This window comes from Mugil cephalus, chromosome 9 (genome assembly GCF_022458985.1).
Source record: "Mugil cephalus isolate CIBA_MC_2020 chromosome 9, CIBA_Mcephalus_1.1, whole genome shotgun sequence".
Lineage (NCBI taxonomy): Eukaryota > Metazoa > Chordata > Actinopteri > Mugiliformes > Mugilidae > Mugil > Mugil cephalus.
The window spans coordinates 4,631,721-4,920,078 of record NC_061778.1 but is presented as its reverse complement, the minus strand read 5'-3'; the positions used below and the strand labels follow the sequence as shown (position 1 = coordinate 4,920,078).

Genomic DNA, 288,358 nt, shown 5'->3' with positions numbered 1-288,358 from the left:
TTATTAATTGCACATTCATCCGAATGCAGCTGCTGTTTTTTAATTTGCCGCGACTGTCCAGGGACCGGTGTGACTCGGAGTTGAAATGGATGAAATGCAGCTGCATGCGAATGAGCAGCAGGGCCCTGTTATCCCTTATGCAGAGCGCGGCTCGGGCCAGAGCGATGATGAGTCCATCCCTTGCGAATAAATTGGGGTTGACTTTGCGAAGGGCCTTGAAGGAAGGGAAGAGGAACGGAATGAGAATGTGCCGTTGCCATGCTGCAGGATAATATTCACGGGAGATGAGAGGCGTCGGTAATGTTGGCGATGGAGGCTGCGACGCTTCGTGAAAACCTCTGTACGGGTGAAGGGTGGACGACCCCGGACGCTGGCATCGCCGCGGAAGGAGAGAAAGATTTCATTCACACAGCAGCATCACGAATATAGGGCGCTCCTATTTTCATCTGTGACCCGAGAGATGAAATAATAACGCAGCGGGATCTTGCTTTATGTTGTCGTTTCTGGCGGCAAAGCAGAATCCTGACACTGAAAAGGAAACTAACATGTAGCAAAGTGTTGTTACATGAAAATCACTAAAGGCTAAGCTATCTTTTTTATTTTTTATTATTATTATTCTTATTTGTCTTGAAAAGGGCAAAGCCTAATTTGAATATTCATAAACAGCTCCCTCTGTAGACCTCTGTGTTTGAACGCACTGCTAAAGTGCTTTTTTTTTTTTTTTAAATGGATGCAGCAGTAAAAATGCAATAAAAGTGTATGACTTTCTGAAGGAGCTCGTTAAATTTTGAGGGAATAACAAATCATTTTAGAGCCACGGCGCTCCTGTACGTCGCGGTTGAGTTTGAGCAATTAAATTATTTAGACCTCCCGTAGCGAAAAATGTTGCTAATTAGCATCAGACTACTTTGCCGTGATGAGATGAGCCGGTATCACACAGGTGCAATCGTCACTGTGTTTTTTGTTGAATAATGAAGGAGCTGACACTCGTTTCAAGGGGCTTTTAAGGATCCGTGCGGGATCATCTCGCCGGTTCTTTGAAAACGCCACGTCTGCAAATATCACCGCAGGATCCTCGACTGACCCGGCGGCAATGGCAAGGAGCAGAAAACACATCACAGAAAAGACAGAAAACAAAAAAAAAAGGTTTGGTTTATTATATCCTAGGGGGAGATCTTAATTACCTAACCATTAAAAAAAAAAAGAGAGATGAGAGTAACAACTAGTAACAGGAAGGGAAGGCGACGTGGTCCAGCTGCTCACTGTCACTCAAGGTGTCCGAAGCCAAAGGTCCTCTGTACCGCAGGTCGATTGCTTTCTCGGTCTGCAGACAACTTGACGTGTCACCTGATGGCAGCCGTCTCTGCAGCACCATGGGTGGAATGGAAACACCGCAACACCAGGTTATTTATAACATACAGGCCGGTATATGAGCTAGGCAAGAGCTCTCACGCTGGCAGTGTTGACGTTAGCAGGACCAAGGACACCACTGTCTCTGTGATATCAGTGTGTTATATTGTACCAGGCATAACATTATGACCACCTTCCTAATATTTTGTAGGTCTCCACTGCACCTCCAAAACAGTGGTCAGAGAATAGACACGGGCCTTCTGAGGGTGTCCTGTGGTGTCTAGTAACATAATCAGTGCGTTTACATGCACAGCTTAATCGAGCTTGGTCCTTGTCCAAGTTTTTCCTTGTTTAACGGAGAAAATCGAATAACTGACGGGAACATGTCCTCCTCCTCCACACTAGGTGGCGATATGTGTCTTCTCAGCCAGTTAATATCGTATTAATATGGCCTCCTTTCTGGTTGACCTATTATGTCATATAATAAACAAGAGTCGTTCTTGCGGCAGACCAGATGGATGGTAGTTCAACTTCTTTAAACTTGTACGTAATGTGTATGCTACTAATGGTGGAGATAACATGCACACTATCCCTCAGGTGGTTCTTCTACCGGCTCTTTTTACCTTCTACGACCGGCTTACTTGGATGTTTTTGTTCCGGGGCCATACACCAACGCAACAGTTGTTGTCCAGTTAAAAGTCCAATTAAGCATAATCGACTTCCAGTCGCATTATCTGGGTGTCTTTATCAGATAAGGAGAACATATTTACACGCACCTAAGTTGTCCAGTTAAAGTCGGATTAAGGCAATAATTCATTTTTTTCATGTGCATGTAAATATACTTAATGTTGTCAGGTTGCATCCTGTTGGGGATGGCTGCTGCCTTCAAGGAGTAGCATTGCTATGAGGTGGGGGTGTCTGGTCTGGTCTAAGTGGGGGCTAAATGTCTTAGTAACATCCAAACAAATGCCAGATACAAATGTTTCCCTGCAGAACATTGAATTGTTGCAAGACGGTTGATTTTATTTACTTCCCCTGTGAGTAGTCTTAATGTTGTGGCTGATCGACGTGCAATCAGAACCATATTTACTGCCACGTTTGCCCTCAAATACAAGGAATTTGCCTTGGAGACCGGAATAAAAATAATTTCCACTGCAGCCTTCAGAATTCTTTCTAAAGATTTTTAGAGAAGACTAACATGGGACTAAAACTATTATCGCTGGACCTCTGTGTTATCGGAATGTGGTCGGTAATTTGGGGTGAAACCTTTAGAGACGTGGCAGAATTGCACAGGAATGAGATCACAGACGTCCTCCGCAATTGTTACAAATTACCAGAGGCCCCCGGGTCAACTCTGGTCCGATGCTAATCGCGCTATCGGCAAACGGTGGTGAAATCCTTCCACGCCGCACAATCTCCCGGCGCACTCGCGCTGAAACCTTCTTCCCATTCATGTCCATTTAAAGCAGATTGAGACACTTTGTCTCCTGCTCGCAAACTGACTCACCTCATTCAGCCTGATGTCACAGTTCAGTCCGGGTGGGCAGTGACCCAGTTAACAGCGAGGCTGTCCATTTCTTTTTTTTTTCCCTCTGGTATTTTTTCTCTGCCAGTTTGAGAGAATTTGTGTAAAAGACTTCTCATTGATGTGTTTGTGTTATTCTTCTGTAGCCAAATAGCACAAGTAAGAGACAAGCTGTTAAACTGCAGAGAGTGTGAAGACTGTTTCAGAGGTGGATGATAACAAACTGTGTGATAAAATATTGTTAAATGTGCAGCTTTGTGGAGGTCTGGTGGGGATGCTAGCTCCTCTGAGCTCTGTTTAGAGACCGGACCATCCCTCACAACTGGTGTCAATTAGCGGTGGTAGCGCAGGTCTTCCTTGTTACCTCCGTCTAATGCGTTATCTCCTCTGAGCTAAACTGTTTCAGGCGGAATTATTTATTTTTATTTATATATATATATATATCATATAATTTCATTTTGCCATTCAAAGACAAACATGAACTGAAAGAAATTGGACGACAGGTCGAGCGCTCCGTTAATGAACTTGGATTTAAGAAGCTGTTTGATGGGCTGCGACGGGGATAAGGGTGGGGGAGTGGGGGGGTGGCATTTGGCCGCACATATCGGGCTGCGCCATATTTTCGCCTGTTACGAATAATCCCGTCACGGTGCGTCTCGGGGTGTGGGAGTGTGACAGCGAAGCGGGGAGGAAAAGGAGGTTGGAAGGGGGGGAATGGGGGGGTCTGATTGGAGCACGCCGTTTGCTACCCAGACAGGAGGATGAGTGGCCGGCTGCACGGTGAGAAGAAGAAGCAGCTCCCTACAGGGGAGTGATGGCAGCGTGCACACGGACAGCATGATGAATGAGTTAGGAAAGCTGCAGGAGGCCATAAATCAATAGCTCCTCCTCTCTCCTCTCTTTTAAGGTGGATCCTCCCAAACGCGTCGTCTTGTCCTGTCTCATTTTAAAGATGACAGAGGAACACCCCAGACTCGCGCTAACGGTGATATCCCCGAACCAAAACCTCTGGGCAGCTATTCTGCATCCCGCTCCCTAAATAGCGCAGCGTTTTTCAGCAAACCGGACAAATTAAGTCATGGTCTAGGAGAGTCTTACAGGACTGAGTGCTCTACCGCTAAATGCATTGGCCGGACTCTATGAATGATTTATCAAATGGTTTGCGGATCATTATAGAGCTGTTGTGTCTCCTGAGCCAAGACTTGAGAGCATCAATGCAATCCTCGCTCAGTGGTCCTCCTCACAACAGCATATTGCTGAATGAATACACCGTCCTTTCCAGACTGCCATTATCCACACAGCCCAACAGACATATTTATGTGGAGGGACTGACTCCGTTTGAAAATGTCTGTCTTTGATGTATAAGAAACCAGACAACCCTCTATTTGAAAGGAGAAATAGTGTCACACTCTTGATGGTTTCCTTCACATTTTTAAATCTTGAATTTGCAATGAACGTGGACGAAAGGATTCAACAGTTGTTGCCGAATGACTAACAAGCCTATTTTCTCAGTCAGTTTTTATTATTCATTTCTCTTCATTTGTCTTATTCATTTTGTCATTCAATCACCGGACTGCTGCAGGAAGAAGGAACCCCACTGTAAACCATTTATCCAGCTCAGTCTAGGAGGGGCGGCCTGCTGCCTTCCTGAGATTAATTTCTAGGCAGGCTGAAAAACGAAGAAGAATGAGTGCGTGCCAAAAAACTGCAGTTCCTCAATTGCACACTAGAGGCTACCTCCAAAAGTGAATCAATCCCCTCTGGCCTCCATGTTCAAATTCAAATTTACAGCAGAAATACAGCTTAGTACCTTGGTCTAGATTGTTAATTTGCTTGTTTATGACAACTGTACAAGGGGTGGATTTTTTTTTATACATAATTTACCTTATTGCATAATTAAGGGTGTAGCCACTGCGTCAGCGTTTCTCTCTTTTCAAATTCGCAGTAGTCACCGCACTGAGCTTCAAAATCACAGGAAAAATGGCGTAGGGACAGAAAGGATGACGTCATGGATTAGCCATCGTTACAAATACAGTCACTGTGAGTCAATGCACACACTGTCGCCTCCCATATTTTGGTTCTCTTTCTTTGTTTGTGAAGGTAATGATGACTTAACCACATCTATTCTAAGCCATGATCTTGAACAATGTGTTCAACTCATCTTTAGACTAATAAGTGAACAATCAGCCCACGCAAAACTGTTAAAACTTTGATTGTCACATACAGTGTTTTGGTAACAAGAAAAATAACATATGCCTCACATTGTGCTGAAAATAATTCTCTAAATTCAACATCAGAACTGCTTAAAGTCGGCAGCTATAGAATAGAAGTACTGAACACCTTATGAGGTTAAAAAAACAGAAAAAAACAACAAAGTTTGAATAACTTTAAAGTTAATTAATATTCATCAGAAGATAAACAAACATTTTCTATACACTGAAAACAGAAGTATTGCTCACCATGTACATCAATGACCTGCCGCTAAGTTGTCCAGGTGTCAGCCACCGGATGTACGCTGATGATCCTGTCATCTATGCAGCTGCTAAAACAGCATCTGACCACTTGACGCAAGCACTTAAAAAAGTAACTAATTGGCTTGTCCAATCTGTTTGTCTCAGATCTCTTGACTCTGTAAATTCTGTTTGAAATACTTATACTAGACAAGGACTTCAGATTTGATGAACAAATAAAACACTCATGGTCTCGAGGAGTGAGTGTACAAGTGTATTCTCTAAAATATACGTTTCCCTCATCCATTCTTGCCCAAACAATCCATTTAAATATGCTAACCGGTGTCTACAGGCTATGGTGTTTGAGATGTTTTGCCTCCAGCTAAGCCCCGCCCCTCAAAAAAGAAAAGCCACCAATGGACATGCCGCCAAGCAAAGCATCTGGTCTGTCCACTGGGACAGTCTCAATGTACTTGTGATGTCTATATCAAATAAAATAAACATAATATAACATAACATGACTACATCCATCATATTAGCGGCAGAGAGGGGGTTAAGCTAGCTGTGCAGGGAGCTAACTGATTGATTGACGGCTCATAGTTGGGGTGCTGTGCCGTTTGACTGTGTGGAAATAGAGGACCGGTTTAGTGTCATCGGCATCATGGTGGCACGGAAGTAGTCAAACCATTCAACCGAAATGGATCCCTGCATGTGCTTACTGTGCATGACCCACACACCCATTACGTTTCCAGTCGTTGTGGAAATCGATGCAACTGATTTAGCAGCACTGCGACGCATCACGCGGTGAGTGCTCACAAATTAAACCGCACGAGAAAAAAAAAAAAAAAATCTTTTCATTTGGGTGACACGGTCCTTTAGGAGGTATTTTGAGGTAGACGGCCATGCGCGTCCACTGAACAGACATTTGCTTTGGTGCTTCCTCCGTTATTGACTTGTGTGTATCAGGGCTTCCCATGAGTATCGAGCAAACAGAGTGGCCTGCAGAGAGCTGTCTCTCATCATCCCCTGGTTCTTTACTCTCCTTGACAGCATCTGCGGGCAAATATTTGGCTTGAGATAAGTTTCACATTACCAGCAGATCTAAATTTGCTGACGGACATTTGGGAGTCAAAAGTGATCGGAGGCACCCGAGCGCCGGTGACCTGGCGATCATCCGATACAGATCACCGTTCGTTTTTTTTCGTCTTTGTGCGCGCTCGTCTGTATTAGGCAGAGGCATTTTTAAATGGAGACATTACGCGGTTGATTTATTCACATTTGGATTTTAAGAACGATCATTAAAACCACGTTAGCGTTCAAATTACACATAATACGTAAATAATTGCTCGAGCAGAACTGTTTTTCAACCGCACCTGCGCGACTACGGTCCGGCCCTCGGCGGATACATTCGTTTCGCCGACGCTCAAAAGGGACGAGAATAAAAAGTCGGAGCGGCGGAGAAGGCACTGAAGCGAGGAGAAAAACACACCCAAGGTTCAAAATGTTAATGAAGCCCAAGGTTGTTCGGGGAAGAGAAGTTTAAGTTCTGATGAGGCTTAATAACTTATTAACGTGGATCTGACATGAAAAATAACTTCACAAAGAAAAACCTCCTCTGAGGAATAAGCAGGGCGTGAAACAAAAAGTGTTGTCGGTAAATTGGCGATAACAAATTATAAGCACAAAGACCTGGAGATGCATTTATGTTTGGGAAACAAGGCTTTCCTATTATCCAAGAGAATGAAAGACAGTGACAATTTGTGGCTCACTTTTTAATCTAAGACATCAATTTAGAGATTAAACTCCGGCCGTTGGGGTTGACGCCTCTGATTCTAAACAGGCCGTTGGGGTGAACTGTGCAGGGCGTGTGCAGGAGGCGCTCTCGTGCTTCACAGCAATCAATCCACGAATGAGTGAGCTACTTCCATCTGCCGACCTGGATCAAAGAAAAGCGACTGCGGTGACGGTGGAGGGGGGGGGGGGGGGGGGGGGGGGGGGGGGTCCAGCTTCACGCAGACACGATTGTGTAGTGAAGAATGCAGGATGCAAGGATGTGCGAACAACAGGGAGCACCGTTCTTAAAATGTCCTCCTCCGTGTGCACGCACCGGTGTGTGTCTCTGAGAATCTGTTTATTTTTGCGCAGGCGACATTCTGCTACCTTCCCCTCCCCACCCTGTTTTTTTTGGTTGAGCTGGTTCGGTGGGAGTTGAGCAAAAGTTGGATATTTGGTTTGGCCCAAGCAGCTCGGTAAATCTAATACACCTGGGGGCTTGCAGATTATTTTCCGGCATAATAACCTGCGGCTCCGAGGGTAAGTCTCCACCTTCGCTGCAGACATAGCTCGTCCTTCCCCTCTTCCTGCGAGGAAAGCAATAGCTCAGAGAACAGCACAATGCACCTCGCTAATGCCGCCTCCTAATTGTCAATCAATTTTATGCACAGCAGAACCAAACACTGCTCTAATTGCGTTTGTGTAAGATCTGTTTGGTATTACACTGGCAAACAGTGCTGAACCACCCACTTCCACTTCACTGAACAAGAAAATAGGGCCTCTGTTATGTTGGCAGGGGAGGATAAATCTGCCACTCCTTGGGAACCATCACACCTCTATTGGACTGCAAATGTTACCATAAGTGCAAATATCAAAGGAGCATTTTATGACTAATGACTACTTTGAAGGAGCCGTTAGCCGAAAGAACAACTGTCACCGTGTCCGACGTATGCTCACGGACACAAAGGCATTTTGCCACAGTGGAGGAAGGCGAGTCTAAAATTGAGTTGTCAAAGAAAGAATAATATTTCAAGCCTCCCGCAAAGCATCTATATGGCATATCTTACGACCTCAGTAAAGCATGACTCAAACAGGAGGTCAGCAACATATAAAACTCAGACTCCAGACACAAAAGTAATTACAGATTTTATAGTTAAATTATATATATATATATATATATATATAAAATAAGAAACAACCGCGGGGGACAAATGAACACCGGAATGAGAAAGTGTTTCAGCCAGTAATGCACTTTTACTATAAGAGTGAGACTTTCCAACCGCGGCTAAAAAAAAAAAAATAAGGAGCGGAAAGAAACCAAGCGAAAGAGATCTGCTCCTGGATTCAGCGTTAAGTGGCTCCTGACTCCTGTCAACCTCATCCCCAAACACCACAGACACAAAAACACGTCCCCCCAGTCAAACATAAATAAATCATCCTCACAGCGGGCGTGACATTTGTATAGCAACAATGTGTTGGTGAAATAAATTGTCACTCAGCAGTTTGCAAAGTTAAAAAATGATTACCAGCTGGACTGCTGCAGCAGGAATAAACGTCAATTTAAATGACGACCACACCTCGTGTAATTCTGGTACACGTGCTGACGCATAAAGGTGATTTTTTTACACCTCACTCCCACCTCTCTATCACTTTTTTTTTCCTTTGCCTTTTCTCTTCCTTCTTTCACAAACAGAAAGCTCCCGGAGTCTCGCTTTGTCACCATCTATATATCATCTTCCATCTCCGCGCTTGACCCCTCTCATCCCTCCATCAATTCTCCCCTGGGGCCTGTCAGTTAATAAGCTTTCCCCAATTAAGCCGTGATCTTGTTCTCATTATCTGCGAAGACCTTCCGCTTATCTTGTTTTCTTTTAAGTGAAAACGTGCATAACTGCTGCTAATCAGCAGGACAGTTCGCTTCCTTTCATAGCTTTTCCCCTGGCTGCACTGTAAATGTGTATTTTCATATAAAAGCTCTTATCCAATCACATTTCAGCCATGATTTGTTGCTAGGGTCAAATAAATCTGCCTGGAGGCCTTCGGAATCAGTTCTGCAGGTTCATAGACATCGGAGCAATGTGCCCATAGGGCACTATAGTGTCTACAACACAATTAATTCCACCATTAATAATTATTAGGTCTATTAGATGCTGTATTCTAGTTGATCAATTACAGTCTAAGGTCGTTTTCTTTCCCGTGTAACAGGCCGTTGCTAGGGATGCTGCTTGTTTCACCGTTGCGATCCTCTATCTGCCCTGTCAGATTTTATTTCAACAACTTGCTCACTGTATATTTTCCCTTATTTACATCATACCTGTGAATAAATCTATGATATTAATTATTAAAAATATTTTGTCAAAAAAATGATATAGGCCATTATTTTAAGAAGGTGACGATTAGCATTTAAGTAGTAAATCCAACATTTTTAAAAATGCAAGCACCCTGTATGTTTAACAAATCAAACTGAAATCGTTTCAAAATTCTGCAAAAACTCCTACTTCAAAATTGCGGGATACCTCATGTCCTCGTTGGTTTACATGCACCACTGCCTCTGCTGGCACTATACCAAGATGTCGGCGCTTTAGGCACGTCGCCCCACAGTCAATGCAGCATCTACATATATATATATATATATGTCTATGTCTAGGCCCTGCAGCATAAAATAAGTGTTCAGACTGTTGCTTTCACTAATCAGGTGCACAGTGACGTCAGCGTATTCACAGCCTCTGATTAGATATTCAGAGAGTGAGCTACGGTAGCCAGAACTAGCAAACTGCATCTGTTGTGAGCTGGACGAGCAAAAATATGTGTTGATTTAATATTAGTTTTATCACAGCACAATGGCTGAAGGACAAGGAGGAATTGATTTGGTTGAGAATTTACTGTCAAAGCCATTTTCAGGACGGACTTTTGAAGAAAAGCTGGACACCGTTAAGAAAGGTCAGGCGACTCAGAAGCTGCAGAAAAGGGTTTGTCAGCCACTTTCAGCCCACTAACTAGGAGCAGTACCCCTGGCTCACATGCTCAGAGGAAAACAATTGTTTCCTAATGGTGAGTGAAATGAATTATATTTACATCTTGTACGTATCTTTATGCCGTTTTATAGGGTCGACGTGGACGCTCCTGCCGGATTTGACGTAAATAGATCAGGAACGGCATTTATCTAATGTGTGCTGTGGGAACAGTGACTTTCAGGGAGGGCGTGGGAGGTTGGGATGCGGTTGGTTGTATAAAGCTGGGGAGCATTGAAGGTGTAAAATGCATGGCGTGCCACTGCGTTTAAGAAACAAAAAACATACAAGAATACACAGCATATAAATGTTTGAAACTTTCCATGCTGCTGGTGGAGGATGTCAATGACCGTAAGAGTAAAGCGCAAAAGAAAACAGGAAATATGGGGATTGTATATTTACATTTACAATAAATATCAACAGGAGCCAGTTGTAGAAAAATAGGCCCGTGAAGTGAAAAGAAAGCGCTTTCATATTATAAACAATAATGTGAAATTATCTACAATGCAGTATTAGCAGCTTTCCTTCTAAAGAGAGTGCTTCTAATAGTTAATTAGTAAGCTCGGTTTGCGGATGCTAAGTATCAGATGGTGTATGTCAATAAAAAGATTTTTGATCGTACAGGCTTTTTGTTTTTGTTTTTTTCTCCCTGAGTAAACGTTTTAAGATGGATTCACTGTTTTCTGGAGATATGTTTCATGTCAGAATGGCTGCTCTGCACGAACGCAGCAGTGGGAGATTTGGAAAAACAAAGACGAGAGCTGCTGTGAACAAATGGGGGAGTCGGGCTTCTGCAAATATAATAACAACAACAACAAAAAAAAAAAAATCTTCTCATTCAGTCAGAAAACATCTCGAGGAATTTATGCTGGAAAAAAAAAACAAGTATTAAAGCCGTGTTGTTGGATCTGAGCTGATAGCATTTAAGTTTTCTATTTACTTGGAAGTCACTGATGTGCTGCGATGAAATTAGGCGAACTGTTAAACCAGTGCAGTTGTGATTGCTAATGTGTGCAGTTTTATGGATTTATGAATACGTTCAATGGAGCCGCATGAAAGTGGCTCTGTGGTTCAAAGTGTATTTAAACTATTCAGACTCTCTCGCGTTTGAGCTCTCTTTGTAGAACATAATTAATAAGGCCGGACTCCCTCGGTCACAGTTTCGCCATTAAGGAAACAAATGCATGTGTGGCAATAAACCAATAATGGCCAACATGAACGGCCTTAGATTCAATAACCCGAGCTCTCGCATCCATCATATGTAGGCGATTGTTTGTCTGCCTGTTTCACTCTGATAATAGGCAGACCTGGAGTTAACAGCTGCCTTTACCATTTTAAATAAGCTGGAAAACACATAGCTCATAAGCTCTTTCAGTTGGGGAACCGATTATGCTCCAGCCACAGGTTGTGTATAAATATGGACAACATGTCCCCACTTCCTTGCATTGGCTATTGGCTTTTTTCCCGGGAAAACATTTTGCAAGTTTTGAGCCAGAGTCTGTGCTAAGTTCTGCCAAAGTTGCATTTTCATTTAATTAGTACTGTGCTCTATCTCCACCAGTTACAAAGAAACTTATACACTTATTCATTTATTTTTTCCATCTCTCATGGTCCAAGGCACCACTTCATGGAGTGGTTGGCATGGCAACTGGTAGTCATTATGATATGACATCCTGATTCTATAGCGTCAAATAACCAAAATGAAACTTATCAGAAAAATGGACATGCACCCTTAACCTGTTTTATGTTAACTACCTAAAATGAATTTGATATGTAGGGTTTTAGTTTGGCCCAAATCCCATCCACTAACATGGAGGGGGTGGAGCTTATGACTTACACTGCAGCCAGTCACCAGGGGGAGCTCTACTAGCTTAGGCTTCTGAGACGTATATTAGAGAGTCTGGCCAACTCAAATCATGGGCGCCATGTTTGCTAGCTCATATTAAAGGTTCTACAGTGTAACCCTATAGGGTGGATGTGCTATGTTGAAATAAATGTCTTATTTTCACCATTAACGGGCCTATAAATGTTATTGCCAACATCTGTCAGAATGTAAAAGGCCCTCACTTAAATATCCCAGCGTCTACTTACTTTAAATATCTTAAATGAGCCTGTAAAATGCTTTGTAGCCCAATCACCTCATCAGTCATGGAGCTGTGTTTACCTTCTCCTCAGTTTCCATGTTCATCCATCGTCGTTAAAAGTTTGAAATTACTCAAAAAAATACTCAAAAATAGTGAAAATTAAACTTCTCTCCCTGTTATTTAGTATTATCATTATAACATTAGCACACTAGCCATAATAACTTAGTAGTAACCAATGTTAAGTTACGTTTCAATTCAATTTGTCTATCTACATGGACATAAATAACATGAACACATGGGTTTCACAGTATATATGACACTAGCTGCTATTTTTCTAAGCCTTTAGTCTAGATAACTAGCTAGCATAAGGTTAGCATAAGGCTAGGTTAACTTCAAACTTCATTAATTTGTTAAGTGGTGTTGGGTGTTTTTGAGATCAAGATTCACATTAATGATGATATGACTTTATTTTTCCTGTATTAAATCTTAACAAACGTCAAAGACAGACATTGACATTTACCTCATATAATAGGGAGAAATCAGTTAACATCCAGTTCCTCCCTTTTTTCCTTTTTTTTAATCTTCTGCTCCCATAACTTTAACAGTTTTTGTTCACTGGGGAAACGGTGGAGTTTCCTCCATGTTTTCCTGATCCTGTGCTGGAGCCGTAGGCTGAGCACTGTGGCACATTTTAACTTTTAATCCAACTTTATTCTCTGCTATTGCCACTTCTCTATGGGTGAATATTGGTTAGATGTATCTAACATGGCTAACATGGTCCATTCCCTAGTTGACCAGACTCTCTCTGATATATACGGCTCTGATTGGCTTCACTTTTGAGGAGTAATTCCGTCGTCCATCTTTTTAGAGTCTATGGCTCCTGCAGAAATCTGCTGAGCCAATCACATGGTTTGGGTGGGTTGGTTTTTACGCAGAGGTGGACTAAAGACAAACAGCAGCGTAGTCGTACATGCCGTGGAGTCAAAGTTACTGATTGAGGTATCGTTTTTCTCTGACCTATAATGAACTTTTACAGCTTTTACAGACGAATATGCGAATAAGTTACAACCAGTTGCCAAAAGATCTTTTCTCCACTTACAGCTGATGCAACCACAAGCTCACAACTTCCATTAGAATGCAGCGTCAGGCCTTATAAAAAAAAAAAAATGTCCACTTTCAAGGTCAACCTCAAGAGGTGGCTGTTCACATTCGAAAAGCCACGAGAGCAGGAAAAGCACAGGTGTGACTGAGACCTCATTAAAGGCTCCCTTCCCTTCACGTGTCCCAGTGACCCAAAAGGCATCGCAGCATATTCCTGACACCGGCACATCCAAGCGAACACAGCCATTAACAATATCAGGCGCACCTGTGTTTGGCCGGTCCAAATATCCTGCGTGAGTAAAGCCCACGGGGTCACGTCTGCGGCGGAAGCTTTAACTAATGTTACCCATCAAACGCATTATGAAAGATGGCGCGGACTCACTCGGCTCCGACCTTGGTCACGGTCACTACAACAGTTTCACGTTCGCAGTTTGACAAGCGCAGGCGCCGCGTGAGGGTGTCATTAGTTTTGCAGGTACCTAGTCATTACCCACGGCCCCAAATTAATTTTGACCCGATTACGGCTCCAGATGAAAAGTTGAGGGATCACCAGTGTTATTAGAAATAATTCTGAAGGGGAGCAAATGTCAGTTCATCTGCGGCTTTTCATTTCGTTCCGAGGCCGGTGCCAGAGAACCACGCATATCTGCACCGAGAGCCAATTAATTCTCCGGCTATTGTGGCATTTTAGTGGGAGTCAAGAGATCTTCAAAGTCAGTGTAACTCATTAACGTCAGACTCCATCTGATGGCTGTGGAGATATGTCAGTCTGGACCAAAAGAGGAGGACGGATGGACACTGGTGTCCACGTTGCTAACAATGTCTAATGCTCAACTCACAGATACTACACGATGCGATGCCTTGAGCACGCAGGCAGTAGTCCCTTGGGGGTTGATGTAATGGCAACGCAAACAATCGTCAGCTCCCTCGCACCTTTTTTTTTTTTTTTTCCTCCATCACCATCTCGAGCCGAGGACTGGAGGCGGCTGACGAGTTGAAAGACTGGCCCAGCAGTGGAGAGCAGGTGGCCCGTGTGGGTGTTTTGACAACTGCACAAGCATTGTCTTCTCTTTTCTTAGCTCGAGAAGGAGCCCGCAGTCCTCGATAAAACGGAATGAACAGCCGATGGACCTGGCAGCACATGAGTGAACGGGCTCGCGGCCCGAAGGAGTCGCACCTGACATCGGGGCTCCGATCAGCTGCGGCGCCGCTCACCGCAACCCTGCGAGTCTTTGCTGAAAGTCGCCCACTCTGGTCCCCGGTGTCTCTCCCTCCTCATCCTCATAAGATCCAACCTGGTTCCAGCGATTTGTTCTCGGTTTACACATTTTCCGTCAAAACTTTCTTGATTTTCAGCATCTTCCTCCCTTTCTTCCTGCTTTTGCAGGTGCACCGCCGCACGTCACGGCACATTACTGCCCCCCGCAGGAAAAGCGGGGTATTTCAAAAACATCGTCTGATCAGAATTTACAAAATAAAAGTTCAAATATTTTAAAAATTGAACGATGAGCCGCAAATGTTTGACGCAGCCTCATTGATTGTGCGCCAAAGAAACACAAGATAAAAAAAAATAAAAAATGATCCGCTTGCAGAAAGACGTTAATGCGATCGATTCACGCGATAGAATTCCCACAGCATTCGCGTCTCCATTGCATATTTTTTTTTTGTCGAATTATTTTCCACTCGGACCGCGCGCGCCCTTCTGAGAGGGATCGGCGTCGGACGTCAGCGTCGGGATTGAAAAGAAAAACAGAGAAAGTCAAGTCGCTGTTCCGAGGTTAAGGAAAAACTGATTTAAATCCCCTCGAAAATGTTTTTTTCATAAAGCCTATGTTTCTGTGAAGAGGCCTATGAATAAATGTATACCAAAACAACTGCTGCCTATGGCTCGCCCTGTAATGGGAAAGCACATTATCTAGAAAACTTTTAGACCGTGTTGGCTCTTTTTTTTTCTCCCCCTTGGACGTCAGATTGAAACACCCTTCCCTTCCAAATCTTCCAGCTCCATCCGTTAGTCTGCGGCCGACTGCTCACCTCTGACTTCACAATCAAAGCTGGGGATATTACCGGGGTGAAACAAACGCTTGGGTCACGTTAGCAAATCCGTCACTCATGCCAACATTTGAGCTTTACAAATGTAGCTTGAAATTGCCACGTTTTTTTTTTTGTTTTTTTTGTGTGTGTGTGTGTGTGTGTTTGAAAATCAGCAGCCATGAGAGTAGACGCAGACGTATTATCCAGTGACAGGGTCTGTGACATTTCAACAAAGAGCACAGAGTTACGACCAGAAACAGATTTCATGACCGGTGAAATCTCTCCGTTTTGACGTCATGTTCGATGAGTCAGCACTGGGAGCTGTGGCTGTGACATGAAAGTTGAAGTAAGTTTTTTTTTTTCTTTTGGGAACTATTTAAACAGCACATCTGTAGCAACGTAACCACCGCATTCATGTTACAATTTAAGTGGGACCGGTTAGAGGGGAATAGAAAACCTTTACTTCCAAAAGTCCCAAAATAACAAGGGAATAAAAGTTACAAGAGAAAAAGGCAAGAACAATACTGACGTGGAGCACAATGCACAGTAGGAAAAGACTGGAAGGGACACTGAAATGGGAAACAATGAGGAACCGGCAAAGGAGGAAGGAAAGACGGAGACTGAACACAAAGGGAGTAATGAGGCACAGGTGAGACACTTCAGGGGCGGGTCAAACTATCAGATACAGTAGACACACAGGGGAAATGAGGACACCTGAAATGATACAAACTTATTCATTCACTCATTTTCTGTAACCGCTTGTCCTCTGGAGGTTGCAGGGGGAGGGTGAGGGACAGGGGGCTGGAGCCTCTCCCAAATGTTATTGAATGCGAAGCGGAGGAACACTCTGTACTGGTCTCCAGTCTGTCGCAGGGCGAACACAGAGTAAAATAAAAGCCACATTTATGAAATTTCGATGACTTTGCACTTGTTTTGCGAACGAGCTGCGAGTCTCGGAAAGCCTCGTCTCACAACATCCCACAATTCTCTCACATTCTCGCGCCGCGAGACTTCACTTACGAAGAAATGGAGAGCGTAAAAGCGTTTCAGCTTCAGATATTTGAGAGTTTTTTTCGAAATGTTTCCATTAGCAGTTTTTAATTGCGATATTTGAGTTTTGTGCATTTCTAGAGGTGATGACAGCCCGTTCGCACTCAATGTAGAACTGCCAATTAGCCTAACGAAGATGTCTTTGGAGGGTGGGAGGAAGCCGGCGTATCCTCACGTAGACAACAGGTAGAACACGCAAACTCCTTCCTGCAAAATAACACAGAAAACGGCTTAAACCCAGAAACAGTCAAACCAGGTTCCACAGAGCTGGATGTTCTCAAAGGAACAAAGAGTACATGGACCCAGGAGCTGCCCCTCCCTCTTTTTTTTTTTTTTAACTTCTGCTGAGTCCGTGGAGTGAAATACATAATGTACAGACGTGGCATTCGTTTTAGCCCGGATCAATAATCGCCCTTTAACAGCGGGGCGTTTGCTCATTGAGATGTTACGGTGGAGATATCACAGCTCCCCAGAGCGTGACGTTAATGCTTGACATGAGACAAAGACACATGATTCATCTCGAGAACACGCACACTCACTCTGCAGCTGATCTCCTCCTCCTTGTAGTCAGCGTAAACCTGTTTAATTTCACTGTACACGGGCAGCAGCGCGCTCTCAGATGTGCCGTAATCGCATTGATATTCTGAAACCTCCTCACGCTCCGCTCACTCGAGTGAACAAAACAGCGCTTAGATTTATTGACTGCGAATGCACATGCGATCGCACATGCTTGCCTGGAAGACGGAGGCGCGTAATTGGCTCGGTGTAAACAGCGAAGGTCTCGACGCGCGTCCTTTAGTTCTTTAGACCCCGCAGGACTTTCAAGAGCACTGGAAGAGCATATGCTGCCCACAGCATGTATAATGACCCCCATCAAAGCCATCAATAACTGTAATGTTCACCCAGACATTTATGTTACAGTTGCTGAGATGAGGAATGAGGCATTTAAGTCAGAGGGCAACCTTTGTGCAATGCCGGTTTAAAAAAAAAAGAAGAAAAAAAAAAAGGTCTCGATCAGCGTTTGTGGTTTTGTCAACGGGGACTGAATGATGGGCAGGTGTTGATCGGTGGTAAATTAGAAGAGAACTCAACAAGCATCATTATACCGAACCCTAATTCTAATCTGTCAAGTCTGTCGATGCTTTTTAACTCAAATGCTCAAAACTAACCTGATAGGAATTGGAAAAAAAGTAAATTAAAAATAAATAATTTTAAAACTAAATTTAAAACCCTTGACTTTCTGCTCTCCAGCTCCCTCTCAGTAAAACAAATCAAATTTTAATTGGCCATCTTTGATCATCCACTCTACGTATGCACATAAATGGAGTTTCAAATCGAGCACATCTGAATTTTTTAAGATATGGATTTCTTGCTCCCTTTAAAATAATCTTTTTTGTTTTGTTTTTTTAGGGAAACAAGCGATGACAGATTCAAGATTCCTCACACTGAAAATAATTGCTATCTAATTATTAATAGTCACCGATTGTTAATTAACTTTATCAGTGTAACGCCGTGCGTGTCTCTCTCTTTTGTGGCTTTGATTTAATTAATGTGAATAACCGAGTGTGCAGCCAGCTGCACATTAATATTGATAAACTTAACAGAATCTAAATGTACTTTTTCATCGATAAGTTTCAGAAACTCTGAAGAAAATGGTTTCGAGCTGCTGGTAGGTTTAGCACCAAACTCTTTCTTTTTTCTTTCTTTTTCCCCAGCTGTGACTGCAGAAAGTGTTCAAACTCCTTTGTTCATGCACTCTGGATTGTGTTGTAAATTTAATTTTAAAAAGGCTAAAATTTGCATCTCTCTCTGCCTCTCAGCAGCCTGCACTCAGTAACCTATAATGACAAAATGAAAACATGTTCCTCAATTCATGTCCACATTATTTCACTTAATGATTTTTTAATACATTTGCGAAACATTATTTAAGACATATTTTCCCAGTGTCATTACAGGCAAAAAAAAAAAAAAAAAAAAAAAAAACCCATTCCGTTAATTTCAAATTAAATTAACAAGACTAAGTGTGCAAAAAATGAATGAATAATTTCAGGAGAAGGTTTTTTTTTTTTTTTTATGAATCGCTAAAAGCGTGCTAAAAAGAAACCTTTAGATTCTCCGCGCGTCCTTTGGAGCAGCGAGCGTGTCGGTTTGTGTGATGCGAACGCACGAAATCGTGACCGTCTTTTCAAATACACAGTTTCCAGAGAAGTCATTTCATTTGGGAATGAGCCTGTTCAAATAACATTCAGGTAAAGAAGCGTATCAAACAACACTGGTACAACACTGAATAGGGAGTTGAGTAATATTTCAGCATTCATCAGCGGGTATTGGGGTCGGGGTTGCGCACGAGCGTCGGGTCAGCTTTTTCTGCTCCGTTTGCTGGTTTAAATTCAGCTCGTGTTCTCGGGGACTGATTTTGCAGCAGGTGAAAATATTAAAAGGAGCTGCTCGACCGAGGAAGCAGCAGAGGCGTGTTGTTTCACATCTGCATGAGCTGGAAAAAGTCGGCGTTGGAACATCCTAATAAAGCGACATATCCGGCGTGTCCATGGGCTGAATCCGGGATGTCGGAGCCGGTTTCGGAGAGGGGGGGGGGCTTTCGTTTAGATTTAAAAAAGAAAAATAAAATGTCCTCCCACGAAAGCGATTGAGGTGAGGTTAGCTCATTCCTGTAAATAGAGCTCGCAGGAATCAAGGCTGTCACCGTCTCATCCGCCGCAGAGAAGCGAGCAGGTGTGTGCCTGTCAGATTTCTGACCACATTGCTTCAGTGGTGGGAGCTGGGAACCTGATAGTCGGCCGGAGCTGGAAGCGTGTGTTCTCCATACGTATTCGTGGGTTCCTCTTACATATTTTATGGGTTTTCTCCAAGCTGGGAGTACAACATATTAGCTGAGAGTGGCGCTTTTTTTTTTTTTTTTGGTGACGACATTGTCAGTCAAATACCACAAGCAGCATGTCAGTGGATAATGTGATTAGTGCTTAGGAGGCCCTGCATGGACAGATAAGCTCGTCACAAGTCTACCACAACAGCTTTTCTTATGATGCCACTTTAAAAAAAAAAAAAAAAAAGTATAAAAATGTCTAATCAACCAACGATTTTGCGACCTCCTTGCAGTACATCCGCGGACCCCTTAGGGATTGCGGACCCCCTATTGAAGACCTATGAATGAAACTATTTAAATAGACGTCTAAGAAGAACATTGTAACAATGCGAATTGAACCCGTGCTGGAGAATTTCTGGTATTCCGCTCAAAGCTGAGATGTGTAATATGTCTTCCAGTGAGTCTCACATCCCTTCAGTGTTGATGCCGAGATGCAAAATAAAAAAAAAAAATAAAAAAAAGTGCATTACTTGCCAGGAGATGCTCTCTATCATTGTAAAAGTCACATTTTCTGTGGCTGTGACAGTTTGATTTCTTCTGTGAAAAAAGAAAAGAAAAAAATCCCCGCGCTGACACTACCTGGCCAGTGGATGACATTTACGCTGCGTAACAACAAAATACCCGGCTGGCTGCTGCTGCTGCTGCTGCTCGGTCATTTTCGCTGAGCTTTGATTGCGGAGGGAGTCGATTTTCAAAGTTCACGCGGGGACGGCGAGAAGCGTGACTCGCTCTTTACCTCGGACCGCGAGGAAGAGGAGCCCAGCGTTGCGCTGAGTCCGCACGGCTCCGAGCGCGGCGCTTACGACGAAAGCCGGGGACGGAGGGCGAGTCGGGGAGGGTGACCCCGCAGTGTGAGTGTCCCTTTAATTGAGGTTCACGTGCCCGGAGCTCCGGTTCCAGTAGCTGCGTGGTCGATGGCGAGGGAAGCTGCGAGTTTCCCTGTGTGCAACCGTTCTTACCTAAGCAGCGTGCAGAGCCCGTGGCAAAGAGCTGACTGTGACCTGCAGTGACAACCCGACGCAGCCGAGACTCACAAACCTGGAACCTAAATGTCCTTCAGAGGCTGAGGAGGAGCTGTTGCTTCCTCTTTTCGTGCCACTGTTCTCGAGCTGGAACCACTTTCATACTTGACGCTGACTCCATTTGTACTCGGGACACCAGAAGAAGAAAATGAGTCCTCGCCCTCCTCCCTCGTGTTTGAGGTCGGAAGCTTTTTGGTGGCACCGACGCTCTCAGATAGCGAGCCAAATGTGAAGAACGGCAAACAGAGCCGAGGATAATCTGCAGCCACCGGGGACGTCAGCGCTGGTGGATGCTGCCGGGTAATAAAAACTTGTCAGCGTGATTAGTGGCTCTGGCTGGCGTCCTCCGTGTTTTTAAGGAGAGAGCTGATGAGTATGTAGATTACTTGGAACCGCTCTCTGCTTTTTTTTTTTTTTCTCCCCACCATCTAGCTTCAGTTTAATAATGATAATAATAATAAAAAAAAAAAAAAAAACACAGTAATAAAAGGTTGCTAATCATTAAGAACAATAACACCAAGTGGCAGCCATCTGCTGAGCTTTCTTCTTATCTTCTCATTTTCAGTTTCCATTAAAGTTGCATTTGAAAGTTTTTTTTTTGTATTTGTTTTGTTTTTTTTTTTCCATTCCATTTTCTCTGTCCGAGAGCTCCACTCTTAAATAAATCTCTTTCTTGGATGGCAGCCTCTTAATAAAGCTCATTCTGCTTACTAATACCTACTAATGCTGCCATTGCATGTCACAGATCTTGCGCAAATTTGGGGATTTGAATTATTTTCACAGGCTTGAGTCGGGATCTCGAGTAAACAAACCAAAAGCTGAGAAAAAGCAACAGCTCATGCGCTTCTTTTTTTTTTTCCTTATTCAGACGGACGGCGCAGGGGAGGCTTCGAGGTTCGGGCAGAAATGATGCTGGTCATTTTATTGTATTTTATTTTTTATTTATTATCTTTATTGCGCGCTGAATGTTTGGGGGCGTGAACTCCAACTACGCCTTCTCTGATGAACTCTGGACCGAGCATTTTATTAAGCTTAATGCGAGTTTACAGCATGTTCATGATATGGTGATGTTTTTTTTTTTTCTAAAAGCACTTTCTTATCTTTCATATGGTATTTAACTCCAGGCTGTTTGTTGTTCACTTATAACCTACTATATAGGGTAGATGTGAAAATGTCTGGCACCTTAAACCCAAGATGTTTCATGTTAAACGGCTCTGGATCAACTTCTTAATGTCCGGCGTAACCCAAACGATCTTTTCCCGAGAAGACAGTTTAACCTCATTCGCCCTCGGTGACACGCGGTTATTATAATGAGACCGAAGCTTTGGGGAGTGGGAGGACGTCTGTACCTGTCTTGTGCGTATTTGCATACTCGTGTACATCCTTTAGCCCTCCGTGTACGTGTCTGCATCCAGTTTAGCCTCGGGTCAGTCTGGGCTGCGCGCCAGCAGCATCTGCGCGGGTCTTGCGAGGCCGCTGCGCCGAGAAGAAGCTGAAGATACCTGATCAGCGTGATGGATGCCTGTGAGCCTCGCCGACACGCACACCTGCCGCCTGTGCCCCACTTATTGAATCCATGAATCAATTTAATGAGCGGAGGACGGGGTCAGGGCTTCAATAAACACCCCACCAAGCTTTCAGATTTAATGTCTGCTCAGTGAATGATACTGTACGATCAACAAACAGCCACCGCACGACGCCGCCACTGTAAACTGGAATCGGGCGTCGAAGCCGGCGGACGCCGTCGGCCGCATCCGCCGGCGCGTTAACGTCTCCAACAGGAACGAATCCGAGCTATAATTAAGCCATGTGCCTGTCTGCGCCTCGGTGTGTGTGTGTGTGTGTGTGTGTGGCAGGGTGAAGGAGTGAGACTTGAGAAAGAGAATCAGACATCTTCCATTGGTAATCAATACTGCAGCAGTGACCTGAGCGTTTGCTCCGTGATTCATTCCGTTTAGAGCTACAGGGCTGGCGGTCTGAGGGACAACTCCATGATTTCCCTCTGGGTAGAACCAGGGAAAATCTGCTCTGCTTACATGCTGATTTAAGCATGTGAATAGCGGCTGATTCTTAAAGCCGCCGCCTCGACTCCCGCCGCAAAAACGCTTGCATGGAAATCGGCAGCGCCGCTTTTACGGCACAAAGAGTCGCCCTCGAACGCACAGAACCGGCGGGCGCCTTTTCGAAAGCACTTACGTTTGCATGAAATAACATTCTTCATCTTTCTGCAAAAATTTCAGGGTGAAACGATCACTGTCAACCTCCTGATCCCCACATGCTGTGATTATAAACTTTCTTTCCCCTCCGCTGGTTCGACCACGAGCATCCTTCCAGTCACGAGGTCATCCCGAAAGCGTCGGGGATGCTGCGGAGAGGACGAATGGCTGCTATTTAGATGTCTGTGGCAGCAGTATCCCAGTAGTGAATACATTTTTCTTCATCCACCGGGGACGCGGGGGCTAATGGAGCATGAGAGTGGCATTTCCCCCCCGAGTTGTGTAGCTGAGTCACGCCCCCGTTTGGAGAGGAGCTGCAGGCGGCGGTTGTATGAGGCTGAGACCAACAGGGCATGCTGTGAGAGTCTGGGCCAATTCAGGGGTAAACATCGATGGCAGTAATTGGAGAACAGCACAGCGGGGAATTTCATACATTTCAGATCCGTGTGGCTCAGTCAACAATATCCTGACTGTGGACTTTTTTCAGGTGAAAAGAAATGACCGCCCGTGCGCCAAAGGTCCTTTTCATTTTCGTAGATATTTTCCTGAAACACCCCGCGATACATAAGTCGAGATTTCATTGATTGAAGAATGGGCGCAGGAAAAAAAGACATTGTTTCGGCTGCTAACACACTGGGCCGCTGTTTTCGTCTCCTGCTCGTAATTCGCCGGAGCTAAAGAGCGCAGCTTTAGGAACTGTATTTGCAATTAGATCAAATCAATTTCCCTTGTCTTTTCATGACAGGTATTTAAAGAATTCCTTTTCAGTCCATCCCTTTGTCCCTCTTTCTCCTCCTTCCATTACATCTTTGTTCTTCCTGGGCTTGTAAAGGCAGTTGTTTAGAAATGAGATGTAGAGATATAAATTATAGAACAGTAACCCCGACTACTCCCTTTGTGAGGATTAGGATGTTCATTTTTGTCAAGGTTAAACAGAGATGTACTTTCTTTATGGTAATTTCCTTTCTTTTGTCTTATTATTTAATGTGGTATTGTGTTCTGCAGTGGAGCTGGGCGAAACACAAAAACCTTACAGTATGATACATATGCATAACAGCGACTTAGCGAGCACAGCAGGGACCGGTGCAGAAATCCTGCATGCTCAACACACATAACGTTTGTGCTTTCAGAATGATAACGTCCGGATATATGTCTCTCTCTCAAACACACACACACACACACGCATCTACGGTGCATTACTAAACTTGTTGAGAAAGTAGAAGGTTAGCGGTGGGAGTCGTATCCGCCGGGGTCTCTTATCTGTGTCTGCTGCTTATCACTCAGCGCCACAACAGCAGAAACACACGGAAACTATTTTGGTTGCACCTGAGAAGAAATTATCTTTATCAGCGTCTGTTGCATGACATTCAGTTGTGTATGTCTGTGGATGTCTTTCTCTGTGTGTGTCTGTGTGTGTGTCTTTTATTTTTACCTCTGCAGATGCCTGATAAAATTATGCACCGCAAACAAACAGCAGAAACCAAGAGATAATAAGCGGAGGTGATTTGTGTGCAGATACTCTTGACATGTTGCACCGACATCGACAGGACATCTTTGACTTATTCGCCATCGTGCTCGGTGTATTTATGCACTGAACGTAGGTTATTCTCACAAAAACTGCTACCGCAATTAAACTTGGATTGCTATTTGGAGTTTTGTTTTGGTTTGTTTTGGCAGTGTTTATGAGAAGCTAATTGGATGAGATTGAGAGAAGAGATACTACAGCAACAAGCCAGGTAAAAGAAAATCCACAAGGAGAATACACGGTGAATTCAAAGGGTAGATGTGCAGCTTGTTAACAGGAAGACAGGAAACTGCTTGGGGCTCCAGGCCAACAGGGGGCACCCAAGTGTTTACTACTGCAGTGGCAGTTTGCTGCAAGTCTTCAATCGCCCCATTCAGACCACACATTAACATCTGACCTGGGCAAACCGGACCTTATGTCTCCAGCCAACGCATTTGATGTCAGATCCAATCTCAGTTTCACCACCATATCGATGACCCAACCACACTTCTTCCAGACTCATTTGCGATTTTCATTTAAATAATACTTCATTCGGCTCTACCTCCACCTTCAAGGAAATATTGGATTATACACTGTACTTTATCACATCCCGTTTCTATAGCGTCAAATAACTAACTTAAATTAAACGTGGAGCTTATGACCTATACTGTGGCCTCCACCCACCAGGGGGAGCTCTATTTATTTATCTCCACCCCGGCTTTGGTTGGACCTGCAGAAAAAATTCAAACCCTGGAAGTTTCTACATGCACCCTAATTTCTGGTAATAACGAGATATAAAAACCCTGAAGAAATAATAGTATAACTCAGTGTGGCTCCTTATACATCAACACAATGACATCAATTACATGCTGTCATCTTGTTTAGATTTATTATTTAGTTAGTCAACAGCTATGCAGACCGAATACCTTAAAAGACTCTCTCATTACTGATATAACATAACAGTCTTCTAGGGTGATCATTTACAAAATCATCACGTGTGATTTTTCTGAATGAACGAGACAAAACTCTGTTGAGTAGGAGGTCTTCAATGTGACTCAGGTCTCATTTTGTGTCCACACTACCATACAACTGAGATCATCTCCAAATGTGGTCAAAGGTCTCTCAAATAAGTCCTTAAAGAATCCCAGGGTATGTTCACAAATGTATTTTGTGCTGTTCACTTGTGATTGGATTCCCCAGGATGCATTTGACCACATTTTGAGGGAGTCTACGTGGTCTAGGACGCTTATGAATGCAAGGTCTGAATGGGGCCAATGACTTTTGGGGACCCGACCCAACTCAAAACACTTAATCCTGTTACATGTTGTGTGCACGAGCCTTTTAAAGTTGTAATTTGCGCGTTTTTCAAAATGAAAAGACAGTTATTTCTCTAGCCCTTAGATGCACGACCTACCAATACCCACATGAGTGGGGTCAAAAATGACCCCAATTAGAATGAATGTGTTTAATTTCACAAGAATCACAAGAATGAATTCATATTTTACGCAATTATAATAATCAGTTTTATATGGCAATTTTCTAAATACCCAAACACTAATGAGGTAGTTTACCACCCCCATCAGCCACAGCTGCCCTTCATCCACTTACACAGTCACACCCTGGTGGTGCTGGTAAACTACCTCAGTAGTCTACATGATAACACAACACTGTCACACAAAATTAATGGATGTGGAAAACAAGTTCATATTTTATGGCAGCACATATATTTGGAGGATTGGTGCGTTGTATGTTGTATGTAAAAACAGCCTTCATGGTGGTGAGTCTGCTGGCATTGGATGTGTAGCTCAAACAGTAAATGTATACCTGACAGTCTCAGTTGATAAAAATCAAAAGTTCCTGGGGTTAACCTTTGAAATTCCATAGAAAATGCTTGGGGTAATTTTTAACCCGATAAGTATGAAAAAATGTGGTACTGATAGAAAAAATGAAACTACTTAAAAAAAATAACACTTAGATAAAGATCCAAATGGCCTCATGTCAACAGCAACTTAACTGAGGAATATGTGGAAGATTAAATAGATATTTAGGTATATAGGTTATTTAGATACGATTTTAAAATTAGAAAGAAAAACATTTACCCCATTTATGCATCTAAGAGCTAGGAGTGTAAAAACAATAGAAAGAAAGAGGAATATGAGAAAATAAAGTAGTAACTATAGTTAATGGTAAGTAAAGAAGATAATGATGATGATTATCAATAAGTGTTCTGCTGCCAGTCAACGTGTTAATTAAGCTATTAGGCTGAAAGAATGTGAATAAGCTACTAGTTAAATACTAACACTGAATAAACAGCCGGATTAGATACTGTCATCAAAACACAAAGATGTACCTGTGGTTTTATAGGACAGTAGAGGTGGAAAAACACAGTTTCCCAGTATGTCTGCAATAGAAATATTTGCCCAGGGCAAGAATTGTCTGTGTTCAAAAGGAGAAACGAGGGATAAATTGAAGCTCTGGTTCACAGCACAGAACCACAATGAAGCCGACAGGAAACACCAGGGAAACGGGTGAGTGAACATCCGGTGGAGACATGAAGGCGGCAGGCGGCGGCGCATCGAGGGGAAACAGGTAGGAGAACACGACCAGAGGCAGACTTACTCGACAATGGACATAATACTATATATATATCCACAAAGGTGTTGATGGGGATAATGAGGTCTGCTGAGGGTGGAACACACAGAATAAAGCGATCACACAATCACAAGAGGGGGACAGAGAGAAAGACAGGAAGTAAAGCAAAACACGAAGAAACAGCACTAAAAAAAAAGAAAAAAGAATCCAAAGAAAAGTGACTCTAGACCATAACAAAATCAGAGCTACTGACAGCAGCTACACTACAGGAATTTATATTTTAAAAACTGACTGGGTGTTTGAGTTCAAAACTCAGCTACTGGCCATTGTCACCAAGGAATTAAATGACAGTTTGAGGGAATCTCATAGGGACGAACCTTCTTGAACGTTGCTCATTGTTTTGGCGTTCACCACATTTACAGAGTCTCTGTGTTCTCATCCACTGCCTGTGAGGTACAAATTTAGAAAGTACTAAACAGCATTAAATTATAAGTCATTCTTGTGTTTCAGAGCTGGTTGGGAACGCAAATTGAACTAACGATTAAAGAAACGATAAAATTAGATATGTGGCCAAAAATTGATAAATGATCCTTGAATGAATGTTTTTTATTCTATTTTATAAATAAGCCTGACAGAAATATTTGCAAGAGAGCATATATATACCAATCAGCCACAACATTATGACCACTGACCAGAGTCACACCCACCCCATAGCAATGACACTCCTTGATGGCAGCAGTCAAAAAGACACAAAAAAACAGCACAAAGTGTTGACCTGGCCTCCAAATTCACTAGATCCCAAACTGATCAAGTATCTGTGGGATGATCCACAGATCCAGAGCCCCCTCCCCTTAACCCATAGGACCCGAAGAACTCCACATTATCCTGTTACCAGACACCACAGGACTCCCTCAGAAGGCCCATGTCCATTCTCTAATGAGTCACAACTGTTTTAGAGGCACAAGGGAGACCTACACATTATTAGGAAGGTGGTCATAATGTTATGCCTGATCAGTGTAGCTACTTATCAGAATCAGAATTACTTTACTAATCCCAATACTGCATATTGGTAGCAACGCAATTGATTTACTTCACACACACTTAGGATCTCCGTTTAAAAGCGTTACAAGTATCGGTCTGGCTAGGAGTCAGTTGACTGAGTTAAAACCGTGTTGCAGTTCATTCCCGTGGTGAGGCGCTAACTGTCACTCCGACTTAGTTCATCCGACCCACTGCAAGACGTAGGCGTTTCCGCGTGAAAAGCAGCTGCGTGCCCTCAGACAGCCGCACACCCCGAAACGACTCTATATATGGCGCTTTTAACACCTCTGTGTAAAACCAATGTCCGTGCGAAAGGGCGACTTTGGATGCATTGCAAAAATAAAAGCTCCTCCAGCAGATCACGGGCCAATGCTGATAAACGGCTTCAGCGAACTTTATTATTTAACTTGCCTACAACAAGCTGTTTTACTCCTTCCATGAATTTTATATGATCTATCGTTTATTACGGCCGTATATTGGGCGTGAAATGCCTCCGTGCTGAAAACTTACCCCTACACCGTGTCCTCCCCGTCTTGGCAGTTATTAGCTCCTGACATTAGTAGAGTGAAATGTCTCATTTACAACTTTTTGAGATTTTGTCATCCTTCAGCGTATTCTGCATTAATGACGCAAAGTGACACAAAGCACCCTGCCCCGAGGGGAACCTACCCAGACTTCATTACAAGCTACTTTTAATTAGTCTTTGTAATTAAAGGCAGAATATTGGGGCGCGGAGAGGCTGGAAGGTAAATTGATATGGCCATAAACATTTGCATGTTCATCGGTCAGGGTTAGCAAACCGTCTCGGTGTCGCTCAGTCAGGTCCAACCAGAGGCTGACGCAGTTCAACCGGAGAGGGATTTAAAAGAAGAAGGTGTAGGACGCCCTCTTAATTAAGCATGAAGAAAGGAGAGGGAGGCTGTTTAATGAGAAAGTGAAAACTAGGTGTGAAATCGGGTACGGACATCTTCCCTCCTATTTTTTGGCTGACCATATGCTGCAATATGTCGTCCAGAAGGGCCTCGTGCTATAATGCTCAACCAAAGGCGTGTACTATTAAATGTATCCTCCAGGTGTGAAGTAATGTGCGGCATCAGGTTAAAAGGACTTTAGAGCCTTAAGATGATGGAGATGGTTTAGAGTTTTAATGAGCTGAATTTTTACTTCTTTTTTGTTAAAGGATACATTTATAAAGATACATTTATCTAATTCATAATCCATCCACCTACACCGGCAAGTCCCTGAAGGCTTACAAGAGCACCGAATCCTACTGGTAATACACCTCAGGTTGGGTCACCGAGGCAAAACTTTATCACCTGGAGGACCAAAAACTGTTTTTGATCATGGGAAAGGTAAGTTATGTATTTATTTTCTACTTCACGAGCTTTCTGGGCGATTAGAACTACCACGAACGTTACATTTGCTAGCTTGTTTTTGGCTAACTAACTAGTAATTCAATCTAAATTAAACACTGCGAAGTTATCTTAATTATCTGAAACAATACTGAAGCGTTGATTTATCGCGGCTATTTTCATTCTGGGACTAATATTGCGATCGTTAGCATGCTAACGCTTGGCTACGTACGTAAACATAACTCACCTGAGATGAAGTGCTCAGCACAGAGTCTGGAGTGTTCTGTGGGAGTCCAGTGATCCCTTTTAATGGCAGCGACCCACTTCTGTCTTCTTTCATTGGTTTTGGGGATATTGTAAAACGTAAGTCCTGTATTTTTAGCCTTAGCTCTATCGCAGCCGACCGCACAGCATATTGACAGCGTACTTCCGGTATCTAACGGTCCTAAAGATGGCGCCGTAGAGACGGTGTGACGCCACCGTGAACCCCATGGTGGAGGGCATGCACGTGACGTCACAGGAAGCGGACGTCTCCGTGGTTACGGCCACTTAGTGACAAAAAGTGACAGTTGAACCAATGACTACACGGAGATTGGAACAGAGAAGTAAATGGAAATCGCTGCTTTCCAGGCACACCGCTGGTGTTGTGGTTCTCATTAAGTGTCAGGTAACTTTTAAATAAGTATTTTAAAAAGTTTTTATTTATTTTTTTTTCTCATACCTTAAATTACTTCTTAAGATATGTTCTGGACGGCTATATGTTTGTGGATGTTGTTGTTTTGGCGTAATTACGGCCGACATTAACCATTTCAGTTCCAACAATATATAACAACAAAACAATAAACGGAATATCTGCGATCACTTCTCGTCATCCTTTTAACGCTACCGTATTGTATAGCTAACGTTACGTCTCAGTAAAGCACTTAGCGTTAGCATCTTTTATTTAGCTACATTTGTCATAACTACAATTACCTAAAACTTAACTTAAACTAACTGAAACTGAGGTTAATCCAGTTTTACAAATCCATACTAGTTCGTTTGGATCATTGTCGGGTTCAATTGTCCTTAATTTGATTGTATAATCCACATTTTTCCCGGTCTCGCTCACCGTGTTTTTGCCACTCAGGGGGGCGTGGCCTCAGTGACGTCAATGCATACCCTCTATACTTTCCCGAACTGGCTCTAGGAAAAATCCCACAGCATTTCACATTAAATCCAGAAGACTTAAAGTGGCTTAAACGACTACTTTTTATTACAATGTACCAATTGACGACATGCAAACAGAGTGATAATGTTAAAGAGATTTCTAGTAGTGATGCAGAGACATATTACCCACTCTAAAAACTCTCATTTCATGCTCTGAATAACAAAAGAATAAAAATCTTTTTGTCCCTTAAACGGATTTGTGTGTTTTCAGTGAGCTGAAACATACATCAGACAGAAATTAATGCTTCCTCTGCCTAAAAAGTTCAGTATGATCTTCATGCACTCTCCGGGTTCATCTCCGACTTGGTGCATTTTCATTTTCATTGCACATTTCTATAGCAGTCTGCAGCTTATTTATGGGCCTCTGCTGGGTTGGGCTCTGCAATAAACACAGAACCAACCACAGTTTCTTGCATCTCTGAAAATTCAGCGGTCGCAAATTTCTCTCTATGCCGCCTCCCAATGGTTTGGCCTTATTAATACGCTTTGCCAGGTGTAATAAACCAGTCCCAAAATGGGGGCAATCTTTAAGAGGAATGGCAATAAGAGATTTGCAGGAAGCTCTGCAGACCATATGAGACCGTTTTTTGTGTGTGTGTGTGTGTGTGTGTTGGTGGAAGGAGGCAAACATTCAATATAAAACTTGAAACCGGTGACGCTTTCATTAGTCCTGCTGTGTGCCGACGGCTTCGGAAAAGCCTCGAATATTAATCAAGTTTGAATATTTTTTTTCTTTTTCTTCTCCTCTCTGACATCTAAAACTGTCCAGTCACATTTCAGAAGATTAAATTAGAGTTAAATGACATGGAGCTCGCATGAATCATTAACCTCGCCGCCGCGGCATTGTTGAAATCCTACAGAAAAGCAACGAGCTGTAATTATCCTCCTTACTGAGGTGCCAGGTTGCGTAAGGGCTCAAGCTGAGCGTTCGAGACTTTGTGTTCTGTTAAACATCTTGTCGCTTTGCAGTCTTTTGGTAAATCTTAAAAGAAATTTAATATTTCATGTGGAAGTTTCGCGGAACACTTCCGCTCAATTAAACTCAGATTTTTCATTTAATTTCATTTGAACTCGATAAAGTATAGAATAAATCAAATACGTTTACATTTGACGTAGTGTTGACGGGCCTGTTTTCACTCCTGGGCTAAGCTAAGCTAGCAGAAGAGTGGTAGCTTCACGCTCTGGTGGTTTTAAATCTGCCGTCCACCTCCTCTAAAGTTCATATCAGTTATTTGCTTGTCTGTTTGCAGTCACCTTAATGGAGTCTCTGCTGGTTGCATAGCAACCGAACCAAGAAATAGCTCGGTCCATAAGCCCCCATAAAATTGCTGCATTGTTTTTCCCACTTCAGTTTCTTTTTTTTTCTTTTTTTTTGCAAATGCAAACAAATGAGATGAGATAATGTTCTAATAATTGAGCTGTGGAGGTGCTGCTAGGTGAATTCTGTTATCTCTGGACAGAGCCGGCGCTGCTGTTTTCCTGTTTCCTCTCCTGATGCTGAACTAAGGTAACTCAGCTTTTGGCTACAGGCGTTCATTTAACAGGCACACATGAGAGGCGTGCCAATTTGAACTCTGCGATGGAAAGAGTAATCGTATCTCCCACACTGTCAAACTGTTTCATTAACACTTAAAACGCAGTGCCAGAACGACACAGGCGGAAGCACTCGCTGCGCTGCATGGGTGTCACCATACTGTAACTGTAAAGGCTGACAACGTCTGAGGCACCGCGTCTGAAGGCAAACTGTTAAAGCAGAGAGTCAAAAAGTCAATCTCCAAGTCAGGCGTTGAACCGTCCTCGCTACAGTTCGAAAAGCAACAGTAAACTTTCAACTTTTAACCAAAACAGTAGTTTATTTTAAAGGATATTAGCAATTGTAAAAGCAATTATACAGACTACACCTGCTTTGAAGCACTTTCTAAACTCTGCTAATCTAACCCTCCAGTCTCAGCTGGGTCACCGTTGTGTAGCAACAGGCAACACACTGAAATAGAAGTTTATTCTCTCTTCACTGCGCTTTCTGTCTGTTGCTTGATGTAATGTATGCTGATTGCAGGGCCTATAGAGAGCCAAGCAGCTGCCTCTGATAAGCTGTTCATTCTAATCTGTGCCAGGTGGGGGAAAAAAAAAACAAAAAAAACAACTGCAACTAAAACTTGCATGAAGACTTCCAGATGCTGATTGTGTTTCCAGCACATTTTGCATGGGGTACAAAGGGGCATGATGGCTCAGCCCGCCTTAATGTAAATGAGTGTAATTAGTTAAAACTAGTTAGACTAGATCAGTGCCCTGTTATGTGAATGACAGCACAGAATGACAAACGAGTTTTTACATATGACAAGAAAACAAACTAGTATACGCTCACTTGCCAAAACATTAGGTACACTAGTGTATACATTCATTTTCTGGAACCCCTTGTCCTCTGGAGGGTCGCGGGGACAGAGGGACAGATTCACACTCAAACTCACAACTACTGCCAATTTAGAATCACTGCTTAACCTCGTGAGCATGTCTTTGGACGGTGGGACATGCAAACTCCGCACAGATAGACCCCGGTTGGCCAAAGTATTCGAACCCAGAACCTTTTTAGAAAATAAATGCATTCTAATATTACAATCCTGCACTAAATCCTCCGTCATGGCCGTTATAACGTTCAGGTTTTTCTCGAAACAGCGTCAGAAAGGTGGTAATTCAACTGGAGGATCACCTTGGATGATGCAGTGCTGTTAAACCAGACTGAATTAAACACCAACGACTGTCTGTTATGTGTTCTGACCCACTGTAGTTACATACAATGAAATTCAATAGTACTACAATCCACAGCCTGCAAAATGAAAACGTCGTTCTGTTATTTTAAACTAAAGCTGAATGGCATAACCTTCAGCTAAGATGTACTAATGGACTTTCATGTTAGAACGCCTTTGTTTTCACAGAGAATTGGCAAGTGGAGAGCAGCAGCAGCAGTTTTATAATGTGCGCGCACTGAATGCTGATAAAAAGAGCCGTCCTTTAAGGTCTACTCTGAGGTGTTGGGAATACATCTGCCTTCATATTAAACCCAAACATTTCTTGCAGCTAATTCCCTCTCTATTGTACAACACCTTCGCACATGGTCCTAAACCGGCATCTCCTTGCCATTCAAACAGGGACCTGATCACCACCACGCACTTGAGGAGACATTTTAAATTAAACCGTTTGTATACAGCATGAAGAAAAATACCCTTTTTTTTCTTTTTCTCTACACTGAGTGAAACAGAAACAGCTGCTGGAGTTTCTGGAAGCATGTGTCTGACATCTAGTGGAAGACATGGAGCAAGACAATTTTATACCATAACACTGTATTGTTTACATTCTGATTAAGGAAAAGAATCACTTAAAATTATCATTTCAAGCATTTATCTAAAAAAATTTTGACGATCAAAGACACTGTAACATCTGTAAAATACTTTAATAACTCAATAACTCAAAATTATTCTTAACTTTATTATCAGACTGGAAGAAAACCTAAACCAACACGACAGATAATTAAATATAACGATGTTGGCTTTGGAGTGCATGTGGAGACGATGACCTGCACACGTTAAGATGTTGACGTCTCGCAGCACGCGCTAGTTAAACTGTTGACAACTTGGATGACCTGCCGTTATCACCACCCTCTCACAGCGAAGCAGAGGTGGAGGCTGTAACTCGACCTTGGCTCTTAATGGCTGCGCGACAATGGTGACCCGTCCCACCGGCCCCGACTGCCCCTCTGTAGTGTCTATTTATAACGTCCAGACGCGGTGCAGAGGTTATTCAGGCGTGCCAGCGAAGGCGAGGCAACGGAGGAACAAAGGGTGAGAATATTCACAGTTGCTATTGTCGCTGCTGGCTATTGTTCTTTTCGCTTTTTAGTTTTTTAAATAAAAGTTGCCCTTCGTGTCTTTTGCTAATGTAAATATTGGATACATTTAGGATATAGCATATATCTCTATTTTCCTGGTTTGTGTAATGACAGTATCTTTCTTGCAAGTAGGGAAGGATGGATGGATGTATTACAAGAAACTTTTAAATCTTTACCTTACTCTTTAACAGCGTTTCTGGCTCACATTCTCCTCACATGTTCACATCCTTGTGTTCACAATGGTGAGTAGATTTGTTTTCACAGTCTAAAATATGATTCCCTCTTCAAAATTGTGCTACAACTTTTGATAATTACTTGACACTGATGACAGCTGATAAAGTTTTTCCTCATATTACAAGTGCAACTTGAGTCTTTCTACATCCTTTATTAGTATTATTGTTATTATTTATTATCCTCCTCCATGCATCTTAGTAGCAGGTGAAGTCACTTCAGAAATAAAAAACTATTTTTTCAGCTTTTAATAATTAACGTTGCCTGCTGTCACAAGCTACTGCGTTGTCTCTTTGTTTAGGTGAGGAGCAGAAGTTTGCCAGCGAGCCACCACAAGCACTGCGACAAGTGCTACAAAGCCCACTGTCAGGTCCCGGTGCAGATCTCCGTGTCGTGCTCGGTCATCAAGTGTCGTAAGCACTGCGGCGCCACCCTCCACATGTGCAAGGAAGAGGACCACCAGCTCCTGTGCCCAAACGAGACGGTGCCCTGCCTCAACGCCGAATACGGCTGCCCCCTCGTGATGCTGCGCCGCCGGCTGGCCAAACACCTGGAGGTCTGTCCCGCCAGCGTGGTCTGCTGCTCTCAGGAGTGGAACCGCTGGCCCGTGTCCGAAACTGATCCGGCCTTTTACAGAAATGTCTCTGGAAGCCCTCTTGCAAACACCGAGGAAAACCTCGACGTTGCTTTGGCGCTCAGGGATCAAGAGCTGCTGTTCCAGTCCATCAAGATGAAGACCGTGTTCCCAGAGTGGATGGAGGAGAAGGAACCCGCACCTGAGAATGTTTCTGCTGGTGTCGACGGCCCTGCAGAGGGAGCATCCTGCTCTTTAGATTCTGGTGAGTTCACAGAAAATGGCTGTGCAGGGATGGACGAAAAAGAACCGACTCAAGAGGAAGGGGAGGATTTGGCAAAGAGCAAGGATGCGACAGGTATTCAGAATTTTAGCTCGTGGGAGAAAATATTCAATAAGGAGAAGGGGGGATGCAAGGAAACTGCCAAGAACCTGAATAAGGAGGATAAAGGAAAAGAAGAGCAAAAAGCATCAAACAATCCTGGAAGGGCAAGAGAATCACGAGCGAGTGCTTCTACGTCCATGAGCTTGGGGGGTGCCACCGGCCTCGCACCGTGGCAAGACGGGGTCCTTGAGAGATTAAGTAAAGAAGTCCACATTTCAGAATATAACATGTATCTGGTGCACCACGGGGCGATGCTGATCAACTTTGGTCAGCTCGCCGCCTGCACGCCAAGAGAAAAGGATTTCGTTTATGGGAGCTTGGAGCCAATCGAGGTTAAATCCGTCCGCACGTTTAATATTCCCACCAGCTACCGAGCGAGACGCCATCACCTGAAGGACCCCGTGCGCAAGAACAATACGGCGCACAAGAGCGCTGACACCACAGATTTGGGCGTGTCCGTCGGGGAGCTCCCGAACAGCGATGAGGTCAGCACGACACTTCTGTGCTCCCTGGAAAAGGAGCTGAAGGGACACTCGATCTCGGAGAGCTCGTCAACCGACGGCCTTTACGTGGACATTGGAACGCAAACGTACAACTTTTCCTCTGCTCCGTTCAAATCGGACGCGTCGCTAGCCGACGTCGTGGCCGGCAAACCCCGCGGTCTTCACATGCACGTCGAAGCCGAATCTGTCACCAGAAGGCACAACAAAACGAGCTCGGCCTTCACGTACATGTGTGGCCACTTCTTTCGCCGCGACGAATACTGCTCTCATTTCAAGAACGCGCACTCTGACATCCAGGCCCCTCTAAACGGCTGGTTCCAGCAGCGCTGCCCTTTAGCCTACCTCGGCTGCACTTTCACTCAGACGAGGTTCCGGCCCGCAGGTTGTCAGGCGACGATCAGGTTCTGCAGAGACGTCAACGCCTTTGCGCTCCGGCCGCACGTCCCTTCGTGCCTCTGCGAAGGCGGGAAAGCCTCGGGCTCTCAGAGAAACGGTGCGCGCAGGCTGGATCCCCTGAGCCTGCTCCCCCTGGAGATCCTCCAGCATATCGCTGGTTACCTCGACAGCTTCACGTTGTCTCAGCTCTCCCAGGTGTCCCGTCTGATGAGGGAGCTGTGTGCCACGTTGTTAGAGGACAGAGGGATGGTCTCCCTCAAGTGGGAGAAAAAGACGTATTCTAACGGAAGGGCTTCCTGGAAATGTCGAAAGAAAGCAAGTATATTTTAAAAAACTTTTCATGATTTATGCTTTTGTCCTTTTATTCTCATGAAATTAAATTAGCTATAATGGGCACCTTGTGTCCAGGTCACTGGACTGCACAGGGACACTCTATTTCTCTCTTCTATTCAGTGATTTTGCTTGTTGCCATTTCACCTGATGACCCTGTTTTTTTCCTGAAACTCACGCACTGCAAACAGAACGGAAACACGAGGCCAACCTTCTATATCGGTTCTCCTTTAGTACCTGGCACTGATTTGTTCGGTTGACTGTCTCTGGAAAAATTTCAGTTATTCATGCAGCGTGACAGCTGCTGCAATGTAAACACCCTCAGACTCTCTCTAGTCCTCTCTAACAATGTTACAAAGTAAATCAGAGCCGTGTTGGCAACAGTTAACAAGATCCCACTGCACGGCTTCTCTCCGTGTCCTTAGACAACCCTGCTGCCTGCAGGGTCAGGCGGCTCAAAGAATTGAAATGTAATTTTCCCTCTTAATGTCGGTGTCCATGCAGCGGTCCAGTAATTAGATGGCTGAGAAAGCAACAACACAACAAAACCGATCAGAACTATAAACCGGTCCGGATCCTGACTTGAATTGAGATGACTGTATTTACAGGCAAACCGCGTGGGGAGAAGGGGTCGCACGCAGCAGCTGGGATCAATCCAAGGATGTTTTACATTAAACCGCTAAGCCACAGCAGACCTTGTGACTTAGACATCTCAGCCGTGAGGGCGCCTTGTGGTCCAGGGCTCTAAGCCACACAAAACGCCCCACCTAAATCCAGTGTGAACTCACGAGTGCATAAGGTTGAGATTTTAAGCGATTCAGACTCATGACCACGGAGCTCTGGGCATATTTATTCCTCATTTTGCCGCAGCAGCATCTCTTCCTGAGGTGCCTCCAAAGTTGCGCAGGGTTCCTTGAGGTGCTGTAGGCGAGCGCGCATCATCAATCGTCGTCAATTTTGGTTCCAGATGCACAGAATATTCAATTATGGGAGGATACACCAGTGAATTTGGCATAAAAAATAAAAAGCAGTCTAAATCTTTTAGTGGATTTGCGCAAACTACGAAAACGGAATGTAAATTTGGTTGGAAATCAGTGTTCTTTTGCGATTTAGCTGCCACCGGGAAGAGCAAAGGTCAAGTCAGAGCCTCAACAAACAAACCATTACATACTGTGAAAACACCTCTCTGCTTGACCTAATAAAAGAATAACGCGGTATAAATGCACGCGTGTGTATTTTTACATCGACTATCTCTGTCCTGCGGTGGTCATAAGACAAAGAGCATGCCGATGAGATCAGGGATGTGGAATGGCCTGCGGTAAACATAGTACCACCATAACAAGCCAGATATGTGATCATTCATGTAAACACGGGATGCTGATGAGGCTGCGTGGGCAGCAGCTGGACATTTGTTCCATTGTTTTTTTTTTTTTTTTATAAATTTTGGACAGAAATAACATCTTGACCTGACAAGTAATAGAAGAACTAAAAGCACATTTTGTGACCACACACTGCAGTGCCAGTTGATATGACAGCAGCAGCCTCCTACATCTTCCTCAGCTCTGCCTCCGTGTTTTTACAGGTTTGGAAATTCAGCTCCCTGTTTTCCTCCGTGGACAGATGGAGCTTCAGCGATTCTCCCTCCATGTCGAATCACTTGAAATCCTGCTCCTTCTACCAGAGAGCGGAGCGAACGGAGCCGGTGGCTTTGGCCTGCCTGGGAGAGGTCAGCGGCAAGCGCGGGGAGCTGAGGAACAACAGATGACGACGCTGGCGCGCTGGAGCACAGCGGGTGGAGAGCGGCGCGAGCGGTGCCATGTTTAGAAACGGAGAGACACAACATGTGTGCAGCAGCAGCAGCAGCCACACAACTGAGGAGTGGATAAAACCCCTGCATGTAGAGCTGCTGTATAAAAAAGCAGAAGGGGATTCAGAGCTGCAGTGTGTTAAAGCTCTGTAGGCAGATGCTGTGTTTCTGGCATGAACCACTGTTTTTGACATGATTTATCAATCCTGCGTTTCCTTATGACATCGGGTCCTTTTTCCTCATATTAAGGCGAAATCACTTCCAGCTGGATTTATTTATGCACCGCTTGAGAGAAACATTTAACTTGATATTATGACATATGTCCTCATAATCTCTAGTGTGTTTGGCCTACTGAGCTGTGTTGTTTCTTCCATATTATTTTATTTGAATGAACAGGACTGACTTCTGCTGGATAACATGACAAGACTGACATCTACTGGCTAAAAGCTGAAGTGCCTTATTAAAGAACTAGTTTGATATTTGAACAGTAGCACATGCTTTCTGATGTAATCTCTGCGTATCCTGTTTAATAAATGTGACTTGCAGGTGGAATTTTGTTGCACAGGACATGGAAATATAAAAAGGCAACTTTATTGACCTCAGGCTTCATAACAGAATCAGGTGCACAAACTGTCGACACCATCTACTGCATCTCGGACACCTCTGGGTTGCGTAGCTTGTTGATCACCTCCGACAACATTTTGTTGCAGAGGGCGGCGTACGGATTAAGAGCCACGGCCTGCTGTCGGGCAAATTCACTTCCAAGCGCAGCTGCCTTCTCAAAATCCGCCTTTGCTTTATCATTCTGGCATTTTAATCTGAGTAAAAGGCCTCTCTGCACCAGCGCCTGGCTGGCAGTTCGTCCGGCGCCGCCGCTCAGAGCAATCGCTCGGTCCAGGTCCTCCAGGGCTCCTGAGAGGAGGAGCACAAGCGCACAATTTAGAATTTGTCACTTCATTATGTTTCCCAAACAACTCAGTTTGGACTGAAACTCAGCCGAATGCATTATTGATTCCGAGCCTCTGAATTTGCTTTGAATTACTTTCATTAAAAAAACAATAAACTGAAAATAATGGAACAATATTCATGCAGAAAGAAATGGAATTTCGAATGCAACAGTAATCTTGTTGGTAACATACAGAATAAACACGTGGGTGTTTTGTTGGCATTTATTAGAATATCTTGTAGGTTGACAGCTGCAGGAATCAGGCGACTTTAAAAAAGCTCCACCTCTCAAAAGGAAGCCCCAATTTTGCTGTGACTGGCGCGGTTGGCAAAGTGAATGTAAAAAAAAAACACCACAGCGACATTCACACGCTCCAAAAAGACGTTGCGTGATCCAAGAAATACGATTTGGAACGGCTCAAACACAAGCATTCGCTGTAATGTATGATAATGTACGTTAAAATTTCAAGGGAAGCTTCACTGTGTCTATGAAAAATCGCTTATTTTATTGCTTTGGGAAAAATCCATTTTCTCATGCTCATTTCTTTAGAAGCAAGGACTTACACACAAAAAAAATAAATAAATTCTGGTGAGGATTCAGGTGATTCATTGTCCTCAAACTCGATGCCCTTGTGACAGCGAGCCGGTGAAAGAACCAAACGCAAGGCTAACTCGGCGCTCGTTCAGTAACACTGCGGATAAAGCGCATCAGATAGACAAAGCCCTGATACCTGTCATGCTGCAATCAGACTCTGCAGTGTAATATTTTGGAGCTCTGGGGCGTCTCTGGAAAGGGTTATTACTGAATTTGTTGCATGTACCTGCTGCGTCCCCCTGCAGCCGCAGGGCCTGTGCCCGGTTGTTATAGGCTGAGGCTCGCTGAGGCAGGATCTGGATTGCCTGGCTGAACAGTTGAAGTGCGGCTTGCAAATCCCCAGCCTCTGCCGCTGAGACACCCCGCATCTCCAACTCTTTCACTTGCTTCAGCAACTCTGTGTCAAAGCCGCTGTCTGGTAGGAGGAGATAAACAGGTTGAAAAAGCACTCAAACTCAATTGACAGGTACCGTGGCAAGGAAAACACAGAAATGTCACCAAGAACTCAGTTTGGATTACAATGTCATGTTTTTTTTTCTCAGCTCAGGAATGGAATGCGATCAAATGAATTCAATGTGCTGTGACGTGATACGTGCAGACACATCAAGTCAGAAGCTCGCGCTCACCGTCGTCAATTAATTCCTCCTCTTGGTTAAGGCCAGGAACGTCTCCAAATGGGGTGGTGGGGTTGAATATAGCCTGGAGAACAGCTCTGTCATGTGCCGAGGCCATCGTAGCAGTGTGTGTGTGAAGGAAGCAGCAAAATATGGCAAAATCAGGCTGTTACAGCGGGGTGGAGAATTCTTCCTCCCCTAACTTCTGCCATTTCCACTGGCCAATCAAAGAAGGGGGTGGAAGCAGATGTGGACTTTGAGTTTTTCCTGCAGAGCACATCTGTATTTGGTTAACTCAAAAATGCAGGCCAGTAAATACTACATGCTGCACAGCTTTTGTAATAGTGAAAGCCTTCTTGAAGACAGTCTGATGACCATTTCTGTGAATGTAATGTGAATGTAATGTAAATACAAGGAAATGTTGAGTTTTATCAGAAACTCTGCTTGTCTACACTTGCATGAAAACAAAATAAGCTATTAGAGAAGCTAAAATAGCAGCGCAACACAAACGTTTATAAAGAAGGAAAACTGCTGCTAACGCCTTCATGGGCACTCTTTAATGTTTATTCAAGCAACAACTTTGCTTAATATAAAGGGGTTAGAACAGATTAGAATAAATTATAATATTTAATAAAATATAAAATAAATAAAAATAACATAAAATACTAGATTCTGATTGGCTGCAGTGTGTCCAATTAGTAAGTAGTTCCGGTCAAGCCGCCAGTTCACCATTATAAATTAATACACTGCCCTAGTCAGTGTCCAAAGCGGTAACCACAGCAACAGACAAACTAAAGTGGCGCAGGTATGGCCTCGAAATGTCTGCTGTGAATTAAATGATATTAGATTTACGTGCATCGGCTGCGCATAGTTCAATTTGCTTTAAAGGTTGCTTGCATAATCTCAACTTTGTTGGCTAGCGGACTAACGGACTAGAAAACTGTGCCGTTACCAAAGTCGTATTTGAGTCGCCGCCATCTTTGTGCCCGAAACTGCCGCAGCGCCTCACAGCGTTAACAGAGGAGACGGAGGAAGAAGTGGTGAATTAACTTAACTAAAAAAATAAACAGCCCACAGACCTATACAGAAAGGTTGCCGTATTTTATTATTATTATTATTATTATTATTATTATTATTATTATTATTAGAATACAGAAGAAAATATTTAACTGTCTAAAACTGCATCTATGAACAAAACGTTATGCTGAGGGAAGTGGTGTGGTAGTCCGTTTTAAAGTTATGCGCTTGGTGGAAACTCCGCCATCTTGGAAGCTCGACTCGGCGGGAGTGAGGATTAGCGCAGTCATGGCCTATAATCAACTTAAGATTTGTCGAATTTGCAAAATATGCATGAAAATATCAAATAACAGTTTCATTATTTTCTAGCCATGTGCTCTGGCCTCCACATCATTTCTTATCAATTTGCTTTTAAGCTAATATTTCCTCTAAAACCACAGCGTGGTACTACGTAGTTTGCATTTAATACTTGTGCTATTGTCATCACACTTTGCTTATATCATCCTTGTACTTAAATAGCATTTCTAACATTTCACTTGTTGTGTTCACTGTGAATGTATGTGAATCTATTCTTCGATATATTTCCTTCCAGTTATCAGTTCATATCACATCCTAAATAATGAGGAATAAAAATAGGGTTAACACATGGAGTTTGGAGGAAAGGTATTCTGTCTTACCAATGAGATGTTGCATGGTCGACTAAAATATAGCATAATTGAATTTTACAGGTGACAACCAAAGAGACAGAGCATGCTCTCCAAAAATGCTATCTGCAGTGACTGCTGGGCCTCCAGGTCGACGGTGGCTTGATGTGGAAAAAGCTCCTTTAAAGGTAAAACATGGTTGGTCTTTGTTGCATGTGTTACGATGCTATGACGTTAGAAACTTTGTTAAATCATAACAGGCAGCGCTTCTTGCTGCAGTCACACATTTTAAATCAAGTTAGATGGCTGTTTTCCTCTAGTTATAATTCAGCAGCTAATTCTGTTTAACAAAAATACATATTTTATTTATAGATATGTGTCTAAACCCTAGAACTCTATGGAGAAGATCTAGTTCTGCTTTGAGGGAAATTACATATTTAACTGTAAATCATAAGTGTGTATGTAGTAGTAGCTTAGAAACAGTGTTTGGGAGATAAATATATGATAAAAATATGATAAATTATTACTATCTACAGTGAGCATTATTCTGATTTGCTCTTCTTTCGTCTCTCTTCTCCCTTTGACAAACAATTGAACAATTGTTTTTCTTCAGGCCGCAGAAATTATTAAAATGAAACTGTCTGAGGAAACAAATCCCTCTTTGGTAACACTACTCACATCTCACACTGCGTGAGGGATCACAAATAGACTGATTGAAGGTGTCAGAAGCCAGAACAGCTGGGTACCGCTGTGAACTGTCACACAGTAATAGTACACAGAACAAATCTTTAGTGTAAGCAACAGTATTATGACAGTGTACACAGTGTTAAACATAATATGTCCACATGACTCACGCTCAATTATTAGTATTTTCTATTTCTACCGTCTCATTTTTTTTTTTTTTTCACTTTGTCAGATTTTTGTGATAATGTATTGCAGTATTTTTTCTGCGACATCAAGCCAGTGGTTGGATGTTGGTCACCGTCTGTGGCCCTAGTTTTTCTGGTGTATCACCGCTGCCTCTATCCAGACTCCCGTCGACAGCTTTCCAGCCAAAACAGCATGTTGAATCGTAGCGAGTTAGGGGAGAGAGAGATCCCTGTGATCGCCTGTTGAGCTTAATGAACACCTGCACGAGAAGAGAAACGGAAGAGACAAATACACAAATAAGTTAACAACAGCGTGATCATCCAGAGTTAATAATCTGTAGACCGGCAGATCTGCAGTATTCAAGAGAGTCCAGCTCTGTACGACCGTTTGTAGTTTTTCCTAGCCTCCCAGCTAATCAGAGCTTCTCCAGTTTCCCAGAAGAGTTTTTTTTTTTTTACTTTTATTTTGGCCCAGATACAGTCAGCCTTTGTTGCTGGTAGCTTTTTGATGTTGGTTTGATGTGTCCATACCTTGATGCTTTACAGAGTAACTCGATTCTATACCGACGCACGTCATGGTAAAACAGTACTACAGAAAAGTCCAAGGACGGGACGTGGGAACAAATGTGATTAATGTGTGTTGTTGATGTGATTTACCAAGTGTGCGTCTGCCAAATCAAACGATTAGTCTTCAGTTTTGTCCAAAAGTTAAATACAATAAATATATTTTATTTATTGTCTTAAGTCCTGGTAACAATAATTATTATTTATCTGTTTGCTGTGGCTGACAGATAATATCAATCTCCCATGTTTTTAGATAGACAGGTTCATTGTACACTTATTGTTTATAGGTGAAGGCTAATCAGTCCCAGACATTTTCCAGTCATTGAAAAGCTATAAAAATAAACAAATAAATAATTTTCATATCGAACTTGACATTTGCTGATTAGAAATGCGTGTGCCTTTTTACAATATACTGGCTATCATTTCGCTGGTATCATGCATCATCTCCTCTGTCCACACTGATTTCCAGGTATTTCTGTTAGATGGAAGAAGATCGACCGTATTGCACATCCTACTAGGACATTATATGTATATGTATGTGACAGATTACAGAGAAAAGGAGAATGTCAGCGCCTATAATAGATAGTGAAGTTACAGAAGTGAAATGAAGAGACCTTAACAGAAACGGGTAGCTAAAAATAATTTCAAAAGAAGGTGCTGTTGCATGTAACAAATGGCAGATAACAGGGGCAGGGAACAAGATATATTGCCACAAGGGGAAACCAATAGCAGCCAAAGTAAGAGATATAAATACAGGGGAGAGAGATCAAAACTATACGATCAAACATGGAAACGCTGGGGCTTGTCATCGTTCTCATTGGCTCGGAAAGTAAACTGCGAGTATCTCCAGCAAATGTGTGTAAGTGAGTCACAGAGATGAAACTGGTTCCAGCTCAAAGACTTTTTCAGTTGTTTCCAATTACTGGCAGCAGTGATCTGGAACAAGAGCGAACTAGCTGAGGTTCAGACTGTTGGTGCTTTTAAAAGGCCGAGGCAGATCTGATGTAGAAGTGTAGCGGCTGTATCGTCTAGCGCGCGGCCTCTATTGTTATGAATTGCGATCTTTGGTTCATTTGTAGCTTGGAAATTCAAATTCTTTAGGTTTATATTTTAGGTCTCTGACCCCAAACCCACAGAAGCAACTCTGTCTAATAAAAATATTGAGCTTCACTTTGCCTTCAGACAGCCGGGACAAAAGCGACCACACGGCTACACATAATGGAGGAAGCTTGAAACTTTTCCAAGCACATATACCCCTGAGCAGCTTCCATTCGAATTAAATTAATCTTGTAACGTTCTTCTTTTTAGTATGAACCAGTGGTTTTAATCAATAGACGGGATCTGCATTTTTTTTAATCCTAGAAGTTATTCCACGTTTGGAAACTGTCCACCCTTTCAACTGAGCCATGGTCCTCTGCCACATTGAGTTTCACCAGACCTACAAACAAAGTGCTACCTACTGCAGGGAGGAAGCATGCCAGCGACATCTGTGAGTGGGTGTGTTCATGTGAACAGTCTCATACCACGGCCACTCACTAACAGAGATGAAGGCAGATTAAAAGCAGTAAATCTGGGACGGTTAGAAAATCATAATGTCCGTTCATCAATTTACTGGATTGTTTGCTGAGCTCCTGCCAGCAGTGACCAGAGGATTTTACTGGATGTTACTGCAAAAAAAAAAAATGGCTTCTGTTTGACCTTTTAGTTGTTGTATTACATAAATGACATGGAATGTGTTTACTAGGAAACTTTAGAGGAGTTTGCATGTGGGTATTTTGGTGTTTTTAGAGAGAGCAATCTGTTTCCCCGTTTACAGTTTTCACCTGACGGAAGTTGCTGCTCCACCGTCATGTGACTTAAGTGTTTTCACATGATAATTATCATCCGAAGTGATGCAACAAACTCACACGATAGCACAAACTAACTAGCCAAAAGAGGAAGCAACAGATCATCAACTTTCATGTTCTACGAGTTGTTTTTTAAATGGAGTCTGGTGGCTTTGAAGAGAGCATTGATACATGTGATGCTTTCAGTTCCCTGTCGGGCAGGGATGTCTAATGGCGAGGTAAAGCAGAGATAATAATCTGAATGTAGCTCACCATAAAACTGATACTGATTTATTCGTGCTGTGCCATGTTTAAGGGGCTAATATACATTTTACAGCCGGACCTTCAAAGCTTGGCTTTAGTGAAAGCACTCCGGACTAACTGGTGGCGTGCCAGCCACCATTTACTGTAAGTAATACATCGACAGTGGCTAAGTACCTCATGCAACCCCACTATGTATGCAGCAGCAAATGTGAATGTGACATTTTGGATTTTCTGCTTGCAAGAAAATTGCAGGCCTTAATGACACCTCCAGCCACAATTTACTGTAAGACTAATGAGCACGTTTTTAAGTATCTGATTTAAACGTCTGTTGGTGTACTTAAGCAATTCCATATTCTACAGATATTCTGAGAGTTAATTCAGAAGAAAATCTGATTTAGCCAAATAGCTGGAAGGTTTTTAAAAGGCAATTAAAAACCCTAGACAGAGCAGTTATTTTGTGAGGCGATAAAAATCCAAGAGAAGTGTCGACCGCCTTGATTGCAGGGCAAAGCGAAGTTTTCTTTTTTACCACTTGAGAGAGCTCTTGCTGCTTTTATTTCTGCCGGGCCTCATGCTCCCCATCCGCCGAGTCAGTGTAGATAGTTTGATCCTGCAGGACTCCCATTTTCCACTGGGTAATACAAGTTAAAGAGTGAGGGCCAGGCTATCATGTTCACGGTCACTCTGTAAGCGCTAGATTTTCTGCAGAAGCGTGGTGTGTCCCCTATGGCCTCCCCTGTAGTGCTAAAGCAGAGAGGCAATTGTGTGAGGATTATCAGTCTCCTATTACTGCACATGTCACTGCATCAGCACCACTGAACCTGATTATGTCAATAGGGAAGCACACTGACAGTGTTTACAGACTCCGAAACCAGGAGGATGAGAGGATGGAGCAGCTTCTGCCGTAGGCCAGGAGGGAAATTAGCAGATAATCAAAAAATACTGACCCTCAGTAGCAGTACTGCAGTAAAACCCAATGCAAACGCACAGCACTGGACACATTCTCTGTATTTCCTCTCAGCAATTACAATGGGAATAATTAGATTAAATGTGACTGCAGCAGCCGAGGATAAATAATGGAGCAGCTGCTACTGGAATGCTAACAGTGGATGACAACAACATTACTACTCATTATCTGTTTAGTAGACAGAACAGTCATTTCTTAACAGAACCTCCTGATGGACTAAAACCAACAACAAGTTTTTTTTTCTCAGCCATCCCCTTGGTGCAAATGAGCAATGGAACCTAAACAAATCAGGTGTTAAAAGAATATCTCTTGCTGTTTGACCTGCATGTGTTCACCCTTTCTTCTCCTCTCTCCTCGTGCTCTTGTTGCTTTATGACGTGCGGCGAAGAAACGGATTCGGATATCATAATAACTCTGAGAGGCCTTAGCTCTGCTCCACTACTGTCTGTAAATCTGACATCAAAGCCCGTGCTCCTAATCCCCCTGCCCTATGGAGGTAAACAGGGGCCCTGGTGTGTCGATACCTGGCCCGTTATGATGACGACGGACTGCGGCGTGCTGTGCAGGGGCACTCTGAGCTGGATTAAAACAAAGTAATCCTCTCTCCGGAGAGATGGAGGTTAAGCAAATAAACAATGCACTCTCTTTATGGGAAATCTTCGGCAACATCCTCTGTGCTGCGGCACAATAGCTCGTACTACTTCCTGCCAGAAAAAGGTTTTATGTAGAGAAAGCCTCGGCTATATGTTAGTCTGTAAATCACATAAAAGAGACTCAATGGCATAAGGAAATATGATCTTCTGTAATATCTGTAATATGTCCACTTCCAAGCGTTCAACACGTATCTTCACTATGTTCTGGTTTATGACATTTTAGGCTTTATAAGTAAGTTACATAGAAGAAATGTGGCTTTGTTTGGCTTATAGTTCAGCTGGGATGATTGTGGCAGAGCTGTCAGGCGCCACTGATGTTTCCCACTCTATTGCGTGCGGTGAGAACCATATTCATAAATCACGCTGCGATTTATTACCAGACGTCAGTTCGGTTTCTCAATTCCAACTAATTGGTTAACATCATATGGCTGTAGTTTTATTTCAGTGTATGGGAAAGTATTTACATTCATTTGCAACATGACACATCCTCGGTGTGACTTCCACCGTCATGTGAAGGGATCATTAACACTGGGAACCGAGGGCCCCGTGTCACTTCACCTTTTTTTTTTCTTTAAAGAACGGTATAATGTACAACAGACACAGCGTTTGAGAGGGCAATGTCAACTTTATTGGCTCACTGATGCATTCATTGTATTCTCATCGAAGAGAAGTGTTGTTAAAGGCTGTTTTTTTTTATCCCCCACCAATCAGACTTGGTTTAAAATGTTGAATTTAACATTTTGTCTCAAACATGTCTTATACAAGACACATGTCATTACAGACACGGTTACACACGCTGTGTCACACTGACTCTGAACAAACAATACCAGAGTGTCTGCTCTGCACGCTCAAACTGGATCGCATTATGAGAGAAAGTAGAACGTGATGTATGACAACCATAAAGCACGATGATTTGTTTTTCAAGAGCAGAACAAAGTTAGAATTGGCTTGGACATGCACACTCATTCGCGCTTCCAACCAACCAACCACTTAAACCAGACTGCAACAACTGAGGCGCAAAGACAAAAAAACAGAAGACAAAAAAAAAAATGAAACCAAATAGCAATTTTAGGATTTGAAATATCTGGACATGTAACTTTAAGGTTTTCTCAGAGTAATGTGGTGGAGCGTAACCAGAACTGTCATAACGAACCAGGGATGATTTATGGTTTTTACTTTGGCAAAAAACAGTGGGATTTAAGTGGAGTGGGTTTCTTTGTTAGCGGTGTTGTGCACCTCTCATCTGCTGATAGGAAACAACACACTGCAACTATAGAACAAGAGCGAAACTAGTGAGCCAGTTTCACAGATTTCCCCAGGCTAATGTACATTTCAGGCCCCGCGGGGATGTTCGGCAGATGTTGAGTGCGATTTGACTGTGTGTGGAGAGTGACAGTATGTGTGTGTGTGTTTAGGTGTGTGTCTTTGGTGGGTGGGGGGGTGTCTTATCACACCGAGACTGTGCTGCTGCTTATAATCAACAGTGTTAAATGCAGTTTCAAAGTGCAATCTGTCTATAATCAGAATGTAATTCAAAATACATGAGTGGAAGCTGCTGTCACTTCCAAATTAGTCTAATTGAGTGACAAACACAGTAAACAGCACTGCAAGCACACACAGTGTTTTCTGCAGATGTTTAAACCCAGACTCTGATAATATATAAAGAAACCTTTTGTAGCTCCATGCCTGTATTTGTCTTACATAAATTCAATTTTAATTACATGTCGGCATATGTGGTTATAAATTGGTTATAAAATGTTATTTTTCTGTGTTAGCTGCAGGTTTGTTTTAGCCAGGGTGCAGGGTGCATCCTCGGTGGGGCAAAGACACTTAATTCCCATTCATATGAAAACAATTTAGTTAAGAGGAGTCACATTAAAATGTTTCTTTGTGTTTTTGTTTTGCATTCCTTCCATAATGTGCAGATCATAATAAAAATCTTGCTTCATCTCCAGACAGACACGGCTAAACTAACAGCTGTTTGTTTGGAAAGCGCTTGGCTGAGTCACGGAGCCAGCCCATGATCTGACCACCAGGCTCGCTGCCAGCAGTCTTGCGTAAAGCCCTATAATAGGGAACATGTGTGACTACTTACCTTTTGGTGCAATGATGCAGCAACTGCAAACATGGCAGTTCTCTTGTAGTTCCTGTTGCATTAAAATGGAGGTTCAAAATTATATAGGTCCTTATTGAAACCTTTAAAACTCCTCCACCAGGGACCAGAGATATGCCATTATTTGTTCCAGAAGTTGCTTCCCTCCTCCAATCACTGACAAAACAATACCCTGGGCAATTGGGTTTACTTTCTTCTGAGGAAACAGAATTGTTTTGAGCTCTGTTGCTGCACTTAACCTGTATGTGCTGTTAACACCCATCCTCGGCTGATGCATCTGTGTGTGATACCTGCACGCAGGGAATTAAACAGTTTATCATAGTTGGAGGCAGTGTCTCAAAGAGGAATCTCATTACAATTTGTCAGTGGAGCAACAGAAGTGATAGATGAACAAATAATGCACACGTTCACTTTCCGTCTCTACTTTTGAGGACAGAGATGCTTTATCTTAATTTATTCCGTCGTGCCGTAATATCCTCAATATGTTTTTATGGTGGATTATGTGTTGTGTTAAATTTATGTTTTTGTATTAGGCACTGGAGATAAAATACAAGCAGCATCCCATTTTAGAGGCAAATCAAATTTTGCTATTGAATTTCTGAATTCCTGGATAATGCAGGTATTATCCTTTTTCCCGCCACACTGACAGTGCACACATACAATGCTCTTCAATCAGTGTTATTCCTCTGCTCATCTGACAGCTCCGTCTGGGTTTATAAGCATGAGTAAGAGTCTCCCACTGTGTTTTGGATAGTGTTGAGGGTATCTTTAGTAGAAAGAGTTTGCCGGTGCAGAACTCGAGGCACATTGAAATAAACAGTGTCAGTTTAAACAGCCATAGTGCAGTTGAATATTCCATCAGTCTGTGAGTGTTTGAGCTTGCATTCAGTTACAGTGGAGACATTCATAAATGTGTCTCTTCTGCGTGACAAATCAGCTGCAGAGAATAATCCAAAAGACACGGAAATTAAACGAGTTTTACACCAATATTTATCCACAATATCGTACCTCTTTCATCGGGGAAAGAGCAGAAATATAAAAGCCTGTCCCACTTGCATTTTTCCTTGGTAAGCATTCATCTACCTACCATCACAGTTCTCATGCATTTTTTAGTCAACTGTTCTCATGCCAGGATGCACTTGAGAAGCCTTAGTTGGTCTATGTGAGGAGCCATCTGCATGTCTTTAAAGTCCTCTATTAGAAACTTAAATAGGCACACGGATGTCCCTGGAGATCGTTTACCTGCACTGCATAGAAAATAAGATTTTTATGGTGGAGTACACATTGCTGTGCAGCCACAAAGTAGAATGGATAGCCTTGGTCCAAAGCTTATTTAACACTTGATGTCATGCGGCTACATCATTTGTGCAAGCGGGATAACTCATTTGGAAAATGAAAAGTCCCTCGGACTGATGTGCAAGATCTAATCGGCCGCAATATTGTATGGTTTACAGATTACCTCTTGTCAGCCAGTTCACCGGGTGCATAAATGGTTGGTTAATGTGTCAAGCTGGATTGCATGGAGGACTAAGTATGGCTGTATAAGAGTTTGGAATTTGTTTTGCGTGAAGAAACTTCTCATTACAAGGAGATATTGTCCACTCTCCAGCTTATCTATTGGAATGTCAAAACGCTTAGAAAGAAATACAAAATGCAGGAAAAAGCAGTGACCGTAAAAACAGAGGATATTCATTGCCGTTCGCCACCCAGGCCACTTGGTACCACACAAAGCCATTTACGTTGATGCAGTTGTGCAAGCTGACCAAGGGATGGAGCCCAAAGACAGAGCTTCTCATGCCCACTGTTGATTCAGTCTGAAAGTTCTTGCATATAGGCTGAATAAAACATGATGCTTCTCTTACGCCTTCAGCAATGCAACAACATCAAGTGTCCGTTTCATCACTGTCTGGCCGACGTTGCATTTTATTTTTTTCCCTCTCAGCTTTAGAGTATTTCAAGGACTTATCACTCAGAGCAAGATTGTAGTTTTTATTGTGGTAATCGAGGGCTCCAAGATGGTTTCTGTTAACAGGAGTCAACAAGATATTAATGGGAACAACAAGGAAAAGCGTTTATGACAGATTCACTGGTTTCTTTCTTTGATGAGTCATAACATTTATATCTGGGGGCAGCACTGTTTTCATCTGGCTCAAGTCTTTTTGGAGCTGTCCGCCCACTCACAGCTCCCATGTAAATATAGTTGTTTATTATGAGCTGTAGTTGCAGCTAAAGGTTGGAGGCACTAACCTCAGTCTAGCGCTAATTAATCAACAGAGCAGCGAAGCGTCACCTACCATTAACCTTACAGGAGAGAGAGAATCCTGAATTGCGCAGGGCACACCAAAAAGTTGAAGAACGCTGATCTCATAAACTCAGTCTGTGCCGGTGTTTATACTTTACAATGACTGGGATGTCATTGGAACAGGGAAGTCAGCTTTCAGCGGGTCAGTTTCCTCTCTTTCTTTAACTTGAGACTGTCTTCTTCCTAAAACATGCTTTTCTGTAACATTCATTGTAGCATTCTCGAAATAATCTGCGCAGAGAGATATTTTTACTTTAAAATTCACACCGCATTGAAGACGTAATTGCCATGAGGGGGCTTTATCATCGCTGATCTACAGTACGGCTGAACAATTTATCGATTTCAAACAGAAAAGTGCAAGATTTAATGAGCAGCTCACAAAAAGTATGTATAGAAGAAAAGAATATGTACTGCTCTAAATACATCACATCTCCATGGGTAAAAAAAAATATGCTGGATACTACTGGAAAAAAAATTATTAACCTACAGAGGGTTGAATTCAAAGACATCCTGAAAATCAAACAAAAAAAAAATTATGCAGCAGACTAGTCTATTTTGCTGAAATTTATTGCAGCAACTCTGAATGTTTCTCAGTAGTTGGTACAGCACCCATATACTTGTATGCATGCCTGGCGTGCAACAGAAAGAAATACAGAAAACTGTGAAATTTCCCAGTTTTGGATGAATAAAGCATCTATCTGTCAAGCATCTGTCTCTCCCAAGGTTAGACTTATGGTTTGCTCTTGTATCTCCCCCCTGATCTGAACCAGGGCATCGCTGTTCTCCTAGTCAGTCTTGCGGCTTCATATGGACCGACACATAATGTCCCAGAGGTGCTCTATTAGATTTAGGTTAAACTAGCATGGGGCCAGTCAATGGTATCAATTCCTTCATCCTCCAGGAACTGCCTGCGTACCTTACTACATGAGGCATTCTCCTTCACCAGGAGGAACCAAGGACCAACTGCATCATCATCTGCCTGCCAATGGGTCCAAGGATTTCATCCCGATGCCTAACGGCAGCCAGGCTGCCATTGTCTAGCCAGTAGAGGTCTGTGTCTCCCTCCATGGATGTGCCTCCCCAGACCATCACTGACCCACTAGAAAACCAGTCATGCTGAAACAGGATGTTAGAGGCAGTGTAAAGCTCTCCACGGTTTCCCCAGACCCTTTCACGGTTGGCACTTGTGCTTAGAGTGAAAAGTACAGGTCTGGTCTGGTCTTCTATGACAAATGCCAGTTGTGTAGGGTAGAGAGCACAGAGCCCAGTAGAAGAATCAGTTGCCGGCTGGAGGTCGTTTTGTGGGGCTGTGGTAGTGCTCGTCCTCTTCCTCCTTGCACGAAGGAGCAGATACCTGTCGTCCTGATGGGTTGAAGACCTTCAACATCCCTGTCCAGCTCTCCTAGAAGAACTGCCGGTCTCCTGGAATCTCTTCCATGCTCCGGGAGACACAGCAAATGACACGTATTGATGTGTCAACCTGTAGGTACTGGATTGACTATGCAACCTCTATAGGGTCCAGGTGTGGCCTCATGCTACCAGTAGTGACACTAACCCCAGTCAAATGCAAAACTAGTGAAAAACTGTCAGAAAAGAGAGAAGAGAAAAAAAATGTCATTGGTCCCCACCTGTACAGCCATGCCTTTTTGTGGGGTTATCTCATTTCTTTCCCTCTAGTGCACCTGTGAATTTAATTAACACCAAAGCAGCTGAGAACTATTAACAACCCCTCTCTGCTACTTTACATGTCAGATCAGTATCCCTGAAGTATAACTGACCTGATGCTGTACTCCCATTGAAAAGTGTTCCTTTCATTTTTTGAAGCGTGCCTGAACAGGATTAATTTATGGGTTTTATTATTTATTTATTATTATTTTATTTCAAAACATGCTCACCTTAAAATATAAATCTAAATAATATCTTGGATCGTATTGAATGTATTAATTCTCTGTCATGTCTTCGAAATTCATTGCACACTGAATAACGAACTGAAGCGTGACTTTAAGTGTTGCTCTCTCTAGTAGGGTAGAAAGCAGAAGATGGAACCTGAAACTATGACATATTAAACGACCGATGGACATCTAAAGAGTGCCAAGCGTCAAGCAAGCTGTTGCTGGTGTGGACTGCCCTCAACAGAGGAGTGTGGGGTGGCTGTATCAACACAACATTGATTTCCTTAAACCATGATTACAATCTTCCCTCAACCTTAACCAAATAGTTTTGGTTGCCCAACCTCATTTGGCCCTGGTCTTGACCATAGGCTTTTCTCACCATGTAATTTGGAGTGTCTATAGGTGCCACGTCAACAAAGTGCTCAATGAGACATTTTGAAAGAGCCTGACAAACATTTCTGTCATTTAGACATGAAGAACTGTTATAATCGAGTGTACAGGTTCAAACCTTTATGCTATCCTTTGAGCCGGGGCGAAGCCGGATCCTCATTGCCTTTCCTGTGAGCACCTGGGTAGTACTTCAAGAGAGACAATTTCTTATTCGCATTCCAATCTCCTTCTGAATTCAAACCGCAGTTCTTCCAGTCACAAGTCCGCTTTTCAAAGGTCGGGGAATATCTGAGAGAAATAACCATCTGTTTCACAGTTGTCTTGTGTACTCAGTTTGAGGATGTGGAAAGAGGGAAGATGCCACTTGCCGTGTGCAGAGGAGAAAAAGGTACACTGTCAAATGAAGAAAACCGCTTTCCACCTTTGACATTGCTTATATTTAATAGTAAAGTTGCTGGTTATTTGAATTTGCTTCAAAGAAGCACAGTTTCACAGTTTCACACAGTGGCATGTTGTACATCATATGAGGTCAAAATATGTAAGCAGATAGTTATTTCTGTTGTACATACTGTTGAACGTAATAATGTTAAAGTGAAGGAAAGATACCAAGCCAATGCTTTTTCTTCATTAACATCTTGTCATTTAGTTATTTTTAACTCTAATGAGAGTCAATGCCGGTGCAGCAGACCTGATTCAAATTATGTTTCTCCCATTGAAAAATCCATCATCTAACTCTCTCAGACTTCTCTGGTTGGATAAAAGTGCTCAGTTCTAATGCAAATACCACCACTTTCATAGTGCAGCTGGAGATTACGTTGAGATCTGGTATAGAGGAAATCAGACGGGTTAAATATACGGCCTTAGGATACAGAATTCCTGCAAAAATATTACACCAAGATGCAAAATTAATTCATAAAACTGAAAGTAAGTGACAGTTCCTGATAGATGACAACACTTGACAATCCCTGATATTTTCAAGCAGCTACCAGAAACAGCAGCAGCAGCAGCAGTATACATACATACATACATACATACAAAAGCTACCAGACTCAGGGTAAAATCTGCTCCCATATGCACAATAAATTAAAACTGAGAATGTATATGTATATGTGATGGCTGCTCATTGGCACTGAAATTATTCCTCCTCCGGTCTAATTTAGTCGGATCTATTTCTGTGAAAGCGTGAAGAAAGTTCACCCTGCATGCCACCGCTGATGCTCTACTGCCAGGGTTTATGTGACTGACAGTCGAGCAGAGTGTGCAGTTTGTCATGTAGCGTGACCAGGGCCCAGTGCCACTCCATTAACTTAGGAAATATGTCACTGGGGCTTAACATAATGTTACTTTATGCTTGTGTTATCCAGTGGGCTACTTTATCAATTCCACTGGCGGAGGGAAGTAGCTGCTGGCAGCTTGATTTGGAGCCGAATTAGCAGCCACATTAATAATGATTAGCATCTTACTGTCAGCCCGGGGCGTGTCGCAGCCATCCAGTTATTGACTGATTTGCATTAATCCAGATTTGACCTTATGTGTGTTTGTAACTGTTCAAGAGTGGGCGTTTCCTGAGTTCTAAATTAGATGGCCCAGATCCAACTCGGTTCTCCACAAAACCAACAACGTACACGCTATTCGCTGACGTGACGCTATAGGCGTGATCTTTTTTTTAAGTTACTAGAAACCTCAACCAGTGCGCCACAGGCGAGCTTTCCACTCGTGCTTCGTCCCAGCGTGTTGGCGCCTTCATTCCTGAGACAAGACAATCTCAGATGGTCTCCTGCTCTGCTGAGTGGCAGGTTTCATCTGCGTGGGATGCCACCTAATGCGACAGGAGGTGACACCCCGGAACTAATTTATTCCGCTCTTAAAAAAACAAAATATTCATTCCCTGTCCGCCTGTTGCACGCGCAGCAGTACATACCGCGTACTTAGCAAATTATAGAGGATGACCAGTGTGATGAATTAAGTTCTGTAGGTGTTGTATACGCCTTGGTGATGTGGCAAAGTGATATCTAGAATAAACTATGAGTCAGGCAGCTCATTCTCTCTGAGCAGCACCTGATGGCAAAACAGGTAAGCACGTGAATAAATGGATGTCACTTTAATAAATGTATCAGGCTATGAAATCAATTATAATTGATCCCCCATTTATGAAACCTGGCAGGAACATTTATTAAACCTCTGAGGGGTTGGAGTTTGATTAAATGGGCTGAGTGGCTGGGCCCGGTTGTTTTCATGTCAAGACAACACTTAGTTGTAAAGCGCTTTAATAGTTTGTCGGGTAACATTTATTCACAGGCTGTATCTTGTCAGTTTCTGGACAGGTGTTGTCTCGGCGCGCGACGTAAAGCGGCGTCGGCATTCCTCACAGTCTGAGATATCATCCTGAGGAGTCTCACATAATTATGAAAGAAAATATAATGCAGACACGAGAATTAATTATTAAATATAAGTATGCGTCACGTAAGCACACGTGGCACATTTTGGGTGACTAGTAGCTGCTGTCACGCTGACACTGTAGCCTAAAGATATTTTTTTGTGTGTGTGTTTTTTTTTTTTTTTGCAGCCATTATGCCGCGCCTTGTTCCCGCCACACTGATGGCATTTTGGAAAGGCGAGTCAACAGCGTTTACTCAGCCAATCAGAAGTAACATATTAACACAGCAAACAAGCCAAGATGGGAGTGCAGCAGGCAGTCATGGGCGAGTAGATTACTTTGTTGGAAGCATTATTTATTTGAGATGCTGTTAAACTCCAGACTGGATCAAATGCATTTTCTGTACTTAAATTTAAAAACATTACAGTCGGGATAAGCAATGACTGAGCTTTTAGTGGCATTAGGTTTACATTAGTGCATTAGATTGCATTCGGGTTGCTCTCCCTTCCTTCCTCTCTCTCTCTCTGTCACGCACACGCACTACCTACAATTCAATTTCAGTAATCAGATTTATTTTCACCATAGACAATGCCGCTTCCGCCAGAAGCCAGTGTTGGAAGCCTTCATCAACGTCTCGAAACAATCACGAGTCACGCGTCTAATTTACATTTGGCCTCGTGCCACCGAGCTAATTAAAGATTTAAATTTGTTTGGATGCTGAACGCAAATCAATAGTTCTTCTCTTCAGACACTTTAGTGGAGTCATCAGTTGGAAAGTTTAGCACGCAAGTTTGTTTAAGAGGCCTGAAACCTACAGCGGCTTCAGCTCGCTCAATTTGAAAATTGCCTCCTGCGATCGTCCCCGTTAAACGCTGGGTCCACTGGGTGAAACAGTGATAACTGTCGTTTATCTCCACTCTCGTACTCTCTAATTGTCAGATGCAGCTCTCGCAAATTACTCATGAATTTATGTGCCAGTAACCCTTTTTTTTACTAATTCCCTCATAGTTAATTCATTCACTTGTGTCTTTTTTCTTGTGCGGCCCCTGTTTTAAGTTTATGACATTTCAATCGTTGCAGATAATGTGCATGTTATGAGGGCTGTAAATGTTCACTGGAATCATGTAATAAGTCTCAGCTTGTAACGTATCAGGGCGGTTAGGATTTTAATAGGGCTGTGATGGCGCTCCAGCAGAATGTACATGTACATGGCAGCGTTTACATAAATACTTCAGGACTATTAGAGTGCGATTAATGTGATTTTCGGTTGGTGGTCGGTGTCTGGGAGTCGTCATTGTGTGTGTGTTTCAGACAAGAACTTGACTCTTGAGAGCAGATGCTAATGGCTAGCATGGTAGTGCTGCTTTCCAGTGCATTTACAAAGTTAGCAGCAGTTTGTTTCGTTTATTGTAGATTATGGATGAGTATTGGCAAGGACTTCACGATATGATACGTATCGTGATACTTAAGTCACGATACATTATTGCAATATTATGATATTGCAAAGTTCTACATAGTTCGCTGAGAAATTTTAAATACAGCTTTAAACACACATTGTTTATATGTACATCAGATGACGGTGATAACTCAGTGGACAAATTGAGTCAAGAAAACAATATTAACCCGAGTGTTCCATTTGCAATTTATTGCACTTGTTCATCGGTATTGAATTGGAAGAAATTGCATATTGTAGATGTTAGCAAGTGCAAGGAGCATTTCCACTTACAGAAAGCACAAATTACTGGAGGTTAGATGCAAATGAATGAAGGGCATTTTTGTAATAAAAAGAAATTGTTTCTTAATTTATATATTTCATGTTGAAAAAATAAAAGTTTCAAAGGTTAATGGCAAAACCTGTGGTTATTATTTAGTGGTGAATCAGAATTTAACCAGTAGATTAATGACAAAATAATTGTAGTAACCTTAATTCTAAACTTTAATGATTTAAATTCACATTTTTTTAAGAGCTAATTGGAAGTGTATGTAGAGGATTTTAGACTTTGAGTCTATGATGCATTGGTTCTGAAAGCCCTTCATGCTCTGCTGTGGATGTTTGTTACCCGGCCACTTCATGTCAGGTATGAGTCCAGCAGGTTTGTATGAAACCTAATGGATTTCCCGTTGTGGCCCCTCTCACCTGGGAACTGTTTCACTTCAACCCTGCTCTCAGACATAGTTTTAGTTTCATCTGTTTGCTCTTTTATACTCCCAAAGCAGGCCGGCCTTTTTATTTGATCTCTGCACTACATTTCACACAATGACAGAATGAGTGGGATCAGTGCCACCTCAGCAGCAGCAGTTACTGCATTGATTTGGATCGCGTTGTAGTTGTGCCTCGTACGATATTGAGTCTTTGCACAGAGAGAACATAGAGTGCCGTGCTATATTTGTACTTTAACTTTCCCTAGCAGAAGAATTGTAGCTTGTAATGTCTCAATAGAGCCAGGAATAGGAACGACGGAGAAAATGTCCAACAAAACGTCAGACAAAAAGAAGTCATTCAACCAAAGTGAACGTGCTACCTTTTTAGATGTGAAGACACCCAACTGTTTGGTTTTCACTACGAATAATCATTTCAGGCTCTGACTTCTGCCGGTCTAGTGCTTTGGATTTCATCCACATGGAACATTTCTAAACATAACTTCAAGGCTAATCTGCAGTAATTCATTCACTGATGCTTGAAAGCTTGCAGACAATTTGTCACTTTCTAACAGTGTAATTGTCACAGTCCTTTTATATTATTATCATTATTATTATTTTAGAAAAAGACAGAATGACAACTGCGAGAAAAAAGTCAAACACTGCGCTAATTATGGCCACGATCTCATCATTACCATTTTACGGGTGCTTTGCTGCGACGCTGCAGTCTAATGTGACTCCGCAAGTTTTCTGTGTTTTATTGTATCAAATAAATACTCCTTTATTCCCAGAAAGTGCCCTTGGCATTCTTGCAGTCACTTTTAAAAATGTTTGCCGTTTTCGTCTCTAATGAGCAACTGTGCTATAAAAGCCTGATGGCGTCGCAGGTTTGAGTCACACCGCAGCTCTCGCGTCGCCTGCTTCGGGAGACAGTTCTTCATGATTGCAATTAATCTCCGGGCTGTTTAAGGCAAAGTGTTTAACAGGAGGATTCACAAATCAAGTTGAGTTCCCCTCCACTGGTTGCGGAAGCTCTTAAACGAACTTTTTTTGTTCATTTAAAAACCTGTTTACGCGTAGAAAAGATGTCACTTTGGAAATGTAGAAATATGTTGAAGTATTATAGATTGTGTGTAAAATACTTCAAGTGTAACAGTTGGAATCTAAACAGCAGTAGAAGAAAGCATAAACTAGTAAAAAAAAAAAAAAGTATTAATGCTAGCCAGAGCACCGGTACTGGTGATAAATGAAGCTGTGTATTATATCATATCACCTTCAGGCTGCAGTTCATCCTCCCATCTATTGATCTTTCATGGTTCCCATTGTCACAAATGTCCATGTAGAATCATATTGGTTAAAGAAACCTGCATGCATTCGACAAAGTCACACAGAACATATTCATACCCAACGATACACTGTCAATTTATCTATCTAAGTGTTTTCCGCCGGCTGCACCCTGCCTTTAAATTATGCACTCGTATTTACGTTTTGGTTGAGACAATCAAGCTAGAACAGGCTTTCTCCTCATAGGAACAAGCACGGCAATCACCGACTTTCCCTTGTCTGTGTCCTTCTCGGTGACATTGGCCTCTTTGTTTTGTTTCATCAGCCCCGGCTACAACTGCTCTCAGAAAGTAGTTTAAAGCAGAATAAAGTCATGCTCTCTGCGCTCCACATAAGACTCCTGCACTCGTTAACAGCGACAGTGACGCTGGCGTCTCGTCTGATCACGGCCGTGTGCTGCATTCACGTGGTATCATTGAGAACTGTAATTACAGGCGGCTCCATGACAAATACCACTCACATCTGCCTGCAAGTGTGAGAGATGATGGGGAGAGGTGACATCTTCCTCCTCGGGCAGAGAAAGTATAGAAACTTAAACCAATTAGTAGCAAAATGGTGGCAACACACCACAGCTGACACTTACAAGGGGATCGGAACAAATCACTCTTTGTTTGGATCTGACTTAATTTGTTAAGAAACTGCTCCAAGTATCTAGCACAGTCAGTTCACTTTGTCTTCAAATTTAGCTTGTGAGTTCGTGGTTATGACATGGGATGTTGTGTACCCTAAATGTTTGGTGTTCAAGTTCTTAAATTCTGAGAACAGCATTTACAGGCAACTGTTGACTTTAGGAAGCCGTCTAGGCAACAGTTTCACAAGATAACATCATAAAAACGTACGCAGGCCACTATCCTCATTCTTCTTTAATACATAAACTTACCATCTACCTCCTCAAAGGAAATGTCAAACAGATGCCCAACATGTATATACAGATGGGCTTTTCTCATGAACATGCTAAACACAATAAAAACAAACATTAGTCTTGGAGGAAACCATCACGGCACAATAAGTCTTATGGTGTGCTTTTGAAGAAAACCAAGGTTTGTCCTAGGGCTGGGCGGTATACCGGTTAATACCGAATATATATATTTTCCTGTTATGATATGGATTTTTAATATACTGCCATACTGGTTTATTTGATTACACAGCTAAATTTCCCCAATTTTAGCTTTTTATGAAAGAGGAAAAAAAATATTGCGCGCAGACTACAGTTATTACAGTAGCCAGTCATGCTGCTATCGACAGAAACAGCATTATAAATATGTTTAAATATGAATAAATATGTCAAAGTAAATGAAACTGTAATTGTCTCTGTTTCTTCATTTCACCTTGACAAAATTGAAACGGTAAATGTCTCCAGACTTCCACATGAACAGGCAGTGTTAACATAGCCATGCACACCTGTTTTCCTACTAGTGTGGGATTATTCTACAATATTCACTCATCATCACGGTAAAATAATCCATCTTTAGTCAATCTACTGCATTAATTCCTTTCTCAACCAGTAGAAAATGTTGTGAACACGTGATTATGCATGAAAAAAAAAACAAAAATACCATGATATACATTTGTGGTCATCCCGCCCAGCTCTAGTTTGTCAGACGACGGATTATTATGAATCTTTTTCATTAGTTTTCCATCAATTCAGTAAGAACTTAATCAACTGGTCATTTCAGTGCAATGTTAAGTAGGTTTTATCTAATTGGTCCTAAATCAATTTTCCCAGGGTTAAGGTTCTGTACTGCGCAGCCAACGTGAGCTGATTGATCTGCAAATACTCTGAAAATAACCCCTAGGACCCCTTCACTTGTAGGACGACTGTTGGTTCATGGCTCATCATTTTCCACGCTCACTAATATGGCAAAGTGCAAATGAGTTTCTTAAGAATACAAATGAAAACCAGAAATCTGTTGAGCCCCCCCCTTTAGTGACGTGGCGGACAGGCTCGACGAATCCGTCATTAGCTCGACTCGCCTTTTTTCTTCCTCATTAATATAATTAGAGCATTCATCCCCGCTTTCACAACATTTGCATCTCCTGAAAGGACGCCCTCATCCGAAATGCGACACTGTGGAATCCTGCAGGAAGATAAGATTATCTAACACTTGTGCCGGTCCGGGGAGTCGACGGCCTTCAGATGGAAGAGTTTAGAGTCTCAGATGTAACGCTCAAGGTCACGAGCTGCGTTTGCAACAATAACACCCAGTTCAAATATTCCCACATCTTCCTGTTTTTCATCCTTGACCAGTGTCAAGGAGGAAACTTTCACGCGTTGGAATGACGTGCTAAACACCGATAACAGAGGCTACAAAACACAGCTTCTTTTTTAATCAATTGGATCGTGTGAGGCTCTTCACGATAGCACTCGTACTAAATGTTGCATTTTATTAGCGCTCACATGTGACATTCTCATCTGAACCCTCTCGCAGGGTTATATAACTCAAACATCCCTGCAGCCAGTGAGACAGAAAATGTCGTCTTCAGTTCACTGAGGCATACCAGCCCCTGACAACCATTACTGTGGCCCCGTGCTTCCTCTACATTGTGAGCATGAATATATTTCAATGACTCCCACACGCTCAATCTTTCATGACAGGGATGTGTGTGAAATCTTAAGCCAGCCTCCCTACCTATGGTGCAGTGGAAGGTGTACAGCTAGCAGCGGTATCAGGATAGTGAGCTGACTGGCAGAGGGAAGAGGCATTCCATTTTTACACGCTGTCACAGCTTTCTTCGCTTACATCCGGAGAGATTGCTGCAAAAGGAATAACCCACTTTTATTTTTTTATGGGAAACTTGTTAAAAAAAAGGGAGCAACCCGGCTATCAAGGGTCGACGGTTCGCTTTAGCCCACATTAATGAGTAAAGACGATCCTTTTACCGACAACTGGATTTCTGTAACGACGAGGGCGGAAATTTAGCGTAAAGTAAAAGCACTAATCATCCTCACTGTGCAGAATCAATTGTACTGCTGTCTACTGCCACGTGGATTGTGCCAGCACTAAATATGCAAGAAAGAGCGGAGGCTAATGATGCTTGCCAATGGGGGCTTGAGTTGATATTATAACAGATTGCACTCCAGTCAGGGTCTAGCCAGTGGGAGAAAAGAGCCGCTTCTTTATTCATGTAGAAAATTGCGAGCACAAAGAGGAGAGGTAAACGTCATGGATGGGAGAGGGTTGTTTACACTCTAAGGGAAATTTTACACTTCAAAGGATTGACTCTGTCTCAGTTTTGACAGTGAAAGATAAATGCTATTTGAAATACGTTTTCTTTCCCCCCCCTTTATAGTTTTCAATCCAAGCAGCCCTTATTGGTTCTGTAGTATCTCAGTCGTATATATACACATATACACATATAAATATATAATTTTCTTTTTTCCAGAAAGCTCATCGGAGTGCTCGGCTAAATAAATTTGCAAAACTGAACAATAGCGTGTCCTCATCTGTGATGCTTAACTTTCTCTTTCATTTGTCACGTCTTGTAAGCCCTGCATGCCGCGTGGCACATCAAACACACACAACGCGGATGCGTGACTCTTATTAAAAGAAGAATGACAAATGCGGAGGAAAGATTAAGGTTTTTTGATGCACCGTCGCTGACATGAGTAACGGCGCAGAGGCTGACGAGAACAAAGGGGAGGCTCTAGATTTATTATCAGACGGATACATACGTATCGTAAAAAGCTACACGCTTGAATACGCGCTGCCCTCCCTGCCACGCTTCCTCTGATGCAAGAGACTGTCACCTGTAACTCTGGCCAGAAACGTCTCCCCCTCAGCCCGTTTATTCCAGACGCAGGGCTGGAAATGAATCAAGATATTACACAAATCACAAAAAATTTAGGAAACTCCTGCCGTCACCTGTCACATTGGGATGAATTCCCCTCAAACACACGATGTTTTCCAGCCTCAGAGCTTGAGACACTAAACTCCCGGATAGGATGTACTCCTCAAACTATTACGACCCAGGCCTGGAGGTGCTTTGTATGCGAACCACTCGCGCTCAGAGTGCAGCAGCAAGCTGTTACCTGGATGATACGTGAAATAAGTTGTCATTTCCCATCTTTTGATGTGCAGTGTTTTATCGTCTTTTTTTTTTCTTCTTCTTCGAGAGCCCTTTTTTTTTTCTTCCATATCTCACGCTGAAAAATTTCCGTCTAAGCTAATAAGATGAAACGTGGTTTGAGGCATAGCTAGCATAAACATCCTCTTTGCTAAGATTAAAGCTGCGGGTCTGGTGATGAAAGTGCACGCTTACATGTTTTGCTAATTTTCATCCATTTCCTTCCATGCGCTGTCAGCTCCCATTGTCAGGATTGTGTTGATGTGGCAACTCTGAACGGCTGATCAAGGGCGTGTGCTGGAAAATGCACTGGATGTGCAGAAATTCTCAAATACTTTAATCTAAAAGTTAAATAATGGCTATATTGCACGAGTTGGTGTACTGCTAATTGAGTGTTATGGCAGGGGGCTTTCGGTGTGTGGGTCTGACTGCTGCTTTCATGTCTCAGAGGTGCTAATCTAGTGTTAGTTCCTATTTCTCTGATTAAAAAGCTTTGTCAGAAAGCAATTGCAAAAGCACTTTCCTTCCCCACAGGGATCCATCAACGTCTCACCTCTTCCTGAATTTGCCCGCGAACGGTGCACATGTCCAGCTCTTCGTCCTCTGTGTGTGTTTTTTTTTTACTCCTTCTTTTCTAAAAATCGCCTTGTGCCCGTCCCATGTTTCATAAGCAAACAGAGGAGGAGCGTCACGAGCATGTTACAGTTCAGTGTTTCCTGAATGTCTGCAACATTTCTTTTTTTTCCCCTTTCTCTCTTTCTTTTTAAATAATAATAAAACATCCGCCATTCTTGTTTTGTCCTTGAGCAATAACAGTGTGAAGAAATAAAACGTCCAAGTACACCTGAGAGAAGTGAAAAGGAGAAAAGAAATTGGCTCGTGCTCAGTGAGCCATAGTCGGGGGAAAGAAACAGAAGCTCATTGTTACCTCTTTGTGGGAGTAATATGTGTTTATATAAATGTCTTGTCTTCTGGGGTCGGTCCTCGACCTGGTGCACAACCCTTGGATCGAGCCTCAGTTCCCATAGTTAATTAGAGAAGCAGGATTTGGGCCTGACAGCAGTGGAATAATGAGTCATCCATCATTTCTTTGAAGCATTCGTGGATGTTATACTGACACAGACACACTTTACACATTTCAGTGGTCATATAAATTAGATTAAATTGTAATTACGTTATTAATACATGGACAGTATTTCTTAAATCAGGCTGAAATCTTTCTGATTAGAGTTCCCAAATGATGTGTTCACACTGATATGTGTATGGGTGTGTATGGATTGTGTTAACACAACGTTTTAGGGGACCCCCCCACCTACTATATGGGTTCTATATTCAGTTCAGCCCAGTGCTGTTTATAAATATATATAAATATATAATATTTATAATTTCAAACATGTGCCACAGTAAGGTGGCGGTAACAAAATTAAAAGAAAATATATCCAAAAAGTGTCTAATCAATCAAAGATTTTGTGAACTCCCTGCAGTACCAGACCCCATGTTGAATACCTACGTGTTGACGCATCAGTCACAATAGATTTTTTTTTTTGACTTTTGAGTGACTTTTGACGTTTCAGAACTGAAAATATCATAAAAGAAGGTACAAATTTAATAAAGTGAACACTGAATGAAGAAGAGACATTTTTAACATTTGCCACCCACATGGCTTCGTTTACACGTCGCGTTGCTTTGCCACCTCCGTGTTTCCGTCCCTCCTGGAAACTCATCTGATGTTCACCCCATGTTCGGCAAACGTGCGCTGAAAGAACGAGTTTAGTGTCAAACACAAAAGTTGTCAGCGATAGCGGAGAAACCCGGCGAAGGCATCCCACAGGCACATGTGGCAATTATGTGCAGCGGCTTTGTAGAAAAATGAGAGCTAGACTGGAGCTGCCCACTCTATGGGAATCAAAGTGGAAGGAAGAGGATGAGAAGAAACAACATAAGGCACATGCAGTAAGTCTTTCAGGGTCACTACAAAGACTGTTTTGCTGTAGCTGAAAGGACTTGCCGTACATGAAAGATGGGAAGCACTTGGAAAGTTCAGCTATGCCAAGGCCAAACAAACCACTCTATTAGTTATGATTAGCAGTATCAGAAAACGCTTCCAACCCTCGATCTGCATTGAATGTAAACAATGCCTGAATGATGTGACTTTATTCACATTCTTTATTGTTTAACAATAAACATCATGCGCAAATATGAATTGTGTACAACTCAATCAGTCACTCAGACTGTTGCTGTACAGCTACATCTCTCATGATTGCACAGGTTCAGTGTGTACCTGTGTAATCCTAATTTGGCGCAAGGCTGTTAACATCCAGCAGCGGTTCATGTGAGTGTGTATTTAGTCTGTTATGTGAACTGGCTGATGTTCACGCGGGTGATTCGTTAAGACAGAAAAGCGTGGAGCCAAAAGCGAAAGGTACATCTTCGAAACTGAAATTCCGGGTATGAAAGTTAAACCTCTTTGAAAGATAATAGGCAGGTGCAACATTCCAACGTCTCTGCTGCCAAAACCTGGTTCGAGCTTAGAGAACTCTCTTTACCAAATCACACTACATTCAATCAAGGTTTTTTAACTGCAGCTGTCCTGATTAAATGTTATTAAAATGAAAATTCGGATGTTTTTTTTTTCTTTTCTTGGATAGGTATGAACAGTGTTATTCTGTTATTATACATACATGCTATTATACATGTGCACAGTTACAAAATGGCACCATGATGAAAACTGCAGTAAATGTATTAAGTAGCATTAGAAGAACTATATGTTTTAGTATGAAGTAACATCTCATTAAATTAGATGTATTGAGAAGTGCATGCAGGTAGTATTAATCTGTCTTTTTTTTATTAGCATGTCAAGATGACATCCGATTTTGCTTCTCCGTCTGCACAAATTAAGAGTTTCATTTGTGTCACTTGCAACGCAACATACAACAGCAACATCAAATACAGAGCAAGAAGTTCAAAGCTAATCTATGCAGCTACTAGGGCGTCAACAGTACAAAAGATAAGTTAAGACAATGTAAAGCTGTGTCTCTGGTGTAGTTACATAGTTAACGGTGCCTACATTGCTGCAAAGGTAAACAATGCAGATCTCTAGCAAAAAAAAACCAAAAACATCATGAACAAAGCCTTAGTGATACACGTGAGCATGTTAGCTTCCGGCCAAATATGAGCACTACAGAAAAGAAACCTGCTCTGAGTTCCCATGATGCCCGAAAGGTGCAAACTGAAGGACCAGATGTTCAACTAAAGTTACTTGACTTGTAGGATTCTTTCACGTCAACGTACATTAAACAGGATGGAGGTGTTCATTTCAATATCCCAGGGTATTTATAACCACGAGAGCAAGAGCTGCTCAGAGCTTGACACGCGCTACACGATGCTTGGATAGCTCGATCTTTTTCAGTGCTTGAATACCTAGCTGCAGTTGATCCGGGATCATTTCAAAGGCAACTGTACAGAAAAGTCTTTCTCTTCGGGCTTCCTTCATCCTATGGACTCACTGAAGGCCGTTCAACCTGGAGAGCAGATGTTTCGTTTCCAAAAACATGATGAAACGAGAGTAACGCTCAAATAAAGTTTTTTTTTTTTGTAATGCTTTTATTGCCCATTGAAATCAGCAAAGTTGTTTCTAAGTTTTACAGAGGGGCCGTTATGTTGTTTCAGGGAACGTTTGCGGAAATTTTGTTGTTAAATGTTTCAAGCGCAACCTGTGTGATGGGCAGCTGCTTTTTATTCTAACAAGCTCCAGGCAAATAAAGACACTTCCTGCCAAACCGCTGCTGCTGTCAGCTCTGGGTGGTATTGTTAAAAAATGTTAAATGTTTGGACGTCAGAACACATTTAATAGTTATTCACATAATCGCCGAATTGAATGTGCAGTTGCGCTCGAACGTTAGCATTTAGCTGAGTTTAGCGAAACCCATCAAAATGCATCGTGTGTCTAATTCAGAGGATGAATAATTTGCGTCTGTCTTCTCATTCTGTTGCCTTTGTTGTTGAAGTTTCACACTTCAGCACAAATGATGTAGCATCTCAGATGTGTGGATGCGTTTGAAGTTCAACTATTTGATGTACATTTCAGGTAGAAATTAATTATTAAACTAAAACTGTGTAGAGAAAACTTTGCATATTCAGAGCATTGTTAATGGATCAGCAGCTACTCTGGCTACAAGACACTTAGACACATTTTATTATCATTATTATTATTATTATTTTTTTAATCTTTTGTCTCTTGTGCAGCCCAGCAGGCTGAAGCGCCCTCATACATTTTTGCAGGGATGAATGTTGTTTTCCATTACCCCCATTGTGTATTGCTTATCCACGGGAAGCCACTCATGGTCTGAATAGCACTGACCCATGATGCCAGAACCTGCCATCACGAAATATCTTTTTAAATCTTTTCCTGGGATCAAAAGAAATTTCAATGTCACACCGCCACGTCTGGAAGCAGAGACAGAGCGTAAGTACGAATATCGCCTGAAAGAACAGTCATTATGAAACTTTCAAATGCTATATATTGTAAGGTCTGATATCAGGGAGACACGCTGATTTCCTTTTACAGACTCTATAGGCACACAGGTACATTTTTACCACACAAGGATTGCTGCTATCATCATAATAGCTCTCACCGCTATTATTGTTATTACTCCGCTCGTCCTCCGTGTGAGCATTCAAGGGTATTTTATCGTCTTACTGCCTTTGATCATGCGGTTTCAGTCTCACCGTATATTTCTATAAGTTTCACGTCCGCTCGAGGCGCAGAATGCATCTATAGTTGTTAAAACAAGTGTTACATAAAAATAACGTTCGCACCGGTAGGCCCTGCAGGTTGTTGGAAAGATTCAGCGCTGAGTTGTAAACCACGGTGAAATTTTTAATCTTTATTTTTTTTTTGCCAGAAACGGGTGAAAAGCTTCTTAAGGACTCACTGGAGTTGAAATCTCAAAGTAAGAAAAGGGAATAATTTAACAAGCGCAGTTGTAGCTCATGAAAACATAAAACAAAGTCTCCGTATCCGCCGTGCCACCTTGCATGCAAACGTTATTGATCCAACACCTTAAACACGGGGCGGTTTAAACCAGCCGACGATGTTTTCTCCGGGAGTTTCTTTTGCATAATTGTGCCCGCCTTCGTTTAATTTGAATACTTAATCAAATCCATGATTTTTTTTCCTCTCTCATTATGTCTGTATCTCTGCTCGTGTATTGTTTTCTACCTGAGCGTAGCGCGTCTTGATTTCACTTTGGGTTTGGACCCGAGCACACAGTAAATTGAATATGCAGCGTAATCGCCTCTGGTACATTAATTGGAGTTAAATCAAATCTACAGTACATTAATGTAACATGATTTATGCCACGCTGTGTTCTGGACTGCAAGAAACCCCATATTGAATGTCTCATATTAGAAATATGAAAGTCAGCTTATTTACGACACCATTTTGACCAAATGCAAAGCTGCTGTAGGAGACTTATTTATTTATTCTTTTGGTGCAACTTTGTCGGTCCAGATCTTTCAGTTTCTACTTGTTAAGTTGTTTGTCCTGCACTTGAGACGCACCAGAGGTCATATTATATGGGGAGGCTGCAGCCGGGCTGATTAAAAACACCGGCACCTCGGTGGCAGGATGTATCGTGTTTGCCTCGTTGCGCGGCAGGCTGCAAATCCAATATCCATTTCAATTATTCAGAAACCAATTACACAATTTAATTCATTACCTTGATGTTTTTATGACTCATCAGTTCGTAACCTAAAATGGTATCTTTGACGCTACTAGTGTGCCACCCTGAAAGTCAGAGAGAGGTCTAGACATAATAGGTCTTGGTCCTGGGTTATAATAAGAGTTGATGTTGTTGGAGTACATTTTGTCGCCAATGTACATATCGAAGTTTGAGGTAATGTACATAAAGATTGAGGCAGCACCATGTAGCAAATAAATCTGCCGTCAACCGTAGATATATTTTATATTTACATCATCCACAGAGACCTAAATCACAGCTAGAGCGACAATGGAGCCCAGAGTTCCCTCTCTCTTAATTCAGGCCGGTGAGATTGTGTCATGAATTTTTTGATGTGCGGCATAAACTTTTCTCCGCAGACAGGAAAGAAACAAATCAAAACCCGAAAAGTAAAAAAATCCAGAGCTGTTGCCTGGAGCGATTACTCCAGACTTTGTAACGTCAGCTCTTCTGCCTCTCGAGTCCCTTTGGTCGCTTTTTGGTATAAAACGATCAGACGCCTTCCAGGTTGATAAACATGAGCGGGCTGTGTGCAGTTTACTAACAAGATTTCTGAGTGTTCAAGTGCACTTCATTCAGTAAATACATTTCTTGTCACCAGCTTGAGCCTGAAAAGTTGTCGAGAGAAAACCAGGATGAAAAGGGCTGCGCTTAAAATAAGGTATTAGGCACATTTGAAATTATGAAGTTATGAAATGTGTATGCCTCACTTTGAATGGAGAATGCACTCGGCAAGGACCACTTGGCCCGAAGGTACAGGTGACAGAACCTCTATTAGACATTCATTTCTGTTTTTATTCAGGTTTCCAGTTTGCATAGAAGAGAAAAGGCAAAGTAAGGACAAGTAGTCTGCGCTGTTATTAGATAATTACATGTTAAACCAATATAAGAAGACGTGAACCCTCTCAGCACCTTCGTATAAACGGTTTAACCCACTGGATATTCAGAGGCGTTAAAAGGGATAATCGTCGCTATCAGCTCGTCAGCAACACATTTAATTTGCAGCTGAGCACTAAATGCAAACAACGTCACGTTTTCACCCATGACTGAGTCTCTCGACGCAGCGAAGGGCCTTTCGCTAGCTTAAATGCACAGCGAACCTCCCCAGCGAGTAATTGCAAAACTTCACCTGGTTAACTCGACGCGGAATGTATTTTCTGTTGGCTCGGCCTCATCACGCTCGTCCCGCTCATTGTCGGGGAGCCGGATGAGACGGCGCCAGATTAGTGTGTCCTCTGATGAACGCGTCGCAGATAGCTCCTCCTCGCAGGTGACGCTTTACGCTGAATTACGAAATGCGGCGAGGCAGCTTGTGACGGGGCAACAGTGTGACTAGCGGTGTGCACCCAAGTGAGACAAAATACAGGTAGATAGTAAATCACCGGCTACGGCTCCCGGGCTCAGAGCAGCCGTGGCAGTCACACCGTCGAGGCGGCGTATTGGCAGCGAGCTGAGGATGCATTTGAAGTGATGAATAGTAGGAACCCAAACACGCGGCATATCTGGGCACATCCCCGTCGCTTAGCATACATCCGCGGTTTGCTTTAACGGGATAAAACAGATTCATCTTCTCAGAGCAGAAGAAAAAGCCCCTCTGTTTTCCCCCACGTCTCTGCTCAGATGAGGACGCCGTCTGCACCTTTTCACATTTGAAAGTCTTGTGAGCTGTAAATGCTGCATAGGAATGCAAGCCTTTAGTTGTGACACTTGGAAATGATCCTGGAGTGATGCTTTTTGCACGTTTTTGGAGTCTGGAATCCCTCCCGTTCCTTGAGACGATCCCATTTTGTAATTGACTACTTCAACATAAAACAAACCGAGATGTAAAACAAGAATCTGGCTAATCTTAATTTACCAAAGCTTTCTGCACACTTGACGCGCTGGGATGGAAAAATGATAGTTTGTGACTGGGTAATGCTAAAAAAAAAAACAACATAAAAACAGACAAAGAACAGATATTATTCAGTCATTGCTGTGATTGCTGGTATGGAGACAATGAAAGGACAGATCTTACATATACTGTATGTGGTGAGTTAAGCCAGACAGCTGAATCAACTTCTTTCTTGTATTTTTCCATCAAAACATTCCAAGCCCTTCGCTGCCCGATGGACATTGCAGAGCATATGCAGCACAGTAGGGAGGCTGATCAGAGTCGGGCCGTGGGTGAGGATCTGTGACCCTGGCGTGTCAGACCCATGGTCAGACCCCTGTTGGCAGCTTTTCAGCTAAACAAACTTGTCGAGTTGCTGGCAAAGCGTGTCACTGACAGAGCTCGCTGCAAGATATATATATATATATATATATATAAATATAAACACACACACACACAATGCTGTATATAAATATACAGTTGTATTAGCAGTGACTAGTGTTGTAGAGTCTTGTGGCCTGAGGGACAGCGTGTCCGCGGGGCAGGACAGAGGCGGCGGCCTGTCTCTGTTGTCGTGCGGAGGGCGGTGGACATTGTTCATGACCGGCGTTTGTTCAAGGTCCTTGCCTCTGCCGCCGATGTCAGGGACTCCAGCTCTGCTCCCTACCTCAGAGTCCGCCTTCCCTGGTCTCTGAGGAGCCCTTCTCCTCACCGCTGCCCAAAAGAGGGCACTGGCACGTCCAGCAGATATTAAACGACCTCGGCCTCCCGAGGAAACAGAGACGGTCCTGACCTGGTCTATGTTAGACGACCGGTCTTTCTTCCTAGCTGGCCAGGCTAACAGCAGCGCTGAGCCCTGTGAGTGTGGATTGTTATTCCCTCTCGTGTATGTGCAGAAAATATGTGCTAGCTGACAGTTGGCTGTGGCCTCTACTTTTGGCCAGTGACCAGTTGACATGAGGTGACGTCACGACCTGCATCTGTTGCTGGTAGCTTTGTAATGTCGACTCAGCGTGCTAAAGCCAATGGAAAGAACAGTGCAGCAGGACTAAAACCTCACCAAAGAGCTTTGATACAAAACCTAAAGGGGGAAAAGAAATAGCTTCAGTTTGTCTACTCGGAGCAGTGTTAGTTTCATTAACAAAGACTATTAAACACAATATTCAGCATGGAACACTTGTTCTGTGACGAGCTGAAATTAATATTTGATGATATCTGAAGCAGATATTATTTGTCCTGTGATAATGAGTTAATTTCCTCCGTTTTCTCCAGATCTCGACTTATTTATCTCGTTATTTCTGGAATAAGTGCTGCGTTTTATATCGAGATCTCAAGATAACGAGATAATTAACTCATTATCTCGAAGATCCCGACATTTGAGAGAGTTCCATCATACATAACCTGCCACGCTGATTGATGGATGCCTTTAATATTAATAATGAAGTAATAGCATAGTAATAGGCCTACTGTAAGGTGAGCCGTTTGTTTTGTGGTTTAATGTTTGCTAGATAACGAGTGTATAATATTCTCTATATATTTGAGATAAATAACAGATGAAATTAACTTGTTTTCACGGAGAAATAGTTGTTATTATTGTTATTTATCCATTTTGTACATATATACCCTTAAATAAAATGGTCTAAAGTAAGAAAAAAACTGTCTGATTACTATTACGTCTGAAGACAACATATAAAATAGCAACATATAAATAACAATAAGCATTTTGGTCTGAATGCGAAGACTAAATCAAAAATGTCTACAAAAAGAAATACTGTAGCGAGAGTTTGGAAAAGGGCCCACATTCAAAATCAATACGTGCCAGTCAGAGTTTACGCTCTTTATTCTGGCTGTGTACTTCTTTGGAGAAATAAGAGGGGAAAAAAGTACATTTTGCAGACCTTGTCACAAGGGATTAAAGAGCACCGGGACATGATGCACAAATATGACAACCTGTGATAACAGTGACGGAATGAAATTGGAAATGTTGTACCCAGTTTAAATAATTCCTTTTATATCGCACCAATACCCACCCTGCTGTCACAGTGACGTTTTCAGTTCTATTAGAAAAGAATCCTAATTTCTTTATGTGTGGTATTGTTGTTGGCTGCCTGGTTGCAGCTCTCTGTATTATCACTTCGATTCAGTGGACCAGCAATGTCATTAATGTCTGAGAAACGATAATCTGTTTTCTGAATGTCATTTCATTGTATTTGTCTGGTACAGTGTGCTTCAGTGCTAGTCCGAGCTTAACTTCAGCGCCAGGAAAGGAGACAACAGAGATGGAAGGAGCGATAGAAAGATGCAGTGGACGGACGAGGTCTCATAAAATATGATTAAAATTGCTTCGGCAAAGTTCGTTTGAAAACATCTGTCCTGAATTGGGCTCACTTTTAATAGGATGATGAATTATGTACTGGGTTGTTGTTATAACAGCCATATGGCTGTCTCTCAGGAATTAATTAATTTCATTTATATTTGTGGAAAGGTGGGCTCACTCAAATTCACATAAATTGACATCAAAATGGAGCGTACGCACAGCCTTTATATCACCCTGCTGTTCTCCTTTCACCACGGTTCACCGTACTTCCTCTGCCTGTGAAAACATATTTACATAAATTTTAAGGTTACACTCACACAATCAGTATTCCATCCTTCCTCATGGTTTGATACATGCTTTACTCCGCTGCGCGGTATTCCTCTGGGTAAAGCCGGCTACATGCCCCCTTATCATTTCCACTCAAATGCGGTTTATGATTGATGCAAGTTTGAAAATCTTTAAAAATCTGGATTACACTGCAGCGCTGTAACTCCCGGCAATCAGCGAATACAAATAACAAATGCCGTTTCAGTCTGTATTGTCCTCTGCGGTTTGAAAAAAAAAAACAAAAAAGTTAACCAGTCCCCGCATGGGGGTTTGTGTGAAGGATGTACATTATCTTACGACTCTGCAGTCTGCTCTCTTGGCTGCCTCATCAAACACTGCCATTATCCGAGATCAGCATGTGTTACATGGGCAGATAAGGACTGGTAAATTATACAGGGGTTATATACTGCAAGTGGCAGACAGTAAATTCCCCCCAGCAGCTACATTAAATCAGATCCTCTCAACAGAAAGGTGCCTCCTTTGGTTTGAACTCTTAAGTCTTTGCAGCATGGTGCCTCATCTCCCTTTTAAAACACCTCTCACTCGTCCTCTGTGGAGGTTTGTGATGTCCTGCAGCACATATTACTAAACAGTGGAGTGCTTGGATAGACTCCTTTGGAGATTCAAATTATAATTATGCAAATGAACAGGATTTTATTTTAAGATTGAATGCTGATTGCGAACTTTCCCCCCCTTTTTTCTGGTTAAAACGCCATCCCGCCCGGCTGGAAGGTCAGCTGCTTTCTTTCATGAAACGTCCAGCCGTGAAGTATTGCCAACAAAGTATAATCACTACTCCGCATTAATATGCTGATCAAATCCCGGGTTCCAGGCAAAGACGTGGCTTTTCATCCCCACGATTCCCATCACATATTCAACATCAAATATGCGCGAGCGTCATCGATGCAGAGGTTTTTGGGCGCTCTACCTGCTGCAGGGTTTACTTCCTGACATCGCATAACGGATCGCGCGTCGTGACTCGTGGCTACGCCTGGCTGCAGACATCATCTGCAATCTGTTTGGGTTGAGACATTCTAAATGCATTCAGCAAAGGGAAATTACCTTTTCCTGAAAAATGCATAACACACATGTCCACATTCATTTGCACCAGGAAAAAAAAAAGAAAAAAAAGGAAATCATGAACTGGTAGTTCTCTGCCGTGGAGCGTGGCACCACTTGACCTTATGTTTCCATGGTTTATGAGATGCGATGGTAACCGGGTCTAGACTCCGCTGCGCATTTTTCTAAAGCACTTTCGGAAAAGTAAGTAACAATGCTTTACATAATGCAGAGGAAGGAAAACTGTATCCAAAATTGAAGTCTAGTAGTGACGCTGATGCAGTCAGACCAAGCTCATCATACCTCGCAGCATCAATGTCGTACCCATAATCACAGTAAAGAACGTCCTCTCCGCTCTCTGCCCTTGTAGGAATTGTGTGGATAAAGGTTTCCCTTCCATGTCAAAGTGGTTTTACATATGATCCCCACTCCTACATGAACAGTGGTTAGTGTCCATCTGCTTGTTTATTCGAAAAAAACAAAACAATGCTAGCAAAAAAATATGAAAACCAAATCTTATTAATGGTCGGACATGAATAAAACAATCTGATACGAAGCCCCGGCCTGGCAGAGAAGTAGCGCAATTTAAATATTGAGCCGAAGCGTGAGGTTTTAGTCAAATAACGCTGAACGTCGTTACAAGCTCCAGTAAACCCTGCAGTGTTTCCGAGATTTGTACTTCACAAACTCACAGCGCACACAAATCTCTGAGAGGCGATAACTGTCATCCTGAAGGTCAAGATTTTCAATAGCTTGTCTTCAGAATTTGAGATAGCCAAGGTATGAAGAGATGGAGATAGAATAAGAAAAAAATGATTACAGTGGAATCTGGCATTTTCTGGATGAATGCACTTTGGCACTCGGAGACTGATTGTGAGTGACACTCTATGACCAGTCCCAGCCTGTCTGAGCATCTGCGCTGTCAGAGACAGAGAGGGGAGAAAGGGGTTCTGGTTGTGTTATCATGCGGCTGTTATTCTCCAGCTGAATAACTTACAGCTCGGAGATTATATGCGACAACGGTGCGAGAGAGTAAAGTAAGGTTGGCATTTCTTCCTTTTCTGGCCGGCTCCGTCAGGTGACCTAATGCACTCGCGGCAGCCATTGTGGGGGCCTGCAGCTCCCAACTTCAGCTGATTTTCTTTCCGCGTGAAGCGACGACTTTGCGCTGTCGACTGAATTTATTCAAACGCAGGAAATAGTGATCCATCAGCAGCTTTGATTGGTTCTGTTGAATGATATCAGACATTGTTGTCTCTGAAGTGAGAGCGTGAAAAAGTGGCCGGGAAAAGAACGAAACTATTTCATATTCTATATTTGGGTGTTTTAAAAACACGTGATCCATCAGTTTGACTGAGACACATTTCATGGCTGATATTTGCCTGTGTGTGACGTGAGGTCATGTTAGTTTTGGTATTTATATAGCAAAGCTGTATAACTATATATTAAAAAGAATGAGAGAGGGGATCAAACCAGATATAACATTATTTTAGTTGTAGTCCCTGAATGTCACCAATGTAACTACTGTACTTTAACTACAACATTAAAACCACTGACAGGAGAAGTAAATAACATCTTAACCATCTTGTGATAATTCCATGTTCTGCCGGGAAACTTTGGGACCCAGCATTCATTCATGTGGATGTTACTTAGACATGTAGCCCCCACCTAGACCAGACCAGACACCCCCACCCCATAGCAATGACACTCCTTAATGACAGCAGCACAAAACACACACAAAAACCCCTTAGAAACAACTAAAAAAATGAACAACAGCACAAGGTGTTTTGACTTGGCCTCCAAATTCACTAGAAACCGATCAAATATCTACAATAAATACCCACAGAGGCCCCTCCCCTCAACACTTAGGACCCAAAGGCCCCCACTAACATCATCTCGTTTCCAGACACCACAGGACGCCCTCCAAAGGTCCACGTCCATTCTCTGAAGAGTCACAACTGTTTTAGAGACCTACACAATATTAGGAAGGTGGTCATAATGTTATGCCTGATTGATGTGAGCGCTTCTGATTGACTAGTGATGTTAAGGGTTGACACAACACTTAATGTACATATGTGAAGTTTGGGTGATATCACAGAAGAACACTGAGATAGTCATGCAGATGTTATGATGACGTACGGTTTTGTATTTTCTGGACTAACGCTGCTTCACAGAATCTGAACTCTTGTAGCATAAGCAGAAAAAAAGGAGACTCTGCTAAGCAGTTTTTCAGGAAGTAGTTTAATAAAGGACAAAGGTGCAGCGATGCTAAGACACCGTTATGTATTGTTTGTGGATTAATGAGCTTCCTGACCTCTGGATGTGCACGCCTGAGATGTTGAACCTCTTTGTGTCTAACAGTGTGTCGTGTTGACATAGACGTGCATCAGGATTATCGTCTACCTATTAACATGGGCCGCTGTCATATCTTACATCGTCTAGATTAGGGTTAGGGTGTTTTATTCCACGGTGCCCTCCTCAGAGCCTCGTGTTAATTACCAACAGCATCCACTTAAGAATCTGTCAGATAGTTTGAAAGCATCTTTGATCCTGATCAGTGAAGTCCTCAAAGTCCAATCTAACACGCCTAAAATATTATTTCTTCTTGTTTTTATTAGGTTTTTAATCAAATAAATCCTAAACGTATTTGAATTCAGTTTCAATTTATTAATTTTGTTCATATTACATGTCACAAATGTAATTCCTTTATCATGTTGTTCAACATTTTGTATTAGAACATGTATGTTTTTGTTCCCAGACAAACACAGTCATCACAGTTAATACAAAATAAAAAAACAGAAGCCACAAAGTTTGTCATAGTTGATTTCCACTCATAGTTTAGCAAGATGCTAATGGCACCAAGAGGAAACATAATCATTATTATTATTATTATTAATGTATATACACGTTTTCCACCATGACAGCTGTGTTTTTGAAAGTGTATAGTGACCAACTCATGGTTAACTGCTGATATAAAAAACAATATACATTTTATTCTATAATTCTTAATATTAGTATTTTAACTTTAGCTTGTAAATCTTTGTAAATAATAGACTCTTTTCACTATTTTGTATATACTTGTGTTGTTTTGCACTGAAAAGGAGAAGCTCTCCGATCTCGTACACTGTATAATGACAATAAAGCGTATTCTATTCTATTCTATTCTATTCTATTCTATTCTATCAGTGATAAACCAGCTCACATACTAAGCTGTACAGCTCCACACATCACGTACACCACAACTTTTCCCCCAACTCTGTACCTAACAACCTACAAAAGTAGCTTTCCGAAAAGCTAAAAAAATAAATAAATAAATAAAAAATACTGTGCTGCAAATGTAAATGGTTTTTGAAACCCAGAAGAAACATTCACCAACTACAGCTCCCCTGGGTCTTATAGGCGTACCGATACACTGTTGTTTGCTCCCTCTCAGCACTGGCTGTCTTTCAGCGGCTGCAAAATTCTACATGACAGTATTCTCTTCCAGGTATCTGATCTGGCTGTTTGGACAGTTTTTCAGTGGACCTCCATGATGTTGTCAGTTGTAGCTGCCTGGAGATTTATGATGCAATCTGCCCGCCTCTATAAAAACGAGTGTGAACACAGAAGGTGAATCTTTTGCAACCCTTTGTGCCAATAAAAAAATAATAATAATAAAAATAAAAAAAAATGGTGAAATGTTTTAATACAATATTTCTCCTCATCAGAGAAACGTTTATAGCCTCTGCTGCTTCATTGTGTTCGGGAGGAGGCTGGGCTATTTGAAACCATGATCTTATTGGAGAGCACATGAGCTGCAATTATAGCCTGCTGCCTGAAACAAAGATTTTCCGTGGCTGAGAGAAGCAGTTACGCTGCTTTTGTTCTCTCTGCAAAGCTCCTGTTGGCTTGACCTAAGTCAGGATGACATGTTCACCTCCCCTCCTCAGTACCTATTTCTGGATGACTGTAACTTACTCTGACATTGCTAGGGGCAGCACTTCCTCTGTATTACTCACAATAGAAAAAAAGAAAAAAAAAATCTCACTAATGTATTTTGGCTGTTATTTATCTCGGGCACAAAAAAGGAAAGAAAAGAAAAATTCTGAGGAAGGGGATAAATGTTTGTTTCAGACAAACTGCAACACCCGTGCACCTGTAGCGCGCGCAAACACATCTCGGTTACGTCTCGGTTTCTTTAATCTGGAGGCAGGTCGGGGGATTTAAGCCACTGGGCTGCATTAAAGGACACAACCCCACTGCTAACAGAATCACTGTCATAATAGAAATAAGAAAATGATCTGTCACGGAAGAATAAATGTTGTTTCATAAGCACAAATATAAAGAAAAAAATAAGAGACTCTCTCCCCAGCTGCCGATGCATTAAGAGGTTTGCACACACACACACACACACACACACACACACACACACACACACACACACACACACACACACAGGCATTTGCTCTGTGCAGGATCCATTCAAGGACATCGACCCAACATGGATCATGGTGCAATTATTCTTAAACAGTGGCTACGCTTAACACTATCCCGCTAACGATCAGAATAATAAACCTCGTCAATCAGTACAGACCGGCCCGATCCAAAGACATTTTCAATCAGATTGAGAGGGGAGGGAGGGGGGAGGGTGGAAACCTTTGACAATCAGTTCAGCTGGAAAGTATTAGCTCCTACTAACCATGTAAACACTTGATCCTATCTGCCCTGCGGGGTTGGAAGAAATCCATTCTTTTTTTTGGCCCACGTGGGATAAACTTCAAGTTATGCGAGTTTCCAGCAAAGACGGAAACACAAGGGCAGCAAAACAAGGGATTTTTAATTACAAATTGAACCAAAATCGATGTGTGTAGCAGCATTGCTAAACATTAGTCCATCTTCTACTGAATAAATTTAATGCCGTCAATACAGAAAGAGGGGAAAGAAGAAAAATCTTCAAGTATAATTCTATAGCTAGACATAGTTCTATTCTGATGAATGTTTTCGGGGCTTGTAAACACATCTTTTATGTAAATATCCAATCAGAATGACTTAAATCTGACTGAGAGAACATTTTCTTGTAAACATATTAGTGTGAATATTATGGGTCTTGCCTTGGCCCCTTTCAGCCTAACGCTGCATTTTAGTTTCGTAATACGTACCAGAGGAAGTGCCGCTTAAGCATGAATAAATTGCCAAATATTATTATACATTCCTACAGACATTTCTCAGAGTTGGTCTCTTTCTTTCAAACAGTGTGAAATTAATCCATAAATCAATAAACATCATCTCCCCCAAACGACCCAGAAGAGTCGGTACGCCTGATCAGGTTGTACGTACTTCAATCATTGCGCGGTTTGGCGAATAATCCTAAAAAAAAATATAAAGTAGTGTGTCTGAGCTATTCAAGGCTTGGAAAAGGCCTGGAGGAAAATGTGGTTGGGCAAAGAGAGGCTGGGAGGGAAAGAAAAAAAAAAAAAAAAAAGGGAAGCAGAGTTAACTCAAAACTCATTTTAATCAACCTTTTTCTCGCCACACATAATAGGCTACATTTTGCTATCTAGTCCATCAGGATAATCACCTTTGGTTTCTCGTGGTGCAATCAGTTTGACTCTGTATCAAAGCTTAAATCGCAGAACACAGCACAAAGAAGCCTTTCATAGGTCTGGAGGTCTGACAGAGGAGGAGGGTCCTGGAGAGACGGCCATTTGAATGAAATACGCTTGAAGATTAAAAAAGGGCTTTTGCCATTTAAAGGGAAACAGAGTGGAATTTAAATAATCAAAGGGGCTTATGAATGGCGGCGTGTTTGCGTTGGGTTGGAGCTGAGTCCTCTAGTCATTTATTATTTTTTTAATTCCTCCAGCGGCGGAGGGAAATTAGGGAGATGGAGATAACGTGCATCAAAGGCAGTCACTTACACTTAGCATCCGGGATGGTTTTTATTTTCCCAAAAGCTCCTCATCCCATCATTGTGAGCAAAACTGGAAAATACTGCCAATCAAGGCAGTTCAAACATAAACTCCGAGTCAATAGTGAATCTGCTTTTAACTGTGTGCACAGCAAACCCAATTTCAAGGCTGTGAAGCTCCCGGCGCGTTGTCTAATATTGACTTAAATGTGGAGATGTGCGGATAACAAGCAAATTGGCAAATCAAGTGTCAGTGTTCCTGAGATCCAGGCTGGAATTAAACAAACCTCGTCTTATTGTTTTTATTAATTTCTGTTGCCGCGTTGGCTGCGTCTCAGAGCTCAGACCTGTAGCGGCTGGCGAGATGCAGTTGGATCCTGAGAGCTCTGTTCTATTTATAATGCATGGACCACTTGCCTGTCCTCATGAATAAACCGTTCAGGGATGAATGTTTCCCACTGGGATTACAGTATGCAAGTGAATGGGAGGTGTTTTTAGGTGGGAAACTGCTTTGGACTTGGATCGGATCGGCCGTTGATGACAACATTTGTTTTATTTAAAATTTAAGGCAGTCTGTTCGCAATTAGCGTTTTCCATCTGGCAACCGTGACCAATGCTCTGTGCAATCTGTGTCCATTCTCCGAATGCCTGCTGAACAAAAGCTTTGCACTTTACCAACTGGGTCTAGTATATTATTAGACTCCAAATCTCTGAAGCCTGAAATTGTAAAGTATATAAACGTCTTTATTTATAGACAACAGACGTTTAGATCGGGCTTTTCATTTATTACTTGAATTGATCTCATTTGAACCTCCCCTGCTGGCTTCCCTTTTACTCTGTCATCATGTGTACTCTTGTCATGCAGCCAAGTTCGCTGTATGGTTGTTCTCATTTACAACAAATGTTCCTAATACTATGAAACAAACCTGGGCTGCAACTTATAATCGAATGATTTCTGTTTTTCAATTAATCTATCGATTATTTTCTCGGTAGTCGATTAATCTTTTGGTTAACTTAGTGTTACGACCCAGCTCTGTTAGGGGTGAGGGAAGCAACATTAAAACCAGATGGAACTGGCTTTTTGTTCAAATTTAAGGTACAACATAAAGCACAGCACTAAGGCTGGACAAATGGTGTTAAATAGACCAAGAAATTAGAAAAGCAAAACTAAACATAAGAGCACTTCACAGTTCTTTGAGGGGCGGGGCTTAACTGGAGGCCAAAGATCTCAAACACTATAGCTTATAAACTGTGGTTAGCATATTTCAACAGACTGTTTTGGCAAGAATGGACAAATAGAAGAATCCTATAAATAATGATTAACTTAACGTTTTATCCTAACCCATAACGTTATCCAGGTTGAACAAAATGATGTATTAGATATTAATCTTACCTGATGTCAAATGTGTACTGACAATATTGAGTTATTGGTGACTGACTCACTCCAATCGTTTCTTTTAATCGCGAACAACCAAAGTTGTCTACAACTTGCAGTGTCAGGTGTGCGCTAAAACTTCAAGTTAGTGTTTTTGCTTTTTCAGTTTTGGCCCCCCAAAATATAACAAGACAACATTTTCCCGCTTGACGGTGACAGTGTTTGCCTCAAGCTTCCCTGTGTTTTGCCTCCAGCTAATGCTGTGATGTCACTGTGACGTAGGCCATGAAGGGGTCTATAGACTGAGTCCTTACTAAAAACAAAAGCTGACGAAATATTTTGGAGGTAATTTGAACTAATGATAAACACCGATCAACACACAGTGTTGGGTACACTAATGTCGGGCAAACTGTTGCCCTATCATTAAACGTTTAACACACTTTTAACTTCTAGTTACATATTTTAACATGAAATCTATGAATGTAGAAACTATTCCTAACTTAACAACCTACCCAGTGATACTACTTATTACAAAATAAATGGAGATTTTTCCAGCGTAAACTAAATGTGTTTAAAGTGTTTACTTTAAACAGCCATTTCTTAGCAAAGGGAGTTTGAGAATCATTTTACTTCATTGACTTCCATGCTGGATTATTCATCTGAAGAAGGTTAAATGTTTAGTTTTATAAGTCTTTATGTGTGGAAACAAACTGCTCAGACTGCAAATGAACTGGAAAGCACCACTGACGTTACATCTCCTCCGGAGACATTTAGTTGAGTGAGGACAGGACACATCAGTGATCCTCAGGCACTGACCACCAACCAACCATCAGACAAAACTTACTGAAATATGTCAAATACTTAGTGTCTCTTTGTTATGAGGTTTGAAAGGCGGGAGTTCTGTGTTTGAGGTGCTTTTTGTTGCATAGCAGTCTCTGTTTACAGAATTCTCATTCTCTTCCAGTTCAGGCTCTTTAAAACACTTTCCAGCGTGCATGACAGCAAGACACGCCTAAGTGGGGATGAACATGAAATATGGCGACGCCTCCACGTATCCTGTGCAAACAAACATGATTACTATTCCAGGTTGATGACTGTAGCTGCGCTGTGAGCGGCGGTGTTGACATTAAAAAAAACAAAAAAGCAACCAAAGGTGGTCAGTTTGTAGTGGTTGGTGCTCGACTCTCTCTGCAACAGGGGGTTTGAAACCGTCAGGCGGCGACATGTTCTCTGTCTGCGTAGGTTTTCTGTTTGTTTGACTTGCATGTTACGTTAATTGCTGACGCTAAATGGGCCGTAGGTGTGTGAATTACTGTTTGTCTTCTTGTGATAGCCCTGTGATAGACTGGCAACCTGCCTCTCACCCAGTCATATATGGGACACTCTCCAGCCGCCCCCCCCTTTGACCCTCTAGGATAAGCAGTAAAAGATCATTAATAGATAGATAGATAATGGACAAATGAATGACAGGGTTGGCCACCTCTGTAATTGGAGGCATCAGCTCCTTGTCCCCCGGGTTCCCGTAAAGAGGATGTAAAGGAGAGGAGAGAGCAGAGAGGGTCGTGGTGGTGGGGTTCGAGAACTGAGCCAAACAGGTGAGGAGAGGTTAGATGCACCTATATAGACATGCGTGGGTAATTGGAAAAAAAACAAACATGCAGCACATGGTGTTGACCTGGCCTCCAAATTCACTAGATCCCAAACGGATCAAGTATCTGTGGGATGATCCACAGGGGCTCCTCCACCCTCAACCTATAGGACCTGCCCACTAACAACCACCTGTTTCCAGACACCACACAGGATCCCATGTCCATTCTCTGATGACTCAGCTGTTTTCACAAGGAAGACCTACACAATATCAGGAAGTTGGTCTTAACGACGCAACACTTCACTTATATTCATGAAATTTGGGACGTATTTAAGAAGAACACTGAGATAGTCACGCAGTTGTCACAATCATATTATCAGTTTCGTTTCTTCTGGGCTGACGCTGCTTCACTAGATCTGAACTCTTGTTAACAAGACTCTACTAAGCAATTTTTCAGGAAGTACAGTTCAATAAAGGACAAACGCGAGCGGCAGCGACGCTAAGACGGCGTTACGTATTGTTTGCGATGATTAACGAGTTTCCTGACCTCTGGTTGGCATCGCAGCAGAAGCGTAATGAGTCAAACGTACGAGCAGCGTGATTCAGGTGCATCCTGTGACTCAAGCGATGAACTGAATATCCTGGCTTCGCATTGTTAGTCCGTGATACGTGTGCCGTGGCGACGCCCCGTGAATTGCTCATTGCTCAGATGACGGGGGCCGCTGTTCCGCTTAATCTGGCACAACTGAGAAAACGCTCCGCGGTAAATCAATGGGAAAGCATGTACTAAAAAGTCCGACGTTATTGATGGATGCCACCTCGCTGTTCGGGCCAACAAAACGCCAATCAGATTTCACAGGCACGTCACCTCCTCTTCATATTTAATAGCGCAACAGCCGCCTCAATTTACTTTTTAATTCCCGTCTGCAACGAAGAACAAAACCGGCGGCTGCATTTGTAAACAACTGTCTCTGTTTTTTCCATCTCAGTGCTTTGATGCGACCCTAAGGTGATGCCAATGGGATTGACAACACGCTCCTGCAGGGCTCCTGGATTTGGAATAAATCACAGAGACAGGCCCTACCCTCTCGGTGCAGTGCTCCTGGACACTAATATATCTCCCATATAGCTCGCTGCCCTAGTCACTCCGCTCAGATGAGAAAAACGACAAGGTGCCTTGGGGGAAATGAATTGCATGCACGCAATTTACTAATACATGGGAGAAATAACACCTCATAAATGTCGGTAGGTAAGGCGGAGGACGGCGTGGATTTGACAGCGATTAATTTATTCCAAACAACACACCGCTCATTACACAAAATGAAAGTGCGAGGCATCCTAAGCTTTATCAAACTGTATCCCAACAGTAACAAGTGAGAGACGCAACAATAAGAGAGAAGATGCATGATTAAAGAAGAAAAGACCAAGTGTCATCAACTGTACGTGCAGATAATGAGGTCAATGATAGCTGGAAAAACATCTCCCCAGAGGAGGATAATCAGCAGCCACAATTTAAATCTTGAAATAGGTGCAATCCGTCGACGTCACATCCAAACGGCAGCACACGCGCATGACAACTGAAGTGACAACACGTTTTTAGCCGAGGTGCTATCACGACGAAAATGAGCCCCGGCTTGTTTTTGTGCGTTGTGTTTGATTAGGTTTTACCAGAAACCGTCTCAGCAGGAGGAGGCATATTTCATTACACCCAGATTAATGCAAGAAAACCTGGCTGGCAGATTATCCTATGGCTGCATCACATCTTATTTCACGGGTAAATAAAAGGATCAAGAACACATTAGAGACTACTCACGTGTCTTATCAAGTTACAGCCGAAAAACATTATTTGCACACATGACATAGTAAAATGTTTCATTTTCGAGCGCATGTTAAGTATTTATGCCGCACATCACATGACCTCTCGAAATATCTCTGTCTTTTTCATATTTTATGCCTCTTGCCTAATTTAAAGGAAAGAATTAGAGCATAAAATTACTCCGCTCTCTGCGGGGGGAGGAGCGGCGGACACACACACACAAACACACACACACTTGACATTAAGCACTATCCCTTTCCTCACCCCGAGCTGATGCCGACAAAAGAGGTGCTTAGTTTGTTGTAAGATCTAAAAAAAAAAAAAAAAAATGCTCAACTTTTAGTGTGGCAGTTGATTTTCATGAATTAATCTTTTTGGCATCAATAGATTTAAACACAGAGATTAAAACTTAAACATGCAGGGGGGGAGGGGAGGGGAGGGGAGGGCAGGAGGTTTGGGGATGTAGCAGCAGAATTACAGCAGCATAACCTGATTAATTCAGATGCAGTATGTTGCCAGAGATGCAGTGAAACAAACTATAAAGCTAAACTCCTTTTTTGGGTGATTTCAAATTTTTAATTAAAAAAAAAAAAAAAAAACTCAAATAACATCTTTCAGGTTACTTTGTAATACATTTTTAATAGGATGTCATTATTAGCGGGGATTATCTCAAGTTCACCTACAAGTGACAGGAATCAAATTACATGGTTATTTTAGTCCCGTGAATTATATAGAGCTGGTAATTGAGAGAGCATGCGTGAAGCTAGATCAACTGCACGTGGGAATTATTTTTCATTATGTCCACGTGTAATTAAATATAATCAGCCATCAGAAAACTTTGCAGAACTATTTTTTTTTTTTTTTTTTATTAGAAATACTACGGCAGGTTATTAATCAGGAAATGGTCTAATGTTATAAGTGAGAACAAAGAGTTGGATGTAATACGTTATCTATGTCACAGGTGTCAAACGTATGTCAGTCATGGCCTGTCAGGCGGTCTAATCTGGTCCAAAGTCCAAAACTTACATAGAAGACGGCAATTTTTCAATAAAAGTTTTCTTAATTTGTCTAATGTTTTAGTCAGAGATGTGAATAGAACACAACACTGTGTCCTTGAACTAAACATTAGATAGCAACATGTCTAAATTCCACTTATCGTTCTTAAGAAAAGTCTTTTTTTTAATTTTTTTTATTGGATAGTAGTGGACTCTCACTAGTTTTAGCTAATTTTCTTCATCTTTGCACTAAAACAAATGGAAAGAAATCTGGAGTTGTCATTATTTATAGGTTATTATTCCGTTATCTTACTGGTCCGGCCCACTTAAGATCTAATTGAGTTGTATGTGTGAGTTTGTGTATCTACATGAAGCCTAAAGTTTCGTCCATGTATAAAGTATTTCTCATTGCCCGTAGTCCTGGGCTCTGGTTGCCTACGTAACCCTTTTGCATGAACATGTAACGCAAATGCGTTGTGTGAATGTAGTAGCTCTTGTTTCTGTTAAAAAGAAGATGGAACCACTGACACCACCGCTCCATCTGGGTTTCCCCAGTTCTCCGACTCCAACGCTGCCTCCATCACAGTGAATTTGGAAGTATAGTGTTTCCTTGCTGTGAACATTGGGGAGCTGTGGTCGCATTATATGTCAATCAACCATATCAGTAGCTCCCATCGGTGGTAGCCTCAAATTTCACTTCTACTTTGTTTTTGAAGTTTTTTTTTTTTTTTTTTTTTTTTTCCACCCATCATTGCTACGACTTGCTGAGCTTCACCGACACGGTCTCTACAGTAGCTGCGTGTTTGCACGAAAACCCCTTCTGTAAACAAGGCACACTGCGCTCCATTATTTGATTCCCAGCAAATCTAAATGGCCATCACAGCCGAACAGAGACGCGCAGATACACTGACACAGAAGGATTTACCGAGCCACACATTAGCACACTGATCCGCTCGGTACAATGACAGCCTTGTATTCCCAATGACAAATGATACATTCGCCGCCTGATATGCTCCAGCAACGTAATCTTAATCTCTGTCTTCTGGGCGTCTTTCTTGTCAACACGCGACAGCGGCTGGAACACAGAGAGCATGCACAAGGAGGAACCGAGCCCTTTTATTATGGATGTAGGAATAAAACACAACCGCATTCCAGCCTCAATTATTTCTTATACAACGCAACGCTTCTGTGTTTTTACCAGTGAAGCTCCAGAGTAAAAACTAAATAAATAAATAAAAAAATACACTGAATGGTGTGTATCATTTCCTCTCTCTTGCTAAATATTTAATGTAAAAGCAATCGGCCCCCGCGACACATAAATACACGCTCACTGGCGTCACAGTCATTGTATACGTTGCCCCATTTATATGTTAAAAAGCAGAGCAAAGGCAATGACCTCTACAAGAGGAGTCACTTCTCAGCCTCCAGAGATTCTACGGACCAATCTCACAGCAGCATAACAGGATGTAAAACATGCATGAGTAGCTCGTAGCATCACGGGGACTGTTAGCCAAGCCAGCCTTGACATCTCTTATATAATGCTAATAGGGAATGCTACGTTGCGCTCTAACCAGTCTTTTGCTGTCTCATGGAGATTCCGCCGCAGTTCTTTCAACAAAAATAATAACTCCGTCCCCTCCCCTGTTATTCTGCCTCGCCTGTAATTCTTTTACTATTATTCCTTTTTCTGTCTTTTGCATAAACATAATGAACGACCTGTGCGCCTCGGATGGACTTAAATGCACCGCCTCGCTCACACCAGATGAACGTAGTGCTCATTGCTCAGTCAGTCATTTCAAATGTAGGAAATCCATTACACATGCATCGTTGGTTTTAAGCTGCATTTGCATTGTGCGGAGCCTTAGGTGTTGACTGCGCCGGAAAAAAAAAAAGTACAGTGTTTTCACCAGCAAACAAAACTCAAGACTGAAGCAAACTTGAAGCACTTTGTTCCACAGCTTTCTTTCAGGCTTTCATTATGATGTCTTTCATGAATTAATAAAAGCGGGAGCAAATTAAAAATGACATTTCGGTCTGTGGAGGATTTGATTTTCTCAGGCCAATGTGCTGCAGATCATTTGGTTTGGCTCCGGAACATCACTGGCACCCTGATTGTAATTTACTGAAACTTGAAAAGACGGCAAAATTTGGACAGTTTCCCAGATCGGGTCTTCCACACAGCACTTCTTCTAAGCATTGCAGTTAACATTTGGGTGCATGCACTGCTCTGGACCGGCTCTGTGATTACAGTGTCAGAGTGTGGGATGTCATGCATTCATTTAGAAGTCCAATGTGGCGCCGCCTGCAGCTGCACCTCTCAAAGTGTCTGGCTCGAATCCTACAAAATCAGACTGGCAGCCAGAACCGTGTTGTTCTACATGCTATGAATTCCTCCCAACTAGACTGCTTTAATTGGAGAGGAACTTTTTTCTTTTAAACAAAAGGACATTGCTATGTTTAAGGAGAGATGAGTTCTACCATAAAGAGGTGAGACACACAATTACAGTTTTGTAATTAGGACCCGAGCTGGTGGCTGGTCTCAGTGTGGTGCCGGAGCCGCTGTTATCGGACGTTACAGACTTTCTAGCTGTGTCCATGTTTGGAACATTAATCACGCCTCAACACCTGGAAATTAATTTAAGAATCTTTGATTTAAGGGCTGCAGCAAATGATTATTTATCGAGTCGATTCATTTCTTGAGTAGTTGATGAATCCTTTGTTGAACTTACCACTATTAAACTTTTTATTTAAACATTTTTCATAATAACATACTTAACCTGAAATCTATGAATGAAGAAACCGTTTCAAACTTTCGCCTAATGACACTATTTATCACAAAACTCGCAGCGTAATTAGGAAAAATGTTCTTTACTGTGTTCTACTAGCCTGGATTAGCCAGACACCACCTGAGATTTCACTGTGGGGTGCTTTTTAAAACAATGTACAGAAAATTTAGGGGATAGTCTTACAACCACTCAGAGCCATTTTACTGGACATTCAACTTGAAGAATGAATTTTTGATTTAAAAAACTTAAAATTCATACATCGCCTCGTGCATTTGGGTTCAGGCCTCGTTCAGTCGTGATAAAAAACTCCCCCATTGATTTGAATGGCAGATCTTTACTGGGGTTTAATCAGTTTCCAACAGTGGCAAATGTTCTGCCATTAATTATCATGCATTAGATATCCATACACCGATCAGGCATAACATTATGACCACTTTCCTAATATTGTGTAGGTCTCATCCTTGTGCTTCCAAAACAGCTGTAACTCATCAGAGAATGGAGAGAATGGACATGGGCCTTCTGACGGTGTCCTGTGTAGTCTGGAAACAGTATGTTGTTAGTGGGGGTCTTTGGGTCCTATGGGTTGAGGGGAGGGGCCTCTGTGGATCATCCCACAGATACTTGATCCGTTTGGGATCTAGTGAATTTAGAGGCCAGGTCAAGGCTGCAACATGCTGGGGATGGCTGCTGTCATCAAGGAGTGTCACTGCTATGGGATCCTGGTCTGATCTAGGTGGGTGCTACATGTCTAAGCAGCCTGGGACCACTCCTATACACCATATTCACAAACGACGAGGTACTGTAAAAATATATGCTGATGATTCCACATTGTATTATGCTGCAAGAAATGTCAGTGAACTGGACAATGTTTTATCAGCTGGGTTAAGTATGTTATTTTATTGGATAAAACGGAATAAGATGGTACTGAACATCTCGAAAACCAAATCAATAATCTGTCAGAAACCGTCATCTACACCAAAAATGAACTTGAAATTGTCGGGGGAACCCATGCAAGAGGTAAATAAAGTAAAAGTACTGGGCACAGAACACATTGACACCATAGTGAAGAAGACGGGTAGTGAGGAAATGTCTTTGTTATGTCCGTAGGGACATTGTGGGACACGTGGCTAAATCTAATTTTATGTCACTTGGATTATTGTGCACATGTATAGTCCTCTGCATCCAAAGGTCAAGTGAAGAAATTGTATGGCCCAGGCCCAGAACAGAGCTGCCAGGTTAGTGTTACACTATGCTCCACCAACCCCATGGTTACTGGTTTTCAACAAACTTTTCAGGAACACTGTATTTTCTTCTCAACCTGTTTACTTATACAAACAAATTGCCAAATGCCGTCAGGTTCATTCTCATTTTACCAGGTCAGTCGATGATGGCCAGATTATGTTACCGCGTCCAAAATCAAATCTTCAAAGAGGACAGTTGTCTATCGTGGAATAACTGCCCATTGAACCACCTAAGAATGCACTACTGTCATATGTGAGCAAAAGCTTTTCACGTTTACTCGTAGCAATGAAGTACTTAACCACTACGAATGTGATAACTTTTTCTGAAAATGTTTTGGTGTTTAGAATGATAATAATGTTTTAGTGCTTTTAGATTATCGTTGTTAAGTGAACTGTAATTAGTTTGGACCCCAGAGAGACAAGCTCGTCACTTTGGTGGCAGCTAATGGGGATCCTTTTAAACAATGAATCTACAACTCGGAATCCCAAACTTGTTTAAATATCTCCTCTGATCAGCTGCTGGATTGAACATAAAACCAGTTTAAATCAGAGCTGCAATGTTGTTGATTGAACCTCTGTTGTTCCCTTCACTCTTTCAACTTTTTTAAGTATAGCATTTTTAAGTCTACATATACATAAGGTCTATTTGCATATATATATATACAGTATATATATGTACTGTTGGCATTGATGATTGGACTCCAGCGACCATGACATTGGCCGCTGCTGAAGTGTCCTTGAGCAAGACAGTGCAGCAGCCCCAGGCTTGCCACTGGTTTGAACAACACTGACCTCCGTGAAAAGACAGTTTCCACGTTCAGTAATCCGTGGCCTCTCATGCATGAAGAGAATTCAGACTGTGACAGCTTTCCTCTTTGATTACATGAATAAAATGCAAAATATACGGAGACGCCTGTAACTGAGCTCAGTTCGCGGGAAAAGAATCCTCCTCGGATAAGAGAAGGTTTCAGTGAAAATGTGGAAATTGCTCTCGACTGTTGCAATGATTAGTCTAAGTGCTAATCAATGTCAGCTATAATTACAAAATGTTGCAATGTCTGTTCGTGGCTTGATAAACTGTTTTACCGTCTCTCACCACACCCATCACATTTTATTTTGTCTGTTGCTTGGGAGGACGTAAAAAAAAAAAAAAAAAAAAAAAAACTGGGCTGTTCCCCACCGGAGGGAGAGGACGTCTCCAGGGAGAGTTTGAGACAGACATGATTATCATCCATCTGTTCAATTAACTGTCAGCTTTCTCAGAAACAAATTAGAAGGCTGCAAAAATAAAGTACATTGATGAAGTCAGGAGACAAATTGAAAGTGGGGCCTTGTCCATTTTGATGACGTGAAATATGGAAATGGACACATGGAATGAGAAAAAAAAAAAAAAGAGGTGCAGGATTTAGCTAATTTCCGACAAGAGCTCCACAAAAATATGCATAATATCGATATCTAGCCTCTTTGACAAGTGATAAGGATAATGAGCTTTTCTTCCTCCTCTGCTGGATTCAAGGAAATCACATTCTCTATGTTACAGATGTAAGTCTCATTATCTGACCTGAGAGTTTCTTCACTTCAATTCCCACAGTCTTTGCTCACTAAGCGCATCAGGCTGATTAAAAGAACTTTTCTAGGAGGCTAAGCCTGTTTTATGCGCGGGGTCCCTGTGTTATCGCACCACGAGCACAGCCCCGGGCTCAGCCGGCCAAACAGATAGTGCAGCGGCGTCCATCGGAAAGCTGGCTTCAGCTCAGACAGCGGCTCGTCGCCGTCTTCGATTCCTCAGGTTGCCCCTCCTGTGCGGGCATCAAAGCATCGATGCAGTCAGCTGTGCAGCACTTCTGCAGGGCTACACCAAACAGAATCCTGCAGAGGCATTTTTTTAAAATTTTTTTTTTTTAAAGGTCATTAACAGATATTCCCGTAACAGTTTTGATATTTTAATTGTGTAAATGATATGCAATTTGCTTAATTTGTCACATTAATGTCGTCATAAATGATCATTTTAGAGATTAATTCCGTGTTTTTTTTTTGGTTTATAATATAATTATATGGACATTTCAGTAAATGTATATATATATATAAAACAACTTGGCTTCATTTATTTAATGAACAGTTTTATGCTGCTGCACGGTCTGGTTTATTGACACTTTGGATATAGCCTCAAAAAACAGTTTCATTTGCTATTGCATTAAAGACACGGAAACTAAAACCACAAAAGTAGCTACAACTTAAAGGGGAAACACTAAAGTGAGGTTGTTAAAATATTCGCACACACACACAGAGAATGTCTGTTTGGAAAAAGGTTGTGCAGCAGATTTAGTTTTTTCATATGTGAGTCTTCCTGTTTCCAATAACAGCGAAATGATGTTTGAGATCGCATTTGATCGAGTCACCGTGATGGCCTCCTCCGACTTCCACGGGGGCATATATACGGGGTATATATATTGTCAGGTCGACTTATCATCAAAACGAGCCTCAGACCATCAGCAACTGGCAGCCTCGTGGGCCTGGCTATTTCATGGTTTCCATGACAACAATATGTTTAGTTAAGGGCGCTTGATTTGTGGTGATTCGCAGGCAGCCTGTTTTGGTTACATAACTGCCATTGCCTAATGTACAGGCTGCGGAGAGCGCACATTAACATTAGACTCGCTGTTTTGGTCATTGTCAGGAGCAGAGATATTTCTTCTTCTCTAAGGTTTTTTTTTTTTATAGTTCACCAGATCAGACTGATACCAGCACACACAGCGGTGTGTTTTCCAAGGATGATAAAACGTTTTCAAATTTCCTCCGAACATTAGGACAATATGTTCATCTTCCATCAAGGGGACAGATTCATTTATTATTTATTCAAAAGCCACTGTTCAGTGCACATTCCTTTTTCAGTGTTTGAAAACACGGAGAGTTACTCAGTCATTGTGCCGGTGGCAGGACGCCTGTATTGATCACACAAGACCAAAAACATTGGTCGTTCTTTAATCAGACTTTACAGCTTTTAATCACTAACTGCATCAACACAACCATTTTCACTTGGATGCTGCTTAATAGAAGCAGCAGCTCTGAAACGAGTTGGACTTTGGCTGTAGCTGTCTGAGCCGAGGAGGAACAGGAGGAGGAGGAGAGGGAAGAAAATAATCATGCTCACATGTTTTAAAGAACATATCTCAAAAAGAGGCAGGACAGAGGATCACTGTGGATCACTGAAGCTTAAACTTCAGGGAAACACATGTATGAACCTAAGTTGCAAACCTCCTACGTCCTTACAAATGAACACCACAGTTATAGAAGTCATTTCAAATGCTGAATGCTGAGTCTGACTGGAGGTAGCCACCTGAAAATGACAGCATAAGGCTGTATGTTGCACTCAAACTGCTGTTCGGGAAAATGGACTTTCAGTCTGTTTTGTTTAACTGTCAGTTTGGAGCATTTTCTATTTGGTCAACGATATGATTATACAGTATTTTGTTAAAAGCTGTACTAAAGAATAGTGAAAAAGCAGAAAGGTCATGATGGTATATAGAGCACAGACCGTATATAAATATGGACAACGTGTCACCACTTCCAGTCATTCGCCAAACTGACGGTTTTTTTCTTGGGGATAGATGGAGCCACGATATTGATGACCTGACCACACTTCCTCCAGACTCACTTGAGTTTTCATTTAATTAATACTACGCTTTGCTCTAAATCCACCACTTACAAGGAAATCTTGGATTAATCTTGGATTATACTGTGTGTATATATATATATATATATATATATATATATATATATATATATATATATATATATATAAAATAAAATTTTTATTCATTTTTGCAATTCTCATGGTCCTGCTTTACAGAGCAGTCGGCATGGCAACAGGTATATATGGCACGGCAGCTGAAATAACTAAAATGAAACTCATCCACAAGAAAATTGACACTTGAACATGAATCAGCATTGTAATCACTACCTAAAATGACAGAAATCATCCTTGAAATAAAGTTAGATTGGCCCAAGTCCCATCCACTAACATGGAGGTGGAGTTTATACTGCAGTCAGCCACCAGGGGGAGCTCTACTTGCTTTGGCTTCGCTTTGAGGAGCGGTTCTGCCTCCATCTTTACACTGTCTATGGTATAGCTTATCACGTGGGCTCATCATCCTTGCCGCAGGCCTAATGTATTATATATTTTTACCATGTTTCTTTAATGAAAGGAACACAGAATGGCAGGGAAGGCTGCTTTGCTCACGACATGTTTCTCAGATCACAGCCATCATATCTTTGTATTTTGGAGACTGTTGCAGCTGCCCTACTGTGGAAGTTTACCAGTTAAGAACTGTCTACGGCCTTCAAGAGATTTATAGTTCCTGAACTGTTCACAGGGACATGCACTTAATAAACACAAGACAAGTCGGCGATGTGAGAGGCTGGAGGCAGCAATGAGGGTACGGCGTTCCAACTTTCTGTAGTCACATTGTATTGATCAGCGGTGTTGATAAATTACTAGTGCCCGGCATCGTTTGAGTCGAATCCCTGTCATTGTCACGACTCCGGCGAAGTAGCAAAGGAAGGGAGGACCCGAATGCACGACACTAATGGGAGACAGGAGCTGGCAACATAATGACTTTAATGAAAACTTAGGGCGCTGCAGGGACGGCAGGGTAATCCAAACACACAAATCCACGGCGCTAACTCTGACTTTGCTTTCGCTTTATAAATTATGAGAGTAACGTATTTTGCTGCAACCTTAAATGAAGCAAGGCCTTCGAAATGAGGCCTTTTATGACATCACAGACAATAAATCCATGAGACAGACTAAGACCAGTTGTTGTGTTAAGGGTGGAATATTTCTATGTGCAGCAGCTTTATTCTGCAATTGTGAATCAGCCTCCACCAAGTTGTATCAGTCAGAGAAAACCTCCTCTCTAATGGTCCTGCTTCCATCGTGTGGAGCCATGCGTCCATCATAGAAATTGGGTTTATAGAAGAAAAAAAAAAAAAAAAAATATATATATATATATATATATATAAAAAATAAACTGTAGAGCATGTATTGAAAGCCCTGGACTGATAACGGAGTTGTGTCAACGGGCCCTCAGCTCCCACCGTGTCCCAAAAGTGGCCCTTGAACTAAACTATTTGACTATCACAGATACAGCATGTTATAAGTCAAAATCCATTCCTTATTCAGTAGATTTTGGCTACATCAGCAAAATCCATGTGCAGAGGGAAGAGGGCTGTAATCAATTTCAACATCCTGAAGTCTTATCAGCTCAAGCAGATCCTGTTTTTTTTATATATATATATATTTCAGCTATCTTCATTTTCTCAAATGTTGCTACCTCGGCTGAAAATAAAACACACTTTTTTTTTTTTCCAACAACAACAACAACTTTATAAGACAGCTTGTTACCAGGAGGTGAAAGCTGATAACCCCCTGGCATGCTCAGAGGGTATTATTCAAACTCATGCAGGCAAAGAAGCAGCGCAGATAGGCCGCCGAACTGTTGGGGTTTCAAACGGGAAGATGAGACCGACATGACAGGGCCGTGTTTTTTTGTGATTGAGGGTGTGGATTTATTAATCTGCGGCTGTTGACTGGGGGTTTTATTTTCCGTCAGACGACTCATATTCCAGCCGCACGCTTGATCTCCTTGAATCAGATTCCACCTTATCAGAGGAAACAGACTGCAGAGCTATCTTAAGATACTGCGGCAGGCTGAGCTCTCCATCCACGTGCCGCTCAATAGGCACATTAACCACGTCATTACAGCGGCTCCAGTGACACCGCTCGCTACTTCGAGGTAACCCCCCGTAGTCGGCGGGTTGCTAAATATGTAATTGAAAGCCAGATGTTTCTCTCACGCGAGCGTTAAAGAGGATTGATCTCGAGACGATTCCAGGCTCCTGCTGTGATAATACGAAAATAAACAAGATGCACTTCAGTACTCGAGTAGCTTTCTATATCCGCTCTGTCAGAGGGATGTTTTGCGAAACAACAACAAAAAAAAAAAAAGGGAAAACAATTGATAAGCATTCTAAACTCCGCCGCTTATTTTTATGATATTCCAGCCACAATAAAATATATGATGTCGCCTGCAGCCAGAATTTATTCAGACGGAGTAATTTCGTCCTGTGTGCACCTCCCGAATGATCCCTGTGATGAGCTCTGTGTTGCTGCCCACCCATTTACTGATAGCCTTTACTGGTCACTCACCAGCTCTCTCATTTTCTCAGCGCGGGCCTTTGAAGCGCAAGACTGAAATTAAAGATCTCCAGATAGAATACTTCCCTCGCAGCACTTTCCGTCTTCTTTCTCCATATTGCTCAGCAGTTTAGGTCCGCAGACTCTGCCGCGCGCAGTTATAAGAGTAATCTAGGAATCTGTGACGATCGCCCGTCCAATGGTCTAATCTCATAAGGATTTAACACAGTTTGAGCCATGGTTATTTGAATTTTGCACAAGTTGTTTGTGGCGGCCACAGCAGTTGTCCACCATCTACAGATAAAAACAATTCAGTCTTTTCTTTGTATATACACTAGTATGTACAGTAACCTAGTAAAAGGTTGGACCCCCTTTTGATTTCAGGACTGCCCTAATTCTTCATGACATACTTTCAACAAGGTGTTGGAAACATTCCTCAGAGATTTTGGTTCATATTGACATGATAGCATCACTCAGTTGCTGCAGATTTGTCGGCTGCACATCTATGATGCGAATCACCTGTCCCGCCACATCCCAAAGGAGCTCTATCAGATTGAGATCTGGTGACTGTGGAGGCCGTTGGAGTACAGTGAACTCATTGTCATGTTCCAGAAACCAGTTTGAGATGATATGAGCTTTGTGACATGGTGCATTATCCTGCTGGAAGTAGCCGTCAGAAGATGGTCCACTGTGGTCATACAGGGATGGACATGGTCAGCAACAATACTCAGGTAGGCTGTGGCATTTAAACCATGCTCAGTTTGTACTAAGGGGCCCAAAGTGTACCAAGAAAATATCCCCCACACCATCACACCACCACCACCAGCCTGAACCATCAATACAAGGCAGGATGGATCCATGCTTTCATGTTGTTTATACCAAATTCTGACCCTGCCATCTGAATGTAGCAGCTGAAATCAAGTCCAATCTCCTATTGTCCAGTGTTGGTGAGCCTGTGTGAACTGTAGTCTCAGTTTCCTGTTCTTAGCTGACAGGAGTGGCCCCTGGTGTGGTCTTCTGCTGCTGTAGCCCGTCTTCTTCACGGTTGGACGCGTTGTGCGTTCAGAGATGGTGTTCTGCATTCCTTGGTTGGAACCAGTGGTTATTTGAGTTACTGTTGCCTTTCTATCATCTCCAACCAGTCGGATATTTTCTCTTTTTCGGACCATTCTCTGTAAACCCTAGAGATGGTTGTGTGGGAAAATTTCAGTTGACTCGCGGTTTCTGAACTTCTCAGACCAGACCGTCTGGCACCAAACATACACACCACGTTCAAAGTCACTTAAATCCCCTTTCTTCCCCATTCTGATGCTCAGTTTGAACTTCAGCAAGTTGTTTTGATCACCTCTACATGCCAAAATGCATTGAATTGTAGCCTTGTGATTGACTGATTTGCTATTTGTGTTAACAAGCAACTGAACAGGTGTACCTAATAAAGTGGCAAGTGAGTGTAGCTTCTGTTTTTATTTACTTAGGTTTAGTTTAAGTACGTTAGTTGTTTTATGTTAATTGTTAGTGGAAGCCTTAGTTTCATGATTGCTTAGTTGACCTCATTTTGAGTTTTGGGCCCTATTTTTCTACATTTGTTAGGTCTTTATATTAGACTTAATTATGTTTTGTTATTTTCTCATATTTTTGAAACTTTAAATATTTTGTTTTGGCAATTTTATACATTTTCCCTCTTCTTTTCTCTTTAGTCCCTAACAATGTTCCAATGTCTATGTGTGTGGGTTTGTTTTAAAAGAATACGGAGATTTCTGGCCGCGACTAATTACTATGTAAATTATTTTGTGCATTGCAGGTAAATGTTTTTTTCTCTGTAAAAGTTTTCTCTAGTAGAGAGAAAGAAAAAAAAAAGTATTTTCTATTTTTTCCTTTTTTTTTTCCATGACATGAATCTTCTCGAATTGAACTACAGATAATAATTCTCCTCAAATGACAGAATAAAATATATCTCCTGCCTGCAGTGCATTTCCTGAAAGCATAACATAAGAGCTATTGATTGAATTTGGATGCACATCTGATGGCTTTTATAATTGTTAATATTGATGGCAGTGCAGAATATTACGCTGAAATTTGCAAGAACACAAGCAGTGAAATTACTTTCTGTCTGCTGCCACGCTGTTAAAAGCATTAAAGTGTATTTATAGAGTGCAGATATTGTCTGTCTTCCTTATTATGTGAATGAATCAGTGGACGGTCTCCTCTAGAAAGTCACATCATGCCTCGTATTCTACACTGATTGATTAGAAGTACACCAACCTTCTCCCTACCTTGATTATCGTTTGCTGTAAATTGAGACAAATTGAGGCGGATTTTTACTTTGTTTTGCTGTAATGCAGGTACAGGTACAGGAGATTCAATATTACCTCAAAAAAAGTTATATAACTTTTATTATTAAAGGAATCGTGTTATTTCAACATTAGGAAATGTGGACTCATGGAATGAGTTAAACCAAAGTGAATGAAATTGATTTTACGAAAAATATATAAAAATGGACAAACAAATGTAATGTGGTTTAAAAGCCCACGTATACTAACATACACCGATCAGCCATAACATTAAAACCACTGACGGGAGAAGTCTTCACCATCTTGCGACAATTCAATGTTCTGTTTTGCTGAGAAACTCATGTGGATGTTACCGAGTCATGTCCCCCCCACCCAGACCGGACAAGACCAGACCAGACCAGACACTCCCCTCCCCCACCCCTGACACAGGCACACACACAAAAACAGTTAAGGCACAACTTCACCCCTCAGAGGGCCCATGTCCATTCTCTGTTGAGTCGCAGGGGAGACATACACAATATTAGGAAGGTGGTCATAATGTTATGCCTGATCATTCTATACTGTGTATTAGTCTTAACCCTCCACATATAATTTATGTATTTTTGTCATGGGGTGTACTTAATTTTTCTATAGACACTGGCACCACTATTTACTACTTCTTTGGCCATAGATGTAAATGTATAACTGCAATAAGAATTAATTAATTAATTAAAAGAGTCTATAATTAAAAAAATATATATATATATATCTCCTAGAATAATGCGACTGCATTTATACCAAAAGGCCAGTACTTAAAGCAGCACTAAAGCAGGTGGGTGGAATAAAACGCATAAAACCAGCTTTCTGAAAGTAATCAAGGCCAACTCTGTTCCGTTTGGATCCACACATCCACTCGCCTGCAAACCCAAATTATTTGAAATATATTAACGATACATTACAGCTTTTAGAAATATAAATTAAGCATGAAACACCAAACAACAATAACAACATAAAAACTGTGAGCTAGGACTCTGCAACTGTGGCAACAGCAGGTTTTGTTGATGATTTTAATAAAAACTCAACAAACAGAACTCAAGGCGCTGCAGTGGTGGCAGGATAATCTAAATACACAAATAGAGGGCACTAACAGGGTTACACTTACTAACTTGACTGATGACAAAGGGAAAGGCAGGGCTATATATATATACACCTGGGCAGAGGAGTTAACGAGACACAGGTGAAACTAATGAGGGCAGAGCACATAAGGAGAAACCAATCCAACAATCAAAGAGGGGAAACAAAGAAAGTAGAGCAAGAGAAGAAGCACCAAGGAAGAAGGTTACGGAAATAAACACAAGAAACGCCAAGGAAAACCAAACAGGGTCACAGAAAATGTGTCTGAAATGTCTGGATGAGAATGCATGATGCTAAGTTGTCATCAAGCCATAGCCGACTTGTTTCTGCCAATTCAAAGGCGAGGTTTCGGAGCTCACAGGTTAGAGTTTACAGAAACAAAAGATTTCTACAAAAGAAGATATTTTTTGACAGCGAAACGGTTTGAAGCACTGACTTAAGCCCAGTCGTCCCAATTCTTTTCGGCAGCGTTGTGTGCTTTGCCGTGGCATTTCGTGTCAGATCAAATGTCCCTTCAAGACAAATTTAGCGGCTCGGCTCACCTGCAGTGTGAAATGTGTCCTGCGTCGTCCCGCTGAATTACCAGATGACGTCGATGTACGTGCCTGTGTCACGTTCTCATTTTTTGCCACTGTGCAGCTTGTCAGGCTGTCGTTGTAGAAGCTCCAGGGCTGTGAGAGCCGCTCACTCAGATCTCAAAACAGAGCAAAAGATTTGTTCCACACCCATTAGATCAGCGTTCCTGTTGATCTCCCTGAGACCAATCTCTGAAGGGCAGAGATTTTTTTTTCTCCATTTTCTTCAAACAAATCAAACATGTAGCTACATGATCTTAAATGGAAGTGCATATGTGAATTAGCCGTACATCATCCTCAGGAAATTCCACTGATCGTGGAATCCTGGCATGAACTGCACATGCACGACTGTGTTTATATACAGCTTATATAGTGCCCTTATTAGCCACCATGGAAGCTTCTGTAATCCCTTTCCAGATTAGCCACAACTTCGCTGCATTAGCGCTCTGACTTTTTTCAGTCTGCGCTGAGTTTGTACACTTTGCAAAAGGGACAAAATTGCAAATGCACGAAGCAACAACAGTAACATTGAACCTGCTGACGTCCATGCTGTCCACTTAAATGTGTAATGATGACGTCAACGCAATGACATATGAAAGAGAGGAAAAACACAGCACGCAGGTCTCACAGCGGGAGGTCAGACCCGGGCCTGCTGGCAGCCTGAAAGCCCATTAGCGCCCACCAAGGCGGGTCGATCCCGGTCAGAAAGTCCCGCAGCAATGCGTTATTTTAAGCGTGAAAGCGGTTTTAGTATAAAAAAAATGGACAGACCCACCATGATGTAATCCATAAGATATCAATGGGGCTGCCGGCCTGTTCTAAAATGGGCAAGTGGAGCATTCATGAGTTTCATACTAGGTAGTTCGGAAAAATTTACCTCTCAAGTAAAGGCAGGAGGGCACAGTGTGACCATTCTATAATAGAAACAAGTGCTCTGAAACCACCCACCTGTCATGACATAATTTAAATATATTATTTACAGGCTGTTGTCATGTTTATTTTTGCAACATTTGACATTTTAACATCGAACTCGTGGGGGATTGTCTGACTTTCGGAGCCTGCCTCAAGTGGCCATTTGAGGAAAAACTGCAGCTTTTGGCACTTCACTTCAGAGCCCGGGTGGTCGCCGCTTCGTTTCAAGTATCGGAGCAAGTAGAAGGCAACAGGCTGCACACCTCCATCTCCTCCAGTAAGCAACTCCTTTCACAGGTTCACGCTGTGTGCAGCATAAAAGCAGTTTGCCCCCGTTATTAACACACATCGGCTGTTATCACCAGCAGCTGCAGGGGTTGCCAAATCAACCACGACTGAAATCTGAGAGATTGCCACTTTGGGTTTAATCAAACTCTGCAATCTCAGTCATATGAAATAAACTCGGGGCATCTGCTAAACGATCCCTACTTTATTTCAGTGACTGGCTTCAAACTTTATTTTTGCTGGTATTTTGAACTGCCAGCTCGTGTTAAGTGGTTTTTGACTCTTGTGCTCGTCTTTTGTGTCAGTCCTTCCTGATGCATTTATGGTAATAAGCTACTGGTAAATAAATCATGAAATATAAATAGAAGTTAATAGACACCAACAGAAAGCATGTGTCTCTCTGCAAACACTTTTAATGATGTATTCCTTTGAAATAAAGAAATGAGATCAGCCGCCTCGGGCAGTAGTCAGGAATAGCCTGAGCGGGATGCAGTCAGCATTTCAAAATGTCCAATCTAGGTTTTTGTACATTTGCTTTGCATTAATTTACATAGTCCAAGGAAACCAGGGTTTCCAATAAATCCATTTCTTTTCTTCTGTCGTCGCCATTTATGCTGGTTTATCCAGTGTGTTTGCAGGTCCGTGTGTGATTATCTGCAGTCGAAGGCTTAGGAATGGCAGCCTGTCATAAATTTAACGGTAAACAAACTGTTTTACTGCAATAACTGATATTTGTTATTTATAAGCTGCACATTGGGGGATGCAGTGTCCTGGAAACATTCACCCGACAAGGAGCTGGGTTTAATGATCCCAGCGTAGGTGACACAGCGGATGATAGACAATATAATTACATAAACAAGTAATTTGGTTAAGTTAGTGCAGAGTCATCAAGCATCCAACCTGCAGGACTGGGACTGTGATAGTAACATGGCGGCAGAGCAGCTGCTTTCACCTTCAGGTGTCCTCGTCCTCCGAGTCCGACAGAAACGGATTCTTTTCTTCCCCCCATTATTACTTTGCAAAATTGCTGATGTAGTCTCCATAGTGACAACAGGACGACAGTTTTTTTTTTTTCTTTTCTCCCCACATAACTTTTTACCCTTGCATCGACTCCTTCCTCTGTTCACGCTGAGTCCAGAGGTGTGGTTTGTGGGCGTTTGCTGATTTTAAATTGTCCTTATATATTCCTGCGGCGTCCTGAAGCCAAGGCATCGCAGCGTCTTTATTTTCTACAAGGAGTCTTAAAGCACGACAGGGCTTGTTTACCAGCACATTAAATCCTTGTTGTATGGGACCAAGAAGGTTGTGCATTATTATTATTATTTTTTTTTTTATCAGACAGAACAGACTTGGAGCATTTTCTGCAGATTTGTCAAGCGCGTGTGCTAAAGCGAGGCTTTGAACGCCGACACAAAAGATGGATTCAATTTGTTCTCTGCTCAGCAATCAATTCAGGAAAGTGGATATTCTTCAAAATTCAAAAAAGCTATTGGTTACAAAAGATTGCCATACCGAACCGGGTGATATCGGAATGAATACTCGACCATTAGCAAATGAGGCGGTTTCTATTTACCATTTGAGTTGATTGGATTGAAAGCGTATCGTCCCTGTGCCGCCTTTGTGGACATCAATGACACTAACCAGCCTTCCGCCGCTTCCACGGGGCTAAACCTGTCCTATTTTTAGCTCTGATGAGAGAAATAAATGTGTCTTATTGCCATCAGGAAGGTGCAGTGATTAGAAAAGCGTGAGTGATTTAGGCATGGCTGATGGCACCCTCAGAATGGTCATTTATTTTTCATGCGAGGGGGGGAGGTCTGGTTCTCTTCTCTGCGAGCGCATCGGAAACATCCGCATTTTAACAAGGGGGCCAGTCAGAGTTTAGACAGCCAATCAAGGATGCAGGAAGTTGAAGTGGCTTGAAAATGAGACCGCTGATAGATAGTTAAAACCATGTAACTTTGCAAGTGCTGCCATGCATGTGATCCGTCTCATTATACTCGGAGCTGAGATCTTATCCTGCTGCCACTGCAAAAAAAAAAGCCCCTTCGTGCTGAGACGTAGCTGTTGGATCCACATTTGCGGAGATAATGCAGCCGCAACACTTCTGCACCGTTTCAACTCGAGCTGAGAGGGAGTAAAATGGGTGAGAGGATTAATGCAGCGTTAGATGTCAGAGGAGATGTTAGGGGGGAGATTTATTCTAGAGATGGACTTGATTCAAGTGGTTAAATTCAGATTTTAGCTTCAATAATCTTCAGGGTGTTGATGCTGTAATTCCAGTTTAACTTCGCACTTGCCTTATTGCAGAATATATTTGGAAATTTGCCAATTTTTCTCATGTTTTGTAGCAGGTGAGCATCAGGGTGTCACTTTGTTAGAGATTGATTTCCTCTTTAAGGCAGAATCATTTTCATAAACGTTCCCCGAAGCCAGGAATTATCCAAATTCTTCCCCTCGCGTTCAGGTAAACACACAAACACCAACACACCGGATACACTCGCATGCACACGAACGACATCTCTCCTCACCTCGAAACTGAAACACACTGGGATTTATAAATAAAAGGCCGAATACCTGCTCGGTGCACACAATTTAAAATGCTGTAGGCTGTTTGTATTTCTTTGGTTAGCCATCATTTCTTTGTGTTTCAGCTCGGTTTATGAAAAACAACATAACGCATGGGACTACGTAGCATTTGGTTTGACAAAGAAAAATCACCATGTGTATTTTTTCCCCCCACAGTAACCAGGTCTTTTGTTCTGATTAAGAGATATTTTCTTCACTTTGTTTCTGTTCTCCTGAAAAATGACCTCTCCCAATGTGTTTTTCTTCTTATTAAGTATATGTTTTGTTCCTTGCACTGTTGTCCTAAACCATTTTAGTGCACATCTCAGATATAACTCGGATCCGTTTACTAATGAATTATTGCACCTGTAAAAAAGCTGCTGTTCGATTAGCATTGATTAGCTTATGTTAGATATCGGATCTTGTTCGATGCCACTGTTTTCCTTTCTGATCCCATCAGGCTGGTATCACTGTATAAAATAAAGTGTATTTCAAATCATAGTTTCATAAAGAATACAGAGTAATTTTATTTATTTTAAAGTCGGATGTATAGTGTCCTCATTTACCATATAGCAATCACACAAACTATGTGAAAATGCTGTTTCACACAAAAAGAAATAAGTAAAATAATAAGATCATTAAAATAAATCACTGTTTAACTTATTAAAACTCCTATAAAATGAAAACTTAATTCTGACCCTGCCTCCTCTTCTGTCCTCCTCATCATAAATGCCTCGTATTCTGTGTTGCGGTTTAACCTGAGGTGTTTCACAAGGTTTGTTGCGTTGCCGCAACTCAGTAGTTAAGTCACTTTCCACTGTGTTACCACTGACTGTTCATTCTATGGCCAAATCCATCGTGACGTCACCCATTGGATTCTGAGCCTCCAAAATGAAGCCTGAAGTGGGCGGAGCCTGGTGTCGTCATGTTAGATGAGTTTTACTCCGCCCACACTCGGGTCGTGTTGGGGCGGAGCTAAAGCAGCCTGGACACTAAGACCCACCCACCCAACTCTCTGCTACCTGTTAGCTCAGGCTACCACCTTGTCAATCAAAGCGCAAACGCCCTTAATTATGCAGAATTTTAAACCTTAATAAAAAAATAAACGAATGAGTAAGAAAAAAAATCCACCCCCGTACAGTTGTCATGAATAGTGAAAAAACTATTGAGACCAAAATCTTTTTTTGAACCAGGCTGTAAACATGTTTAATATTGCTGTAAATTTGATCTTTTTAACATGGAGGTCTATGGGAATGTGCTCCATTGTGGAGCCTCAAGTGGCCACTCGATGAACTGCAATTTTTTGCTTCATCGCTCAGACCTGGAGGTTGACACTTTGTTACTACATTACTTCTAATGACTGAAGCATCAAAAATATCGATATTTTGATTTGAGAATTTATTTTAGAGCATGAAGACCTGGTAGTGGAAATAATGATATTTCAGTATCGATCCACACATCACTGGTTTTCAGAATTAGTGTCCATAGTGTACTCAGTAAGTGTGCACAGCGTTCGTGGAGACACTACATTATTGATAAAATGACACTAAAATGTCCTGAACTTCAGCTGGGGACCATGCACCGATCAGCCACAACATTAAAACCGTGGGGATTTCGTGGGGATGTCGGCACCAGTGTTTTATAAAGGTGTCGAGCATTCTTCTTCTCTCTTGATTGTAAACAGTCTGTCTTCAATCAGGCAAGTGAAGCAGCAAACGAACAGACCTATGAAAGGTTACGCTTACTTCCAAATCATTTCACTTCATTACAGAATTATTTATCCCGCGTGAGCCAGTTTGAAGAATACCACTGATAATGGAGGCAGCGTTGCACACTGCACATAATATATATCCGAACAGCAGGATCCGGATTTGCATATTTGCCTCGTTGAAGTGCAGAGTGTGGGCAGAGGTCAGGGGTTGAATGCACACATGTATATTTAAAACACATAAATTGTCCAGTGTGAGAAACCTCAGAAACCGTCTAACTTAAAGCTTAATCTTTGGCCACGGTGGTATTTTCCCTTTAATTTGTCCAACACTGACCCACCACAGGCGAGAAGAGGTTGTTGTCCGATCATTTACGGCCTTTTCTCAGGACACACTGAGAGTTAAACTCTCCAAGACTTTAGTTTTAGTTTTTATTTATTTTTTGCAGCCATTTCCTCTTTTTGATTCGTATCTGCAGAAAAAAAAGAAGACCCTACGGTGTCAGTAATAACAAGCTTTAACCACCTTTGATGAGATAAAGCCTTTGGGAGATTAGCCGCCGCATACAGTGAAGGGCCGTCTTTGCTCCTCTGTTTGAGTTGCCGTGTGTGTTTTTGTGGAGCGTGAACGTGTCCCCACAGACCAGTCTGAGTTGCGTTCACCGCCTCAAGTTCACACGCAGTTGCAGATGCTCCTTCATCATTTCATATCATAGCTCCTGTGGTCATAAAGATGTGGTGGTTTCTTTGGTCCGGTCCCGGCTGCTGCTGCTGCTGCTGATGTTTCCATCTACATTCACCATCGCTACGTCTCTGTGTGTCGACTGCTGCCTCCTACGGCCATCTCTGTAGAGAAATGTGATGACATTACCAGCCTAACCATCCACTGCATCAAGATATTATTTTAAAATGGTCACTAATTTATTTTATTACAATATAATGGCTGGTTATTAAACGCTGAGGGGGGATGAGTTAGCAGCGGTGTGGCAGGTGCGTTTGATGTTTCCAGATGTTAATGCGTGAAGGCAGCCCGAGGATCCTGATGTGTTAACATACAAAATAATGGACATTAAATCTAATCTAACGCTTTAGTTTCCCCTCGGAATAAATACGCCCGGCGACTTCTATGAGATTTCTCTGTCAGATGTTTGTTTTTCAGGCCGGGCAAACTAACAGTTTTTGGATCAGATGAGTCGCCCGCTCTCCAGGGAGGCCGACTTGGGTCGCGCCCAATGCAGATTTCACGCTCTTGTGGACTGCAGAAAAACCTGGATTCCCTTTCGCTCATCAGAGCCCTGGCAATGTCCCGCCATAATTTTATGCGCAAGTTTGTGACAGCAAACATTAGGTCACCGGCACGATCCGATGTCGCGACGCGTAAATCACAGTTTGCATCACCAGCCGAGGTGGTGACAGAGTCGGGGAGCGAAGCAGATTAGACCCACGCCCCGTGTCACGAGTCACTGACGTGTGATTTAAGTGAGTGGAGTAAAAGGTTCTCCCATTAAGCTGCGAGTAATTTCTGAAAAGGATCACGAAGACGAGCTCTTGCATCCACAAAAAGAATGTGCACGGATGCACATGCTGAACAGCCACAACATTATGACCACGGACGGGAGAAGTGAGCGACGTCGACCGTCTTGTGACAATCCAACGTTCTGCTGGGAAGGTTTTGGACCTGGTATTTATTTGGGTGGATGTTTCTTAGACATGTACCACCCAGCTAGACCAGACCAGACACGTCCCCACCTCATAGCAATCACCTGACACAGACACACACACACACACACACACACATACACAATGCTTTAGAAATGACTCAGAAAAACATGATGAACAGCACAAGGTGTTGACCTGTTTTACTAGATCTCAAACTGATCAAATATCTGTGGGATGATCCACAGGGGCCCCTCCCCTCAACTCATAGGACCTAAAGGCCCCCCACTAACAACATTGTGTTACCAGACACCACAGGACACCCTCAGAAGGTCCATGTCTGTTCTCCGATGAGTCACAACAGCTTTGGAGGCAACACAATACTAGGAAGGTGGTCATAATGTTATGCCTGATCGGTGCAGCTACTTAATGCACATTCATAGCAAAACATTTAATTTACAAGTTACGTTTCAAGTATTGGTGGTCATAATATTATGCCTGATCGGTGTATATGTAAAGGTAGGCATTCTCCTAGTTCAGTTCTACATTTACTGTCGAAGGCAAATGTCAAATCCAATAAGGAATGTGATATAATGAGGCGTCCCTGCTTCTTTAAATACTGTATTAACACTGTCATCAGCAAAGCATCAATTACCTTCTCTCTGCAGTGAAATGCATCATCACAGATTTGACATTGATATATTAACCAGAGGAACCCTCATCTGTTACCTTTATTGGGCCCATCCGAGACTTCAGCCACAGCTCCTCTTCCTTATAGCGTCTCCAAATATAAATTAATATGCAGCACAGTTCCTAAATCTTCACAGTGGCTCGGGGGCCTCGTCTCGGGTTCTGGCACGAGCACCAGCATAAGACAAGTGTATCAAATTTCACCAGCCCGCCTGTAAATCAATCACCTCGGCCGCTCGATGAAGGGGGCATCGGAGCTAATGCACCGAAGGCAAAGGGGCAAACCCGGAGTTTTTCGCCCATTATCTGTCGGGGGGGAAGTTTTGGTCAGGAGTGGAAGTCTTTTGTCGGGATGCCGAGGCTTTTGACGGGAAACTGGCCGCCGCGGCCTGCCCTTTTAGAACGGTAGCTAATGAAATGTCTTGCTCAAGGGCACGGTTCAGGCGGCTGTCCTTGCAGGGGAGGATTTCACATCCCCTTCCTCATATCCAAATTTTCCAGGTTTATCAGATTTAGAGATTTCGCTTCTCTCAACACCTCCAGGCTGCTGCTCTGACCTTTCAAGGTTTGAGAAGTGAAGCGATTATCCTCCATCTTGCGGTCAAATGTAGTGTAAAATTTACATAGTTAATTCTGACTGTATATTTTATTCATAACTGAGTAAAATACTCCCCTTATCTCGCGTGACACCCATGAATTTCCACTTTGGGTTTGTGTCTCCTTAATGGGCGGTAATACATTCCTGCTGCAAAGTACACAGTACGTTCAGTTGATACGATTCCCATTTTGTGAAAACCATTACTTTGGGATAAGCGTGCAGAATTCCAAGCAGCAGCCCTTTCATTTTCCTTCGCCGCTATGTGTTTGACAAAAACAAAATGTCGAGTCTCCGGTTTATCTGCGTGCTCCCAGCACGAATCCTCCAGCCCGGTCTTAACTCACGCACGTGTGTTATTAACTTCACCTAGAGAGGACGGTGTTTGTTGCACGTGGTTTTCCATTGTGTGCGCTTTGATTTATGTTGCCACCGCGCTGACCCTAATAACCGCGTGGCTTTGTGCTCTCTTGCGGTGCCAGGTAATTTTTTTTCCTCTCGCCGCGCAGACGATAATTCCGCGGTGCCGAAGACCGATTTCTGACCACATGCAAACCTTGCTCCCCTCCAAACAACACAATCCACTTTCAACCTGGCCCCGTTGCAATTATCAGGAGAACCACTGTCCACAAGAGGGAAGTGTTATCACATTCATCCTGCCATTCATTTACAGCCGCTGCCGCTTTACAGGCCTGATCTTGTTTGGCTTCTTCTGGAGAAACAGATGAGTGAGTACGATCTAGTTAGTCACCTCTCGCCGTCAGGTCATGAGGTGGAAGCGATGTCCTCTTCCCAAGAAAAATTGTCCTCTTGTGTCACTTGTTCTGTTTCTAATTTCCAGGGCATTACCTCACTGGGAGTGTATGCACGGATAACTGTTTGGATCATAATTTAGTTTCCACTGCCCCCGACTTGTGGCCTACATGAGGTTTGCGGTTGCTGCAGGCGTCACCGAGAAGATCCCCGGTGGTTCCTCGCTTATTAAAAATAATCTTCTTATGCTATGATGTTAATAAAATGATAATTGATTTTTGTTTACGGGCTTCACTGTCTGATGTGATTTGCTGCACTTTTGGGTCCAGAGTTCATCAACAGATTTTAATTAATCATCGTGTCATTTCCTTTAATACATTTTATTCTGGTTATTTCATTTTTGCGGACCACCTTTGGACCAGACAATGACAAACTAGGGTTCAGTTAACTTTCTTACTAAGGAAGGATGGAAAAAAAAAAAACCTGAAGTCACCAAAATGTTAGTTTTGGTCCTCATTTCTCTTTTCCACTCAGGCGTGCTAAGTGGAGTTTCGATGTTTATGTTTCGCTGTGAGTAGCGTGAGAGGTGAATCATTTTACTTCAGCATTTCTGTACAGACTGTCCAGACTGTCTAAGTCTTGACGGATCTGTCTGCATGATCCTCAAACTGTTTTTACGCACACCGTTTACGCATTCAGCACAATTTCTAAGACCATTAACGCGCAGGAAAACTTGCCATCCTCTTCCTAAAGGAGCTTCCAGGCTGCTGCTGCTGCTGCTGTAGTTTTTTTTTTCCTTTTTTCTTTTTTCCCAACCAACGCTTTTGCTTTTTGCAGGACAATCCAGGCTCCTCCCTCGCACAACGTCACCCGATCTCGATCTCTCCCAAAGCGTCAGCGATAGTCAGCAGCACACTGTGGTGGCAGATCAACGGGGCGGTGCGCGTAGCGGGATAGAGCTGCGTTTCATCCAAAAAGAACGAGGGCGAAAGGGGGGCGCATCCCACCATTTCTAGAGTTACGGCAACTTCACCGGCCTTGGCGTGCAGATCTGCTCCTGCTGACTGTAGCTGCGGGTGAAGAAGAAGAAGGGGAACCTGGAACTTGCGGAACTAAAACCGGGACAGTGCCCGCAGACCGTCCGTTAGGTGCGGTGTCAGCTTTGTTTCCTCGGAGGAACTCTGCTGGAAACTTCCCAGCACAGCATCGATCGAGGACCTCCCGCCCACTTTACCTCTGATCCACAGCGCTGGAAGGAGGGAGAGAGAGAGAGTTCAGCAGCCGCTGCGGTGGATGGGGCAACAAAGGCTCGATGGTTAAACTGGAAGAGCTCCTTTGATGCGAACTCAGCGCTCCCTGCCTGCCACTCGCTCGGTATCATTTCCTAAAACACTTCATCACCTAAACGGCGAACCTGCAGCCGCTTTGGATCTCATTTCGGGAAGGGAACCCAGCCAGGTTCTTGTTGTAGTGCAAACTCTCCGCCAGCCAGCCGGGGGATCGCCGCAGACGTGAAATTGATGCTCTGGTGCGGAGGAGCGCGCCACCGATCCTCTAGTTTTGCGAAAAGTCTCCTGCTGCTCAGTGAGGGAGGTAGACTAGTTGGGGCCGCGAGTGGGATTTGCAGAAGTTGCATGCCTGGTCTTTGTCGTCTCGAGTGAGCCCCCGTCCATCTACACTCTCAGGTTATCACACAAGATCCGGATAGTTGAGGAGCCATGGCGAAGTGTGCGGGGATATGGGCTCTCCTGATGGCGCTGCACATCCAAGGTAAGCCCCGGGCATGGACTTCAGCATCTGCCTCATTTTTCTCATGCTCTGTATAGATATATAGCCTGTGCGCGTGTCTGAATGTGTGTGTGTGTGTGTGTGTGCGCGCTGCATGATGATCCGTAATGGCTTGATGAATTCACGGATCGATGCGACTGCATGGGTTTGTGTTTGTGCAACAAGGTGGGCAAACGGCTGAGAGAAAATTGGAAAGTGCGCCGTGTCTTCGGTTCGTTCCAGCCCTGCTGCTGAGACGGCTGCAGAATACTCATTCTGCAGCCAGATGAGCTGAACTTACCCGGGCTGCAGGCAGGTGGCGATGTGTGCGAGCCGTGCGGTTTGGGGGCCAGCAGCAGCAGCAGCAGCAGCAGCAGCCTTGGAGTTTTTCAATATTTTCCTGTAATGGCAACTCTGAGACACAGAGAGCCCTGGAATGATAATTGAAACGTGTTCTCCTCAGCTCCTGCCTCTTAGTTGAATATTAAAATAGTAAATAATTAGGCTCATTAGAGGACCTCCTCCATTTCGAACTCTTATTACGTTTCTTATTAAGCCATGAAGTCTTTTTTTTTTCTTTCAATCTTTCCACAGAACGGTGGCTCAGGGCGTGATGATATCTGCCATTCAGCAGACAGTGTATTTATGTGACTGATGAACGGTTTAAATGGGTTTGCCATTGATTAGTCTGACATTAAAGTGGGCCTAATTATTTAAACACATGCCTAATAAGCGTATTGACTGATTGGAAGGAGCATCATTATTCTGGTTTTATTGACAAGCGACTAATTGGAGGACAAAACAAGCCGAGCACAGACACGTTACGCCGTGCCTCTGTGTGTCCATTTTTTAAGGCTTAGCTGGATGTTTGTTTACATGTGGCAAATTCTGTCTGGTGCCCTCGTTTTAAGAAGAAGGTCGAGTGTGGACAACGTGCGTCAGATCAGGTTTTGATTGGTCCTCAGTTTCTCTGACAGGCTGCAACATGTTTACTCCACCTAATGTTTTTCTCTCTCCCCTGACCTCTTTTGAGTCTACTGAGTCTTCACCAGAGGGATGTCTTTGCCGTATATATTTTTTTTCTACCCCCCCCTCGCCCCCTCTCTCCTTTCGAGCGTTGAGAACAACCCGAGATGTTGACCTTGTTGGCGGCGAGGCTCCTCGTGGCGTCATGTGTTTGAGACTGATTGAATACTTTGATCAAAAGCCCCGTCTGATTTATATTGAGATGATCCCTTTGCTTGTGGAGAAGATCAGGATTAACTGGTTCCCTTGGGATTCACGGTGGAAAGCTTTTGAAGCTGTTCAATCAAGGGAGTGGAAAACGTCTCAAAAAAAAAAATTGCACTCCAAGCATCCTGGAAACGTCTTATTTGAGTAAAGCTGGTGAAGGAGGTGCTTTCTCAGCGTAATTAGACCTTGTATGAATAGGCTCTGCTGTTACTTATTTTTTATTGCTGTAATTTATTTAAAACCAAAGCGAGTACATAATTTATGTGTCCAGACATCTTCATGAAGGGTAGGCCTTTGAATTTTCTTTTTATTCCAGCAGTTGTTTGGGCCCGTTTCTTTTGACATGCAAAAACAAGAATTTGGTCTTTCACCCTGAGGTTAAAGGGCTCCACCATAAATGCCCCCCCGCCTTTGATGGCCTAATTGATATACAGCATGTTCCAGACTCTGTCCTCATTACCGACGCGCAAACAAGTAGGAAAGGGCCTAACAAATGCAAGGCGCAGCGTACCCTGTTGCAGTTATCCATGAGGGAAAACCATTTGTGCCTGTCGGGGTAATAACCCGGCGTGGAGAACGCAACGGTGCCAAATTCATAAACGGAGAAATATTCCGAGCCGCTCGCCAAATAGATCATCAAATAAAAAGAACACTGAGAATAATGGATCCGCGAGTAATAACAGCAGCTCTGTTCCTGTGTTCTTATATTAGCGCTCCTGTATTCCAGCCTGGTATTTAATTGAGTGTGAACCGAGGCAGCAACCAGGTGGTTGTTTATGGCTCGGCTCCATCCTGGGGTCCCGGCGCTGGTACGAGCCAGTATAGATGTGAGATTTCCCTGCTTTAAACCCTCCTCATAGCTGGGATTTAAGATTCGGGAAATGAACTTCCGAATGGCGGACGAGCATCAGCGTTGACTGTGCTGTGGTTCGGGTTTGGAGATGGCGCGTTGCCATGAATTATAATCTTCGCGATAGCTTGGCAGCGTGGAAGCTGAAATCCCTCTGCTGCAGACCCCTGTTGTCGAGCACCGTCGGGCGTTTCGGTCTTGAGTGTTTAGCAGCGAGCTTCTCTGGTAATATTATTTCGCGTGTCGCTGACCTTTAACTGGGTTTATTTGTTGCTTTGATTCTCTCGTCTGAGAGATGTGAATCACGAGCGTTGTTTCTTGTTTTGTCTTATTACAGCTCCATCAGTCGAGTGCTACTCGTGCAGCTAACTACCTGATTTCCATACGCAAGCCCGACACTCAACAGTTCATTCTGACTTGTGACAAAGGCTCACATGCTGCTCTGCTGCAGTGCGATTTTTTTAAAAAATTTTTTATTTATTTTTTTTGGACTCATTTGAAGCACATTGAAGTCTGCTCCTGTGTTTGAAATGTCACGCACTTCTCCCGCCGTGGATGGATTGATTGACTGGTTGAGGTGTTGGACGGCCGGAGGACGGTTGCGGACACGTTCGTTACGCGGGGTTGAAATGAATGTTGGAGGGCGCAGCGCCGAAGCCAGGCGGCAAAGCGTTTCCTCTGACATGACATGGAAAGAAAACTGCTGGCTTTTTGGAACATAGTAATTAGCATTTTGACTTTGTTAATTTTTTTTCCCTCTCCTTTGAAGACAGCTGTAATTGCCGCTCTGTGGTATTTTGCGTTTCGTTTGGGTGACAGTTGTGATATAATGGAATGGAGAGTGTCACTATGGGATTGTTGGGCCTTGATGGTTTGAGTGTGAATGCAAATTGCCTTGATCCACGTTCCTTTGGGGAGTCTCCCTTTGGTCCCCGCTGAGGTGATGGATGGGCGCGAGCGCGGCGAGTCCTGGGAGACTAGCTTGAGGGGAGCTGACAGGAGATTAAGCTTCCCCCCTTTTTTTTTTTTTTTTTTTTGCCGTAGGAACTAATGGAGGCACTTGGCCACTCAAACTCCATCTCGCTCAGCATTTAGCTCATTGTGGTTCTGCTGTCAGCTCTTTAGCAAATCCTTCTCGGGGCGCAGCGTGAAACGTCTCCGCGAGGCGCAGATCCTCTTCTGCGTCGGCTGCGATTGTGGAAACGGATTGGCCCTCCGCTCATTTCTCCTCTCCAACAAGTGCTTTGTTTAAGTTTGTTCAGCGCACATTGGTTGATCCGAGAGGCGGCCTCTGAGGCCTCTGCATATGACGGCATATTGCAAAATAGATGAATAAAACATGACGATGAGCGCTGAACCTAAGTAATGGAAAGGTTACGACAAAATGGAGCGTTCCCCGCGCACGGGAGAACGCGCAGTTAAGACGGAAAGGATGTTAAATTAAGTTCCCCAATGATTGTTTGGATCCTGTGGTTTAGAAGCAGGATTTTAGGGAATGAAGGAATGTTTTGAGGCCTCCGGTGAGGAGATTACAGCTCGTGTGCGTGTCTCGGCGATGATGAAATAGTTCGGATCTGATCCTCCGTCCCTGAATGAAGCTATTTTAGGATACAGGGAAGTTTAGTCAAGTAATGTTTGTCCTCGACACCAGCCGGCTGAGGTTACCGGAGAGCTTGTTTTGTGAGAACATGCTGTTCAGTATCATATGCTGTGTTTTCTTCTGCTTCTTCTATTGGCGTCTCTCAGGTGTCCTCCCCTGCTCCTTTCGCTGTCTTCACGCCAGACAGCCACCACATCGGATCGGGACGGAGAGAACACATTTATCAGCGAGCTGCAGCCGCAATTTTCACGCCTTATGTCGTTGATATTCTCCTCTGTTTCAACTCAAATCGTGGCATCAGCAAAGCAAGGGAAGGGGAAATCAATACTAGGGATCAAATCTAGCCCAGAGCTCCTCTGATTTGGCATTAATCTGTCGAGTCTTTTTCTTTCTCTTTAGCCGATCCTTGTCGAGGGATTAAATGGTTAAAGTCCCGGCCCCGCTCTCGGGAAGGAGAGCGAGATTAACTAGCTACATTTGTTCCATATTTTCCTTTGCCGCTTTTCTCAAATAGCTGTTCCGGCATCTTACGGCGGGGCTGCGGTGCGCCGCCCGAGTTGCGGATGCAAGTCTTCTCAAGGCGAGGAGCTGAATAATCTGGCGCGTTTGATGGTTCCCGACAGCCCGCCCTGTTTTAACGTGACACCATCTTGCCCCAGCAGCTTCTGCGTGCTATTTCTTTTCCCGTCTTTCTTCTTCTTCTTCTTCTTTTCCAAGCTGCAGTGTGAAGGGAACGCAGCCCTTTAATGCATCATTTGAATGTTTTCTATTTTTTTTTTTTTTTTCCCCATGCAGCTCCCTCGCATCTTCTGCTTCACTGGTTTAAAATAAGAAGCCGTATGGGAATACTGTTCTCTCCTCATTGTATCTGGGTTTACAACTGGGGCATTTAGTCACGGGCTGATCGGGGATTGAGAGAGTGGATAATTCCCAGTCTTTCCCTCTAAGGCTGTGTGCCTTTAAAATAAAGCAGATCTGATCAGTGCGCCCCCTCCCCACCACCACCTCCCACCCCTCCCTCCGTGACTGCCTGAACAAGTCAATTTAGAACAGGCAGCTGGGCTGATGTGCCTCCATTAAAGTGCAGAGAAGTACCGGAAACTGGTCGGCGAGCGACCTGCTGAGTCTGAGGGAAACATGCTTCCTGTTATTTCACACCAGGCAAACGCCGACCCGGTAGCAAAAAGGCAGGAAAAACCACAAAACACTGTCACAGACTCCATGCTACATGATCTGCCATCCTGCAACCTTCACATCAGTTTTTTTTTTTATTTATTTATTTTTTTATAAAACTTGATGGACTAGTTGCTGCTGTTTTGTGTTTGACTCAGTTGAATTTTGTGCTGACGCGTGCTGTCTGTTTACAAGAGCTGGACCCCTGCTCTTCCTTTTACTGTCTCGGGTCAAACCAATAAAGCAGATGGCTGACACGTTGGACGCAGGCTGTAAACTAAGCGTTAGATACAAGTTCCTCTCTTGCAACAAACGCACGGCTCTGTTTGACAATTTCACTGCTAAGCAGGTACATTACAGCGCTTCTCACGGAAGTGTTTCAAAGATAGCCATGGATCCTGCCTTCTCATCATACAGCATGCGTATTTGATGCGCTAGCTGCAGAAAGAAATGATTCCCCAATCTGCCATGAGCAAATTCTACTGTTTTCTATAAACCTTAACATATAAGATGTTGTATTTTTTATTTATTTATTTTGTTTTTTTTGCACAATCTGCCTCCAACGTCTTGACTGAAAACATGAGCATATCTGTCAATCCCATTACAAAGTCTTCCAGCTCCCCCTAACTACACATGCCTTCCACCGATAAACACCCCCGGGGGTCAAGCTCAAATGGAATATTGGCTCGCGGAGCACGTTCGTAAAATGAAAAATATCGAAACATTTCTTAAAAAAAAAAAAAAAAAAAAAAAAAAATCAGTCTCTCGCTGCGGTAAATGTTAAGGACTTAAAGGAAACTTCCGTCGCTGTGACACGCGCATCACACACGCTGATCTCCTGCCAGAACTTTGTATTCTTCCCCCTTTTTCTTTTCTTTTTTCCTTTCTACAAACTTGGGTGCACCCCACCACCACCACCACCACCACCACCACCACCACCACCACCACCACCGCCGCCGCCACCGCCCTCCCTGTTCTATCTGTCTTCTCCCCTTTCCTCCATCTCCCGTTTCCCCGCGCTGCCTTTGAGGACGGTGCGTGCTGAGAGCCGGGGCTTGGTTAGCACTTGATACAAAAGGGGGTTTGTCTCGTGAAATGTTTCCCTTTTTAATGAGTGATGGTGTTCGCTCATTTAATATTCCGCACTGATATCTCTCCGGGAGCTGACTGTGCTTCAAAGCAACAGCGTGGTTGTAAATGGGAGAGGGTGAAGGATGGAGGGGAGGGTGTGGTGTTGTTGGGGGGGCGACAGTGGTGGTATAAAGGAGAAGGGAGGCAGGGGAAGGGGAAGGGGAAGAGTGTGTGTGTGTGTGGGGGGGCTGCTGCTTAGAAAACACAAACACAGGTTTATTTATTCTCCCTGACATATAGCTAAGCTCCCAGTGTGCTGCAGCTTGGTGCAAAGCTCCTTAGTGCCCTGGTCCTGTGCAGACAGTCTATCAAAATATGACTGATAACAGGTCAGCTCTCATTCCTCCCGGTCCCTTTCATTTCTGTTTTTCTCCACGATTTTAGATAACGACTCACTTCAGAAAAGGATTTCAATTGCGCTCCTTTTATTTCTGCACCTGCGTCACAGCTGACACATGTTCTCCCATCGCTCGTCATTATCACCGAGATTGAGGTCAACGCAAGAACACAAGTGGTAGACTTTATCCATAACCCCCCCCCTCCACACACACACACACACACACACCACCTCCCACTTTTTCTCTTTTTCCATCACTTTCCCTTCGCTGTGAAACAGATGCAGATAAACACAGAGATGGCCTGGAGTTTACCATTGATCCTTCCATTTTGTTAGCACGGCCTGTGCCAAAGCAGCTAATGTAGTCGGCTATCGATTCCCCAGTTTTAAGCCCGGCTGGTGAAGTCCCTCCCATGTTGCATTTGTTTTTTTTAGAAAGTCAGGTGTGCCAAACGCCCTCCGCCTCCTCCCTGCGTGTCCTCCGCCTTTTGCAGCTGTATACATTATGTGACTTTCGGTAGATTCGGTTTTTAAATGTGTGTGAGGAAGAAGCGGGGTGGATGAGTAATCCAAACACTAGCCCCACCTCTGAGCCAGGAACGAGCTTCTATTTATCCCTTCATCTGCGGCTGCAGCAGACCCGAGTCTGCAGCGGTGCACCTATTTAAACTCTTGACTCGTATGCATGAAAGCAAAGCTGTAGGCTGTGTTGAGCTTCAACTATATTTACTCCTCTACATGCAGCACGCTCCGTCACAAGCGCGAGAAGGAAAGGCGTAAAACAAGACGAACATGCGTGAACTTTTGTTCTTTTCCGATATTTGTTTTGGGAGCAGCTTGACCGAAGGGACTTGTAGTCATAAATACAAGATGTGCACATACCTTCCGCATTTGAGGTTTACACCACAGAAAACAAACACACACAAGGTTGGTGTAGCATCCCCGCAGCATTATTTTTAGGAACTGGCTGACTGGAAAGCAGGTCTGACTGCCCTTCATCATCCTCCCAGCCTTTCCGGTCCACGGCTCAGTTTTTGTGTTAATAATTTCAGCCGTCGCTGTGCATCGACATATGACATGAGTCGACATTTTCAGCAGGGACACGTGGACTGCACTCGCAGATGAAAGGAAATCGTAGACGTCTCAGAAACAAGCTCAAATAAATAAATGTAAAACATCCGGCTATTTAATGCGCTGCAGTTTGTTTTCATCCGTCAACATTACAGATGGCGTTATTAGGTTGTTTGGAGCTATTTTTTTCATTTGCATAAGTTGAAAAGAAAAAGCGTGCACGTACAGGAAGGGACTAGCGGCGACGTCTCGATTAGAGCGAGGTGTCCGCAGCAAGGAAACACCATCCACCACTTGAGATGCCTCCACCAAATTGATCATCTCGACCGTGGACCCGGAACGCAGGGTGAATCCAGATGGAGTCCGTGCGCTGCCAATATGTTTTTTGTTTCTTTCACTCTGAATACACTTGAGGTGGGAAATGTACCAGAGCCTGGAACGTCCGGTAGCGACCGACTGTCAGCTAGGAAACAACGGGCGATGGCTGAATGGTTTTGCATGCGGACCGGTGAAAATAGTGCTGCAAAATGTTCACTGAAAATGTTGCATGTCAACTGAAATTTCCGGGTTTGGGTGCAGACAGATTTAGATCATAGTTGACCTCAATCTGACTACCAGCCGGCATTGACATTTTGTCTGGGTTACTTTTTTACTATTTCCCCCGAAGGAAGTCATTTCTAAAGTAGAATAGCTGCATATGAAATGCCTGCTGCAAATCCACCTCTCTCCTCTCCTTCCTCCTCACTTTACCTCTTCCAGCTGAATAACTTTGCCACGGGTTTCCACTTGGGAGCTTCCTCTCTGGCAGCGCATGCCTTGCTCGCTTGGCTACGAGGCTGCAAGTGGAATTAACCAGTCAGGAATCTGGAGAGGGCTTTGATGCCGGTGACGGGATCACGCAGGGCCATTTTGTAGTTCACAGCAATTGTCAGTCGAGCCATTGAAGTGAAGATGCCAAATGTCACAACAGGCCAGAGAAACAGAAGGTTGGGCATGTGCTTAGTGTGCGTCAAGGGTTCCCCGTTATCCCGCCCCCGCACATAGGACACGAGAGCTCCGCCGTTTAAATGATGGTAACTTATGGAGATATTAGTGGCCACTTAACGATCCACACCCACTTAGTTCACAGTTTAATGAGTGTGAACCTTCCCTCGTCGCTGTCTGAGCTATTTTTCCACATACCCGTCTTCACCACGTACTATTTATTCCAGATGCATGAAGGGACCGAGTATTGTTCCCCGCGCTCTGTACCTTCTTCGTCAGCATTATGGAACTGAAAATAGAACCTAAAGCAAATGTCGGGGCTGAGCAACTTGATACAGACGCTTCTTAATACCGCAGCAAAACCCTTAAAATACCTTCAGCCTGCAGACTCATACCTTTCAGGTTGCCAGGTTTCAAATTGCTCTGCAGAATGAGTTTAGGGTTTGTGCTGTTCTTCAGGTTGCGAGAGAAAATACATGTAAGGAGGAAGAGGGTCCTGGCTGCAGGATTGGGATTTACATGCGGACTCGGCGGGGGATGGGAGTTTGCATCAGGTCACGCTGTTCCTGAGCAAGGCACTGCTCCAAGGGTGACTCTCTCGTTTGCCTTGAAACTGTTTTCTTGGCCGACGTTGTGTTTAGGCACATCGGGGCTGCGCTTGCTCAAAGAAAAAAAAAAGTCTTGTGCAAATAAGAGTTCATTCAATTTTTTCCAGCCCATTAGCTCTCTGTCTTTTTTTTTTGCTTCTCTGCGGGAAGCTGGTCGACAACCCCCCCACACACCCCCCCTCTGCCCCCCCCGCCCCTCAACGCCAACCATCAGCCCCCATTAAAGCTATCTTTAAACAAATGTGCCTTAATTCCGAGTGTATTACAACACATAAGAAGGGAAGTAAATTAAATTAAAAGCTCAGTGATGTTGTAAAGATCATATTGTCTGTGAAATTAGTTTAATTAAAGCTTTCCCTAATTTGAGTAATGAGTGATTCAGAGGCCCGTTCAGATCTGGGTCCAAGTCGAGATAAAATGCTTTCGGTACGAAGGGGAAGTTGTACCACATCGCAGAGGGTGTGTTTCATCTCCACGAATTGAAAGGAAAAAAAAAAAAAAAAATAGGCAACTGCTGCCAGAGTGAGTGTTTCTCCAGTGGAAATAATCCAAGTAGCTGTGGTTATTCTGCGTGTCATCATGTGAGATTTAAAGGGTTAATGCCATTGATTTAGTTGTGGGATTTGCACATGTAACTCTAGAGGAAGTTTCTCCCCCCCCTTCCAGTTTCTTCCCCTCTTTTTCTTTTTTTTTTCTCGCACACTACTGATGATGCTTTGTGACTGGCGTAGGGCGGGTATTTGTTTTTGCTGGGAAGGGGTTGTAGCGGGGTGCGCTGATGCATAAAATATGTGTGTACATACGTGTGTGTGTGGCCAATGCATGCGCTTGTTCGCTAGCCCCAGGCAGAGGCAGCTTCACGTTGCCGGCCCTGCCCCCCCCCCCCCCCCCCCCCCCACACCCTCGCCCCCACCTCCCCCGATCCTGACCCACTTTCTTTTCCCCCCCGCTCGTCGCTCCCTCTTTAATTGCCGCGCGGCACACTGAGGCCATCTGCTCGACTGAGGCCCGTCGCCATGGAGATGCTGGGAGGCTTTTCGGATTTGCTGCGGACTGACCAACAGGGAAATGGAGGTCAGGGAATGGGGGTAGGGTGTTAGGGACAGTCACAGGGTCTCCACGACCGCACTTCCCGACGAGGCCGGGGTTCGTACACCTGTGTGGTCGCCTGGAAACAGCTCATAAGTGCTTTGAAAGTTTTAAAAAAAAAAAAGATATTAAACACACATCTGTGCAAAATCAGCTTTTTCGGGAAGTATCCGAGAGGTCCTGCGAGGTTCTCCCAAACCTAAGAGCATTAGAGCATGCAGATTGAGCAATTCAAGTTGAAACATTAAATTAATTCCCTGCGGAATTACATAAATTTCATCTGACACCGAAAGATAAAAATGGAAAAGTTATATTTTCTGTGTTGTGCACTTACGTGAAAGTTTTAAAAAAAAACTGAATGGTGAGTCCAAAGGGCAAAACAAATCCTGAATATTACAAAGTACACATTTGTGTTTCGCTGCGAGGGTATTTCTTTCCACAAAAGGCTATTTGTCTGCGTTAAGATTACCGCGTCGCCTCAGTCGGACGCGTGTTTGGCGTCATCCCATCTGCCCGCTGCGATCACACTCGGCCCGCGTTCCTTTTATCCTTACGAGTGCCTTTGTATATTTTGTTGCTCCCGCTTATTTCCTTTTCAATGACACGCCTCGGTGAGGAGGCAGTTGGCTGTGTTTCCAATTAACACTCGGGTGTATTTCAGAGCCGCGGACTTCACTGCGAGGTCGCCTCTCGCTCCTCAGTCTGTCAGCTGCACTTGCGTCAACCCTACCTCCTTTTTTTTTTTTTCGCAGCTTAACCATTCAGCATATTCCACGCCCGTTTCGTTCCGCGGCATCGTTTGGCCAAAGAGCTAAACGTGGCATTTCATTCCAGGAGAATGTTTTTACTTAACCGTCTCTAATGGAGTCTCGCTATTGACCTCTGGCTCTTGAACGGTCCTGAGCTTTGGGGAAACGCTCCTTATATTTACTTCTCTTTTAAAGGTCAATATTGGTAGCTGTCATTTCTGAAGTGCCATTTATAGGTCAATAGCTCATTAGTAATCTGGTGGAGTTGGGATCAAACGCAGCTGCTGACTTGTCTGTATCACCGAGCTGCAACCATTGCCACGTTCAAGTTCACAGAAAATACCGCAGATTCTGTTGCACTGATGCAACCCTGGCATCTTAAACATTAACCGGTCCACAAATTAGGCTTATTTCAGTCTGAATTCCTGGTATTGTCCACAGTCAAACCACTGTTACCAGCAGGCTACATCACGTTATAGGCCTCCTGTTTCATTTGGAAAGTCTTGGTTTCAGATTGCAAATATCCAAGTTCCCTTTTTTTTTTTCCAAACGGCATGGCAGACCTTTTTGTTGCTGCGGCTGCTCCAGTTCCTTTAATTGGTTCCATTCAAACTAGAAATGGACTGAACCATTATTCAGCGCCGTCTGGACCGAGACCAAGGGGTTTTTGACTCTTCTCCTCCACGCTGGGGCTTTATGCGGCGTGGTTTTGATCTCAGATCAGACTGAAGAGTCTCGCGGTTTGAGCCAAACGAGTTATGTGTGAAAAGGAAAGGAAGTTGTTTGTGTGACCAGAAATGTAGTCAACATGTCACGGCTGACTGTCTAAACCGTGACAGCAGGTGTACACCTCCTCCGTGGATCCCTATTACATGGTGGCGTCTGGGTTACAGTGTGCCTCCACTGGATTGCTTAACAAGAGTCAGACCTCCTGCGAGGCGCTGTCAGAATACGCCGGCGTTTGATGCCGTCACTATCTGCATAGATGTCTCAGACAGCTTATTTTGCTCCTCCATCACCCGCCAGTGACAGAGTAACACAGAGGCTGTGACAGCGGAAAAGGTAGCTCTGTCAATTTAAACTCCAACGCGCTCTTGATCTCTGAGCTGCCCAAATGTACAGTCGGAGGAGCTGAAGTTAACAAGACAATGTACCCGGTGCCTGTAATTGGACCGGGCCCCCTCTCAGCACTGTGAGAAGACAGAGAGACCGTCTGTCAGCCGGCTCTCCAGTCAAGGTCACGATGTCGAGTGCTGGATGTGTTGTAGTTGCTGCCGTGCCCTTCGTCCTATCACAGCTTATCCAGATGCCGCTGTGCAGAGAGGTGGGGCGAGAACTGCTGCTCTGTGGGCAGCGCACTAGATTATGTGCTCGGGAGAGAGTAATCAAATCACATGACGCTGCGCGAGAGTCGCCAGGTAGAGAAATTTCATCCAGCCAGTCCTGGCAGCGCGTGCCCCCCCCCGTAAGCTGGCTTGAAATGTGTTTTGGTTGTCCTTCCCGTCCGGTGGCAGCACATTTAGAGAGACGGACGTGAACCGGCGCGGTAATGGGAAATAAACTGTCGGTTCGAAGGATTGTGTCACGCCGGAGTGCCGTGTTTGTTAGCTGAAGTGATTTTCATTTGGAGGCCACCCTAAAGGAGCCCTCGCGCCACTTAACAAAGGTCCCTTTTGATTTGTCGAACAAGGGACCTCTTCTACTTAGCGGACCTGAGCCCCACCGCGAATTTTATTATCGCCACAGATCCCGGAAACCCCTCTGCAGCCATGTCCGCGGCCGCTCACGGTCAAAAGCTCGCACTAAAAAGAATTACGCTCCCTCTTTATGGACAGCAGGAGGAAGAAGAGGTTGCTCGCCGTTCAGCCGAATGCAATCCACTCCACCACTCAGCCGAATATTTATTTATTTATTTATCCTCCTGATGCCATTTTGGTCTGCGAAAATCCCTGGAGAGGAAAAATGCATTAAGCCACTCACTGTATTTACTTGTGCCGGATTGATGCTGATGTGTGAGGGCAGGCCAGAGGATGGAGGATGGGAAATTGATCATCGGTGAATGAGTGTCAGGGGAATCTTGACATCCACAACTGCTTTTCACGCTTTGAGCCCAGAGAATCCATCACGCCGAGGCTGGTGCCATCCGAGAATACAGCTACTTACCACGTTGTTTAAGGCATTGTTGTCTGCTCAAGCATATGTGGTGATGTCTTTTATTAGGCTGTACAGCACAGTAGGTAGTACAGCTGTGATAAAGAACAGGACATTAACCAGGTTACACTAAAAGTTTGTATCTGTAAATTGAACTGAATGGATGGGACCCAAAAGCTGCTCTGTAATTTATGGCGCTTATTGAGAAAGACAAAGAAGACTGCTCATAAAGCCTATAATATTTTATTTATATGAACAAGTTCCTGCACAGAAGCTGTAATTTTCATTACTTACATGATCCCTCTTTAAATATTTTAACCCCCATTTACTCCCAGTCATTAGAGAAACGCTCCTTGTGAAAAGAAGATACGACTTAGACCACATCCTTTAATTGCAGGTGAGTGTCGCGTCTGTGTTGTCAGACCTTAGTCAGTGTAGGTTACAGGTGTGCACCACTCACAGGTGTTCAAATAATAAAAAAACAAACAAAAAAAAAACGACTCCCCACCAATCCTTTAGAGCGTAGGTCTTCAACAGGGGGTCCGTGACCCTTGTGGGGTCTGCGGAGGTACTGCAGGGAGTTTGCAAAGTCTTTGGTTGATTAGACATTTTTTATATAATTTTCCTACTCAGTCCTCAGGTGAAATCCCATGTATCTCCATCAGTTCGGGGTCCGTGGCCTGAAAAAACCATTGAGGACCCCTGCTTTAGAGCTCGGGAAGCCACCCAGACCAGTCGGGAAACACCTCTTCAGTTTAGTTTTGTGACTTGAGGACATGGATGCACTTTTCCCAACATGTTTTAGAGATGTTTTATTAAAAAAAAAAAAAAGAAGAAGAAGGAAAAAACTGACATCCTTAATTACAGGCAGATCAAAATAAACAATCACAACAACCTTAGCGGGAGGAACGTGTAATGCAGAGCTGGCTGTGAAGATGGCCACAGCGTGACTAAGAGAAAGTGGGCTGTTAGATAACTGGAGGTGAGAGGTGTTTATTTTTTAAATATGTAACTGAAAAGGAACGTCTGGATCTCCATTTATGCTCTCTAGCAAAGAGGTGGCGTGCACAATAGACTCGTCATTTGTCTGCTTGTGTAACAGTATGGACCCTTTGTGGCGCGTCTCTCTCTCTCTCTCTCTCTCTGTATTGACTATGGGAATGACAGTTATGCGTTTGCAAGGTAATCCCCGGTGCAAAGGTCCGGTTTAGTTAGCACAAACACAAAGAAGATCTCCAAAACCAAGTTCAGCTAAAAGTATGGAGAATACAAAAACGGTGAAAGGCTTATCTGAGGCGCCTCTGAGGTTTACCTTCCCACACACCCTGAACAGGGTCCTCATCTGACAAATCTTTTTATAAATACATATTTGTGCTTGGAAGGCCTGTGGACATTTAAGAGGAGAACCGATGAAAACGACCATTAAAAGGCTGTGTTATACTTTGAATTAAAGGCATTTCAAGGATGGGTGGCAGGACTACCAGGCATGAATAAGCCCTTTGTGCTGCATGTGTAGACTCATTTGTTTAGCTCGTCATGTAGACAGTAGCGAGGTTCATGTGCTGCATGTGAAGAAAGAGTTTATGAATAACCAGAGGATTACCGGCATTACTGTTTCTTGATAAGCAAGTTTGTTTTAATCCATGTAATTGTTGATTATTTTTCTGATCTTTGCAGAGTCTAAAACTTGCTCCCACAGGTTTGAGGCTGGATGCAGGTTACCATTTAAAAAAAAAAAAAAAAAAAAATTGCCAAGTCATTGTAAAGTAAATTTGTTTTTTTGGCTGATTTCCCTCGACAAACAAAGGTTTAATTAAAAAGGAAGTGCTGCGCGCGGAATACATTTCGGAGCCGTTGCTTTGTAAAAGTTAACGTCACGTGCGCGCCTAAAGATGGATTCAGGCGTCAGCGGACGGCTACGGCGAGCTGATGCGAGTCTGCAGAGATCTGTTGCAGTATTATAGTGAAGACTTAAAGGCAAATGCACTTCCTTGATCAGGTCTCTGCCTCTACTTGGCATTTCCATTACCCCGAGAAATGCACGAAACCCAAATAACGCAATAAAAAAACTACTAATACATTTCGAAAAACCTCTCAGATAGCTAAAGCTAAAATACTTTTACGCTCTCATGAGTGCAAAGGAAAGACTTTTTCCACAATTCCTCGTCGTTGCCATTCAGAGATAACACATGGGGTCATGTGAGCAGTTCATTTTAAATCCATTTCCTCAAAGCTTAGTTTTACTTTACCGTAATTTCAGAAACATCGCTTCTATTTCGCCAAAAGGTGTACTCGAAAAACAGCTAATGACTCGTGTTTGTAGCTGCTGTTGTTCCTTTCACCGCGTCCCTGACTCAGCAAAGACTAGACAGCAAAGACTAGACAAAGAAATACTTCACAGTGCAATCAGCTAAATTTCAATTTGTAGCCACGCCTTGTGGTTTACTGCTGAACTGCGTGCTAGCACACGTCGTAGCCTCCGTGCTAAATTCCCGCAATGCTGAGTCACGCAAACAAAATCAGAAATCGGCCTTCCTGTCTCGCGCTTCGCGGAGGAGATCTACTCCACGACTTTATCGGGAGGATTAATTAAATTTACCTAATCAACATGCTCGACGGGTTTCGTCAGATTATTCGCCACCTTGACCTGAACTTCAGATTTCTGATGAATATTTATGGAAGGCTGCCGGGAGCCCGTCAGTCTCATACAAATCAACAAGGCTTCAAAACTCGAGCGCCGGTTGATGTGTGCTAAATCCGAGCGCGAGCCGGGGAAAGACGAATAAAAATAATCCAATTAGAAATGTGTAACCTACGCGCGGGGAGATTTACTTTGTGAGTTATTAGCACCGAAGCTGTTTACCCTTCCCGCTCCTGTCGTATGTTTTAAATATTGGAGGAAATGAATACGTCCAAGAGAGTGGAGGGCGAGCTCAGGCGGCTCATGCATCACAATGCATTGTGTGTGTTCTCTTTCATGCAATATGGCGTGCACACACACACACAAATACACACACACGCTGGTGAGGCACTACTACACTAACCAACCCTCCAGAGTGTCGTATGTGCATGTGTAGTGGAGTATTTTTAGCAACGCGTGGCTCTCTCCAGCGTGATGTGTCAGGACGGTGCCATGTTAAAGGCTCAGTCAGATGGTCCTTAACGCTTTGCCCGGAGCTCTGCAGAAGGGATGTGTTTGTCCCCGGCGCTGGAGGGGGGTCACGTGCTGACCTCATTGTGTGCACGAGTAAGTCTCTACTCTGCAGCATCAGTGCCCGGCTTCTATCCACATAATGAGAAGGCGACTTATCTCGGCGCTTATAGCTAATTGATTGATTTCCCTGGCACGAGTATCCCAGTAAGAGACATTTTTTTTTTCCCCCCACGTCCTCTCAAGTCTTTTAGGAACGCAGAAGAACCGGCAAAGAATGAAAACAGACCCCTCTCTGAGAACGGAAAGGATTTAATATTTTCATCCCTGGAAAGGAACTGGCACGCTTTATTACTCTTTGCCTCAGCAGACCCCCCCGCTTCCCCCCGCCTCCCCCTACGTCCATCCATCCCTCAGACAGGACCGCGTGCTACAGTACGGCTAGGCTGCTATGGAAAAGCACTTTGTGATGAAAAAAACACGTTGCTCCAGCGTAAACACAGAGGTTAATGTCTTATTTACAAGCTGCAGCCCCTGCGGTTGACATGTTTGCACAAGTGTCTCGCTGCTTTCTCGAGTCAGCGCAGGCAAAGGTGACCTAAGACAGGCAGATCCATCTTACGCCCATGTCCTCACAGTGCCTCAGCCCTACGGAAGTTGCGTCCCCCTCCCACCCCCACCCTGCCCCCCGCCCCCTGCCTGGGCCTTCAAAGATTGCAGCTGGCCTGCTTTCTTCTTCACCGGTACATTAACTCCTGCAGCCACTGCTGCTTCGCTGGAGCAGATGCCGCCAGAAGAAAACAAAGCTAGCAGGCCAGGGGGTTAATCACACTCATCTAGAGGTCTGTCACTCTGTTGCCAGGTGTGTCACACTCAGAGTACACTTGGCTTCCTTTTGTTGCTGCTCTTTCACCTCTGCCTTTCACACACCAAGTGCAGTAGGTATTTGTGAGCATGTAAAAAAAAAAAAAAGATTTATTCAAGGGCCAGAGACTGAATCTGTGTGAGAACCAGACTTGACTCTAGTGCAAAGGAATTAAGAGTTAAGTGAGGGAGTGAAGCGAGGAAACCTTTTATTTGATGGAAACAAATAAATATAGACGTGGGCGCGGGGCGCCCGCACGAAGATTTTTCCTTTGGTTTTTGACTGAGGCTCATTAAACGGTCTCAGAGTCTCCGAGGACCGAGCTGACGACAACAAAATGCCACTGCAGCCGTGGAGGAATCGCGAAACACCTTGAATTTGTTTCACCCGCTGTATCTGTTATTACTTTGTGTCAGAAGTAGCCGTTGTTTTTGTTGATCCTCCTGTTTTTTTGTCTGTTCCAGCTCCAGTGCGTTGACTTCACGTGGTGTTTCCAGCGTGTGTCTGTCTGAGAGCACTAATACGCGAGGGTTGTCTAGTGCATACGTTTTGAAGTAAATAGTCATTCCTTCTCCTTCACTGATCTGTGACATTCACATTGTAGCTCAGATGGTATTGCTTGTGACAGACTGTATTGGAGTAAGGCCAGAGTTGTACATCAATATGCCTCTGAGATTTTCTATTATATTGGCTCTTGGCAGCATATACACCTTTGTCTGTAACGAACGGGGAGAAGAAGAAGAAGAAAAAAAAGAAAGAAAGAATCAAAAACAACTCATTTTGGCATATTCAGCTCATTTGAGGACGGCTTGATACCAAGTAAAGAACATCAAGGTTGTCTCGGGGCCTTGTATTGTCACAAAACACAATGCGGAATTTTCCGAGCCGGTGTTGCCTTGGTTAGATTCTTGTTAAGTCTGTTATATGCTTATCATTTCTCTCGGTTCCAAGCGATGCACTTGTGTGGTAAAATGCCAGTTTCCCCTGCTTTGAAAGCATCTCCTAAGACACAGCTGCCTACTTAGATAGCTAATGGCTGTGTGTTGCGCTGCAGCGCTGCGAGCCTGAGCACGGCCGTGATGGCATTCGTTCCGTCTGCCCGAGGCTCGGTCTGTCATTGTGCATCAGGCCGGCCAGTGGCCATGACTCACACATGCGCCCTCTGGGCTGCTGGAGCTCACCGCGCGAGACACGCCGGTTTAATGTGCGCCGCACGACGACAAGGTTCAAGGTGGAGGCTCGGCGGCGGCGTCGGAGGGGCGCGATGGGACACCGACGAGGGGGCGCTGACGATTGTTGGCGCGTCACAGCAGCGTTTCCATTTATTCCATTCTGCCCTCTTTGCCGATCTGTTTAAGGATTAGCCTTTTCCTTTGTCTGTTCACTCTCTGCTGCTCATTCTAAGTATTGTTTTCTTTTTCCTTTTTTTCCTCTTGCAAAATTAATGTGCACCACTTTGTGTGCTGCAGTGGGTTTTTCCTCAGGAATAACGTTTAGAACAGCAAATCCTGCAAATGTAAAAGCTTTCATGACCAGGGCCGGGTTCTTTTTTTTTTTTTTTGTGTTTTATAAATTAATAATTAAGGAGAGCAAAACAAAGAATTACATAGAGAGAGAATGTCTCGGGTAATTGCTTTAACCCTCGCCGCTCTCCGGGATGTTTGCTGGTGTGTTCAGTCGGTTTCCTGTTCTCCTGCCTCTCCGCTTCCTCTGACGGCTTCATCTCACCCTCTGACGTATTTTCAGAATCATATCCATCAATAGATGTCAGACGGACCACCGCCCCCCACCCCCACCCCCACCCCCACCCCCCTCCTGCTCCTCTCACTGACAAAAACAGAGGCTGTTGTATAACATCATCTATCATCCTGAGGCCTTTGTTCAGCATCCTGTCTCGTAGGGGGCTAGCAGCCAGGGTGAGGGTGGCATTCTGTTTGACAGGCCGCTGCAGATGCTAAATGACAGTGACACAAAGAGGGGGCCCTCCACACAGGTCCTGACAGGGCTGTTTTCCATAGAGAAGAGGCTTGACTTGACTTAAAGGCCCAGCCCAAAATCAGATTACAGCACGGCTCTTGACACCTCTTTGGCCTGATTTCAGCGCGCGTAGTGTACCTCGATGGATTGGAACGCGCTGCCCCTTTGTGTGTTGTGTGAAAATTAGATTCATCACGTGAGTGATCTCACGAGCTTTGGAACTTTAATTTGAAGCGATTTAAAATGCAGTTCGGTTTGTTTTGAAGCAGGGAGTGGAGCCATTAACCCGACACGAGTCCTGCTGCCGTGTCCTTGAGCTAGAAACTCAACCATTGTCTGTCTGTTATTGTCGCTCCGGATTAGAACATTCGCCGAATGCCTCAAGAGCAAATGATAGTATTCATGGCGGTGTTTCAGTTTACCTTGTATCCATTTTTCTCTGAAGCCCTGAAGGGGAACCTGCTGCTCTAAACCCTTTTGTCAGAGCGCTGAGAAAATAAAGTATCTGGTCATATCTGCAGTCACATCTGCTGTTGGGATACGAACCCTGCGATTACACAGCCTTGCCATTTGCAAAGTTGTCTTTCTTGCTTAGGTGTGTCGCGGCTGGTTTTGGATTTATATCAGGCGTGCGTACGTGTTATTTTCTTGCTCGGTTACTGTACAGACTGAACGCTGTAATCTCACAGGATTAAAGTTTTGTAAAGGCTTGTAATGTCTCCTATAATGCCACAGTACCTTTCACATGGTGCTGGCTAGTGTTCCATTACTAATCAGAAGAATAGCCTAGTCCCTTTAGAAAATCCCTCGTGGATCCACCTCCAACAGACTGGTTTGATCGGCGGGACTTTTTAATCAGATGTAAACACCTGATGACCCGTTGCATCGTAACTGTTAAACACCAGATCTGAGAGGAATTGATTATTTCCTGTACGTGGGGTTGAGTTTTTCCAGGAGGAGACATGGAGGTGGCAGAACGACGAGCGTTTGAAAAGATGAACAAAGCTGGAGTCAGTGTGGGAGAGTTCTGGCCTAAATCTGTCATCTTCCTCCATTGACTGAATTCAGTCTCAATAAACTTAGGGAACTTACATTTCCTGCAGATTTGACAGAATTCCCGATCGGAATGATTTCAAGTCGGTTTGAAGAGATACTGTCCATGTAAATGCAGCCTCGACGCCCGAGTTTGATGTCCGCGGCCCAAAGTTCTCTGGTATGATCCCAAACATATACATTTACTCTCTGTTCCAAACATGTGTCCAGCCAGTGAGGAATCCCATTAATGGCTTCGTTTCAAAGCTCTCTCTGCTCAACTTTGATGTCCAGTCAGTCTCATTGTGTGGGATCCATTAGCGAGGAGGAGAGCTCGCCTTGATTTGCCTCTAGTGGAATAAATGAAATATAAATGCAGGGTATTTATAGACCTGATGGGGCTCTGCAGTGAAGTGCATCCGCGTCGAGATAAACACGGATAAAAGCGAAAGGACGTGCGGAGTTACGCGCTAACAGGTGACGACACGGTGTCATCGCCAATGTGTTCATGCCTCTATATGATCAGTGGAGGAGAAGCGTCTCTGTGAGCAGGAAGTCTGAAACCTTTGCATGTTAAATGTCAGTAATGGTTAAAATTAGACCATTGGTGCTAAACTTAAATCCAGTGATTTTAAAGAGCTTCCGCTAAATGGCAGAGTTTTTCTATTTCCTCCGGAACGTTCGCCCTTGTTTAAATTGAAATATAAGCTTGCGTTAAGTTGTGACCTTTGTTTAATAAGTTGCAGGGCACAAATTACGTCGGTGAAGGGACTCTCTGCAAGCCTCTGGGACTTCTCACATCTCATTTACTCTAAATAATTTTCAAATCGAAAAGAAGAAAAACAAAGGCTCTGAACACAAATAAACTTAATATAAAAAAGTCTTACTATGCGCCCTCAGTTGCAACTATATTATCGCCCTGTGTTACTTAACCCTTTGACTTCCACACTAAGAAATACGATTAATCCCAATTAAATATCATTCGTCTTTTATCTATATTAATAGCGTGCACTGCAAACTGAGTGTTTTGACATATAATTGTTAAAACGTTCACACGAGTACTATGGTCATTTGTTCAAAAGCTACAGTTCAAAAAGTATAAAAGCCGCAGATTAGTTATTTGTATATATAATGTGTTCACACACGGGCAAATTTGTGCGTCTTACAAATTGAATGACTGGCAATGGTTAGAAAATGAGAAATTAAGCATTTCATTGTCTTCTACTACGAAAAGGATCAACCGCGCGGGTACAATGCCGGCCTAAGTCTTAAGACTGACCTAGCCGTGTCCTCGTGAGTGACCACGTTTGATGCTTTGTGCCAAAAACCATTTGCGGAGGAGTGCCACTGAGCTTTTGGAGTCCAAACAGACGAGACTGACGGGTTATAAAGCCGCCTTTATCTCGGGGTTTAAAGGGACACCGTGAGCAGGGGACAGGTCCGCGCTCACAAAGGAGGTTGTTTTAGCCGAGCGCATCGAGGAACACTCCTTTTATTCAGGTTTTGAATGCGTTTAGCGTCTTTTCAATGTCTCAACTGTGGTTCCTGCGAACGCGTACTTCACGTTTGCCATTAGGACAGATACGGATTTAGCATCCGGGGCCTAGCTGTCCCGTATCCAGGAAAGAAAAAAGAGCCTCAGCATCTCCAAAGAACTGCAGAAATTGCAAGTGTCAGCTTTATCTTTTCGCAGCCCAAATGCCTGACATTTACTTCGGCATTAACCTCTTCTGTGTAACTCTCTGGACTCCAGGGATAACATGCCGGAGAACTGGATGCTACAGGTCCTGGTATGATGTGAGCTAGCTAGATAGTAAACCGAAGGCTGCTCCTATCCAGGCTCACCATGGGGAAGACGGAGGGCTGAGTCATCACGAGAGGGCTCAGCTTTCTCCTTGGGGTAGAAGTTAAAAAATGTTGTTCTTCTGGCCCTCTGTCTTTTATTAATAGTGCTAACCTAGGGAGAGTTTGTTGTCCAGGTTTTTGTCAGCGTGCATCACCTGATACTTTAACTGTAACAGCATCCCCTCCCTCCACCTCGCCATTCTTTGATGCAGAGCTGAAATTCCACCCCGCTTCCTTGAGAGCTCACGGCTGCCGTCACTTTTTTTTCTTCTTCTTCTTCTCCTCGCAAGCTGCTGCACATGTCTTCATTTACATGAAAAAGACACTGAGCAAGCAGTAAATTGTGTTTAAAGAACAAAAGCACGAGCGTTTACGCTCACATCCTCACATAAAAATGGCATTTTTTTTTTTTTTTTAGATTTTGTAAATTCCCGTCGCAATGATCTAATGGGCGACAGGTGAGAAGCGCCTGAAAAGCCCGCCGCTGCACGCAAGCTGTTTCCTGTGACAGCTTCATCTGTGAAACCATATTCTCAGGGGCTCAAAGCCTGCCCAGGGATCACTGAGACCGTTTAAGATTACATGTCTGCTGGCAGGGAGCAGCAGATAGGTGAAAATAATTGGCTTCGTCACCAGCCGCCCCTCCACCTCCACCTCCACCTCCTCCCTCCCCCCTCCCGCCTCCCTCCTCCTGGCGGTGACGACAAACAGTTTCGGAGCGCCCGGGCCCACCGCAATCCACCTGAGCTGCTCTCTCAGTCTGCGTCGACGCCGTTACCCGGCTCCCGTGGCGTATAATCAAGAGAGGGAACCCTTCTGCCCCCCACTGATTGGGTGTAAAAGAGGTTGCAGACCTAGTTTCATGCAATTAGTGGAGGAATGCCAGACGCTAATGGAACACAGAAGTGTTGGCAAAGCATTATGATGGGATTGTTGGGGCCAATAGAAGCAAAAAAAAAAAAAAGAATGAAAAAAAAAAGAGACATTATTTGCCCAGAGGAAGAGCAGCACACTACAGTATACGAAACAATAAAGTGGAATGGACGTGAGGGAAATTATCCACGCGCAGCTTGCTTTTGGGTCTGGGGGCCTGCGAGGGAGGGAGGGAGGGAGGGGCATTGTGGGAAAGTGAGGCCGCTCAGTTTAACATGATAAATATTATTGAAGTAATGCAGATGGTTCGGCGCATTGGGAGCACTCTGGAGGGAGACAATACTGAATGGGTATTTCTGTAGTAATTACGCTCTAATTTGTGTTGACGGCAGATGCAGTGTTGATGTTTTTTCTCCAGACTCTCGGCCAAATCTGATTGGTGACAGCGGAGGGGAGGAGACCTTTTGTGCTCAGACACAAAGCGTCCCGGGGGAGGGGGGGGGGGGATTTTACAATTTGTGAATTTGTTATGAACTCCTTAAATGTCACGTTTTGCGAAAATAGTGATCCTCTGGACTAGATGGACTGCAGGGTGGTGTCGCACTCGATAAGGTCATGAAGGTCTCAGGGTGGTGTAAAATTACTGCAGAAAGGCTCATGTGCAAGTGATTTGGCTTGTTTATGCACTTTAACATTAACGAGGCTTCCCGTTGAGTCTCTGGGCTAATGAGGTTGTCATGTGTTAGGTTAACTTTTATGTTCAATTTAAAGGAGCAGCACTAAAGGCTGCAACTATTTTTTTTCATACTTCAGCGTTTTTTGATTGGTAGAGTACATGTTTAGTCTATAAATCTCCTATATACCATTTATATTACATTTAACAGTGACATAAAAAAAAGAAAGGTAGAATTTCTGCTCTACATATTTAACAAAATAAACTGTCGGAGGCACAAACTTTGATTTAAAGAGTTGTGTTTTTTTACGCACGTGAAGCCGTACTTCAGCTTCATTTTGTGTTTACCACATGAATAAACGTCCAATGTTTTATTAATGTGAGCTTTGTCAACAGGGAGTCATGCAAGGAGCAGGCGTTGCAGAAAAAAAGGATGTGCCACGGGGCAGGAGGGGAACACTGCTCGTTCAGCAGTAGGTTGGGCTATGCCGCTAGTGAACGAATTAGGAGCCACAAACCATCACGCGAAAGCTGCACGGATAAATTGGGGGGTATTTCTGTAAGGGTGGCTTCTGCTCAGAGCCACGGAGGATTGTAATGTCACCACCTTCCAGGGAATCTACATCCCTGAGCAGCTCTGAACGGTTTCTCCTGCAGTCTCTCGGTTATTTTTTCCCCCCACTTTTGTTTTTCTGCCCCCTCTTAAAAATGCTGGAGTGTCAATGTGTCGCAAGGGCTTTTAAATAAATAATCCCAGTTTATCAGATGGCACCTGTGCCGTCTTTGCTCTGACACCAGCCCCCATTCCTCTCTTCAGGAAGTTAAGGTTTGAGCCCTGACAGGAAGGACAAGTTCCTGCCTGTACCTACAATGACAAACCAACTGTCTCTTAGCCACTGTTGAAACAATTACTCATGATACCACAGGCTCAGGCCACTGAATAGGGCCTCTGTTTAGCTGTTGCCATGTGAATATTCCGCACATGAATCAGTCTTGGATGTTCCTGTGCAGTTTGCACAGACCTTGACATTGGTTCTCCGTCGGCGGGAAGACGGTGGAATCCAACAAGAGGGACCCATACAAAACCTCACACAATGAAGCTTGAATAAAAGGCCAAACAGATGGGTGAAGGAAGGAGGAGGAAGGTCCTCCGTGAGGCTTTATTATCGGGCCGCGCTGTTACCCTTCAGAGGCACAGTGTCCTTGGTACAGATGTTGGGATTTCATGTGTGGTTAGAGCATTTTCATAGGCTTTCAGTCACACTAGTCCTCATGGATAATGGCAGGGGATGGGTGCTGAGTGGCTGTCAAACCTTGAAGCTTGTTTGCACAAAGCGCAGGCTGAGGCATTTTTTTTTTTTTTTTTTCCCAGCCTCGCTCGTGGGGTTTTCGAGCGTCCCATATCGGCCGTGTCGCGGTTAGTGAAATGTGTAGAAATTACATGTGACTCTGGCCAGAGAGTAAGCTGCGGCGGCAGAGGCGGGCAGCCACACCCAGCTCGCCCACATGTCTGCACCAAACCAAGCAAAGCAAAAAAAAAAAGAAAAGAAAGGAGAAAAGAAGCCGTGTGGGTGACATCAGCTGTGGACGGAGCTGTTTAACCGGTCTCTGGATGCGAATCCTAATCTAGAAAAGCCGTTAAACTCACCCTCAGGTGGTTTGGACTGGTGTGTGTGTGTGTATGTACTTTGTGGGTGTGTTTGCATAGTGTGTATTGCCATTAGGTTTGTGTTTGTTTTTGGGAGAAGCGTATTGAGTGTGATGTTTAGACACTGTGAAAGCTCTGGATTAGTACGGTTGCCTTTGCACTAGTGGACCCTGCCATGATGTCTTTTAATACTGAGTAGTCTTTGTTTCTGAGTCACAGTCATGCATGTAAGCACAAACTCCTCTGAATAGTAATCCCGCTTCGTGTTCTTAAAGTCTTAAAGACGTGATTAATATTTAAGAGAACAAAACAAGGGATGTAATGGAACTCATTTAGCAGGGAAAAGCTTTAAGTGACTTCCAGCAGATGATCCCTTTCTTCATTTTTGCAATAACTTGCCTCAGAAGTAGAGGTTTTTGTACAGAAGAATGTCAGCGACTTTATTTCAGACCGGTTTGGAACTGGATACTGACATCGAAATGTCACAGACATAACAAACAGACATCACGATACGTATCACGATACTTGAGTCGCGATACGATACGATATTGCGATATACTGCAATATTCTACATTGTTCCCTGAGAAGTTGTTCACAGCCCAAAACATGACTTTTAAAATCCATATTAAGGCATTCAAAATCGATATTGTATCAGAAGAAATCACAATATATTGCCATATCGATATTTTTTCCCATCCCTAGACATTAGTACTTCAGATATCTCGAGATCTTTTGACCTGTCAGTCACCTGTAGCGTTCTTAACTCTGATCGTATAATTTCTGGGTTACCCCTTTACTCCCATCTGAGCCTCTGAGTCTCACAAAGATGTGTTGCGCATCTTGAATTATGCACGAAACATTACCCACTTACCCAATTTTGTATAGTAAAATTATTGTTTCACATGTCTTACATGGCGTGGCACACAAATCATAATCCTGGGATTTTTTTTTTGCTCAGCTTCCGTTCAGCCTGCCTGCGAATAAACATGTCTTAATACGGGAGCGAGAGGTTCAGGGATGAATTACCTACTTTTAATAGAACTGTTGATGTAGAGCCAAAGGCAACGCGGACCCATTTATTGACTTTATTACATCCAGTCATGCTGCTGATGTGTGTTACTTGAAACATTCATTTGGACAATACGGGAGAAAACACAACGGATGTCCTTCAGCGGCGGAGGGTTCACACTGTGCTTTAATTTCAGGGTTGAACACATAATCTGTGTGTAAAATTATTTATATTTTTTGTGTAATTTATGAATTTGGCAGACAGCCATGCTTCTTTTCTTTTTGCAGATCTTCTAGATGAATTTAAATGTGCCTCTTATTCCTTTCAATTTTGTGCTAAGCGACAATGTATCGCTTTTCAGAGCCGGACCCGGTTCTGACACCATTACCTTACCACTGTAAAATATCACAATTTCACACGACAGCCCATGAAACAGCCTTATCACACCGAGCAGAACCTTTCTGGCTGCTATTGTCTGGTCCGCACTACTATTCGCTTGTCTCATTCACAAGTTCAAATTTTTTTTTACCTCAGATTTATTGACCTCAGTAGCAGTTTTTTTCTTCAATATTTTATCTTCTTCGTTCTTGGTCTTTAGCCTCTTCTTTTGTATCGCTTTGTTGACCTACGCTGAACCCAAGCCTGCCAGGCGAGACAAAAACTCAAGCAATAAAACAAGCCAACGTGCTGCCATTGTTGTTTTTGCGCTGATCGTCAATTGTTCGCACATTACTTTGGACACAATTATTAAGCAGCTGCCTACAATTCAATAACCGTGTTTTATGTCTGTGAATATTGTAATCCTGTGGGCTGTTTACTCGTTCTCTTTACACCCACATTACAGGGAGCTGTTTCTTCTCAATGGCACATCTGTTAGCTGCATCTGTGAAGCGGGTGCCATGGCTGGAAACCAGGTGTGCTGGCAAACGTGACCCAAGTATTACACAGAGAGTCCTCATTTGTCAGAACTCTCATTATTCCCTCGCTGATGACTGCGCGCGCTTTTAGAGTCGCGCTGCAGTACAGAAAACTGCAACGATGACATGTTTGTCTTTGTTAAAATTGGATAAAAACAACCTTGTCAAAAAAAAAAAAGTCAGAAAAAAGTTTCAGCAGCGTTATGCGTCTGCACTTTGCACCAGGTACACTCTCACCCACACTTTATGCTCTTTGGAAGTGATTCATTCAAAGTTAATCGAGATATCCTTCACCATGGACATTATAAAAACTCTTTCTCTACAGTGGACTTTAAAAACAAAAACTGTCAGTGTTTCCAGAGAAGGCTTGTGGTTGGTTCATTTGACTCCAAAGACAGAGGTAACTAATTTGTTAAAGAAAACAGCAGAGGCTTAGTGTTTACTGCAACACACTGCTATTTATAATATACTCGAGCGCCAATCTCTCTGACTGAAATATGAAACCAGCATTGAAACCACAAATGGACTGGATATTTAATTTCTCCGAACATGACAACCATACGGGGGTGAATTCTAGTATAATTCATCCGTTTATGTCGTACTGAGACTTAAAGTTAACCACTGATCAGAGGGCTCCTAACCTTTGTCCCGTTCCCAACTTCCTGTATTACCGTTGCTAGGTGTTGCTAGGGTAGACAAACTTGTGATTCTTCAAAAGTGGGTGATTGAGGTGAATAAGAGTGCAGCAGAGGAAATAGTCATACATAAAAACAAACAAAAAAAATTGGTGGAAAGATAAGACGTTTATTTTCCAGTGTCTGCCAATGTTACCACCGTTGCAAACGTTAGCCTTGGTGCTACTTATGTTACCTCTAAACTCTATTTTTCCCCTGCATGGCTATTGGTTGTCTAATGTAGCAACAGTAACTTAGGAAGTCTGACATTGGCAAAGGGTAGGAGCCCTCATACTGGTGGAAAGCAAAAGATCAACTAAAGTGCATGGAGTGTCAGGTTGCTAGCTGTCTATGTCTTAGCTCCACACATAGTTTTTTGAATTATCTGGTCAGATAAAGTCAGGCACTTCCAAGATGGCGGCCGCCATAGCCACCACGCTGAGCTTCAAAATCACCCTGAGCGTTCTGAAGGTTCATCCATCTTTATACGTTCAGTGATTACACATGATGTGCTTATTTTCGTGCGCCACACATCTAATATCACGCTAGCATTGCGCCGTTTTCTTTAGCACTTCCCTGCCAATATTTTTTCAACAGATTTAACTAGTGTGAAAACCAACCATTACTTTCACAGGGAGCAGACGAATGCATTTGTAGTTTCACGCCTAAAAGTGGATACTGTTTTCACTGTTCATTTCTCCTCCCAGATAACATAATGGAAACCTCCGCATCGTGGAAGTGTCATTTCTTTCTCAATGTAAGCGGGACCACACGTGCTGAGCTGTGAACACAGGCCTTATTTACACTCAACAACACTCCTAGTCCCGACATGACGGTGCGAGCGTTTTGGCACCCATCGCTGTGGAGCCATTCCAGCATATGTTTACACAACACTGAAGTATAGCACAACATATGAGTTTCACTTAAAGCCAGGCGTAAAGAGGCGAGCACGTCATTGATTTTTACCTCTGCTCGTTTAATCACTAACTTGTGCACACACATGAGTGAAGTGTGGGTCTAAACTGGAATATAACCAAATTAATGGCACGCACATTACAATGTGAATACGCATTTTGCTTGATGGTCCTTCACTGTACTTTAATAAGCTTAATTAAGTCATTCAAATGTGTTCCCATCATGGTCTATAAATAAGCCACATTTTTATTCTGCTCCTCCTCAAGGATATTTTCTGCTGCTTTGGTTCCATAATGCGGTTCTAAGCTGTGCACTGATGCACACATGAAAATTTGATGCACTACACGCTTGGTTCTTTCCCCCCACACCCCCACCCCACCCCCACCATCGTTGCGCAGGGGCAGAACAAGCCTCTCCCTCCCACATCCCCATCTGATCCGGCGTCCCAGCTGTTTCTCCGCTCTCCGTCCTCTCCCTCCACCAACCCTCCCGGTTCTTCTCACCCCCGCGCTCGCTCTCCCCGTCCCCTCTGAAATGTGCAAAAATCATAAATTGCAGGCTTTACGCGCGTGCCTCTCTATCTACCGACGCTCCGGTCCTTCTAGATTCCTCAAGAAGCTTATGTGTCCTCTTCATGAAATATTCACCCTCCGCTGACCTTTTAGGTGTCGGGAAGCGCAGAGGCTCAGGAACATGTTTTCGGGGCTTTTAAGAAACTACCTGGGGAACACTCCTCCGCTGTCCTGGTGTGCACTTTCTTCCAGTTTCCCCCACTGCTTTATTTCTTTTTTTATTATCAATTTCAATACCTTCGGTTTTCTTTAAATAGCCCGATTCAAATTGGAATGTGGGGTTTTCCTAATGGTGCAAAAAACACGCTCCAAATGTTTCTGGTAAACTTTTCGCCTTTATTTTCTTTTCTTCCACTCTGGTGGTGAATTCTTTCATCAGGAGCTTCATTGTTTACAGTGTGGGCGTTGCACATTCACGAGGCTGAGTGCAGTATCGTGCTAAACACATAAAAGAAGACGCTGCAAATGGAAGTCTGATAAAATGGTTCTCTGAGGAATGAAAGTGCTCATCTCCGTCTCCCTCTTTCTCTTTCATCCCCTTGTTTGTCTATTTTTGTGTCTCTCCCTTCCTTACTTATTAAACTCCCCCACCTTTTGTCACCGCTCCACCCCCCCCCCCCCGTACAGTATAATAGTAGTATTTTACTCTGGCTCTCGGCCGTGACAGCATTCGGGGCATGCGAGTGGAAATTAAACAAAGATCTTCGCCACTTATTGGAAAGAACAGGTGGCTTGTCTGTGCCGGAGAGGACCTTTTCTTTTATTTCTCTGCGTTCATTGGTTTTCCTGTCGCTGGCCTCTCGGAGGATCTGCTGCGACGCCGCTCTGTGCGCCACAAAGAGCAGGCCATACAGTCAGTGTAAACATGTCCGAGCCAAGTCTCAGGGTGATTGCCTCAGCAAGGTCAGGCAAAGGCAGGCAAGAGAGGACACGCGCACGTTTACGCGAGCGCTTTAGCATATAATAACGCTGATCCGATATTTTATTCCCGCTCTCACTGTGTTGGACTTATTGAATATTTAGGCTAGATGAAATTTAAATGTGTCCTCAATGTTGTTGTTTTTTTTTTTTTATTCATTAGCAGCTCAGGGTTTAGATGGAGGACTTCTCAGGTCAGTGAATTCCAACTAGATGAGACCTTTTTTTTTAAAAGCTTGTTTTATCCGAACGACTTTTTCCCCTTAATCACGAGCTGCTGGTAAAATATTCAGCTCATGTGAATCTATAACAGCACTATCTTTGTAATATTCAGTCCCTGAGAAGTTTGCTGTAACGTTGTGTTTTTTTTTATATGTGATGGCAGGGTCAAGGGCATCTCTGTTAGATCTTCTGAGACAAATTGCAACAATTCTCCGAGAAAGACCGAGAAATAATAATCAGTCGTCAGTTCACGGCTCTCCGCTCCGATAAGGAAGAAATATAGGCGAGCGCTGGAGTGTCAAGCAAGTGCTCGACAGCACCTTGTCTGATTACTTTAACTGTCAGCACGGCTAAAATAGCAATGTCAGCTCTGTCTGTGTCAAATTGTTGCCTCAGACTCGGGTTGAACGCCAAACACCGGGGCTTTATATAATTCATGGCACAGTTTTAGAATTTGTTATTACTTATAGTGACATCCATCGAGCTTAACTGCATCTCGGTGGTGCAGTGCACGTCGCGGAGTTCACTTGTTAAACGGCTCCGTTGCCCACACTTGAAATCTCTTCAGGCTCGACTCGATAAATCAAGATTCCCGGCACCGAGGGCAACAGCAAAGCAGAGCCCATTTGATTAAAATGCCACAATAATTTTGGCATTGTAATCATCCGTGTAGCATTTAATAGGGACGGCTCTTATTCTTTATGAGGTAGAAACGATATTGTCGGGAGTTCATTTATGTGTTTGGCATTTGAGGTTTGAAGATTTAATAGATTACAGGAAGTGGGTGCACTTTTAATTGCCACATTTATTTATTTATTTTGATGTTTCTACTGCAGATAGAACAACATATCATGATTTCTGATTAGGGCCACATGATAAATCGCTAAAAAAAACGCAATCTCGATTCACACACACGAGATCTCATTTCGAAACACAACGATTCTTAAGGATTTTATTTCACGAGCGGTGTCACAAACAAATGCTCCCATTTCTTCCCGGATTTTTTTCAAGCGCTCCTAAAGGAAACGCTGCGGCTGACTCCTCCCTCGACCTGTGATGACGGTGGTTTCCATCAGTGGAGGAAGCCCGAGTGTGTGGAAACAGTGAGGGAGAGAAGTGAGCGGTAAAGAGTTAAATGGATGGCTGACAAGATAACAAGCCTATAGTTCAAACGTGTGCTTTACATTCTAAGGAAATCTCAGTGTTTGATACTTGAATGACCATTTAAATGTTGTTTTTTGTTTTGTTTTGTTAAAGTTCATCAGTGCAATAAATCGTGATCTCAATCCTAAGCAAAGAAATCGTGATTCACATTTTTTCCAAGTCATGAGTTAAGTTTTCGTTTGATCCTATCAGGGCACACGCGAGCCAACGGTTTCATTCCCTTTCCGCTGATATCCTTAAACAACACGCCACCTTGTTTAGAACTTACAGGCTGCACAGGTCGAACAGCTCCCAAGCTTTCCAAGGAAGAGGTGCACCGTACTTCCTGGTGCACTTCACTTCGCATGTTGTTACTTTCGAACACAGTCATCAGACACGTGGTAGGAAAACCCACAGCTCCTTCAGCGAGCATCCGTCCAACTGTTACCCAATCCAATTATACTTCCATCCACCCTACGGCTAATCAAACTTTTAATTCTCTCATGTTGCCTTGTTCTGTAATTGGTTTATGCAGTCAAACCAACAAACATCTACACTAGTAATCCCCTGTCGGCCTCACATGCTGAGTCTGCTAAATTAACAAACAAAAAGAAAAACTTAAAAAAAAAAAAATTAAAAGTCAGAAAACTTTAAGGAAATCCGACACTTCCGCGTTGGGTGGATGTTAAAGGCCAGTAGAGACCTGTTGTGGAGTATGTGGAGAGGGGTTAACCGTAACTCCGAGGGATGAGTCTCTAAGCTGGAATAACAATTACACAATTAAAAAGTAGCTGCGACATAATGAGTTTGCTTGGATGTGTTCTTACGGTCTGTCTGCCTGGTTTGTTTTAACAGCCTGCAGAATTTGTAATTTCCGTGGTTTTGAAGGGATAATGGCATCTATTCGTCTTTCTTTCACTCCTCTGATGTGAATAATTGTCTCGTGTGAGTGTGATGAAGTGTGCCGTGACTCCTGAGTTAAAGACCAGGATAAATAAAGGTGCTGTTACGAGGCGGCTCCGGCGGTTTGGCTTCGGCTGCCGTCTACCTGCCCCGTTACGTCTGCAGTAATGAGGCTGCCGCCGCGAACCCGAAGTGAAAACGCAATAACAACGTAGAGAGTAGTTAGCATGTGTGTTTGTTTTCAAGTGCCGGCTCTGGAAATAGATGTTGAGCATAGAAAGAAATATGTTGTTCGTGTCTTGACGTGATGAAGATTTCATCTTGTGGGAATCAATCACTATTTTAAGAGGCTCTCTGTATATTAGGCACGCAGAGGTTTTGACAGATTCTCCCACTGGAGGAGGGGAGGGGAGGGGAGGGGTGTGGGTTGTCAGCCTCCTTCCAGAAATGTACAATAGCCTCGTGATTGCTTTCGCAGACGTGCGCTGGGCGAGGAGTTTGGAATCTACTTCAGCAAACATGAAGGCGATCTTGAAGTACAGTGACACGAGGCACTGTACAGATCCTGACTTGTAGAGGGGTTGAAAGAGGAGCACAAACTAACAGCCTACCCGGCACACAGGGCCCTTTGTGACGCCTCTCAGCCGAGAGGAGAGGATGATCACAAAACCACCAGCCGAACGCGCCACAGTGTGTGCTCCAAGACCCGTAAATGGCGGTGATGGGCTCTCTAGCTGAGATAGAAATGGCCCCGCAGAAGTGACCTGAATAATAATTTTAAAAGAATGGCAATCTGCTCACCGGCATATCTGCACATCTCAGTCAGAAACGTTTGTTTAGATTGATTTGTGAGACAAGCTCCCCTGGAGTTTGAGTGCGCCACTGTGTGCAATCGCAGGACTGACTCATTTTAGGTTGTGCAAGGTAAATCGTGTCCGGGCAGGCCCGGTGACGCTGTTTACGCTCTTCCTCTCCTCGCATTGAAACATAAGCAGCTGGCCGTCCAGCCCGCAACTCTTACACCCTGACAGCGCGGATGTTTCAGGTGTTCACTGGAGTGTGTTAACGGGTGCAGCGGAGCCAGCTGATATGAAGGTTGAGAGCCATCAGCAGAGTTCAGCATTGTTTCACACTCATACTCCGACTGGCCTGTCTGGTTTCTCAAAAAAAAAAAAAAAAAAAAAAAAGAGCTGCACAAACAACCTTGGAGTTGCGTCCCGTCACGGTCCATCAGCTAAGCAAAGTCAAGCTGGCTGAGCTGTGGGAAAGAGGGGAGCGTCACCTCATCCTGTCCGGGCCTGCTCGCCCTGCAGGGGAGTGGCAGCGCATTAACAAAGCGCGGCCGCCGCCGCCGCCTCCTGCCGCGCAGAGGCGACGGGGTCCGTCCTTCACCCACCTAATCAGCCGAGGAGTCGGACACGGACCCGGCCGCCCCCGCGTCCCGCTAACAAACTGTCAATAAGGATCCTCGTACAAAATACCACGCTCGACGCGGCTCTTTCTGCTCGGCTAGTCTCCGGGATAGAGGGCGAGCGCGGCCTTCTTGTCGTGCGGCCGCCTCCTAACTAGGTCACAACAAGTTTCATTTTAGTGCAGCCGAGCGAAATCCGCTCGTAGCCGGAGAATGGGTATATAAATATTTAAGAGTTTTCTCTTTTTTTTTTTTTTTTATCCACTTCCCGCAACAACAGGATTAAAAAGGGACATTTGTATTCATAACGTAAATTGCATTTCAAAACTATAGCAAAATTACGGCGAGTATGATAATTGCTAAATAACCAACTGTTTGGGGAATAGCGAGACAATACGCTGTTAATTGCTGCACACCATCCACGTTCCCACCTCTCAGGAAACGAGCGTCTTTGATCGTTGCTGGAGCGAAAAAAGGAAAAAAAAAAAACAGTTAAATCTGAATGCATCTGCTATTAATTCTAGTTTGTTGGTTAATCCACATTCATTAGGAACAATAGGCTGATATTTTAATAAACCGCTCGTGTTGACTCACGCTGCTGTTTTTTTTTTTTTTTTTGCTTCTATAAACAGAACCACAGTCATCCTTAATCTGAATTCAAGCTGGCGAATGAGCGGCGACTGACACGCAGTTAAAAACATTTTTCCCACCCTAAATAAATGAAAATCGGTGTCACCGTCAGCCGCTCCGGTCGCATGACGAACATAAACCGGATCACTGGAGAGGCCCCTGATTAGCGCGGAGCGTTCGAGCCTGCTAAAAACACCGGGAGAAGACGAGAATTGTGCCTGTCCTGCGACAACCCTTCGCCCCCAGCATCCGCAGCTCAATGGACACGAACGCATCTATTATGTATGAGGGGTCGGCCGAGTCGCTGCAGAGCACGTGCGCATACATCGCAGCCAAGCTGGAAGAGATAAAAGCAGTAAGAGCCCGGTCTCTGTAGAAATCCTTCAGCACACCCCTGGCCTTCATCAGTCAGCGCTTTATTGGATTTTTTCCCAACGCGGTGACAGCGTGTGATGGGTTAGCTAGAGTCTTACATACATTTTGGAGATTTTTTCACTATTATACCCCATTATACATTTTTTTGTGTAAAATCTTGCTGAATTTCTATTAACTCCGTCGAGAAACTTGGGTTTTTATAGTCTGAGAGGCGTAAAATGGTCAGATCCCCCCCCCACACACACACGCGTTTCTGGTGTTGGATTAGGAGTTTGAGTGTTGGCTATTATCTGGAACTTTCAGAAGCCAACGATCTGACATTCACACCGTGATTGGCCTGCTGTGTTGAGGTGAAACTCCACTTTCTCGCGCTCTTTGTCGCGCAGACATTTGTGCCGCCTTTCTTGTGTGCGACACAAAGCGACCCGGTGAGAGTCTTTCTGGAGAGATTATGTGAAAACGTGTACAGTTGTCCACATCCCTGCCCCCCTCCACGTAACCCTGTCTATGTTCAGATTGGCGCATCTTAACCCTCAAAGACAGAACAGGTCAAAGAGCGATAATCCAAATCCAGATGAGGGAAACCTCACTCCTGTATTGTTCATTCCTGGATAGCTGCTGTTATGTGTCCGCTGTCACGGCTTGGTAGCCTACCCAAAGATAAAATGATTAATGCCATTATTTGTCCTGTTTTCTTTTCTTATTCCAAACATATCCATCACTGCGAAGCTAATACTTGCTCTAATTACCACATTGACATGCATGGCAGATTAATGCACAACACGGGCTAAAATTATAAATAACTTTAAACAAGATTAAACACACGATTATTGCCCACAGGGGATGCACCTGCCACAGCTCGCCGCCCTTTATTTCGCTCTGGCCTGCTTTAGCCCATATGTCGGCTCTCATTCGAGCACCCATTCACATCACAACACTTTTAGCCGCACAAAGGTACTTTTGTCGGTCGTCCAGGCACCACCATGGACTCGTTTCCTTTTGAGCATTTTTTCCACCATCCTCGCGAGTGTGGGATTGTATGAGTGAATGTATGAGCACAGGAGATACTTACACACTGTGAAGGACACAGTGAAGATGAGAAATTTTCGTTCTCCGGCAACAGACTTGGGCACCGTCTAATGCACTGTGGCTTAGAAAACACTGGTATTTATAATCCTGGAGGCAGGAAGTCTTCCCTCGGCGTCTATAAAAATACCCAGACTGCAGGGGGAAGACGTGATCCTTAATGAACAAGGAACTGTCTAAACCTCATTGTTCTAATTGTTGCCTCCAGTCAGTAATTAAGCTGAACACTACAGGTAAAGGTTTGGACGTCTCCCTGTGGTTTATTAGTGACACATGAGGTCACACGTATTAAATTACAATATAGATGTCTGAATGTGGCATTTAAAGATTTTTGTCAGTTGATTTGCAATTTGAGATGAGGGAAGCGGCGTCGTTTGATACCCAGGCATGTAAATGAATTCACGACCTGCAGATTATGAGTTCACACAGTAAGCCAGTAAGTTCCAGCCAAATCTCTCTGCGTTTTCAAAATGTCTGGAGTTTTGAATCTCTTCGTGTTGGAGCTCAAAATGGAGTAGCCTACAGCTACGAGGAGCAGAAAAAAAAAACAAACAAAACTAAACAAAAGTTATCAACGCAACTAAAGCTCCACTCACATATAAAGCAATTTGCTCATCAGCCATCACTTTGTAGCTGACAGTTGCTTCATGGGGGACGCCCCAGGCTCTGGTTGCCAAGGTAGCTCTCCTGTATATTTCTTAACCCAAATGTTTCCAAGTGAAACAAGCGGTAGATAAAAAATATTGTTATGGATTTATGGGTTCAGCTGATGGAACAAGCCTGCTGTCAGCTTGGTGGATTTAGTGGTAGGAACTTAAGTTACGGTCCTGAAAGGTTTTTCCACCTATTTATTGTTGTTAAAACCAACTTGTTTTTTCTTGTAGCCACGTTACCTACTCGTCAGCCCAGACCCTAACGCTGCACCTCCACTAAAAATCGGTCCACTTGGTAGTAGTGTATGTCCGATTTTGTATCTCTGGCTTTTTCTCCATCTTGGCAGTTTATGAATTAATTGTTTTGGATAAATAAAGATGGAACACGTGGAAGACAGATTAACTGAGGAAGTTAACTTTCGGCGAAAGTTCAGTCGCCTTTGTTGAAAGTGAACCAGGAACCAACTACCGTTTTTTTTCTGTTGGTTTGTTTGTTTGTTTGTTTGTTTTGTTGGTGGCGTTGTTACAAAGCATAAATGGCTCACACTGGCGTTGGCTGGCGTCCACAGAGGTGTAAACCGTGCTTTGTTCCCTTCCTGATCCTCTCCAGACGTCAGGAAGAATAGAACCAAATCCAGTGGCCGCCCAACAAACTCTGTGTTCGGAGTAAGGATCGCGGCCTTAAGTAGAAAGTGATCACGAGTTACCGTTGGTGTGGCTGTTCCTAGTGGGAGAAGTCGAAAGAAGAAAAGGGACCGAGGGTGTGTAAACAGTTGGCACATGTCACACGCATGTGTTGACACTGTTTGTGTAATTAACTTGCACTGCCAAAAGGTGGAGGCCAAATGGGGAGGCGAAAGCCGAAGCACGCCTCTAACGTCTTCAACGTTTGTTTTGGGATATTCTATAGGTTGAACCATCTCCACGAGGTACAAGGAAAGGCAAACACGAGAAAAGGCCAGGCAGTAGCTGCAAATGGAGATGTGACCTAGCACTTCAGCAACACCTTCACCCCCTCCCTCGTGCAAAGCCAGTTTCACACCTCCTTGAAAACACTACAGGAAAAGTGTGAGCGTGCTCCTTTCACCTGTCGGCGAAGCCACATTTTTCATCAAATATCTAAATGCGGAATAACAAAGCGGGCAATAGCTTGCACGGATCCGCTAATTAGTGGTGCGTTGTAATGGACTGTTTGGTGCAATACGTCATTAATAAGTGCGTGAAGAGAATGGCTCCTTTTGTTGTCTGCATTCATTCCGAAGGCCTGAGTCATTTACGTTTAATCGTATACACAAAAAGCGTGTGTTTTCGTCTCACATTTTCATTAAAGTTAAATTATGGCGGACATTTTTTGGAGTAATGATTCCGTTTAGTCAGATAAGAAGTATGAAAACGAACAGGTCTGACTCTAATCCTCGTTTGACGATGTCTTAAAAAGCTCTTTGTCATGTCCATTTAGTCGCTTTTGTCAGCAACTTTATTTTCTCACAGCAGACCAAAGGGAGATTACAAAACCGCATTAATGTGATAAAAACTGAAGCACAATGCGTCTCTGTGCTCGCTGAATCATATCAAGAAAGACCAGCTAGGTGAGTGCGTGGGAGGAGGGATCCACAAACCTGTGAAAATGGAAGTTACTCTGGAGATGAAGGCAGCGATGAGTGGTGTGTGGGACACGGTTTAAGATACCTCTCGGTAGAAGTCACCCAACCTTTGAGGTCTTATCCCACGGCTAAAGCTATGGTATTAGGTTTCATTTTATAGATTACAGTGAGATACGGTGTCAAAAGGAGAACATTTTCTCTTATGTGGACTTGCGAGTGGATAGCCCACCGCAGTGGGGATGCAGTTTCTATCCTAAGTATCCACAGCAGCTGCAGGTATCTTAATTCCCTATCACCCCCCAACTCGAGCTGGAGTAAATTGAAATGTCCATTTCTGGATTATGACTCCAGAGAGCATGACCAGCTGTTCCAGTTTGTGAGACCCTGCTTTCAAAAGCAACACCGGTTACGGCAAGACAGTGCGGCTGATGCACTATAAACTCTGCGACTCGGGGTAACTCGTTTGGAGAGGCTTCAAGTAAACTTCAAACATCTCTTTAATGATCTGTAATCCCTTGGCAAGCGTTCAGTGGGCAGCCTGGCCACAGATAGTTTTTTTTTACCAGAATGTAGAAATCCATGATGAAATTAAGCCTTTAGCTGGGAGGAAATAAAAAACATGTCGTGATTGTGACGTGATTGTCGCTCTATTTTAGTCGGGACAGTTCCACTCAAAAGAATCTTGCTTGTGCATGATAAAGACTTTCCCTTTCTGATATGACAGCTAGAGGGAAGTAAAAGGAGGAAGAGGTAAAGGTTTCTTTGCAAGCCAAAGCAGCACTGTCAGGAATAAAAAAAAAAAAAATGTCCAGGTTGGGTCTTAATGGAGCCATTGATCCCAAGCCAGTGGAGGACACATCCAACAGGGGGCTGGCTCACAGCGAGGAGACAGGTGTTCGCTCGATATCTGTCCCACTTCTCTGACCTTAAAGCTTTTAATCAGCTCTGCCAGGGAGCTTGTCAATCCTGTCAAACAATGAGCAGCCCACAGTACAGACACAGTAAGGGAGGCCAACTCCAGGGTAAGAGCTCTAAATAATGCGCCCTGTACCTGTGCATGCGGCGTGCAGCTATTTTGTCTGCGCTCCCCCAGGACGGGCCCCGGCGTCTCGAAAAGCAGGCGGCAGCCTGAACCGTGTCAGCAGATTTCAAAGGCTGTTAATGTCAGAGCGTAGGCTTCACGTGACTGATTTCATCCGGGATAGCGTTTGTTTGCGGCCCCGAGGAAAAGCGCCGCGTTCGCTTCCCAGGCCGTCGGCGGCGTCGTGGGAGGACATGGCATGCTAAACGGATCTCCTCATCCAAAAGCAGTATATCTCCCTATTGCTCGGGTGGCGGAAATTTCTATATGGCTTAAATCCGGTCAATAGTAATACACAATCAGTGCGTGTCAGCTGTGCCATGTCCCTCTGTGATTCATCAAAGTCGCACGAGTCGAAACCCGTCCCGTTCCGCTCCGCCTGGCTCCCTTCACTCCGCGTCCTCCTGCATTTGGAGTCCGAATTGGCACGCTGTGAAGTTAACTACAGAATATCTTTTAACACGGAGGGTAATTACGGCGCCGGTTTTGATTGCAGTTAATAGCGCAAGCTGTCAGCGGAGCAGTCACACAGCAGTCACACAGTCACAATTTGGCCACACTGAAATCGCATCGAACTGCACAATTATCTCCAGTCAACGGCGGCTCTCTCCACCTTTGTTCACTTTGCCCCGACGGGACCAGGTGACACGTTTCAAATTTAAATGTTGACATTTGCGGGAAGTGATTGGTAAATCCACAGATTTGTAGCCCTTTCATTGTGACTAAAAGCGCGGATCCCACTCCTCAGTAGCATTTTCTTTTTTTAAAAAAAAAAAAAAAAAGCTAAATTCCTGACTTCTTTTATAACGTGAGCCCACAGCCCACCCACTGTGGTGTTTTCAGATGAAACTGAGAGACGCCCAGAGAGCCGTTTCAGGACTCCTGATTCCTTAGATTGATCATCGCTCCCATTCTTTCTCTTTCCAGTCACATATGAGGAGTGCCCGTCCTGTTTTTGTTTCCGCGCGTCTTTGAGAATGTACCGAGTGGTTTTTGTATCCCGGGTCTCTATGTCAATAGACATTGTTCGACATCTAACGACCAGTGGAGACTGGAGTAACTCATACCACTCGAATCGGTTTTCAGACTCCTTTCCCCTTGCTGTGGCTTTGTGGTTCACTACTTATGTCTCCATGCCAGTTGCTTTTCTCTTGAAAGGCCAGTTGCAAACTGTGCAGGCATTTCAGTCTTGTTATTATTTCGTGTTTGCTTTTAAAGCTTTCCATCAAAAATAATGTTGCAGCGTGAAGAAGGAAATGTGGCGAAGCCTGAAAAATAGCTGCGCGAGAAGTCCCTTCTGCCAGTGTTATTATTATTATCCCGTCTTTAAGAGTAGTTCATCTTTGTTAAGTTTGCCCTTGCCCTCATCTCAGAATATAATGGCCTTCAGAGAAACGAATGAGTGGCGTGTAAGCTGAGATCTGAGATATTTCATAATATCTTCGCACGCTGAAAGACGCTGCGCGGAGAACACGCCGAGCCGCGAGAGTGCGTCGTATACGACGCAGCTCGGGGACCGGTGGGAAAGACAATACTGGATCACAGCTGGAAAGCACATGCAACAGAATATGAACATGGTCCTGAGATGTGGTGAGCATTCCAATGGTTATATGTATGTGGAACATGGAGCCGTGCTCGCCTTGGAAAGATAGGCTGTGGTCGTGGTTTAGGAAATGGTTCAGCTCTGGCCTCGGAGTTCTGCAGAGGGCCGCTGGATTTCATAGAGGTTTATGATCAAAAACACACATGAAAAAGAGGAATTTGGCAGAGGCCAGAATTCAGCGTTCACTCTGGAACCGTGAGTGTTCCCATGTAACCATCTCTGCCACATGTTAGCATCAATCACGTCTCTCTGTTTACATGTCACGCTTGCTGTTGGTGCTTCTACTGTAACTTCAGTCATTTCCGTATTTTCCGAGAGGCCTGTTCAGAGTCAAGGCCACGGGGGGATTCAGGGGATCTGAAATAAACCTCGTGGCAAACTGCGATCTGAATGTCATAGTTAAATTGCAGCAAATAACGCCTATTAAAATGTACATGCCCTGCCAGAGTGAAAAATAATTCAAAAACAAGATAAAATAACATGTTCAGGGATAAGGCATATCAGCGTATCTAAGTTTATCAGCTTAAGTTGCCGTGCACATTCATTCCTCCAGTGGTGAAATCAGGATACTAATCCATGCCTAAATGATGTGACTGCAGGGCAAAATTCATAATCGTGTTTATTTGTTCTTAATTCCTTGTACACGTGCTCAGGCATGACTGTTTGATACAGTATTAGAGCGGTGCTACCGGTGAGTAGATTTTAGAGCCTTTAGTTAGTTGGACCATCACACTTAGAGCGGCTGGTAATCAGCTAAAGACGAGCTATTGTGACAACATTTCTTTTGAGCCGTTTCTGAGTCCCATGGTGATCATGACTCAGACACATACTAAGTGTGCTTGTTAATTGATAGCAGACTGGGGCTTCAGCCCACTGCCCACTCCAGCTGGAGTGTGAATTCCCTCTCCTATATGTTAATGGATCTGCGGAATAAATGGCCTGTGCCGGCAGCGCTGGAGAAAAATAGCTCCGTGTAACAAACCAACAAGCAGAGCTGCGTGCACGCTGCCCCTGCTGTCCTGTTTACGTCCCAACCACAATTAGCGATGCACTTTGATGACAGCTAGTCCTTCGTTTTTTTTTCTCCACGTGTCCTTAAAAATGTATGATATGCACGACATCGGTTTATTTCTAGAAATCTACGGAGGACGCTCCGATGTAACTCCGAGCGGAAATGTCTGAAAAAAAAATCACAAGTGACTCTGATCAAATATTGATCGTTCGTTCTCTTTTCTTGGTTTAATAAGCCACCGGTCATGCAACAGCGCTCCTCGCCGTGCTGCTGGACCTGTTTATCCCCGACAGGCTTCCTCCATCCTGCATGCTTGTAACATATCAGCCGGCCTTTGTCAAAAGAGGAAAAAACTCCACCAGCAAAGGTCAGCGCAGGTCAGATGCCAAAAACGATATTCTGTCCTCCCACTGAGTATTTCTAAAGGTCACCTTGAATGCTGTGTATGGATTTACACCCGTACAGTGTTGTTTTCACAGGCGGAAGGTTTTTCCACATCACATTTCCATTCCTGTGCGCGGCCAATAATTGATCATCCCGTTTCCGCTGAATAGTTGTTTGATTTCTGAAATCTTAAGGTTTTTATAATGTATCCAGCCAAGTGTTTGGCACAATCGCGTGGACATATTCAGTGTTTGTGCTCTGTGCAAGACTTATCTTTACTTGTGGACAATGGAACAGATGGTGTGAGAGAAGGATTTGTCATGCATGGTTGTCCGGGGCCAGACTCTTTCTCAGCACTTTTTGGCAGGACTTTATATGCATTTCATGCCGTATTTGCCGAGCGCTTCGCTGAGGTATAGGGTACCGCTGTGGCGCCGGCTCAATCAGAGCCACCCCCGTCCTATACGCCCCTCTCCAAAGGCATTCTTATAGATAATCCTGTGAGCTTCATTGTCCGATGCATATTCAGGGAGGATGTCTGTGGTACACACGGCATTAATACTAAGTCATGCATGCAAAATGAGCAACTCTTACAACCGGTGGTGATTAAGGCTGCAACAAATTATGAATTATTCAGCCAACTATTTATTTTAGATGGATTGTGCGATTTTTATAATCTAAAAAAGTTTCCAGGGCCCAAGGTGAATTCTTCAAAGTGCGCTCAGCCAGGATTTAAAAGCATGAAATCTTCATAGCGGGGAGCTAGTTAATAGTTTTGCATTATTTTCAGAAGGGATTAATCTAGAATTAAAACAGTTTTTATCACAAATGATGATACATGATACATCTGAGGAGAAATCAACCTGTACATTAATGTCGGTGTGCATCCTTTTCATTATATTCCGTCATGTCTGAACCTCTTCCTTCCCTGCTGCAGACTCCATCCCCGACCATAAATCTCGAGGAGAAGCATGCTCTCTGCAGCAGCCGTGTTATTGTGCTCTTATGTCGACTGTGTCAAACGTATAAGTGGACACGCGGCCTCTTTGTCGCCCCGTGCTGATACAGAAATTTCCACGGGAGGCGCGTTGCCTGCAGCTACGGCCCTGCTCCACTTTAATATCCTGAGTGCTGTAATCTGCTCACCGCGTCTGACCCGCTGTGTGTCACTCTCGCTGCTTACCCTCCTCCTTAACTCCCCAAAATCCTCTGCATCACATTTATGTAACCCCACCTCATAACTCCTCCTCCTCCTCCGCCTCCTCGTTGTCGTCGCTCCGGGCCCGGGCCTGTACCTGTGACTCGGCCTGTCTGAGAGCATAATGCATCACTTCGCTGCGCGCCCCGTGGCCCCCTTTTTTATTTATTGATCGGCCCTTTCCCATTAAGACATCCAGCAGCTGCCGTTGTTTGAAAGCCCAGGGAAACTCTTGCATTATTGAAAAATAACCGGCGTGCATCATCGCGAGCGCCGAACCCATTCTGGAGATGAGATGCTTTGTTGACTAATTGTCTGGTCCGTGAAAGTGCTCCCCGGTGTCTCGGCTTGAGATCCGTCTGATAAAGCGAGTTATTATCTCGCCGTTATAACATTTTATTTCCGATAGCACGCTTTTAGACCCTGTTCCTGGATCTGCTCTTGGGCGCTCTGTCAGACACCCAGCCAGACACACACACACACACACAAAGCTGTTAACGGCCGCTGTCATTCATTAACCAGGTGAGGCATTGGCTCTTTTTTGCTTGTAGCCGGCCATTTGTTTGCTGACGGTTGCTTGTTATCTGATATCAGCGGGTGATGTCATCTCGTCATTTGGCCAGGTAACGTCAGCTCTGTTTGTTTTGTGTCGTAGAACCGAAACCATGGTGGCCTTGTTTAGTTAAGCTGCAGGGAGAGGGAGGAGGGTCAGAGCTCTGTGATACTGTGTTTACACTCCCTACATGCTATGCTCTCTCTCTCTCTCATCCCACTCTCGCTCTGTAGGGCAAAAGCCTTATTTTTGGCCCAGCTTTGTCATTGCCTCGGTCAAAGACAACTAAAACCCCAGCTCGCTTCCAGCCGTTTCCTTTTAGAATAGAATAAGGAAGGGAGGCAGAAAAAAAAAGGGGAATTAATTACAGAAAATCCACAGGCGCCCGTTTTCCCCGATGTAAATGTGGATGCAAAGAGGAGGACGTCCAGGCGTTCCCGAAAGGGCATTAAGAGACTCCACTTTGTCATCCGGACGTGGTTCTTTGAAATCAAAATGGTTGTAGTAGTGTTTCATTCAAGGATGAGTCATTATCCCGCTGAACTAAGATGAGAAGCTCCGTTGCGGGCGAACAGATGCATCCCCTTGACATTTGAAATGCCTTAAAGCTACTGAGAGGAAATGTGTGTGTGTGTGTGTGTGTGCATGTGTGTGTGCATGTGAGTGCATGTGTCCCTCCTTCCCTCCCGTGTACCCCGGAAACGACGGATGCCGCTACATTAGGCGAGAATCGGTGCGCACAGCCGAGTAGCCCCGATGCCACGCGCCGCTGACCTGAAAGTTGTAATTTCATACGGCGCTAACACGTCATTACTCCTCAGACAAACAGACCAGCGTGGCGTAGTTAAAATGAAACTCGCAGCGCTTTTTTCGCGGCGCCGTCCCCCAGATTGGGACGTTTCCTGACATAATAAATAATCCCTATAATCATTAACATTTACAGCGCGGCAGATGTTACGTTGTCCTCAGTGAACGAGTGTGTTGTACAAAAGAGTATTTCAAATTTGAACCAGATAGTGGAAAATTAGGAACAGGTCTACTAACCATCTGTTCCGGCGTGTTTTTTCTTTTCTTTTTTTTTTTCCACTTGCCTCTGTAGTTGGATGTTTGCTTGGGGAAACAGAGGGTAAAAAGAGCTGCTTTGGCAGGTACACCTTTGTTTACCCAAGAGTCCTGGCTGAAGCCCCGTCAGATAGAGTCTGAGCGCGGATTAAAATAAATTCATAATACATGCCGAGTGACCACAGTCGACTAGCAGCAGACTTCTTCTTCTTCTTCTTCTTCTTCTTCTTCTGGCAGACGTGCTCTGTCTGCAGGTATATATAAAAAAAAAAGAGTAATATCATCATTTACTTTGCCAAGAAAAAAAAAATCTATTTGTTGCGTAACATAAGCAAAATGCCACTGGATGAGCTCTAAATTACTCACCGACAACAAAAACAGGAAAAAAAAAAAAAAAAAAAATACAGGAGGAAAATGTTCCACCAGGGGAATAAACAAGGAGCTAATGGGAGGGTTTTTATGTGTGTGTGTGTGTGTGTGTGTGTATGTGGGCATGGATTTGGACTCCCCCTAAACACCCCATGTGTGGTCATGAATAGGGTAGCACAGAGGCCTGTGCCATCGCCGTGGGAACTGGGACTGCATTAAACAGTCATTATCCCGAGTGGCTCAAGCCATGTTTTATCTATCAGCATCCCACTTAAGCAGCGGTGGAGTAACCGAAGCGTATCACGCAGGAGGAGATGATGTGTCTCCATGTGATAAGCTTTAAATCTGCACTTGGCGAGAGGTTTACACCAAAAATACGGAGCTCTGGATGAGCCCGTCGTGTCTCCCTGCGAAACTTACATTTGACCTATTTATTCAGAGTGTGCGGACGGGGGTGTGGAGGAGGTGGGGGGGGTCGGCGGAGAGCCTTCCCCCGTTCCGAGGGAGGCGGCAAAACAAAACGTCGCCCCTCAAAAGTCGTTTAGATCCGAGTAAGATGCGGCTCAATGGCATCAGAACGTTACACGTTTCTTTGGGTTTTTTGAAGTCTTCAAAACTTCAAACGGAGACGTCCCGCTGCCGTGCGGGACTGACGGCGTGCCACGTTGCCGGGTGCGGCTTTAAATAGAAGACATTAATGAGCGCTTCTTCTAAAATATGCATTCGGCTCCATTTAATCTTCGCCTCCTTCACACCGCGGCGGCTCGAGGTGAATTATTCTGAACTCTTTCTGACTCGAGCGCAAATGGATTTCTCTGGATGAGCGTTGCCCAAGTAATGCCAAAAGGGCCAATAATTGCCTTCTGAAATATGGTTTGTTGGCCTGTTCAGCTAAAAAAAACCCCAAAGACAAGAGCGCTACGTCAATCGTGAGATGAGTTGCCAAATAAATTTAAAAAAAAAAGAGAGGTGGGATTTATGAGATGGGACCGTGGATTTCAAGTTTCACGGAGCTGTTGTTGTTTTATATGCAGAGTGAGTCTGGCTAAACGTTGCACAGAAGAATATCTGGGACTGATAAACGTAACACATCTTGACTCAGAAACTTTATTTTCCTCCACTGCGGAGAGAAAAGGCAAATATTGAATGTTAATGTTTCTCATTCGTTCTGATTTGTTACCGAGAGGAATCGATTGTTGCTTTAGCATTTATCTTTGTTTTCCCAGCTGGGGATATAAAGCGGCTAATGCGGCTACATTCAGACTTCGGGCTCCTGTGATCTCTGAACTCTTTGGAAGTGAAGTCTACCCTGCGCTTTTTGTGTTTCCTCGGACATTGTCCACGAGACCGTCTGACTGAAGGCTGTTATCCGGCGCGGCTTCTCCTGCACAATGTCCTCGGTGCCATATGCACGCAACACAAAGGAACACACTTTTCCTCTTCTGCCTGACAGGCCGGATCTTATTACAGCCGAGCGGTCGGCGCGTAGCTCTTGCGCTATCGGTGTAAGGCCAGACGGTGCGGCAGCTGTTTTAATAGCGCCCCTTATGTCCCCCTTTGGTTCCAGTCAGCTCACCTGGTGTGAATCAAGCGACTCTTATTCCTGCCAGCTTGGACGTGCTATGGGCTTTGTTTGTTTGTTCTCACAGAAATAAGCCTCCTCTCTCCGCCCGGTGACTTAAGGCAGTGCCTGGCCTCAGGTGCAGCGGAACATGACTGTCCCCTCCGTCACCCTCTTGTCAGCGTGAGAACAAAGCAACAGCAGCAGCGCTGGAGATAACGCCGGACCCGTAACACACCTACAAATCTTCCCAAAGCTCCGCCCTCCTCTTTGTTTTCCGTCTCCCCGGTTTTGCATCTCCACTACTTCGCCTGTCACTTTTTCTTTGTTGTCCTTCCTTTTGTTTTTGCCCCACTCCTTAACTCTACCTCCCCAATGCCTCTCGGATATATACGAGCCCGCTCCTCTATGGTTTTGCCACTCTGTCGTGTAGTCTGTAATTACAGCTTTGCTGTGTGCTCAGCCAAGGACTCCTACAGTCCTTGAGCGAATGGGGTCCCAGTGGGCGCCCCTGGCCCTTCACGGAGGGGATTTGGGCTCTGTGGCTGTGTAATTATGCCTATTCCTCTGGTTTCCATTTGCGTGAGCTGCTGTTTATTCGGTTCAATCTGGGTTGGGAACATCAGACTCAAAAGGAGAGGAGGGAGGGAAGGAGGGAGGGAGGGAGGGGCGGCAGCTTCTCGCATGGCCGACCCCTGCCAGTATTGTTTTAGAAGTGAAGTGGGTGAGGTCTGGCCAGGTACATATTTATGCGTTTTTACAGTCCCCTCTGCACACACAGCTACCCCCACTTCTCTCCGACTTAAGATTAAACTTTAACTAGTGTTGTCACACAGTAAATTGTGTTTGCTATTTCAAAAAATATCATACTATCGCTGCCACAACTGGTAATCTAAGCTGCGATAAAATGGAGTAAAGCTTTGCCCCGAGGTGCGCGAGGACACAGGTGGTTCTCGAGGTACACATGACAAGGTTGCCAGTCCTCTCTGTCAAACTGTATTAGTAAATCAATCTGTCATCTTCAAATCCCCCAAGTTTAAATCTCTACAGAGGGGGGGGCGGCCGTGCTGATGTGGCCTGAAGGAAATGAAAGATGATGTGCTCTCAGTACCTTCAAAAGGTTGTCGCTTTGTTTTGTTTTGTTTTTTCCCCATTTTTTTAATATGATTTGATGTAGGCAGCAAAGGCAGTATTTGAGTGAAAGCACATAACAATACCCAGAATTGCCTTTCTCTCATAATGCATCGCTTTCTTGCATAAGCCATTCAACCTGAGAGTTGTGCGCCCGCTGCGAACGATGGAAAAAATACATTGTTAATCTTAATGGTCTTCTACCCGGAGTCTGCACCATTTCCTCTCTTCGTGTTTTTGTGCCCTGATGTCCTTCGGCTGACTTCCTACAGTTTTTACTAGAAAAATCTTAGCGTAATAGTCGCTGCAAGACAGCTTGAGACCCTGCACGCACCCCCGAACTCCTTCCTCCCCCCACTTTTCGCATTCTTGTACAGTTAAAGATTGACTGCATCAGATATCGTTCTCGGTGAGCTTTTACAGAAATGGATCTCTCTCTTGTGAGTTTGTGCACGTTTTAAAGCTCCCCCCCTGTGGAAACTTTAATTCTAAAGGCAGCGATTATCCACCATTGTTGATGCCGTTAAAGAGCCGCGGTGTTTGTTCCGCGATGTGTTTAGTTCACCGGTTCTCCACTCGAGGCCACGGCATATTTCCTCCCCGTTTATGACTGGGTTCACTGGTGACTTTATGAGTCCAATGTGATTAACGGAGGAATTTCAGTCTTTCTTCCTGTGGGTCCTCGTCTATCCATGAGAGGTAATTACAGCTGCGGCTGGTCGTAAACACGAGCGCAGCCAGGGGTTGTCGGACCGGGAAATGGGCCATCATCGGGCTTCACCTGGATAAGGAGCGTAAATCACAGGGTGAGATAACGGAGACGCGTTGTGATGGGAAGCCCTGCGATGACACATCTGTTTATACTGCGCTCGTTGTTAACACTAGATCCAGTGTGAATCAAAGTTGTAGTTGTTTTTCTGTATTTAAATTCAAGAAGGAAAAAAAAAAGGACAGGAAGTGAGAGCTTCAGCATCGACCAAGGTGACATCTCCAGATCGATTACGACGTTCAGTTTACAGGGATATCAAATGGAGGAAAAACATCCTCACTTTTGGGGAATCTGGAGCCACTTAATGTTTGGCATATTTGCTTAATGACTGGTAATTAAAAGGCTATCAATACTGTTGTCGCTTAATTTTCTGTCGGCCTGCTTCTAATTATTCCACTTCCAGATAAAGCAGGAAGAGCAGGGTGGAAAATTGAATTGAAGGATGTGAACTTCTAACGTTAAATAAAAAGAAATGAGTTGGAGAAAGAAGGGAATTTGACACGTTTAGCATGAGGTCAATATTTGCATGAAAAACTAAGCCACAGGCGAGTCTGAAGGTCCTTCCTTACTAATTGGCCTCTTTTTTTTTTCTGCTACCAAACTCGGCTTAGATAGAGAGGCAGAGGTAGGTAATTACTGGGGTTTTTAATAAAGCTAATGTGTGTGTTCTCATTGTTTTGAGTGCTTACACAGGACTCCACATTGTTTCTTTTAATAGGAGCTCCAGGCGGTCATTGAAGTATTTGCGAGTAAAAAGTAATTAAAATTACAATGGGCTACCCTGCGTGTTGCCTGGGTGGGTGGAGGAGAGCTGAGCAGGCGATGACTCGGCTCCAACTCACTGCCCTCGCACTCATTCATTAGTGATGCATTGGTTCCCGCTCGGCCCTCCCATCTCATCAGAAACGGTACATTTTCGCGGACAAAGACCCGGGTTGTATGGATGTTCCCATTGTGACAATAACAACTCCCAGAAGCCGTAACACACGGCCGCCACCAACTTTATACGCTGATGTACAGGGAGCAGACGTGTCTGTGGGATAGGGCTGTGTTAGGTTGAATCCATGACTTTGACTGTGAGTGTTGCGTGCCTGCACTACCTAGGAGGCTAAATTGACTCCTTGACTTTCGGTGCATGTACTTGCTATTGACCGAACTTCCCGTGCGTGGCTTCGAACACTTGTTAATTCTAATTAAATGTTTTTTTTTCCTTTCCGTCCTCTCTTTGTCTGTAGCTGGCAGTGGACAGATGGTACAGATGGACCCCAGCAAGTCTGGCTTCGTGGGTTCACAAGTGGAGCTGCGCTGCATTTTCATCAACAGCAACCCGCCGGTGAAGATCTCCCAGGTCACCTGGCAGAAGCTCCTCAATGGCACCAAACAGAACGTGGCCATAGCCAACCCGGCCCTGGGCGTGTCCGTCCTGCCGCCCTTCAAGGAGCGGGTCAGCTTCAAGCAGGCGGCGGTGCGCCATCGCACCCCGTCCCTGGAGGACACCACCATCATGTTCTCCAACCTGCAGCTGTCCGACGAGGCCGCCTACATCTGCGAGTACACCACGTTTCCTGCCGGGAACCGGGAGAACATGGTCAACCTCACCGTGTATGGTAAGTTGTTTTCGCGGCTTGATTATCTCCACAGAAGCGGTAAAACATCCGACGCTGCCCTGCACCTTGCCTCAAACACACAGGTTAGCCTTGTTAAATCCAAAGCGTGTCACTGCATCAGCATTTACGTTCGACGGTGGCGTTAATTTCCCCAAGGCGTTGTTTGCTGGTGAATACCATGTATATCTGAACGTTAAAGAAAGCATAACAACCATATTACATGGAGGCTTTGAACTGAGTGAAGTAATAGATTTCCCAGCATCAGGAAGGGAAACGTGATCTTTTATTGTGATTGAATAAAATTGAGATCTCCAAATCTGGCGTAGCTTTCTCCGGGTAGCAACGGAAAGAGATGAGATCGCATGTTCAACGACGAAGATACAGAGTAGACTGTGTAACTCTTGCAGATCAACGACTATGTAAACAAACCGTGAGCCAAGAACTCAGGTTCGACATCTTAACATCAGTTAGGGTTATTTCCTCAAACGTGTTGTTGCTTGTCTGATGAGTAATCTCATGGATGTAGCACACGTCGCCCAAATTTGGTCTCCCTTTGTCTTAAGGCAGCAACAAAACATTTTTGTGAATCAGATAACGCTGGGTCAAGCTGACATCTTCCAGTCAAGGAAAAGGCTAAATAAAAGCAACTTTTACAGCTCTGCTCTGCTGTAGTGCTTTCCTGCAGGCATTTTTTTTTTTTTTTTTGGGAAAACTAGGTTGGATTCTTTTAGAACACCTCAAACCAGATGCTCTCTCTCAGTGCGCTGAAGCTCACAGTATAAATATGCTGTTTACAGTCAACACGCCTGCGATTGGTTTGTCGCGGTCGGGTCCGCGAGCCTCCTCTCACTCCACCTTGACGCAGAGTAACATGTTGTGAAAATCTTTTTTGACCGACTCACAGCGTGATTATTGACATGTTGTTTAACACCAATCCTAGATACTTTTCTTTCTTTTTTTTTCTTTTTTTTTTTTAAAAAGAGGAAACTGCTCCAGAAAGCGGTCAATAAAAATGGCAGGTGACATGAAAATCAATAAAACCTCTTCAGAGTGTGTAATTTGGCTTGAATAGTCTCATCATTTCGCGGAGGGAGGGAGGGAGGGGGGGTAAAGAAAAAAGGGGGAATGCTCGAGATTTGCAGCTTTGAAGAGGTTGTGCGCCGACTTTGATTAGGGAGCTAATTAGAAATTAAGAGTTGCTCTCCATTGAGTCCCGGTAAAAAGAAAAAGCACTTGACTTAAGTAGTCTCTTCTTAGTCAGCTCCGAGTCCACAGTTTGTGTCACTCAGCCTCGCGGGACTGTTCAGGCTCCAGTGGCTCGGGAACCCGTGTGCAGATAACCGAGCGGCCACATTCAAAGAGGCCTCTTCATGGCCTATCTCATTCAGTGGCGCATTCGCTCCTGCTCAAGCCTGCCTTTTGATCTGCTGAGAGTAGATTGCTAATGGCAACTCACAGAGGATTCAAATTGGACGACTGGGCGGGCGAGTGGTTTCCACGGCTTAGCTTTGACGACCGAACCTATTTTCATGTCAGCCTCTAATTCATTTCTGATTGTCGACGGCCTGACGCTAATCAGGTTTTGTCTTTTGACCCTACAGCTCGGCCCTTGACGCGCATGACCTTGACGACCCCCACGATCGTGGCCAGGTCTCAGAAGCGCAAGATGACCGTGGCCACCTGCGTGTCGGCCAACGGGAAGCCCCCGAGCGTGATCAAGTGGGACACCAGGTTGAAGGGCGAAGCCACGTTCCAGGAGACCCGCAACCCGAACGGGACGGTGACGGTGCGGAGCAACTACGTGGTGACGCCGAGCCGCGAGACCCACAAGCAGAAGCTCACCTGCATCGTGACATACCGCACCGAGAGGATCGCAGACAGCGTGGTGCTCAACGTGCAGTGTAAGGACCGTTTATCGTTTATTTTTAATTCGCTAACTTTTAATATTTTTACAGAATTTTCAATCAACACCTCGTCTCGTCTGTGATCCCTTGACTTGAACACAGACCCAACTTTGACGTTAGTGTCAACGTGTAAAAGCTAAAAATAGGCAACTCTAGATAATAGGGAGGATTTAACTTCAACACAAGAATAGAAACGATGTCCCATGTGGATGAAGGGAACTGTTTTAATCTCCTTTTGCTAAACTGCGGCTGTGCTTCGGCAGAAGAACGGTGACACAGAGTTTTTTTTTTTTTTTTGGATTATGTTCCGGGGTGGGTGAACTGACGTCTCCGCTTTTTCTTGCAGACGAACCCGAGGTGAAGATCGAAGGGTTTGACGGAAACTGGTACCTGAACCGTCAGGACGTTCAGCTGACCTGCAGGGCCGACGCCAACCCCCCTGTCACCATCTACCAGTGGAAACTGTGAGTCTGACTAAACCGTAACGAAACCCCTTAAGGCTCAGAGGACAAGACAGCGAGGCTACATACTGTTTCGCTCATGTTCAATTTCTGGTGGGGGGGTGGAGAGGGGGGGTTACGTTTTCTTGGAGGCCCTTCCCAAGCAGGAAGGCAATTTCACAGAATGGCCTAGTTGAATGGAGTCTGCACTTCTTGTTTATTTCGAGGCGTGTACATATATATATATATATATACACACAAGAAAGTAATCTTTAAAGATAAAAACACACCAGCTTCCTTCATCGTCTTCAGAAATGTGTCTCCGTTTATTTGTTTGTTTAGAAAACGTGTAATGAAGATAAGGCCAGGACCTGAGGCAGAGCACAATGGGGGCTATTACAGCTGCAACACACACCCCTATCTGCCTGATGGTCACAGATACAGGGAGATAAATGCAAACAGAACGCGCTTTGCTTTGCTTTTGGGGGGTTTTCGCTTTGAAGTCTGATGACCCGTATGCAGGTAGAGGGGCAGCAAAGCGTCATTGTTAGTACCGCTGTGTTCTCAGGAGGACAGGGAGGCAGCGGTTTGTCCCTGACGCACACGAACACACTCGAGGCCCCGCAGCTGAAGGAGCAAGAGCCGGGCAGATTGAGGCTGCATACCACAGGGCTCACATCAGGCTTTCTGCCTCGGAGGCTATCGCTGCAAATACGCAGGAAGAGGAAATAAGAGATACAAACACGATTTCAAGGGTTGTGGGGAATTTCTAAATAACCCCAGGTTTGATTGTCTCTGAGGAATCTCGGGACCGTTGGTCTTGCCAAGATAACAAACATGGCCGCTGAGATACGGGCGGGATGGCGCGCGCGACGGTTTTCGCTGTACTTTGTACGGATCAAACCCTCCAGTGTGTTCAGATGACAAGTTTAAATAAATAAATAAGCTGAAAAAGGCAGCGCAGCTGTTTGAACTTAAAGCAAATGAGTCTTGGTTTTAAATTCGAGTATTATGTGGTGAAAGTGGAGGATGAATGTAGCAATTTGTCCTTTAATTGCTCAGTGAAGGCAAGGTTGAGAAACATGTCACTGGACTTGAGTGAATGTGGATTAATAGACCATTGTGCACTCATTGTATCTACTCTACTGACTACTGTTGGATTTTAATGAGGCCCCCCACACACACACTTTTCCTTCTTATACATAGATTTAGCTTTCATGGCAGAAACACTGCAGCGGAAACACAAGATTGGCTTGTTTTTTTTTTTTATTTTATTTCATTTTATAGGAGATTTAGGGAGATTTAAGGAGATAGTAAGGGAGCAGTGGGAGGAGGAGGAGGAGCAGGGTGAGGAGATGTGATCCAGAAAGACGAGGGCGCTGCGCTGACGGATAGGAGAGGACGGCCATTGCTGCACTGAAAATGAGATGCCAAATCTGTTGTGAAGGTTCCCCTGGGCTCCGCTGTGGAGGTCAGCGCAAGGCTGTGACAGAACGATCCGGAACAGGCTGGCAGGGCTCGCGTCGCAAAAACACACACACAAGCACGAGGGGTGTAGCCAAAACCAAGTAAATAGTCTTTGATACGGATGCACGTTACTTCCAAGCCAATCAGCTGTATATGCTGTGCACTACTTACTGGGGCAGTTATAGTTATACATATATATATGTGTGTGTGTGTGTAAAAGAATCTTTATTTTTTCCATCTGCAATTTTTTTTTTTCGTTTCCTTCTGACTTGACATATATACAGTCCTTGAGGAGCGTGTCTTGATATATTTTTTTCTTCCCTTAGAGCACACTGCCGGAGCTATTTCTCAAAATAGGTTAATTGGGAGCCTCGCTGAAAATGCAGAGACTAGGAAAACATTGTATCGAACTTTATTGTTTGTTTTTTTGAAAGGTTTGCTTGTATGAGCGTCCTCGGATTGCTGCGTACAATGTAGAGAGTTGAGAAGTAAAAGAGGGATGTAAGGTTAGGGAAGAGATGGCTCAAGACTTATATATATGATAGCATTATATATATATATTTTATCAGTATATAATATCATAAGCTCATCGTGGTGTCCTTACTTAAGTTTTTCCTTTCTCCTCAAAGCAAAAAGCAATTTTCCACAATGCGTTCTCTCAAAAGTGAAGGATTGTATAAATAAAAAGCAGTATTATTGTTGTTATTATTGCATTTCACAGTGTGATTACTTCAAACTCCGCTCTAATTAGCCAGCTCGCTTATCTCTGTTGTGAAAACGAGACAACTGTCGGCTAATTCCTTCCGTTCTCTCATAGCCGTGGATAAAAGGCGCAGATTACTTAATGGCTCTTTAAACGGAAGCATCATAACCACAAGACGTGGTAGAGCCAGTCCGTCCATCACGGAGCCTGTGGGGGCTGACGTCAACTCCTATTTATCGTAAACAAAAACTGAGCATCGCTAATCCCGTCTGTGGGATTCTGCGAGAGGATTGAATTTCACGTTCCTCGTTAGAGTTGAGTGTCAGAAAGCAACGGCGTCCTTAAAGAGAGAGAAAAGTATCAGCAGGGAGCCTGAGCAATGAAATACCAGAGACTGGGTCAGCAGCAAAACGTATTTCAGTCTGCAGAAAAAAATCAATATCGGTTCAAGGGTATGGTATATATACTATATCTATAGATATATACGCTGATCAGCCACAACATTAAAACCACTAACGGGAGAAGAACATTGAACCGTTTTGAGACAATCCAGTGTTCTTCTGGGAAACTTTTGGACCTGGGATTTGTTTTGATGTTACTAAGACATGTAGTCCACACCTAGACCAGACCAGCCATACCCAGCAGGATTCAGCCTGACACACACGCAAAAGCAGTTCAAAAAACAACTAAAATCATCCCCATGTCTGATGAGTCACAACTCTTTTGGAGGCACATGGGAGACATACACAATATTAGATCATAATGTTACGCTATATGCTCGTTGTTTTTGGCCGTTAATTAAGGAATTAATATGAGAACTCACCATCTGAAAACTTCAAGCTGTTGTATTGCTCACTTTAATGCCACCAGACTCCAATGAAAAAAGCAGTCATTTTACCTCACAGATTGTGTGTCTGTCACTGACTGTGACTGTGGTGTTTTAACATGTTCTGTTACGTGTTAATAAACCAAAAGTCGCACAATACTGCGTACTGACTGTCTATCTAACTAACTATCTGGTGGAGGAAATGGTAAGACCATGCACCTCCTGTATTCTGTGAGGTAAAATGACTGCTTTTGTCAGTGGAGTCTGGTGGTCTATGAAAATGCAATTCCTTCATTCCCTCATTGGAAGAGATTGTACCAAGCAGAGTAAAGAAACTAATTATCTTAAACTGATATTGAGTTGTTAAGCTGGTTCTTGTTTTAGCTAAAATCCATTTCGCTGCTGACCTTGTCCACATCAGTCCATCGCTTCGCCTCCATGCTGGTACCCCTCTCTGCTTCTCCAAACTGCAGGCGTGTCGACCACCATCTACTTAATTTAATACACTCGCTGTGGATAAGTACCTCATACAACCCCACTTCAAAGACATCAAACTACTTCTTTAATGCCAGTCGTTAGTTTGAAGTCCAGAGAGCAGTCTCACAATTTGTCCTGCGAGAGGACCTGTGCAAAAAGAATTTCGTCTTTTAATGAATATTATAATCTTTTCCAATCAGTGGCCCGTTGTCGATGTGAATGATCCTGTTAATTATGTAAAAACCTATATTTTATGAATTGAAAAGCACATTTAAATATTCTGCATTTAAAAGTTTAAAAGGTCGATGTCTGGCTTGATACATTGTCCCCTCTCTCACACACACACACACACACACACACACACACACACACACACACACTACACATGCACATGTAGTCATCAAAGAGTCTTTCACTTTCAAACTGTTTGTTAGTCTTTCATTTCGCTGGCCCTCGGGCTCCGAACACACACACACATTCAAATGTCTCACACGAATGCAGACATCTCTGGTCGCGGCAGAATCTGTGATGAATCGCAGTTTGCCAGCCTTTCATTTTGCAGCAAATCAATTGGGCTTTGCAGAACTCAGCATTTGATAGAGGCTCACAAGGTAACTGATTATTGAATCGTGACATACTGTATTGAGGGTTGTTTGCAGCTCCATTGCGATTGCCTCGCCGAGGTGGCCGATGAAAAACAACTCAGCCGTGGCTCTTTCTATTACTTTAGATCTGAACTACGGACAGTTTGCTGCGAAGAAAAAAATACTCTTAGCTTTTGTGGTGTTTTATTTGAGATGTGTTCTGTAACCACATATGGGTCAGCTGTAAATGACACGTGATGAATGGCGCGACAGTAGCGCCTCCGAAGGATTATTTAGCTTTTCTCCCGCTAAAATAAATTGAGCACAGCACTGTTTTCGGTGTTCTCTGACCCAGTAGCGCTGGAGGGGGATCTCCGCAGCATCTTTATCGTGTAAAGTAACTAAAATAACCTGGAGCTCGCCACAGTGGGACCGAGAGAGCTGTTTAATATTGTCACAGTTGTGTTTTCTAACTCCACTTAACCCGGGCCCATTCAGAGGCAGGTGATGAAGCAGATCGAGAGGAAGGCAACGGGAAACGGCTAATTGTCGCCCCTTCCAGCCTGCAGCCTCCGATAAAAAGAGTCCAGAGTCCGATAGAGCGTCGGTGTGTGCGCTGACCTGATCAAAGGACGCGAGCAAGTCTGAACGGGCTAGGAGATAGTGAACCATAAAGACAAACACCTCGGGCTGGAGAAGTGAGCTTCTCAGTGACAGCCAGACCCCCCTCCCTCAAACCCACCCCTCCCTCCCTCGTGTTTGGTAGGCTCACGCTTTTATCACTTGATCAGCTGCCTCTCCTGACAGCTCCCCTCACTTTTTGAGTTCAGCCATGTGAGCTGTGCTGTAGTTGAGGAAGGCAGCGGCCCTCCTGCACTGCACCCCACCTCCTCCTCCTCCCCTTCCTACCCCTTCTACCGCTGTCTGTTTTGAATTCCACATGGCAAAAAAAAAAAATGCCTGTGTCCTCGAGCGTCAACTATATCTTACCTGTTCGGACCTGCTGGGATTCCCTGTCCTCATAATTTTGTTTGGACTTGATGGATGATGGCTGAAATGTAGTGCTGTCAAATATTCTTGGTATTTATCTCACACGTACACACACACACACGCGCGCACATCCAGATTTGTTTGCCACTGGAGACTGTATTTTTCATGCACTCTGAATTGCTTTGCTGCGTCTGGGAGTGAGGTATTTTTATTTTTTTTATTATTTTATTTGGGCGGTCGGGAGTAATTCTGCCTCTTTTACGGTGTCTGCATTATTGCCTCTCTGTGTGTCACGCCGCAGCTTGAACGGCTCCCTGCCCAGTAACGTGGAGATCAAGAACAACACCCTGTTCTTCAAGGGGCCCGTGACCTACGACCTCGCCGGGACGTACGTCTGCGACGCCACCAACGGCATCGGCACTCGCACCGGCATCGTGGACGTCAACATCACAGGTAGGTTCACCTCGTCGGTGTCTCTGTTTCTCCGACTCTGGCATGGGCTTCATCAATACAGTAACCCCTCTAAACATTTGGGTCAGGGAGCGGCAGGTCCCTCCCTCCGCCCAAATAAAAATCAAATCACAGACACACACACCAGGTGATGGAAAACACTCTCGTGCCCACGTACAATGTGGATCCCGGGTTGCCTTAGCTGTGCGGCACCCTGCTGCACAGTGTGGCAGGTTAGATGAGGAGTAGGGGTTGGGGGAGAGGGGGAGGAGGGGGGCTTTCTTTGTGCATCAGAGCAACACATCCACATCCACAGTGTGAGAACAGCCGCCTCCTCCCACCCTGCACCGTTTCACATCCAAGCACATGTGTGGGATGCAATATGAAGCAGGTCTATTATCCGCGCCTAAAATAACATCAAGGAAATTGGGGGGTTTGAGGTGAGGGTACTGTATTGATCGTAGTTTTCTGGCTTCACGTTTCTCCGAACAACCTCTTTTGCATTCGCGCACGTCGTTCTTTTGTCTTTCCTGTTTCTTCTTTTTCTTCTTCGTCTGTCTTCTGGGGAAAACAAAATAAAAAAAATAAAAAAAAATGCTGAACAAAACTGATTCAGTTCCCTTGCCTTCCACATAATTGTTGGCACACACGCACTGTGGTTCCTCTGGGTGCTTCATCCATAGGAGACCATATTTTGCAGTCAAAGCCCCGGCTACAATACATACCAGACCCTTTTGCTTTGCTATACATGCTACAAATGTGGGGATCTGCCTCTATTGGTTGCAGCTGTGCGTGTGCGGTATCGGGACACTGTTGCAGTTTTGATCTGGTCAGACTGGAAAGACTTTTCCCCTTCTTTCTGTTTCGCCGGCTGGTTTCTGGGAAGCCGGAGTGTTCTAACTTGCATCGCTTTGCATGTTGACTCATGTCGTGTCTCTGGGAGCGCTGCGCTTGGTGTGAAGTGAACAGCTGTGCCGTACAGTATCATTGCATACTTCTTTTTTTTTTTTCTTTCCTGCTTCCTCTTCTTTCAGTGAGCTATTCCCTGTCTGTGAGGGTAGAGCGAAAACAAAGCCGCTTTGAAGGATGTGATGTCATTTCGTCCGCATTGTCAGAGTGGACCACGTAGGCGGCTCAGCTGGGTGATAATAGATATCTCACAAGTGCATGAATTGGTCTTACTTATCAAACAGGAAAGTGTGGAAGTAATCCGCTGTCAGGAAATCACTGTGCGCCAGCTTGTGTTGACTTATTGTGTTTGGTATAATGTACTGCTCCCCCACAAAACAAAGGCACCAGAGTCATTTTCTATTTCTGCCTTTAAATTGATTCCTTAAATTAACAAACCGCGTTGCTGCCGTCCCAGTCGTCGTTCTGTTTATTGTCATCGTTCGTCCGTGTAGATTTTTACTGAGTGAAAAGCGAGGGCACATGATTTGACTTCAACATCCAAGTATAGTCTGTTGTTCAGTTTTTTTTTCTACATAGATATATATTTAGAGTCATGCAGAGGCTAAAGAAAAGGTAATGACTGATTCTGAAGCGGTTTGTTCTCAGCAGTGGGTCTTTTCTGCCACTCTGCACATTCACAGTAATAAACACACTTAGTTATTAAAGCCGCATGTAATTATACATTAATTATTGAAATTCTTCCTCTTGACAACTTGATTGTCACTTCTCCTTTCACTAAAGTAACTTGATGTTTGGAGTTACATTAACTACATTAATGGCAAAACATCTCCTAGATATCGACTGTTGAGTCTCTTTTTACTTTTTTTATTATATTTTTTTAATAACACATTGTGCACATTGGGTTTGCACGTTTTTGACTCCGTGAAAATACATTCCCAGTGGGTACTATACAAGCCTTAAAAAAAGCGTGTTGCCAGTTCCCATAGTAACAGTGACAGTTTAAAGGGAGACTCCTCCTTGAAGCGCGGTTTTCGGTTTCAGAGCCTCGGCTGCAACATGGCGCCCCCGTCAAACGTGCAGGTTTACATCCGGAGTTGATGTTGAAACATTAGTGCAGTTTGGCGCGTCGGGATGCAAGCGAACAGGGGGCCGGGGGCGTCCCGCCGTTGTGTCTCTCGCAGGTGCAACATGGATACGTCAAAGCGGGATCACGCTCGGCGCTGTTTGTGCTGACGCTGTGAAAGCCGGTTCCCGTCTTAACGTGTCAGCAGAGGCTCTTTCACCACCGTCAACCCCCCCCCCCCCCCCACACACACACACACACACAAAAAAAAAAAAAAAGATGTGTGCAAACCTTTTACTAGAGGGGATATCTGCGTGAATGCAGATGAGCTCGTTTGCATTGGTTACGTTGACAAGGCAGTTAGAGGTGAACTTCGGGGTGGGCGCGACATTTCCTACAATTTTATTATTGCTTATTTATTTATTTATTTTTAGAATTGCTCCGCGTTCACATAATGACTCCGTGGCGGAGGTAGAAGGAGTGTGCTGATGCTTCATTAACTTCAAAGAGCATCTTTTGTGCCTCATAAGGGCTTCAAACGGTCCCGGCTGCATCGTGGCAGGTGAGGGAGCCCACTGCTGGCTGCTGTTCAAGGCTGCAGCGCTGGGCCTCAGTTATACCAGCCAAGGGTTCTCTGCAGAAAAGGAAGGTGACCAAGGCTCACGGAGCTATCAGAGCTGACTATGTTCTGGTCACAAGCATGGAATCATTATTTCTTTTCCTTGTTAAAAGGCTCGTTTTAAACGTTTGGTGACACAGAAGTCCCCAGAGAGCCTCTCAGCGCAGAGTAACTCAGCCGTCGTAGCTGGTCTTTTTAGCCGGCAGTAAACCACGTTGGAGCAGTGACAAATATGACACCTGAGCAATCCATCAGGTTCTCACAGCTCCATTGTACGTAGTTTTGTCACCATCAAGGCCGACATTTATCCAAATGCACCGCGACTAGTTGCATTATGCATGCGTTCGCCTGCAGAGTGCTTTGTTTTCATTTAGAAGTTCATTTTTAGATTGACACAACAATATATATATACCTGCCAGGGAGGCGGCCCCGCGTGCGGCGTCATGAAGATAAAATGTCCACGACAACTTGTTTGCATCACAGAGAAGCTATTTTCTCACACCGTCACATGCACCACTGATGGAGCACTTAAGGAAAAGCGCATTTTAATCAAGCTCCTCAATTTTCATGGGCACATTTGCGGGAGCCCCGGCAGATAGCGGGGGCACCACGGAGCACCTTGTTTCAATTAGCTCGGGTTTGCTGTGGAGGCGCCATCGACCACGGCGAGTCGCTCGGACTAAAACGGCCTCCTCCAAGGACATGTGTTCTGCAGATATAGTGGCACTTGTCAGAATCTAATGAACCACTCTCCTGTTTTAATCAATCCTTGCTCTCGGAAAAAAAAAAAAGAAAAAAAAAAGAGGTGCAAATGTGAAGAGAGGGTGGATCTAAAGCAGGAGAAATGAGCTTCGTGCGAGGAGCTTCTTCCGAGCAAGTATCTCGCTCATTTACATGCAGTTCAGAAATCTCCTGAGTGAAAGTTGACAAGTCGTCAGATCTGATTAATCAGCCAATTACCAGCAGGCATCAGAGGCCGTGTTAAAAAATAAAGACAATTAAACTGCCTCACAGTGAAAGTTATTTTTGCCGAATCACTCTCGGCAGCTTTTAGCCGTCTAATAGGAATGTCATCCAAACAGCCCCTCCTGTAAAAATATTGCCGCCACAGGAAGAGGTCTGAATAATGTGGTTAAACCGCAAAGATCTTTCCCAACTTAAGAGAGCGAAATCAGCCTTTCATTAAGATAATCAGCTTTTCCACCATCACACTCGGCTTTTTGTGCTCGAGACAAATCAATGCTGCCATCTTAAATTTCTTCCCAGCGCGTAATAAGACGTGATGAATGGCCGTTTTTGTCGGGACGGCCTTACAATTATGTCATTATCACCCCTGAGAAAGGAGATGTGTGGTTTTATTCTTGGCAGTGCGCAGTTATGCGACATGTGGGAAAATGTCCTCCAGTGAAGCGGCGCATTCTCTACACAATCCATTTGTTTACCCACTTTAACCTTGATTTTTTAATTTTTTTTATTATTTTCCCACACAACAACCGCTCCTCTTTATGAGACGGTGGCCGGAGCTCGAAGACGGCGCATAATTCCCGCCATATTAGCAGGATCGGCTGTGAGGGATGATATCCGATCAGGCAGGGGTCAGCTAGCGTGTGAACCTTCCCGAGATTCCCCCTTACGGCTCAGCAGCGTTAACTTTCATCCTGCTTTGTCGGAGCTGTGGCACCGAGCTGCTTTTGGAGAGCAGGGGTGCAGTCAGCTTTGCTACAGGGCTTTACCACTTGGCTCAAACTGGATGGAGCGAGAGCGTTCTCTTCAATTTAGCGAGAAAGCGCGAGGACGGATCCTTTCCGTAAGCGCCGGTGTCGACACCTGTTCACGCTTCCCCGAGCAAGCAATAGATGGGAGAATGAAGTTGGGAGTAGGAAAATATTGCTGCCTCGTGGTGAAAATGAGATGAATAGAAAAATATTTCCGTGTGGCCGGAGGAGGGGCGTCGCCTGGTTGGATTTTTGGGGATTCAGTTGAAAAGGTGGAGAAATGATGTTCCAGGCAAACATCACGGCCTAGAGAAGAGGAGGAGGAGGAGGAGGTGGAGGGGCTCTGTTTACATGACTTTATGTAAGAGCCTGCTTCAGCTTCACATGTTCACTGGTTGTCACTTTCGGGCTCCTCCAAGTCCTACAGTGCAGTGATACGCAAAGACAGTGGGACACAGAGATAGTGAGAGGGGATGACACTCTGGAAAAAAAAAAACATCCATTTTTTTTCCCTTTGCCGTTTGCTTACCAATCCCACTTTAATCTTATCGGCTCCGTGTAACCAATGGAAGCAAACGAGGCCATTGTCAGGAGCATTAGCTGTGTCTATATAATGAATCCGAATGCTTGCCACCAGGTTGGCAGGGAAGCAGCAGAAGGCAGTTGGCACTGGCAGAGGGAGCTTTCTCAGCATAATTTTAAATTACTGAGCAGAAGATGTTACTCTGAGCTGACATTAGATGTTCTAATTGCCCTGAAAACTTATTACAACTTGCCCTGGATGCATAACTCACGTTTTACCGTCCTCGTATTAAGGCTGTAAAATCTAGAACCCCTTTTATGGCGCGTTCATCCTTTAGCCCGCGTTTCACAAGCACCCCGCTTTCCGCAGTTTCCCGAAGAAATGGGGGATGTGGATGGATTTAAATTGGCAGTTGTGCCTGTTTAATTTAACTTCTGCTCACCTTGATGGCCTGTTGACTTTAGGTTATTAATCCCCCACAAAATACGTCCCATTAAGGGTGAAGCAGTGGCGCGTCGTGGGACATAAAGGGAGAGTGCGTAACAGAAAGCTGGTGCTAGCTGACGGAGAAGGCGTGAAACGCTATAAACCCGTGTCTTGTGTCTTTTCCTGTCCCACCTCGCGGTTGTAAATAACAGCAGGTGTTGATGGAGGGATTCATTTTCATCAGCCATGAAACGACGGTCGGCCCGTCACTGCGGGACGTGTTGGGTCGTAACAGAACGCTGCAGCGAGAACGTCCTCGGCTGAAACGAGCAATGCGCCACATACACACATATATATATATTACTGACATGTAACAGCGGTGCCGCCCCGTGCAGCCATTTGTCTCTTTTCTTTTCTTTTCTCTGACAAGAGACAAGAGACGTGATGATGTCGACTTTGCGAAGGCTCCCCCAGCAATGTGAAATGTGTTTGTCTTGGCCTGTCATGGTGGAGTCTGTCTCAATCTGTGCTCCGTAGCACGTCGCCGCCTGCATTATTCATAGATCCAAAGGCCACACATGTATAGCTTGTATATTATTACACTCTCACTTGAAGTACTGTCAGGCGGGTCGAGGAACGTAGTCGGCGTCGCAGCTTCTCGTCATCTTTGAACTTCCTGCTTCTGGAAACCTTGGAAGGGTTTTGAGCTGCAGGAGGATGGAGACGAGGAGGAGGAGGAGGAGGAGGAGGAGGAGGAGGAGGGTGGGGAGTGTGCTTCTTGCTGATCAGATCCTGCCAAGATTACACCTCATTATCCAAATGAGACATTAGCATGGCCGCTTCCATAAAGCCTCTTCTGTGCTGCGTTGTGCCAGGCGAAGCAGCACAAAAATGGAAGACGGTGGGAGGGAGGGGAGGGGGGGGGGAGGGGGCGCTCACTGTGTAAAGGGTTTCTTATATTTGGAGGAGAAGAGATGGAACCTGGCTGGAGCGAGTGAAATACAAATGTCACCGGGGGAGAAGGGAGCAGATCGCAGTGATTTATCTTAACATTTGTTTCTGCGTGGCTTGCCGTTTCTGCTCTCCGGAGGATATGCAGAGGAGAGGGATGTGGCAGACAGATGGAGCAGGGGGATTGGCCGAGCCCCTTCGGCCCAGCTCACCTCATCTTCCCCCCTCCTCCTCCTCCTCTTCCTCCTCCTCCTCCTCTCCCTCCTCTTCCTCACTCGCTGTCCACCCGTGTGGTGTTGGATCTGTCACGCCTCCCTGAGAGCCTGATGAAGTAGGTCAGACGCTGTCCCAGGGTCTGACCACTGGCTCCAGAGCTGCTGCTGCTGCTGTGCGGTGATTCACTCATTACACCCACACACACACACACACACACACACACACACACACACACAGCTCCAAAATAACAACAGGGAGACAAAAATAAGAAAGAAAAAAAAAAAACCCACACCACAGATAAAGCTGAGGAGCATAATACGGTGTGGTAAACAAACAGTGCCCCAACCTCTTGTGGCTTAACACGTACTAACATGCAGATTTGTTTGCGGCACATCTGCTGACCCACCACTAACTCGTCCTCACAGCGCTTCCATTTGCAGCTACGTGCAGGCTAACAGGGAGACGCAGAACAGCATTAATAACGGCACCTTATGAGCAAACATGATTTTTTTTTTCTGTAGGAGAGTGTTCGGATGCTGCTGTGAATATTCATTGCTCTTTAAAGAGGTGCGTTTGAAATTATTCCAGCCCTCGTAGCACAAAATGACCACATTACATCCCCATCTCGCTTCCTGGAAGCTTTTGGAACAGATAAATATTCAAGCTCTTCGTGTGAGATTTCAGAATAGCCACGATTCTTGTGACCTTTAAATCAGTGGATACGTGAGCCGGAGCATGTCAGCGCCGTGGGTCTTTGTCTTTATCACCACCGGTAAAAAAAAAAAAAAAGGAAAGACAAAAGAAAAAAAAAATCACGTTTGTGCAGGAACATGAGAACCAGTGACTGTTTCTGTGACGGTGCTGGTCCTGCAAGTGGCTGCGTGTTCCACTGCTGATGTCACCGGTGTTTTTGATGCAGCGTTATCACCTCCAGCACATCCTCCCTTATCCACTGGCTTTTTGAATGTGAAATGACTGAAGATTTTAATGGCATTTACCTACAGTATATAAGAGGAGCTGCCGCCTCTGTGAAAATCAGCAACAGCAAAATACATATATATATATGTGTATGTGTGTGTGTGTGTGTTGACAAACAGAAAATACCGAGGCTAATATCTCAATACTGATACCAATATCGATACTGTTCAGTGTCATATGAAGATCGATATCTTCATTATCACAGGTACAGTGAAATGCAGATAATCACAGCCATTGAAAATAATCTGTTCACGTCAAGAAGTCGACTGAAAATTTGATAAAAATCACATTTAAAAAATAAAATAAAATCTCTCTCAAACAAAAATGAAAATAAGAACAGTCACTCTGACTTTGATATATTGTTTTTGGAGCAGACAGAGCGGCCTAGTTCTACATTCTCCATCATTTCCCACTGATATGGTTTTGTAAAGGGCTTGGTATCGGTATTTTGACGTGAGGAACAACATCTAAAAAGATCTGAAGTATTGATACGCGCATCCCTGGTTAAAACCCCGTCAGTGATGAGCCTTTATTCGTGGTAGCAGCGTTACATTTCCGTGACTTCGCCACCACCTGCAAACCCATTCATGGGAATAATGAGGACGTTAGAAATGGCTGAATTAATCTCTCTTCTTGTCACGCCGCTCTTTATCTCCCCTGACCTCTCGACAGATCTCTATCTGTATTTATTTTTCCGTTTCTCCTCGCCGCCACTCCTCAGCTCCTTCCAGTCCTCCAGCCCTCTTCTCCTCTTTGTTTTTCTTTCCGTCTTCTCTTGTTCGCCGCTTGTCCCTCGTTTAGTCATACTGAAGACGCCACTCCCTCCGCCGCCCTTTGAAATCCTCTCTCGTTTTCCCAGCCTCTGTCACAACCTTGTCCAAGTGATTGCGCTAAGTCCCAGGAATGTTTATACCTGCCTCTCTGCTTTTGCATGTGCAGACATGACTGGAGCACACCCAGAAACGCACACCCAGAAACACACACACACACACAGACAGACACACACAGTGCCACGCAGGATGGAGTTGTGAAACAGTTTCTCCTTCTTTTCAGACATTCCTTCTCCTCCAGTATCTTTGAACATTTGCAGCTTGTCCTGCTAGTTTTTAGTTCTGCGGCTTATCCTGAAATACAAACCCCGCTTCCGCGTGTGTGTGTGTGTTATTTTCCGAAGCCACCAATCACTTCCCCTACAAGATATCCCTTTATTTTTTTTCACCTCCTTGCGTTTGTTCGCCTTTTGTTCCCTCTGAAGTTTCTTCTGTTTTTACACGAGCGGCTCAGGCGGAGAGCGGCTCATCGAGTTGTGAGGGAAACAGATTTTTGTCGCTAAAATGTTCGAGGGGGCCAGTAAATCATGGGCTCGATCAAGTCGGACGGGAGCGTTCGGAATGGCGCGATTAATCCAATACAGAACGGCGTGGCTGTGGCTCTTAAATAGCTGCCGGTCTTCATGTTATTTATCACCTGCGTAAATCTATCACGCCCCTGGATTGAATTATAGCCTTTCGTAGCACATCCTGCCAACTATTAATCTCAATGGTGCACAGTTTTAGTCGCTGGAACTGAAAGTTGTCGCTATCTGCATATTTCCCCTTCGGTGCTAATAGGAACGTCTGTTTGTTGCCTGGAACAGTATCAGGGCTGTTGTTGTGCTGCTCAGGTCTTTTTATCTATCTCTTGGCAGGTGTTGCCGGTAGCGAATGCGCGCCGCTGGAACGCCTCCTCCTTACTCCGTGCTGTCAAACACCTACAGTTCATACACATTTCGTGTGTGCATTTATTTATTTTTTATTTTTTTAACTATTGTCGGTCCCGTAATGTGATTAGTTTGCACCGTAGCCGCTCGGATTGCTCGCACGCTCGCAGAGTGCACCGGCCAGAAAGAGATGCTGTGCTGGAGAATTCCTTTTTCTTTTGTCACTTTGTTATCTTCCTGTGTATGCACAAGGCCAGTTGTGTGACCTTGCGGAGAGATAAGTATAAAGCAGAAGTCCGCTACTGGATAGCGGCGTGAGAACAGGCTGCGCTCCTCTTTTTGGAGTTGCAGAAGAAAAGCGGTGTTCCTCCTCTGCACTGAGTGATCTGATGAGCAACTGCTGCGGCTCTCTGAACTTCTTTCTCTCTCTTTGCTTTTAAAATCTCAGAGGTGCGGCCATCTTAAAACACGGGTGCTCCTCCCTCCCATTCCCGCTCCAAGAAAACATCCTAATGACTGCTGAACTCCTTTGTTTGTGTTTTTTTTTACCAGACACATCCTGGCTTCCTCTCGGCCATAACTTGTTTCTGTTATCTGATTTAACAGAGCTCTCATGGTCTATAGTCGGCCCACAAAAGAGAAACTCTTCCGTATTACTGATTACAGACTCCTTTAATGTGTCTATAGGTCACGACACTGATCCTTTCAGTCCAAGATGAACCCCTTTGAACGCAGGTAGCGTCATCATCCCTTTTACTGCCGGCTGCTCCTCTTGATACACTGGCCTCCTTGAAACGGCCCCGGCCTTGTGCTTTTCAACACTTTTAAAACGGCGATAAATATGGCGGCTCCGTTAAAAGAAGAAAAAAAAAAAAAAAATCTGCCTAATTAAGAGTAAATGGGAGCAGAAGCAGGTCCCAGAAGCCTCCTCCTTCCCTCAGTCCTGTGGATTTTCATCCCTCTCTCTGGACTAGTGGGCGGGGGCGTGTGTTCTCCAGCAGGGGTTGACCTGACTCTACTCTCTCAGTGATGTGTATAATGAAGGCCTGTGTCTGAATAATCCCATTAGGTGGTCAGATTAAAACCTGAGCTGATATTTGAGACTGTGCCCGTTGCCGTTTTACAAATTGGAGAGCTTTTGCTGGTGGAAAGAGGAGCAGAGGAGGAGGAGGAGGAGGAGGAGGAGGAGGAGGAGGAGAGCGTCTGTGCATGTTTGGGACGTCAGCACCTACATTTTATACCTGAATTATTCTCAGAGTTTCATCATCTCTGCGAAAGAGCTGGCTTCGTTTGAAGGGTTTAAGGCAATAGTTAAAATAATAATAATAATAATGAGAATTAAAAAAAAAAAAAAATCATGCTTGTGCTTGTGTGGGAATTTTTTTGGGTGTTGCATGAGGATCCAGATGAACGGTGTTGATCTATGCCTGTTTTTTCTTTGTCTTTTTTTTTTTATGATGTGTCACCACAGGCTGCTATCAAAGCAGTAGCCAAAGAAAGATATAAATACAACGCACATGAAAGTCTCAAAAGCAGCGAGTCTAATCCGTGACTCAGAGTTTTGTCGGGTTGCGTTCGTTCATTCGAGCCTCGGCCCCACATTTACAGTAAGCACTCCGCGTTGTTCCCCGCTCCTCAATTGTCTCCCACGCCGTTTGTTCAGTCGACGGCGCGCAAACCCGCTTGTTCCTCAAACCTTCCTGTTGAGGATTCCCCATTGAAGTTAAGAGTGCCTCCGTTCTGCAGGTTTACCCAAACACTATGTACGCGCCTCCGGGCTTTGATCACGTCTCAGATGAAAGCGTCTTCTGTCTCGGAGGAGCTTTGCACGTTATGTTTTTTTTTTTTGTTGTTGTTGTTGTTGTTTTTTTTAACGTGGAGATGTAAAGGACACCTCTTTCCGTGCTCAGTCTTAGTGGAAGCGACGACCGAGTTTCAGGCGTCGCCTTTGTTTTTTTCTTCCCATCCGTGAGTTTGCTTTGCGCGCTCTAAGATGGCGGCCCTGATGCGTTGAGCGTCTCGGTTGTTACCAGCAGAGTAAACACGTCCCTTTCAGCGTGTGCGAGTCAAACTCCAGCCATCTTAGTTATTGTCTCTAACAGGTTTGTGGATTAGAGCTGGATCTATGACTCATCTGATTATTTCCTCCAGTGTCTTTACTGAATGATATATACTTTTCTCTTGGGAGCATATGCTGTTTTTTTTCTTTCTATATTTATTTATATATTTTTCTTATGTCTGCTGTGTGCTCTGCTGCCTGCGTATGCTTGGCTGCTGATAATCATCTCTGGCAGTGCGCTTTCATTTCATTACCGCTACGCTGATGATGAACATGTCATGTTACGCCGGACTGTGCTGCCGTCTATCCTTCAGTGTGTTTACTTTGACTTGTGTGAAACGTTTTTTCAAAGTTGGATTTATTAACTGGAAAGCCTCATGAATCAGTTCTTCCACTGTTTGCCTTTTAGCTGTTTCTCTTTCCTCCGCCTTTCAAAACAGAGAAGAAATGATGTTGATGCATGCTGACGAACGTTAATGTCCTCACTTACTCTCTGATGGTCTTTGTGTCTTGGACCGGCTGTTTGTTTCATTCTTTCCGTGTCTGAAGCTGCATGCGTTAGCGACTGAGCATTGCCACAGAGCTGGTGAGGGCCTCTGTGGAGCTGGGGAGGGGGTTTGCATGTGTCCTTCCTTTTCCCTCTTGCTTTTCCGTCCTTGCCTCCCTTACTTCATCTTTCCTAAAAAAAAAAAAAAAAAAACTGCACCTGCACAAACGCACCTTCTCCCACCAGAGCACTGACACACTCCCTTCCATCTGTCTTTTCCTACCCAGAATTCCCTAACAACCCGACACCTACGGGCCATGAGATCCCTCAGGAGCCGCACAATGCAGGTGCCGCCATCGGGGGCGCTGTGGGGGGAGTTGTCCTGTTGGGCGTGGCGGCCATACTGCTCTTCGTATTCCTGCGCCGCCGCCAGCGCACCTTCAAGGGAGACTACAGCACCAAGAAGCACGTGTTCGGGAACGGGTACAGCAAGGCCGGCGGCCTGCCCGCCCACCCCCCCATCCCCAAGAACCTGCAGTACCCGGACGACTCCGACGACGAGAAGAAGCCCGCCCAGATCGGCAGCACCGGGAGGTTCGAGGCGAGCGAGCACGACGCCGAGTCGGAGGACCTGAAGAGGCCCTATTTCACTGTGGATGAGGGGGAGAGCCGAGAGTACGACGAGCGGACTCTGGCTTTCCAGTACGACCCAGAACCTGAAATAGCCGATGATATGATCTCTCAAACCGACGGCTCTGTCATTTCTAAGAAAGAGTGGTATGTGTAGTGGCATGCAACAACCAAACCAAACAAACCCCCTTCGTCCCCCACCTGCATTCCACCGCACCCTTCACCTCCATCACGAACCCCACCCCCACCCCCACCATGTCATTCGTCAAACTGCACCGTCAGTCCTCGTATGGTCAACCCCAGTCCCCCCCTCCTCCCGACTCCCCACACATCAGACCCCATCCGACTAATCTCAATTAGAAAAAGCATCTATTTAAAAAGTGCTAGCGACGTCAGCTTGTCGACAGTGGCAGCATTGATACGAGTCACGTCAGGTGAAGGGGGAGTGAATGCAAACTAAGGTATGTACATGGACTCGCTGACCCACGAGGCCAGAGAGGTGGTCGGTTGATTAATACTGGTGTATTCTTCAGTTTTTATTTTTGTTTTCTTTTTCTTTGTTTGCGTGTTGTAAATGTATTAAATGTATAAAAAGAGACAGCAGGTAGAGGTGTTGCTGAGCACATTTGTGAAAGTCCTACACTGGATGTACGATTTGTTTTGTTTTTTCCATTAGCATTGCCGTTTTCTTATTTTTATTTTTTATATATATATATAGATACATAATGTCTTTTTGTATGATTTCTAATTTGTATGATTTTTTTTTATTTTTTTTTTACTGACCCGGGAGAGTTAAATGTCTGACGTGATTACAGGTGGAGTTGTGAGTGTTTGTAGTTTTGTGGTCAAATGTTTCAGAGAAAGAAGAAAAAAAATAATAATAATAATAATGATGCCATACACCTGTTTCACAGCAGTGGGGTTAGCGTCCATGGAATCACACGTTTCTCTGTATTTAAAAGCGGATATGTTACTGCTGTTTTCCAAAGACATGCTTAACATTTCTGGAGCCCCCTCCCCTGCGCTGGGTTTGTTTCGTCCTCGCTTTCGTCCGCTGAGCCACACGGACGCGGCGGCAGCAGATGAATATCCAGCGTTTTGCTAAATTCCATTCGCATTAAATTAGTGACCTTATCAGAGTAGTGGAATAGTGCGAGGAGAGAAGGGCTGCTACTGTATCATTTCTACTCTTCAGTGGTGCAAGAGATGGGGGGGGGGGGGATCTTTAACGCTCTGAAATGTCATGATTGTCACTTGAACAGGTCGACCTGCGTACGCGAGCTCCACATCTCACCACTATAATGAAATGTCAGTTGTTTTTTTTTGTTTTTTTTTTATTTTATTATCTTATTTTGAGCTGTCATAATTATGTTTTGTTCCCTTCCATCAAACGGATGCCACTGAAAATTGTTTGAGGAGTTTTTTCACCCCCGCCCCCCCCTCCTCCTCCCCTCTTGAATGACGACCATGTCTCTCCTTGTAATTGTGAGTCGGCTCCTTGCACCGAGGAGTCATCCGTGGACACAAAAAGGACACGTGCGGGGAGGAAAATGTCAAGCGGTGGAACATTTTAACGCGCAAAAGGGAATCGAAAAGAGGACGGTGGCAAATGCTGGAGTGTAATATGTCACCTGCTGCTTTTATAATGTTTTTTTTTTTGTTTGTTTGTTTGTTTTCTTTCTGAAATGAATTTCGATAGCTTTTGGGTGATTTTAAAGTAATGAATAGTCGTCCTTTCCTCAATGTTGCCGTCTGGATCTGCTAACGGGGACGCAATGACCCCATCTGCAGACATTATATATATGAATATATATATATATATATGTTTTTAAAATCGCTGTTAACAAGTGCCAGTGGATGCTAGTATAGCAAATGACTTGTCTCTCTCCTCAGCACTGAGGTCCATCACACAATCAGCATCCGCTTCAATCTCTTTAAAAAAAAAAAAAAAAAAGAATAAATAAATGAAAAAAAGCTCAAAAATCGGCTATAAACAGAAGCATTGGAGAAAACGTGTGGATGTAAACGACTTATCTGACTGGCTCTGAACAATATAAATACTGTATTAAGCCTTATTTTATGCATGTTTTATGTGTGGGGGTGGAAGTGCATATGTTGCTATTTTTTTTTCTATTAATTCCCGTGTGTTTGTCCTCATTTGCAGCTCAAAAGACGACACTTTGTCAGTGTCGTCAGTATTGACAGAGGTATACGGGGCATACAGTACCCAGCAACAATACTACACACACACACACACACACACACACAAACACAAAAAAGAACAATTAAAAAAGTATATAAATATATATAGAGAAATAAAAAAAATAACATCTCTGTGAGAGCAGATTTTTCTGCCGGCTTCGAGATGTGAATGTTTTACAGTCCATGCTTGTCTACTGTATGTTTTTAGATGAGCATGTTAATCATGAGCCTCAAACTATATTGTAATTTCAACACAAATTAGCATCACAAAGTGGGAGAATATCATGTTCTTATTAAAAGTCTGTTGATCTCAGTTTAGCTCACTTTCTGCTGCCTTATTTCTGTTCTCGTTCCGTGTATCCGCTACAAGACGAGTTACACGTGAGGTTCGCCACAGGACGTTTAAGAGAGGAGGGGGAGAAATGACAGTGGAAGGATCGCTACCTTCAATGTGCAAATTACAGTTTTATAGTTAATCGTTTCGCCTGCTGGGGGGAAAGCTTCGCTGTATTTCACATAGTTTGCGTCACAGCATAAAAGACAGTTTTCCTTTCTATCCTTTGTTCTTGCTTTTAGTGCCTATCAAAGTTAGGAGACACAAGTTAGTCTCAGCAGTCACTGCGCCATTATTTAAGCTACTCATGCCCAGGATGACACAATGAAAAAAAGAAAAGAAAAGAAAGAAAGAAAAGAAACTGCAAACCTTTAAAATGTCAGACAGATGCTGCTTTTTAACTCGCATTGAATTACGGTCGGCGCTAGCGACGCTTCTCGGTGATCTTTAAATCAACTGATCTCTTAAAAGCCGCATCCATCGCCATTTTAAACTTTAACTGCGCTTAATGATGACGACTCTTGTTTATCACTCGACGCCCGGCAGTTTAGGTCCTGAGCATTTTTTTTTCCCTGCGGCCCACTTTTTCTAAGCACAAGAATTGAACCAACCCCCGGGGGAAAGGATGTTTTACCTCGTGACATTTAAAATGATTTTTTAAAAAAGCACAAATTCGAAACATTTTCCTGCGTCCGTCATTCAAACCACTGCCACACTTTGCTTCTCAGACACGTTGGAAAGGGAGAGAAACACCTTCTTTCTAGTTTCGAGTCCGCGTTCCGTAACCTGGTAGATGTAAGCATTGTTTTCATGTCGTTTGGGGTGTTATGAGTTTCTATTTTGTAATACTGACTGTAACTTCATTCCATCCTAATCTACTTTTTGTATTCAGTATGTTCAACATTCCACTGTAAATAGTGTACATAAGGTTGAGATTATAGTTGGGATTTATTTAGGGACGACCTCGTAGGGACCCTGATCTGTAAAATATACCTATTTTGACTGCAAACACGGAGACTCGATGATGGCTAGATGAGGTTGACGTAAAGCTTCCTCCCAAAGTCCTACCTAAAACTGCTCCTCTAGTGCATTTTTAAATATGCCGGTTAGTGGCTTCACTGTCAAAAGCGAAAAAAGGAGTTAATGTTATTGAGAGAAACTCAAAAGAGAGGAATTTTCTGTATGCAGCCATGTGAATGTATATTTCTGAGGGTGTTACAAATATGAAAAAAAAAAAAAAAATCTCTTGTTCAATTGTGATGACCCAGTGAAGTAACTTGTATTTGTTTTAAGCATTAAATGAGTTCAATAGTCAACGGAGTTCTGTCCCAGTGCCCTGATTGGATAGATGTGTGTGATCTGATTGAATAGGGTTCATGTCTGCAACACATTTCTTGTCACTGTCGATTGATTTTTGGTAATTGCAGTTTTTTTTTTTTTTTTTTTTTTTTTTTTGATCGTAATGTATCCTCATCGCCTCATGGAGGGGCTTATTTTGATTTTTTTTTTTTTTTTTTTTATCTCTTAAGTGCAACACAATAAAGGTTCATTCTGCAAATAAATCACATTTAACAAAGACAAAAGTTGTTAGAATTATATTTAAACTAAAATTTCTGTTTTGGTTGGATCTCAAGAGCACAAAGAAGCCTCCAGGCATTAGTCAGAGTCACGATATATTTCATAACTGATCAGAGACAAGAGTCGTGGAGCATTTTACCACCTTTACATTTATTTATTTAGTTTGGATTCCGCCCCTGACAAAAAAAACTATATTGATAATGATTGTATGTGATGTTAACACAAGATATATAAGCAGAGTCTTTGATAGTTATCACTGTAGCTCTTTGCTGGAGTATTTTTGCCCTTTAATTGGAGAGCAGAAACTGTCAGGCAGATGTTGATATTGAGTTCAGTGCTTAATGAAGCTACAGTGATGTGATGAGAGGGGCTCAGTGTAGACCCAGACAGATCTGTCTCAGACTGTGGGACTCAAGTGCAGAAATCTGCACAGTGCACATTAAGAACAGCCCAGAGTTTGCAGCTGTTGCCATCCATTTGCTAAAAGAGCCCTTTGTAGCCCAAGGGGCTTTGATGGCACATAGGCTTTTAACATGCATGGCCGCCTATTTTTTTTTTTTTTTTTTCCTCCTCCAAACGGAGCCGCGAGTAGAATCCTGTGACATATCCTCCATCAAACTACTTTACGGATGAAATATGGCTGTTTTTTTGTCTTAAAATATGTTCCTAGTGGGTCGTAATTCAAAAAAAAGAGAGTTTGTTAAAGCACCTCGCGCGCTATGTGATGACACCCCATTCAACACAGTGTGAATCAGAGAATACAAATTACACGAGCAGAGTATTAAAGACTACAATGCCCACAGCGAAACATGGAAAAAAGGATCTGACTGTGCTTGCCATGGTTTATGTAGATTCATATGGTTTGTTTTTTTCTTTTAACTTCATATTTTATGGTACTAATAATCCCATTGAGTATTTGAAGCTGAATAAATCTTCACTACTTTCGTTCAAGTTTCTTTAAGGAGTCTGTTTTAACTTTGCAGGCCACAGCTGCATCACTAATCTCTGGAGTGAACTTTTAAAATGTGTGAGCTTGCAAAAGAAAAAAGTTAGAAAATGGGAAGTACCGAGCTGCCAATAAACCACGAATCAGGAAAGCGCATCAATCCCGAAACAGCCGATACCACAAGTCGTTAAATCACAGCGGTTTAATAGTTAATGAACGTATAGTGCAGGAGCAATTCACAGGGCTGGATACAGGACGGAGGCTTTTACCTGTGCCGGTGTACTGTAGGTACCAGATCGCTTCCCGATGACGTCAACTATATGTTCGGCTACGTTCGGCCGCGAGATCGTTTCGTGGTTACACAACACGAGTTTAATTTATTTTTCACAATATGTTTGGTAGAGGAAGCTCAATAAAGTTTTTTTTTTTTAATTTATAAATAATTTTCCACAAATCACAATAAATACGACGACAAGACAGCACGTCATTCAAGTAATAAAAAAATAATTAGAGTTAAATTCATTCATTTGTATAGTGGGTGCAACAAGATTTAGGAAGTTTTATCCTGAAAAGATACAATAAAAGTACAGTTTTTATTAATTTATCCAAAGAATAAATGACAAAACAACGCCGCTAACCGCTAAAGCTGCTAACATCTCCCCTACACAGTGACGTCATCTGGACGCGCCAGATACTCACCCAGCAGATCTGGTACCTACAAATACCTGATATCTTCAAATATATGGCGTCTCTAGTCAACATCCACATCCAGTGCTGCTGTGTAAGTCACTTTATGAAGTGGTCTCTCATTATAAAGATCATCACTGCAACTTTACCTGTGTCACAGCCTGTGAAGAAGAAAAAAAACGTTCTTTGTTTTGTCACCACAGTTTGTTTGTGCATCTGTTTCTTTTCTTTTTTTATTTAAAAGAGAAACAAATTGTTCATGGCTTATACAAATATGTTTAGATTTATTTTGTACCTGTTTTCAGTGTGTACACTCTGAGCGATTTGTCCATAATAAAAAAAAGAAATGTGTTACTTTAAAAGGACACTTCTGCTTCTTTAAATATTAAACCACAGTAACAGAGTAACTGTGTGTGGCTTTAAATCAGCTGCACCAAGAAAGATTTACTTTTTTTTTTTTGTGGTCTCAAAAGGTTGTCTTCTCTGGATGCTTTTAAAAAGGAGTTAAGATAATATTCTATGACTAGACAATAGTTACCCGTCTGTTTATTGTCAAAGCTTTAGCCTGTTGGACAAAACACGTTTTTCTCTCGTCGTGAAACAGAATTCAAGACAATCAATCCAACAGCTGTGGAGATATTTTACTCGCTGACAGAGAGAGCCATACCCCAAGCAATACTGACAGCATATATATATATAACGGTGTAGGAAAACAAGAAATCTATCATTTTCTGTTTTGGTTTGTGGTCCAAAATGTGTTGTGTTCCTGTTCTTTTCTCACTGGGGTGGATCAACTGGTCACGCTGCACCACAGCAGGAGTGTAGCTGCTTTTCTTACCAACAGCTACACAACTACACTCATGTTATTTGTTTGTAATGAACACCAGCCAGGCAATGAGAGGCAGGCAGGCATGCATGGTAGAGCTACTGCAACAATTTAAGCAGCAGTGTCTTCCTACACCTCACGCTGCTGTGGTCTAAACGTTGCAGCCAGACGGAAGCATGTGAAGGGTTATCTCAAATACACTGATCGGCCATAACATTATGACCACTGACGGGAGAAATCACCACCATTATGACCATCTTTGGACAATCTAATGTTCTGCAATATAACTTTAGGACCTGACATTCATTCGTGTGGATGTTACTCAGACACATACCACGCATTTAGATCAGAGCAGCCACCCCCACCCCATAGCAACGGGCCATCCCCAGGAGGAACACACAAAAATGCATCTGCCCCAGAAGGCCCATGTCCATTGACTGATGAGTCACGCTGAGACCTGCACAATATTATTGAGGTGGTCATAATGTTATGCCTGATCAGTGTTTACATATATTCTCAGTAGCAGCCTCAGTTTCTTTGAGCTTTTCTTGTATTTCTAATTCTGGCTCTTTTTAGCCTATACGTAGCCCAATATGTCCCCTAAATGTTTTGTCAGGTTTGCTAGAACATAGTTGTGTGTTTGTTTATCGGGGTGGGATGCTTTACTTCTCAGGAGCGTACGGTGGTGAGTCTTGAATTTTAAGATTATCCACCATTTAATCAGTTATATGTATATGATGGTAATATTTCCCTCATTGTTAGTACGTCCTGAGTTTTGGTCTCTCTTCAAGCAAAACCATTGCTCCATGTTAATGATGGCCGAGATTTCTTGTGGTATTTTCGTTGGTTCCTCTGATCAAAGACGTCCTGAGTCGACTCCGCGTCATCTCCGACTCCATTTTTCTGAATTTTGACTCTCTTTGCCTCCTTCACATTTTCTCTCCCAGGCATCGAGTGGCGTGACTAAAGTTGACACATGTTTCTCTTGGAGCCGCGTCCAAAAAAACGCAGGGCACATAATTTGGAGACATATCCCTGCCATGACCAAACCAGCAGAACATTCATGTCTCAGACCGAGCTTCTTTTCCATTTCCCTTAAACCGTTCTCAACAATGAGCTGTTTTTGTTCCACAGAGCTGCAGTCGACTGAACGGTCGCACTAAGACAAACACTGTTGGAAATGAATGAATCCCAAGTGTTTCTCTAAAACGCTGACACCTGGCCGGGGTGATTTAGTATTTGCTATCCAAATAGCGGTTTAATAGTGCTTGTGTAAGCATTTAGTTTTGAAAAAAATAAAAAGTACACTTTGTGACTATAGCACACTGCATCAGGAAGTGATGCATTTTAGCATTTCCCTCCTGTTTCCTGGCGTGTGTGTGTGTGACTCGTCTGTTTTCCTTGTGGAATGTGAACTCCACGTCCCACCTCCTGTTCCGTTCATCTAGCTGTGTCCTGCCATCTCAGAGCGAAGCCTTTCCCCTTTCCACAGGAGACCATGATTCACCTCAGTTCACAGCCTGAACTGACCACACGGTGCAGTGGACTCATCCAGAAACAATGACATCATCCCTAGTCCTAAACTGTAGCAACTTCTCCTGCTGCTGGGACTTGACCCAGGTCCTGGGTGTGTTTTACCTCAAGGAACTTAAAATGAAGGCTGCAAGAAGTTTTAAACTGATCGAGAGACTAAACTAATACTGAATCAAAGGCTGGTAAAACAAATACTGTGCGAATCAAAACCTTTTTTTTTTTCCAACTTTATGTATTGAACATTTTGAACATTCTGGACAGACAGTGTGATATACAGTCTAAATATCTGAATGCCAGCTCCCTCCTCACGTACTCCCCACCACCCCCTACAGGCCAATTGCTTAGGGCAGGGGTCTTAAATGTTTTTCAGGCCAATGAACCCCAAACGGATGGAGAGATTAGGAACCCTCTACCCATTGTATGTGTATATTAAACCAGGCCTACTGCTATTTGTAAATATATATTATTATTATTATCATTTTGCATTCAATGTTAAGCTATTCCTCATTCCTTTTCTAAAATATGTTGGATTCATGTTAATGTGCATTTAAATAAATTTAAATTTGTGTGGGAAAATAAAAAAAAATATCCAATCAACCAAAAAGTTTTAGGACCCCCTGCAGTACCTCCATGGACCCCCTAGTTGAAGATATTTTAACTAAAAATAAACAAATTAGACTAAATAAGCGAATCAAAACCTTCGTTAACCTGGAACAAACTGGTGACTTGAAAATAACGCAGCACAACGTCACATCTAGGCAAACCAAACACTAATATCTGCAAAAGCAGAAATGAAAACGACTCTATATTGTAGGTTTTTGAATCACAAGTCTGTCAGGCACGTGCGCGCTGCCTAAAAATCAAACTGCGGCCATGGGCATGTCGCCTTCTTTGTATTTCCAAACTACTTTGTAAACACCCATCAATGCGTTTCTCATCCGTCCCGTGAATCTGTCAGAGCCGAGCACGTCACCAGATAATGAAATCAGTCGTAAATCTAAAAAGGCGCACGGCTCGACTGATCATCAACAAACTGAGGGAGAAATAACTCAAAAATGATTTGTTCCCAGATGAATCCTTTATGTTGTGTATTGACTTCTTTTGACAGGCTGTTATTTATACCCATTTCATTCTTTCGAGGCCTCTCCCTGAGCACTAAACTACGTTACAGTCGTACAATGAAGCGGTGACATGTTTTCCAAATTGTTCTCCATTGTGCTTCACAAATAACCTGATCGATTGGGCGTGCGGCCTACGCCCCCGCTGATAGACAGAACGAGTCAATTCTATTTCCAGAAAATGTGAAATTATAATGAATTGCCAATTATTTGGATTAACCCAGGATCAATCTGCTGAAATTATTATTGCCTATTATTTTGTAAATGAGACGGCTCATAAACAAACTGCTCGGATCCCATGAATAAATTTGCTGGCATCTTGAGGGATGCCTGCAGTAGCTGCTGGAGACGCACACACACACATATAAACACACAAACACACTCACGCCCAGCGCTGCTTTTCACGCCCTCCCACTTTCAGAGCCAGCCATGGCATGAGCTGCTCTGCTTTCCAGCTGCGCATTAGCGTTCTCCAATTAAACTCAGCCATCCCAGAGCAGAACGAAAGGCCTAAACCCTCTGGTGAGAAAAGTGCTGACAACCGTCATCTACAAAGTCCTGCTGGGAATAGTCTGTCCCTGTGACCATTTACGCAGCGTCAATGAAGTTGTGTGTATGTGTGTGTAGGGGCTTTATAAGAGGCAGAGATGGTGTGAATACCCTTCATCCCTTTGTTGACCAATGCTTTTTTTTTCTGCTCCCATCCTGCCAGAGTGACCTTAGACGTGCAATAACTCCTGAATTACAGTTTTTCTGAGCGTGACCGCATCTCTTTTTTCTTCTTATTACATTGTATGGAGAAAACGTGCATCTGCCGTGCATGTATGTGCTCCGTAGAAGGCTTCTGAAATATGTTTGTTGAAGTTGCGCTGATCAGCAGTTTTGGATGTTTTCTTTGATTTTTCTGCAACGCGTGAGTCTCGTCTTGCCATATGCTGAAACCGAAAACGCCTTTGAATAGGAGTTGCTGGAGGAGCTGGGGTGATAAAACAGATTGTGACTGACGTCCTCCACACGGAGGGGGCAGGAGCTGAAAGATTAGATTTATTTATTTTTTTTTAAACACATGTACAGATTGTCATCGTCTGTTTAGCTGGTGAAAACATGCGTGCGTTTATCTCAATGGCCCAGTTGAGATATATACGTGTGAGGCGATGCGGCTCTAAATGCGTCTTTTCAAGTGTCCGCTCAAAAAGAATGCCACACAGACCGTTGCTTGCACACCCTCGTGTTTTCAACTTGTCCCAAACAACGTGTGACTGCAGCTTTAATGCAAAGAGAGTTGTTCCTTTTTTGCTGATGCCGTGATCCCCCGGCACAAACAAGGGAAAGGAACCGATACGGCCGCTAGTGAAAAGAAAAGAGAAGTTCATCCATCAGTGATGTGCAGATTGATACTGAAATATCGATACTTCCGATACCAGGTCTTTATGCTCTAAAATGGATTATCAAATCAAAATATTGATACTTTTGATACTTCAGTCATTGGAGATAATGTAGGAACACAGTGGAAAGTGACTAAACTATTGAGTTGTGGCAACACAACACAGAATATGAGGCATTTATGATGAGGAGAGAAGAGAAGAGCACAAGGTCACAATGAAGGTGCAAGTTTTCATTTCATAGTAGTTTTTAATAGTTAAACAATAATTGACTATAATGATCTTATAATTTTACTTATTTCTTTTTTAGTGTTTGAAACAAGATTTTCACATATTTTGTATGATTGTGTCTCTGGTTTTTCTGTTGTTGTATGAGCTCGGCTTCACTACTTCAATATACATCTGAGTTTAAAATAAGGTCTTGTATTCTTTATCAAGCTATGATTTGAAATACTCTCCTTCTTTAGGTTTGTATATACACAAAGTATCAGATTGTTGTTGGCGATACCAGCCTGAATATGACTCCGTGTCGGATCGGAAAGGAAATCGCTGGTATCAAACATCACTATCATTCATGCTAGTCCGCCGGGTATTATTGTCTTATGGTTAATGGCTAATTATGATTTAATATATGATGTCCACTTTTAATTTTGACTTTCTGTGAGAGGCTGTACTGATTTCTTTAATTGCTTTCATAGATTGTTGAGTTGAGTGATTTTGTACTTTCTGTATTTTATTCCGTTTAATCTTCTGCCGTTTAATAATGATCAAGGTGTGGTACACCTACTAATTACCGTCTGCTGTGACTCATTTATGTGGAATACGTTTCCTGAGTGATGCCCAGGAATGATATTAAGATTTTCTTTTTTTTTTTTCTTTTTTTTAAGGTAAATGATCAATACTAGCATACTTTCTGCAGCCGAGGAGGTAACTAGGTCTTCCTACAATGTGGCCGACATGTGTCTGTGAATACAGTCCTCGGGCTAAATGCAGATCTTATACAGTGTCCTTGGTGATCTCCCTGCATGAATGCGCCGCTCTCGCTGGGAGAGAAAACGCATCACGGGATAAGTCAAGCCTCACTCAGCATCATTATGTCGGTAGAAATTAAAATGCCTCCCCACTCCTGACATTAACCTCACCATGAAATGAACCTTCACCTGATAAGAGTCGGCGAGCCTGCTGACTCCAGGACAACTCTCCCAGTCCACGTTCGCAGTGATTCATCATGTCACCGCAGACATCCAGCTTCTGACAAATGGGACAAATGGGGTAAATTAAGAATCCAGTGTCTCCCTCCCCCTCCACACTCTCCACCCCGACTATTGACTCTCACAGCTTTATCAGCGTACATTAGTGTCAGTGCCAGTCTACATTTAGGCTAACCGTTCCAGAGGAGGCAGCCCATCAGCGCATGCAGGCATGCCTGTCGTCATGCACAACCAATGACCCACTGTCACAAACAATCCCCATCAGCAGAGCCACCAGCCTCCGTCCAGTCGTTAAAGCGACGAGACTCAAAGCAAATATTAGGAGAGGATGGTGGATAAATTATGACAATTAGGAAACTGCACTGCACCTTTTTTTTTGTCTAAACACGTCCGCGTTATCAGCCCAATCCGTGGAAAAGTGCTCCCGGCAATGAGTTGCCATGTGATTTGCCAAATGAAATTGGGTGTTAAGATAATCCCTTATCCTTTATTGATCCCGCAGTTGGGAAATTTACACTATTAGGGCAGCAGCAGCAGCAGCAGAGACGTTAGAGCGATAGTGTTGTGATGAGATTAAAAACAAAAACTGAGCAAATCACATTTGGTTCTTTCGTAATGCGTCATACATGTACTGTGTGATTTCTCAAATTTTAAATACTTAATTCCGGATGACAATGTTCCCACAACAGCCTAAAGCTCCTGGAATGTGAGGGATATGCCAATTAAAACGTAGATGTAGTTGCCAGTTCTTTTTTTTTTTAAAGAATGGATCTTTTTTTTTTTTCTTTTTTTTAATCCACTGCTGAAAACGTGGAGAAAATGAAGCAGTGGCTGAGCCCGTGTGCCGGCAGGGACGTGAGCAGGTAGCTGCAGCAGAGGCCGATTTAAACACTCAATTATCTTTGGGCTCCAGAGGTCATCAGAGAATATTTAATTGAGTCCAAAGTTCTACATCTTACACCGCTTCATGTCTCAGGGAATGTGTAGCTGTGGACTTGTGGGCTGTGACCCCTAAACTCAGTCCTTTAAAGCTTCAGAATTACTGCTGCTAACAAAAAAAAAAAAAAAAAAGTCTCCTAATCTGCTACAAATACATATGCAGAGGCAGCCATTGATTAGATTACAGTGCTATTTGCAAGTCCGTCTCTGAAAAGCTGATGCAGGCAAAAATGCAAAACAAACTAAGTGATGCTCACGACACAGCCGGTCGCCACTAATTCCCCTGAAGTTTCGTAGTCAGTTGCCATGACGAGTCACAGCCAATTAGCCTCGGGAGGACCGGCTTTCTCCGGCAGCAGGTTCCAATACCCAGACCTGAGGTCAGCCACTGAGCCCACATCGACAGAGCTGATATTGCTCTGTTCTGCGAACGTGTCAGTGGTATTTAAATCTCCATCTGAGAAAGCAGGCCTCAGGGGCGGATCTATTTCAGCTGTTTGGGGGTGAGTGGGGGGGTGGGTCAGAGAAAGATGGATTTCGACTTTAAAAGAACATAATAATAATAAAGTAAATGATCTTATTTTTCTCCTAGTGCTAATGTCAGTTTCCACTTCTGGGGAATAAAAACACCCTAAAGGGACTCAAGTGAATGTAACAGAAACAATTTGTAGGAGTCACCTCAGCTCAAAGCACTTGGACTACACCATGGACTTTAAATACGGACGGCTGTCCCTGCATTGTCCTTGCGTTGGTCAAATTGATGCTATTGTCCTGGTTAGACAGGGCGCTGTAGTACGCCCTGTCTGAGAGTGGAGCCACGTGGCGCTTTAAAAACAATGACCCAGCCCAACTTAAGTTTTCGTTTAATACTACGCTCTGCTCTACCTCCACCAGTTAAAAGTTGGATTATACACTGTGCTTATCTTTAAAAATTGTTTTTACAACTCTCACAGTCGCACAGGGCCTTTGTGGAGCGGTTGGCATGGCAACTGGTGGTCACCATTATGTCACATCCTGTTTCTATAGCGTCAAATAAGTAATTAAAATGAGACTTGACACTTGAACATGCATCAACATTATAAAAAAAGAAAACTTGACGTGTATTTTAGAGTTTTAGTTTGGCTGAAGTCCCACCCACTAACATGGAGGAGGTGGAGCATATGACCTATACTGCAGCCAGTCACCAGGGGGAGCTCTGCTGGCTCTGGCTACACTATTGAGGAGTGTTTCCATCTTTATTCTGTCTTTTAGTCTGAACCAGCTGTGGAACGAAGGGCCAAACTTTAGGAGTCCCACTGTTGTTATGTTTCCTGCACTGAAAACATTTTTTTTGGACCACTTTCGTATTATTATCATATTGTGCTTTAATTCTCCGCGGTAACGGCTTATCTCGGAGATAAAGAGCTTCCTACTAGTAGACTTGGTGTTGCATCTAAAGTGACTTCCATTTCGCCCGGGCACTCGCTCCCTGTTTGTTATTTTGTTTGCTCTTGCTAGATGTGTGTTACTACTTCATCTGTCTCTTTAATGTTGACTTCACTATCAAAAATCTCCACCAGCCTCAGATGCTTGCTTTAAAAAAAGCAAAAAAAGCAACAACAACAAAAAAGAAAAGGCAAGAAGGCAGTTGCGGCTCCTGCAGACCCCATGCGGTATCTCGTTAGCCTCTGTAGTGTAGATTTGGCACCTGTGTGCGTTGGCTTTCAGGTGTGAACTTAAAGTTTGGAGCAGACGGCACAACCTGAGAGATTAAAAAAATACCTTTGTAGATACAAACTGGATAACAGGGACAAAAAATATAACCCCGTATGTTACCATTAGAGAAGCTAGGTAGCATAGTTGGGATCTAAAATGTCTGTTCAACGACTTCTATTTAATCTCGCCCACATCCTCTCATCATGACTTTGAAAAACACAAATAATCAGACATTCTGTGCTTAAGTAAATTCATGTTTTCTGGTTGACGTGTCATGTGATTACAACTTTATTTTTTTTTAGTTTTAATTTGCTAATCAAAGTTTGGAAATGTAGCAGCATAATTTTAATGCTCGCTGCGGCTGATGACATGTTTATTTATTTATGCCGTTCTCTCCCTGTGGACGATGGAGGCGTACAAGCCGATAATCACTCGGGCCTTTTTTCTCAACAGCTTTGTCGCGTCGCTTTGCAGAGATTTTTTGGCAGAAGCCGCGGCCTTCAAAAGGCATCTCTGATTCCTTTTACTACTTGTTGATCTTCCTCCATTACTTCAAACGCGCAGTGTCGCGGCGTTTGCTTTGCATTAGCCACCCTCCGCGCACGCAGCCATCAAATCCTTTTTACTGCGGCTGCACTCTGCCTCGACGTGGACGTTTTTTTTTTTTTTTTTTTTTGAACACAGTCAGGTTTGAATTTGCTCGCATAGCGTTGGCTCGTTGAAGTCTCCAGTGATCACTTTGTGGGAGATTTGTTTTCTGCAAGTGTTATTGTTTGCATCTGTGATTTGACATGGACGACATTCATCAGCTCGTGCAGCAGTAATTTCTCAGCGTAACAGCGCTCAGAAAGCTTTTATGTGTTCCCTCGCACACCCATCCTGAGGCCCTTACATCCATCTCTGAAAACAGGACAGAAAGCAGGGAATGGTTCACTCCACATGTACAGGTATCGACAGAAGGACTTCCTGCTGTGAAGTGTCTCGTTGAAGGGAAATGCGATACAGTAGTGTTGATTTAACAGGTTTCCCTTCTTCTAATGAATAGCCTCGTAGGGTAAAAGCTTCCTGTTTGAAGAGGAGGTATTCAGCAGCGGCAAGTGGGTGCCTGCTGACTGCCTCATGAGAAACGTGGCGTAATGTGACTCTTGACAAGAAAATGCACACGAAAACAAAGCTCCACTTTAAACTTTAAACTTCTGCCGTCTAACACACATTCAGACGGTGCCAAATGTGTCACATGCCATTTATTTGTCCTGTCTTTCCCCCCTACTTTTACAATAAAAGAAGGAATTCTTTGTGTTGGACACAAATCCTCACTGTAAATATAAAATATTTGCGACCTTCCATCATTTACTAAAGGCTTTTTTTCCTAGCGCACACTGATTTTTCTTCCATCTCAATGACAGAGTTGAAAGATGTTTCCTTCGCGAGTGGCCCTGGGGCCCAAAATGCAGCACTACATGTGCTTGTGCGACCGAAGAAAAAAAAAAAAAAAAAAAAAAAAAAAAAAAAAGAAAAAAAAAGATCTTCAGTACAGCCTCAACAAAACACATCTATCAGCTGGCTGCAGTGTACGAGGAGTCTATTGAAACACACTCTATGTGGCCTTGATTTCTTTCTTTTTTTTTCATGTCAGCTTAATGATGACCAGGGTAACCACCCACAGACTGCCTACTTATATTCATTAATCCTTCAAATGTGAGAAGAATGCTGCTGGATTTTCATTAGAACAGAAATATATCAACTAAAGAGTATAATAGGAAATCCTGTATAAAATATGCAGTCAGCATCCTCTTAAAAAAAACTACAAACATTTTATGGAACGTGTTTATCTGCTTTCTAGCCAGAAGAGATAGAATCCACCTGACAGCTCCACAAAAGGCAAATGTTTAGCATTTATATATATATATATATACACACACACGTGTGTTTCCAGTTTTTGGCTTAAAGGTGGTGCACTGTGATAAGAAGTGCTCATCTGGTCAAGAGATGTTTTTTTAAAACCCTCTGACGTCCTAAATGGTTTGTTGTACAGAAGCACCTGCAGAAAGTCATCGGTAACAGGTTTGGAAAAGGGCAGCCAGCGGGAGACTGGATGAACCACCAATCAATATATCAGGCATAACATTATGGCCACCTTCCTAATATAGTAGTATATAATATATAATAGGGCTAGAAGGATAGTGGGGGACCCATCACACCACGCTCACTCCCCGTTTACAACACTCCCATCAGGACCAAAAACAACCTGAATATCCCCCCATGCCATCTCTCTCCTGAACACATAACACAGTAGCACACACTCCCATTTCTGCATGCACCATCCATGGCAACAGCCATTTCTTGCCTGTAATTATTCCAGTCATTGCATCGCTGTATATTTCCAGTTTTCTCATTTTTTTTGTTCCTATATTGTTTTTCTTCTTTCTTGCTACGTTAACTTTTATTAATTATTATATGGCGCTGATGCACGAGGTGAAATCCCCGTGTACTTTGCACATTTGGCCAATAAAGAGATTCTGATTCTGATTGTGTTGGTCTCCCCTTGTCCCTCCACAACAGCTGACTCATCAGAGAATGGACATGGGTCTTCTGAGGGTGTCCTGTGGAGCCTGGAAAGACAATGTTGTTAGTGGGGGGCCTTTGGGTCCTATGAATTGAGGGGAGCGGCCTTTTAGTTGTTTAGTTGTTGTGCGTGCTAGTGAGTGTCATTGCTATGGTGTGGGGGTGTCTGGTCTGATCTAGGTGGATGCTACATGTCTAAGTAACATATATGAATGAATACCAGGTCCACAAGTTTCTCAGCAGAACACTGAATTGTCACAAGATGATCAATATCATTTACTTCTCCTGTCAGTGGTTTTAATGCTGTGGCTGATTAGCGTGTAGTATGTATCTAACACATAGCAGAGTGGACTGTTGTGTGATGGTGTGATCTCATTATTCTTGCAAGCATGCAGCTGCACCCCATAGACTAATGAGGGCCCATTAAAAGCCCAAATAAATAAATTTATTTATATATTTATATTTTATTCAACTCAAGAAATCAAACTCTCTCAAGATTATTTTTTTCCATCGTTGAGACAACCATATCTGTTCAACCAGAGATCCCACTCACACAGATGAAGAGTGAAAATGTGACAAGTCATCCTGGGCTCAAACTGGCCACAGTGAGGGAAGGACTGTTGTGTTCAATAAACTTTATTGTTCCCTACAGGCACAAAACCAACCGACACATACAGTATACAACGCTGTATCAGCTGTTCTCCCTATTCCCACACAGTGATACATAAAAAAGAAATAAAAATAAAAAAAGAAACTGGATACCCTGCAGTGCAGCAGTAAACATGGTGGTTGTTGTTGGAAATGGAGCTCGGTAAAACGTATTGTTGTTAAATGGAGTTTTAGCTCTTGGGAGTGATGCTATAATACAGTACATGAGGTCTTTTTCACCCCCCCTCTTTTTTTTTTTTTTTTTTTTTTTATTGTTGGTTAAATTGCTAAATCTGATTGAATGCTGCTCTGGTACATGCCGCGGTGCAGAGGAGGTGGTGCTCAGTGTCTGGCTATCAGCTGACGGGGTGACGTTAACGTACGACGCAGCCCTCACTCTCTCCTTCCCTCTTGTGAACACCGAGCTCATACCAGCACGGGTCCATGAATCCATCACAGTCGACAAGTTCTTCCTGTGCATCCAGGATATTGTGGTATTGATCCGTCCCAGCCATTGTACACTTTTCTTTTCAGTCCAAACTGAAATCCCTCCCGAGACACTGAAAGTAATTTGTCTCTGGTGCTGATTTTAAATAAACTACAGCACACATACGGCGCAATTTTCCACCAGTTCAGCAGCGTCAATTGGATTGTTTGTTTCTGAAAGTGTTTGGAGAGCAACGAAGCTCCATCACACAGAAGAATTTACGCTAAATCAGGCTCCGGGCCACCCAGCCTGCAGGATCAATTTGTTGTTGGTTTCCCTCTTTTCCTGAGATTTGTTGTCAATCGGGAAACCGTAGAAAATCCCAAGTTATCCCAAACAAAACTGAAGAGCTGTCAGACGCTGGCAAGATGAACGCTGTGGTGGATTCAGAGCAGACTTTGGTAATATTTGGCAGAGAATCAAACATAATTAGAGATTCGTGTTTGATTATGTCGCAACATAGGACTGATCCCTTTAAAATGAGACTAATTTAGTCGTCTTCAACATTTATGTCTGACAGGAGCTGTGAGTTTTATTTACTGAAGTCTGGGTGGCATGCTTTAATTAAACCATGCTGCTTTATTTAGTTTTATACAACAGGACAAAAAAATATATATATACAGTGACAATGAAAGGACACAAAGCTGCAGGGCAGGTTGAAAATACCTGCAGGGCTCACAAAGAAAGGATCCCCAAGGGATATGAACAGAAAACAACTGGATCAAATGAAATGGAAGCAGAAAAGAAAGAAAGAAAGACATTCCACACATGTAGATACGATTTCAGAGGCAAACTTCGGTTCTTCTATTGTTATTGATAATAACTTTGGAGAAGTGGCCTCCGCTGTCCGAGCTGTTAATGTGAGTGAAAATGGAGAAAGGAGGGTTTATACGGATACGAAACCGACAGATGTAATTGATATTAAAACTCTGTCGCTAATGCTCGGCTCAGACTGCAGGAGTTTACGGATTTATCCCCGAGTTCACCCCTCCCAGCAATCGCCGGAGAAATCCGGGGATGATCTGGGCGATTACGTCAGTCACAATAACCGAGGGGGGAGTTGCACAGACAGCTGACGGTGCGGTCGAGCTCCACTCAACACACCGCACACCTCCAGGCTAACGCTAACTAGCATACCACCGTAGACAGATGTTGAAACCGATGGTTGAAATCTCTGGTAACTTGTGCAAGCATCAGATTACATAAAAGAAGCTTCTCTTCAAGTTCGTGATGCAACCTGTTTTGAGAATTGGGTAGGACTCCTGTAGTCTGAGCCCAGGATGAAAAAAATTACACATTTTTATGCATAAACACAAGCTATTAAAGAGACGTAGTGAAATGCAGGATCTTCAGATGGAGTTTGATGGTTGTTGAGGCCAAAAACATTGCGAAATCTCGAAATCTAGACGGACCCTAAGTCAGAAATGGTGCACAACATCTCAGACACGGCCTCATCAAATTGAAACAAATGAGCTCCACAGACACACGCTGCAGGTTGTGTTTGTAACAGAGTGCGAGTAGATTCTATAAGCTCGTGCTATTATTTCTCTGAATGACAGAGACTTGTACCAGAGCAGATGTGCCCATTTGAACGGCGACAGCTCCCAGAATGTTCTCAGCCACGTTATTGTCGAGGCTCTTCATATGATTCTGTGTACCTCATAATTAAGTGCCTGTTCATCCATCAGGTGATGTCTTCTGTTCCTTTTTTTTTTTTCCTTCCTCCTTCTTCTGAGCTGCGCTACCGTGTGTTTTCCAGCCGTTTTCTCCCGCCATCTATTTTCAGCCAGAATGAATCAGCTTCTCTTGGCTTTTTTGTTCATTTTGACACCCGACAAAACTCATCGCCTCCGAGGGAATTGGAGTAGAGGGTCTTGTTTTGTTCTGGCAGTTCTTTCAGGAATGGCCATCAATCAGGTGATCTATTGTGTTAGAGAGGGACCTTTCTCTATTGAATTCATGACTCGCTGCAAAAAGCAGATGCTACAAAGGTATTGAAAGTTTGCCGGGTACATTATAATCTGTCGAGAGAGACGGAGAGGGAGCCGCGATGAAAGACAAGGAGGTGTGCTTCATAATGATTTCTGCTGCCAGTTTATATGTCAGGATGACGTGACCCCGCTGGACAGCGATTCGTCTTTGATGGAATTCGTATTGTATCAATATTCTCTCCTGATGATTCTCCTCACATCATGTTCTGGTACAGTGATTCCAACAAAACAAAAGGAGCAGCTACGATTATTCTGTCAAGATTATTTTAAGCCGCAATAATTAATCTTTTTTTTTTTTCCTTTAATGAAAAATGGTTGAAAAATGAACTCAGTTTTCCATGCGCAAACCAAAATGTTGAAGGAGAACATCTGCAGGCTACATAGAGCGCAGGAGCTGCTTTGGATTTGGACTTTTCGTCTGATACTCCGGGCTGATTGATGAGAGAGGTTGCGGTGAGCGATCGCGAACACATTTACTCCTTGTTTCAAACGGCGCAGAGTAACTGGGGAAGGGGTTTGTAAGTCTTAATTTGCCGGCGTTGTCAGTCAGTGCCTGCGTTCCTTGAGCTGGAACCTCCCGAGCGAAGCGTAAACAAAGCGTGGGCTCTGTTTAGAGAGCCGCGGATGGAGGGGAGCAGGGAAGCCAAACAAGAGGGGAACATTGCATCAGTTCTGCAAATGAGGACTTTCGGAAACGATGCGCATTTATTTTTGGCCATTTCTTGATTAAGCGATTATTCTGACAGCCCTTCAAGGTGGAGAATAGAAGCACTGGAAACTATTTTCCTCTTATGTGAACATTAGGAACAGTTTCATCAGGTCTGGACAGTGCCACACTGACATTTCTGTAAATTTGATAGTATCACCTCGTCTCAGTTTACATGCTTTAAACAGACACGTGTCCACTGCTATTAACCAGGAAATGCACTTCACAGAATATAACAAACATAAACTTATTGATTCTTCCTTTTCTTCCTGGTATTTGTTTGACCAGCCCCGTGCTTATCTCTTCCTCTGGCTTTTTCTTTTATATTGGAAATCTATTTGAGTTCTCTATCTGGTGGCTTTCACACTGCACCGTAATTATGCAGGTCCCTCACAGTGACGGCAGCCTGCCCCGGTGCCACGGCGCTTGTTAGGGTGACATTCAAATGGGGTTCAAGCTCGGCCTTTCTCATATGCTGCGGGGTGTCTCTCGATTGTCGCTCAGTGAAAATTAAAAAAAAAAAAAAAAAAAAAAAAAAAAAAAGTGTTGCCACCCCCTGCCTGCCCAGGCCGACGCTGCTCCCACACGATGTCTGTTCTGAGGTCTCCCGTTGGAACAGTTTTGTCAGCTGTGCGGTGTGGGAGTGGGTAATGACATGCTTACTACATGTCTCCGAAAAGTTGTGACTGCAAACAGCGCAGCCCCGGCCGTGGTTATTGATTTCACTGGACGAGGCTCGCGCCGAGTAGATGTAGCGTGAGGAACTGAGTTTGTGAAATGATTTAAAAAAAAAAAAACGAAATAAAATGGTGGCTGCATCAATAGCATTCACACCGATCAGCCGCAACATTAAAACCACTCACAGGAGACAATTCTGATGGGAAACCTTTGGACGCGACATCCATTCATGTGGATGTTGGACGTGTAGCGCCCACCTAGACTAGACAGGCACCCCCACCCCATAGCAATGACACTCCTTGATGGCAGGACACCCTCACTAGGCCCATAGGTCCATTCTCTGCCCAAGCAGATTCTCTCTCATTAAAAATGTTATGCCTGATCGGTGTATATAAGACAAAGCCTTTTTTATTTGGTTATTTATTTGACTAAACTAAGCTCCTGCAGCCGCCTGCTTGGCACCGTCTGACGGTCTAATTCCTGCCATATTCAAAACTAGAGCAGGAGGTGGAGTGTGAGTGGAGCAGAGGGGACACCGAGACAGCTAGCAACCTGTGAGGACACCCGCTGTCCCTCAAGACGAGCACGGCCTTAATTATGCATAACTTTAAGCCTTGATGTAATACAAACTGGTGACTCCTGTTAAAATAAATCATGTCATATAGAGTTGTCAAGGATGGGGAAGTTAGCAAAACAGACCAAAAGGTTTTTGTTCCAGGCTTTAAATGTGTTCATTTCTGTTGTGTTTCCATTAAACATGGAGGTCTATGGAGATTCAATTTTGGAGACAGCCTCTAGTGGAGCTGCATATCTAGTTGTGCTCTTAGCTTTAACATCTTAATAATTAAAATAACCCGTCACGAGGAACGGTTTGAGGAGGGCCAAAATGCAGAACATAGAGAAAGGCAGAACAAACAGGGAGCAAAATCATTTTAACAAAAACTCAAACGGAGTAACTTAAGGCACTGCTGGAAAACAAGAAAACATAACTCCAAACAGAAGTAAGGACCAAAACAAAGACAAGTACACAGAAACAGGAGAAAATATGAGCAACTGAGCAGCAAGAGTAACAGGGTGAAACACAGGCAACATCACAGAGGACTTAACCGGGAACAAATGAGAAGGCACGGCTCTATATACACACACACCTGAGCAGAGGGGCTAACCAGGCACAGGTGAAACTAATGAGGGCGGAGCACACAAGGAGAAACCAATCCAACAATCAATGAGGAGCAAACACAGAAAGTAAAACAAGATATGAAACAAGAAGGAAGAACTTTATGAGAATAACAATAGGAAAAACAATGAAAACCAAACCTTCAGTTCATAACTTTAATGTCCTCACGTCTCTCTGATCATTGGTTAAGGTCCACATGTGTCAACCCGGGTTTGTCATGGAGTGTGAAAGGGTCGACCCGGCCTTTCAACCCAGGTCAAAAGACCCGATCAGGTATCGTCTCGGCTCCGGTGTGAACATTCATCCTGCAGCGACCTGCTAATTTACTCCAATGACGCTGATGTACCTGCTCTATTTTTTTCCATATCAGGCTCTGTCCAGGACACAGCGATTTATACGAACTTCAGCAGTCTTTTAAAAGAGAGGGGGTTTGACTGGCCGTTAAAAAAATAAAAAACTCCTGATAACACAGGATGAGCAGGAGCAGCATAGGACACACTGTGCTGTCCATTGTTTACTGTGCACTTAAATGTGTGCAGGAGGTCAAACCCGGGATTGTTGGCCATGTGAAAGCGCACCAAAGTGGGTCGACCCGGGTCTGAAAATCCTGTGTCAACCCAGTATTGTGAAATCGATGTGAAACCAGTAGTAGTTGAAGGGGGAACATCTGGTGATAAATCACAAAGCAAACGGAAGTTTTTACAGTTTGTGTCCAAATACTTTTGTCTTGAGTCGTCAGTCACGAAAGCGTACACCCTGTTTTAAATGAAGTAGAATCATGGTTGTCGCCCGTGCTCCCCAATCAAATTACAGATTATACAGTGTCAGACGTAAACTGTATTTAAAAGAAAAACAAGCTTTACCCACGTTATACAATGACATCATTTAATTTTATCCTTCAAGAAGTGTACGTGAAATGTTGTCATAATTAACACGCGGGTTCTTGAGTTACGACCAAAAACCCTCATTTGTGACCTTTAACCTTTTGACCGTTGTACTGTAACCAGTTCATCCTGGAGTCAAAGAGGAAGTTTAAAAACATTCCTTCCAGGTGTTCTTGATTCAGATACAGATATTTTTATTTGTCCCCGGGGGGAAATTTAAGGCACATGTGAGTAGCATGAAAAAAAAAAAAAAAAAAAAACTAGAACAATTCACAATATATACAAAACCTAAGCTATAAACGTTTGAAACTTTTCAAACCATCTATGGGGGATGTAAACATGACTGTATGAGTAAAAGTAGATGAAGTGCAGACAGGGTGAGTGGAAACAGGGATAATATACTTCTATGTTAGTGCAGAGGTAATATAGATCATAAATAACAATAAAGGACACTTTAAAAAAAAGTTGTTGATGTACTGAGTTAAGAAGAATGGACCACATGAAGAGACAACACAAAACTTAAAAACCTTTGACAACAAGCGTTAGCAATAAGCACTAGAAGCTACATTTTGGAAAGAAACAATTTTCTTTTAGATGGTTACCATGGAGACGGGGTTTATCACTTATGCTGTATCCAGACAGTAGGTGATAATCAGAATATTATAGCCTGTCTTCTTGTGAACTGTCACGTTACTTTTCATGAGAAAATGTTTGCCACCAAATTCGCTAAATGTAGGTTTTCCACTTGTCAGTAAAGGGTAAAAAAAAAAAAAAAATTAAACCTTCGCAACAGTTCTTCAATCCAAACACCAGAACCAAGGCTAACGTAGGCAGTATCTGTGCAGAAGAGAGACATGAGAAGGTTTTTAAAGAGAGAGACTCACGTCCACCATTGTAATGCCCTTCGCTTTGAGTCCAGAGTGAGATTAAGGGGAACGGTTCTCCTTGGAGACTCCCGAGATAAAGAGTTCGTCACTCTTGATACCCTCGAGAGACTGAAAGCAGAAAAGATTAGGTTCATGTGCCACTCAATTATCGGCTCCCTTAAAGCATTCTCTTTGAGGATGCAATTATACAGGATGGATGTGAATAATTCTGTTGGACACTGTGATGTGGGGCTGGCCACTGGTGGAGCTTTCAATTTGGTCAGCTTAATAGAACACATATGTCTTGGCCGTGTTTTTATTTTCATTCAGTAGACAAGAGTCATATTCTGCACGGAAAAAAAAAAAGAGAAAAGATTAAAAATGGAGGGACAGCATGCAGAGAGGAGGACATTTCATTTTTCCATCTGTTCACTTCGTTTGCCATGAAAAGTGCCCTTGATGCTTTTCCGAACTTTCCTTTTTTTTTCCCCCCTCTCTCTTTCTTTTATCTAATTCGATTCCGCTGACCAAAAACAAGACACGGTTGTTTTTCCTGGTGTAGCTTTCATGACGCTGCTGTTGTGGCTTCATGAAGAGGTTTAACTGTGCGCCGCCCGCTTCGCCAGATCAGGTTTCTACTGTTCCCCCACTGAATCTCCCTCCGGCCCAGCTGCCTGGCAAAGCATTCATGATTAAATGTGAGACACGAGCCATCCTGCCAAGAGAAAGCGGGAGGAGGGGCCCCTGGCTTAGGACGACCACAGTTTGGAATTTCTTTGCTGTTTGTCATACACACAGAGAAAAATGAAAGCAGATGTAGGAGCAGAGGGAGAGGGGAGAGGAAGGGAGAGAGGCAATCATCAAAGGCGCGAGGTCTCTCCGGCAATAGATACTGTAGGAATAAATCTGAAGCAATATTTATAAAGCAATATATGCTTTTGACAGAGCGGCCGTACAAGCGGGGTTTTCAACTACACAAACATTTCTCGTGAGGCACAAACAATCTCATTGGCTGGGCTGAAACCGCGGGAGGAGGGCCCAGAGACCGCAGTTTTTATTTTTTTCTGACTCACAAGCCAAGCTACATTGAAGCTGCACTAATATTATAATTACATGGAAAGGCAAGGCACTAGTATTCTTTATGTTGGCATTTATTGGAGACAGTTGTGTAATGTGAAAGGATTTCACAAGCTGAACCCACGGAGCCTCGCAGTCTCAGCTGTTCAATACTTTTAGCCTCCATCAGCTCAGTGGAGGGTGCCGGGCAAAGAGCTAAAACATGAAACCTCGTTTTCTCTTCTCACTGTTTGTTTGTCGCGCAGGAAGCCACTGGCTGGCTCTTACTTCCCTCTGCACCTCTACAGGCCTTGTAGGGACAACGCAAGCGTCTTTGGCTTCACCAGCCACACCTGAGAAGACGTGAATGTAGGGATGTGAAGAAGCTTAGAGGGATCACTTTTCAGCTGCAGAGGCTCACCGTGTCTCACCTGTGGCCTTGTTGCTTTTCTTTTTAATGAAATAAATGTTTTAATGTCTGAGGGTTGGACCTCTGCTGAAGGAAAAATAAACATTATTCAGATAAAGAGGCGTTTTCCATGTGGCGAGGGCAGAGTTTAGCTCACTTATTACCTAAAACCAGTAAGCGAGTGCAATTTTAAACGTGAAACGTAAGTGTGCAATATCTGATGCAATATATGTCCATTAAAAACAATACAGCATTTACACATATTTCTTCCTGCTGTTTGACCTACACGACCAGTCAGAGGTTTTAGAACAGCATCAGCATCCTCTGGTATAGTTGGTCAGAGCTTCATCTCACAGTAAGATAATGACCCAAAACTGCATGAGTTTTGGGTCATTAGAGTTTAAAAAGTCCAGGCTCTACCACAACTTCCCCAGGATAAAAACAAGATGGAAAGCTTGGAAACATGGAGTGGACCATGGCCCAGTCTCTAGACTTTAACCCCATGGAGCTGGTTTGTGAGGAACTGGACAGAAGAGTGAAAGCAAAGCTCCCTACAAGAGACACACATTTCTGGGAACTTCTGCAATAAAAAAAAAAAATTTAAAAAAGGAAAAAAAATGTTGAAAAACATTTCATTTCCATTTTAGAAAGAAAAAACATCACAAGTGTGTTCACATGTTAAATCAGACAAAGACGCTTTCGGAGAGCAGTGACATATAATTGTGATTGGAAACAAGGTGGAGCGGGTTAAGGTTAAGTGTTTAATTAAAAAAGGAGAGTGCTCTTAAACAAGAAAATATAACAAAAGGAGGCCACAGTAACCAATACACAAAGGAAAGTTTGAAAGGATCTCAGTACAAGAACTCTAATTAGAATCTAAAGGTACGCAACCAAAAATGAACAGTGAGCATAAAAGCTAATAAATTGCAGCTGGGACTGATTGATTGGCAGGTCTGGTTGAATCCCACCACACCAATCACCAACGCTGGAAACAGCACCCAGAAAGTAGGCGGTCGCAGTTCCAGACGGATCCTGCCAAAATCACAACAAAACGCAACATAACACACACACTACAAAGGTAGCCAGAGTAACAATGGTCACTGTGATGAGTCCAAAGTTTAGATTTTGGGTTCATTTCAAAGTAAAATGAGACATTAAAGTGCATACATTTCAATAAAAAAAGAAAGGAATATTGAAGAGTTCTAAAACGTTTGACTGGTACTGTATTTATTACTGTTGAGTTGCTGTTGAGTGTTAGGATTAATCTAAATATCCCATGTTCTCTTATCTGTGCCTCATTTGATTTTTGATATACTGTTTATTTTATGGTGTTTTTTCTTTTTCTTTTCTCTTTTACAAACCACACAGGAGAAAACTTTAAACTCTCCTCGTGCGTGGACAATAGAGGCCTTTTCAGGCTAGCAGGATATTTAATGAATATCCACCGCTGAGGTCAGAGCTATGTAATCCAACATGTCCACCGAGCCACAGAGCTGCCTTTTATAATTCTTCCCAATGGCCAACATGGCTCTGGATTCCGTTTGGGTGTCTTTACCTACTGTGCTTCCTTTTTGTTTTTGCTTAAATCAGTACTTGTGGTGACATGACCATTTTCTTTGTTTTGAGAGTGAAGGAGGAAAATTATGGGTGTAGATGCAGACTAAGCCTTTGATTCTACAGATAGCCAAAAACACGAACACCCATTTAAACCTCCCCTGCCCTCTAGCAGACATAAACACACTTCACGCTGGATTTAAGTCACTTAAAGTGATGGCGTGCTCTGGCAAGTTGCTCGTTTAGTTGATGAAAATGCTCAGAAATTGCTTCTTCATACGGGACAAACCTGTATTTGCCTGTCAAAATAAGCTGGACCCTTCCAGCTCAATTGGAGTTGAAGATGTTCCTCTTTATGTTTTCACTTCGAGATGTTTGAGTTAATAAATCGTGAGGATGGGTTCAGCCCCATTTGGTGAAGTCTAAATGGTAATCGAAAAACAAAAACACGACCTGCAGGAGCCTGGAGGTGAACTCTGCATCACCTTGTTTGACTTTCCTCTGGCCTCCGTCAGCCCCTCTGTTTTTCTTTCTTGGGTTTACACACCTCAGTGTAATGATCACAAATTAAAACTGCATTCTCCAGATCCTCACTTATTCTCTTTTTCGCAATAAAGGTCTTTAAGGACGAGTCAACTTTTACATGAAAACATGACAAATGATTAGTTGGCTCAGGCCTAATTACACAATTTGCAGCTGTGTTAGAACACGCAGAGACAGGAGCTAGAGTCCGGTCACTTTTCTCGAGTAAAAGCAGAGAAGAGAAGAGCGAATGTTAGGATAAAATAGAGCCCTCGATGATTAATATCTGTGAAATGGAAAACTAGTTAATGATTTTTTTTTTTTTTTTAAAAAGTAGCTCCCTAAAATAATTAAATTCTCGCTACTACAATGTGTTGAGGAGCTTCTAACTGTAGGATTCAAGGATATCGGCCTCTGTTTTTATCTCCCTCAGCTTTCACCGACTGGTTGCGGTTGCAGAACTCTGTCACAGCTGCGTTCGATAACTCACAGTGCGAATATGAAGGGATACAAAACTTGTTAATCAGCGTCTTTTGTCAAGAGAATGGAAGCTTCCACGCGACGTAGGAAATGTATCCGTGTGTGTGCGTGTGTGAATGCGAGGCTGTGAAACGCTGGTGCGGTGACAGATGTTCAACCTTGTAGCTGTAGGATGAGACAAACATACATTCACGTCATACTGTCGACCCTTTTTTTTTTTTTTTTTTACAAAGACGCAATTAATCTTCCACCGTGGCAGCCATTAATGCAATTGAGGAGTATTTATGGCCCCCTGAATAGAATAATAAAACTCACATTCAGGTCACAGTCAGGGATTGTAAATCAAAAACCCAACTGTACACCTGAAACTGATTTTATTTCCATATACGTATATAAACTTCCAGACTGTTTTGCTTCTGGTTAAAATGCAGTATTGTCTTTGTAACGATTCTGAACGGTGGCAGAGAAAAGTCGGCGCATCTCAAGAAAGCACATTTAAGTAAGGAAAGTACAAGCGAATGCGACGTCTGCAAATACAGAAATGAGATGCATGTGTTTCCAAATGATGCCATGAAGTGATGTTCAAACTGCAAATTAATTGTGTATTTCTTTAGATTTTTAAGTGACAGGCTAATAATGCGCCTCAAAGCTGATAAGGAATCATAAGATCCGGATTTTAAACCTTGTTAAACGTCTGAAATGACAACAGTCCCAAGGAAATGCATATATTTTTTAAAATTTTTTTTGGATCCTGACATTTCTGCTGTCGTTTCCATTACTTGCATTGCTTTTCTGTAGCTGTTGTCGTAGTATTTGGTGATCTCGTTTGTATTTTGTGTGTGTTTAAGTTTACGTGTGCTCTCGACCACTTTAGACCAGGAGTCTTCAACATTTTTTCAGGCCTTAAACTGACAGAGATTAAGTAGGGACCCCCTACCTATTATATATCAAACTCAGCCTAGTGCTATTTATAAATATAGATTATTATTATTATCGTTTTGCATTCAGTATTAAGGTCCCCTTATCCCTTTACTAAAATATCTGATTGAAAAATACATAAAAATGTCTAATCAACCAAAGATTTTGCAACCCCCCTGCAGTACCTACACAAACCCCGTAGGGGTTGCGGACCTCCCGTTGATGCTTTAAACCGACTGTTTTTAGAGTTTAATTAGATTCTGAGCGTGAATTGTGTGTTTTTTTCTTTTTCCTTTTCAAACGTCCTGGTTCCTCAAAACCTGCCCTATTGTTTCTATAATGAAACACTTTGATTAAAAACCTGTTTGGGTAAATTTGACATGGCAGCAACAGATTCATTGCTTGCACAGTCCCTGTTAAGCTGCGAATTGTGTGGCCCGGATCACGTTCTGCCAAAAATCTGATGTCAGTGCTGAGGGGAATAGAGGCCGAGAGGAAGAACAATTGCTTCCAGAGACAAAAGGAGAGAACAAGCGGCGCTGTCTGATTGAGGTGTTTGATCCGGACCATGCTGTGGTTTAATCATTGTAGCTGTGGATAGCCACTGTTGGTGGGTTGTTTTATAAAAGAAGAGATGGTTGCGTGGACCTTCTCTCCAGGACCTAATTCAATTGAAGAATAAATGAGTTCTGTTGGTAATTTGGAGATAACCTGTGCAGTGGCCGAGCTTAAAGGAAGATAAGAAACGCCACAGAAATGAAGACAAGAAAACGAGACAATTTTTCACCCTGCCAATGCCAAATTAAACTTTTCCCAGTCCTCCTCAGACTTTAATTAAAACGCACACTTGCATGCACATTGCGCACACAGCTTCACACAACCGTGCTCACCCGGTCGCACATCCACCTGCTAATCCAGGAGAAGTAGTTTGAAAGAGATCAGTAGACGGTGAGTGGTGAGTCTAACTGGAACGTACTGTAGCTTCTCTATCCGCCGCTCTGTTGTTGGGATTAATCAGCGAGGTGCTCTCTGAAGGTCAGTGCTCCTTTGAGTCGTAAAACACAAAAGGTGGAGTGGAGATTTTTAAAGGGTCACTTCACTCAAAGCACGGCGACGTGTTTTCTTTACTGGTGTCTTTCTAAAAAAAAAAGGTGCTTTGTGTCGTGTTTGTGCCATCTTTTTGACATTATTGTTGCCCAACAAATCCAATGAAAGAGAAGCTTTGAGTGGTTTTCTAAAAACAAATTATATATAAAAAAAAAACATACATAATGATACTATTTTGTGGCCACGGCACATTAACTTCACTGTTTTAGGGTGGAATGGTTTAATACGTGTAGAGACATGGATAGTTACTGTCAAGATAACTGAGGTATAAGATTATGATTCTTAATATTGTGTAGATCTTCCTCGTGACTCCAAAACAGTGTGGGCGGTGTAAAGCTCAACCAACATGGCGACCACTGCCTCCGCCCACTTTGGACTTTGTTTTCAAGGTTCAAAATCCAATGGTTGACGTCACGTTGGGTTTATCCATGGTATATAGTCTTGTGCTGTTCTTCGTGTTTTTATGAGTTGTTTTTATGTGTGTGTCTGCAGGCTGTGTTTTTTCAATGGGGTAGGGGTGCCTGGTCTGGTCTAAGTGGGTGCCACATGCTTAAAGTAACATCCACACACACACAAAAAAAAATCCAGGTCCAAAAGTTTCCCGGCCGAACACTGAATTGTCACAAGATGGTTCATTTGTTATTTACAGTGGTTTTAATGTTGTGGCTGATCAGTGTATAAAGCAGTCGTCCATTCATTGATAATGGTTTGATTCCACCTTAAGAGCAAAGTGAAAGAAAACGAACTGAAGGGGAGGTTGGATGTAAAAACCAGGCAAAGAGTAGAGAGCTGAGTCAGAGATCAGGCTGAGAACATGTGGACGGTTCCCAAAATACAATCAAATTCTGGCCAACATCTGTTGCCTGTTGGAATCCCAATACAACACAATACTTCTGGAAGCAAAAGCACCATAGTAGGGATGTTTGTAAAAGCCATGGAAGGAAACTTTTCGCTGTCCAATTTCTCCCTGAAGAAGAGTTTCACAGGAAGATATTTTATCCGAGCTGAACTTTCTTCAACATATGAAGAACATATGAAACAAAGCAGCTGTTAGGTGTAGCCGGCAGAAGAAATCAACCATCAGTAAATGAAATTACAGAAACTACCGCAAGGTTAGTGTAAAAATAGCCCCACCGATTGCATGTAACCCCGTGGAACCACTTCAATCAGAACACACTGATCGACAGGGATCTTCAATCACATTTAGAGGGGGTGGTGTAACCCTGTGATAATCCACGGGAAAATATTAGCTCCCAATAAACACGTAAACTCCTGATCCGTTCACTTCTCTCCGGCTGGAATGAATCCATTCTTTCTGCACATGTTTGCTCCATGTGGGGTAAATCAGGTGGTGACAATTTTTCCAGGAGAGACGGAAACGTGGAGGTAGCAAAACAAGTATTTCATTTACTGGTTGTCTTCTTCTGTTGAATGGATTTAGTGATATTAATAAAACTTTCTTCCACTTCCTTTTTTTTTTTTTTTATGACACATGCTCCACAGCAGGCGCAACCGCTTTGCACATGTCTCAAGATCAAATGATGTCAGTCAGGCTGCAGAAATAAATGCATAAACGTGGCCACTGGATCTGTTCACTGCTTTGGCATATGTCATATTTTAGGACTGTTAAACTTGCTGAAAAGGCAGTAATAGAAGACCCTGCTAAATCTCGTGAAACAGCTTTCCTTCTTCACTAACAAGACTATTTATAGTGCCATTACTATCTCAATAACAAATCTGAAACCTCCCGACCTCAAACCAAATATTCATCTAGGCTGAATGCATCATATGCGCATCTGGATTTCGAAACGAGCTGCCCACCAGGGTCCTCGCTTCAAATCCCCCTTGAAATTACGCCGTTGCAGCTCCACTGAAACTGAACAAAGAAACATTTGGTTGTAAATGGCACTGCGAACCTCCACATGGTAGCATTTTGTGGATGGGGCCATTTAGCAAGTTGTCTCCACAGCAGTCCCCCCCTCCTCCCCCTCTCCCCCTCCCACACGCCTCCACGCCCCCGACTCCCACGTGGTGAGCAGTCAAAGACCCACTTTACGGTTGTGTTTATCATCTTCTCTCACAGTGTAGCGTGAGGGCTGCTCTGATCTCTAATTAATGCAGTGTTGAGGCGAGCTGCGATATGCACGCGTGAGCTCAGTCGGCTCTGAGTTGGGGTTTTGTCTTCAGAGAGACGTTCGGTCGGATATGTTTTCTCACATGGGCGACGTCGTGGATTTCTCGTCCACATAATCACGGAACGTAGAAGTTTGACGAAAGCAGCTGATTAAAGCAGCAGATTTTTATTTATTTTCTTTCAGTCTGCACAAGCGGCAAGAAATAAAAAATGAAAACGCTTTTTCCTTGAGATGAAATATGGAGCTGAGATGTGGGGAATCAGCTCCATCTTCATTCACTCTTGATGAACCGGACTGAACTGTGTCGCTGTCGAGCTAGGGTTAAGGTTTGATGTGTTTGCTTTGGACTTTCAGATGAAGTGTGTGTGTGTGTGTTTTTTCCTTGGCTCCCGGAGAATAATAAAATATGTTTTCACTGGGTCATATTGACATTTTATATCTTTTTTTTCCCCCGTCTCTTTCTTTTGCCACAATTGTCTGGTTTCCAAAAGCAACAAACTGAGCCCAAAGAAGACAAATATGTAAATGTTTAAACCGGGTAGAGTCCCTTGCTGCAGGAGATACTTTTTTTAACCAACTGCAAGTACAAGTTTGTGCTCATTTCTGAAAGTTAAGTGCATTCGTATGCAAACAATAGCACAGTGATCCCTTGCAACGTGCTCACGTGTCTACGCAGCCAGAAGTAATTGCAACAAAATGCATTTTTCTCCAATTGCTCTGATTTTGTTTCCAAAGACTTGCACAAGTTTCATTTCTCTGCAGGGTCCTTCCTCCCCCCCCTCCCCTTCTCCCCTTGCGCTCTTTCTCCTCGCTGATTTCCCACCACAGATAAATTTCAGTGACCGCAGCAGAGTCTAAAGATTCCCCAGCAGTATTTAGTGGTGGAAGTAAGAAGCTTCAGCAGCTCGACGCAAATGCCTTTGAAAAGTCTGGTGTCTGCCTAAGCAGTGGAGCTGCACTCGGCTGGGGTGAGCGGGTGATGGTATGCGTGTAGAATCACAATGGTCACCCCTGTTACGTGGTCTGGAGCGGATCTGAGTTAAGTCAGCTTCTGCGAGTGAGAAGGGAGAACTGTGTCTTGTCTTTTGGCGAAGAGGACATACAGTACCTTCACCGTTCTAAGTCTGAACCCTGAGCCAGACTTCAAAGGGATTGTCAGCGTTTTATTTCTATAAACCCAATATCTTTAAATAATCTGGGGCAAGAAAAAAAACAAAAAACTACTGTATAAATACACATTTTTCTGGACTTATTTCATCTCAGTTCCAGCGTGAATACATGGAGACTTAAATAACCCGTTGAGATTACTCCGTGATTATTTGGCTGACCATTTTAGCCGTAAAACCGCGGTTTGCGGTGGCAGGTCTTATTCGTCTCGTGGTCATTCTTTGCTGTCTCAGCACAGTTTTGAAACAAGTATCACAACCTGTCACACACACTTCTGTTACTTCCTCATATCAGAATACAGATGCCGGCTTTAAGTGGGGATTCGACTTTTGCAACAATAACAAATTGGCGACTCAAATGTATTTCCTTATCCAGGGAGAATTCCTCGTGTGAATTTTAAAAGGCTTTATTTCCACTTGGAACGTTGAGTGTGCACACACACTGTGTTATTCTCTTCAGCCTCTGTGGCAACAACGAATCCAGGATGAAAGCATTTCATCCATCCATCGATTGCTCCTTCTTCTGAGAGTGCCGCATCATGTTTTCACTCGAGTGTTTGCCTGAAATCTCAAGTGCTGTGGAGGCAGCCAATTGTGGAGCCCTGGCAACCTGGCTTTCCATAAACTACAATGAAGTGCCACATTAGTGCCAGTCTGTGGGATCTACATTCCCCTCAAACAGCAGGAAGGCTGAAATCTGCCGGTGTCATTGTTCTGGCTCACTTGCGGCCATTATACTTACTGCTCGATGATTGATTTGCCACATACAGGTGTTTATGAATGTGGGCACGAGGTCTTAAAGCTGCAGCTTTCTTTGAGAATCACCAGCTGAGAAGTCACATTTCTCCCCGAGTTTAGTCAAGAGATGATAAATGCAGCACAGTGTGTGAGCGTGAACGGCTCTTCTCTGCAGATTGCAAACACAAAGCCCGACACCTGACGTCATGTGGCTAACCTTGTCCTGATTCACAAGGAGGAGGAACGTGGTGAATTTGGAAGCAGAGAAGATATTTTTAGATGCTATTATTATTATTTTCCTGTAAGTAACTCAGACAGAGTAAAATTGCCTCATCTGTACTTAATCATCTAAAAAAGAATTTATATCTCTGCCAAATCAATTCACTCATTTTCTTTGTCTTGTTACCTTGTAATTTTTAGACTTCAATCATAACACAACTCATACCAAGGCTTTCAAAAATATATATTTTTTGTAAGTCTGTATCACAGAATGTTTGGAGAACATGGATATAACTAGTGTTGCCACAGTTACCTTGAAAAAGTAATCCAGTAACGATTACTTAGTTACTTTACTGAGTAACTAGAGCTGGGTAACTGCAAGTTACTTTATTGTTAAAAAAGAAAGAAAGAAATAATAAAATACATGTTTTTAACAAAAATGCAGCATTTCCTCTACAACATAACTCCCAACCAACTTCTTTTGCAGTTTTGCAACAAAGCCTTGCCTTAGAGACTTTTATATTTTAGTTTTTTTCTCTCAGGGAAACCTCTGACCTTCGGGTTCCAAGCTTCGCCTCTACTGCTCCGTGGCATACAGTATATGCGTGTATATGTCTGTGCGTGGCAGTATCTCTATCTCGAACACGCTCGTCCCTCTCCTTCCTCCATTGTTGTTTACATGTGTGTTGCTGCTGTTATCACAAGTGAGTTGTCTTCATTCTGAAAACGTGACTTGTCGCATCACTTCGCAATACCCAAGAAGAAAGCAAAAATACAAAATAGTAATGCAAGGAGCTTGGATAAGTAACTGTAATCTGATTACCGGTTTGGAAATAGCAATATGTTGGATTACTCGTACTAGAAAAAAGTGGTCAGATCACAGTAATTCTAGTAAGGTGTTACCAACATCACTGGTGCTGAAGGGACTTAAAATACAATTATACCACTGGGGGACATGCATTTTCCATTTAGCCCTCCAACCTCATTTGATACAGCTCTTACTATAATCATTATGGCGCTACTGCTATAGAAACCAAACAATTCAGACTTGTCTTCAGAGCCTGTTGCCGACCTGACAGTGGCAGACACACCCTTCTCCCAGCTAGCTCTGGGGTTGAGCCTCTCCTCCTCCCGCCACCGTTGATTAAAATAATAGCTATCAGAACATGAACGGGGACGACATGCTCGTGCAGCTCGCAACGGATGAACATGAACCAGCCAGCAAATCATTCTGATCAGTGTGCTGCGGCTTTCTTTTGATGGCAGCTCCCTTCTTAAGTAGATACTGGGGCTCAAGCTGAAGCACGTTCGGAGGCGTGATGACTGACATGTCTGGTCTGGATTGATTGACAAGTCGTCCTCGGGTCAGATGCTTCTCTGCAGCTCAAGATCATATCTTGTCCAACTTCTAAAAAAAAATACATAAATAAACTGAAAACAGCAAGATGGAGACGCTCAAATGCCAAAGCATTGACATACAGCGTCCGTGCTTACGCTTTATATCTGGTCTTAGATGTGTGCTTCAACATGTAGCCTAGCAAACACAAACTCAAATATGTGTTTCTACTTGAAACATCGGTTCTGCAAATCAAATGTGACAGCAGGGTCCACCTTAAATAGCAGCTAACTAACTAATAAACTGTTTTCCTGTTGTTGATGTTTTCTGAAAGCCTCCAGGTTTTCTTCTCTGAAGCTTCTGTGCAGATAATTTCAAATTCTACTCAAGGTTACTCCTGAACATCATTAATTTGCAATTTATGATTCTGTTTCAAAGTCTTTGTTAGTTTGTTGTGAAGATGCAATTTTAATTCACTGGAGATCAGACATCCATTTCATATTTTCAGATTCCCATAACGGACACGGAGAAGTATCAGCAAACAAGCCTAACCTTGTTTAATGACATACCTTTCTACTCTGTCTCCTCTTTAAACTCACAAAGACAGACACGATGGTTATCTCTGAGACGGTCAACTCTTTGTTTGCTTTTTCTTATTTTCCTGAAATGTTTGAAGAGGCCGTAGCCTTGGGGCATGTTTTGTTTGCAGGTTTCAGTTCGACACGCTGAGTCAATGAATTGAATTGTGGATGATCTCTTTTCTCTTGAAAGCTGATTTCTCTTCAAGCGTTTCTTAAATCACACACGGCACGCCCGGCGCAAAAAAAACAAAAACAAAAAAAAAAAAAAAAACAGAAGAACAGTAATTAACAGCCCGCTGGCAGACACGAGCACCTTTGAATTAAATTAACTACCAAAATTAATTTCGCATTTAGCAACATTAATATTCTAAAATCCAAACATGGGAGCGATAACTCGACCAGCTGGTGTCTCTTACAGCAAAGGAAAAGTTTAGCATCACACACAGGAAACAGTGTGCACATTGCCCCTAATCCTGTGAATGCCAAAATTCCTACTAAGCTTTTCACACGGCTCATGAAAATGAGTAGTGCACAAATATTTTTGCTCTGGTGTAATTTCTGTTCCATCTGTCATTCCTTCAACCATTGCCTAAAAAGTGGTGTCATTGTGATACTGCCGCATACCTGTGGATACCCAAGTATTTGTTTATATTTAAAAGTTGGCATGTTTCTCCGTCTGATCACAACTGTGGGCTTTTTTTCAACAAAAACATCCAGGGCTGAAAAATGAAACTACGGGAAAACCGCATGTCTTGAATGACCACTTGAGGATGGCGCCAAAGCGAGTCGTTCCACATAGATATCCGTTAATTCGGTGAACAAATTCTGAGCCCAGTGGATTTGATTCTGGTTTACGACGAAACATCTCTGATTGGTTATAGGGCTATTCAACTGAGTGGAAGGATATGTTTGCTCTATATCAGTTGAAACACGCCCCATAATAAAATCCAGTGGGTGTCATGTCAAAATGTACACCGATCATGCACAACATTATGACCACCTTCCTAATATTGTGTAGGCTAAAACAGTTGTGACTCATCAGAGAATGGACATGGACCTTCTGAGGGTGTCCTGTGGTGTCTGGCAACACAATGTTGTTGGGGGCCTTTGGGTCCTATGGGTTGAGGGGATTATTCCACAGATGCTTGATCGATTTGGGATTTGGATTTTGTGCTGTTTTTCACATTTTTTTTTGTTGTTCCTGTTTTTGTGTGTGTGTCTGTGTCAGACTGAATCCTGCTTCCATCAAGGAGTGGCATTGCTATGAGGTGGGGGTGCCTAGTCTGGACTAGGTGGGGCTACATGTCCTAGTAGCTTTCCCAGCAGAACGTTGAATTGTCTCAAGATGGTCAATGATATTTATTTCTCCTGTCAGTGGTTTTAATGTTGTGGCTGATCAGTGTTTTTTTTTTTAAAAAACTGAACATGTCAAACGTGCAGAGAGGCACAGATACTCTAATTTATTCCAAGTGCTATAGTTTCCTTGTTAATTGTTTTAATGTATAGAAAAACTCAAAAAGCGCCTCCACAAATTAAAGGATAAAAGGGAACAGCTGGCACTGCGAGGAGAAGGACTCCGAGGAGGGAAAGTAACAAAATTAAAATGTAAGTCAGGAGAGAGGTGTGGTACAAACGAATATTGAGTGAATTCACATTCCTGCACTGACATCCTGAGGTCTGCCGGAGCGTATAAGGAATCAATGGTAATTTTCCAGAGAGAACACAAACAGTCCAGGCCAGGAATATAAATAAATTGTATTTCACATCTAATGCACAATCCCACAGTGGTTATTTGAATACATTTTAGTGCACGAGGTGCTGAAGATGAAACACTTGCTTAGCAGCGGGGGCAGCGAAAGGGGCCGGCCTTTGGGATGGGATCTGCAGACTCCACAGACGGAGCGTTGTTAAATTGAAAACCTCCTCTTGAACATATCCAGACTGACTGGGCCCGATGCTCTGTCAGCTTTTAACCAGGCAAAGGAAATTACAACCGTGACCTCATGGCGCTTTCCAGACAGAGACAGTGAGAAGTAATTTTGCTTACAGAGAGAGGGGAAGGACGGGATAGAGAAGAGGGTACAGATCAGTATAAGCACTGCGGTTCCTGCAGGTTAGAGCTGCTAGCAGCCAATAAATTAACATTCAACACATAAAGGAGTTCAGCTGGGGCATGAAAGGGCTCGAGAGCAAGATAGTGCCTGCTTAGGCAGACTGGGAGCCCTATCACCAACGCTGCACAGCTGCCTTTTTAGGGAGCTAAAGCTTGTTTTCAGATTAGTCATGAGGAAGCTGCAGCAGAGTTACTGTACTCTTCAAAACTGCTCATCTTTCACTGAAAAGCAGCAGCAGCCTATATTAGACAATGTGCACGTAACATGTTTTTATATTAATTAAAACGCAAACAGAAAGCTGTGCCGCTTTAAAAAATAAGCTATTACATCTTGACAGCGGCTACCGGCTTCCTGAAGTTAATAAATGAACGCAATGCGCTTCCTGGAGCGATGCTGCGGTTTATTCCCCCATTAGGAGGCGGTGGTCCACCCATTCCAATCATTCTTTAATTAGAACGGCTGTTATTTGGGCTGTCACGGGGGGTGATACCTCATGACAGCACCGGCATCAGACTTGGCATCCTGCAATCTCATATTCATTGACGGGGGCTTTGGTGCTGCTTGTCAGCTACCTCGCCGGACGCAGCCGTGCAGCAGGCGCTTCCAGCTGACGGGCGCGTGGCTGCACACACAGCTCGTTGATTTGACTCTGGTTGTTGTCTGTTTAAGCCTGAAAACATGCTAAGTGTTTTTGTTTTTTTTTTTTGTTTTTTTAATTATTATTATTGAAGGATGGTGATTGCTTCCCCAGATTGCCTTAATGTACCATTGAGTCAAAAGCTGTTTACACAGGAATGGAAGAGAAACTTAATGGCTCAGCAGGCGCTTATTCAGCCATGCACTGACATCCATCTTTTACTCCAACGTGGCCCTTTGCAGCAAGTGTCAGTGAAGGAATGCAAAAATGTAAAGTAAAACAAACCAAATGAAATAACATAGGGGGTAAAAAAAGCCATTACGATATTATGTTTACTCTGAGCTTAGGCAGCTCGGCAAGGGCAAGACCGTCAGGTTTATAATGATCTTGGTTCCATGTAACTAAACACATCGCACGTGTTAACAATTTGTATTTAATGAAGTGTTGCCCTCTGTGGAGTGTTGTTGAACAGCAATCACGCGTCTTCGCCGTTCACCTTCGGCTCCTGTCAACATTTTGACACATCATGTCTGAGAGATGGTGGAGGAGCAGGGCACGAGGGCGAACCCAGCTGAAATAGGATGCAGGCCTCTCCAGAGGGTAAACTACTGTGGAAAAGGGGAGGGAATCCCACCTCCCAGAGGAGAGAGCTCTGGAAACAGTGAACTTTAACGAGATTACCAACCCAGGCAGGGGGGGTGGAGAAGGAGACGAAACAGCATGTCCCGCTTGGAGCTGGCAGCATGAACACAGATTTATGAACTCCATTAAACCACATTTCTTTCTCTTTATTGGGCCCGCAGCATTTACCCAATGTGGAAAAAGTTTAGGAGAAAAAAAAAAAAAAAATGTCCCCTAGATAAATTACTAACAGCCTGGGCATTTGCTTCCACATAAGGTAGCTGTTCAGCTCATGAATAAAGAGATAAAAGCAACAAGACACCTTGACCGTTTCACTGTGCTGGTCGACTGGCGACTTGTGCAGGCCAAGGTAGAAAACCAGTCAGTGTGGTCTTTGGAACAGGTGGCCGTCTCAGACTGGCATTGGTGGTGTGGAGCTGGCGCGGGTTAGTAGCCAGACTCTCAATCTGTCCACTTGAAAACTCCCCAGTTTTGCTGGAAAGTATTCCGTCCCCTGTGGAGAAGATAGCAATTACAATTTCTGATGGGAGAGAGGGAGAGCGCCAGGAGCCACATTCATTCTTGGAATACGCTCAGACTTATGCCTGGAACATTTTTTTTTCCAAAACACCACTACACAAATGTCCTCGTAACACCATCAGCGTGATGTCTTATAGTTTCGAGCCCGCGCTACATTTCCTGGAGGGAGGACTTTACATTTAAAGACGCCATTAAGCTTTGAATTGTCTTCACTCTGCCGGTGTTTGATGATCCACGCCGGGCATCAGCAGGTACGTGGCAGTGATCCGCTTTAAAAAAAAAAAAAAAAAAAAAAACCTGCTTCCATTTAAAACCCGCATTGCTGCATTCTGTGACAGATTGGATTTCGAGTGGGCAAAGCCCGCTCCAGCTGGAAAATTCTCACCCTTTGACCTCCTACCTGAACTCTTCCTGCTCCGGTATGTGTGACTAACATGTTCTATGGGAGACCGGTAACACTAGAGCCCACATGTTTTGGCTATTGAGTACAGCTGGTGCTCAAGATTACACTGTTTTCACGCCTTTGGACTGTCCAGACGGAGAAATGCTGTGTCGCTCTGCGTGCAGTTCACATTTACTCAAAAAAGCAGCAGCGAGAAAGTAATCAATTTTCAGGCCACAGCTTCAGCTCATCAGTTGCCGTTACACCATAAAAATGTTGCCAGATCCTCTCTAAGTAGTAACCGCCCCCTGTTGGAAGCCTGCATAAGAATCTGTGGGCTCTGCCGGAGGAATGAATAAGTAATCATCACATGCAAAGCACTCATTCACTACGTCCCTCCGAATCCCATGACACGGCTTTTGCCGGCTGCAGGTTTGAAATGCGCAGCGGAAAGAAGAACCTGCTGGGTAGAGGCTGCACTCAGTCATTGATACCTTCTTGCGGGTATGTCAGGAAAGCCTGACTCTCCATCAGCCGCTAGCTGACGCAATGCCACGCAGCCTATCAAGGCTGACAGAGGCCCGTGAATGTACTCCACGCTGGAATACTGTGCATCAGAGAAAACAGCAACAACACACATACGTGGGGCGGCGCAGAGAAACACTGAGGGAGTAGATGTGACGGGAATTAAGGTCGCCACCAGCTCGGAGGGAGCCGCAGCCACGGAAAGTCAAGGTCAGGTTTGTCAGCTTAAATGTGCCACAGTGTGGGAATGACAGCAAAGAGAGAGATGCTGCACGGATGGCTGCTTTACACTTATTGAAAATCAATAGCAATCTTTCAGTGGCAGCTACAAGACATATCTGAACAACTGGCTTTACTCAATAGAGTTCAGATTTTATGCAGGTTTTCCAAAGGCGAAAAATAAAAGGAGGTCAAACGGCTCGTTTGTAGTTTATAGGAGTTCTTTGGGTTCCTTGATTTGCGGCGATGCGTCAATGATGAAGGCTCATATGTTGCATTAGGAGCTAAAAATCTATAAAAATAGTCTCTGTTCTCTTCGGTGCAGATCGACATCCTTTACATAATCTATGCACCAATCAGCCACAACATTATGACCACTGACAGGAGAAGTAAATACCATCTTGTTATAATTAGGTGTTCTGCTGGGAAACTTTTTCATGTGGATGTTTCTTAGACATTTGCCACCCACCTAGACCAGACCAGTCACGCACCAGCTAGCACCCAGCAGGATGCAGCCTGACACAGGCGCACACACATAAAAATGCTTCAGGAACAACTCAAATAAATAAATAAATAAATAATAATAATAAATATATATATGAAGAATAGCACAAGGTGTTGATTTGGCCTCCAAATTCAACATCAGAGCTGTTTTGGAGGCACAAAGGAGACCTACACAATATCGGGAAGGTGGTCATAATGTTATGCCTGACTGGTCTATCTTTAATGGACACAATCATAGAATTACCACAGGTATTTGCTGGTGTTTTTAACCTGTTTTTTTTTTTAACGTATTAAATGGTTGTGAGCTGTACATCTACCACATTGTTCTGCGATCGACTCTGATATGAACAGAGGTTTTCAGCCTGAAAGGCCTGCGAAGCCTGAATGAAGTTATTGACCAGTTACGTCAAATCTCCAGCAGCCAGTGTCGATCTTTAAAGTTGCTTTGTATCTGCTGAATGTGAAAGTGTGTGTACACTCAGAAATCTTATCGGGTGAACATTTTTTGTGTCCTCAGGTAGTTGTTTTTTTTTGCTACTCATGCTCCTAATCAATGTCTGCAGCTTCCAGAAGCAAAGAAGAAGCTTCTGCATTAAACTTTATTTACTTAGTGAAAAGGGAGCTTTCTGCAAACTGGTAGCATGTCTGATTTAAAGGAGCGTAGCTTTGCAGTACTTCTTGAGTTCAGTTCACGACCTCTTCTTCTCAGTACGTATTTAACGATGTAATGTGCAGTCGCTGCCGTCACAAATACAAAATGCACATCTTCTTTTTTCTGGAAGATGACCATAATTTCTCCTAAATGACCAATATAGTGGTGTTTCATAATGCAAGCTGAACAACTTTAGCCACTTTGCCTGTTCTGCTCTTTGCTGTGCAGCCAATTGAGAGACAGGTTTTTTTTTCTCCGACAAACAACGTGTCATTAATTTTTCTTCTTTATCTGATGACGATGGGGTCTTCAACGTTTTTTCAGGCCAAGTACCCTCAAACTGATGGAGAGATTAAATAGTGTACTGTAATATATTGCCTCATGATTGGATCAGCAGCAATAGGGGCGGGGCCTACTTTGTACAGGAGGCTTAGATTGACAGGTCTTGACTAGTGCCAGATAACCTTGATTTATCACTTCACAAAAATATGATGGATTCATGTTAATGTGCATTTAAACGATTTTCTGGGGAAAATAAAAAAAAAATATATGAAAAATTTCTGATCACCCAAAGATTTTGCCCCTGTGAACCTTCTAGGGGTTGTGGACCCCCTGTTGGAGACCTATGTTGTAGATGAAGATAATACCCAGTATACCTAGTTTCTCTAAATGTGGTACCGGCTGTGCATTTGTAAAGCAGGGGTATTTCCAAACACTCTCTTTCAGAGGAGAACACTAACATATGACTAATCTGAGTCACAGAAGCCGAGCACAGTCAAAGGTTACTCATAAATATTTCTCAGTGACTCATTTCACTCCCATCCTATATTTTTCTTCAATTCCTTTGGCATCTGGATACTTGAACTCCATAAAATGCACACTCGCTCTGACGTCCCTCGATGGCTCCTGTGCTGGACTGGTTTCACGCTATTGCTTTTTTTTTCTTCTTTTAAAACTCGCTTTGTTGACAGCTGAGATGTGATGTGAGGAGTCGGGGCTTTAATTTAACAGAAACAACCTTCCTGGTTGCAGTTCTGAATCTGCAGTAATTCACATCCTTGAGTATAAATTCCCTGCAGTAATTGAATTGTCAGGCACCAGTTATCTGGCACAGTTATGGCATCTGACTCGGACTAATTGAATCTGATGGCGCACACTCTGTGGCAGGGCTACGCTTCAGTCGAACGGCGCTCTCGCTTTTGCGTTAAAATCATCCGGACGTGGTGTGTAAATCCTAAATGCGTGGGAGTGTATGGGGCATTGTTTCCGCGAGGCTCGCTGCTATCCACGCCAGGCGCGGTAACGTTTCACATATTGGTTTCAACAAACCGTATGTGAAGACAGGAAGAAAATTTGACGCCGTAATGGGAAACTCCTGTACAGAAAATGATGTTTGTTTGTTATTTTTTTTAATTTTTGATGATTCTCCAGCTACATGAGAAGGAAACAAAACGTTCACCAGATGGCTCACCCAACTTTATGTGTTAGGAGGTGACAGTGTTTATCCGGTGTGCAGAGTGCCTTAGGCTTCACAACAGGGAAATTGCATTCTGATCCAGTCCACTCCTCTGTGTATTAGTGTTACACAACAGACTATTGTGTCTGGCATTTGCATTAGGGCCATGAAATTCAGCCCACTGGCTTTCTCTGTAGCGTGATGAGACAACAGTAGGAGTTCTAGCTTCTCTGTCCCCATGCCACGGCGTGATCACATTTACGCTTGCTCTTCAAAGCAAACTCCACTGTCTTTTCATTGAAAGGCATCACAACAAAGAAGTGCGTGTCGCTACAAGAAATCCCATTTACTTTCTTTTGGTGCGTAGATTTGACATGACGCGACTTTTTAAGAACCAGAGGACACAAAATTAGATCGGCCGCAGCGGCCGCGGAACGGCAATCAGATGGACATGATGTATAATCGCAGAGTCTTTGAGGAAGCGTGCGCCGAGTGTACAAGGTGGCTCTAACCTGCTCGCTATTGTGTGGCTGCATGTGAAGTAGCCCTCTGTGTATCCATCATTATGTGCAGAGATTGAGGCACGCAGGGGTTGTTGAGAAGAGCTCCCCTGGGAGGAAAGGCCTTGTCCCTGTCACTACTGGGAGGGACCGACAGATAATAATGGAGACATCATGAGGGCAGAAGATAGGCTTTCCCTTTCAAAGTGGAAGATAGTGAGTATTTGCTGTGTCCCATCACAACACAGGCATTGATTGGTCCCTGGCTTGTCTTAAAAAAAGGACAGCTTTAACTGCTCCGGTCGAAGAAAACAGATGCCGTTTGTCTTCAGGAAAAAACAAAACAACTTCTTAAAAGAGATGGCGGTTCTATTTTAGTGCCTGATATCAGTGGGGACACAATGGAAGAAACTCACATGAGACCTGCAGTAATTTCACTTTTTATCCGTGACAGCAGATGAATTCCAGTTTGATGCATTCTGATCACATGCAGGATGATTCATTGTTTATTAGACGCGAAACCGCACAATCAACAGGCCCTCACACGGAGACGGTTTCTAAGAATGTTCCATTCCCTTCAATAAATTTAGACAAAGCAGTCGTATGCTTGCCATCAAAGGTATTCATTTCCCGGTAATTCTTCTACTTTCTGATGTTCTGGTCACAGATTACTTTTGACAGTCCTTCAAAATCTCAAAAAAAGGATCCTGCCCGGAGGCCTGCTCTCAAAGACACTTAAAAATATTACGCTGAAGAGACGATAGTGCAGCTCTTAAAACGAGGTCGCATCAGTGGCTTTAGTTTTCCACTGTGTCCTTTTTTTTTTTTTTTGAAGTTAATAGCCCTAGACCTTGTCAACAGTGGAGGAACATGAGCGTTGAACTCATTGCGGGGAGTTACATCAACAATCGGAAATGTTTACAGTCAAACCTTCGTGTCTCCTTTGTGAGTTCCCTGAACTGACAGACTCACGTTTTGCTCTCAGCAGAATTAGGTAAATTGTTTAACTTTGGAAAACACACTCATTCCCTCCCTGCAAAGCTGGCAATATTTTTTTTTTTTTTTTTTTTTTTTGTATTTGTTACCCTCTGCTGGCAAGAACTTTAAAATATAATAGCTTTGTCATGCTCCTGAGAGTGCATTTGGGTTCGCTGTCAAATCCAAGCCAATTTAAGCTCCTTTTGAACATTTGATGGAGCACACATTAGAAATGCAGCAGCAGCTGCCGAGTGACCACAGCAGTGCGGTATTCATGCAGCGCCAGGGCAGGGGTGGACAATGGTCTCATCCCGAAATACGAGTCTGAAATTAATGTTTGGATGTGTTTTATGACAGAAAGCCTCAAGCCTGGCAAATGCCGTGTCAACTGGTTTGTAATGAGTTTCCCAACAGTCCATTGTTTGTTTTATTATGTTTCTTTTGGTCATTTCAGATGAATTGCTACTGTTGTTTTGAAATACTTTTTGAAATATTTCCTCAGCCTTGTGATTTACTGCAAAAAGTTTTCAACCTCGTGTGACATTAGTGAAGCCTCTTTGCCCTTTGGCCTCTGTTTTATTGTGGTTGTTTTGGTTGAGCCCGGCAGCATGGCCCTGACGCTGTTTGTTCTCCTCCCGTCTGCAGAGAAGCCGTTGCCGCAGGGTCCCCCCGGTGGCGTTATCGGGATCCTTGGAGGTGTCGTTGCCATTGGACTGATTGCCGGTGTGGCTGCTACTGTTTTCATGGTCCATCGGCGGCAGCAGAAGACACGCACTGAGACAGATAATGACCTGTGAGTACCAAGCCTCCGCCAGAGAATATTGCAGGGGGCTGGACAGGTGGTAAGATTAGGTGTGCGCTCTTGTCAGTCCGCAAGAGAAAAACACTTTGAAATGGACAGAACACTTTTTTTTTTTTTTTTTTAACGAAAGCTAATGTCCAGAGACAGAAGAACATGCTGAACACCACTCATCGTCATATATTTTGCCAATAGTCTCCATCTCTAAAGGCCATTTTATGAAATATAATCTAATTGCAAACTATAAAAACAAGTTTAACTTCATAAACTATAGCAGACAGAATGAACGGGTATCTTTAGAGCTGCAGCTATCAAGTGGTTGCTTGATTGTAATGTGGGCCCATTCCCTATTAAAGCACTATTGTTTTAATCAGGACTGATTGGAGGAGCATGTGCTGCAGCCTCTTCTCAGGAAAGGTTCATCTCTGTTGGATGGTTATGATATCATTAGGAAGTAAAGCAGATCTTCTTGAGCACGCGGCAGGTTCCAGAGGTCAGGCTGCTTCTAAATTTTATTTTGAGAAACCGCTGCAGAGTTATGCGAATAAATTTCCATTGAAACAGTAATTAGTGGATGAACGATTCCACGGCTGGGGCTGGAAACCTGTTCATAGCCAGAGAGATGCAAAGATGATTCAGATATTTTTCTTCAATCAAACCTGACGCTGAGGCTCCCGAAGAAATATAGAAATACAGCCCAGAATGTGAATTCAGACTAAAACGACTTTTTTAGGATCAGTTAGGTCCGTCAAACTCTAGTTGAAAATGGATTTAGGGACTTAGTTAGTCTGACGTTTTCTCCTCATGCAACCCCTTCTCCGGCCAACCAGGTAATTTTGTTCTGCCTGCAAACCAGGGGCCATGACGGTTTTGAACACTGCCAGCTGCTGCACATGCACAGAGGGGAAAACAGACGTTGCAGAGGGTGTAGCTGAGAGAACAACAGAGAGACAGAGCTGTGAAAGTCTAAAATATCTTCCTGCGTTATTCCATTCCGCTAAAACTGTCCGCCATCTGTTTAGGAGCAGTTGTCACCAAAGTGTTTTTCCATTTAGGGGGAGGGGGGTGAGGGGGAACAAAGATTCAAGTTGCTAATAATCGCTTTTGTCTAAAAAAAAAAACACCTTGTATTAACAGTTAGCTCGTTGGCTGCCTCGGGCTTCCATGTTACCCCACTGGATATACAAGATGCAGAGCACATTCCCATGGGAGGATGCTGCTGCATGCAGGAGCTGGCGATCATTCTCTCTGGGAATATTACCAGAACAGCTGAGGTTGGGGGTGTGCAGAATCTGGCTGAGGGTGCACATGAGCTCCTAATCAACTCACATGATGCGATTACAATGCTTATTTTAGAGCTCCCCCCTCCAGAATGTTCTGATTTGACATCCAAAGCGGCGGCGAGCGAACATCTAGCAGTGACGAGACGTTCTGCCAGGGTTTTCGGTCTCCTACTGCGTCACGTCTCGGTGCTGTGTGGTGGCTGCAGGCCCACAGGGACCCAGAGCCTACTCTGCCTCCACCTCTCAGCAATGCTTTTCAAGACAAATGAAGCACACAGACTCTTACCACTCCCATTGCTTTCTGTCTCTTTCTCCCCCCTTGCTAATCTATCTTTCTTTCTCTCTCTCTGATGCCAAAGTAACTGCTCTCTGTTTCCCACTCCCCTCCCTCAGCATTGCTGTTGCTGCTGTTGCTGATAGTTGTGTGACACAGGGGCCAGAGAAGCCAGAGTCCCCTACAAGGAAAGTAGAGGCACCTGACCCCAGTCTGTCCCCAGCCGATCCCTGTCCTCCTGGATCCTCTATTCTGTTGCCTGCATGTAATGGTGGCCTGCAAGTGACATACTTGAGCACACCGTTGTGAGCGCTGAGAGCAGCGAGCGTCCATGCACCATTTATCAGACACAGTTGCACCGGACTCGATGTCTAAAAAATCTTGGAATCTGAGGAATTTGTTTCCATTGCATTCAAGAGACTTTCGAAGAAAAATGTATTCGATGCATGACAAAAGCCAACCGTCTCCATGCAATTATGCCAGTTTAAACAAATGGCTGTGAATGAAAATAAATTATGCTTGATGAAAACAGTGCCAAGACCAATTAAACCCAATCAAAATTCTTAAGATAAAATACCCAGCTCCACTTGTACGTTATCAGATGAGGGGAGCTCGGACAGAACAGACTACTGATGCACATCAAAATTGGAATCAAAGGGAAATCTCAACGCTTCGTTTTACACGAGCTGAAACTCAACGATTATGTCGTCGTTAATGGACCAACCCCCCCACCCCCCACCCACCCCCCCTCCCTCCACCTCTTGCTCTTTCCCCTCCTTTGTGTGCATGAGTCTCGTCCAATATGCATGACAAGAGTTGTGTCAGTGCTGTAACCGTAGTTTGGCATGTAACACTCGATGTAGTGAAATGTGATTCTGAGCTTTAACTGTGCAGATGTTCAAATGTTGTGTCCGTTTCCTGTCATGAAAACATGTTCAGTGTCTTATGAAGAAACTGTTTACTTTGTTTTATTTAAAAAAAAAAAAAAAAAAGAAAAATGTCCAATTATACGAATGCAGAAAAGTTGCAAGAGAATGTGTGGGGTTTATTTTTATGCAGAGAACTGTACTGCAAGAGATTCATAGTTTTATATGGGTGTCTGATGTCGGGGTAAAGGGGAAGCATTTAGCCAGACTGTTTAATTCTGCATGTTGATGAGCTGTTAATCAAGCCTGGGCATTTGATAACATGCCTGACTGCACCGCCAGTCACGCCTCTGTTTGCCCTCACAAAGCAGCACATGATGTGACTCAAAATTGGTCAATCCTAATAAATCACTGGCCCTTTAGAGGCCGCACTGGCACAATAGTCAACTGATTATCAAAATAGATGGGCATTGTCAAAGGCGATGTTCTCAGAATAATGTGTTCATCGCTCTGTCTTTTGCCCGAGCGTGATGCATGACCTCCAAAATGCTGAAAAGCACCGCCATTTGCAGCGCTACGAAAAAAAAAAAAAAGAAACAATAAATGAATGTGGCAAAAAAATGAATTCGCTCTCCTGACGTACAGCTGGTGTTGACACAGTTGTAGGCATCCACTGGTATAAATCACTTTGATGGCGACTTCGCAGCCCTTTTTTTTTTTTTTTTCAACTTTTACAACAATATCTGAAAGAATCACATGCAGAATGTACACTATATATTTAAGGATGAGCTGGGAATCCAAGCCAACACATATCGATGTTTCTTTCACTAGCATAGGTACATATATTTGTCTCCCTTTCGGGAGCTGGAAATGGTCTTGACGGACGGGAAGGTAGCATCATTGTTAAGGAGGATATTTGAAATGATCAGCAGAAGATACAGAGAGGTGAAACAATTGATGTTGCAGTTGCAAGTCCCTGACAGCGGCAGGAGTGATTTGCAGAGACATGATTTGTTCTTGTGTACCCTATGATTTATAAACCGGTCACCAGTGCTTCTCATCATTGCTGTGTGGAGACCTTTTAAATGTGATAAATGGATTTTATTGTCGGACGGCTACTTGCTTTCAAGCTGTAACCAAAGTAGTATTGTCTTTCCTGTCATTCAACATGGACTGTTATTGTACTGGCTGTGAATTCATATAAATTATTATTGTTGTTTATACGTAAAGACAAATGGTGCTTGGTTTCTCTGTACAGAATGTTATAAATGCAGTACAAGTGTTTAAGAATCACCTTCATCTGTCCATGTCTTTGTATAGCGGTGTATGTATACTAGCAACAATGCTAAGGTGTTGAAAAGGGGTTTGGAAACTGACCGTTTGTGTATAACTGTAAAGTTAAATGTTCCAAATAGCAAAACTTTCCTGCAGCAACAGAAAATAGTTTTTGATAAACTTGTCAAAGAACAAAAAAAAACAAAACAAAAACGCCATTCTGTTTCATTCTTGTTTTTTTTATAATTTATTTTGTTTTCTTGTGAGAGAATTAGAAAAGAAAAGAAAAAAAAAAAAGCTGAGCTTTGCAGAGTAATTGTTGTCCGCCTTTTCAAAAGATCGGAGCTAGACAAAGCATGAAAGTAATTGCCTCCTAAAGATCAAATCACATTTATCCCGTCTTGCAATTAAAAGTATCATTAGCATTTAAATTGCCAAATAAGATTGTGATCAACAGAAATCAATGAGAGCGCAGAGGACCGGCTCAAACACTTCACGCTGCTTTCCACGAGCAGGGCCGCGGCGCCACAGCAGCTCTTTAATCCAAACGCTTGTGGGAATGCAACACTTCACTTTTTTCGCACACACGCTGCGGACAGGAAGAGTGTTTTTCTGACTGTCACACCGAGGGATATCTTAACTCTTATTATCTGAGCTCAAACCCTGCCTCGCTGCTGCAAAGATTCCTAATAGGAAACTCACTTTTTTTTTTTTTTTTTTTTTTTTTGTGAGTGCATTGTAAAAGTCATTTTCTGTGCTGTAAATCTTCCCTCGCAGATTACTCGTCTCAGTTTAAGGATTAGTTATGTTTTCTCCTCGCTATCCGCCTTAAATCTCGCCTTAAGCTGCCCTGAGCCTTTTGTAGCCAACAGAGCGAGGAGGAGCAAGGTCTTCAAGGTGGATGTCTGAGTGGGAAACGGTGCAAACTGGAATGTAGCTTATGGTTCCCTGCCCCGTGCTTTCTGCTCCCTACAGGCTTGTGGTGCTTGTCAGCTTTCATTAGTGTCTGCGTCTCGCTGAGCCAACGCCTCCATGCTGCCTGCATCGTACGCAGCACTCAGGAAGTCTGTGTGATCGCACAGCTGAGATGCACATGAGGTGGTCAAGCTGGGGAGAACATCATTACATCTGACTAATGACTGATGGGGCTCAGATTAAGGGAAAGCGCAGCACAGAGCCTGTTAATCACTCTTTATGTCGTCTTTCTATTCTCAAATGCAATTTCAGTTGGTAAAAATGCAAGAAAGGGTCAAGAAATGAGGAAAATGGTACATTTAAGATCTAAGCTAACCTTATTGAGATTTGCATGACAAAAAAATGAACTAGCTATCTAGTGGGAGGTCACTGCTGGACAGCATTGCTATTGTCTTGCAAAGCAGCCACTACCTGAATGACTGGATGACTAATAACTGCCGCCGTGAAGCTTTTTCTAACGACTCCATCAAACTGTCAACATTGGCACGGTTCAGTCCAGCTCGAATCGCTTCATCGTGTGCACGGGAGTTGGTTTACACCACAATCAGATCCAATAGATGTGCATGTGTAGCTCATTCTGAGTAGACGCTGCTGTTCACACAAGAAATATGGAAAAAAAGTAGCTGCTGTCAGAGACAAAGAACAAAAACAGCAAAAAACAAAAACATTGTTACATCTTTATTCTTTTGCCCATCCTTGTCAGTGATAACTCTCACAGAAGTAAACATACATATATATATGTATATCGTTGAGGTTGTGAAGCAGATTAAATCCACAGTCCACAACAAGATTTATTCTTTTCAGGAATCTGGACCCAGTTTTCTTGAGATATGGATACAGTTACAATTACAATACAAGTAAATATTTGAGGAATTCATTGCATAATCATGGCCTCAACTGGATCGAGTTAAACTTGAGATTAGTCCAATAATATCAAATAATGTCCAATAATAATATCTTCCTAACTCAAATTGCCATTTTTTTTTAAATTTTTATTTTAATTTTATTTTTTGCTTGTCATGGCTACATCTCACTAAATTCCAGTAACATTACAGAATCTTTGGTTGACACTACATCATACCAGTAAAGACCAAAACTAAGACAGTTTTAAGTTGGAATAAAGTGAAAATAAGGTTTCCTTGATCTCCAAATGTGACAAAGTCCTCCAGTTTAATACCGACAGGAAATATCTGTTAACGAGTGAGTGTTTGTTGAAATGCTTTGCTTGATCTGCAAAGAGAAAACAGGAAGTACTTAATCTTAATGCTAAAAAAAAAAAAAAAAAATGCTCCCCACCCCTCCTTCATTCCCCCAGTTTTGGCAGAGGCTCCCAAGATCACAGCTCAGTTTGTTTGACATATTTTATTACTTCCTTCCATAAAACACAATAAAGTATTTCATTTGGCCACTTATGCTCTTAGTCTGTGGTATGGAATTGGGAACAGCTTGAACAACTGCGCACACTCACACGCACTCTCACACACACACACGCAGTGTGTTTGTCTTGGTATCTGCTTGCCTGTGCACATAGTAGTTTGTGTTTGCACGCTCTGCACACACAACACTTCATCAAACACAGATGCTGCTTCTTTGCCCCGTTTTCCTGCTATTGTGTCAAACAGTAGTGACGGTCTATGCACTGACGGTCCCCAGAGGCCTCTGCTAGTGCATAACGTGATTACAAATGTAGCTGAATTCAATCAAGACAAGGAGCTATGACGGGGAGGAAGTGGTTGCCGTGGGGGTGTTAGTCATGAGACGAGGGAATTCCTCCATGTTTGGTCAGATTTAATAAACCCACTCTGCATATGGGGCCCCAACACATTACCTATTTGAACAAGCTCCTTTTTGCAATGAAATGCAATCATCGCAGGTCCTGTGGGATCAAATGTAAGTTGAAAAGCGCGCAAGGATCTGAATGCAAATGCGGCGGCGTACGTAAACATCGTACGGCTTCACCCAGCCTGAATGAATCTGTCAAATCATAATGAAGCACAGCTGATTTGTCTCCAAACAACAGTAAACACTGTGTCACATGTTGAGTGATGCCACAGTTCTTTTATTTATAAAATGACAATTAGACCGAAGCATAAAGGGTTCATTAGTGGAGAAAAGTCATAATGAGTCTTCGTGTGTGAGCGCCAGGCAGACTGCAGCTGAAAATTACTTTCTGTACCCTACATTTCTTGAAAGCAAATTATCTTGTCATCTGTCACAGCTTTTTTTTTTTTATAAGAAAAAAGTTCTCACCTGTATCAGAATGCAGTCAATCATAAGCAATGGATTATAATACCTTATAATGAGCACTCTGCCGTAGCTGCGGAAAGCGCATTTCCACGAGGCTCATAATTATCTGTCTCGGGGAAAATGGCTGTTTCTCCTCTGTAGCCTCTGCAGAGAGGGGGGGTTACTGTAGAGGAGATGGCGTGCTGCACGTTGCCTTTTCTGTGCATCCGCCGCCGTGCCTCTGCGCTGCAGGCTGGCAGAGGAGAGGAGGGTGCCACACGAATCTGGCAGTGTCACAGCAGCCCTGTCTGGAGACAAGGTGATACGGACTGGAAATAATGAGCGTGAAAGAAAGAGTTAAGAGGTGCACTCATGCACAAATTTTCTGCGCATTAAAACGCCGACATGGCCTTGCGGAAAGGTCATGTTATTCAATAAGGACGTGAACCAGTGCGAATGGGAGGCGGGAGAAGCTGAGATAATGCATGTAGGTACACAGCTCAGTGTCTGTGCTCCACTTCATTATCTTTGATCGCTCCTGATATCATGTCACAATGCGACAGATGACATCTGACTGGCGGCGTGTTTGAGGGAAGGGGTTTTCTTTGTAACGATTCCGTAACAACAACCCTTCTGCTTCCTTGTCTGAAATAATTATCCAGAGCCACTTCAAACTATTTCAGCGCGGAGCTTTCAGTTACAGCTGTCTTTCCTGTTTCACAAAAATTAATTTCCATTTCCATTATCACATCAGTGACTGTGTGCCTGAGTGGCCTACATCTCCATTCAAAGCTTCCATTGCTGATTTGAAGAAAATAGTTGCTTACTGTTCCGTTAATGGCGGCCGTGGAAATGAGGGCAGGTGTTCGGTTGTCGAGGCTTTGTTCTTCCCCAGGTGTGTCAACAGAAGGGTGGGGCGGGTGCCGTGGGATCAGGGGATGCTAGCACCAGGGCTGCAGAGAAAGGCGGAGAGCACAAGGCGCCTGCTGAGATACAGCTCGGGAAGATATGTCAAACAAACAGTCGCTGCACAGTAGGCAGGGTGTTTGCCCACGTGGCGCTCTGGATGAGGCTCGATCCACCCTGAGGACTTGACTCACACATGCCCTTCTCCCCTGCCCCCTATACCCCCTCCATTCCCATCTCCTCACCTCAGTGTCCAATTACAGCCCACTCTCATTAGCACAGTGTCTCTCCAGCGAGAGCCTTTGAAAGGGCAGGGATGGCTGCCGCTGCAACAAAGCCACCAACACGAGATCTATCAAAACCCAAGGAAAGAGTGAAAAAGGCAAGTGCAGGCAGGACTTCTCATTATAGAGTGCTGTAGAAGGTGAGGGACGTAAAGAGTGGCAATCCCTCACTGTGCTGAGTGTCATGTTATCTTTTCACTCTCTTAACAGGACTGACCTCCCACCCGCTCACAAACCGGCCCCTCCCCCGCCCAAAAAGAAGAACTGCGACATGAAGGGACACTTGACATCTGATGACATCCAGGTAACGGCATCATCCTCCTCTTTACTTATTCCCACGTCCCCCGTGTCTCAACCTAACGCCGAGACCATTCTTAGATTCCTGCCTCCGAATCACGTTTTTCAGTAAAATACAAACACACTCTCATAGCTGTGTTGGAGGTTAACCCTTTTTTTTTTAAATATATATATATCAGCGGAGGCTTTAAGACTGGTTTACAAATGGCATTCACGATAACACAGTGAAATGTCGTGTCATCTCAACAACCCATTCATGGTACAATTAGCTGAGAGTGCTTTGAATATCTTAACTCAGAAATGCCTCGTGCACTCAGAGAAGCCTGTTGACACGAACCATAATTACCTGTGTGTCACTGATTAATTTCCTTTTTAATAAGTAATGGTCAGTCAGTCACATACCTACAGGTCAACCTGGGTTAAGAATGTGTGAAATCTGCTTCAGTGAACTGGCAGCGGACAACTGTGGCATTTATTTTGATTGTTCTATGCAGTGGATAAAGGTGAAGATCAGAAAAAAAGTCTTATATACGTGGCTTCGTCATTATTTTCTAACCTCTACACATTTTCATTATTTGAATTAATCAGGTTAGTCAGACAAGATTGTTTGTGCAGAACGCTGATGCGAGGCAGTGGTGCCTAAATGTACGAGCATGCAGAGCACTGTGTGTTTTAGTTGTACCTCCTGGTGACGTTGCTTCCTTGTGGGGTTTTAATAGAAGTAGGTCAAAAGTCCCAAATCCACACTGCACCTGATTCTGAACAGTCTGACGAATGTTCAAACCGGGAAGGTGGCTGTACTCATACCAGGCAACATGTATGAGGTCGGTCTTTTTTTGTGTCTGATGTCCTGGAAAAACTGCACCAATAATCAAATAAATACAATAATAAACAATAAGCTATTGTAGTCAATTGAAAGCATTTCTCATCATGTGAAATCAAATGTATTTGTCAACTAATCAGTTGGTCGCAGTGATTAAAAAAAGAAGAAGAAAACAAATCCCACACGGATACTATAATTAGTCCATATGAGTTATAAATAAATATTCTGGTCTGTGTAGTGCTTTAAATGATTTTGACTTAATTATTTTAAAGCAAAGTCGTATCAGCAGAGTCCAATATCACGCACCTGTCTACATCTCTCAAAGGAGCCAGAAATTTATCGATGACGCCTCATGTTGGTTGTTGATGTCATGTTAAGTGGTTGGGCCCAAAGCAGGAAACAAAAGAGCTTCAGTTCAATAATTCAAGGATATTTATGTGTCATTTGTAGCCACACAGAAGCATGAGATGGAACGAAAATATGCATTCAAGTCCCGGATTGTTACCTATAGTAACTATAATATATACCTATAATATAGATACTAGTAAACAATGACTAAACAAGATAAATAAGGTAGAAATATAAATAGAAATGGCAACAAGCAGCGTGAAAAACAGTAGTGAAGCAGCACAAATTATTCAAGTGTCCATTGGAAATAAAAAACATGTGACCCCAAGGTGACGGAAAATCTAAATTACAGTCCAAACTAAAGAAAAGTGACTAAATCCAGAAAGGGGTTTATTCCTAAAGCAGGAATCAAGAGAAGCTCCATAGGAAGTCCATAAGGTGGAGAAAGCAGCGAGAGAACAGGATTACAGGAAAGAGTCCACACTAAAGCCCCTTTCACTCTGCGCGGAAATGTGGCCTTGTCCCGGGTCTTTTCGTCAGTGTCAAAGGGTTGCAGCAGCATTTCTTCCTGGGTCAGATGACCCTTTAATCGACCTGGGAATTTAGCGTCTTGGCTCGTCTGCAGTGTAAAAACGCACCCCACCTTGTCCCTCTAAATTACCTGATAATGTTGTTGTTGTGCTGAAGGGCAGACATTATTTTCCCCCATTTTTTCCAACCAAACAAATCAAATGTGCAGCTGCACGATCTTTAATGGAAGCGTTTAGGTGAATTAGCCCTACGTCGTGTTCTGGAAATTCCACCGATCAGGGAATGCTGATGTGACTGTGTTTATATAAAGTAGGCCTTCAGCCTGTATAGTAATAAGGCACCACACCTTTTTTTTTTTATCGTAGCTCAAAAGAAAATTCCAAGACACTCCTCTAGCTGGAAAAAATATAAAAAGTCTTTAGAAGGCAATTTCATAATGAAATGGTTTAAAACATTAGATGTAGTAAAAAGAAAAACGGACACTAGGATACAACCCACGCACAAACAGCCTTCTTCAGGGTGTAACGCTCTGTGCACAGAATCCTCTTAAGTAGGTCAGGTAATCACATACACCTGGTGAGCAGGCAGCGGAACCACAGGTAAAAAGAAACCATGCCACACCCATAAATGGCTCTTCAAATGTAGAATAAAGAGTAAATAAAAAGAATTATATATATATACACACACAGGATCAAGGGCGCAAGTAGGTACATATCACAACTCCACTCTCACAACAGCAGATAACTTTCCTCATTTAATCCTGAAAAGACTCCAGCCTGAATTGGGTATACGTAGAAAGTTGCTCTCTGTAATAGTAGTTTCAATAGATCACCACCACAATGTTTTATATTTTCAGCCATCGGGGTTACAGCTATGTACTTCATAGAACCTCATAGAACTGCTTTGCCATCCAAATTAGCTTATCTGATAGCATATTTGCACTCAGAGATTCTGTAGAAGAGACTCTGTCTCTTTTTCCGGCCTGTGTAGAAGCAACCACAAGTGCAGGATAAACGATGTACAACAAATGTTGGTACCAGCTTGTCTCTCAGTGTAGGGGCCCTGCTAAAACTGACCTTTTCTTTTGAGCTTTGCTATTAATGTTCCTTCCCAAAGAGTCCCCTCGTTACATGCATAAAAAAACTTCCTGAGCTCCCTGGACCCTGTTCGTGTTTTTCTCTGAACACCTTTTTTATCGATCATGGCAGCAGCGCACTGGCAAGACCACAAGACCGTGAGATTCACGTGCTGCTGAGCTCAACCCCTCTGACATTTTCCAGACCTTGTAAACTTTGCAAAAAGGGACAAAAATTGCAACGCATGAAACAAGTTAACATCACATGAACGACTCGCTGACGTCCATGCTGTTGATGGTTTACCTCGCAGTGTTTCAGCGCACTTTAATGTGTAATGATGAAAAAAAGTTCCCACAGTGAGAGGTCAGACCCGAGAGTGCTGGCACTCTGAAAGCCCATAGGCGCCCACCCAAGACGGGTCGATCCTGGTTGGAAAATCCAGCAACAACGCACTATTTTCAGTGTGAAAGAGGTATAAAGCTGACGGTTCCAGTGGCAAACTCCTGAATATGAAGTGATCCTGATGAGGATATGGAAGCCACGGTCAACCACTCCGACAGACACGCCTCTAATTAGGAAAACCAGAGACATGGCGGCTGAACTGTGATACGCAAAGTTAATGCTCACCTTTTGGACACTCATTTAAATAACAGAGCCACGCCATCGAGTTTGCCAACAATTAGTTTGTAGCCAACTCTGAGTAAGCATTGAGCAAACGGTAAAAAAGTCCCTCTAGTCATGTTGGATGGGTTTAAAGCTGTGAAAACATCTCCCATCCTGTTGAAAACTAGGGATCAATAATAGAAGGAAGTTGATGTTCAACTTTCCTCCTTATGAAAGATATAAGAGGAAACAGAGGTTAGTGCAGCCCTGGTCAAGTCTTTTAGTATATAGGATGTAGTAGAAACTCTTTGGAGAGAGCACTCATGTGCTCCACTGCATTTATGAAATTGCAGCTTAACCACGAATTGCCTTGGGTTAAAAAGATATTCCCAAGCTCCTTGCTTTCCACAGTCACACTGATTCCGCATAGCTCTTCACTGGCTCCTGGTCTGTGTGACCAACAGTTTTAATCAGCTGGTGGTCACACAGAACTAAATTCTTTTGTCAAGCTCGCATGGGAACACAATTGTTGCATCGCGTTAGCAACAAATCAGCAAGCACTACATAAAGGAAAACAAGTTTTCTAGTTTTGCTGGAACAGTCTCAGAGGCTTCCCAGTGTGCTGGCTGCGGTTTTGTCAAAAGTATCATAATATTAAGTCCTTTAAGAACGAGGAGTGCAGACGCGTTTACACATGAAATATTATGGTCAGTGTACCTGAGGCTGCAGCGCTGTGAAGGGCCGAAGTACTGGAGAGGTAAAGTGTAAAAGAGAATTATTAGAGTCTGAATTATTGAAGATTCAGTTAACCATCACGTTGGCCACTGTGCATCGACACTGCTGAGATTTTATATCCAACTTTATGGTGCTCCTCAGAGGAGCAGGGTCAAACTGCTGGACATGTGTGCAGAGAAAGTAATGGAGAGAAATGACAGTAATGGGCTCTCCACCCGGCACGACTGAGACAGAGTAGCACTTGAGCAAGGCATCCAATGCCTGACTGGAGATAAGGAGGAAGATGAGGCTGTAACGGACACGTTGGAGGATTTAATATGTTCGGTTTTATGGCTTTCTTCAACAAAATGAGCAGCACATTCAGCAAAACTGCATCAGGAAAATAAAAAAATATGTAACACAGCAGGTTTGTGATATATGAGGATAGTATGCATGCATGAACAGTAAGTAACTGTTGCACAACTGGTATAAATAAACTGTATTTATGTTAATAGACCTAAAAATATTAATGTTCTTTTGGATTTATGTTTAGATCTGTTTAGCGGCTCATGCTGTAGCAGTGACTGCACCTTCAGCTTCGACTCATTTCCTGTTCCAGTGACAGAGCATGTTTCAAATGATCCAAAATCAAAGGTAGCGAGGTATTAACTAAGCTTCAGTCTCAAATCACAAACCACATAAAATCCGTAGTTGCACCTTGCTCTGCGTTAGCGTGACGATTTCCTGGCTCAAAGCCTGTCAATCATCACAATGAGCTAATTAGCATCTGCAGAGCCGCTACTTCTAATTATTGTTTACTGCTCTTCTCAACTGCTGCAGGTTCTGTTTTACAAGGATCTCTAACTTTTTCTTTTATCTTTTTCCCCAAAACATACTTGCATGTACCCTGTTATAGAAGTTTGAAGGTGAAAACGTTGCAGCTTTGTTTCAGCTTAGATTGCTTGGTGACTCGACTCGACCAAAGTGATTTGGCACAGTCGCAGTTTTTGTCGTTGTCCACGGCACAGAGTGAAACTGGCAGTGGCGCCAAAATGTCCAACATCTGCGCTCGTCACATCACAAACACTTGGTGCACGCTGTGTGAGAGAGCCAAACAAACACAGAGCATCCAGGAGGCCGATGTCTTCTTGGGTTGTGCAAACATTTCTTCCACCTAATTGCATATGAAGTCTGGTGCTGAGCTCAATGTCTGACCGCTCAGCCATTAAGTTCTTCACCTTTTGATGTAATATGAGTGTAAAGGTTCTGCATGTTGACTGGCATTCTGCAGACATTTCCGAGAGGAAGGAAAATACAGATCAAACAGCATTTAGAAGCCGTTTGATCCCTTGAACTGAACCCATTGTTCAACTGCTATTATATTAATCTCTCATATTTTTGTTGATAGCGACTTACATTTTTTTTTTTCCCCCATTAGTTTAATTTCTTTTCATTGCTCAGGTCTGACGAATGTTTGAAGGTTTTTTGGAAACCTTCATTTGTTGTCAATGAAATATTAATTAATTCCCTCATACCATGAAATGTCTCCTGTTGTGAATAAACTTAAAAACCCTTAAAAGGTACTTTGCATCAGACTCTGCTTTGTGATAATGACAGAGGTTGACAGATCAATTAGTAGTACATTGTGGGGAAAGTCTAAGGCCGACAACCTGTTGAAAAGGAAAACTGTAGAGGAGCACTTTGCTGCTAACGCACGGCTTTGGTTTTGCCACAGAAAGCTGGTGAAACAACATAACTTTATATTTTAAAGTGAAAACCTTTAAATATGTGGCTTATCTTAATAATAAGCTAATATTACTATGGTGAAAGGTGTTACGATGTGATAATGATGTATATTCATATACTACATTGATCAGGCATAACATTATGACCACATTATGACACTGACCTGACCTCCAAATTCACTAGATCCCAAACTGATCAAGTATCTGTGGGATGATCCACAATGATCCTCATTCAATAGGACCCCACGACCCCCATTAACTATATTCTGTCGCCAGACACCACAGGACACCCTCAGAAGGGAGACCTTCACAATATTAGGAAGGTGGTCATATTGTTATGCCTGATTGGTGTATGTATATTATTAGAAAGTAATGATCAAGTTTGGGAATGTTTAGATTATTACTATAGGTCAGAATGATGGAAATTCATCAACCAGAGCCGTAAAAATACTCTTTCAGATATATTCCTCCAACACTATGAACTATAATTAGGACGGTTCAGAGTCGACTCAACATACTTTGTTGAGAACAACTCATCCAAACACCTTCACCATCAGCACTGCGCACCCTTAGATTCTGAGCAGCACTCCTGCCAAGACTCAGTTTTGTCTCCAAGCAATGCTAAAATGAATGTCATTGTTACATAATGCACTCCCAGTCTGGGCCGCTGCTACTTTAGCAGCAAAGCTTCAGACTGCAGCTTTCACTTGGTGGCTCACATTGCCCGAGAAGCAGAACTAATGTCTGTTACTAAATAATCAAACAGAGTCTCCGCTGCGCTGAGTGGATCTGATGTAAAAACATACAGACGTCAGCAATGCATCTCCCAGGAATAGTGGCGACTTCTGGAGATAAATTGTGATTTGGTTAAAGAGGAGGTGACAGTTAACAAACATGGGCCTCATACAGTTGCCTGGCTGCCCTGTACATGTCAGGAAGCTCCAAAAGTGTAAAAGAAAATAACTGCACTTATAGTTACGTCTTCTCCAAAAAAGATTTCACAAAGAAGTGTTTCTCCTTTTTAGTTTGAAGTTTTCTGCCTCTCAGATCGACTGCCTAGTTTCAAATCAATGAATGAAAATGAAAAAAATGAAAACCTCTTTTCAGAGGTTTCTTTCTAAACATTTCAGCTCAGCCTCATCAATCGACTAAAAGAAGCTTCACACAAACATGAGATTTTTATAAGAAGACGGGGAGGCTGGTTTGTAATGTTGAAAACCGCTCAGATTTCTATGTTGCATGACAAGAAAAGAAAGTAATTAACTTTTGTTCAGAATGAATACGTAGAGGCGATTTCACTGTTTGAGCTGTAACTAATCTGTGTCTTCTAATCTCATGTCACCTTCATGCATGAAATATAATCTCTGTAAATCACTAGCTCCTGCAGCTTTAGCGCTGCTTTAGCATTTCTGCTCGGCAATTTCCAATGTTTGCATCATACGTTTCCGTGACATGCAAGAGGTTCATTTCACAAAATAACTTTGATGCGTGTGCAAAGTTCAACAGAGCAGCTCAAGTTCAAGCTGCTGTCAAGCGGCATTCCTTGTCAGAGCTGAGATTAATGAAGCTGGTTTCTGCTCATTATCACAGAGAAAAAACAAAACAAATGTGAGCAAATGAAGTCAAAGGCTGTCAACATAATAATGCGCTTTGAACTAATGGGTCTGCAACAGAAGGAAGATGTTTCCAGTGAGGGACTAATTGCAAAGTTACTCTGAGGTTGAGACTCCAGTGGAAACTGGCCAACCTGCCTGGTTTGTTGAGCTCATTACGAGTCTTGCTGAGCTCTTGGTGTTTTCCTGTAGGTGGTTCATCTCGACAAGGACGAGGAAATGCAGAAGCTTCCTCTTCAGCCTCCTTATTACGACATGGCGCCCTCCGAGTCGACCCCCTTCACTGATAAGCCGGTGAGTACTGATGCCACGAGCAGGTTCACAGGAGCATCTTGAAGAAGGGGTCAGCCTTTGGCCTGCGGTAATTGCTGGTGACAGGGCGGACTTTTGTTCCCATTACGCTCAGAGGTATTGCAGAATTGATTTAAGTGAATGAAGTCACAAAGAATCTTTTTTTTTTTTTTTTTTTCTGCGTGTTAAGCGTGGAAGCTGAGACTCTGACCAGCAAATCCACCGGGTGCTTTGACTAATCTCCTTATCTCATCATCTACATCAGCACCTCTCATTTTCTATGTAAACGTGACCAGCTGACATCCTCTATCTCTTCTCTCTCTCTGTGGACTATTTCCTGTTGTGACCCCAGCACACTGCTCGCTTTGCCCTCTGCCTTCCCTCCCCTCCGCTTCCTCTAATCCACCGTAATTACTTGCGGGTTTGCATGGCAACCGCGTGCAGATGAATTGCAGCGCGATGCTCTACAGTACATCACCACCTCCAAGTGTTAACTGTTGACTATGTAGTGTTTGCCTTGTTGAAGGAGATGCCTCTTCCGACTTTGGATAAACCTCCCCCAGTGGTAAAGCTTTATTTGCTTTGGTTATAGTCTCGAGTTTGGGTTAAAAAGAAGAAGAAAAAAAAAATTCACGGGATGCATGTGTATGTGTGTGTGTGTGTGCAAGCAGAAAACTGTCAAGCGTTTCAACTGAAAAACACCTGCTGCAACGACGACACATAAAGGTAAAACAAGTGTTTAAAATGGTGTTGCTTATGTTAACTGCAATGCCAATGAAGGTAAGAGGTGTCATGTTGCCTGGAACGAAGCTGTTGTAGGTGTTAATGGACAACTGCAAAATTGCTAATGAGCAGAAACTGGTGACAGTAGCACTCAGGTTTAGCTTGTGCTTCCATAAACTTTCAGCGTAATTTGTCATTTTCATGTTAAGTGAACTTAATGTTGCTGAAATTTTACCTCTCATAATACGTGACTGTAACACCTATTCCACATTCAAAATAAATGGCTAATAAATACACAAAACTTTAGCGTGCAAGTAACAGTTAACATGCAATTTATTGTTTTTTTTTGTCTTTTTTCCCTTCTCCTTTATATTTGTTTCATATTTTTCCATAATTATTTTAGTTTATTTATATTTTTTTATATTTATATTTATTATTTTCCACTTCTTTTTCTTTCATATATCTATTTATATATCTATGCATTGCTGCATAACTCCATCAAAAACATCTAGTACAGCCTAACTAACAAATCCAAAACTTTTACAGATGTCATCGTCTTCATACTCAATGGTTGATTTATATTATTTTTTTAAGGAAAATGAAGTAGCAAGTGTTTACATTGCTAAGCATGCCCTGTGGTTGTGTGAATGAGTGTATGTGACCCTCTCTGATTTTCCTGAGGAGTGGTTTTGAAGCTCCATGTGGTGACGCTGGCTGTTCTAAGAGGTGCTAGTGGAGCTAGTGGTACTAGTGCATGATGACGTCCAGGAAGACAGCTGGCAAACTGTGAGGCTTGTCATTCAAAGCATCCATTCATTTTTTATGAATAACTTTGTTAAGAAAACAAACAAAACATGTTTATTTCAGCTGTAAAGTTTGATGGGGATTGGCTCACTTCTGGAGCAGCGACACGTAAAGAGGAAGGGGAATTTTGGCCGACATGTGCTTGTTGTTGTGACGTCTCTTTTAACTCAACTGTGAACTTTTCTAAAGCAAACCAAGTGGTTTAGATCATGGACTTTAAATAACAGCTGGACAGCTCCTCAAAGGTGGCGCCAAAGCAAGTAGAGCTCCCCCTGGTGTCTGGCTGCAGTATAGGTCATAAGCTCCACCCCCTCCATGTTAGTGGATGGGACTTGAAATGCAAATATTTTTATTTCCAAGGATGGTTTCAGTCATTTTAGGTCGTTAATATCATATTAATGCATTTTCAAGTGTACATTGTTTTGTCTTAGTTATTTATTTGATGCTAGAAACGGGATGTGACATCATGTTCACTGCAAGTTGCCATGCCAACCATTTCATGAAGTGGTCCCACAGGGCCGTGAGAGCTGGAAAAATAAATAAATAAGTGTATAATGGCCAAATTTGCAAGATGGCGCCATCCGTATCTGTGGGAAAATAGGTTCAGTTTGGCCAATGCAAGGAAGTGGAGACGCATTGTTCATATTTACATACAGTCTATGCCTTAGACGGCCTAACATGACCAAACAGCATCCTATGGTGAAGGAACATCCAGTATTTGACTCCTCCTTTTCTCAAAGCAACTTGTGGATGTGTGTTCCTTAGTGGAAAGAAAACAAGTACTTAGAGTCGCATATGCCTCACTCCTGCCTACTTACGGGGGTGTACTGTTGAGACTAAAAGCTAAGACAAACAAAACAAACTCATCAAAAACACATCAGCGAGTCACGTCACCGCACTGCCTGGCGTACGCCTTCATTAACACATTACTGTAGTTTATTATGAACGTAACAATCTGGCTGCCAGAGAACCGCATTAAAAATAAACACAATACCTGTTTTTGATTATTGGTTTGTTAAAAATTCTGGTTAGGGTTTGCTTGAAGAATACGCCTGCAACTTTTTCATAAAAATAGTCCTGGAGCTACAAGTGTGCGACTCCATTGTCTTTCTTTACTACTTTGTTAAGGTCACCAGCCCCTCACCTACGCTGGTGTGTGTTCTCCTTCTTCTTTTTTCCACATCACACTTGTGCGAGTTAATAAATTCATTAACTTCTGGACCAAACTAGAGCTCCAGTTCCTGCTGACAGGAGCGCACCTTAAACTTTTCATGTTCAACAAATGAATTCGAAAACTAATTATAAATTGGCCCTTTACAGTTAAGGTCAAACTAACCAAAAATATTATATAACTATAAATACTAATGGCAGAGGGGGACATTAAATCTATTCAATTATAACTCACTTTCTATCATTCTTGTCCCTGGGTGAATTGATTTTGATTTTCTGTGTCGTTATTCAAGGATATTAAACGATCATCTTCAATTCTATGCTCAAAGGAAGCGGATGTTTAATTCTGATAATCCTTGGAGGACACCGAGGGTAGATTTCTCAGATTTATTTCTTATCTCTGATAACATTCCTCTTAAATTCAAGTTTAGGGCTGCTCTTAAGATGAATGGGGTATCGCAGAGGTTTTCAAAACACTATTTGCGAGAGACATGCATTGACTGCCGAGCGTCGAGTGTTACTAATGATGATTCTCTAGGGGCAAAACACTATCTGCCAATTTTGAATGCGATGTGGCTGTAATTTTCCCCCTGATTGCACTCTGGTCATGACAAATATTCCAGATATTTAAATATCCAGCGAGCGCAGGGAGTGAGTGGCGGCGGAATGTGCAGCAGTGGCGAGACTGCAAAAATAGGTTTAAATTATTGAGATGAAATTCTGTAAAAGCTTCAATCATTTCTATGTAATCCTTTCTCAGATGTAAATCAGATACATGGATGCAATAGGGAGGGGGAGGGGGCAACATGTGTCATACCATTGCATTTGTCATCCGCAGCCCCTCACCGTCTATCCTAACCTGCTCTACAGGATAGCTGACATCTCTGCTTTGCATTTAGCGCTGTCATAACTATTTCTATTTATTTTACCCCACCCTCTGATTTCATTAAAGCAGGCTCCCTAAAAGCCACTATGACTCATGCAGTTGTTTTTGCTGTGGTTATTTCATATAAATGTAATTTTTTTTTTTTTTTTTTTAAATCACACAGCAGCAACAGTTTTGCACTTTGAGACCGGGAGATTTGTCCATTATCTTTTGATTCCTGTCATCGCTCACCTGTAATTGTGGGTTGTCAGTAACATCAGTCCAGTTCCATTCCCACTCTTCTTCTCTTTGTTTGTGTGCTTTTCATAAACTAACATGTCATTTTCCCTTTTTAGTTCCCATCTTCGGTCAGGCCCTTGATTTCATTCGGAGTCAATAAACACACTTTGGGTTCTGCACCCGAATTTAAATGTTATCATCATTATCTTTAATGAGAAACTTAATTTGTTTAAATTTTGTTGCTTCCTTGTTGTTTGTTTTACACATTTTTCTTCTTTTAGGGCATTAAATACTCAGTATATACTCAATTATTTATGTCACAGACACATTATAACTGTCTAAATTCATAGTTTCGAGACTCCCTCGCAGACGAGAACAATCTGAGAAGAATTTCTGGAAATTAAAAAACATTACTGAAAGCGTTCATTGTCAGTTATTGATCACCTCATTAAGTCATTTACCCAATCATCCACTTGGCCAGTCACTCAGTCAATCATTGAACTTGTTTTTGTGCTCAGTGGTCAGATGCCGGTTGAATGAAGGCCTTTGTCTGTGTTTACTTGCGCAATGATATTCCAGCGCGGAGGAAACCGCACCATCATCTCCATTAACATGCCGATGGCCAGCGCATGCACCTCCATGTGCTGCACAGTAACTGTGGTTCCAGCCATAGTCAGCCAATTCACGCAGCTATCATTGCACATAAATCAGCGTCCTTGTAGTTTGACAGCCTGTGCGGACATGTGTTCGCCATAATCCACGTATTAAAGCTGCACATGCTCAGTTTGGCTTGTTTAGTTACAGTGTTTGTTTTTGTTTAAATCCAGTTTTCACTACGCATACATTTTAGGGGGGAAACACGCACAATCTTGGAAATGTCTGCAACCGGATAAATGGATTGTTTTTCTGTCTGTTGCACACACAAACACTGGAATCAATCTATTTCCATGAATCAAAACAAGAGAACAATGTCATTGTGTGCGTGGTAAACAAAGACGGAGTCCTCCTCCATCTCTTCCTCTTTTGTTCTGTATTAATTGGTGTGTTATGATTTTCTGTGCAACATCTCCATCTTTTTGTGTGCTTGTCACGTTCAGACACTTTTATTTGGTATGTTCCGTGCGAACACATTTGTCCTCTCTGACTCATCGCTCACAAAAATGCCCCCCATGACCGTCCAACCTTCAGTCAACATTTTTCTCACCTGTCTCTTTTTCTGTCTCTGTCAGTTTTTCTCACATTCTCTCATTTTTTTTTTATTTTTTTTTTTGGGCTGCCTCACTCCTCACACAGCTTTCGCCTCTCTTGTCTCCAGAACTCTGGCCACAAGGACTGTGATGTCCAGTATGCGGAACTGGATACTGCAGCTTTGGCCTCCTCTCCCAGCCCACGAAGCTCTGCTCACACTGGCCCTGGGGACCTTGTCGAGTATGCAACCATCCAGCCTAGCTCACACTAGCGCATGCCATTATAGGCCTTTCCCCTCAGACTTTGGCCTCAAGGTACACAGACTGAAGCACACCATCCCTTCGTTCATACCCCCATTCACATGCACCGACCCCCCTCTAAATTCTCCATGTGGTTCCCTTGTCTCCCTTCCTCTTGAGCCTCGACCATCTTCCGACCTCCTCCCTTTTCCTCCTTGTTGCTCTGCAGAAAGTTTGATTGAAGCAGAGATCATTTCAGGCTATTATTTAACACAATAGCGCTCGAACGGAGGCGCGCAGCTCTTCAGGCGCAGAAGAGACGCATTGAAACGTAAATCTAAAAGGACACTATTGCCAGAGATCACAAGATCAACCATACAGGGGCTGCGGTATATTCAGGGAATATCATGCGAAATATAAATCACTGGCAGGCGAAAAACGGTTTCTTTCCCCTTCACCTTTTCTTGGACCTCGTTTTGTCTTTCAGTCTTTGCATGCATGAATTCTGATCGTAGATGAGTCCGTAGAGAGTGTCTGCCATGTAAATATTTCCCACTAACATAAATAGTATCGGAGATTTTCGCTGCATGAGCCTTTTGCATGAACATCGTGTAGAGGAATGTCAAAACAGTTTCCGTCCACGTGTTTGTGACCGTGCTTCACGGTTTCTCTATGCTGCTTCTCTCTTAGCAGTAGGGTAAAACATTGCAGATATCTCATCCAAAACACTTTTCCGAACAGTCGCAAACATGCTCAAGTGATTATGCCACACTCAGGGCCCTGATTGGTAGTCGAGCAAAAACACGCTCTCATGTGCGAGATTCTGCTCCGGGATCTCATCTGAAGCCCTCAGGAGAGCGCTGGGAGAAATCCTTCCATCGCAAATACAGTCCTCTGCACCACTTGAAATGTTCATTACACACATACAGCATGGTGGGATGTAAGGGGCCACAAATCATGATGTTGCTACACTGGCGCTACACTGGTTTCTATGGCAATTTCCAAAGCAGGTAATTCTCCAGGCAATTCAGAAGGCTTTCTTGAGGCAATTGCTGAGACATCCAGTGGCAAAGTGTGGGTTACTGAAATATTGCAGCTGCAATTCTCCTCTCATTTAGAGAAAATGTCATTCCATGGAAGTAAAAGTTAGATATAAAATGCATTATTGAATATATAGCTGTACAAAATGCAACCATACGCAGACACCATTGTATATCAAATAAAGCCACAGTGAACAGCTTTACCTGATGACCAAACAGAGCACGTTATTACCGTTTGTCGTCTTAAACTGCAGTGTTAGATTTACTGTTGAGGTAATTTGCAGGTGTGACACCACGAGAGAGCAAAAAAATTTAAAGCTACATTAGGTATTGACTCGCTGGCAGTCCCAGATGGCATCGGGAGATAGTGTTTGAATTCTGAGCAGCTAAGTAGCTAGAAATTATGGGACGTGATGTCTGTAAAGCGAACACATTTCACAACCCGGCAACACTGCCATGCTTCACACGAAAACAAACAAAAAGAGACGACGAGGTAGCAGGTTCAGCTTTTCTCTGGACAAAGCCGTCGGTTGCCAGGAGACCGTTTGTATTCTACTTAGTTCTAATTATTTCCTGACCCAGTGTGACAACAATGATGAATTAGAAAATCCTCTGTGTACCATCAATAATGTAGACCTCCACGTAACAGTCAAAACAATTAAGGACCATTTGTCATGCATGATAAATAATCATGACATCTGTTGTGAAAACACTTGTCTGTCAATTATTCGGCTCATAAACACAAAAATAAAAGAGCAAATGGGTTTCAGTCAAGCCAGTGCACTTGGAACAGATTTCTTATTGACTGCAGAGGAAGTCTGACTTTGACAGTTATTGTGAGCGCACACCAAGTTTGGCAATGCGAAGACTGGGGATAAACAATACACAAAAACTATTTTAAAAATTACACTCACACTCATGGCCAATTTAGAATCACCAGTGGACCTAACGAGCATGTCTTTGGATGGTTCGGGGGGAGAGAACCCATACAGACACAGGGAGAACTCCACACAGAAAGGCCCCATTCAGCCGATGGATCCGAACCCAGAACCTACTTGTGAGGTATCGGTGTGGATCACATCAGTGTGCCGCCCTTATTTTGAAAATAATAAACCTTCCTGTTCTTAATAATGACCCTTGATTTATGTAACAAACATTCTTCTCTCTCATATGATGTCTTCAAAAGGTCAGAGTCACTGCCTGGAGGGGTGCTGCATATGTGTACAACATAGTTGTAGAGAGGTGGTTGGGGTGGATGGTGGGCGGACAACTAATTGTAAAATGAGAAACCTTCAAGTCTGAAAATAACAAAGCCACAATAGTAGCAGTTACTAAATTATAAATTATAAGACAAATAGTTACATTATATGGATCATTTCACTGTACAATATAATAAAGTCACCAGTGTGTAACAAATAAAAAAAAACTATTTATTTCAATTCCTGAACATGACTCATGAATCGCAAACAATGAAATCCCAGCGTCCTCAAAAGAGCAACTGCTAATTAGCGACGTTGTAGCTTGTTACTAATGATGGAATTTGTCAAATCAACTGATATCAACCCTCTGACCTGTCCTCTGTCCCAATAGACTAAAGAGGACAATGCGTCTAAATGAAGCAATATAAGCCGCCACATACCTGAAACCTAATGTCCCCATATGAGGACGCAGGCTCTCAGGATGTTAAACAGTTTTGTAGCTTCCCACTGGTGTCCATAAGACTGAAGAGGCTGTATTATTTGAATGTATAGGTTTAAAATGCGTGAATGTTCAGCTCTATTGTAGCTCCTGTAACTCATGCAACAACTCCCAATTAATTTTTGCTGTGCTCTGATTGGTCAGCTGCTCCACTTACTGTATGTTGTGTTTCCGGTCGATGGTAGATGCAGAACTAGCTGCTTATGCAAATATGTTACATGGTGAAGTACTGTAGATGAGAAACAGGAGAAAAGGATTATTAGCACAGACTTTAGTCTCAGAAAAGTAAAGCTGAAAACCTGAAGAGTTTAGCATTGTAGGGCCTCTCAAAATATACTCAGAATGAACACACTGAAAAGTTCATCAAGGGTATGTCACTTTTAACCCTAAAGATAGAATTAGCTGATTCAAATATTCTTTGGTTAGCTTTAATGTGACCCCCATGTGCTAACAGTCTGTATTAACATCTGAGACTTATATTTACTATTAAATCTCGTAAAGCACACAGGACCTTTCAAAATTATTCAAAATGCATCCAAAATTGCAACCTAATTTATTCTGGCTTTAGGCTCTTTGTCTTATTTCTTCGTTTATTAGTTTTAGTGTAGGGGAAATATGAAAATAGATAGATAGATAGCAAGCAGGTCCACGACTAAGCAGAAAAAAAATACTGATTTAGTTCTTATTTCAGGTTTCGGAGGGCATTTAGTCCTGGTGCTGTTTTATATTAACGCTTTCAACGTGTTACTTCTGGGAATCACCCGTTGACATCCTCTGTTTGTAATAACCCTTGTCTCGACTGACTCCAACCACGAGGTTACACCCTTCAATAAAATCTCTGTTCGCCGAGCCCAACACTGAACCAACAGTTCATATCCAGGGAGACAAAATTCTCATTTTATTCTGCGTAAAGAAAAAAGGCCGTCGAGTTCACCTTTGGTCAATGACTCAAAAGTAATCAGTGAAATGAATCAGCCAACTGTTAATCACTGCCTGATTGTATTTTTCAAGCATCGGTTTGCTTTGACAGAGTTATTACATTATCAGATATGAAAACTTATTTGGGCCATGCTTCCCCAAGGTTATGTTATCTACCCAATATACCGGTGCTTAAAATGACTTCAAGGTGAGTCAGATTTCATTTAGATTAACCCTCGGCTTTAAATGTATGCATTTGAGGCAGTTTTCTTGACACGTACAAAAAGTCCCAACGCTTTTATTCCACTCTGACCTGGCTGTGAGTGAAACACAGGTGCAGCTTACCTGGATAATTTTATAAGAGAAGGAGTTTTGTGCCGTTAATAATAAACGTCCTCCAATTCAACTAAAAGAAAAAAACAAAACAAACACGTGTTTGTATTTGCTATTTTTTTAATTATGAGCAGCTGTGGAAGCTGAATGGTTACGCTGAGATGTGGTTTGTCTCACGTTTCGTTCTTGATGTTTGCAGAGGGTTCTTCGGCAAAAATATTATTCATTCCAACTGTGGTCACTCTGATGACAAATTCCAACTTAACTGTCTACATGAACATCAAATAAAATCCTCTACATGCCCCGAAATAAACATTTACAGCGGAGCCTTTTTCTGGAGAATCAGATTTACTTTTTTCGCCCGTCTTTATTGACTATGTTAAATTAATTTGGTAGAAGTATATGGTGGTTCCCAGCGAGAAGGTCCATGTTTGAGTCCGGCTCGGGCCTTTCTGGGTGGAGTTTGAATGTTCTCCCTGTGTCTGCGTTGGTTCTGCGGTTTCCTCCCATCTCCGAAGACATGCTTGTTAGGTCAATTTTTGATTCTAAACCCTAGGTGTGAGTGTGAGTGAGTGATCAGAGAGATCGGTCTTCCTGTTGATCCCCCCCGAGACCGATCTCTGAAGGGCAGAGATTTATTTTCCATCCCTTTCAATCAAACAAATTAAATGTGTTGCTACACAATCTTTAATGGAAGCCCATACGTTAATTAGCCTTACGTCATGCTCGGAAACCTAGCGGGGAATCTTGATGTGAACTGCGCATGGGAGACTGTGTTTATATACTTCGTATATAGTGCCCATTATAGCCACCATGGAGGCAATAAGGGCTCGCCTCCTTCAGCTGTAGCTTCTATGATCCATCTCCAGATTAGCCTCAAATTCCATCCGCCTTCACTGCATTAGTGCTCGGACATTTTCCAGTCCGTGCTGAGATTGTTCACTTTTCAAAAAGGACAAATTGCGATGCAGGAAACAGCGACGTTAACATTCGACCCGCTGATGTCCATGCTGTCTTACATGTGTAATGACGATGTTGTCAACATGATGACATATAAGGGGGAGGAAAAAAAAAAACAGGCATGCAGCTCCCACAGTGGGAGGTCAGACCCGCGACTGCTGGCAGTCTGAAAGCCCATTAGCGCCCACCAAGGTGGGTCGATCCTGGTCAGAAAATCCTGCAGCGACGCGCTATTTTCAGTGTGAAAGCGGTTTATGTTTCTTTCCTTCATGTCACCTGGTGTTTACCCCACATGGGGTCAAATTTGAGCACAAAGAATGGATTCATTCCAACCAAAGAGAAATGATCGGATTTAGTTAGTTAACACTGTCAGTGGGTTACACCACTCCTCTCAATCTGACTGAAATTCCTTCCTTCCTCTGTTCCAATGAAGCACTTTTACTCTGATATGAGCTAATATTCCGATTATTTGAGGAGTGTCCATGTACAACAACTCAGGACGTTAGTAAAACCACATCAGAGTGAGGAAACCCATTATCTCTCATGGATCCTGTTTAAAATAGACTACAGGATAATGTCCTCTTGTTGTTTTCATCTTGCTTGAGTCCCTTTTAAGTAGCTTCTGGCATTTGCTGAGTGGACGGAGATGTGAAAACACAAGTGAAAAGCTGCAAAAGAAGGCAAACTGTGATATCCCTTAATTTACATAACATTACGCTTTGCTTCCCAATGGAAATGCATTATCTCTAAATGAAAGTTTGTGCTACATACACAAGCTGCATCGATCAGTCGGCTGAATTACAGCTACCTTTTTGACAGGTCTTTTTCTTTTATACGTGGACATGGCCTGCAGCGCAGTCCTTGAACAAATCAAGCCAACAGGGTCAATAAATCCCATTACACTTCAATTAAATGTGGGAACAAGCATGTAATTTGAGAAACAGTGGATCAATGGGGAGTTATGGTGCAAATATGTAGGTGTTGCAGAAACAAAGCGGGTGGACTTTGCATGTAAAACAGCAGCAGGAATAGTGCCAAAAAATAATAAAAACTCAGTCTGATTAGTAAAAATGCCTTGTCGCTAGAAAGTAAAAACATTTTCACAACTCTTCTGTTGATGCCAAATGTAGATTAAAAGAAGAAAATGCACTGAGTGTTGACTTATGCTGTGATATACTGATGGAAGTGGGAAGATTCAAACTAAAATAACAACATAATTGAGTAGATTTATCATCCATACTGTCTGTCAAGAAGGCTGCTCTATGGAAATAAATTCATGTTATTACAGAACGCTGTTTCGGTGAATGATGAATGCTACATTATCACACATAAAAGGGCTGCGGCTGATTCAAGGTGCATCTAATAAAAACATCATAAACGCGTGTAATACGGTGCAAGGTGGTAAAAAAAAAAGATGTGAATGTAAAATGAATTATGACAATTTGAAAAAAATAACAAATAAAAGAAGCATTCTCTCACAAACAGGAAGTTAAATTCTCGCTCCAGGTGTTACAGAGGTGTCGCTGGTGTTTCTGTTCAGTGTCAAATGACAGGAAGGAATAACTGTAAAGGTGCATTCAGTGTTTATTATTAACTATTATTAACTTCTGTCAACGCTGTTTTACTTGTTTTATTTATCTGGTGTTTGGGCTGATTCATTTACATGATATCTGCATTTATATATAACAGTTGTTTTCCCAGTTATGTTGTAGTGACTAATGTCACCGCTGGCTGGAGTTATGTTCTGAGCCAAACTGTTTTTGTTTTTTTAATTAATAAAATGCTGATTCTATGAACTGCAGATGGATATAAAATACAGGACAGGGTCCAACACTTTTTCCCTTACCTTAAAAGGTAGACTGTAGATCTGAATAAATTAACACTCAATAAACACATCAAGTCACTGTGGACTTCATTTGTATCAACTCAGAAATGCACGGACTGCTTTTCACAGTCTTTTAATGAAAGAAGGTCAAGTCTTGCGCACAATTATCACATCTGCATTGGCATTTGTTCGCAATTAAATCATGTATGCCTGTAACCTTACATTCTTAGTAGAATCTATTTTTAGATAGGCCTGTTTAATTATGTTTTTAATATTATATACATTGTTTCACTGTTGCATTTCTACAGTTTGTTCTGTCACTAAATTGCTCAACTGTGAACACTGAGTGAGAAGTTCAATAAACTGTATTTCACTAAAAATAGAGAGACCTGCACCTGATCAAACATAATGAGATATTAGCAACACCGGTCAGCCACAACATTATGACCCCTGACAGGTGAAGTGAATAACACTGACCATCTTGTAACTATACAACGTTTTGCTGGGAAACTTTTGGACCTGGCATTAGTATAGATGTTACCATCTACACAGACCTACACCAGACCACACACTCTTTGATGGCAGCAGCCATCCCCAGCAGGATGCAGCCTGACACAGGAATAAAACACAAAAACGGTTTAAGAATAACTAAAAAAAAAAAAGAAAAAAGCACAAGGTGTTGACCTGATCTGATCAAGTATCTGTGGAATGATAGTAGTAGGGTGGTCATAATGTTATGCCTGATCGGTGTACAGTAACGTTAACGTAGAAAAGTTTTAAATAAATCATTATCGTATTTTATTTTCAGGGTTAACTTTTAACTTAAAATTACAACAGGGATTTAGATAATAGCTTGAACACAGGCAACATCTTTAATCCCTCAAACTAAAATTCTGCATATGTGCTAATTTGTGCCAGAAACAAAAAAAAAAAAAAAAAAGCTGAAGCTTAAAATAAGTTCAGATTTTAGAGAATGTACTTAATACTTCCCTGATTAAAGCTATACTGTGTGTGCTTTTTAAATACAAATGAACATCTGTCACATTTGCACTCTTGCCAAACGGGTTCACACAATGCTGATTAAGTTAATCAGCAGCATGTAAATATTTCTCCATTTCACAATAATGCATTTTTAAATAAATTCTGAAGAATTAATTTTGCCAGAGCTGAAGAGGGGAGCAACAGAAGCAGATGGAGCAGCCCACACCATCTTGGATTATGGGGGAGAAACAAGAGTTATGGATGTAACTTGGGTTCTATGAGTCTGAATTTTTGAATAATTAGAGAAAATATTCTAAAAAAAAAAAAAGGAACCCAGCATTCAGAGTAAGGATTAGAGTAAGAATAAAATAGATATAATCAAGTTTTATATTTCCAAACCTAAAATGTTCCAGAAATATTTAACTCTTTTCCATGAACAGAGGGCTCACTCATTTGTTAGGCTTCAGTTTGAGTTTTCCTCTCCTGTGAGCAGAAACATTTCCAATAATGTTGAAATTCAGTTCAACACAAATAAGTCTTATAGCACACGCTGCAGTAAGTCTAGAAAAAAATTGAAGAAAAAAATCTTCGAGTCTTTTCCATTAATGATCTTCTTTCCATTTAATTTCCCTTCAGAAGTAATTATACATCCGCTGATAGGCCATTATCTAAAACCATCAAAGTCCCTTGGCTCACCGCCTTAAGTTTGATGTAGGAGAGCTTAGAAACAGACAAACACATTCAGACTGCTGAAACTATTTATAGGTCGAACGATTTTTTTTGTGTGTTTGTTTTATTTTCTGTGTGCACAGCCAAGGACATGCAAACAGCGGTAAATTCCTTCTAGTGGTAGAATAAAAACTGTGACTTTATTCTGGCTGGTTTTCCAGTACTGATATAGTGATAGAGTCAGATTTGACTTTTTCATGTACAGACCCCCTAAAATGTGTCGAGATAACAAACAAGTGCAAAGTCTGTCTCTACCACCCCTTGCAAATTAATATAGCCATTTTGATCCAGTGAAAACCCATTTTGAAAATGTCACCCACTGGAATTGAAACAAAAAAGTCTTATTAACCTTCTCAGTGTTGTGTTTTTGTGAAGCAACGTTTGACATTTTGGGAAACATGCAAATATTTATTTTTCCTGAGAGCTGAATGAGAAGATCAATGCAGGACTTATATACTCATAAATATATGTATATGCTGAATGTATAGTGGAAGCCAGAGCCGTATATTAGAGAGAGTCTGGCCAACTGAAATCATGGGCGCCATGTTTGCTACATCAGAGGGAAGATTCTACAGATTCGATTCTATTAAATCTTAACAAACGTCAAAGAGAGGCATTGACATTTACCTCACACAATAAGGAGAAATCAGTTGACATCCAGTTCTTCCTTTTAATCTTCTGCTCCCATTACTTTCTCCGTTCTTGTTCACTGGGGAAACAGTGGAGTTTCCCCAGTCTTTTCCTGACCGTGTGCTGGAATTGAAGGTTGAGCACTGTGGTATATTTTAACTTTTACTCCAACTTTATTCTCTGTTATTGCCACTTCTCTATGGGTGAATATTGGTTGGATGTATCTAACATGGCGCCCATGAAACATGTGACCAGCTCAGAACCAATCAGCATAGAGGGACAGCTCAGATGGTCCATTCCCTAGTTGGCCAGACTCTCTCTAATATATGGCTCTGCTTCCTGAAGACTATAAATGGAGGGAAACAGCTTGAGATGGAAGCGCAAAACCAACAATCTGCATTTTTCATTGGTCACTGATATGCAAGCACTTAATACATATTAATAAGGAATAGCAGATATATCAAACAATCTATTAGGAGATCATTGACCTCCTGTCTGTTTGCTAAAAATATGTCACTATTTGATTTTTCCTGGTCTGATAGTATATTATTCATTCAGTTTAATTTTTTATTAATTTTTTATAACTGGCCAGAGTTCTGCCAAAGTTTCAGGTTTGAATCCCAAATGTCTTGAGACAGACCCATAATACGGAAAAAAAATAAATGCTCCTCAAGTTGTTGCTTTAGATTTTGCTTAAAGATGTCAAAGTCCTCTCAGCAGGCACAATAAATTAGTAACCTGATAAAGTGGAAAGTTTTCTTAGCAGCTCGAATGGTCCTTGATACTGACCTGAAACAAATAAACCATTCAGACATTCCTGTCAATGTTGCTTCTGGGGGAGTTTAGCTGCATGTCTTTTGCTGTGAAAACACTGAATTCACCTTCAAGCTCAGCGCTCTCCCTTTTCTCTTTTTGAGTTCCACCGTGCTTAAATCGGCTTTCATTCCTCCTAAGAATTTAACAGCTTCTTCTTTCCGTTTCTTATTTTTATTGTTATCAGGAAACAACTAGCGACACACACTTTTATTATTTTAGTTTGGTCTGTTTTTTTAAAAGTTCCCTCTATATATTCCCTTTTATGTTCTATCCATAAAGGATATTTTGTGCTGTGGCAGCTTTTTGTCTTCCATCATTTCATATTTTGTTTGATATATGCCAATTATTTGTAGGCAGATTTAAGTCTGTTTCTGGTTTTTGTTGCCCCTCCAAAACATTTCCAGAGTTGGGATCGTCATTTTCGTAGATGTAGAGATGCTTGAGGAATATTCGTAAGTTTCATTTTTACTCTCATTCACTTTTCTTTTTTTTCCTTTTTTTTTACATTTTGCATGTCTGCCTTTCATTAATGTCATTCCACAGTTGTCGTAATCATTTTCTTTTGAAACACACATTCAAGGAATACGAGGAAAAGTAATTTTCAGTTCAGATCTTCTTAAGTGCACTTGACCATTTTCTCTTCGTGGCTTTAATTTAGCGACCTTCAGAAATTGTGTTTTCAAAAATCCTTAATTTCCCAGAAACCTATAAAATAAATTGAGCACACAAAGCAGTTCAGAACTGAGGGCACTATATTCATGATCGCTAACCTTCCTCTGCTACCGGAGTAATTTCGCGTGTGTCCTGCATCCTGTGGTGATTTCATGGCCTTTTGAAAAGAGCAGTAATCAGTCTGGGTGAGAGTGTCTACAAAAATACAATTATCATGTCGGAAACTTGACTCTCCACCCACCCAGAACACGTTTCCTTTCCATCCTTTTAATTTAGCAAACACATTAATGAGAGTAAAGTGTGAACAGATTTGACTCTAACCTCTATGTGTCGCCCACAAGTGGGTGTTGAATTGACTTTCCTCTCAGTAAATTAAATGTAGCCATTGGAGTGTGATGCGCTCTAGACGTCCATCCACTATCGATACTCGCACAACTAGCAATAAACGACGTAAAGTAAATAAACGGACCTCAGCACTCTCCTCCAGAATCAAGTTGTTGACTTGCAGCTGCAACTAGATTCTAAGTTTAAATAATGACACGAACACAGGGAGTGACACCCTGAGGACTCTGTGCCCCCAAGGAGATCAAAGCCAGTGTAGTAAAAAAAAAAAAAAAAAGAAAAGAGAAAGGCATTGCATTTTGAAAAATAGATAAAAGGTAGATAAACCTTTGAATGACATGATGTAACAGCAGAATAAAGGCTGTAGTTGTTTTGGAAAAGCTGATTGTTTGAGTCATTTGAGTCTGCTGTTTGAGTGCCTCACACAATCCTGTCTGGATATCTGACATCCAGTCATGTAAATAGGGTAATTACACAGCGGCATAAATTATATTAAATCAAGTAAACATAAGGAGTCCTGGGCAAACAGTTGTACACAGCCATCTGTGGCTGTGGAGGAGAAAACTATTCAATTGAGAAGGACATGTTTCAGACAAAGGCTTGAGGGTTAAGAAAGAAACTCAATGTTACAAAGACGAGGACATTTACCAGTGAAGGAGCGTCAGGTGGAAGATGTTATGAAGCACGGACACACAAAACTGATATCAGAGAACTACCAGCAACCAAAGCTGTAAGCCTTTGCCTCATTAATCACCCAAGTTGAGACCATAGACTGTAAAAGTGGACACCATGACAGCTTCTCAAAAGTGAAGCACGTGGAGCTCCCTCTGGTGGTGGGCTGCAGTATAGGCCATAAGGCCCACCTCCATGTTAATGGATGGTGCATCCATTATTTTTTATTTATTGAATGAAAATGAAATGAAAACAGGATGTGACATCCTGATGACTGGCAGTTGCCATTGACAACTGCTCTGTGAAGTGTTGTGTGAACAGTATTGTGCAGATCGCTGAATTTTTAAACCAGTTTGACCAGCGAGAGGAAGTGGGGATGAGTCGTCCGTTTATTCTACAGTCTGTGGTCTAGACCAATAGAAGTACTTGAACACACCGCAAATGGATGGCTAACAAATATGTTGCGTGAAAATAAATAACTTTTTATACCAGCAGGTGGCAGTAGTCGGTATTCTTATTTGTGGATTTGAAAGTTCGGATTAAATAAATATGAAAGATGAGGAGAGCCTTCTTTGTGTGCAGTCTTGAGTTTAACCATTTTTGTCACTTCTGGTTATCTTCTTGTACACTTTGCTTTGGCAGCCAATCAGAGTGATCTCTCTTCTAACGAACTCCACAGCTGTACAAAATGCTGAATTGGTTGAAAAGCTGCCAACAGGGGTCAGGAAAAAAAAAGTCCGCCTTTCAGCTTGGTGTGTCACGGCCATTAGAGTTGCATTATAGGACCTTAATCCATAATAGGAACTAAAAGTCACATTAAAACCCCTGAACCCGTTGGTGCCTTTCTGAATCATGAAAATAGGGCCCTCAGTGCAAAAACGTCAGTGGCTAGTTGTGCACATATGGCATATTTACTGCCGCATCTGGTGCTGTGACGAATTGCTTTCACGATGTTCCTTTAGTGTAACATAAAATTAAAAATGTGTTATGTATGACTCCCACAGTGTTTACGGAGAGACAGATTCTCAGTGTGGAGGAACATATGCATGAATAAGTGGTGATATTCTGCTTGTGTTTGAGTTAGTAGAGTGGTCAAAAGTGAAGAAATAGTGCTGTAGCGTGCCAAATAAGTTTATATAACAAACCACCAAGTGAAGCTCTCTGTGGTTCGGAGACAGGCTGCTCTTCATTACACTGTAACGTGATGACACTCTCATTTCAGGTTCAGTCGAGCCTCCTCAAACGAATGAAACTCTGTGAACCTGCAGTATTTCCTTTCTCTCCTTCTCCCACTTTCCTCGCAGGACTCTGGGAGGCATCCAGACGAGCTGTTGAACCCAGCTGAATATATGAGCTACCAGCGTGTCAACATGGAACAGTTCCCCGACTCTCAGCCCGCTCCAACCTACCCTCCCGTCACTTTCTTGCCTCAGCACCCCTACACCCAGCAGCCAGCCAACGAGCCCATGTACTCCAACACGAGCTTCCCCCCCCCCGCCCACGGCCCCCGGGCCCCGTTCACCTTCCCCAAGGAGCAGTCCGTGTGACGCGGCTCTCCTCTTGGCAGGAGGCGACTCGATTGTGCCACAAATGCTTCGTGAAAAACAAAGCTCTGCAGAACAGACGCGCGTCCATCCCCACCTTGCTTCTGTTCCATACGCTTAAACACGTGGGCGCCCTCCCCCTGCTCCCCCCTCCCCCCTCCCCCTGCCATAATGAAAGTGTCCCTCAGTCCCCCTGTGTGTTGTGCGCTGCTTGCTCCACTGAAGCTGTAGAACCTCTGTCACCCTGTGATGTTAGCATAGCCGCCACCAACCCTCCACCCCCCCTCCTCCTCCACCGATCCCCTCCACCCCTGCACCACACTCATCCTGTTTGCTTTGATCCACTCCCTACCTTTGAATATTTTCTTTTGCCAGCTGTTGAATCGTGTACAGAACATGTATCACTCAAGATGTTATTTTTATTTCCTCTACTTTTCTTTCTTTCTTTCTTTTTTTTTATTTTTTATTACATTTCCCACAGTGGTAGTGACCTCTTTTTTTTAAATTTTAGGTTTGTTCTCTGTTAGTCTGTCGGTCACATGCTTGCTTCTTTGAAAGTCATATGCTATACTGTATGTGTGATCAGGTGTTTTCTGGTGAGGGGGGAGAAAAAAAAGGGAAAAGAAATGCCATTTGATTTTCTAAGACTAATGATCAATCTATAATGACTACCCCATTAATGACAGTTAATGACAGGGCTGTTAAGTGGAGATGTGAATTGGCCGGCTTCCAGCCGAATCCTTCATTACGCCTCATAATAGCTTTGCTGTTGTGGAGTTTGACTGGCTATTTCGGACTATTTGATGAAAATTTTGATCTTCATTAGCTAAGGAGAAGAAGAAGAAGGAAAAAAAAAAACAAGAACGACAACAACAAAGGGCTTGAGATCCAGCAGCATCTACTTTCTTCTCATCCACCGTGTAGTAGTAGTAGCAGTAGTAATAGTAGTAGTATCCACCCGTTCAGGTTATTATCATTATTATTATTTATATTATCATCTACCTGTAGTTGCCAAAGATGTAGATTCACTTTGTCCGTTTGCTTTCATGCCAGCGTTTACATTTAATCCAACCTTGTTTGATGAGAAGTAAAAAAATAGTTGATTGGCATTGATGAGCTGCACTCTCCCAGTTTACATTATGGCTTTACCATATGCTGTATGTTCCATATCTACGTGTGAAAAGCTCGTTACAGAGGTTGGTTTGAGGTTCAGTACTTTCGAGGGTCCTTTGTGTTCGTTATCAACCGACACAACTTTTTAATGCAGGTCTAAATAGGTGAAGACAATCAGGGTTGTCCTTGGGAATATTAAAATAGTTTTTAAGTTCATAGCTAAATGGGAATTCCTTTTCAAAAAGGACAGCCCACACGTTTAACATATTTAAATATTTCTTTTTTAAAATATAATTTCTACTAATATAGCCGAAAGAGTTTCAGATCAGAAGTAGCTACAGTATTTTTTTAGAGAGTACTTGGTTATGTACGTAAATAGCACTCCATTTTTACACTGTGACTGTTCATCTCAGAACCATACATAAGCTAACGTGCTTGACGAGCCAATTCCGACGAAGCTGCCTCCCGCACACAAGCCCTGTAGACACAGCGAATTCGAATAAACCGAAAGTTCACATTTTTTTTTCTGCCACGTCAGACGTACGCTTAAATAAAAAAGAAAAAGAAAATACTTGTGTTTGTGCTCGATGTGAAAAAAAAAAAAAAAAGTAAATCCTGAAGGTGATTTAGTGTTAATGGTGGTGGTTTTTTGGGATAGAGTAAAAACTTGTGAGACTTTCTCCTGTGCTCACCTTGTTGTCTTGCATTGGCTCGATATGTGTGCTAGCGTTTAGTTTAAGCAGTGGTCTCTGGTCTGAGCCACTAAAGGAGTTTGTTATTGCTGTACCTGCTGTGTGAAAAAAACAAAAAAACAAAAAAAAAAAACACTGAAACACATCTTTGTATTTTTGTGACACATTTACTATTCATGAGATTCCTTCCTTTTCATTATTATTATTATTATTAATAATATTATTTTATGTGTAAGTGCTACATGACATGATGGAAAGGGCATTTACATATTTTAATTTTTACTGTATTAATTTCAAATTGCCATGTTCGTTTTTACCCTCAACATTTTTTTTGTTTGTTTGTTTGGTGTTTTGTAAGACTGTAACATTTAGTTTATATTTTTTTACCATATACATATATATATATATATATGAGCCTACAGCACATTTTCTTTTGACTGCACATTTGTGGAAGGACAATAATTGAATAGATATTAGGCTGATGAGGATGAAATTATGTAACAATGTGAAACAGTTGAACCTGTTCTTTACTGTTTTTGTTTTAGCTGATTTGAGTTTTGTTCGATGTAAATATTAACAATGTAATCTGATGTGTGAAAAAAAAAAAAAAAAAACAAGTCATGCAGTTTAACATTAAACTTCACAAACTAAACCATGCTAGAATTGTCGCTATTTTGTTGCTATGAATCCAAGTTTAATATGTGCTTTTTCCTCAATTTTGGTCTGCACCAACCCCTGAAATGTTTTAGCGTTAGCAACAAGCTAGTCTCTCACTTTTTTAGCTAATTTGGAACCGGGTAACTAGTAGTGTGATAAACAAATTGCATAAAAACAGCACTAGCAGGATAGGAATGGAAAACAATAAGCAACAAGAGACCAAATGGTGATGGCAGGTAACTTGCAATAATGTTGCAATAATATGTAAGGTGACTTGTTCAATGCAAAATTAACAACAGGCTAACGAGACATTCTCTGATGACACTGAACAATACTTTTTTTTTTTTAAGTTGTTCAAAGCAGGTAGCAATAACACCAGTAGCCACTAGATGGCTGACATTTATCTGTTCTGCATATTTGGATGTAAAGACGACCGTATTTTTTTAAACAGTTCAGCTAACAACATTTCATTTTAGATATACTAAAAAAATATATATATAACCCACTTTTGAAACTTTGCAGAGGAAAATGCTAAGCTGAATCACTGAAGTCATCAGTGGTTCCCTTTGCATGGAAAGAACGACCAGTTTGTTCAGATATCAAGGACACGTTAGATTTCAGGAATGCTCGAGTGCTAGCTAACTGTCTAACTAGTGTGACATCACCCACTGGATTCTAAACTTCGAAAATGATGCCCCTGAAGTGGGCGGAGTCTGCGGTCGCCATGTTGCATTAGCTTTACTCCGCCCACTCCCGGATACTCTAAATATGAACATGGGGGGTGTGGTGGGGCTAAAGCAGTCTGCAGGTTGAGACCCGCCCAGCCAACTCTGCTACCTGTTAGCTCAGGCTACCACCTGTCACTCAAAATGGAAACCCCCTTAATTTGCAGAATGTTAAACTGTAATAAAAAATAAAACATTTGGTTAGAAAAAAAATAAATCCCCGTACAGTTGTCATGAATCATCGCTCAGGCCCAGAGGAACCTATCTAGACTACACAGTTATGTCTACAGCGGGAAAAAAAAATGTAAAAGTCTATGTCTGAGAATAATTTGGGCGATATGTGCATGGAACAAGATTTAACAATAACTATATTCAGATGTATAAGAAGAAAGGTAGCAAGACGTGTGGTTTCTTTTCTTTCATTACACGCTGTCATTTTATCCACTGATTGACAAGTCGTGTTGCTTTGAAACATAAAACCTTTTATCAATATACATAAAAATATGCACATCTCTGCATTAGCAACTGCATAAATACATGCTGTATGTAGCTTCTGAACAGAAAGTATTTCATCAAGCTATCTTCCTGTTTTCTTTCTAATTAATTAATCAGACAGCAATGCTGGGAATACTGTACGCTCACACACACACACAATTAGCGCATGAAGCAGTCATATCTGCTAAATACTATTTCATCAGCCTACGAGTGTAATCAGCTGCAACCAGTTGTTTTTTTTTTAAGCTGGAACCAGAAGAGAACTTGCTGCCACAGAGCCTGTAGCCTACAGCGAGCCCCGAGGACATGAGCTGGACAAAGTCACACCTGCATGACAAACACTTCATATCCACCAAGTTTTTTTTTTTTGTTTTGTTTTTTGCTACGGCCATCAGTTGCACAAATAAGGATTTGTTTTGTTTGTGTGCTTTTAGGTTCTCTGTTTAGTCTGGTCCTTTTAGAAAAACTGCTTTCATATTTGAGAGTTGCAATTTAAATGGACTGAATACATTTTTTTAAGGAACATTGTATTTTTTGCCCTAAATTATTAGCATCAGCGTCTCTTTTTGGCTCATCTCTGACCCCCTGAATTCATGGACACTAATCGAATAACACCTACTGACCTCAAGGAGACATGGATTAGACAACAGGCTGCTTAGTAACTACTTTAAGGGAATAATTCAGCCTTTGAAAGTAACAGTTAGTTGGACGACCTCGCCTTTACCACTTCATTCGACTCTTAAGAGGAAGCACAAATATAACAACGTCCTTCACACATATCACTAAATAGTCTTTAATGTGGCACAGTTGAAAGAAAAATATATCTTTTTAGGTCAATATGTACATGGCAAAACTCTTTTAATCATCGAATCGAGATTATATTTGAACGGCTGCATTGAAAGTTAAAATAACACCAGTGCAGAGCACATTATTCTGTTGCTTCCTTTGATTAAAGACTTATTTCATTTCCACATCACCCACATTCTTATGATGAGCCTTAAACTATGTAAGCTGTTTCACTTTAAAATGGGCACTAAGAAGACTTTTTTTCCCCCCAGTATTATTCACAATCTATTATTATGTGGGAAGTGTTGGGGTTAGGCTCTTAATTTGTGATTTACTAGTGGACGGAATAAATGATATAACTGTGCGTAACATGAATAAAATGTGGTTTACAATGCAATTTATAGCCTTAAAGATCATCACCATCATGAGCATTTAAGTGTCGTGTTAAACTGAGCTAGTACAAATGTGTGGTGTTCCAAACATGACGTCTGACCTCCATGTTGACCCTCAATGTTAATCTTGGTAATAAACACAAAAAGACAAGTGCAAAGCCTCCAATTAGCCACTTGCAGTTTTGTGATTCCCATCAGAGTTGGGTACAAAATACACTGAGAAGAGGAGTTTTAGTTGTTACGTTTTACCTCAGTGGAAAAATCCAACTGGTATTAAAAATCTAGATCTGTAGTTGTTTACTCTGCGGAGCAAAGACATAAACATGAGTGATCGCTGATGGCAGGCACGGTGATGATGTCTGACAGAACAAGGTGTTTCGGCTTCTGAAGGATGTGTAAAGACGTCAAAAAAACAATCAAAGCGTGACTGAGACGTGACCACGCTCTCTTATTATATTCTGCATTCCAGCTACACACTGAAGCCGTGCACCGCACACATTGTCTGTGTGGGCGGCGAGAGCTTCAGAGTGCTGCAGAATATCACACTTGTAACAAAAAAAGCTAATTTCCTCATTACCGAAGGACAGGTTAACTCAAGTGCTTTCTTCTGAGAGATGCAAGAATCGCTTGAGAACTCATCCAGAAAAGCCCACTTGATTGGATTGGGTGAAGTCTCCTGGAACAAATCCTCTGTGTCACTTTTATGTAAGATGTCGCCCTGCTCCTCTTTGTCTGCACCCTAATTTGCTTTGTCTTTCTAATATCTGTGTAACAGACATCTCAGTAACACCGACTTCAGTAATACCAATTACAGGATGACATTAGAACGGTGCAAGTTTTTGCAGGTAGGTATTTCTGGAAGCTGATTTATCTTATAGCAGTTTCTAAGAGTTTCTAACTTTAACTACATACTTTGAATGCAGCCGCTCGAAATAGTTGGACACAATAGCAGGATGCAGCTAAGAAAGAGCAGAAAGAACAAACCTTGGAGCAGGTCATTTGGTTTGGATTTAACACACCTCCTGAAGAGGTGTAACGTCATGTATTTGTAATGTGTAACTTAGCTTAAAGTGACTTCTCGGACACAGAGACAATTTGTTATTTTCTATATAATATTATATATCTTATCAAAAAGAACACAATCAAAACTAATTTTGAACAAACTGATTTTATTGTTACTAATTAGGAGGTGGTTGTTGTTAAATGTGACATCTTGGTGATATTTAGTCGTTTTTTATTAATAAGTGATCATTTCCACAATAAATAATTATAGATTTTGTAAAGACATGATCATATTGAACATATAAAACTTTAGTTTCTTTGTAAACATCTATTCCATCGACTTCATAAGTCCCTCAATTATATATATGACCCAAATATTAAGGTGGTCCGGTGGTTATGTAGCTCTGTGCGCTCTATCAGCCATGTAAATAAGTGCACCAGGGGTGTAACTCATCACAATAGCCCAGAAAATGGTGGACAAGCCAGCTAATTATCAGTTTGTCTTGCATATGTTAAACCTTAGCTTATTTTAACACAAATGACCTTCTAACGCTAAATCCACCTGAGTCATTAAGGAACCCAGAACTAAGAAATCTCCGTCTCCTGGCTGGAAGTCTGGCATTTCACTTATGTCACCTGCTGTCCTCCTGTCTCTGAAAGCTGGGTTTGTTGCTCCTTAAACTATCTTGGCTGGTGCACATTTGTAAAGGTCAGATGGGTTATTGGTGATCGATACCATGTCATTTATGTGTGAGCACGTGTCGCGCAGAATACATTGAGTGCCATGAAGGTTCATCATCCCCCCTGTTGTAGAGATGATATTGCTTCAGGAGTACGCCTGTCGATAAGAATCAATGATAGATATGTTGTAAGAGTACTCCGCTGGTTTGGCATTACACTGCCAGATACACAGTGGATGCAATAAATAAACTGAAAAGTCCTTATTATTAATTCATTCATTCATTTATTTTGAGGAATTGACCAGAAGATTAAGACCAAGATTTGTTGGCTTATTAAAACCATCTGCCAACAATAGAACTCAGCCATTGAGCATTCAGTAGGGAACATAGACACAGGCACTAGCTTTAAGCATCTTATTAACCAAAGATTGTTTTAATCTTCAATGCATCTCAGAACTTCAGGCACAACACAGATTTATGTCATGTGCAGAAGTTGTCAGATGACACTGCAATTGTGGGATGTATCAAAGATGGGCAGGAGCAGGAGTACAAGAATCTAGTGAATAACTTTGTCTCGTGATGCCGACCGAACTACTTTGTGATCAGTACAAACATAACTTGGATTTTTTTTTATACAGAAACAGGTCCGGTTTTCCCCTGGACTGTAGAAAAGGTTTAGTCGAGGCAATCTTTCTATCAGTCCTTGATTATGGTGCTGCTACCGCTCTCAAACCCCTCAACTCAGCTTATCACTCTGCCATCAGGTTCATTACTGGGGATCCCTACAATACTCACCGCTGCTTTCTGTACCACAAAGGTGTTATCTTTGGTCATTTACCACCATACAGTATATATCATCCATGCTGCACAGGATCCCACTCCAAATGTCTGTCCTAAACTTCAAGTCCCACGGATTCACTCTGAACTAGGAAACTCTGCTTTCAGTTTTCGTGCACCAACAGCATGGAACCATCTCCAGAATATACTCATGATTGACACTCTCATTACTCCTGGACACTTTAAGACATTGCTGTCAAACCACCTCACCTCAGCGTGCACCTGCTTCATGGAGCACTGAGTGCTGTCTCCTAATGTTTTAGTCCTTGTTTGATTTAGTATTTCTACGTTGCTGTACCTCGACATTGTTGCAAATGGGGGAAACCTCAATGATTTTTGAGACTTAAATAAAGAATAATAATAAAGAAATGGTGGTGGGTTTGCAGTCCGTAACCATCAATGGGGAGCGTGCAGAGGTGGTTCAGATCTTTAAGTACCTGGTGTCCACATCTAGATCACAAAGTGGGCTGGTGGGCTAACAAAGACTCAGTATGCAAAAAAGGTCAGGGCAGTCTTTATTTCCTCAGGAGGCTAAGGGTGTTTAATATCTGCCGAACATGTTCTACAAAACCATCGTTGCCAGTGTCCTTTTTCTGTCCACTTGACTGTACACATATTCAACACAACAGAAAACTGGACAGAAAGTGGCATCTATCTATGTATCCATCGAAAAAATGCTGCCTGACAGTTAATGTATAAAGCAATGCAACTTGGTACAACAACACAAATTTACCTCAAAAATATCTCGTCTAGTTGATTTGAGACCTCTATGACTCATTGCCGGCTCACAAAGCCTGGATACTGCAGCCCTATCGTACAGGAATGTGTAATATTGACCAGACTCCTGCTATTTTGTCCACCTTCTGTACCTCGAAAAAACAGATAAGATTGCTAACAAGCTCCCTGGTTACCACAGGAGGTGGCATAGCAACAAGTAAAGCTGCGCTCAGGCACGCTGTATGGGAATTATCAGCACACCTCCAATATGTCTGTGACCAATTATGCTGCTAGGCTGAAGGCACCGATTGCATATACACGCTTCAGAGAGGTCTCTGTCACAGGGAAAATCAAAGACAGGAGTGACCAGGAGCATATTAAAGGCACCTGAAGTGATTTCCTTTGTCGGTTGTGTATTAGAGTAACCAGGGAAAAAGCAGAAATTGGGACACGTGTTTAGTAGATGCATAAACAATTCCATCTCATTACGTTTTCCAATAAGCAAGACGAGGCAATTTCCTTTGTACACTCGACCTTTCGGGGGAGAATATTAAACGCATCGGTTTTGCTCTGCACCTGCATACGCGTGTGCTCCGGTAAACGGGAGATTTTTTTTTTTTTGCTTTTACTAAAAACTTGAGGAGCTAATGTGGGAAAACGGTGAACAGAGGCCAGACGGAGGAATCAACGGCTCAGATGGGCATTATGCTCGTTTTTTCTCATCAGCTTTCTGCCAAATTTTCATATTGTGTTAAGCTCATTGGGATGCATAGAAAAGGAAAAGGGAAGCGGAGATGAAACTGAATGATTTGCTGCCTTGCACAAATGGAAACAGATTTCATGTGACACCCCACAGCAGAGGGGGATGAGCCCTTTCCTCGCTGCAACCACAGCCAGTAAGCATTATTCCCCCCTACCATACATCATACACAGTCACTGCAGCAAAGCCTTTTACCTTTTCCTAATCACATATTGTTGGTAGACCGACTCTGGCTAAAGTTTATTGATACAGTGACTCAAGTTATGCAAACTGATTATTTGGAAATGGTGTTTGGAAATTCATATGATAAGACAAGTCAAATAATGAACAGGAGATAACATCTCTGGCCTCGAGAGATGAAGCTTGCAAGCAGAACAGTTAAATAGTCAGTCGCTTTCTTTCTTTTCTTTTTTTTTTTTTTTACTTCGGTACAGCAGGAGCTCATCAAGTTTCTCCTGAGGATCACAGCAAAACTTTTCCTGCCTCTTTCAATAAAACTCCATGAGTCACAAGATGCTTAAGGAACTATCTTGAAAAAAAGTTTCACTGCTTCACCTCCTCAGCCGTAGACCGTAATGGATTCAATTATCTCCTCCATTACACTGTTCGCTGACAATTACCAATACCCATCTGTCAATCTTTGAGATTTTTCCTCTGCAGCCCCTATGTACATTATATGTAGTGAAATGTGGTCCAGCTTCAAGGTCAGTAGCGCCTGTTTAAATTGCACCTTTCCCAGAGAAAAATGGGGATATATTTCACAATTGAAAATAAATGAAATGTGCAAGTTTATGCAAAACTGAGACAAACTTGCAATTTGCAGGCATATTTTTGTGTTCTATTATCTTTATGCAGATATCCACAAGGGACGCACCGACATATCGGCTATTCATCAGCACTGTCTGAGCTTCACCTCATTCATCAGCTGAAATTCACTGCAGACACGGACAGACGTTTATTACAGGGATCTCTATTATTTCAGACACAAATGCAATAGCTGGAAATTTAACCTGCACCTTTCATTAGCTAACATTTATGAGCAACCTCAGCCAGCTAGCCCAAACTTTGCTGCTCCACAGAGTCAACATTAGCCCACACCAGTCTCTAAAAAAAAAAAAAAAAAAAAAAAAAAAAAAAAGACACTTTAGTGTTATCCCATATACCTGAAGGCACCATCAGATCACCCATCCAGAATGCCCCATGGTGCCATCAGGTGCACTGGATCAATGAGCTGGTGGATCATCAAAAAATGCATTTTGTTTTGGTTTTCCAGCCGTGTCTGTGGCTTTACTGCCCCTCCGTGTGTCATTCAGTGTGTAACAAGGTCTAACCAAGTCTGACATCTTGTTTTATTGTCTGGTGACTTCCTGACTTTATGAAAGGAAACCCTTTGTTAGTTTTTTTTTTTTTTTTTTAATTATTATTTTATGAAACCTCTTTGCTCTTCGCTTTCATTATTCAGCTTGTTTTTGAACTGTGATGTATCTGCACATGCTTTGTATGTTCATTTTATATCTAATATATCCCAGTCAGCCTTAACATTATGACCACCGACAGGAGAAGTAAATAACATCTTGTCCATCTACACCATCTTGTGACAATTTAATATTCTGCTTTTAGACCTGGCATTCATTTGTGTGGATGTTACTTAGACATGTAGCACCCACCTAGACCAGTTTAGGAACAAAGTGTGTCTTGTTGCAGACACAAGGGAGACCTATAGTGTATTAAGAAGGTGGTCATAATGTTATGCCTGATCGGCGTATCTACTAATGTTAGCTGATCATTTGTATAAACAAATGTTTTTATCTTTTATTTGCAGAGACAGTCGTATTTTTTCTGGATTTCTCTGGATTTTATCTCATAAACACCATACCCCTTATGACTGTCAATCAAGGTCACAGCTGCAGACAGGAGAGCAGCAGAAATGACACCCCCATAAGTTTCTGATCATACCCCATCGCCACTGGGATTTTCAGTGACAGGGGGTGGGGAGGAAAATTGCTTTAACAGAAAAGCCAGAGAAACTAATTTACACGAGATCAAAAGCATGAAAGAGCACTTCTGTGGAGAGATGATAAGCCTTCAAGGCCACTGCCAGAACCCCGGGACACTGCTCTGGTCTGAGCCATGTGGACACCTTCTCTAACCACCTGTGTCCATCATTGTCCGAGAGACAAGCCACAGGGATGCTTTAACAGGAATGCCAGAGCAGCTGATAAATGGAGAGCAACGGTGAGGAGGCAGATAAAGAAGACACAGTCAGAGATAAGAGGTTGGGGAGGGTGCCGCATGCACTCGTATAGGAAGTTATTTTCATGCATTACACCTTAAAAGGGTGAAATATTAAAGGTGTGCAGTTTGTGTTCTGCTCATTTGCATGTGGAAGAGAACATGTAGTTGTCAGGTAGTGACAGAATCTGAGATCAGTCTTCACATCTTGAGTCGGTTTATTATCCAACAGCACCGAGCATCTGAGATACAGAAGAGTAGTGTTTTATTCAGCTGTGTGGTGAAACAGTCAGCTCGAAAAATACAATCCTTCCCTTCTAGGAGGGAACAGCATCAACAAAACGTAAGTCCACAAAGCTGATTGTTAACATCTGAGTCCGATGAACCCTTGCTGCAGAGGAAGTTGAAGAAACACCAGGAGGGTGAAAGGATGTTGTTCTGGATTCACTTGGTCAGATTGTTGAAAAGGTAAATTGTTTGCTTTTGTTGAACACTTTACAGTCCAACATAAAATTGAGCAATCTGACTTTTCAGACTTATTGCATTATTTTATCTATAGAAAAAAATATAAATGCTTAGTAGAATTATAAACATTTAGTAATAAAGAAATAAACAAAAATAAATAAATAAATAAAAGTGTGATGCCATAAATCCCACAAACAGGTCAATATCTTGCTCTCCAGTTATAGTAAAGATTTAGAGAAAGGTATTTGGACTAAGGCACATTTACAGATTTATGACTCAGCTCCAAGCCCACTGGTTCTTGTATGTGTCTGCTCTTTTAAACAAGAGTAAACAAAGAAGTGTAGTAGACAACACAACCAAACCAGTGACCCAGAGAGGCAGGGGGTGGGGTGGGCTGGGGTTGGGGGGGAATTCATAGTTATTCTCAAGGTCTCCATGGTGGTTGAGAATTTAGAGACAATAGTTGTGTTTCCATTCAAGGAAGTCGAGGTACAATTTAGAAAATTAGAATTGGAAAATGTTAATAGCAATCACAAAAACTGAAAACAAACAAACAAACATCCTCAATTGTGCAAAAAGCTTTTTATGTTCATTTGAGGTGGGTTTTGGTCTTTTTCAAAAGAATAAATGCAATGAGAGACGGAAACATCTTTTCCAGATAATGATGTAGCAAATATTGTACACACGTGATGGTTCAACGGCTTCATTTTCTTGAGAAGAAAAAGACTCGTCCACCACATCTATGATGTCCACCATCATCACAGGTCCTTTACTTGACTTTGAGGTTTTTCATAAGGTGGCAAACAACTTCATTTGTTTTATGTTCCTGACCTCTTCTTCTTTTCTTCTTCTTTTTCTTCTTCTTCTTCACTATTTATTGCAGTCATGCATAATGAAGCCTGCACCACATAGTTTTATTCACACCAGACCAGTTAATGGAAAGAGACCTAATTCGCATTTTGAACTTTTTTGTGACATTTCAAAAGATCACTTCAAATTTGCTTGACAGTTATATGGAGTCATGGCTATGGGCAGGAAACCAAGACAGGTGGACGCAAGAAACATTCTGGTTTGGACATTTAAAGGTCACCGTCCTTAGTGGAGTCTTTAAACTTGAAGTGCTTCTTGGACTTCTAATTACAGCAATATTTTAGCTTCACTTTGATATTACTGACAGTGAAATACAGAGTTCATTGAACATTCTTGCATGTTGCACAGTACTAAATTACACTGCTATACCAACCACCAGCTGGCTGTTGCATCACTTCACTGTTACTCTTGAGGGTGTGAATGCCAACAGAAAATACATCAAGGCTATGTAGTACTTCAGTGAGTTTCCCTCTGAATTGCTTGGCGGAAAACTTACATTTAAAGGGCATTAATCACAAGCAGTGGAGACAGAAGGGTCATTCAAACATTGATAACTTCACTGATCACATCAGTATATATTGTATATAAGGTAATTTGTAAAGCAAAGAAGAGACTTGGAAAATAAATTTGTGTTTGCACAGCTGTCATTCTGAGGACCAGTGTTTCTGACCATCAAAGTGAGGACATTTTTGGAAAACATGTTCTGCTGCTACTCACTTTGTGAAAAAACGACTCTTGTTTTAGTTATTTAAATTATTCTGAGGGTCAAGGTTGGGTTTGAGCACTTGTGATGATTAAGGTAAGTGGCTAGCAATGTAAAGATTTATGTGTGTGTTGGTGAAGCATCGTTTAAACTTGTGTCAAGATGAAATACTGTTTGTTCCGTTTACTCATTCTCTCTGCTTTTGTGTCTGCCAGCAACAGCAGGTATAACAAAGACAAATGACTAAACATCAGTCATGTGAGATGTCACCGTACTGTTCATAAAATCCCTCATGTCACTTGTCGAGCCCCTGTGGCTTGATTAAAATCTGCTTAGCGAGTGCGCCAAGAGCACAGAGTCCATATTTTTCCTACTGCCAGAGGTCTGAGAGTGTGGAGTTATTGTCCGTCTCATCACAGAGGACAGCTACTTGCTTGACTTTGGGCAAGGACGCACAGAAGCACACCAGCGCCACATGGGACATCTGGATTTTCACACTTCTCCACAGCCATGCGTAATCGACAGCGACAGGCAGTGAGTGACGGCATCAAGTCTGAGTCTGAATACTCAGGTGGACAATGATTCCTCAATCATCTCTGTGACTGGAACAGATCTGCGTCCTTGCTGCGTGGCAATAATATTTTAGTCACACAAGTTGGAGCGGAGTCGTTTCGGGGGGTGGGACCGTGTCAGCTAAAAACCCACGTTTACTTTGTTTATCGAGAGATGGCAGGTTATTTAGAAGACGAGTGACAGCTGCATTGTGATGATAAGGTTTTCATGAATTCTGGTCCACATACAATCACTCCCAATAAAGTGCCATCTTTTCTCATATATCAAACACGAAGAAGAGCAGCTGATCTGAGATGAGAAAAATAAATCTGAAATAAGTGAGAGAAAAACATCCGTATTGCACTTATTATACCAAAATAAATACAATACTGCTGTTATTATTACACTCTTACAATAAACTTGCTGGTAATATTCTGGTGGCTGTCTTTTGTAAACATTTTTACAATAATTAGATTGTTAACTAGGCCTCCATATTTTTATTTTTCTAACCACTCAATTTGTCTGAGCTTTACCAGGATTATTTTGGTGTCCACAGCTCCAGGCCTTAATGAAACAAACTGTTTATAGCATTATGCAAATACTATAATTGATGTGCATGTCTGGCAATGTTTCTCGTCTTGCTGCTTCATTAAAATTTTTCCAGCTGAACACGGGGACAGTCCATAATTTAACAGTGTCTTAATGCATTCAGACTCAGGTGTCTTTTCTTTGGTTTATCCGCTGAACAAAGAAGCAGACTTAAACTTGGTTTAAACACAATCTCAAAATTAGACAATAAACATCAACATTGATCAAAGTAATTATCGTGCATTTACGTCAGTTCACGTTTAAGGACTGAGTGAAAGACCACCAGTTGTGCCCACAAAATCCACATCAGTTTTAAACATTTTCTTCCCAGATTTCCCACTTACTCACTTGTCTGTAGTCTGCTTGACAACCTGGAAATGTTAATGATTCTAAACATGATGACAGAATAAACAGGCCCATGTTGGAGTCCGAGACATGCATAATTTCAAAGGCATTAAGCGAGACAAGATTCAATTTCGTCTTGTCCGGTAGAGCATGTTCCTTCCGTCTGTTACAGCTACTAATTAAACCTGAACCTAATACCAGGTAGGTCCATCAGAGAAACACATTGATAAGGTGTAGTTAAAGTGCTGTGATGGATCTCAGTTTGGAAGTTTCCTCTTCAATCAGTAGCCAAACTATGTGCGAGGGAACATCAGCTTCAGCCTCAGCCTCCATCTTATGTCTTCATGTGTTTTCACTCGTTGACTGTTTATTCAAATTCAAATGAAGTGGCGTGTGCGGATGAATATGCTGTGATCAGGTCATCCCACAAGTATTCCCAGATGAAGATCCTAAAGGCATTTGGCAAATTAGTAATTCCAGGCAGCTCATTTTTTTGTTTGGCTTTGGTCAGACTGAAAATAAAGCTTTTAACATTACTCATGTAAGAATGATCGTTGTTCACACCCACATGCTAATTTGTTACTTCTCATTTCTCTACAATAGAAATAAAGGTTGAAATTACAAGAACCATGGAAAATGTGGCATGTGGAAATCAGAGTTCTCCTTTTTAAAAAAGCCCACATTCAAATAGAGGCCAGACACTACATGTCAATGTAAACATCTTTCATAAAAAAAACTAAAACTCTCACAATAAGCAAATAAATATAACTCTGATGAGTTTAAATGAGCACAAGAGGATGTCAGTGGATTACCATCTATGCTCCAGATGAGACCTTTACTAAAAGGCCTTTCCGATGTCAGCGGAGTTCTCAAAGATCTGTAGTCTTTTGTAATGTAATAATGTCTACATACCATTTTAAAAAGGTTAACATGTATGGTTGAGCGATTGTCCATGGAGGTTTATTTATCTTGGTTGCCAGGAGTTTATTCACTTATTCACCTTTAATTCTAACAATAAAATCTGATGCGAGTCCAACACTCCAACGTTGTCCTTTTGATTTTAATGGAGCACAATTCAGATATGAAAAAGTGACAGTGCTATAAGATTGGACACAGGGAGGGTACAACGGTGCATGGAACAGTAATTCTCGAGAGAGTTCCACTTTGAATGTTTTAATGGTGCACCAACGGATGCCATCAACTGTAGCACGATACAAGGGCTGGTTCTGAGAGCCTGCAGACACTGTACAACTTTTTATTGAACATGTGCACGTTTTAAAGCTTCCTGCAGCCAAATACCCAGTTCTGGCAGTTCAACCAACTTACACTGAACATAAGCACCAGTCTCCCACTTATTTTGTTCACTATCAGTTTCAGCAAAAGCTGTATTTTAGTAAATAGATGTTTTCTCACAATATGTAGCATTTGGGCAAAAGTACAAAAGTAAAAAATATTGCATGCATGTTTCATTTCTATTCTCTGTTACCCTAAAAATGAACCAAACCATGACTCCAAAATCAAGATGGCTTCCGAGCCATCACAGCACTGGCTCATATTAATGAACCCACAGACAATAATAACCTGAATCTGCAGCTCCACTTGACTTTACAGTCTTTCAGCTCCCGTCTGCAGCTTTACTGTCCCTTTTCACTCTCACTGCTCTCACAGTCTAATTTCCAGCCGCAGGAGGCAGCTGGTTCTACTAGACAAAAGCTATAAAAACACCAATTGCACATTACCTGCTCAGCACCAAATGGCAAACAGACAAAGTTTTGCAAATGCAGCCAACATACTGGAGCATTTAGCAGCTGAACAGAGACATCTCCCCCAGTAGAAGGGAGACCACAGTGTGAGGTGCAAAATAAACTTCACCCACATTTCTTGTGTCAAACTCCTGCCAGTGAGCACTGAGCCTTGCTTTCTGTTTCACTGCATTTATAAAATATCACACCGTTTTACTGTCTGCAGCAACGGGTAGGAATCATATATGAGATCATCTTGGCCTTTAGCTGCTGCCAGCTCAGCGCTCCAGTGCAGAAAATGCTCTGTTTGCTCACACAATCTGTCTGTGGTGCAGGGATGCTCTGCTCATGCCATTCTTGTTAACCAGAAGACTGAATGATTGACGCCGACACCTCATCCCACCTGGAATTTTATTCTTGATGTGTCAAAGGTCACTCTCCACCTTAATGTGCTATAATTAATAAGTTTGACCTCAGGTGTCTTTTCTGCTTCTCCCAGGAGGAGAATTTGGCTGTTTATACACGAAGCCCTCAGCAAAACAGGACATGCTAACTCTTCTATAAATGCATGAGTGTTGTCAAGTGAAAGGAATATCAAGTGGATTTATGAAGGCAGGGGAAGAGCGCAACAACATAAAACCCCTCTCAGCCAATTTAACGAGCTAAAACATACAGGAGTGAACCGGGAGTGGTGCGACAGGACCCCTCTGATGTACTAACGGCTCATTAATTGGAAAATACTGCCACTTGCTAATAAATGCACACATGAATGTTAGCTATTTTAAGAGTCGGGGCTAATTTTCCTTCATGACCTGTTCAGGCAGGCTGCAGAGATGTGTTTTTGCTCTTCCACAGTCTCAGGTCTGGGGGGTCTGTTCCTGCAGCATTAACGCTTATAGTTTTCCTTTCTGCTACAGTGAATGTGCAGCTGTTGTAGCTTCTGTTGTACACCAGAGCAGTCAAAGATCATTGTGGGCAAACTGATGTTTTAGTCAGGAATGGGAAGTTAAAGCCAGACTGTCATTAATTCATGTTGTGGTATGGATATAATATACAAACACTTTGAACATTAAGCAAACAATTTGCATGGATTACCGTTGTAATGAATTTCAGCGTATTATTTTTCTTTCTTTCTTCTGTGAAATTTAACCACCTGTCATCATGTCGATAGCACTTGAGTTTAACACCAAACGTAAGCATAAATGAAATCAAATGGAAAAACTCAGTAATTGAGCTTCATAACAACTGAAACAGCTTGTTTCTATTTTTCAGTTGTCTATTTTTGGTTGTAGCAAAAAAAAAAAAAAAAAAAATTCTTGGGTCATTCAAAGATTAAACACTGTTGTCAAGTATCACCAGAGTAATAAAATGGCTTTTAATATAACATAACTGCAAGTAGGAATCAGTTACATCCGTTATATCTTCCCAGTATAAAATAATCATCTGCCTTTCGAGACCCTAAGAAGGGGTCTTTTTTTTAACTACCACTTACTGTGCCCTAAATATATATATACCGATCAGCCATAACATCATGACCTCTTTCCAAATTTTGTGTAGGTCTTCTTTGTGCCTCCAAAACAGCTACCAGAGAATGGACATAGACCTTCTGAGGGTGTCCTGTAATGTCTGGAAACAAGATGTTGGTAGTGGGGGTCCTTCCCCACTATGAGTTGAGGGGAGGGGCCTCTGTGGATCATCCCACAGATATGTTTGGGATAGTTTGGGATCTAGTGAATTTGGAGGTCAATACCTTCTCATGTTCTTCAGGTTTTGTGTGTGTGTGCCTGTGTCAGGCTCCATCCTGCTGGGGATGGCTGCTGCTATCAAGGAGTGTCATGACATTGCTATGGGGTGGGGGGTGCCTGGTCTGGTCAGGAGAAACCCATTTGGCACAAAATATTTAATTTTCAGTCTATTCACTTATCTAGATAGTCATGGGTTTGTTCCAGAATAAAAATGTAACCACTTCAGCCGCAACAGAACTTTCAATCTGATCAAGAGTGTTGGTGCAAACGTTTGATAATCCTCTGAATAGGAAAATAGTATCTTTGGGTGGAATGAATGCATTATTTTGCCGTGTGTTTACCCCACAAGTATCCAGAAGCGACAAAAAAATGGAGGTAGCACAACGGAACTAACCAAGAGTGGATGACTGCTGAACGTTAATGACTTGCTGTAACAGATGACATTTTGATCTCCTCCTCTTGATGTCAGTGAAGTTTAGAAAAAGGGTTAGCATGTTAAAAAGTGCAGAATTATAATCGTAGCCATTCACACTCACATCTGTTTGCAAGTTACACATTTGTAATTTACTTTTCCTTCTACAGCTGGAGAAAAAACAGAAAGTGCGCACGGCGATGAGGTGAACATGTCAACACCACACAGGTTTAACCCTGCTGATCACACAGCCAGCCGGCAATTTGAAACCCACAACCTTCTTGCTGAGAGGCTGCAGCGTTAACTGCTGCACCACCATGCCGCCCAATTTTGACATTTTACTTGCTCTAGTTGACAAGTTACTCTAGGTGACAAGCACTTAGAGGCACAAAATGTCCCCAAATCACTGAATTTGTTATCTCTCAAATAGAACATTCCCCTCTCCCCCAGAAAAAAATAACCCAAAAATGATCTTTCATGGCTTATGTCATGGCATGGCAGAGCACAATGTTTTGGACTGTGACACTCAATGTATTTGGTGTCAATCTCTTTTCACAGTACTGGTTAATCTTAACTGGCCACAGGATCTGTAATATGTGCCACGAATGCTGCAACAAATATAAATGAAACCAAAGACTTTTAGCAGGTAAAGTGAGTAATGGTGAAGGTCAGCGGTTTGACCTGCAGGAGTGTGGAAAACGCAGAGAGCTGCAATGGAGAGCTGACAGAGGCAGAAAATGGGGACGACGAAATGGAGCTACAACTCATTTGGACTAATTTTCAGCTAGGACGACAGCTCTCAAAGTGCCGATATTACCCGTGACAAGGATGCACTGAAAACTCAGCTGCTCTGGTTGCCTGGATTTTACGGTTTATTGCCCAGTGCATTCGTTATGCGTGCTTTTGTTTTCTCTCAACTTCACTTTCCTGTTAAAATCTGCAAAAAGATTTTTGGTGCCCATTATGTTTCAGATTAGTCAGATCCATTATGGCACAAAGCACTTTGGTGTATGTATTCAAATCCTTGAGCACATTTTTTTTTTTCCATGATGGTTTATTAGAACAAAAGGTTCTTTTTGTCTATTTTTTTCTCTGGTTATCATGAGTCACTGCTTTTGTTGAAGCTTCATTCTCACTCAGAATATGTTAATGTGAAAGTGGCTCAAGTGGACAAGCTCACTAAAGGAGATGCATATCGTATATGGCCAGATTATCAGCCGTGATATGTTAAATTAATAGTGGAACAAATCGAGTAGGAGTCTTTTTGGTGTCCCATTGAATATTAATTAAGGTAATTAACTGAGGTAAATTGCAATTTAGAATGTAATTGGTAGTGAAATGACATTTGAAGTTCAAACAGGACTGAAATGCAGTCACCCCTAACCAAATGCTAATGGAATTTCCCTAATCTTTAGCCTCGCTTTTGAATGGATTGGATTTTAGTGTCCAATTAGTTTTGACCAAACATCTTCTGGGTCAGCGGTGAGGCTGTAACAGCTGGTGCAAAAATAGACACTGCCTGGAGAATGTGTAAGAGCAGTATGGTGGAGTGAGAGTCGAATGAGGAGAAAACTCAGCACGGGGAGTAAAGTACAGTTGGCTTAGAAACGGGAGCTGAATGCTTTGTGCTTGTCCACCAGGGGTAAGCTTTGTACTGTTCCCTGATTGAAGAAAATCATACAGTATGGATTTGTTGTACTGCCAAGACAAAATTTTTCTCCCTGTACTCCAAACACAAGATTTGGGGATATAGAAAGGAGCTGATTGTCTGTTCTTTCACATATTGAAGTGGTCACCCTGGGATAAAAAGTCTTTGATGGATAAAACATTTTGTTCTGACTAACCAGAGTAAAAATCAAACATTTCTTTTTGTATTTCTGCTTAAGACATAAAATGAGCGTCATCTCTCGATTGGACAGCTGTGAAAAAAGAAAAAAAAAAAGAATAAGTACCACTGAATACTTTATGAGCAGTACGACTCCAACCTTACAAATAACACATAATGAATAATTCAAGTGTTATGAAGAACTAGAACTCGACTCGCCGTGTTTGGAGGAAGAGATACGGTGACTATGATCCCGAGAAGAGCAACACCACCGCTAAGCAGGAAGGTGGAGACTTGGTGCTCTGGGGCAGTTTCTCTGCTCAGGGTACAGGACGACTGCACTGCACCAATCGACTGATGAACCGGACCATGTAACGTAAAATCTTGGATGACAGCCTCCTTCCCTCAGCCCGAACACTAGAGACAAGCCACGGATGGGTCTCCTAGGATGACAGTGATGCAAAAAAAAAAATATGGTCAAGGCACTGAATGAGTAGCTCAAGAAAAAGTGTATTAAGGACAGTGCCCAAGTCAGTCTCCAGATCTTAATATTATAGGTCTTCCACAGGGGATCCCCTAGAGGGTCTGTGGAGGTACTACAGCGGGGTCGCAAATTGTTTGGTAGATTAGATATTTTTTAATATACTAATTTTTTTAACTTCCCCCCACAATTTTGCTCCACAAATAAAGAAAATACAGATTACCATGAATCCAACATGTTTCAGTGAAGAGATAAATGTAGGCAGAAGACGTTATCTTTCGGGCACTTCACTCATTCACCGATACAGGAGCTGTCTCAACACAGCACTGTCACACAGAGCGCCACACGAGCCAAGACCTGTCAATCTGAGTCTCCTGTAGACAGTAGGACCCACCCCTATCGATGCTATATATACGTTTATGTGATAATATTTTAATCTGTGTTTTATTTGAATAGCTTTCAAATAGCTAGTGCCACTTGAATTTTAAATAGCACTAGTTTAATATAGAACACATATTGTGGGCAGGGGGTTAATCTCTCCATCAGTCTGGGGATCCTTGACCTGAAAAAAACGTCCTTTTATAGGAAATCTGTGGAAGAGGCTGAAAGTTCAAGTTGACAGAGACAGCCTCAAAACCGTAATGATTTTAGAGAGGGTGCGTAAAGAGGAGCAGGCTAAAAAAAAAAAGCCCTCCTGTAATGTGTGCAAACCTGGTGACCACCTTGAAGAGATGTCTCATCTCTGTTCTCGTCAACAAGGGTTTCACCTCAAGTATTAAGTGATGCTGTGTTTGGAGAAACAAATTGAAGACAAAGTAGGCAAATGTACAAAATTAGTACAGGGTCAAATACTACTTTCTGTGGAAATGTTTAACACACTTGGTATTAACATGCTTCCTGGATGATCTGATCACAAATGGTCAGCTCTAAGTAAATGTAATCTCATTGGATCCCAGGGCTGTCCACTGCATGGACAGTTAAACATTTGGGATGCATTAGAATATTATGCAAAAAGCTGCTGTCTGGAAAAAATGGATCCATATCGCTACTGCTGCTTCAGACCCATGGACATCACTTTGTTTAATGGCGTTTTGACACAACGAGCTATGTAGTCTGTCTCGCTCTCACACATTAAGTTAATTTGTTCATCTGCGGCCCTTAAGTTAGTTTGTTAAGAGACCTGCACAAAGCTAATGTCATAACTCAAACCCTGGAAGTATTCATATCCATGTCGAGCATTGTCACAAGTACCCCAGTCCTCCTCCAATTTGTGATCTGAATGCCCTTAATGCATCTCGGATGTGTTCACACCTGAACATAAAGCTGTTTCTGAGTGACTCTCTCAGGGCTCATGTAAATACCAGATCTGTGACCTCACAGGGGAGTCCTGTCAACGTTGTAATGTCTCCCCCCCCCCCACATAATCCCACATTTTTCACTCAGCTTTCCAAACACCTTTGGCATGAGTACATTCTTACACACTGGAGTTGTGTACGTGGCCCTGTTGCACAAATAAATGGAGCAGCTTATAGGGAAATAGTAATACTGTCAATATCATTCAAGTATCCTGTGGCGATTGTGGTCATTAGCAGAGCCATGGATTAATATTTGATGAGTGAGTGCATGTTTGAATCACATACACTCACATTTCTGCCACTGCAGCTTTACAGATAATGAATGAACATGGTGCACAGCAGTTTCCATATCATTAATTCAGTAACATATGTTGTATTAGGTTGCTGCTATATGTGCATTGCTTTGATATGATTAAAAAAAGCCTTCATTCCACAATCCAAGAAAGATATTATTATCATTATCTGCTTGAGGATTCAATATTTTTCAGAAAAATAAGTCTTTCTTCTTGGTAGCCATACGTAACCAGGAAAGTGGGCGCACATTTATCAGGAGTAGATCACAATGAATAAGAAGCTTTCCAGTGTTCTAGTCTTCAAACCCTGATCCACTTTGCTGGTGACTCGGTGACATGTTGCACTTACTGAGCCGGTGTCAGGCACAAAGCTTTCTTTGAGCAACACCTTCGCTTGCTGAATCTTGTTATGGTGTGATTGCTGTGCTCAAAGAAAGCCTGGGCGAGGACGATGTGACAAAGAAAAATTCACTCCGGGGTGGGTGTGGCACGGTGTGTGTGTGTGTGTGTGTGCGCGCATCTCAGCAGGACATGGAGGCATCAGACAAAACCAATCACTTTGTAAATGAGATCAGTTGGAAACTAATAATGTGTCCGCTCCTGTGTCATTTATCAGACAGTTTCGTAGGAAGTCTGCCAAGGAGGGCCCGACATTGTTTTTGGTTCAGCGCTGACCATGATGGATAGACAGCAGCATCAGTACAGTGTCCCCAGTGATAAAATCAGGTGAGGGCACCGACTGCTCACCCGTCTGTCACTCACCGAAACACAATCTGTAGGACAGCGCCAATCAGATCCTATCAGTGCTTCGGGGAACGGCATGTCTCATTCATCTTTTCTGCAGTATTCAGAACTGCACTGATTGCCCAAAAAGGTGCATCGTGGCATGATTGTTGGGCCATTTCTATGCTTCCCCTGAAACACATTTCCAACTTCTTGCCCCATTACCACTCTGCATCATTCACAGGCCAACATGTGTACTCATTCTTGCCGTTTGGTGATGTGTTTTTTCACAGTCCAGCTGCTCCTGCTGTCTGTTTTCCTGTCCTGTTTGTTTATCTGTTCAGGTTTTTCTAAACCCAATCCCGCAGCCTCGAAAACAAAGACCTGCATTTGAGGAACGTAGTCCATTTCACCTCCACACATGAGGTGAGGCGGATCTCGTCTGTGCGAGACCAACATTCTGTAACGCCGGAGGGAATGGCATCACACATTTTTCCAGGATTAGACCAAAGTCAGCCTTCCATTGCACACATTATACTTAGTAAAGTATTTATAGGGAAAGTTAGAGGCGAGAACAAAGACGTGGTTGAACCTTTCTCTAAGGAAAAAATTCAGAAACACTGAATATTGTTTTAGCTTTGCTTTTAGACATGTTACGACCGTGATAACTGAGCGTCTTCACAGAATAAACCACATGGATAATTAGAAAAGAAGATTCCTGTCAAAGTAGTCATAATGAATAATTAACTTAAACTTTGCCTCCCTTTTTCATACTAATTTGTTATGACAGTTATTATTAGGCAATTAATAACTGTATATTAGTATTTTTAGGCAATTTGGTTCTCCATCAATGACGACTTTTTTCAGCAGATTTCATAGATATACTGAGGACAACGTTTTTCCAATCTTCTGTGTGATGCAGTATGGCTATAGGTGGATTGGTCAACACCTGAGAGGCTGGGGCCACTAGAAGAAACAATAGTCAACTGAAATTGCTGATACGCTTCAGTTTTAACATTTTACCCCTGAGGGGATCTGTTTAATTAACAACAGTTGTTTAAATACTGTATGAAAAATCACTTCTTTCTTTGTTTTGTACCAAATCTAGTGTTTGTTGCAAAATAAACAAATACACCTTCCCCAGAGAAGCATAGAGCTCTCTCTACACTGGCAGGAAACAGGAGCGTGACATGAAATATTTTGTGTACTGAAGCTCCCATCTTTTAGAAAGTTGCGTGAGTTGCTAACTTAAATCTGCATCAGGAACTAAAGATACAAACTTTCCATTCACGCCAGCATATGGTACGGGCCCTTTGTGGGCATCACTGTGAGCGCAAGGGATGTTGTTGAAAACACCTGGTCACCATATTGTTGCACCGCAGAGGTAATGTGTTTTCTTACCGGGGCTGTTGTCTGAATATACTGTATATACCCCCATCAAAGAGCACCTTTTGAATGATTGATGAAGCACTAACCATTTCAAAGTGTTGGTTAGACGCATGTTGTGAGGTTCTGGCAACAAGTGTGATTGTGTT

General features: G+C 42.9%; 3 protein-coding genes across 7 annotated transcripts; 2 read left to right on the top strand and 1 right to left on the bottom strand.

The window, feature by feature from the left end:
* Window positions 1-33,759: 33,759 nt before the first annotated feature.
* On the top strand, window positions 33,760-38,789 carry LOC125012971 (F-box only protein 40). The gene is made up of 4 exons (XM_047593211.1): window positions 33,760-34,031; window positions 34,270-34,320; window positions 34,611-36,482; window positions 38,080-38,789. The coding sequence occupies exons 2-4, from the start codon at window positions 34,318-34,320 to the stop codon at window positions 38,260-38,262; spliced, it is 2,058 nt and encodes a 685-aa protein (XP_047449167.1). The 5' UTR covers window positions 33,760-34,031; window positions 34,270-34,317; the 3' UTR covers window positions 38,263-38,789.
* Window positions 38,790-38,879: 90 nt separating this feature from the next.
* Window positions 38,880-40,655, bottom strand: ttc36 (tetratricopeptide repeat domain 36). The gene is made up of 3 exons (XM_047593212.1): window positions 40,471-40,655; window positions 40,071-40,259; window positions 38,880-39,216 (listed from the first exon to the last, which is right to left on the bottom strand). Exons 1-3 carry the CDS (start codon window positions 40,574-40,576, stop codon window positions 38,948-38,950), a joined length of 564 nt encoding a protein of 187 aa, XP_047449168.1. The 5' UTR covers window positions 40,577-40,655; the 3' UTR covers window positions 38,880-38,947.
* Window positions 40,656-110,933: 70,278 nt separating this feature from the next.
* On the top strand, window positions 110,934-266,058 carry nectin1b (nectin cell adhesion molecule 1b). 5 transcript variants are annotated; one of them, XM_047593848.1, is made up of 11 exons: window positions 110,936-111,998; window positions 162,026-162,397; window positions 163,999-164,298; window positions 164,648-164,765; window positions 170,090-170,241; window positions 228,964-229,111; window positions 230,794-230,862; window positions 237,417-237,510; window positions 245,149-245,250; window positions 250,365-250,477; window positions 263,397-263,576. In XM_047593848.1, exons 1-11 carry the CDS (start codon window positions 111,947-111,949, stop codon window positions 263,425-263,427), a joined length of 1,551 nt encoding a protein of 516 aa, XP_047449804.1. In that variant the 5' UTR covers window positions 110,936-111,946; the 3' UTR covers window positions 263,428-263,576. The 5 variants fall into 5 exon arrangements, with proteins under 5 accessions (XP_047449801.1, XP_047449802.1, XP_047449804.1 ...); XM_047593847.1 differs by having other exon boundaries at window positions 110,937-111,998; window positions 250,365-250,551; window positions 263,397-263,541; XM_047593845.1 differs by lacking the exon at window positions 250,365-250,477 and having other exon boundaries at window positions 110,934-111,998; window positions 263,397-266,058.
* The last annotated feature ends 22,300 nt before the right edge of the window (window positions 266,059-288,358 follow it).

Excerpts from the sequence above, each read along its gene's own strand:
- LOC125012971 (XM_047593211.1), top strand. Across the intron at positions 36,483-38,079 it reads CCTGGAAATGTCGAAAGAAA|GTTTGGAAATTCAGCTCCCT; the intron begins GCAAGTATATTT and ends GTGTTTTTACAG.
- nectin1b (XM_047593845.1), top strand. The coding sequence starts at position 111,947 with ATGGCGAAGTGTGCGGGGATATGGGCTCTCCTGATGGCGCTGCACATC. Across the intron at positions 164,766-170,089 it reads ACCATCTACCAGTGGAAACT|CTTGAACGGCTCCCTGCCCA; the intron begins GTGAGTCTGACT and ends GTCACGCCGCAG. Across the intron at positions 230,863-237,416 it reads AAGCCAGAGTCCCCTACAAG|GACTGACCTCCCACCCGCTC; the intron begins GAAAGTAGAGGC and ends CTCTCTTAACAG.
- ttc36 (XM_047593212.1), bottom strand. The coding sequence starts at position 40,576 with ATGGCCTCGGCACATGACAGAGCTGTTCTCCAGGCTATATTCAACCCC. Across the intron at positions 40,260-40,470 it reads GGAGGAATTAATTGACGACG|ACAGCGGCTTTGACACAGAG; the intron begins GTGAGCGCGAGC and ends TCCTCCTACCAG. Across the intron at positions 39,217-40,070 it reads GCTGCAGGGGGACGCAGCAG|GAGCCCTGGAGGACCTGGAC; the intron begins GTACATGCAACA and ends TCCTCCTCTCAG.